The 233,064-nt window shown below is 47.0% G+C and overlaps 1 protein-coding gene and 1 long non-coding RNA gene across 4 annotated transcripts; one reads left to right on the top strand and one right to left on the bottom strand.

Moving 5' to 3' along the window:
- Nucleotides 1–60,036: 60,036 nt before the first annotated feature.
- Nucleotides 60,037–77,877, bottom strand: LOC146859037 (uncharacterized). Of its 2 annotated transcripts, none has more exons than XR_014980052.1 (3): nucleotides 77,745–77,877; nucleotides 71,378–71,510; nucleotides 60,037–60,664 (listed from the first exon to the last, which is right to left on the bottom strand). It is a non-coding gene; the product is annotated as an uncharacterized LOC146859037 (long non-coding RNA). The 2 variants fall into 2 exon arrangements; XR_014980053.1 differs by having other exon boundaries at nucleotides 77,733–77,839.
- On the top strand, nucleotides 77,753–168,586 carry BCL7B (BAF chromatin remodeling complex subunit BCL7B). Of its 2 annotated transcripts, XR_014980051.1 has the most exons (7): nucleotides 77,753–77,949; nucleotides 141,448–141,523; nucleotides 143,549–143,651; nucleotides 143,866–144,036; nucleotides 150,975–151,060; nucleotides 167,000–167,468; nucleotides 167,612–168,586. XR_014980051.1 is itself a non-coding variant. In XM_085649668.1 (6 exons), the coding sequence occupies exons 1-6, from the start codon at nucleotides 77,858–77,860 to the stop codon at nucleotides 167,093–167,095; spliced, it is 624 nt and encodes a 207-aa protein (XP_085505794.1). In that variant the 5' UTR covers nucleotides 77,753–77,857; the 3' UTR covers nucleotides 167,096–168,586. The 2 variants fall into 2 exon arrangements, 1 of the variants encoding a protein (XP_085505794.1); XM_085649668.1 differs by having other exon boundaries at nucleotides 167,000–168,586.
- Nucleotides 168,587–233,064: the final 64,478 nt, after the last annotated feature.

Here is a 233,064-nt window from a genome sequence, read left to right as displayed (position 1 = left end):
TTCCCTACTTCCCTACTTGTAAGTGACCAGGATCTCAGCTCCCACAGCTGCGTGGCCTGCCTGCAAGCAGCCATCAACCAAAGGCCCCCTACCCACCATAGGCTAACATTGGGTCTACTCTCTCTGCACCCGGCTGCCCCTGTGCCGCTGAGGGTGTAACAACTGTACCTACCTGACCCTGGGAGACCCCTGAGTCTATCCCCAGAACCATAACTCTGCCAGTCAGGTACTTACCTGAAAGCCGATAACCTACATTTTCTCCATAGGGTAAAATTGACTGGTTTTCATTTGGAATTTCTTCTAAGTGTCGAGTTTTGAAACTTTGAAATATTCACAAAAAATCACCCGATCAACGAAAACAAAATTACTCACCTGTTATCAGGAGAGATCCCAGTGCTGAAACTTTGTGCCCAGCACTGACCCTACAAAGCAATTACAACTGTGATTTTCCAATAACCAAACTTTCCTCCATAGAATAACATTGCCTAGTTTTTGCCAGAAATTCTTCTAAGTGTCGATTATTGAAACATACAAATATTCCTTAAAAATCGCCTGTGTAACACAAACGATTTCTTTCAACTGTTTACAGGAGATGCGCCAGGGCTGAATCCAGGATCCAGCCCTGAGTAAGAAAAACCTATGCAAAGTAATTGATATTGTGTTTACTTTAAAATTCCCATTGAGCTCAATGTTTTAATTGTGTTTAAATTGTGTTGCCTTTTGCAACAACTGTAACTATTGCATTTAAAAGTCTATTGCTTATTGAAAGTATTTAACTAAAGCATCTCATTCTGAGAAAATATTTTGATACCTACTTGTGGTTCTAAAATAAAACAACTATATATTTTTATATACAAAACAATTGGCCTAGCGTTCAGTTCTTGAGTGTGTGAGACCATTTGCTGACTGAGTGTGTTCAACAAATGATTTACACTGTCCTCTGATACTGCCTTACTGCTCGATCAAGCAACCACTTTAGAGAGTAAGGTTATATCTAACTTTAACCTCTGCCAAACCTCTGGGGACTGTGGACTCTGTGCACACTGAACCTTACTTTGGTGCAGTATCTACAGAGCCACTTTCTTACAAACTGGCATCCGTAGTAATTACACTGGTGAGATTGGGATCGAAAGCACACAAAGCAGTAGCATTCATGATCCAACTTTAACATCACAGAATTACTTTTCACATTCTTTACACCAAACAAATCTACTTTTGTTCTTTAACAACTTCCTTGATATGAAATGTCTTGCACGAATTGTTTTTATATATTACACATAGAATTCTGTGAGACCTAAAAAAAGATCTCACATCATCTTTACTTAATGGGGATGGAGCTAACTTTTTAGCATATACCAATTGTGGTTTTAGTCTCACACCCTCTTCACTTAACCCCTTCGCTGCTAGGCCTTTTCCCCCCCCCTGTGCTAAGCCTTTTTTTTGGCTATTTGGGGTAGTGCGCGCTTAGGCCCCTGTAACTTTTTGACCACATAAGGTTTCTACGCCAAAATTACGTCCTTTTCTTCCAACATCATGGGGATTCTAAAGGTACCCAGGGTTTGTGGATTCCCTTGGAGGGGTCCCAGAAATTAGCCAAAATAAAGCTACATTTTGTTTTTTGGGGGAAAAATGGGAAAAAAGGGCTGCAAATGAAAGCATCTTTTTCCCTGCACATGGTATCAAAAAAGGGTTTGTGGAGCTGAAATCACCATTTTCCCAGCTTTTAGGGAATGACAGACTTTTGTCAGAAAACCAACATTTTTTTACACAGTTTTGGCATTTTTCTGGGACATAGCCTATTTCTGCTATTTTTTGTGCTTTCAACCTCCTTCCAGTTAATGGTAGAAATGGGTATGAAAGCAATAATGGATCCTGGAAAGCTATACATTTTCGAAAAGTAGACAAAATTCTGAATTCAGCAAGGGGTCGTTTGTGTAGATCTTTCAAGGTTTCTTTATAGAAACTAACAGTTAAATATAGGAAAAATTGAAAATTAGTTGAAAAAAACAGCCTTTTGTGTCAACGTTTTCACCTGTAACTTCTTCTAATTCTGACAGCTCTTTGAAAGCAATACACCGTTACATCCGCTGGACCTTTCTGGTTGTGGGATATATAGGACTTGTAGGTTCACCAAGAACCCGACGAACCCAGAGTCAAAAACTGAGCAGCAATTTGCAATGGCTTTTTATTATGTTCCAAGTATATAGCAATTATTGTAGGAAAATGTATACATGGAAAAACCGGTATGAAAGACACCTGTGTATTTCTCAAATGGGAACAAATTATAGAGTTTAGAAACAGTAGATATTTGCACATTTTCGAGATTGTGAATACTCATACTAGCTTGAGAATAATGTCATTTTTCAAAATGACTTCTTTTTTACACAATGTCTTTCATTTGGAAGGCAGCAATGCATCGAAAGTCAATAGGTAATAACAGTTGCTTTACAAATCTGAATTACCCTAAGTCTCCCGATAAAAATGGTACCTCACTTGTGTGAGTAGGCATAGTGCCCACGACAGGAAATGGCTCAAAACCCAACGTGAACACACCACATTTTCACAATGAAAAATTACCCTTTGTTTGCAAAGTGCCTAGCTGTCGTTTTTGAGCCCTAGGTAAACATAGCAACCCAATACATTTTTGAAAACTAGACACCCAGGGGAATCCAGGATGGGGTGACTTGACTGCCTCCCACCAGGTTCTGTTACCCAAAATCCCTTGCAAACCTAACAAATTGTCCCAAAACACACATTTTCCCCACATTTCTGTGGTGGAAAGTTCTGGAATCTGCGTGGATCAACAAATTTCCACCCACCCCGCGTTCCCCAAAGTCTTCCGAGAAAAATGGTACCTCACTTGTGTGGTTCGGCCTAGTGCCCGCAACAGGAAACGGCGCAAAACGCAACGTGGACACACCTCAATTTCGCAGTGAAAAATTACCCTTTTTTGGCAAAGTGCCTAGCTGTAGTTTTTTAACCCTAGCTCTGCCGGCACCTAGGGAAACCTACCAAACCCACATATTTCTGAAAACTAGACACCCAGGGGATTCCAGGGAGGTATGGCTTGCGTGGATCCCCCAACGTTTCCTTACCCAGACTCCCCTGCAAACCTCAATTTTAGCTGGAAAATGCTCTTTTTTCACACATTTTTGTGTGGGAAAGTTGTGGCATCACCGGACTGACACAAATTTCCTACCACCCAGCGTTCCCCTGGGTCTCTCGACAAAAACAGTGCCTCACTCGTGTGGGAGGCCCAAGTACCCGCGACATGCAAGGGCCCAAAACGTAGTGAGGCGACATCAAAATTGCCTTTCTCAAAACGACCTGGTTTTGCAAGGGGGGTACCCTGGGTTTTTGGCCCAGTACTCGGCGGCCACCTAGGGAAACCTACCGAACCCACACATTTCTAAAAACTAGACACCCTGGGGATTCCAGGGAGGTATGGCTTGCGTGTATCCCCCAACGTTTCTTTACCCAGAATCCCCTGCAAACCACAATTTTAGCTGAATAAAATCACTTTTTTCACACATTTTTGTGTGGGAAAGTTGTGGCTGACACAAATTTCCTACCACCCAGTGTTCCCCCGGGTCTCCCGATAAAAACGGTGCCTCACTCGTGTGGGAGGCCCAAGTACCCGCGACAGGCAAGGGCCCAAAACGTAGTGAGGCGACATCAAAATTGCCTATCACCAAACAACCTGGTTTTGCAAGGGGGGTCACCTGGGTTTTTGGCCCCGTGCTCGGCGGCCATCTAGGGAAACCTACCAAACCCACCTTGAAAACTAGACACCCAGGGGATTCCAGGGAGGTATGGCTTGCGTGGATCCCCCAACGTTTCCTTACCCAGAAACCCCTACAAACCTCAATTTTAGCTGAAAACATTTTTTTCACACATTTTTGTGTGGGGAAGCTATGGCATCACTGGGCTGACACAAATTTCCTACCACCCAGCGTTCCCCGAGTCTCCCGATAAAAACGGTGCCTCACTCGTGTAGGAGGCCCAAGTACCCGCGACAGGCAAGGGCTCAAAACGTAGTGAGGCGACATCAAAATTGCCTATCACCAAACAACCTGGTTTTGCAACGGGGGTCACCTGGGTTTTTGGCCCCGTGCTCGGTGGCCCTCTAGGGAAACCCACACATTTCTGAAAACTAGACACCCGGTGAATTCTAGGGAGGTATGGCTTGCGTGGATCCCCCAACGTTTCCTTACCCAGAATCCCCTACAAACCTCAATTTTAGCTGACAAAATCATTTTTTTCACACATTTTTGTGTGGGAAGGTTGTGGCATTACCGGGCTGACACAAATTTCCTACCACCCAGCATTCCCCCGGGTCGTGTGGGAGGCCGAAGTACCCGTGACAGGCAAGGTCACAAAACATAGTGAGGCGACATCAAAATGGACTTTCTCAAAACGACCTGGTTTTGCAAGGGGGGTACCCTGGGTTTTTGGCCCGTTACTCGGCGGCCACCTAGGAAACCTACCAAACCCACACATTTCTGAAAACTAGACACCCCGGGGATTCTAGAGAGGTATGGCTTGCGTGTATCCCCCAACGTTTCTTTACCCAGAATCCCCTGAAAACCATAATTTTAGCTGAATAAAATCACTTTTTTCACACATTTTTGTGTGGGAAAGTTGTGGCATCACTGGGCTGACACAAATTTCCTACCACACAGCGTTCCCCCAGGTCTCCCGATAAAAACGGTGCCTCACTCGTGTGGGAGGCCCAAGTACCCGCGACAGGCAAGGGCCCAAAACGTAGTGAGGCGACATCAAAATTGCCTATCACCAAACAACCTGGTTTTGCAACGGGGGTCACCTGGGTTTTTGGCCCCGTGCTCGGTGGCCATCTAGGGAAACCTACCAAACCCACACATTTCTGAAAACTAGACACCCGGTGAATTCTAGGGAGGTATGGCGTGCGTGGATCCCCCAACGTTTGCTTACCCAGAATCCCCTACAAACCTCAATTGTAGCTGACAAAATCATTTTTTTCACACATTTTTGTGTGGGAAAGTTGTGGCATTACCGGGCTGACACAAATTTCCTACCACCCAGCATTCCCCCGGGTTGTGTGGGAGGCCAAAGTACCCGTGACAGGCAAGGGCCCAAAACGTAGTGAGGCGACATCAAAATTGACTTTCTCAAAACGACCTGGTTTTGCAAGGGGGGTACCCTGGGTTTTTGGCCCGGTACTCAGGGGCCACCTAGGAAACCTACCAAACCCACACATTTCTGAAAACTAGACACCCGGGGGATTCCAGGGAGGTTTGGCTTGCGTGTATCCCCCAACGTTTCTTTACCCAGAATCCCCTGCAAACTATAATTTTAGCTGAATAAAATCACTTTTTTCACACATTTTTGTGTGGGAAAGTTGTGGCATCACCGGGCTGACACAAATTTCCTACCACACAGCGTTCCCCCAGGTCTCCCGATAAAAACGGTGCCTCACTCGTGTGGGAGGCCCAAGTACCCGCGACAGGCAAGGGCCCAAAACGTAGTGAGGCGACATCAAAATTGCCTATCACCAAACAACCTGGTTTTGCAACGGGGGTCACCTGGGTTTTTGGCCCCGCGCTCGGTGGCCATCTAGGGAAACCTATGAAACCCACACATTTCTGAAAACTAGACACCCGGTGAATTCTAGGGAGGTATGGCGTGCGTGGATCCCCCAACGTTTGCTTACCCAGAAACCCCTACAAACCTCAATTTTAGCTGACAAAATCATTTTTTTCACACATTTTTGTGTGGGAAAGTTGTGGCATTACCGGGCTGACACAAATTTCCTACCACCCAGCATTCCCCCGGGTTGTGTGGGAGGCCAAAGTACCCGTGACAGGCAAGGGCCCAAAACGTAGTGAGGCGACATCAAAATTGACTTTCTCAAAACGACCTGGTTTTGCAAGGGGGGTACCCTGGGTTTTTGGCCCGGTACTCGGCGGCCACCTAGGAAACCTACCAAACCCACACATTTCTGAAAACTAGACACCCGGGGGATTCCAGGGAGGTTTGGCTTGCGTGTATCCCCCAACGTTTCTTTACCCAGAATCCCCTGCAAACTATAATTTTAGCTGAATAAAATCACTTTTTTCACACATTTTTGTGTGGGAAAGTTGTGGCATCACCGGGCTGACACAATTTTCCTACCACCCAGCGTTCCCCCGGGTCTCCCGATAAAAACGGTGCCTCACTCGTGTGGGAGGCCCAAGTACCCGCGACAGGCAAGGGCCCAAAACGTAGTGAGGCGACATCAAAATCGCCTATCACCTAACAACCTGGTTTTGCAAGGGGGGTCACCTGGGTTTTTGGCCCCGTGCTCGGCGGCCATCTAGGGAAACCTACCAAACCCACACTGAAAACTAGACACCCGGGGGATTCCAGGGAGGTATGGCTTGCGTGGATCCTCCAACGTTTCCTTACCCAGAAACCCCTACAAACCTCAATTTTAGCTGAAAACATTTTTTTCACACATTTTTGTGTGGGGAAGCTGTGGCATCACTGGGCTGACACAAATTTCCTACCACCCAGCGTTCCCCGGGTCTCCCGATAAAAACGGTGCCTCACTCGTGTAGGAGGCCCAAGTACCCACGACAGGCAAGGGCTCAAAACGTAGTGAGGCGACATCAAAATTGCCTATCACCAAACAACCTGGTTTTGCAACGGGGGTCACCTGGGTTTTTGGCCCCGTGCTCGGTGGCCATCTAGGGAAACCTACCAAACCCACACATTTCTGAAAACTAGACACCCGGTGAATTCTAGGGAGGTATGGCTTGCGTGGATCCCCCAACGTTTCCTTACCCAGAATCCCCTACAAACCTCAATTTTAGCTGACAAAATCATTTTTTTCACACATTTTTGTGTGGGAAGGTTGTGGCATTACCGGGCTGACACAAATTTCCTACCACCCAGCATTCCCCCGGGTCGTGTGGGAGGCCGAAGTACCCATGACAGGCAAGGGCACAAAACATAGTGAGGCGACATCAAAATTGACTTTCTCAAAACGACCTGGTTTTGCAAGGGGGGTACCCTGGGTTTTTGGCCCGGTACTCGGCGGCCACCTAGGAAACCTACCAAACCCACACATTTCTGAAAACTAGACACCCCGGGGATTCCAGAGAGGTATGGCTTGCGTGTATCCCCCAACGTTTCTTTACCCAGAATCCCCTGAAAACCATAATTTTAGCTGAATAAAATCACTTTTTTCACACATTTTTGTGTGGGAAAGTTGTGGCATCACCGGGCTGACACAAATTTCCTACCACCCAGCGTTCCCCCAGGTCTCCCGATAAAAACGGTGCCTCACTCGTGTAGGAGGCCCAAGTACCCGCGACAGGCAAGGGCTCAAAACGTAGTGAGGCGACATCAAAATTGCCTATCACCAAACAACTTGGTTTTGCAACGGGGGTCACCTGGGTTTTTGGCCCCGTGCTCGGTGGCCATCTAGGGAAACCTACCAAACCCACACATTTCTGAAAACTAGACACCCGGTGAATTCTAGGGAGGTATGGCTTGCGTGGATCCCCCAACGTTTCCTTACCCAGAATCCCCTACAAACCTCAATTTTAGCTGACAAAATCATTTTTTTCACACATTTTTGTGTGGGAAGGTTGTGGCATTACCGGGCTGACACAAATTTCCTACCACCCAGCATTCCCCCGGGTCGTGTGGGAGGCCGAAGTACCCGTGACAGGCAAGGGCACAAAACATAGTGAGGCGACATCAAAATTGACTTTCTCAAAACGACCTGATTTTGCAAGGGGGGTACCCTGGGTTTTTGGCCCGGTACTCGGCGGCCACCTAGGAAACCTACCAAACCCACACATTTCTGAAAACTAGACACCCGGTGAATTCTAGGGAGGTATGGCTTGCGTGTATCCCCCAACGTTTCTTTACCCAGAATCCCCTGAAAACCATAATTTTAGCTGAATAAAATCACTTTTTTCACACATTTTTGTGTGGGAAAGTTGTGGCATCACCGGGCTGACACAAATTTCCTACCACCCAGCGTTCCCCCAGGTCTCCCGATAAAAACGGTGCCTCACTCGTGTGGGAGGCCCAAGTACCCGTGACAGGCAAGGGCCCAAAACGTAGTGAGGCGACATCAAAATTGACTTTCTCAAAACGACCTGGTTTTGCAAGGGGGGTACCCTGGGTTTTTGGCCCGGTACTCGGCGGCCACCTAGGAAACCTACCAAACCCACACATTTCTGAAAACTAGACACCCGGGGGATTCCAGGGAGGTTTGGCTTGCGTGTATCCCCCAACGTTTCTTTGCCCAGAATCCCCTGCAAACCATAATTTTAGCTGAATAAAATCACTTTTTTCACACATTTTTGTGTGGGAAAGTTGTGGCATCACCGGGCTGACACAATTTTCCTACCACCCAGCGTTCCCCCGGGTCTCCCGATAAAAACGGTGCCTCACTCGTGTGGGAGGCCCAAGTACCCGCGACAGGCAAGGGCCCAAAACGTAGTGAGGCGACATCAAAATTGCCTATCACCAAACAACCTGGTTTTGCAAGGGGGGTCACCTGGGTTTTTGGCCCCGTGCTCGGCGGCCATCTAGGGAAACCTACCAAACCCACACTGAAAACTAGACACCCGGGGGATTCCAGGGAGGTATGGCTTGCGTGGATCCCCCAACGTTTCCTTACCCAGAAACCCCTACAAACCTCAATTTTAGCTGAAAACATTTTTTTCACACATTTTTGTGTGGGGAAGCTGTGGCATCACTGGGCTGACACAAAGTTCCTACCACCCAGCGTTCCCCGGGTCTCCCGACAATAACGTTGCCTCACTCGTGTGGGAGGCCCAAGTACCCGCGACAGGCAGGGGCCCAAAACGTATTGAGGCGACATCAAAATTGCCTATCACCAAACATCCTGGTTTTGCAAGGGTGGGGGGGTCACCTGGGTTTTTGGCCCGGCGCTCGGCGGCCATTTAGGCAAAGCTACCAAACCCACACATTTCTGAAAACTAGACACCCGGGGGATTCCCGGGAGGTATGGCTTGCGTGGATCCCCCAATGTTTCCTTACCCAGAATCCCCTGCAAACCTCAATTATAGCTGAAGCAATCCCTTTTTTCACACATTTTTGTGTGGGAAAGTTGTGGCATCACCGGGCTGACACAAATTTCCTACCACCCAGCGTTCCCCCGGGTGTCTAGTTTTAAAAAATGTATAGGTGTGCTAGGTTTCCCTAGGTGCCGGCAGAGCTAGGATTCAAAATCTACAGCTAGGCACATTGCAAAAAAAGGGTCAGTTTTCACTGTGAAAATGTGGTGTGTCCACGTTGCGTTTTGGGCCGTTTCCTGTCGCGGGCACTAGGCCTACCCACGCAAGTGAGGTACCATTGTTCTTGGAAGAATTTGGAGAACGCGGGGTGGGTGGCATTTTGTGGATCCACGCAGATTCCAGAACTTTCCACCACAGAAATGTGGGCAAAATGTGTTTTTTTGGACAATTGTTTAGGTTTGCAAGGGATTCTGGGTAACAGAACCTGGTGAGAGCCAGTCAATCTACCCCATCCTGGATTCTCCTGGGTGTCTAGTTTGTAAAAATGGACAGGTTTGCTAGGTTTCCCTATGTGCCAGCTGCGCTAGGGCCCAAAATCGACAGGTAGGCATATTGCTAAAAACAAATCTGTGCCTAGTCTGCTTTCTGCCGCCCTGGGGGGGATATCGGGGTGTGGGGTTGCCCAGATATGCCCCCAAGGGGGGGCAGACACACTGTGGCTATTTGTTTGGGGGGTGGGGGCATTGATATGCCCATTCTGGGCAGCCCCCACCCCGAAACATAAAAAAGCCAGCGTAATCGTTGAGGTCTAGTGAGTTTTTTGTTCCCCGGGGGGCAGATTGGGGGCTACTGCCCCCATCTTCCCTCCAGGGGGGGCAGAAAGGCTGTAATTGTTGCGGATGGGGTGGGGGCATTGGCATGCCCGTATTGGGCAGCCCCCACCCTAATTAGAAATGTTCCCAAAAAAATCCCTGGCGTCTAGTGAGCTTTTTGTCCCCGGGGGGGCATATTGGGGGCTACTGCCCCATCTGCCCCCCAGGTGGATAGGAAGGCTGTAATTTTTTGTGGGGGAGGGGGTTGGGGCATGGGCATGCCTGTTTTGGGCAGCCCAACCCTAATTTTAATTTGCCTAAAAAAAAATCCCTGGCGACCAGTGGGCTTTTTGCCCCCCCGGGGGGGGAAATTGGGGGCTAATGTCCCCATCTGCCCCCCAGAAAGCCTACTAGAGGCCAGGGATTATTTTGAGCAAATTTTAATTAGGGTGGGGGTTGCCAAAAACGGGCATGCCAATGCCCCCACCCTAATAAAAATTTGCCCCAAAAAACAATCCTGACGTCTAGTGGGCCTTTTGCCCCCCCGGGGGGCAGATTGGGGGCTACTGCCCCATCTGCCCCCCAGGGGGGGGGCAGAAAGGCTGTGATTTTTGCGGGGGAGGAGGCATGGGCATGCCCATTTTGGGCAGCCCCCACTCTAATTCAGATTCGCCCCAAAATATCCCTGGCGTCTAGTGGGATTTTTGCCCCCCCGGGGGGGCAGATTGGGGGCTCCTGGGGGCTGAAAGGCTGTAATGGTGGCGGGGGGTGGGGGCATTGGAGTGCCCGTTTCAGGCAGCCCCACCCTATAAAGAATTGTGCGAAAAAAAATCCCTGGCATCAAGTGGGCTTTCTGCCCCCCCAGGGGGGTAGATTAGAGGCTGCAGGGGGGCAGAAAGACTGTAATTTTGTAGCCGGGGGGTGGGGGCATTGGCATGCCCGTTTTGGGCAGCCCCCACCCCTAATAAATATCCCATAAAAAATCCCTGGTGTCTAGTGGGCTTTCTACCCCCCCCCCACCGGGGGGGGGCAGAAAGACTGTAACTTTGTGGCCGGGGGGTGGGGGCATCGGCATGCCTGTTTTTGACAGCACCCACCCCTAATAAATATCCCATAAAAATCCCTGTTGTCTAGTGGGCTTTCTACCCCCCTGGGGGTCAGATTGGGGGCTATTGCTAAGACTAATCATGCCAAAAAAGTTTTGGGGAGGGGCAAAGGCCCTTGCCCAACGGGCCACTCCCCCCTCCCTGGTGCCCAGTGGGTGGATCCCTGCTTGGGGATCGCCCTCCTGGGGCAATCCCCAAGGAGGGATCCACTAGGGAGGGGTACCATTGGAAAGACTGTGATTTTTGCGGGGGAGGGGGCAGGGGCATGGGCATGGCCATTTTGGGCAGCCCCCACTCTAATTCAGATTCGCCCCAAAATATCCCTGGCGTCTAGTGGGCTTTTTGCCCCCCCCCGGGGGGGGCAGATTGAGGGCTCCTGGGGGCTGAAAGGGCTGTAATGGTGGCAGGGTGGGGGCATTGGAGTGCCTGTTTCGGGCAGCCCCACCCTAAAAAGAATTGTGTGGAAAAAAATCCCTGGCATCAGGTGGGCTTTCTGCCCCCCCAGGGGGGCAGATTGGGGGCTACGGGGGCAGAAAGACTGCAATTTTGTGGCCGGGGGGGGGGCATCGGCATGCCTGTTATGGGCAGCCCCCACCCCTAATAAATATCCCATAAAAAATCCCTGGTGTCTAGTGGGCTTTCTACCCCCTCCCCGGGGGGGCAGATTGGGGGCTACTGCCCCATCTGCCCCCAAGGGGGGCAGAAAGACTGTAACTTTGTGGCCGGAGATGGTGGGGGCATCGGCATGCCTGTTTTTGACAGCACCCGCCAAAATTGACTTTCTCAAAACGACCTGGTTTTGCAAGGGGGGTACCCTGGGTTTTTGGCCCGGTACTCGGCGGCCACCTAGGAAACCTACCAAACCCAGACATTTCTGAAAACTAGACACCCGGGGGATTCCAGGGAGTTTGACTTGCGTGTATCCCCCAACGTTTCTTTACCCAGAATCCCCTGCAAACTATAATTTTAGCTGAATAAAATCACTTTTTTCACACATTTTTGTGTGGGAAAGTTGTGGCATCACCGGGCTGACACAATTTTCCTACCACCCAGCGTTCCCCCGGGTCTCCCGATAAAAACGGTGCCTCACTCGTGTGGGAGGCCCAAGTACCCGCGACAGGCAAGGGCCCAAAATGTAGTGAGGCGACATCAAAATTGCCTATCACCTAACAACCTGGTTTTGCAAGGGGGGTCACCTGGGTTTTTGGCCCCGTGATCGGCGGCCATCTAGGGAAACCTACCAAACCCACACTGAAAACTAGACACCCGGGGGATTCCAGGGAGGTATGGCTTGCGTGGATCCCCCAACGTTTCCTTACCCAGAAACCCCTACAAACCTCAATTTTAGCTGAAAACATTTTTTTCACACATTTTTGTGTGGGGAAGCTGTGGCATCACTGGGCTGACACAAATTTCCTACCACCCAGCGTTCCCCGGGTCTCCCGATAAAAACGGTGCCTCACTCGTGTAGGAGGCCCAAGTACCCGCGACAGGCAAGGGCTCAAAACGTAGTGAGGCGACATCAAAATTGCCTATCACCAAACAACCTGGTTTTGCAACGGGGGTCACCTGGGTTTTTGGCCCCGTGCTCGGTGGCCATCTAGGGAAACCTACCAAACCCACACATTTCTGAAAACCAGACACCCGGTGAATTCTAGGGAGGTATGGCTTGCGTGGATCCCCCAACGTTTCCTTACCCAGAATCCCCTAAAAACCTCAATTTTAGCTGACAAAATCATTTTTTTCACACATTTTTGTGTGGGAAGGTTGTGGCATTACCGGGCTGACACAAATTTCCTACCACCCAGCATTCCCCTGGGTCGTGTGGGAGGCCGAAGTACCCATGACAGGCAAGGGCACAAAACATAGTGAGGCGACATCAAAATTGACTTTCTCAAAACGACCTGGTTTTGCAAGGGGGGTACCCTGGGTTTTTGGCCCGGTACTCGGCGGCCACCTAGGAAACCTACCAAACCCACACATTTCTGAAAACTAGACACCCCGGGGATTCCAGAGAGGTATGGCTTGCGTGTATCCCCCAACGTTTCTTTACCCAGAATCCCCTGAAAACCATAATTTTAGCTGAATAAAATCACTTTTTTCACACATTTTTGTGTGGGAAAGTTGTGGCATCACCGGGCTGACACAAATTTCCTACCACCCAGCGTTCCCCCAGGTCTCTCGATAAAAACGGTGCCTCACTCGTGTGGGAGGCCCAAGTACCCGTGACAGGCAAGGGCCCAAAACGTAGTGAGGCGACATCAAAATTGACTTTCTCAAAACGACCTGGTTTTGCAAGGGGGGTACCCTGGGTTTTTGGCCCGGTACTCGGCGGCCACCTAGGAAACCTACCAAACCCACACATTTCTGAAAACTAGACACCCGGGGGATTCCAGGGAGGTTTGGCTTGCGTGTATCCCCCAACGTTTCTTTGCCCAGAATCCCCTGCAAACCATAATTTTAGCTGAATAAAATCACTTTTTTCACACATTTTTGAGTGGGAAAGTTGTGGCATCACCGGGCTGACACAATTTTCCTACCACCCAGCGTTCCCCCGGGTCTCCAGATAAAAACGGTGCCTCACTCGTGTGGGAGGCCCAAGTACCCGCGACAGGCAAGGGCCCAAAACGTAGTGAGGCGACATCAAAATTGCCTATCACCAAACAACCTGGTTTTGCAAGGGGGGTCACCTGGGTTTTTGGCCCCGTGCTCGGCGGCCATCTAGGGAAACCTACCAAACCCACACTGAAAACTAGACACCCGGGGGATTCCAGGGAGGTATGGCTTGCGTGGATCCCCCAACGTTTCCTTACCCAGAAACCCCTACAAACCTCAATTTTAGCTGAAAACATTTTTTTCACACATTTTTGTGTGGGGAAGCTGTGGCATCACTGGGCTGACACAAATTTCCTACCACCCAGCGTTCCCCGGGTCTCCCGACAATAACGGTGCCTCACTCGTGTGGGAGGCCCAAGTACCCGCGACAGGCAGGGGCCCAAAACGTATTGAGGCGACATCAAAATTGCCTATCACCAAACATCCTGGTTTTGCAAGGGGGGGGGGTCACCTGGGTTTTTGGCCCGGCGCTCGGCGGCCATTTAGGCAAAGCTACCAAACCCACACATTTCTGAAAACTAGACACCTGGGGGATTCCCGGGAGGTATGGCTTGCGTGGATCCCCCAATGTTTCCTTACCCAGAATCCCCTGCAAACCTCAATTATAGCTGAAGCAATCCCTTTTTTCACACATTTTTGTGTGGGAAAGTTGTGGCATCACCGGGCTGACACAAATTTCCTACCACCCAGCGTTCCCCCGGGTGTCTAGTTTTAAAAAATGTATAGGTGTGCTAGGTTTCCCTATGTGCCGGCAGAGCTAGGATTCAAAATCTACAGCTAGGCACATTGCAAAAAAAGGGTCAGTTTTCACTGTGAAAATGTGGTGTGTCCACGTTGCGTTTTGGGCCGTTTCCTGTCGCGGGCACTAGGCCTACCCACGCAAGTGAGGTACCATTGTTCTTGGAAGAATTTGGAGAACGCGGGGTGGGTGGAATTTTGTGGATCCACGCAGATTCCAGAACTTTCCACCACAGAAATGTGGGCAAAATGTGTTTTTTTGGACAATTGTTTAGGTTTGCAAGGGATTCTGGGTAACAGAACCTGGTGAGAGCCAGTCAATCTACCCCATCCTGGATTCTCCTGGGTGTCTAGTTTGTAAAAATTGACAGGTTTGCTAGGTTTCCCTATGTGCCAGCTGCGCTAGGGCCCAAAATCGACAGGTAGGCATATTGCTAAAAACAAATCTGTGCCTAGTCTGCTTTCTGCCGCCCTGGGGGGGATATCGGGGTGTGGGGTTGCCCAGATATGCCCCCAAGGGGGGGCAGACACACTGTGGCTATTTGTTTGGGGGGTGGGGGCATTGATATGCCCATTCTGGGCAGCCCCCACCCCAAAACATAAAAAAGCCAGCGTAATCGTTGAGGTCTAGTGAGTTTTTTGTTCCCCGGGGGGGCAGATTGGGGGCTAATGCCCCCATCTTCCCTCCAGGGGGGCAGAAAGGCTGTAATTGTTGCGGATGCGGTGGGGGCATTGGCATGCCCGTTTTGGGCAGCCCCCACCCTAATTAGAAATGTTCCCAAAAAAATCCCTGGCGTCTAGTGAGCTTTTTGTCCCCGGGGGGGCATATTGGGGGCTACTGCCCCATCTGCCCCCCAGGGGGATAGGAAGGCTGTAATTTTTGTGGGGGAGGGGGTTGGGGCATGGGCATGCCTGTTTTGGGCAGCCCAACCCTAATTCTAATTTGCCTAAAAAAAAATCACTGGCGACCAGTGGGCTTTTTGCCCCCCCGGGGGGGGAAATTGGGGGCTAATATCCCCATCTGCCCCCCAGGGGGGGCAGAAAGCCTACTAGAGGCCAGGGATTATTTTGAGCAAATTTTAATTAGGGTGGGGGTTGCCAAAAACGGGCATGCCAATGCCCCCACCCTAATAAAAATTTGCCCCAAAAAACAATCCTGGCGTCTAGTGGGCCTTTTGCCCCCCCGGGGGGCAGATTGGGGGCTACTGCCCCATCTGCCCCCCAGGGGGGGGCAGAAAGGCTGTGAGTTTTGCGGGGGAGGAGGCAGGGGCATGGGCATGCCCATTTTGGGCAGCCCCCACTCTAATTCAGATTCGCCCCAAAATATCCCTGGCGTCTAGTGGGATTTTTGCCCCCCCGGGGGGGCAGATTGGGGGCTCCTGGGGGCTGAAAGGCTGTAATGGTGGCGGGGGGTGGGGGCATTGGAGTGCCCATTTCAGGCAGCCCTACCCTATAAAGAATTGTGCGAAAAAAAATCCCTGGCATCAAGTGGGCTTTCTGCCCCCCCAGGGGGGTAGATTAGAGGCTGCAGGGGGGCAGAAAGACTGTAATTTTGTAGCCGGGGGGTGGGGGCATCGGCATGCCCGTTTTGGGCAGCCCCCACCCCTAATAAATATCCCATAAAAAATCCCTGGTGTCTAGTGGGCTTTCTACCCCCCCACCGGGGGGGGCAGAAAGACTAACTTTGTGGCCGGGGGGTGGGGGCATCGGCATGCCTGTTTTTGACAGCACCCACCCCTAATAAATATCCCATAAAAATCCCTGTTGTCTAGTGGGCTTTCTACCCACCTGGGAGTCAGATTGGGGGCTATTGCTAAGACTAATCATGCCAAAAAAGTTTTGGGGAGGGGCAAAGGCCCTTGCCCAATGGGCCACTCCCCCCTCCCTGGTGCCCAGTGGGTGGATCCCTGCTTGGGGATCGCCCTCCTGGGGCAATCCCCAAGGAGGGATCCACTAGGGAGGGGTACCATTGGAAAGACTGTGATTTTTGCGGGGGAGGGGGCAGGGGCATGGGCATGGCCATTTTGGGCAGCCCCCACTCTAATTCAGATTCGCCCCAAAATATCCCTGGCGTCTAGTGGGCTTTTTGCCCCCCCGGGGGGGCGGATTGAGGGCTCCTGGGGGCTGAAAGGGCTGTAATGGTGGCGGGGTGGGGGCATTGGAGTGCCTGTTTCGGGCAGCCCCACCCTAAAAAGAATTGTGTGGAAAAAAATCCCTGGCATCAAGTGGGCTTTCTGCCCCCCCCAGGGGGGCAGATTGGGGGCTACGGGGGGCAGAAAGACTGCTATTTTGTGGCCGGGGGGGGGGGCATCGGCATGCCTGTTTTGGGCAGCCCCCACCCCTAATAAATATCCCATAAAAAATCCCTGGTGTCTAGTGGGCTTTCTACCCCTTCCCCGGGGGGGCAGATTGTGGGCTACTGCCCCATCTGCCCCCAAGGGGGGGCAGAAAGACTGTAACTTTGTGGCCGGAGGGGGTGGGGGCATCGGCATGCCTGTTTTTGACAGCACCCGCCCCCAATAAATATCCCATAAAAAATCCCTGTTGTCTAGTGGGCTTTCTACCCCCCTGGGGGGCAGATTGGGGGCTACTTATGCCCCAAAAAAATTGGGGGGGCAAAGGCCCTTGCCCAATGGGCCGCTCTCCTCTCCCTGGTGCCTAGTGGGGGCATCCCTGCTTGGGGATCGCCCTCCTGGGGCAAGCCCCAAGCAGGGATCCACTAGGGAGGGGTACCATTGTAAAGGGGAGATTCTCATGACGAGCTGGACTCATCATGTGCACACGCCCACTGTGTGCCATGACGAGTCCAGCTCGTCATGAGCACCCAAGGGGTTAAAACATGACCCAAATATGTCACTGATTTTACTGCAAACTTGCATTTTGAATGTTTCACAGTCAGACCTCTTGCATTCAAAATTCCTAGTACCTTCTCTAATGTACAGTCTTGTTCTTCTTTGTCTTTCCCATAAATAAGAATATCCTCCTGGAAACAATGGACATTAGGAACCTTCCCAAATAATACATGCATAAGACGAAGCAAGCCCAAATGGCATCCTTTTGTATTGGTAACATCCCATGGATTTTATAAAGACAGTATAACTTTTACAATTTTCTTGCAAAGCAATCTGGTGGTAAGCTGCAGAAAAGTCAATAGTGGAAAAAAATATAGCTTTTTTACTGGGGTCAACAGATATTCTAGGCAAAGGGAATTGGTCAAACAACATATTAATATGGGGTAAATTAATGCATAATCAGATATTGTTATTTGCCCGTCTGGCCACAACAATGGGAGAAACCTACTCAGACGACTCTATTTTCTCTATTATATCATCCTCAACAAGCGTATTAAGTGCTTTTCCAAACTCTTCTCTGACCATGATAGAAATATTGCTAGCCTTATGTATTTTGGGCCATAATTTCATGCTCAAAATTGCATAACTTGCCAATTTTCTCTTTAAACACATTGGGAAATTTCAGTAACACAGCACTACCCGTACCGTCTCCTTCATCCACCATCATTAATGGCTCTGGACTGGTAGGGTCAAGCATCATGCCCAGTTCTCCTTGGTCATACCAACCCAAACCTAGGGTCCTTTTTTGCCACAGAAAGTTTACCAAAACTTTCTCTGTTTTTAAACCTAAATACTAAAGTACGATACCCCAACATTTCAATTTTTTCCCCTGAATACCCTTCAGGATTGATGTCAGGTTCTTCCAATGTATCGCCCAGTTTTTCTGTAAATTTGGATTTCCACATACTTTCATTGCTAAGAGAATAAGGTGACTCCGAATATTTTTTTACCGCCCATAGTAATAAACACGTTTTTTTCTTAACCACTACATTGTCAATAATGAGTATTTTACTTTCCCCTTCCTTTATATTCAACACAAACTTGTTTTCCTTTTGTACTTCATCTGATGAACTTTCGTCCTCACTTTCCTCACCTTCATCTACACATTTAACTCTTTGTTTTCTCTTCCTCCTGCAAACCTTAAAAAAATGTCGTCCCATCACCTCACAATTAGAACACTTCTGTTTGAGAGCAGGACATGTTTTACTATGAGCAAGATAAAACTTGCTATCACAATGAAAACACCTTACATTATCTCTGTTCGCTTCATATTGCGTCTCCTTATTCGCCTCAAAATGTTTTTATCAGATCTTTGAGCCTCTCCCTTTCTGGGTATGGATTTACTAGTGATTTTACTTACACTTTCCTCATTAACCCACAATCTTCATTGAATAGATGGGTCTTTTACATGCATTACTACCTGGTTTCTAATTACGTCTTGCTGTAGAGCTCCAATTTTACAATCTAACGACAAAGTTCTAAGGGCCGCTGCATAACTGTCAAAAGATTCATCGGCGTCCTGTTTCCTCGGGAAAAACGTATACCTTACTATACCCATTCATATCTTAGGAGAAGAATACCAGTCAAAATCCGCAATGGCACAATCAAATACATTTCTATACGCCTCCCCTCCATCCTCCTTTGTTCAAATGCTTTTAGATCTACTGGACCCACAGAATTCAAGAAAAAAAAATATCTGTTCAGCCGACATCTTCCCTTGTTCATTCACTGTTGCAATATCATTTAAATAATATGCTCTCCATTCTGCCCACTTCATACAAGGCATACCCCCAGCAGGCCAAAAAGATTGTGGAGGAGCTAAGAAAAAGTTTTGCACACACATATTTATAGCCAACTAATAATAATTACAGCCAAAAATAAATAGGGACTAGTTCACTGTCACAGAACACCCTTAAATCAATGACCTTTCATCAACCTACATAAATCCATAAGGTACAGTTATAAGGGACTAGTTCACTGAATAGACCACACAGTGTCTATTCTACATCCTTGACTGCGCCGAGGCACTGACAGTCTGTTTCAACAAAACAAATTTCCTTTATGTATAGGTGTGCATTTTAAAATGAGAGAGAAAAGAAAGAACATTTTCCTCAAGAAACACTGTAAAATCTGTAACACTGGACCACTGCAACTCCAGTGAACCTGCCGTGATGACTAGAGTGTCAGCCGACAACTTTTCCTCTTTCGATAAATCCAAAATGGCAGCACGCAATGTACCGCGTCACTTGCTCCCAAAGAGTAGACCACACCGCAGAAGAACACAGGCTACATGCATTCCAATATAATGTCACGTAACATGTAAAGCTGCGTCATGACGAACTAAGCGCACCTCCCGCGCTGCACACCTCCATGCTGTGGTGGTGACACAACGCACGAGGAACCAGCAAGGTAAGGCTCTTACGCAGTGGTGAACTACACGGGAAACGGCCACTACAACGCGACCGTTTCCACGCATAACCATAACCACGCATGCATTACAACGCATGCGCAGTTACAACAAAAAGCCTTTACCGCGCATACCTTTACTACGAAATTCGTAGTAAAGGCATGTGTGCTAAAGTTAAAAGGAAAAAAAAGGGGGGTCTCCCCCCCCCAAAAAAAACGTGGGATTAAAAAAGAGGGCTTGGGGGGGCACCCCCAAAAATAAAATATAAAAAAACCGTACCTGAATCCGTCAATTAAAGAGAGATATGGAGGCAATCCACGTCGTTAGAGGAAACGGAAGGACACTTCTGCTTCCTCTTAACGACGTGGAACGTCACCAAGGAAGATCGAGGAGAGGAGAGGTAAGGGGGAATAAGGGGGTGGTGTCGCGCAAGGGAAAAATGTAATAAGTGCGATATCCTTTAACAAGAAAATGCCATTAACATGCAAAATTTAACAACAAAAATCGTTGTAAAAGTATGCATGTTAAAGGCATTTTCGTGGTAAAGGATATTCGTGGTGATGGCATTCGTGTTGTAACGCATGCGTGGTAAAGGCATGCGTTACAACGGAATGCGTTGTAAAGTCATACATTCGAACCACACGCTTCCCTGCTTAACGATTACCACCAAACAAGGAGCAGGGAAAGCCCAAAATGGAAATCAAACCTTGCCACTAAAACCGCAAACAGGCGCAAATTCACTTGCCTCCAATCAGTCACAGAAACTGCCGCTTTTTTCAAACCATACTAGTTTCACTTTCGACAACCCCTGGAAGAATTACGTGTAGTATCGGTGTGGTGGTGCTCCAACTCATCGCCAACCTTGTTAAGTAATCACTGGCACAAAGGGATCCTTTTAGAAGAAAATGTATTAATGCATGAGCACCACCATCTTCTCCTAACAGCTAATAAAAAATTAAACACTCTTTTATCACCAAACTGAAATAATGAATATTAAGTCGTAGCAACTCAGCCTAATGTTTCGGCTGATTCAGAATAGCTTCACCATGGGTGTTTACAATCCTCCTAATTATTATCTCTAAAGGCAAAGTCTGATTTCTGCAGCTGCCCGAGGCTCCCGCAGGGTGCCCTAAGGAGGGCGGGCCTCTAGTGCCAGCAAGGCACCAGCCCATCCCCCTTCTTCTAAGAGTGGGGACCCCACGGGGAGGAGTCCCCCTACTCTGGCAGCCAGGGGCTGTGGCACACAGGGTGCGTCATTTCCGGGGCGCAAGGAACGGGGGGTATATAGGCCTCCCCCACCCACTGGCCTTCCTCTTTTGCGCCCTGGACACACCGTCTTGACTGGTTGTCTCGCGTAGGCCGGCGTTGTTGCGGCTTCTTCCCTCCCCTGCTGGACAAGCTGTGTCTGCAGCGCGCCTGGGCCTTCATGTACCCAGGATCAGGGGGTCGTCGTCGTCGTCGTGCGCTGTGAGTTTGGGGGCAGGGAAGACCTTTTGGCCATTGTTGTCAGGGATGTAACGCCGTATTGGGTCCGGGAGCTCTTCTCCTGCGGTCCCTGCTTTGGTGTCGGTTTTGGTTGCAGCCTCCCCCCCGACCCTTGTGGGAGTCGCGGCGGGAGAATCTGTGAGCGTGAGTCGCCCTATCCACTCCTTCCTCCGCTTTGTGCCCGTGCGGGGCAGTAGATTGTCCCCTGACAGAGATGTGCAGCTTTTGGGACGCGCCGCAAAGCGGCATGGTAGCTAAGAGCGGGTTATACGGGCGTGTTCAGTTTCAGGCTCCTGTTAATTAAAGTTCCCTCCGGTTCCCCCTGATCCCTGATGAGACGCAAACACGATCTGCGAGTTGGGTCGTTAGGTGGCAGCAGGTGGGGGCTGCAGCTCGGTCCTAATGCTGTCACCGGTGTAGCGCAGGCTTGGTTTACTGGATCGGTGGGGTTTTCGGTGTTGCATGCACCGAGGTTGCGGATTTGATGGGAAGGAGTTGAGAGGCGAGCGCTCCTACCGAGTGCAGGGCATTTCCTACCTGCTACTGGCAAGCTCATTCCTGACCATCGGCCGGCCTCGAGGACTTGTTGCTGTGCTGTGGGGGAGTGGGCGGCGAGCTTTGCAGGGCTCCCTCTCCGTGGCCTCGGCCCACGTGGGCCGGAAGTTGCGTGGTAGGGGGGGAGGGTAGCGGGACGCTAGGCTTCTCCCCTGCTGTTTCTCCTGCATAGTGCTGTGCACAATACCGGCCCACTGGGTAGGAGAAACATCCAAGCTCACTTGTTGTTTTAGGCTCAGGATCATGTGTAGCTGGTAGCTTGATGTGGCGGGCGCGTGCTGGTGGGGGGCATAAGAGCACAGCAGCTGGGGCCCGTAATGTAGTACCGCGTTGTGCGGCAAATTGCCTCAGCCAGTTTCCCGCGGGACATGCTGTACATGCAGCGCCCTAGTACAGTGGGCAGAGAGAGTTGCATTATCTGAGGTACTGAGTTGGATTCTCTTGTAGGGCTTTTCGTTCGCTCGTGTCCCTGGGTCCAGAGGTAGTTTGGGCATTATATCATGCCCCCGCCCCCCTCCCTTGTTAAGGGCTTATCGCTCCGGCATACGGGCTGTGTTTTGTGATAAGGTGGAGAATTTGAGCGGCATGGAGGGGAGAAGATGTGGTAATGACATCGAGCCAGGCCGGTCACCTGGTTGCGGTATGGTTAATACTGCTACCGTGTTGCGTGCGGGCATGCCAATAAAGGTCTGTGGCACCCCATCCCCCTGTAATTGTTATGTTATGTTATGTTATGTTATGTTATGTTACAGTCACTTCTATAGCGCACAGATGCCCCAGCCAAGGGGCGTCCCGGCGCTTAAAAAGATCCCAGCACCACAACACTATATACAGCCAGGGGGACGCAGTCGAAAAGCTAAGCTGCGAGAGGAAACAGATGTGTTTTAATTGCCCTCCTAAACTTAAAAAGTTCATCAATTTCGCAAATGTTAGGCGGGGGTGCGTTCCAAAGTTTAGCAGCTAGGACCCGGAAAGACCGGCCTCCAGCTCTAGAAAGCCTAAACCGTGGGACCACTACAAGGTTTTGACCTGAAGATCTTAAGGAGCGCACAGGCACATAAGGTACCAAAAGGTTAGCAAGAATCTGGGGTGAAGCCCACTTGAGAATCTTGAAGGAAAGACACAGAGTCTTAAAAGAAATCCTCTGTGCTATAGGCAGCCAGTGCAGAGAGCGGATGGTACTTTCCGCAGAACAGAACCTCGGTAAGCCTACCAGTGCTCTGGCTGCGGCGTTCTGAATACGTTGCATCCAAACAATTTCAGCCTGATTGGCCCCCAACAGGAGCGAGCTGGCATAATCAAGCTGAGATAAAATGGAAGCCTGTATAACCAGCTGTCTAGTCGGAGCATCAAAAAACCGCAAGATGGGCTTCAACCCGCGTAAAATGCCAAAGCAAGTAGCCGCCACTTTTTTTGTGTGAGTACTAAAACTTAAGGCTGGGTCCAGCCACACCCCCAAGTTTTTTACCTCTGAAACTGGGATAGGGGTAACACCCAGTTCAGGAGGCCACCACATGTCACCCCAAAGATCCGTTTGCTTACCGACGATCATAACCTCCGTTTTTTTAGCATTTAACTGGAGACAGTTGGCATTCATCCAGCTGGCTACCTCCAACAGACCATCCCGGAATCTGGGGGCATCCAGGTCGGCATCTCCATTCAGTACAACCGCCAGCTGCGTGTCGTCAGCATAGGAGACCATAGTTATACCCCATTGTTTGACGACAGCAGCTAGCGGTCTCACATAAAGATTAAATAGTGTGGGACTCAACGCCGAACCCTGCGGAACACCCAGATCCAGCGGGTAGGACTTGGACTCAAACGGCGGGATCGAAACCTTAAACGACCGCTCAGTAAGGAAAGAACGGAACCAATCGAGGGCAATGTCCGTAACACCCGCCTCCCCTAGCCGCTGGAGAAGGATCCCATGCGAAACCGTATCAAACGTGGCACTAAGATCAAGTAATATCAGTGCCGCAGTCTGACCGGAGTCGAGAACGGAGCGGAGGTGTTCCGTCATTGAGAGCAAGGCTGTCTCAGTGCTGTGACCAGCACGGAAACCATTCTGGGAAGAATCCAGAATGCTGGCCTTGGCAAGATGTTCAGTCAACACTCCGTTCACATGGGACTCAACTACTTTCGCGACCCAGGGGAGGAGCGAAATCGGATGATAGCTCTCGAGTTTTAAAGGATCCAGCGTAGACTTTTTCAAGATAGGTGTTACAACGGCTTGTTTCCATTTAGTTGGAACAACACCTGAAACGAGAGATAGATTTATAAGGTGACACACTGGAGGAAGACAGATAGCAGCAGAATCTCTGAACTGAGCTGGCTTCAAAGGGTCCATTGGAGAACCAGATTTTATCCTACAGACAAGCTTCAGAAGAGTCTCCATCGACAGACTAGGGAATGAGGCTAAAGACTCACCAACAGGCGATATAGGACCAGAAGGTTCGGCTGCTAACCCTGTTGTAGGAAAGGCACGATAGATAGCCTGAACCTTTTCAAGAAAGAAAGAGGCCAAGTCCTCACAATGAGCCACTGAACAAATCTCCGCCGCAGTGGCTCTTTTAGCCGTCAGGTCCCTTAGGACCTTAAAAATGAATTTAGACGGGTTAAGGCTAGATCTGAATTCCTGTGCGTAAAAAGCCGCACGTGCTCTACACACAGCTCTGTGATAAATTTTAACTTTAGCCAAGTACAGAGATTTCTTCCTAGCCTCGTAAGATTTTCGCCAATCTCTTTCTGCCTGTTTACAGGCTTTTTTTTAGCAGTACCAAAGGGCTGTCGTACCATGGACTAGGTACTCTAGGGCGACATTTCGTTGACACTACAGGAATCAGGACATCCAAGGCCCGAGAAACCCAGTCACAAAAGAGGTCGTACCCGGTCTCAACATTAGAGAAGGAACCTAAAGGATTAACCTCCAGCAAATGGTGAAAGTCCTCCAATTTAAGTTTCTTCCAGTGGCGTTTGGACAGCACTCTATCCAGGGGTGTAAAAGGGTGTCCGTTAATCAAGCAGGAAGATTTAACTAAAAAGTGGTCGGACCACGCAACTGGACATGGCATAGCCACCTTGATCCCTGTCAGATTAGTAAATACAGGATCAAGAATGTGACCCCCCACATGAGTGGAGGAGGTCACCAGTTGAGTGAGCTGAAGGGCCTCTAAATCGGCCAAAATGCCACTAATGGCCGGGGTATAATGGCAATCAAAATGGAGATTAAGATCTCCAAGAATGTTAAAGTTAGCACATCCCAATGCCATAGTACTGACACAGTCCGGGAGAGCCTTTCTAAACGCAATGTCACAACCGGGAGGCCGGTAAATTAAAAGGCCAGAAAAAGAGAACTGATGACTAATAGAGATACGAAAAAACGCGCTCTCACATCCTGGAAGAGTGACTACCCTCCATTCACAGGGGTAGCAGGACTTTACAGCCATCGCAATACCACCACCCCTAGAAGGCCGATTATGCGTGAAAATGGAGTAATCTGGGGGAAGTGCAAGATTCACAACTGCCGTGTCCACTTCCTGAAGCCAGGTTTCCGTCATGAAAAGCACATCCGGTGTCTCATCCCTTAGGATCTCATAGATTTCAAGGTGATGTCTCACAAGGGACCTGACGTTATGATTCCAAAAGGAAAAGTTTTGTACGACCGAAGGTCGGTTACGAGAAGACTTAACAGGCAGAGGCTCCATCAGGGCTGAAATAGAAGAGGAGACCTCAAGTGACCACATCCCGCAGGCACAAGTATACTTGCCACAGAGAGGGCTAACTGGCTCACAAGCACAGAAAGGGACCAACTGTCCAATATTCCATAAATCATTCCTAGTGTACCTGCGTACCGGAACCATCACGAGTCACGAAGGATTCCCACCCGCGAACAGAGTAGCCCCGAGCCTCGCGCCTCCTTAGCGCTGACGGGCGCAGACGGGCAGGACTCTGGCTTGACTCGGCGCGACCGCTGCGCGTTACCGCTGCGCGCTTGAGGGACTGGATGAAATAGACTGCCCGCGCGTCTCCAGCACCACTAGACCGCACAAAATGGCGGCCCCAAACCGCCACCACGACCAATCCAAAATGGCGGCCGATTTCAACCTATCGGGACCCCCGGAACCGGACCCGCTAAAGCAGCGGTGATTCACCAGATTATAGTGCAGGTAAGAGGGAAGCACCCCAAGACTAAAAACAGGGGATAATAAACTAACTCAAAACACAAATACAAGAATAGGAGATTAAAATATAAGCGCTGCGCACCTGCAATACAGTGTTAGAGCGCGCTAATCCTGAAAAGCTCTGGGGAGCTAGGGACCTTTTCCAGGCAGACCTCCTTGAGGGACCGCTTTAAATAGACTGCCCGCGCATCTCCAGCACCACTAGACCGCACAAAATGGCGGCCCCAAACTGCCACCACGACCAATCCAAAATGGCAGCCGATTTCAACCTATCGGTACCCCCGGAACCGGACCCGCTAAAGCAGCGGTGATTCACCAGATTATAGTGCAGGTAAGAGGGAAGCACCCCAAGACTAAAAACAGGGGATAATAAACTAACTCGAAATACAAATACAAGAATAGGAGATTAAAATATAAGCGCTGCGCACCTGCAATACAGTGTTAGAGCGCGCTAGTCCTCAAAAGCTCTGGGGAGCTAGGGACCTTTTCCAGTAATTGAATAGTGTTGGGTCTGGCCCCACCCCTGCCTTAGTAGGGGGTGGGTCAGTCGGGGGACTGACGGGTTTGCGGACAGCCTGCCGAGGATCGGATGGTGCGGAGCTTGCCGTGGTTGCTTTCCCTGGCGGGTGGGACAGATGCACTGCGGCTGATGGGTTGGGGTATTTTAATGGTCCGCACTGCTGTGCAAACACGTTGTCCTGTGGCACTGCATCGCACCCCTTCAGGTAGCCAGCCGTGGGTTTTAAGCGGCGAGTCCGGGGACCGCTGGGGCAATATCTTTAGCCTGCTAGGTGATGTCCATATGCTCGGGTGGCGAGCTTGGCTGATCGGGGCGTTGAGCGGCTTAACCGGGCAGAAAACAGTTCACGCATCTGTATGAAGGTTTAATGGCTGTTCGATCTCCGGGGTAGACGCCACTAAAGTGCTTGCTGTTACATGTTCAGGTGCTTTGAACGGCCCTGAATATGCTTTGGTGCTGTTCCGCTATACAGGGGTGGGGGGACTTTCGCACCACGCGCAATGACGGCATGGCCCTGTCACAGCCCCCACCACCCCTCCCCAACATGCTTGTGCCGGGTTGGAGGCACCTGCAGCATGCCGGGTTGCAGCCGGAACTGGTACAGCTTGGTCCACGCAGGCTCGCTACCTTTGTAGCTCGGGATCGTTGTCGCCAGCACTTCGAGGCCGGTGAGTGTGGTTTTGTCCCTTAGCCCCCCCCCTCCTACTGCGGGGGGAGGCCCGCGTGGGCCATCTGGTCCCTACTGGTGGGGGCAGCTGCTGTCAGGCAGCGGGGGTGGCTTGGTAGCGGGTTGGGGGGCAGAAAGGAGATATATTAATATAGTAATATAGAATAATACGATTTTAATTGCTTGTATTTTCCATGGGATTCACTGTGGCAAATTTTTGTTGTTCACATGGTGGCTCTATGGTCACAGCAGCAGTTAGGCATCGGCAATTCATGAAGTGCGTGGGGATGTAGCTCAGTGGTAGGGCACTTCCTTTGCATGGGTTGGGCCCTAGGGTTCAATCGTCAGCATCGTGGGTCCTTTCGGACATACACGCCACCAGGCCGGGAGCCTGGAGGGCAGGGTGCTTGCTTCGGGTCCCCCCCTCACCCCACCGAAGCTTGCGGCGCACTCGACTGCCTTTAAGACTATGGGTCCCTGGTGTTACCCGCCGGACACGCGGTCGCCGGGTGTCATTATGTTTTGGTGAGTGGGCAACGTAGAAGTTCATCTCTCCCCCCTGTTGCGGGTTGCATCACTGCCACCGAGGGGCTTTTGATGTATAGTTATCGTAGCGCAGCATATCTTGATGGTCGGCTGGTGAAGCAAAGACGCGCCTGATGTTGCCGGGCGCACATTGATTGATTAATACCTCCTCCCTGGCAATGCACAGCGTTCGTCAGAATGCGTTGGGGGCCCTGGCGCTTTTAACAAGGCATTCTGAAGGTTGGAGGTCAAGACTGGCCAGCCCTCTGCTGTCGGATCGAACTATAAATCTTGTCAGTGCTCACTTGCTCAGTTAAGATGTCACATTTAGTCATTGTAAGGCCAGTCTGGGGATCTCTCTTCTCCGCTTGAAACTCAGTATTAATGATGGTCGGACGGGGAAGAGAAGACGTGCTTGAGGTTGCCTCAGCACACATTGATTCGTTAATTCTTTTTCTCTGTTGGCAATTCACAGTCTTCTTCAGGATGCGTGGGGCGGCTTTGGTGCATTTAACACGGCATTTGGAAGGTTTGAGGTCAGGAGGGCATACTTGTGCACGACAGCACATGCGGTAGTATTAGCAGCTGCCCTTGGTAGAAACATATTCGGGGGCCCACGTTTGGAACAGCTTTGAATGTGAACAGTCCAGCCCTTTCTTGCCCATCTTGGGGTAAGTTACTGACGGTGCACGGACATACCCTTCCAATTTCTACATGTGTTTGCATACAATATTGGGGGAGGGTGGCGTATTTTAACACAGTAACACAGCAACAGCTCACTAATATCACTAGAAATAATAGGTGACTCCACCACTTAGCAGATAGGAGGTTCTGTCTCGATCTAAAAGAAACATTTTAGTGATGTTGTAAGTGTGGAACACATGGCCCTAGCGGCGCAGGGTGAAGCTTGCAGGTAGGCATACCCGGGTCGGTAAGCGGAGCGCTGTAGGTCGGTAGTGCGACCGTTGGTTAGTTTTACTCTCACACTGAGAAGAATAAAAGGAATTTGCACCTGTGCACTTCACTTAACTGTCACACCGGCGCCTGTGACAGCCTGCCACGAGTTGGCGCTGTCTGTCTATTTTAGAGATGACTGCAACAGGCATAGTTTAATTCAATTTACATTCAAATCACTATTGCCTGCTGCCCAAGCCATTCTTATAGCTTTGAGGGCCTTGGAATAGGCGGACTTGTCACGCTTGCAGGGTTAGTAGTTGTGGTGATAATAGGATGGGCAGCACGGCAGGAGCAAGGTATGGTGCAAAGGAAGTGGCCGCCTGACGTGAGTCAAGGCATGTAGTGGAACTAGTGTCAGGTTGTCTGTTGCACTGCCTTGCGGTAAGGTAGCGCAGGCGTATGCCGATTCTAGTTTCGTGCAATATTGGGCGTCTATGTAGGCGTCACCGGGAACAGCTCTAGGTCAGAACTTGTTATGCTGCCTTCAGTTGGCGTTGCGGTGCGTCCAAGGACATCTTAAGTATGTTGGGGGCCCTGGGCCAAACATATTTTGGGGGCCCGTGTTCGGAACAGCTCTGAATGGATGATCCATGCCCCCTGCTGCCAGGACACTGACAGTGCACAGTCACACTTGTCCAAATTCCTAATGTGTCTACAGCTAATATCCAGGCATAGTGAGGTATGTTTTCAATTTGGAAACACCAGCAGCACACCAATATTACTGCAAATAATTTCTTTGACACCCTCCTATTTTTCAAATGTGAGGGCTTGTTTTGATTAAAAAAAAAATTAAAAAACGTTTTTATGGATGTTGCATGAAACAAACACATTTCTCTGAATAAATAATATTCATCGAAGGCGTTGTTCAGGGGTGGATCCTTCAGCGGTGCCTCGGTGAGTGACTCGCGCAGGGGTTTGGGTTTGTGGTGCCTTTTCTTTGGAGTTGGGATGTTAGGTGTAAACCTCAGTGTCCTGTTTGGCGCCTGGCTGGCGTGCGCTGTGAGAAGTCTGCTTTGTATTATTGCATTGAACGAAGATTTCACCGCTTAGCCAGCAAGGTCCTTTAGCCACCAGGAGTTATGCATGTGGCCCTTCTCAATGTCCTATTGATGAATGTGCTACTGATGACAAATGGTAAAATGGTTTTCGGTTCTGGCCGGGGCTCGGCAAGAATGGTTCCATCTTCCTCCCCTAACACTGGTACCTAGAACCCAAGTATACTTCACGGGGCTCTGGTCACACCAAAGTGGGCCAAGATTACACAAAGCACAGGCTCAGAGTGCGGTGTCAGTCATATATGGCGAATTATGAGAAATATGCCAGAGGTAGCGAAGAGGACATCCCAGACTTGGTCAGTGATAATATCATCGTTCATCTTTTGTCCCTATATAGGCAAAAGATACGGACAGGCTCTGTTTTGCAAAGAATAGTTATTTTGTCTCCACATGTGCCTCGTTCGCAGTACAACGTGGTCAACTTTGTCTGCAACGCGGGGATTGTGCGCCGCTACTCTGTTTCCAAAGGGCTCCCATTTTCGGTACCTGGCTTACGTGCAGGTGACCTGTCTGGCTGTTGCGGAAGTTGATTAGTGGAATGGTCCCAATTGCGGTTAAGCTCACTACTCATCGTAGGGAGACAATTCATGCTATGTCCAACACGTTAAGGTGTCAGTGCCACCAGTTCTGAATGGAGGCATGTTCAATATGCTACGCAGCGAAGCCGGAATTGTGACTTCAGTCATCTTATGCAACTAACAAGCATTGTTAAAGCCAATGGCATTGTCGTGTTGTAGGTGTACTGTGGTTTTGTAGTAGTTACACAGCGGCCATGTCAGAAGCCACAAATTAACAGTCTGCCTTTGCCACCGGTTTCCTGCCCAATGGTGGGAGAGTATAATTTTACACTTACTCAGGAAATTTCAATGCAGAGAGAGGCACTTACAAAATAATGACTGCATTGTGCAATTGACTACGAGGGCCTTCATGGGGAACACCTGCGGGCACCTTATAGAATCGGGTACCATGTTCACGGGGTGGGCATTCGTCTGTAGCCAAGGGCAGGTATCAGGTCGCTTCAGTTAAGATATATTCACCCGCGCTTTAACCAGGGTAGCAGGCGGGTGATGGTAGTTGTCAGCTAACAAGTGTGCTGTGGCGCAGTAAAGTTTGGTTAATGCTGCGTTAGTGCCAAAGGGCGACAGGGTATCATAGATCTTTTGGCGTCCCAATATTCAGGAAAGGGCACGTTTTTGCACAGTATGTCCCCCCCCTGGTTCCCACAGACTTGTCCGCTCCCTGGTTATCCTTCTATGGGCTTGAACCTGAGACTAGAGGGGGCATCATCTGCGACCGGTGTCCCATATATGTTGATAGTCATTTCTGGAGTAGAGGTAACTTGAAGGGCATGATTACTTCTTGGCCTGTCCCAAGTTTGGGGGTCAAACTGTAAGTAAGTAAGTAAAATTTATTGTTTCTGATTAATTAAAACCATTACAAAAATTCATAATAAATGCACGTTTCAACAATTTCTAGATTTGAGAACAATAAAATAAGATTTTTAGAATAAAAATTTAACGAGTTTTCGTAATTCCTTATCTCTCGGAAACACCATCATCTATTTTGGATTGTTTACATTTAACTAATTTCAGGAATTTAACCAGCAATCCATTCAGGCGTAACAGTCTTGGGTCAAAGCATGCGATGACTGCTTGTCTCCGTTTGCTTATGTTAAGTTGATTGAAGGTGGTTTTCAGGAGGACTACTCTTTCCTCTTTTAACTTTTTGCAGGAGCATATCAGATGTTCCATGTCTTCTTTCCCTGAGCCACACAGCCTACATATGGAGCCGCACTTCTTTCTGAGCCAGGGTTGTAAATGGGGTATGGATGGTAGGATTCCAAACCTATGTTTTAGAAAAGCTTCTTTTGATTTCCTAAAGTATCCCAGTCCAAAATAGGCCTGTAACCCAGGCGATTTGTAAGTGCTCAGTATCATCCATGAATGGCGTCTGTGGGCAAAAGTAGCTTTATCCTCTATAAAGGATAGTCGCTTTATGTTCTTATTTACGACACGTTTGAATTGTGCGTTCGGAAGAGAGGTTTCCCATAGATCTTTTAGGCCTGAAGTTACTAATGACTCCTCTAGGTATTTTTTTGCAAGTTCAGTGGAGCTGCCACACAGGTTTTCCCAAAGCTGGTGATTCAATGTATTTTCAGGTGAGTTCTTTATTTTATACCAGCATTTGATGTATGATCCACGCCTTGCGAGCAGTTGCTTGGTTAATCCGAATTCTAGCCGGATTTGAGCCTGGGAGGTATATGATGGAAAATTTAGGAGGACTCTGTAAGCTTTTGAAATAGTAGTGTCCAACAGTTTTGCATCTATACCTCTTAATGCTTCACTACCATAGGTGATTGATGACTGAATTTTGGCTTGGGCAACACGCAATAGTGGCAGGAGAGTAGGCCAAGATAATTTGGATTTAAGTTGTCTGAGTGTTGTTGCAATCAACATACCTTTCCTTTTGGTGGCCTCAAGGTGATTTGAGAAATGGCCACCCCTATAGACAATGACGCCAAGGTACTTATATTCAGAGCAGTTCGCAATTGCCCTTGTCCCAAGAACCCACGTGAAGGACCTTTTTCCCCCCGTTATTGTCAGTGTTTTGGTTTTTTAGATATTAACTTCAAGCAGATTGTCCTCAGCATATTCGTACAGTGTGTTGATGAGGTGTTGCAGGCCTACTTTAGTATGACTAATCAAAACCACGTCATCTGCATAGGAAATGCTGGGCAGGGTTCGACCCCCCAGATGAGGGGCGTGTGCATTACAGGCATCCAGAGCTGGTGGCAAGTCAGCTGTATATAGGTTAAAAAGAGTTGGTTCTAAAACGCACCCCTGCTTGAGGCCTTTTGTTGTTGTTATGCATCTCGATAGGTGGGTGCCGTTCCCGAGCTTCACTTGGACCCATGTGTTGGAATACAATTCGATCAAGAGATTTAAAAGGGGTGCAGGAATCCCCCAAAGGGCAAGTTTCCTCCAAAGATTCGCTCGATTGACGTTATCGAAGGCCGCTTTGAAGTCCACAAAGCAAAAGTGGAGACTTTGTTTGGTCTGTTTTGCTTTATCTATGAGTAGTGATATGGCTAAGAAGTTTGTAGTGGTTCCAGTGTCTCTGCAGAATCCTGTTTGGCTGGGCGGAATTATGTTGTTCTTAGTGGCCCATTCGCGCAGCTGTATCAATAGGAGCCCTGCAAAATATTTCGCCTCAATATCCAATAGAGCGATCAGACGATAGTTTTTGGGAAGAGTTCTGTCGCCTGCTTTGTATATTGGTGAGATGACAGAGCCCTTCCTTGAGGCTGGAAGGCCCCCGGACAAACTGGCCGAGATGAACAGTGGGGTAAGAGATACTGACCAGTATTCCAGGTCATGTTTGAAGAGAGCTGGTGGAATTCCGTTTGGCCCTGGCGCTCCGTCTTTCCTCTCTTTTGAAATTAATTCCCTGATCGTTACAGCGTAGATTTTGAGTGGTGATGCGTCTTCATGTGATTTTATTGTTCGCTGTAAGTTGACCTCCTGAGCGTCCTGGCGTCTAATTGTTCCTTCCACTTGTTGGTTAAAGTGGGTTACTAAAAAGAGTTCCCAGGAGTTATCTGTTACATATGATGTTATACCTCCGCGTTTAGAAATTTGTTCAGGGTGGACCAGAAACGTGCGCTGTTGTTTACTTTGATGTCATAATGAAGTTTGGCCCAAAAGTCATCTTCTTTGGATTTTTTAATCTCCCATTTAAGTTTTTTGTAGTTGGCCTTTTGTCTGCGAAGCTGTTGGAGATGGCCAGTGTCCCCCGGATTCGTTCTCAGCAGCCTGAGCAGTCTATTTATTGCGTTTTTATGATGTTTCACAGCAGATTTCTGAGCACTAGAGATCTTTCCCATACCCATTGGGCCGTAAGGCGAATAGTGCCGGACTGTGGTTGAATAGAGATTCGCAAAAACGGCCGTGAAGGTTTTCCATAGGGCTACTGGGTTGCCTATGGGGTAATTCAGACTGTTTAGTTGCAATTTTGCTGCTGAGAGTACCTCCTTTGTATTTGCAACCGAGGACTTAATTCTTTTAAGGTTTGTTGTATGGCAAGCTTGGAATCCTATTGGGTTGGGCAGGGTTAGGTCTGGAGAAGCGAGAATGGAGACTTCCTGGGGTCGATGGTCGCTATACCCTTTGTCTCCTAGGCTGAAGTTTAGTATGTAATGAAAAAATGGAAGAGATACTAATGTGTAGTCTATTGTAGAGGTCGCGTTACCTGAGTGAAATGAGGCGGCAGGTGGTGAGTCGCCTACAAATCTTCCATTTAAGACTCTCAGCCCTAAATGCTCCATCTCTTCTAACAGCTGCTTTCCCAGTATAGTGATTTTTCCCTGACCATTGACGGATTGAGTTGGAATATTCCAATAGAAAGACTGAGCTTGAATGTCATTATTTGTGGATGAGCCTAGGATATATTGGTTAAAATCCCCCGACAGGATGAATTTAGAGGCAGTTTGCGTGGACATTAATTGATGCTGATAATCCAGTAGAGATTTCGACTCCTGTTTTTTCTTTTTCGGATTTATATAAGTGTTAATCACCAGCACCTCTTCTTTTTTCCCTTTGAGGTTTAATTTGATCTTGACGGTATTTATAGCTGGGGATTGAGAAGTCAGTTCCAGGGCACTGTGGATTTTTGTGATTTTGATGTAAGAAGCTAAACCGCCCGCTGACCGACCATATTTGCTTTTCCTTGTTGCTGAAGAATGAAAGCAGGTATAGCCCTCTATTTGCACCGGGTTTTCCAACCACATTTCCTGTAATAGGATAATGTCAAATGCTTTTACATATTGGAGGAATTCAGCATCTACAGCCTTGTTGTTTTGCCCATTTATATTCCACGAACACAGTATCAGTAAAGTGGTTTCTAGGTTAGTATCTGTCCTTGTAGGATTGCCTTACAGTGGGTCATGGCATTGATCGTCTTAAAGATCCGGAGATTTTCTGAGGTGTCTAAGTGGGGAGCCATTATGCTCTCTTGATGGTTCAGCACTTGCTTTTTTGACGGTGAACGAGCCTGGGCACCCCTTAATACTGACGTGGTCTTTATAATTTTAGGAAATGATCCTTCGCAGGGTCTCTCGAGCAGGGGAAACGGGTATCCTGTGTTGTAGTGTGGGGAAGATTGAATCCCCCATGCTTTAAGAATTGTTTGCGCCTCCAGAATTTTAGTTGCTATTTCGGACGACCTCCAAGTTGTTTTTGTAGATTCCGAGTTCTGTGTTTTGTCGACTTTTATAAATTCTACTGAAAGTAGGTCGGCTGAACATATGTCGTTTAGGGTTGGCATAGTGCTGAAGAGTCCAAGTAAGTTCCCTCTGTTCAGGATATCAAATGAACCCTTTGATTCGTATTCTGGAGTAAAAACAATAATAGTGGAGTTCATGGATTGATGTCTTAGCTGAGCTATTAGGTTGTCTCCACCCGGGTAAATTCTTCTTTTATTTGGTGTAAATTGTTATGGGGGTCTCAAATTGGCATCAGAGATTGGAGGGTCTTGAGGTTTGAAGACTGAGGGGGCTTTAGGAACTCCATCTGAGTGAGGAGGCAGTTGAGCCCAGGGACCCAAAGGTCCTGATGTTATGAGCTCCTTGCCTAATGATTGGGGCGGGTGGGGAATAAACGTGGATTTCGGTACCCAATCGGTGCCATATGTGAGTGGCACCGCCTTTGGAATAATTAGTGGTTGTTGTCTAAGAGGAATGGCCGCTTCCCCGTTGCTTGTCCCACAAGGAGCTGTAATGCTTTGAGTGCCAATGTGGCTGCCGAGCTGCGCCCAGCCTACCCCCAGTATTTTAGCCTCTTTGTGAGTTACCGGGTACCCCCATATTGTAGGTGCGCTAAGTCCAGTGGGGATTTGTTCTGCACTTGTAGAAAGTGCTGTGAAAGGTTCAGGCTCAGGTTGCTGCGGTCCAGATTCGGTCTTAAAAAGAGGATAAACCTCTGGAGAGGCTAAGATTAGTTTTTTGTTACGGCCTTTCCTTCTTTGATGTCGACGCTGCTTGGCGTTCTGAGTTGGGCTTTGGTGATCAGAGAGTCGAGGTGAGCCTTTGGGCGAATTGCATTTTGATGTTGACATTGCCGGTTTAACAGAAGTTTTGGCTACAGAGGGATCATTTTTCGGGTTTTCGGTGCTGGTTTTAATACTGGTTGTAATGCTGATGTTGGTGTCCAGTACCTCTTTATAGTGTCCCTTTGGCGGACCTTCTATCAGAGTGGATACTATATCCGGAAGTGACGATAATTTGTCGATAATTGGGCCACAACTGCAGATCAACTTTGCTTCCTGCTGAGCTCCGCTAATTAGAAGATTTAATTGGACTAATTTCTCATCAATCCGCCCCACAAAGAGGGCCAGGGTGTCAAGTATGGTCAGTTGTAGGTCCATTTTGTCGGACTGATAATGTAGGGTGTCAACCGTTCGTTGCACTGTGTTTTTATAGAATGTCCCATGTTTTGGGTGCATTCGATGTTTGGGTCCCTAATTCAGACCCTGATGAGCTTAGGAGGCCAGAGGATTCCAAGGGAGCTGGAGAGCTTTGTTGGTTTGTTAAAATTGAGGTTAAGGGAGTTACCTCCTGATAAAAAGCCTGATCGAAATGCTGATCTTCTTTGGTTTTAGCCGTGGTCAGGGGTTGTTTGACAGGAGTGATCAGAATTTCCGGGGATGTTATGTCCCCCCATTCCTGTGGACCTAAGTAAGAAAGATTGATTGGGCCGTCACACCCTGAGTCGTGTATAATTTCAGTGTCCTCCTTCGACTGCTTATAGTGGCCTTTTTCGTATACAATTACAGGTGCTTCAGTAGGCTGTTGAATGGTCTTGGTGGCCTCCGAAAGGTGGAGGGAGACATTGGTGGTCTTTGGGAGGTCTTTTAAGTTGGAGCTGTTGAGCGCCACATTCTCTTGGTTAGAATCCTTGCCTGGGCTTAGCGTGTAACTAAGCAGGGATTGCCTTCCCCTCTGATTTTTTGGAGTAGTTGAGATGGTAGCGGACTTTTGAGAAGACGATGGACCGGAGGGGGACTGCCCTCCCTTGCCTTCCTTTTGCTGGGCAACTAAATTACTGGTACCCCTTTTGTCGGATGCCTTTTTGTCGTTTATTCCATTGATTGGCAGGAGAGCCGTGGAGAGAGGCATGTTGGTGGCATGAGTGGGGACCAGTCCATGTAACGCTGGTACTGTGGATTCCTTACAGGGTAGGGGAAGTAGAGGGACCTGGAGGCCCAAAGTTTTATCGCTGGATGAAAAAATGGATGCAGGTGGATCTTTTAAAAGATAAAATTTTGATGTAATTTTTGGTTGACAGAGATGAGGGTGGTGAGCTCCAACCTGGTTTGCTGAGCCACTGCTGGACCCAGTCCCTTCTTGAGATGTGTCCAGACATCCACTGGCTGATTTATTATTTTCATATTGTTTAGCCTTGAGCGTGGACTTGGACTTAGTCGCAGGCTGACCTCTTTTCTTGCCCGACCTCATTGCCGTGGCTGTGTCAGAGTGCTCCGAGTGCTCCGTATAGGGACCAGAGGTTAGAAAATGGCTGTAGGTGTGAATGGCAAAGAGTGGATGACTGAGAGTAACTGGGTACTCTTTGTTGCCTTGTTACCTTTGTTTACCTACCTACCTACTGCATTGGGGAAGTTCTCTGCGAATGCAGGGACACTAACGTGGCTCCCGTCACTGAAATGGGCACTGACACAGCTCCAGTATATCTTCATTATGGCTGATATGGCCGATGCAGGTCTCGCTGGTTCCTGCCGTTAAAGGGAGCACTAATACGCTCCCTGCCGTAGTTCCTGCCTCCTGCCTCTTGGCGCGCGGCTCCTGCTGCTGCTGCGAGGGGGCACTGCGCCAGGCCCCCTGCCTCTTGCGCAGCACCGGTGCACAGCGCTCCCGGCTCCTCCTGCTGCGAGGATAGCTTGTTAGCTGACCGTCTTTGCCACTGCAGCCCAACGCCACTCGAGCACTGTTTCCCTCTGTTGTGGGGGGTGTTGTAAGGACCTGCTATATGCCTACTCCACACAGTGGCTCCCGCGCCCCCTGATGTAGGGAGGCTCTATGTTCTTCTGTGGCTACTTTCTGTGGCTCTCTAGCCCCCCCCCCCCACCTACCCCCCGCCACTGGAACACTCACAGGAGCTTTCAGGCTGTCAGAGGGTGCAGGCGGGGTCCAGGGCACAGCCGCGACCTCCACTCTGCACCGCCACCGCCGCCGTTCCTCTGCTGCCTCACGTCGCTCCTCTCGCCTCACGCAGAAAATCGGGAGCTGGCGCTGGGCCGATAGCAATGACAGCGGTAGTAGCGGTAGGAGCAGGGGAATCTCGCCGGCATCAGCAGCAGCCCGGCAGTCCGGCGATCTGTTGACTCGCAGCTCCGCAGCAACATCAGCTCTGATTGGCTGCTCAGCTCAGTCTATGGAGAGTGCTATTCGATCGGGGGTCAAACTGGGTTGGAGTATTAAGTCCACAGTCATTAGGAATCATCCAGCTTTCCTTCTATCCAAATAAGGGCAGTTAGCGATACATCAGCGAGTGGGTAACATACCCGGTTATCAGCGACCTCATGCCCCGGGGGCACGCGCGCTTCACATAAACACAGAGCTACAACCAGTAGGGTACCAAGTGGCAGAATCCAGTACATAGCTTGAATATTGTGTCTCTCTGGCCTACAGCTGTGTGGAGCCGGTCTCATCGAGGGGTACGCCCAGGTGGCAATTGTGTGCTTCTTAAGGTTCTTGTTACCAATACGGTTTGTGGCAGCACACCATGCAGATTGTTTAAGGGTCATCCTGGGCCGCATTTACCCAGTAGGAGCGTTACAGCTGGGCGGAGCTAGTCCCATTTAGTGGTATGCCCGGGGGAAAATGGTGTGCTCCTTCAAGGTTCCCATGACCTAGGCAGTGTGTGGCATCTCCCACATCAAGTGTTAGGCACTGGATTACAGACAGTGCGCCCTGTATCGAATCAGACAGATTCTCTGAGCGGGTATGCCTATGGGGGTTTCACCAGAGGGAGCTGAGCGTCCGAAATTCCCATAAGGAATAAGGGATGAAGGGTAAGTGCTGGAGGGCAGCCATGCTCATGGTCTCATACGCCTGTTATGGACATTCCTGTGCGCATGGATTTAGCAAGTAAAGGGACTGTCCCAGGGTTAAGCATAATCCCCCTCGCCCGTATAGCCTAAGCTGGCAAGCGGGGTAGGAACGGTCTTCTAACATGTGAGCTGCTGTCCCAGAGATGGGAGACACATGTGTCCAGTCACACACGGTGCTAAATGGGTGGCTGCCAGTGTGATCAGCAAATAGGTGGGGCATCGTGAGCCAGGGTGTCTGAAACTGTCCCGCCCATAGTGGGACGGGGCTGAGTCATGTGATGCAGTGGACTTTGCGGCGTGAGGTGAATAGTGCTTGGCACAACTTCACAGGTATAAAGGGCGTTTTTGTTTCATCAGACACTAGCTGATGGGGGGCGTGGCTTAGCACGCGATGAGAACAGACGTGCCCGGGTAGAGCTCCCGCTTGAGCCTTCCTGCCCCGGGTCGTTTCTCCGTCAAAAACTCCTCTACATGGCCCGATACTGCCGGCGGACCTGCTCCGGGACCTCCTGCCTGCCCAGGCCGACTTTGGGGTGCATCGGAGGTGGGACACCGTGCCGACCCTGGCGACGAGACTGAGGCCGCCTTGCTGGGCGCGCGTCTGGAGACCGCGACTGCGCGAGCCCGCGGCTTCAACTGGTTCCCTGGGCCTTGTGCTGCGGCCTGCGGGGGAGCTAACGCGGCACCGAGAGGAAGCCCGCGACCGTTGCGGGGGTGCCCCCGCGAGACAGGCGCTGCGGTTGGGGACACCTGGGGACCCCCCCTCCCCCACGACGAGCTAATTGGAGGCGGTGGCGAGCTGGGGACAACCCGGAGGGGACAAGAAGACGCAGCCTGCGGCACCCGGCCTACGAGTGAGTTGTATGACTGGGGCCCTGGGAGCGGCGGGGTGGAACCGGAGAGGCGCGGTGCCTAGCCACTGCCGCATGTAGGCTACTACCCTCAAGATACCATTGGGCTGAGATGGCCTTTGGGAAACAGCAACGGAGGTCCCCAGGCCTACGAAGGGACGCAGAGGCTCTGCCTTCCCCCCACGCTCTGGCCTGGTTACAGCTGAACTGAGGCAGCCTTTTCCCCTCCTAGTTACCTGCACGTCTTTGGACGCTGGGGGTAAACTTGCACTGGACAGGGGCTACACCACTGCAGGACACAGCAGTACATATCGCCGCTGCCTGAGGGCACCGAGGCCGCTGCCGGGGCGCCAGGCTGGACCCACTGGACACGCGCAGCGCAACTCCTGCGCCTCTGGCCGCTGCGGGGGGTGACCGCGAACACGGAGTGGAAAGGGGGCACAGGCACGACCCAACCCCTTGGAGGGAGCCATCAGACGCCAGACCAGCTGCCGTTGGACCCGTCGCTGATTGGAACCTCTGGGCCCGCGGTGACCGCGACGCATCGCACGCGGCCTGGTGGATTGGAGCAGCGGAGCCCGGCGCTGCGCTGGAATGGAGGAGTGAGCCACCCCTCTCCCTTGAGGTGGTATAGGACCCGCAACGGCGGCCTCGATGTCGCGGAGGTGCTTCACCGCGCACGACGGGCCTCCGCCCCTCTGCGACAGGGAAGAATACCTTACACGCGCCACCAGCTCCATGCGAACGCGCGCCGGACCGGGAGCTGCAACGGCGAGGGGAAAACACGAGAAAGCAGCACCCAAGATGGATACCGAACACATAGCGGCGAAGCTGGATAGCGTCCTGGCAGCCATGGAGCGGATGGAAGAGTCCCTGCAACAGACACGCACCTCCCTGGAGACCCGAATCGATGGCGTGGCAATAGACTTGACCCACCTCCGAGCTGATCATAAAAAGTTGCAAGCACGCACAAAAACGCTGGAAGACACAATGGCAGATGTCGAGCCAGCGGCGAAACAGACGGAAACAAAGGTACAAGACCTCCTGAACAGAGTGGAGCTCTTAGAGGGTAGAGCTGAAGATGCGGAGGGCCGGGCACGAAGAAATAACATCCGCCTAGTGGGCATTCCGGAGAAATGGGAAGGGGCGGATCCTGCCCGCAGGGTCGAGGACTGGCTACGAGACCTGCTACCGGACAGTGCGCTTTCCCCATACTTTGTAGTGGAGAGAGCCCACCGTGTGCCCACGAGACCGCTCCCCCCGGGCTCTAACCCTAGACCGTTTCTCCTTCGGGTACTCAACTACAGAGATCGAGATGCCATACTGCGCGAAGCCAGGAACTTAGGGGAAGTCACCATAGACAACGCCGCGGTGATGTTCTTCCCGGACTACACAGCGCGAGTGCAGAGACAGAGGCATTCCTTCCTGGCGGTGAAACGAAGACTGCGCGAAGCGGACCTCAAGTACTCGCTACTTTTCCCAGCCAAACTGAGAGTGGTGGCGCGAGACAAGACACATTTCTTCACGAGCCCCGAGGAAGCGGAGGCCTGGCTGGATGGAGGAATGCCGGACGCGCCGCGAAGGGCGCTGGGAGCTGCCACGACGGAGAGGGTCAGAGGGACAAGACGACGGCACCGCCGCAGGTCGCCCACGCCGCCGCTGGTCAGAGGAGCGATGACCCGCTCCCCACCGGTGGACCTCGTTCAACAGGAACAGCGGGATGCCCTGCGCAAGGTGGCGGAAATCAGCAACTCCCCGGCGCCGTCGCTCCGCCCGGGCGCTAGTCCGGCGGTGTCCTCAACGGACGATGAGGAGATCTATGGAATCCCGGATACGCAGAGCTCTGGGGGGCCCCCGGAGGTCACGCCGCAAACAGCGGATCTCTTTGGTTGACGGGACCCGGTGGTGGACTGCTGCCTGCTGCATGAAGCAGGACTACCTTAGTTCCTGCTTGGCTGCCCCGCCTACCACTAGACCTGCCTAGGGCCTCCCTGCGCCCACGCCGTTGCTGCTCTGGGGGACTCGAACATGGAGCTGGACACTGTGAGTACATTTTCTAATCATAAACACGTGAATCATTCACCCACTTCGCAGATACGCAAATGTGCCCCACAGTGCTCTACCGCCGGCCCGTTGCCACAGGAACCACTCGGAGGGGGACATGACCCCCCTGGCACCCTCGCCCACACTAGACTGGTAACTGGGCGTACAGCTGCCACGGCATTGGGCAACAGACACTAGACATCCGCCGGCCAGCAGTGGCTTGCACACCCCACCCAGGAGAGATGCAGGGCACTTCCAGGACTGCACTGTTTTGGTTACTGATAAGATATAAACCACAAGATCCGCCTAGGACTGTATAGTTCATGAGCTCACTTGAGTGTTTGGACGGCGAACCGTTGTGCAGCCGACCTTTTGGTATTTTGGACTTTGTTGCCATGTTAAGGCTTCATGTGTTCCCTTTCTTCCCTATCCCCCTACCCTACTGGAGATCGAGACGCTGCGCACACGATACTCAACCTAACTGCACGGTGGGAGCGGACTGCTGGACCTGGGGGACCCTTGGGATGGGGGCCACACCCTGGGGGGATGAGGGAGGCGCGCACGCACGTGACTGCTATGGCTAATATCCAAATATGCACCTGGAACGTCAGGGGAATGCACACACCGGCTAGGCGTTATCATATCTATTCATACCTAAAGCGACTGCTCAAAGAAACCCATTTGAACGGAGCTGAGGTGCGGGCACTACACCGTAGATGGCGAGGGCAATTGTATGCTACGGAATATTCCTCATACGCTTGCGGAACACTGATATGGGTCCGCCCTGGGACTCCTTGGGAAACCACAGAAACTGTGGTGGATCGGGAGGGCAGGTATACAGCTGCGCAGGGCAGACTAGATGGCCAGCTTATTACACTAGTGTCCCTCTATTCCCCCAACGTCGATCAGGGCGGCTTCCTGGCGCGGCTCTCAGCGACCATGGCAACTTGGCATGCAACCTCGTGGATAATAGGGGGTGACTATAACTGCACTTTAGACATCACACTGGATCGCTCCTTCCCACCCCCAGCTAACGCCTCTACAAGGGGAGCCACGAAAGCACTATTGGAATGGGCCGCGCAATGGGATCTACATGATGTTTGGCGGCAGCGCAACCCGGGGACGCGGACATATTCCTACTACTCTGGCGCTCACGACCTGCATGTCTGCCTGGACCGGTTCATGGCGTCTACTGACCTCCTACCCCACGTGACAGACACACAATACATGGGCCGCACGCACTCAGATCACAACCCACACTTCATGTCCATGGCCTGGGTCCGCCCGCACCCCCCCCGTGCCCACATGGCGCCTACAACCTGCGCTGTTACTGGACGCGGCTTTCCGTGATGCCTTGCTCGAGCGCGCTGCGCAATACTTCGAGGATAATGCCGGTACGGCATCCAATCCACAGGTGGAGTGGGACGCCTTTAAGGTGGTGCTCCGAGGGGCACGTGAGGCACGTGAGGCACCAACTAGAGAGGGACTTAACTAGGCTGGAATCGGACTTGCTTGCACGAGAGGAGGGGGCTGTGGATGGAGACGGGGACCCACTACACGAGGCCCACACGGAACATGCGCGCCTCTTGGAGCGACTCCGAAACGTCAACTATGCCGCGCATTCGGCGAGAACACATCACCTGGGCGACAGACCAGGCAAACTTTTAGCGTGGCTGATCTCACAGGACGCCCGCTCGACCCCGGTGACGGCCATACAGAGGGAGGGGGGGAACTAGTGTACACGCAACTTGGCATACATGACGCCTTTACTGCCCACTATGACGCATTGTATCGCTCCCGCCTATCAGTCCCTCATCCTGATATAGCCGACTATCTCTCCCCCCTGCAAATGCCGCAACTGACTATTGCGCAGCAAGACGAGCTGGGAGCCCCGCTGGAGTCAGATGAGCTCCGAGTAGCCATCTTTAACCTGTCCAATGGCAAAACCCCGGGCCCGGACGGGCTACCGGCTGAGCTTTACAAGGCTGGCTCGGACATCCTCGTCCCGGAACTACTGCGAATGTACACAGCGGCAGCGGAAGATGCTGATTTACCCCCAACGTTAAATGAGGCCATCCTGGTCTCTATTGTTAAACCTGGCAAGGATAGCACACGGGTGGGCTCTTACCGCCCACTGGCGCTACTGAACACGGATTATAAAATCCTGGCTTCTGCGTTAGCCAGGAGGCTGGCCCCTCATGTACCCGCTCTAGTGCATCGAGACCAAAATGGATTTGTCCCCACACGTCACACTTCCTACAACATCCGCCGCCTCTTTCGGGTACAGGAATACGCCACGCAGCAGTGGCCAAGGGCGGGATGCCTGATACTAGACCTGGAGAAGGCCTTCGACTCAGTCGAGTGGCCGTATCTGAGGGCGGTCGCAGAGAAATATCGGCTGGGGGGGGGATACAGTGCCATGATTGACCTACTTTATGGCAGACCGACAGTCCGAGTCCGTACGGGCCGTCTCCTCTCCGCTGACATCCGGGTCCGCAGGGGCACCCGCCAGGGCTGCCCGCTGTCGCCATTGCTGTTTTCACTGGCCATGGAACCCCTGGCCGCGACTCTCAGGACGCGCGGACTGGAATGGGGAATTCCATTGGCGGATGGCCTGCATGTGGTGTCTCTGTATGCAGACGACCTGCTGCTGTACGTCAGGGACATGACTGCCATCCCTGCCTCCCTCACTGACATCTTCCGCACCTTTGAGGAGATGTCGGGCCTGAGAGTCAATTGGGCCAAGTCGGGAGCCTATCCCTTTAGCCCAGCAACGCCTGAATGCGACATCCGGCTGGGAGGGGACAGGCTGCGGTGGCATCCCACCACCTTCCGCTACTTGGGGATAAGGATCTACAGAACCCCAGCAGACGTCCTGGAGGGGAACCTCCTTCGAGCAATCGCTTCTGTCCGAGCACAAGTTGGCTTCTGGAACACCTTACCCCTTAACGTGCCTAGTCGTGTGGCACTGACCAAAATGATAGTGCTGCCTCGCCTACTCTATTATTTTGAAAATATGCCTCTGTATGTTCCCACCAAGCTGTTCCGCGAACTGGAGGTGCTGCTGCGTAGCCTCATCTGGAACAAGGGGAGACCGCGGGTGGCGCTGGCTAAATTATACATGCCCACGGATTCCGGGGGCTTGGCAGTTCCTAATATGGAACTGTACTACCTCGCGGCACAGATGCAATGGGTGGCGGGATGGCTGTGCGGCAAGCAGCTTGAGGACACTACCTCGCACGTGGCTGCCTGGACACGAACACAAATAAATACACTGTTCCACCCGATTACCCGCACGCCCTGCCCGTCCCAGGTCTACCTGGCGGTAGCGCGCAGATGTTTCCTGCAGTGCCTCCGCCTCACGCGCACGACTACGCCATACGCCCCGAGTTTGCCACTCTTGGGCATGCCTGGCCCGACGGGGCCAATCACGGAGACCCACTTGGCTGAATGGAAACAAGCGGGAGTGGACACGCTGAGCGATCTATATGTAGATGGTGACTTACTTGCGTTCGCCAACCTGGCTGAAGACACGGCTCTCCCGGCGGGACAGTTCCTCCTGCATGCCTCCCTCATGCGTACGCTCACGACTTCCTGGGGCGACATGGCGGTGGAACCCCCGACGCATACCTTCATCCAATATCTGCACGTTATGGGCAATGGCGCGCACATCATACACTGGCTAGCACAGGCACTGCAGGCGCACTCGCAACCATCCACATTAACACTGAGGGAGCGCTGGGCGACAGACAGGGGAAGAGACTGGACAGACAAAGAATGGGCGCTGATACTGGCCAGCCCGACCAACATTCCACGCAACCCCCGCTTTAAAATTATACAATACTATATACTGCAGCGCGCATACCTTACACCTGAAAAGATTAACAGATACTTCTCGCGGACAGATGCAGCTTGCCAGCGGTGCTCGCTACCGGGAGCGGACCTCTTACACATGCTATGGCACTGTCCTGGTATACAGACATACTGGGACAACGTATTGTCACTGCTTGCACGCGGTGCTGATGGACGACTACCGCGCACATGGGACGCATGCATACTAGGGTTGTATAAGCGCACAAAAGATAACAAAGTGCAGGCACGCTTTTGGGACATGGGTCTCATAACAGCCAAACGCTTGCTCACCAAGCATTGGAAGGCAGCAATCCCCCCGCACATCAGACATTGGAAAGCCTCCTTCGTTAATTGGGCACAGGCGGAGTGTGCGGTGCTTCTTCGTGAGGAAACTGCGGGGCTCCGGAAGTTCCCCATCGCCCAGCTTTGGGACGACCTCCTCACAGCATTTCAGGTGGCCTGTCAGGACCGAGGGATAACCTGAGTCTCTGGAGAGCGCCGCTCCCTTGCTGGCTGGGTAGCAATATCCCTAAGACCGTGACGGAGTCAGCTCCCGCCCCCCTCTGCTTGCCCCCTAGCGCCTCTAACTTTCGCCCTACAGGAGACTGCTGCCGGGAATCACTCGCTGTACAACCATGGCGTGCGCGCAGGGATTGCTGCTGCCGCAGCCTGAAGCAACGCGCGCAATACCTGGTTACGGGCCCGGACGGGAAGACATGATCACTCCGCCCTACCCAGCCGCTCCCTCCCAGGCACAGAGGAGCGCCCTATACATAGAGAAAAAGGGTGCGAGCACCGGCGCTACGGGCTCCCGGCCTTTCTGACAGCCCCCTTCTCCCCCCCCCCCTCCGGCCTGCTGCTTCCCACGTACATCGCGTGGTCCCGCTTGCCCCAATCGACAGTTGATGCCCCCTCCCGCTCTAACGCAGAATGATCTCCTCTTCCCTCTTCCCCCCTTACCCTTGACCCCGCCTGAGTTTACGACCCTAATCTTGATCCCCCCTATCGCAGCACATACGCAGGGAACAGTTTGGTTATTGGTTAAGCTCCCTGATCGGATCCCTACCTAACCACGGATAACAAATGATGGATGCGTTGTCCGGCACCCCCGAAGCGCTACCCTACCTAGCGTGCCCTGAATACTGCTGATGAGGCAGTGATGGTGCCCACTCCGTGCAAGGGACGGATACGCCCGGGACGCACGGAACGATCTTACCCGGAGCGCACTGAGTTGCATACCAGGCGTACCCAGACACTTAGCGGCTTGAGGGGCACAATGCTGGAGGGACGGATGCGCGCCATGTAACACACGCATAGACTTGAACTGCGAAGCTGCACACTGGGCTCATCGGATATACGCGCTGCCATATATGTCACTGTGAGCTATACCGAACCCTCCTTGTCGCGCTCCAGCCTACACTATGAACACGACGCAAGTGCTAAGCTGCCCGGAGGCCTTGACACTGGGGGGTAACCACGGTGTCCTGTACGACTCCCGCTAAGGGCCTGGGTGGCAACCGAAATAGCCGCAATGTGGGCTGGAACACAGCGCCATCCTCTATTGCTGGTAATGCGCTTCAGAAACACCACAACAAAACACAGAAAAGCACCATAGGCCTACCAAATGTTCACATGCACAACGCCGCCGGACCTCCGGGCTGCCGGCTGAATGGCTGTGTCTTACCATCTGGAAACATGTGTTTATTGTCTAACTGACCCGACACCTTGGATGGTGAATGTACATTGTAAAATGATGCAACTGCGATTAATAAAGGTTTAAAAAAAAAAAAAAAAAAAAATCAGACACTAGCTGATCCAAGCTAACGTCTAGGGCTATTGGGATATAGATGGGGCATCGATAACCAGTAGGGATGTTCTCGTTCATCTAGATTTGCAGGAGGCTCTAGACAGGAGAGTTAGCGGGCAAGACTATAGCTGTTTTAGTGAGGGGCTCTGGCGGCGACGGTGGCCGCCTCCAGAGCTGTGGCGGAGTTACAGGGCGATCTGGAAGCAAATGGGTACCGAAGGGTACCTCTGCGCAGCACCATAAGGGGTGCCAGAGCCCAGGAGCCTCATGGGAGGTTCCTGAAAAACCGTGTCGGCGCCCCACTAGTCCTTCGGGCGGTTGTCGGCCTGAACAACCGGGGGCTTGCCTTGCTACGCTCCGCCCTGAAAGAGGCGTGAGTAATAAGGGACCATGATCCGGGAAGAGGATCACTGAAGGGGCAGCACAGATGGGGTTCGCCCCAGTGCTGCTTGGGTCATCAGGCGGACAGCCGGCCCAGATGGTTGCCTGCCCTTGGATCGCCCGTAAGATAACCCACCATATTACATAACGGTGTATGTAATAAACCTGCAGCAGTTTTTACCCAAACTAAATTTGTTTGGTGTGTTTTATTTATGCGTAGAACATGCATGCTATTGTGGGGGGGTGGGGAGTGTTGTCTACTGCTGGTACTATTCGGCTGCCCGAGGCGCCCGTAGGGTGCCCTAAGGAGGGCGGGCCTCTAGTGCCAGCAAGGCACCAGCCCACCCCCCTTCTTCTAAGTGTGGGTGGTGCAGATTAGGGCATACAAATTCTCCCTACTTCCACGGATAGAGTAATTTCACAGATACACGCACATGCACTCATCATACACTTGGGCCCATTTCACTAACATATACTCGATTACTCTATCAGCACTGAACCTGTGGAGAGAAAACTCCTAAACACCCTGTATCTACACTGAGGCCAATAGGATCAGTTTGACACTGTCTTGAGTCATGATCTAAACAATCTAAACAACAATAATCAAAATAGAGTACTCAATAATTGACAAGAAATAACCACCAACACTGTATTTAAAATAATGGTACTTTATCTAAAATTAGTCAAAGAAAATCAATCAAAGTAAATCATTATTCTCATAATTACCTATTCTAGCTAAATGTCATGAATGGGTCAGGACAGGTCTCTCAGTAGAAGTCTCCCGAGTCGCCGTCCTTACAGCATCGATCCTCACCAACGCAGGTTTTGGAAGAAGTGGCCTTAGACCCTCTCTAGGCTAACAATACTTATAGTAAATCTTGCAAATTAAAGAAACATAAAATGTTCTAAATATCCGCTGAACCGCTGAGCAGAGCGAGCAGGAAAGGATGTAGCATCGCTACATTTGGAAAATCTCCGCTCAGAAAAATCACAAAAATAAAAAGACGGAAGAAAGAAACTCGAGTTTTGCAAATGTTTCTTTCACGTTCACATTTCCTCGGAACCAGCATTGTAATCACAAAGTTCATTGTGGCTCCCTTGTCCTCCAAGGACACTTGGACTCTCGCCCAGAGCTGCTGTCCTCACGGAAAACTTTTAAACCAGGCGATGACTGTGGTCAGATGACTCTCGACCATGTTCAGCAAGGCCCTCTCATCAAAATTCGATCACTCGAGCGCAGGCTTTAAACGGCGGCCATTTTATGACAGGCCGAAACGTACCATCTTAATTAAAAGAGACAAAAACAACGTTACCACAGCATAGTGATTAAACAGTATTAACCCCATTAATACCCTTATGTGTATGTAATTATCTAGCCTTTGCAACACAGAAAAGCATTAGTACACGTTATTTCAAAAGCGTTTTGTGCTTTAAAACAAACAGCACTCAGCAACATTCATTTAATTAAACCTGCACATTATTATTAAGCAACATGAATGCATCCCCACGTGTAGTTTTCTCTTGTTAGTTCGTGTTGATTAATCAGAATTTCACACAAAACAAATAATTAATAGTTACAAATTAATATTTTTTTAATTTTCGACATATAGACAAACCAGAGCTTAAAAACCCAATAGATTTTCAACAGAAAACTCTGCTCCAGCAATCCCCCCTTTGGTGATATTATCACCAAATAAACAACCCAAAAATATTTAGTCCCATTTTAGGAGAAATTGGAAATGTCTTTTTCTCCTTACACAACACTACACACCAGACTCCCTTTCATCATCCCTCTTTGTTTCCAAGTAAACACTCTCCCTCAATTCTTCTAATTCTATTTCTTGTGGTTCTCTTTTTGACCTCTTATTTCTCTTTTCAATATTTCTTTTAATTAATTTCTTTTTCCCTCCCCTGTTTTTACAACACAAACACACCAATCTTAGTATCAATAAAGCAACAATTATACAGGTCAAAGGAAACAATATCTTACCTATAATAGTACTACCTATTTTTGCAATAAAACTCTTAACAGCAACTATTTTATTAGCTATTTTAGTCCAAATACTCTCAGCTTCCAGTGGTACTAATTCCTCATGCAAATCAGTAATATTTTTGATATAGAGCTTCAGGTCTTTGCTTTCGTCTGGAATGTAAGTGCAACAATGTTGAACTTTCAGCATTCCACAGACTCCACCCTCTTTGGCCAATAGAATATCAAGGGCAAGTCGATTTTGCATAGACATGGCACGTACGGCAATCATCTCCGTATTCACCAAAATAAACCCTCCAGCGGTATTTGTCGATAAGCGATCCACCACTGTTGACAGTTTACGAATTCCATAAGCATTCAAAGAAATTCCCACTGCTGGAATTAAAGCTCCAAAAATATCACCTACAATTTCAGACCAAGTTTCTCTCTTAAAACGTGTTAGTAAATTAATATGTTCTACATCTTCTATTCTATCTATATGAAAGATCTTTGGAAAGACCAGGCCCACATAACACGTGCCATACCAATGGTCAGGCAACCTGTAATAAGCCTTGTTCCCACAAACATAATACACTCCTGGGAAAATTGGATCTTCTCCTCCCTTGAAACCCCATCCTGTTGCAATGAAGTATGTATCATGACACTCACTAGTCCCAACAAAATATGTATCATATTGGGATTTCCTTCTTGTAATGCACAGCTTACCCTTTTGTGGTGCATCTAGAGCTAAAGTTGGACTAGCCCCATTTCTCAATTCTTTTCCCATCTCAATGTCCCAAATTGTCTCACTCATTTTATATTTCCCTGCCTTTTCATGCATGCTCATTCTCCTTTCCTCTACCATGTTTAGGAAAGCCTTCTCCTCTTCTTTCAGACTGCAAGTTAAATTGTTCTTAAAAATGTAATCTAATGTTAATTCTTCTTTTTCAATAAAAATCTCACCAAAAATATTAGCTTCTTTAGCTGGATTCAGCTTTTTGTTCATTGGCAATTGCCCAAAAATGTTATCTTTGTTAGACATCTCATAATCTATTTTCCCTAACAAATAAAAAACACTACTCAACACACTACAAGAAATTCCATACGTAGCTGGTAAATGGTGATAAGTAACACCCTCTGAAACGGATGCAGGTAACTGCATACATACGTAGCAATCCCTAACTTCCATTGTCTTCACATATTCATATAACAATTTTGAAAAAACATTACTAGAAAAATCATTAATTGACCTATCTTTATGTATATAAGTATTACTAATTCTAGTTGGAACTACTTGATGTGAACTCTTCCCCACATTAGTCACATTCTCTGTATGCATCTCAAATGTACCTATTGTAACTCTAAAAGTAACTAATAAAGCTAATACACCCCATAGTAGCATTAATAATCCAGTACAGCAGCAGCACATTTTACACCATCTTCTTAAAAAGGCACATCTACTTTGGTTATTCTCTATGTTAGCCATTTTACTACTTTGACCGTGTCTTTTGACTTAGCCTCTACTACTCCACTACTGAATCTCTAAAACTCTGGATTACTTCAAACAATTAATTTTCAAGCTTTCTTCTTCCAAGTGATTTCTTCTGTTCACTCAGTTTGGATACTCATCACTCTTTACTTCATTTTCTTCAACATCAAATTGTATTAAATCTCCAACATCATCCTCAGTATCCGACTTTTCTCCAATGTCAGTCAAGATTACTTTCAGGATTTCACCTGTATCTTCCTCAACCACTTCTCATACGGTCTCCTCTGGATTTCCTTGACTTTCTGCCTCTTCACCTTCAGACAGTGCCACGTACGTCCATTCCGGCGACCTATACTTCTGGTTAGGTTTTCTTATCCTTTTGATCTCCTCTGGTTCTTTTGACTCTTTTCGCTTTTCACCTTTTACTGGATTCTGACTCGACACCTCATTCACTTGTTCAGCTTTCGAGGTATTTGCTCGTATCAGTCTGTATCTCAGCTTCTTTATTCTGTTGTTAGGCCAAAGATCTCCTCTTATAACCTTTTTTGGTCTTGTTTCTTTATTATTTCTTTCTCCAATCCAAGTTCTCTTTCTCAGAACTCGACCCTCTGATTTCTCATTCTCACTTTCATCCGATTCTGTTTCAAATGCCTCTTGTTCTTCAGCAGTTTTCTTTCGCTCCACAGTCTTTTCCACCACTGTTTGAGACTTCCCTATTTCTGTCCCTCCTCGGGTCTCCGACACGCAATCTTCTTGCTGTCTACTTGTCCCTTCACCTAGCTTATCAAGAATGTTCCCTACACCTCCTCGGGGGTCTTCCGCAATCTGTCCCTCTCTATCTTCTTCTAACCCTGCTTCTTCAGGTATAATCTCAAGTGGTTCTTCAATCTCCTCTTCTGATTCAGGAGTAGTCTCTGTGGAATCCGACACGCAATCTTCTTGCTGTCTACTTGTCCCTTCACCTAGATTATCAAGAATGTTCCCAACACCTCCTCGGGGGTCTTCCGCAATCTGTCCCTCTCTATCTTCTTCTAACCCTGCTTCTTCAGGTATAATCTCAAGTGGTTCTTCAATCTCCTCTTCTGATTCAGGAGTAGTCTCTGTGGAATTGCTCTTTTCTCTTCTTTTTCCTCCACTGCTTTTTGGAACTTCAGGCTCTCTTACAGAATCTGATCTCCCTTCTGAGACTCTCAATGGTTCTCTTGAAGCCTCTCCTGATTCTCTTTCTGAACTTCGATTTTTCCTCACTGGTTCTGTGTCTTCATCATCACTGGAATCTGACTCTTCAAAATACTCCTTACCAGTCCCATCCTTTGGGTTTGGAACTCTCAGAGTATGACTTGCATGTACCCAGTTTTTCACACCAGCACACTTCACTGCAGTTGTCGTAGTCAGAATGACTTGTCTTGGCCTTCCCCACCTTGGAACCAAGCAATTTCTTCTTCTGTGTACTTTAATCCTCACCCAGTCCCCTGGACTCAGATCATGAGCTTGCTTCTTCTCAAGTGTGGTAGCGTCTTCTCCAACCTGGTGAAACACAGAATGAACTGCGTCAGCCAGGCCTTTACAGTAATCCAAAATCATGTCATCAGGTATTGTCATCAACTTATTGACAGGTACAAATGCATGACGCATTGCACGTCCCATCAAAATCTCATGTGGACTCAAACCAGTAGTTCTATCTGGAGTAGATCTAATAGTCATTAGCACTAGAGGCAAGACATCAGGCCATTTCATTCCAGTGGCTAAACACATCTTACCAATCCTGTTCTTGATCGTGCCGTTCATCTGCTCCACCACGCCAGAAGCCTCTGGCCTGTATGCACAATGTAGCTTCTGCTGTATGCTCAATGCTTCACAAATCAAACTCATGAGCTCATTATAGAAGTGTCCACCTCTATCAGACTCAATCGTTACTGGAAACCCGTACCTAGGAATCAACTCCCTTAACAGTAACTTTGCCACTGTTACTCCATCATTTCTCCTAGTCGGATAGGCCTCCACCCATCTTGAGAACAAGCAGACTACCACTAGAACATACCTCAATCTGTTCACTTGGGGCATTTCAATGAAATCAATCTGCATTCTCGTGAAAGGACCACCTTCTCTGCCTATCGTTCCCAGACTCACCACTGTCTTTTTCCCAGTGTTAAATTGCTGGCAAATCAAACATCTTTGACAGATGCTCTCTGCAATTGTCCTGAACTTTGCATTGTACCAAGTCTGCTTAAAAGACCTGATCATCGCATCCCTTCCCAAATGTCCCTGGCCATGATACATCCTTGCCATTGTTGACAACATAGAGTTAGGCATAACTGGTCTACCATCTCTATAGACCCAAACATGGTCTGTTTCTCTTGGGGCACAACCTGCCTTGATCCAGTCTTTCTTTTCTTCCTTTCCTGCCTCTTCCTGCAACTGTTTCACCTCATCCCACGTCTCTAGGACATTAGTAAACATCACAGAACAAAAAGACATTTCCCCTTCTCGTTCCCTATTAATCGAGTGATTATTTTTCGCACAATACTGTGCAATGTCATTTGCAAACCTGTTTCCAAGTGTTACAAAATCATCTCCTTGTCCATGAGCAGCACATTTCACAACTGCTAATTCTTTAGGCAGCTGTATCGCCTCAAGTAATTTTCCAATAACTTCAGCATTCTTTATTGGAGTCCCACTCAACGTCAAGAAACCTCTCTGTAGCCAAAGCTGGCCAAAATCATGCACAACTCCAAATCCATACTGACTATCAGTCATCACAGTCACTCTCAGATTCTCTCCAATTTTGCAAGCTTTTGTCAATGCCACCAATTCAGCAACTTGTGCAGATTTCACTCCTTTCAATGGTGATGCTTCCATAACTTCTGAAACTTTGCACACTGCATATGCTGCACTCAGCACACCCTCATCATTCCTCAGACATGATCCATCCACAAACAGCACATGATCACTCTCAAGCAATGGAAGATCTCTTATGTCTGGTCTCGGTTTTGTACAGTAATCAAGCACATCCAAACAATTGTGGTCATCTTCTGTCTTCACACCCACATTTTCAATATCCGGCAATAATGTCGCTGGATTCACATTCACACATCTCTCAAGAGTCACATTTGATGCTCCCAGAATGACTTTCTCATATTTAGTCAGCCGACTATGTGACATGTACTGAGCTCTGCTTCTTGTCAAAAGAATTGCCACATTATGAGGTACGAATACCCTTACAGGATATCCCATTATGATTCCCTCACTCTGTTCCAGGCTTCTGCATGTTGCAGCTACAGATTTCAAACAACCTGGTAAACCTACAGCTACAGGGTCAAGTGTCGATGAGAAGTACGCAATAGGCCTCCTCAGCTGTCCATGCTTCTGAATTAACACTGAAAGTGCACATCCATTTCTCTCACTGCAGTACAACTCAAACTCTTTTTCATAGTCTGGCATACCCAAAGCAGGGGCTTCACACATTCTGCTCTTCAGCTCCTCAAATGCTGCCATTTGCTCTCCATCTAGTTCCAATGGGTCTTTTACCTCACTCTTTGTCAGCTTAATCAGTGGTCTTGCTATCAGAGAGAAGTTACTAATCCACTGACGACAATAACCCACCATCCCCAGGAACATTCTCACTTCCCTCTGGGCCGTTGGGGCCTTCATTCCCCTGATGATTTTAATCCTGTCATCAGTCACCTTTCTCAGACCTTTTTCAATATTGTGTCCAAGATAATGCACCTCTTTCTTGCAAAATTGCAATTTGGCTGGAGATACTTTTAACCCTCCATCTGCCAGATGATTCAGTAAAGCTATGGTATCTACTTCACAAGCTTCACGTGTCTTTGATGCCACAAGTAGGTCATCAATATACTGCACTAGTACTGAGTTTTCAGGCATGATCAAACTCTCCAATGATTCTTTCAATAACTGATTGAATATCGAAGGACTCTCTGTATACCCCTGTGGGATACGACACCATGCTAAAATACGCTGGCCAAACCTAAATGCAAAAATCGGCTGGCTGTCATGATGTAATGGAATTGAAAAGAAAGCATGACACAAATCAATCACTGTGTACCACTCAGCATCATGTGGAATCTGATACAAAATTACTGACGGATTTGGCACAATGGGACAACATGCCACCACAATTTTGTTAACTTTTCTCAAATCTTGTACAATCCTGAACTTCCCATTAGGCTTCTTTAGCCCCATTATCGGTGAGTTACACGGACTACTCAGTAGTTCTCTCAAAACTCCTTGCTGAATCATTTTCTCAATAATAGGAGTTATTCCTTCAATTATTTCTGGTGTCATTTTGTACTGAGGAATGTTAGGATAAGTAATTCCCTCTTTCACTGAAATTTTCACAGGATCTACATTATTCATCAATCCCACATCCTCTCCAGTAAAATCCCAAACTGTCCTTTTCACTGTGTCTCTCAGCTCTTGAGGCAAATCCTCCGGATCAAACACAGCATATGCACCAACCATTTCACTCTCTCTATTTCCTAGAGTCATTCGGTACAAAACATCCTCATCTGGTGTCTCAAAAGCTATTCCATCCGGCGTACAAAAAATTGTACAGTTCATTTTGCATAGCAGGTCCCTGCCTAACAAGTTCACTGGACTAGTGTCACAGACTACGAATCTGTGCATGTCTGAAAATTTCCCTATTTGTACCCTTACTGGTTCAGTAAGACGTGTCTTGATTTGTGTATTTGCCACACCAACTACTTGGATTGCTTCATCCGAGAGAGGAAGATTTCTAATATCTGCTGACCTGACAGTTGATCTTGTCGCACCTGTGTCTACTAAAAAAGTAACACTTTCTTCATTTATTTTCCCATCTACAAATGGTCCTGCCTGGTCTATTTCTAGAGTTGCACCAAGTATGCACTCTTCCTCCTCTCCTCGGCACCGTCAATAGTCACCTTCAGACTCACTCCCTTCATTCTTTAACAAATACTGTTGTACCTGGTTAGAACGCCTTTGTTTGTTTACCTGCTCATCATTGTAGAATCCTGAATCCTGATTGTACTTTTGTGACCCTCTATTCTGCGGCAAGGGCGGTTTTGGCTCTTGACTCTGCTGTCTCACAACCTTCTGTTGTTGCTGCTGTTGATTATACCCCTCGTTCTGCACCTGTTGATTTAAGGTTTTACCCTCATTATTCGCTAATGGTGGATTGGTACATTCAGATCTCCAATGTCCCAGTTGGCCACAGTTGTGACAAGGGAACTTTTTCTTTGCTTCCTCAAGATTCCCCTTTCCTTTCCCTGCATATCTGGGCCTATTCCCTGCATTATTTGCCTGTTCCACCAACTGTGCTTCTTGTCTTTCCGCAACCTTCACTTGTGCCCACATTGCCTTTTCTTTCAGCTTTCTCTGTTTTGCTTCAATTTCATCACTGAAGTACTTTGCATGTCTCAGAATCTCATCTATTTTCTTACTCTGCCAATCCACTGTGTGCTCACGAATTCTCTCACTAATCTCAGGTCTCAGGCCATATACAAATCTGTATACAAAATGACTCAAATCTTTGTCACCCAGGTGCTCATCCCCGCTGAATTGTTTAAAAGCCAGTTTCAGCCTCTCATAAAAAGCATGAACTGATTCTTTTGCTTCCTGATGTGTTCGATCTATTTTAACCCAGTCTGTCTCTTTTGGAGGTACTTTACTTTTCAGGTATACAATCACCTGATCATACTTCCTCATTACCTCTGGATCTGGTGCTCCTGTTCTCTGATCTCTTGGATATTCCTCAGTAGGCCAACTTACAACTATTTTACACTCAGCCCACAAGTCTGCTGGAACAATTATATCAAACAGACTATTCAGGTCAATCCACAGCACTTTTGACAATTTCACAAACCTATCTACCTGCCTATACCACTCAACGGGCTTTTCTCTCAGTCGAGGGAAATCATTCGTAAATGATAAAATATCCTGTCTGGTCCATGGAACATGTACATATCCTCCTCCAGGTATTTCTCTCATAGGATAAGCATCCACTGTTTTCTCTTTTTCTCTCACAGGAAATGCTGAATAAGTCCTGTCCACTGATTCTTCCCTTTTCTTATACCACCTATCCTTCCACTTCTCTACATCACCCCATCTTCACAACAATGCGACCATTTCCTTAATCTGTCCTGTTCTACCAGCACCATTCAGATTTTCAATATCTTTGTCCGTGAAATCCATCCTGTAAGACTTCTGCAAGGCTTTCACCTTATCAATGTCAACTCCCTGCTCATTTGCTACTGCTCTTAACCTGTCATGTGTATTTCTTGCTCTCCAGGTAATGTTTTTGCACATGAATAACAGTTCTCCATCATGATGGTTTTTTAGAATTTCTGTAGGAATTGTCCCTGCAACAAGCATCTCTAATTCTACACGTAACCTGGCCACATCAATTGCCTGTGAATCTTTATCCCTCTTTTGAAGGACTCTCATCCAATCATTCAAATCTTCAGCTGTTATTTCAGTAGTTTTTCTCACTGGAACCACTTTCTTCTGTGGTTCTAAAATTGGCATCCCTGAACAACTAGCTTCACTAGCATCCAATCTCGAATTAGACTGTACCTCTAATCCTTCACTACATGTGTCATGTCTGGATTGTCTCAGATCACTACTTTCTGTCCTTTTCCCTGAGTCTCCTGAGGGACCAGCCAAACTTGTTATCCTATTCCCAACATATGGAACCACCAAACCATTCTCACTCGTCCTCTGCTTATCAAAAATAGGCATAACCGGACCTATGGTTACAGGCACCGTAACAGCTTCCAAATTCTTTGTCAGCTCTCTAATCTTTTCAGTCAGCTCTGATGTAGTTCTGGCTAATTCTCTCGTATTCTCGACACCACATCGATTCTCTCTTTCTTTTTCCCTGAAAGGATTTCCACTACTTAACTCAGGTGTCACAATTTCTGTCTCAATGATACGCAATGTATCTCTTATCGGAGAAACAACTGGTGTGCTCTCTTCTGGTTCTGGTCTATATGGAGGTGGTCTTTTGTAAATCATGTCATTCAAGACCTCATCCTCATACTCATTAACTCCATATCTTTTCACTTCTGCCTCAGGAACCCTTTCCGCACCCTTCCTTTCTTCTCTCTCGTCAACTGTTCTCATAGGATATAATCCCTCTGACATACTAGCATCTCGCCATCTCTTCATTCGATCATGATGAGTTTCACGATCATGTTTCCTCCCAAACATGTATCTGTAGTTGCCTCCAGACCTCTGTTTTTCTCGCTCATGTACTTCCTCTTCCCATTCCACTAAAGCCTCAAACTGTGTCGGCCTTGGTCTTGGGTCAAGACACAACATCTTTCCCGTAAATTTCTCAACACGGCCAGATTAAATGAACCATGTTCTGGGAATGCTAGGACACCATCTTCCTTAGTATACCTAACCCAATTCTCCAACCATATACAGGTATGATACCCATATCTCGCAGCCATGAAGGATGCAGGCGTTTTCGTTGGAGGTAACAATTCACCTTCTCTTGTTTTAACATCTTTATCCTTGTCAAACCATCGCTTTATTTTTCCAAACAAAGATTTTTTCTTTTTCTCTTCTTGGTAATACATTTTAACGTTTACCAAAACTTTCTAATCCCTTCCGTATTACAACTGTACTGTACGATTTTCATCCAATAACAGCGCGACTCACACCAACGCACCAATCCTGGAGCGTCTACGTCACCCTGTACCCCTTCCAATCCTTGCGCGGCTCACACCAACGCACCAATCCCAGCACGAACGCTGTTCTGATCCAATATCCAATCAGAGCGCGGTCTGTTTGACGTCAGCAGTCGCTGCAGTCGCTCCTACTCCTGTCTCCTGTCACTCATCTACCCCTCCTTTACAAAACTTCTCAGTAGACTTCGAGTCAAATTCTACAAAATCTATTAGTTACAACATATAAACATCTCCATTGTCTGCTTCGCTAACCACAGAATAATAAAGAAAATCTATTTCACAAGAATCCCGTCTTTCCTGAAACAGCACTCACTTCTACTCCAGTACGGAATTAATACTCTCGTTGACACAGTAGCACATCCCTCTACTCTGCCCTTCTATCATGCATTCATTAACTGTTTCCTCTAGGACTGCTCCAAAGAGTCTTACAATCAACTAAATGCTCATACATTCACGCACATTCATACAAGAAAATGTAGTACATACACACAGAATCCTTCCCGAGAACAGCGAACAATCTGTCCTGCTACAGAATTATAACACACGTTAACCAAGCAGCTTACCTCTGCCCAGTCCTTCAAACAAGCTCAGAGAATACCTATTACTTCTCCCGCGATAAGCTTTAACGGTGAACCTTACGGATCCCTGGGACTTAAGACCAGAGTTTCACAGATAACCTTCGCTACCATACGCACTCCTTTTATACCAGAAATATATTTCTAATAGTAACATACGACAATGTCACTGTTTCCGAACCCAGACAATGTGACGCGCAACTTCAATTGTCACACGTTTTTCCTGCATACATACAGGACCAACAATCCCGTCTTTCCCGAGAGCAGTATATACTTCCATCTGCCCTACTACGGAACTGCTACTAGCTCCCAAGTTCCAGAAGCACTACATATAACTCAATACGACGACTCCAACATATAGTATTAGTACATATACCAACATCAATCAATAATCAATAAATCAAAGCCAATGTACAAGCAATCTAATCAGATCAAGACAATAATCAAAACCATCAAATTCTGCTACCAGGAAATTGGTGCAGATTAGGGCATACAAATTCTCCCTACTTCCACGGATAGAGTAATTTCACAGATACACGCACATGCACTCATCATACACTTGGGCCCATTTCACTAACATATTACTCTATCAGCACTGAACCTGTGGAGAGAAAACTCCTAAACACCCTGTATCTACACTGAGGCCAATAGGATCAGTTTGACACTGTCTAGAGTCATGATCTAAACAATCTAAACAACAATAATCAAAATAGAGTACTCAATAATTGACAAGAAATAACCACCAACACTGTATTTAAAATAATGGTACTTTATCTAAAATTAGTCAAAGAAAATCAATCAAAGTAAATCATTATTCTCATAATTACCTATTCTAGCTAAATGTCATGAATGGGTCAGGACAGGTCTCTCAGTAGAAGTCTCCCGAGTCGCCGTCCTCACAGCATCGATCCTCACCAACGCAGGTTTTGGAAGAAGTGGCTTTAGACCCTCTCTAGGCTAACAATACTTATAGTAAATCTTGCAAATTAAAGAAACATAAAATGTTCTAAATATCCGCTGAACCGCTGAGCAGAGCGAGCAGGAAAGGATGTAGCATCGCTACATTTGGAAAATCTCCGCTCAGAAAAATCACAAAAATAAAAAGACGGAAGAAAGAAACTCGAGTTTTGCAAATGTTTCTTTCACGTTCACATTTCCTCGGAACCAGCATTGTAATCACAAAGTTCATTGTGGCTCCCTTGTCCTCCAAGGACACTTGGACTCTCGCCCAGAGCTGCTGTCCTCACGGAAAACTTTTAAACCAGGCGATGACTGTGGTCAGATGACTCTCGACCATGTTCAGCAAGGCCCTCTCATCAAAATTCGATCACTCGAGCGCAGGCTTTAAACGGCGGCCATTTTATGACAGGCCGAAACGTACCATCTTAATTAAAAGAGACAAAAACAACGTTACCACAGCATAGTGATTAAACAGTATTAACCCCACTAATACCCTTATGTGTATGTAATTATCTAGCCTTTGCAACACAGAAAAGCATTAGTACACGTTATTTCAAAAGCGTTTTGTGCTTTAAAACAAACAGCACTCAGCAACATTCATTTAATTAAACCTGCACATTATTATTAAGCAACATGAATGCATCCCCACGTGTAGTTTTCTCTTGTTAGTTCGTGTTGATTAATCAGAATTTCACACAAAACAAATAATTAATAGTTACAAATTAATATTTTTTTAATTTTCGACATATAGACAAACCAGAGCTTTAAAACCCAATAGATTTTCAACAGAAAACTCTGCTCCAGCATGGGGACCCCTCGGGGAGGAGTCCCCCTACTCTGCCAGCCAGGGGCTGCGGCGCGCAGGGTGCATCATTTCCGGGGCGCGAGGAACGGGGGGTATATAGGCCTCCCCCACCCACTGGCCTTCCTCTTTTGTGCCCTGTACATGCCGTCTCCCACCCGACCGCTTACCCGGCGTGGAAGCAGCGGGGGAGGCAAAGAATGTTGTAATGTTGTTCTTTTTCGTTGCAGGTGGAGTTACAGGGCGATCTGGAAGCAAATGGGTACCAAAGGGTACCTCTGCGCAGCACCATAAGGGGTACCAGAGCCAGAGCCCAGGAGCCTCATGTGAAGTTCATGGAAAACCGTGTTGGCGCCCCGCTAGTCCTTCGGGCGATTGTGGGCCTGAACAACCGGGGGCTTGCCTTGCTTTGCTCCGCCCTGAAAGGGGCGTGAGTAATAAGGGACCGTGATCCGGGAAGAGGATCACCGAAGGGGCAGAACAGATGGGGTTCGCCCCAGTGCTGCTTGGCTCATCAGGCGGGCAGGCGGCCCAGATGATTGCCTGCCCTTGGATCGCCCGTAAGATAACCCATCATATTACATAACGGTGTATGTAATAAACCTGCAGCAGTTTTTACCCAAACAAAATGTGTGTGGTGTGTGTTATTTATGCGTAGAACATGCATGCTATTGTGGGGGGGTGGGGAGTGTTGACTACTGCTGGTGCTATAGAGCTGTGTTATGCAGGACATCTGATTTGCAGCTCTGCCTTCCCTGTTACAATGTGAATCAATGCTGCCCTCTCAAAGGCAGCTATTCACAGTCTAGGTTTACAGTGAGCAGGTGTATGTGAGGGACAACGCTGGAAAACAGGGGGATACAGCGAGATCCCAGATCTGACTTATTATTAAACCAGATTCAGGATTGGGTCAGCCATGGTCAGTCACAGTGAAACACAGTACAAGTTGCCGACACCAGGACGTCAGAATGAATGGAGAAATGTCCCCTACATTTTATTATTCATTTTATTTTATTTTAAAAGATTTATATAGCGCGAACATGACCCAAGAGGGTATCAGAGCGCTTTACATAGGGGTTGTGGTATACATAGGTTAATAGCTGTTGGGGGACATAAAAGCATAGCAATATACAACACAAACAAAAAGACATAATGGCAGGCGACACGGGCTTTAGCAAATGTCGGGTAGTAGCAAAAACAGCAAAGCAAGATCGTAGGCAAGAGGAGAAAAACTGCTAGTTCAGCATGATTCTGGAGAAAAAGTGGCCATGCCTGAGCTACCCATAGCACGCTGTAGCCTTTATGACCCCCCCCCCCACCTTAGCACACACAAAAGTCATGTGTGTGGGCTGAGACCTTCCAGTGATAGGAAATGAGATCCAGAGCAGGGCTCTGTGGTGGAAGAGCACACCATATGTACATTCCTCTTAAAGAGAGTGACTACTGTAATCTCACTGGGCTGTACAAGCCTGACATGTGTTGGCAGCAACAGATTATAGTTGCAGGGTAGTTCTTGCTTTACCTGTTGCTTGCTATGGAGAGTGGCATACTGGGCTCTCATGTGTGTCTAAAATGTCAGTCTGCCAGTCCCCTATATCTTGGTTCTTTGCTCATCCATGTGTGGGATGGATGCACATGTAAGAACTTATCTGCATGGGTGGAAGTGCATGGAGTGTGTGTGGAGCATGTCCACACTGACTTCTATTTTGTATGAACAGAATGCATGCCCTACCTAAGTTGGAACACTAGAGGGAAAGCCCAGAAAACCTATGTGAATTGGAGGGCCCTTTCAGACATCCTAGGGAGCTATGTAGAGAGGGTCAGGCTAGTGAGTGATTAGGAGAGGAGATGGTGGGTCTCTATAAATCTAGGGTGTTTTCCCCTGCCCTTTCATGGGCTATGTACTCTGGAAGGGCTAGCCCCTACAGGCTCAGAGGTAGCCAAGTGACGCAGCATATATATCATTGTTGCCCTTGTTTTCAGTTTCGCCTGAAAGGAGACTCCCAGCTCAATCCCACTTTCATGCTCACATTGTGGACAAACACCATGGCTGGAGCAAACTGTGTGGGAATGGCAAAAGTGAAGAACTGCCCAGAATTGGACACAGAACTCCATGGTTGAGCTATCCACCTCCAGATTCCCTTGAAACAGAAACATGGAGAACTCTGCTTTACACTGCTAGAAAGAGCTTACTGAACTATATTAAAGAGAGCTGAGTAAATGCTAAGGAGAGACAAATGCGGTGTCTTTGCAAAAAGGATACGCTGCAATGGGTATACCCATTCCAATCTCCAGTCCAATGAGAAGTTAGCACAGCAACCACTGCATCGCTTCCTCAACTGGTGCTGCTGATACGTCCTCTGCTCACCCATGACCTGTGTGGTGATGCAGATGCTGCTGCACACCAGGCAGTAATGGCAGTCATTTAGGGGTCGTCAGGGGTCGCTGCTGCGACACCCAACATGTCCCTTGTGATCGCTGGCACTGCCTTTGCGACCCCTAGCATCAGCAGTGGCAATATCAGTGGCAGGAACAGAAGCAGCTCTTCCTTATGGACATCGGTGGTGGCCTCACTCACCTCGTTTTTTGTTAATTTTTTATTATACTAATGGTGAATAATATTACATCATTCTCTATTAGATTAATAAAAAATAGAGTACAAAAAGCTGGAATATGACTTTCCCTGACAGCTGAGGTAAGTAAAACAAAATGCTTTTAAATGTATGTATGTTGTGTGCGTGCTTGCAGTTTCGAGTGTGTTTATGTAAGAGAAAGTGTGTGAACTTGTGTGCATGTGTAGGCAGAAAGTGTGTGAATGCATGTGTATGTATAAGCATATGTATGTGTGAGTGAAAGTGAAGGTCAAGGGGCATGTGAAGTCACTTCCGCTACCCCAGGCATTTTGGTGAATTGATGTCCATGCAATCAATCAGGCTGGGGAAGGAACTGCTGCTCCACTAGCATGAGGGGCAGCAGTGCACACTCTGCAAGCAGCACGGAACTCAACACAAAGCACGGGCATAGCCTGTGTCAGAATTACAGACACAATCGAAGACCCTATGAACGACAGGGGAACCCCCAATCGGGGAGTACAGTGTGAAACCCGAGTCTGTTGATAACAGAGAACTTGGTATGATTCCAACCATAACAGAACAGTCTCCTAAACCCCCTCGCTTGACCCAGGGGATTCACAGAGACTGTGGTGAAAGACAATTAACAAAATAGACCCCCCCAAAGATGGTAAATACCACTCTGAAAGTGAATTGTTTCTTATCAGGGTATTGCTAATACCCCTTGCGATTTATTGTTTGTTGTTTTTTAAACCTTTTAGTTGTAGTCTTGAATTTTGTGTGGTTTATAGTAAGTACTTCTTTTTGTTTTTTAAAGACAAAGCACTGATTGGACATTTCATTATAGAGCTGCACTTGCTGCTTGCTGAGTCTGGAAATTCTAACCTAACACTGTCTTCTTGAGTAAGGCTTGGACTGCTCGACCCTGCTACCCTGAGAGTTAAGTGCAAAAGGGGAGTATTTGGTGATCAGTTTTGGGTCCGAGAATAGGATTAAGCCCCTGGACACCAGTGGAAAACAGCTCTCGTTAAAACGTTCTGAGCCCAGTAGCACATGACATCCCAGGGACAGCTGAAAAGCAACATTTCCACAGGGACATATTCAACCGCACCTCCACTTTGCTTGCTTTATGTCCAGAGCAGCTAGCTGCAGAGAGTGAGGGAGGCCTCTTATTTTAAGTTCCAGAGTTCAAAGACAAATCGGCTTGAGGATCAGAAATTCCCAACCCTCCTGGTAACTGGTAAGGGAAAGCTTCTGCTCAAACCACTCCATCAGTTCTGACTGACACAAAGGTTGTCCTTCATCATGTCCAGAGATCAGCTGGGCAGTCCATCTTTGGTCCTTTCTTCACTTCCATAGTGATCTAAGGTTCAGGGTGCTTGGGGTGCCATATTTATGCCCATAAAGTGCCCTGGATAGATGATCACTGGAAAAGGGGCTACCAGGATCCCTCCCTCCCTGTGACGACTTCTGGCTATGTGTGACATCTAATATTGTCAGAGTGCACCATTCGGCCCACTCCCAGGATGTCTGAACCCTTCCTTAGATATTAAGAGCTTAGAAGCCCACCCTAGAGGTGTGGCTGCCTGTGAGCTACACGTCCATGGGAATACCGGTTAGGGCACTGGTCTCCCCTCTCTTTACCTGCCACTATGTCTAGCTGCACAAAGGGGAAACACTTCAGGAGTATGATCGACATTTGCTCACCAAAAGCGACTTCGTCTTTGACACTCCCTTTTTAGGCCAACACCATTAATGGCTTCCTGCAAGGGGGAAGGAACACCTCCCTCTGTAGCAAGCTACTATTGTTTCTGAGCATGGGAGTCATCCACACTACTCCCCAGGAGGGCAGACGGCTGTCTGCTGGCCAGCAACCATGTGAGGGCATTGGACAAACAAGACTACCCCGACTGGCAACTTTCTAAAAGTTGCTTTTCCATAAAAGTGACATTACATTTGACTTTGGCATCAAGTCGGGTTTAATGCCACAATTAATTTGATACCTTGAAAGGCCCATTTTAGAAGTCCCATTCAGAGTTAGCTAGGCTGAGTGGTCAGCTGGTAACTCCGTGTTAGCCACCGGGCTTTTAACTTTTCCACAGCAAAAATGACAATTTGGAAGTTTTTCTGTCAAGACATATAAAAAGTAAATGTCCTACTTACTAATACACAGCGCCCTGCCTCAGGGCTCCATAAGCCTTATTTAGGGGAAACTTACATATATTATAAGAGAAGTGGGGACTTTGCCATTGGTTTAAATGGCAAAGTTGAACTTGCAGTTTAAAACTGCTCTTCCATGCTGCAGTGGCAAGCTGGGAGCCATTTTGTATTTTGTCACATACACGGTGGCACAACCAGTGCTGCAGCCCTGGGGGACACTCTGTCTTTCTAATCCAGGGTACCCTTGGTACCATATACTAGGGACTTGTAAGTAAGTCAGCTTATGCCAAATGGGGTAGCCAATTCAACATACATTTTGTAAGGAGTTAGAACACAGGCACTGAGGTCTGGGTAGAAGGCCTCAATGGACTCTGAAAGTCAAAAAAACAGAAGCATCTGTCAACAACGGGGGTGATCATGCAAAAAGAGGCATTTCCTTACAGAATGCTTAAATTAATCTCAGCCACTGGTAACTAGTCAGGCTGCATCCCAATTCATTGTTATTTTGCACATCATGCACCAGTATTGACCCTGCTCTAATGGGAACAGTCCAGCCTGAAATGTCTGTCCCAGTCCTCTCTGAACCGGAACACTAGCAACCCAGGACTGGTTTTGCCCTAATTAGGACTCATCAGCCAGGTACTGCTTGGTTCCAGCTACACAAGTTTGCACAGGAAGCACGTGTTCTTACCTGTCCCACCCAGGGCAACACACTACAGTATACAAAACATTGATAGAGGGAATGCTTGAATTAAGCTAAACCACTGGTAATTACTGGGGCCACATCCCAATACATAATTATTTTGCACACCATGCGACCTCAGTTTGGCCCCAGCCATATGCAAATCAGTCTTGACCCTGCCCCAAAGCGCACAATCCAGTCCGAACTGCCAGGTTAGGGGCTACCTGAACCAGGTTCTCTTTTTAAAAAGATCGTTGGTCAACAATTTGGGCCTGCCACTCCTAAGGTTCTGGATTCTTTTATGACATTTTTGACCAAATCAAGTAAAAAAAAAATAATTCTGAACTAGTTTCACTGATGTCCAAGCGTTGGGCTATATCCAGTGTAGTGTCAGCATCTAGGGTAAACAATATGATTCTTATGATGCTTTCTTTCAACTCAGCTTTAAAAAGTGGTTAGCTCATATCCAAAACTCACCAGTCCAGTAGGTGGTCATTCCACCAATTCTAGTCTTGATTAAGATCAGAAGAACAAACCATTCATTTAATTTATTGAGACATCTCGTGCTCTAAACGTGTATTTGATACACATCTACGTTATATCTAAGGCTGGACAAGTGAGACAAAATTCCATTGGTATCCCTAGCAGGAGAATCGATCGCAGAAGGTTAAAAATAAGTCTAATCAAACCGGAAAGACCAGAATCTAAAAAAGTAGCTAGACAAATCTAGAATACTTTAAATGTGTTTGCTTGGTTACAGAAACTGTAACCGGTGTCTGCCATGATTTCTTGCTCATGCTAACTTGGCATCACCGCAGGTGCCAGTGTCCAAGCCTCAGATATATTGCTTCCAGGCACACAAGAAGGACTTCTGGGCCTGGTGCCACTGCACCCGCTGCACCATTCAAATAATAACCCTGTTGCCTGCAAGATAACTGTACTTGTGACTGCCAGCTTAGTAGTAAAATATAGCAATATTTGGTGTTTAGTGGAGTTATGACAACTTTTGGACCTGGTGCCACTGCACCTGCTGCACCATTCAAATCATGACCCTCTTGCCTGCAAGATGATTACACTTGTGACTGCCTGTTTAGTAGTAAAATATAGGAATATTAGGTGTTTAGAGGAGTTCTGACAACTTTTTGGCCTGGTGCCACTGCACCTGTTGCACCATTCAAATTATGACTATATTGTATGCAGGGTAACTGCACTTGTGACTGCCTGGTAGTAAAATATAGCAGTTGTAGGTGTTTAGTGGGGTGCCTAGAGCTTTTGGTCCTGGTGTCACTGCACCTGCGGCACCATTGAAACAATGACTGTTGTCAGCAAGGTAACTGCACTAGTGACTGCCTGTTTAGTTTTAAATGTTATCAATAATCTGGGTTCAGTAGGGTCTCCAGAACTTTGGCACCGGTGCCGCTGCACCATTCAAATCAAGCCCCTTTTAACTGCAAGGTCACTGAAATTGCGAATGCCTGTTTAGTAGTCGAATATAGCAATATAATGTGTTTAGAGGAGTTCTGACAACTTTTGGGCCCTGTGCCACTGCACCTGCTGAACCATTCGAATCATGATCCTGTTATCTGCAAGGCAACTGCACTTGTAGTTACCTGTTAAGTAGTAAAATATAGCACAGCTCTTGTATATTAACTTTATTTTTAAGCATGACCTATTGGCTTTGTTAAAGTGTTTCATCCAGGTTATACAGCAGCACAGTAGCTGTGCAGTGTAGCTGAGAGTAAAGAAAAACAAAGCTCTATGACGTGGTCCACACTGTCTGCGCCATATCGCCTTTCTTTTTTTTTTACTTTCACCTATGCTGTACAGCAGCCACTCTGCTCTACTATATGGTTACACCAAACGCTGAAAGAGCCAATAGATCTTGCATAGGCAAAACCTGTTGGCTTTGCCAGTGCTTGTTTTACACTACTTTCTTGAACTCCACCGAGAAGGAAGGTCAGAGAACAGGGCTTCCAAGCCTGCAGACTTCATGCACTAAAACTAAAAGAACAGAAAGAAAATTGAGATTTTATAATGGCTAACACCCTCCACGTCTTCTCGAGCACACTGATGACAAAGTATGTGACATCTGGCCTGTCTTATTAACAAAAAGTCTCTTAATGATCCTTCATTGAACAGATCTCAGCATGTGTGGATGTGCAGACATGTAGCTAGCTAGATCCCAGTGATGGGTGTGGGTTTTGTCTCCAGACCCTAGCAGTGAAACTCTTCATTTTCACAGTTTGCGATGATGGCGAGAGGGACCCTGTCTGCCTGGTGCCATGGCTGGAAGAAAGAGAGAAGGCATTTGTGTAAGAAGGAGAAGCCTCTGGGAGTCTAAAATCAGATGCTCAATCACTAAAAAATAATGCATCTTCAGTGGATAAGACAATAAGACATCTTCAGTGGCGAGGTTGTTAGGGTTACCAGCCTCGTGGTTTGGTGGATGTGTTGTCCTTTAGCCATTAAAAATAAAAGACGTTACTTGAGAAAGGTGACGGGTCTGTAGTGCAACTCTCATAGTTGATAAAGATGTATTTTTCCTGAAATAGCCAACTTTTTAGTGTTGTTAATTATGTGGGATTGCAACACAACAGTGTACTCATTTTATTAACATTGGCGGGATCAAGGCTGTTGGCCCCACGTTGGAGTGTAAATAATAGAAGCAGCAGCTTCCCCACATTTCTTCATGGAGTCAAGAACTAGTTTTATATAACATGACTTGGCCCAAAGTCATTAGATCACTTTACATGAGCACCTGATCACATTATGCAGGGCATGGTTCTTTTTGTTTCAGACACAGGGGAAATTAAGTGATTTGCCCTGAATCATAGGATGCTGAACTAACACTGGGACTCAAACCTGCTGCCATCGCTCCAAAGTCAGTAGCTCTGACTGTTGGGCCACAACTGATCTACCTACCTTGTTAGGTAATGTCATCCCAAATGACTTCTGACATCATCAATGATAATAGTAAAGGCATCTGACATAAACGGGGACATCGCACACATGCTATTTGCAAAGTAGAAGAGCTAAAGGTGGTGAACAGCGGAACGTTAATGGTTCCCTTGATATATGGACTGTTGTACTTCACTCCAGAGGCTTAAGGCATTTGGTGAGATTTTAGCAACACTTGTTGTTGTGACATAGCGCTCCTAATGTTAAGAGCAATGGTGCTGCAGCGCTACAATTCCAATCGGGTCCTCATTTAGAGTTTGGCGGTATGCAATGTTCTGTAAAAGCTTGGTTACATGAAATGACCACCTCCTCGGATTTGAAGGTTGCTGTATGTGGTAAATCCAACAGGCTGATGGTGGCTCCACAACTGATAACGTATAACAATTGCTCCACCACAAAGCAGGTGGTAACCCCTCAGAAATACCAACCAAGAGGCCCAGCCACTTTCATCAACATGTCGGAAGCATTAACTACCCGTCAAAAGGCTGCTGAATAGATGTAGTGTTATTGCATTCTGCTATCTACTGGCCCCAATCCGCGAGTTTCACTTATTTTGTAAACGTTTGTTGAATAGTACACTATTTTCACGTAGCCTTGGCACTTACACTAGCAATAGCCTAGTTCCTGAATTTTCCATGTTTGACAGTGATAGCCTGTGTGGGAAGGAACAACTAACAGGACGCTTAATCGATTTAAAATATCGTGTCATTCTTCCCAACAGCTGCCGATCTCCAGCACACACCCAACACTACTCTCCTGAGGGTTAAAAGCAGCTCCTCGTCGGCTTCTCATCCTTACGGAGGCCTCTCAGCAGGAAGCTTGGGGCAACAGGCTACCTCGGAAAGATGAGTCGAAATAAACAATCAGGAATGCAGTGCCGTCCTCCCCCTCAGATGTTTACTTCTGCTGCACAATAGCAGATACAATGGAAATAGATCCACCTTGTATCAGGGGAAGGGAAGGTGGGATGGGAAAGCAACACAGGGGTGTGGCTGAAGGGAGGCAATGATGTCAGAGACACTTGGAGGCAATGTGGAATACAGAGAGCGATGGACGTGCAGAGGATTTGCAGTTATCCCAGAGCTGCTGACTTTGGAATCGGGGACCCGAGTTTGATTCCCATCGTCAGCTCAAACATCCTGTAATTCTTGACAACTCACTCTCCTAGTGAAACAAAAAATATTTGACTGTGAGCAATATAACTGGTGCTCAAAGTAAAGTGTGCCAATACACATAGGACCAAGTTGCTGCTAAATAATAAACAAGCAGCGACGAAGAGGAAAAGATGACAAAAATAAAACAAGTGCGGTACTATAAGCTGTCACTAAGTGTCCTCTGGGACCTCTTTTTGTCACATATGGTACTGCAACATGGCTAGGCAAAGGATATGGCGCAGCAGTGTGAGCTGTCGACTGGTGAGCTGTGGATCCATGTTCAAGTCTGCTGTTGGCTCGAACATCCTGTGATGATGAGCAAATTGTTTAATTTCCCTGAGCCCATAGGTGGGCTATATAAATAAAAGTGTTTAATGTAAAATAACATAAGAATTAAATGTAGCGATCTTGGGGGTGGGCAAGCGGGGTCGTGCAGGGGACTGGGAGTAAATGGCAAAGGGATATTAAACGAGGGCACTGCTTTGCAAATTATGCATAAAGTAACCACAAAAATTAGCAAAACAGCAGTGGCTTTGGAGGGGTGGTGGGGGCCTGCGAGCAGTGTTGTGGGAGGGATGAGTGTAGGGTGACCAGAAGTCCCGGATTTGCCCGGTCAGTCCCAGTTTTTCACCAACTGTCCAGGCAGATTTCAGCAATTTTGTCTCATGTCCTGGTTTTTAGAAGGGGTTGACTGAAAAAAGTGAGAGGCAATTTTTGGGGTGTTCTAAAGCTTTGCTAGTTAGCAACTGTTATAAGTAAGCAATTTAATTAATAGGCATGATTTTGATTGTAGAAATTATATTGTATTTACTTTCTTAATGCATCTTCTGTGATCCTATGTTGATGACAGCTGTCATTTTGCGCCATTCCGTGGATGAAAAATTGTAGTCCTTCTTCTATTTTCTCCAAATGTCCCAGTTTTTGGTTCTCAAGATCTGATCACCCTAGATGAGGGGGAGGCAGGGGCGATAAAGCGACCATTAGCAAATGAAGTGACAAAAGTGTCATTGCACAAGTAAACAGAACAGTTAAGGAGCAAAGAGGCAGGCCAACTAACAAGCACTGCCTAGGCGAGACCTAAAAAAAAAATACAAAAAAAAGGAGTTCTCTCTAAGTATAAATAACTTGAACAGTAAGAACACATGCAAGAGGGGTCATCTTCATGGGAGGATACAACATTCCAAAAGAAGGGACTACTAAGTGTATTTATCAATAAAAAGCCAGCATTTCTAAAGAACTGCAACAGGAACCAATGAAAAAGATGGGCGTTTTTTCCAAGCCATATCCTGATACAGTATGTCTCAAAGACACAGCGCAAGTGCTGCCTGGGCGAGACCTAAAAACAGGGGCTGCTTATTTTATCTTTTTTAGCTTGGTATTTCACATAAGATTGCTTTTAGCCAAAGTAGATGAGTTAGGGCAGCGTTGTTTAGGGTAACAGAGATCTTTCATGTTAGCAAAGAGGTCGAACACTAGTAGGAAACAAAATGAAATATATAAAGTAAAGTCAACTTTTGCATAAATTGTTAGCGTGATGACAGGTGTAGTGTCGCGGTCTAGTTGACCGGGCACTACGTCATCACGCGAATGCGCGAGACGGCCGATTTGACACGTCTGCGCATGCGCGAGTGAGCGCGAACAACGCGAGGGTGAAACGAAGCGTTCGGAGGCGGCTGCCCGGCACTCTTATGTGTACTACGTATAAAACCAATAAAACATAGGATAAAACCTGCATTGGCTGCTGTATATCACTGGGGGAAAAGGAAAACATTATAGTGGCAACGAGGATGGGATACAGAGGACCCTGAAGGTCATCCAGGACAGAGGAAGCTCCCCAACAGCAGGAGAACCGGAGGAGACGACGCCCGACAGGAGCAGGAACACCAGGGGGTCACAGGAAAGACTCCAGGACACCGAGAGAGCGCGGCAGTGGCAGACGCAAGCCAGCGGGAGGCAAGAGAACACGCAGGAGTGCCAGCCAAGTGCAAGAAAGCGTGGTAAGCAAGACAGGGGCGAAAATTAGAAGAGGCCCTGGCGGAATCAGGAAGGGAAGGCGCAGAAGGGACCGAAGAGGCCCAGACGACCCAAAGAAAGGGACAAGGGACGGAGGCACCAGGTAGTCCCAGGAAACAGGCGGAAACCAAGATGTGCGCACAGGCATCAGCGCTAACGACGCCGGTCCCGTTCCTACCAAGACCAGGGGAGCCTCAAATGAAATGGGAGGATTGGAGAGAATATTTCAAAAATTACCTTGAAGTACTGGAAGACGAGAATGAAGAGGCATTCTCCAGCAGCCGGAGGAAAAGGATACTCTTGCACAATCTGGGACCAGAGGGCATACGAGTATTCCAAAACCTAACGCCGGTCACTCGTCCAGCAGCGGACAATGATGTGTTCAAACACGCTATTGAAGACTTGGATAACCATTAGCGCCCTGCAGTCTGCACATCTATCGACCGCTACAATTTCCAGCAGAGAAAGCAAGAAGCGGGGGAAACGATAGACGACTACGTGGCAGCACTAAGGAAGCTGGCGATAACGTGTAAGTTTGGAGCTCTACACGCCGACTTTATAAAGGACCAAATTGTCATGCACACGACAAGCAAAACGGTGCAGGACAAATTGTGGGCAAGCGGAGACGCAACGTTAAAAGACGTGATAGCCATCGTGAAAAGAGCAGAACTGACCAAGCGCTGCGCAGACGCAGCGAAGAGAGACCAGACCCCGAGACCAACGGTAAACAAGGTGGAAGACGCCGACCAATATGGTAGAGGAAAACCGACGCCAGGAGAAAATAAGGGAACGTACAAAGGGAAAGGAAAGCCGGGACAGACGTGGAAACAGGACAAAGAAGGAACGTCGAAGTGCTACAGGTGCGGTAGCCCGAGCCACGCGGCGCACGACAAGCGTTGTCCTGCCTTCAGAGCTAAGTGCGCGTTCTGCGGCCTGGTCGGCCATTATGAGAAGGTGTGTCGCAGGAAATGGAAACAGCGCGCAGTGAAGTATGTAGCACAAGACCGAGGAGAAGATGAAGAGGGCCAGGAAGAAGATGACGAAGTGCTGTGCGTGGAAGACCAAGTACTAGGTATTGACGGCAGAAGAGCTCGAAAACCCCAGTGTGACATCCACATCGGAGGAGTGGAAATACCCATTGTAGCGGATTCAGGGTCCCCCTATACGATCGTCCAAAGGTCGGTGTGGGAAGCGAAATTCGAACCGACAGTGGGTCCACATCTGGAACCACCGGACATACGGCCTGTCACCTACACGGGGGAGCCTATCCCAATGGTGGGATTTAGGAAACCGCTCTTCCAGTTCAAAGAACGCAGCGCCCAGTGCAAATTGTACGTTGCAGAGAAGGGACCCTCGGTCCTGGGGTGGATGGACCAAGGGGAATTGGGCATACAACTGCATCCGGGAGGAGACACACAAGTGTTAGTAGCGTTGGAAGGAAGATGGTCAAAGGCAGCGGGACTGCGAAGCGCGTACCCAAAGATATTTGGGGACAAGATAGGGAAATTGGAAAAGTTTACTCACAAAATTGTGCTAAAGGAGAACGTCCAACCGGTCACACACAAAGTGAGGAACATACCGATCGCCGTGAGAGAGGCAGTGCAACAGGAGTTACACCGACTGGAAAAAGAAGGGATCATTGAACCCATTGATAGCGCGGAATGGTTGGCGCCATTAGTGGTGGCCATGAAACCGTCAGGCAAGGTGCGCTTATGTGTGGACCTCAGAGAACTCAACAAATGTATAGTGGTGGAGAAGTACCCGCTACCACGTATAGAGGAGATGCTGGCACGAGTGAAGTGGTTCTCTACCATCGATCTAAAGTCAGCTTACCATCAGGTAGTCCTGCACCACACGAGTAAGAAACTGACGTCCTTCATAACTCCCTTCGGGTGCTATCAGTTCTGAGGCATGCCCTTTGGGCTGGCATCGGCAGCGGCGGTCTTCCAAAAGCTAATGGCCCGACTGTTCAAGGACATAGAGGGAGTACAATACTTCCAGGATGATATCCTAGTGATGGGGAAGGAACAAGACGACCACGACGAAAAGCTGGAGGTGGTGCTCATTATCCTGGAGGACAACGGACTAACGGCAGAATGGGAGAAGTGCCATTTCGGCATGTCGTCGGTCACCTACCTAGGGCACGAAATTGGAGAGAGTGGGATAACACCAAAGAAGGGGAACGTGACAGCCATATGCGATGCTCCTCCACCCGCCACCAAGGAGGAAGTACGATCCTTCCTAGGGATGGCGGAATACTATAGTAAGTTCGTCCAACATTTTGCCACGAAAACGCACCACATGAGGCAGCTCACGAGGGAGAAAACAGCATTCGCATGGACGGAAGTAGAGCAAGAAGAGTTCGACATAGTCAAACGAGAAATAAAATAAGCCAAGCTATCCCGCTACAAGGGTACGATCCCCTAGGGAAGTCGATCCTGATGACAGATGCCAGTGAAAAGGGGTTGGGTGCAGTGCTCATGCAAGAGAGGCAAGATGGCAAGAAGGAGACGATCAGCTTTGCATCGAGATCACTGACGAATTCCGAACAAAAGTTCAGCGTGATCGAGAAAGAGATGCTGGCAGCAGTATGGGCCATGGGGAAATATTGCCAGTTCTTGTGGGGCACGCGATTCCTGCTGAAGACAGACCACAAACCCCTGGTGAAGGTATTAACGTCCAGTGGTCATGCCGGCGCGACTCCCCGAATAGCGAAGATGACACTGAAACTATTGGAATATCGCTATGACGTGAAATATATACCAGGATCGAGGAACAAGATAGCGGATTATCTCAGCCGGGCGGCGGCAAAGGAGAGTGCAACAACGGGCACAGAAGAAGATGAGGAGATGGTAGCCTTGATGGAGGATACGGAAAGGGCGATAAGCAGGAGAGAATGGAAGGACGCCTACGGAGCAGATGGAGATCTGGAGGAAGTTAAGAAATACATAATGCGAGGGTGGCCTGATAGGAGACATCAGAAGCCCCAAATTCGGCAATTCTATGAAGTCAGGGACGAGTTATCGGTGGGAAATGATGGGGTGTTCGTATACAGAGGAAACCGGGTGGTACCACCAGCAGAGATAATACCACACCTTCTGAAAATAATACATGAGGGACACCTGGGAATCGTGAAAACGAAAGCTCTAACTAAACTAACATATTGGTGGCCGGGCATGGACCTCCAGGTGGAGAGGCATGTCAGAGACTGTGTACAGTGCCAAGGAGCTGACAAAATTCTGAAACCCATGAGACCAGCTCTAGGGAAGTTCACGAACCCTTGTAATCCCTGGGAAGAAGTGGCGGTGGACATCTTGGGGCCGGTCCTCGACAACATGGGCATTCCGAAGTACATATGTGTGATAGTGGACAAATACTCAAAGTGGCCAGAGGTTCACATCCAAGAAGAAATGGACACAGGCACGATCATTCGATTCCTTACAATGGTATTCCTCAGGGAAGGCATCCCCAGAGCCATTATAAGCGACAACGGACCCCAGTTCACCTCGGACAAATGGAACCGATTCGCAGAAAGAAATGGCATACGACTTAAACACACGGCAGTATATCACCCTGCCAGCAACGGCCAAGTGGAAAGGTTCAATAGGGTGATAATGGGCTCTAAACAGGCAGCTATCTCCGGAGGCAAGGACTGGGAAAAGGAGGTACTAAGCACTCTATGGGCATACCGCATTACCCCCACTAGCACAGGGTACAGCCCGTTTCAAATTTTACGCGGAAGGCAACCCTTCACGAAAGACAATGTCGCGTGGCAGGAGAAGACAATCACAAGCAAGTGGTCCCCTGCAGTGGTGCAACATAACCTGGAGAAAGCGCGGAGGATATATACTGACCATTACAACAACAGAAAGAACGTGAAGGAGACAGCTTTGGAAAAAGGGGAGTGGGTCAGAGTAAAGCTGGCAATCCTCAAGAGGAAGGGAGACAGCAAATACTCCCCACCCCTGAGAGTGGAAGAGGTGTATGACAGAGCGGCGCTACTCAGTGACGGGAATGTATGGTCCCAAGACCGCATGGCCAAGTGCAACAAAATCTTACAGTGGCCCCGAGAGGACAATGAAGGAGTGACAGCCCCAGAGAACATGAGGAACGAAGAAGGAACATCTAATGGAGAAAAGGGAGAGAGTAGGCAGGAAGATCAGATCAACGAAGAGGATGAACGAGAAAGACTACATAGGGAAGAAAGGACCCGGGAAGAGGGTGAGAAAGGAGGAAGAGAAGGGAAAGGTACCCCAGAAGTATGAAGGGGAAGCCCTGTCGCAGCAGAGAGTCGAGGACACGCTACCCCGGTAAGATACACCCGAGTGGGAAGAGCGGTGGTGAGACCAGCCAGGCTTAAGGACTATGAACTGGAGTAATAGACTATGGACGGTAACCCAGTCTCAGTTATGTAAATAGTTTTGTGTGTGGTGTAAAAAGGGGAGATATGTAGTGTCACGGTCTAGTTGACCGGGCACTACGTCATCACGCGAATGCGCGAGACGGACGATTTGGCACGTCTGCGCATGCGCGAGTGAGCGCGAACAACGCGAGGGTGAAACGAAGCGTTCAGAGGCGGCTGCCCGGCGCTCTTAGGTGTACTACGTATAAAACCAATAAAACATAGGATAAAACCTGCATTGGCTGCTGTATATCACTGGGGGAAAAGGAAAACATTACAACAGGCTCTTAATATCCGTTTTCTGTCTGACTTGGGTTCAGTTTCTGGACTGCTAGAAGCTATTTGTTGTCGAGTGTTGTACATTTATAAAGCGCTTACTACCACTGTTGAGGAGCGCTCTATTGACGGGCAGAATGCATAAGGTTCAAAACGAGGACAGACTCCAGGGTGAGAAACAGATTATTCGACTATTTGAATACAAGAACTCGGGTTTCCATCCCCAACCAGATTAATTTTAGTGTTTAGAGATGATAACGTATCCTACAAGGAGAAAAGCAGAATTGCAAAATGTGATTTCCTGTGGTATGTGTGCGGTCACGCATACATAAATGAACATATTCCACAAACTTTGTTAAAGCGTTTTAGCAACTAGGAGGCAAGGATTAGCCACGCAGCCACCGATAGCCCTCACTACTACTACACGAGTTGATCCGCTTGGGGAGGGTTGCAGGGTGGCACGATTAAGGCTTACGTCAGCACGCACCATCCCTCATGCTCCGCCCGTTTCTACGTTGAGAGTGAGTGACGAGCGAAGAAGGCCACGGGACTGCCCCGGGAAAAGTAGAGGGTCACGAGTCGCTGTGGTCCAGCGCCACCATGTCCGGGCGCTCTGGCAGAGCCGAGACGCGCAGCCGGGCCAAAGATGACGTTAAGAAAGTGATGGCGGCCATCGGGAAGGTGCGCAAATGGTAAGACGGGAGGGAAGGAGCCGGCGGCTGCCAGCTTTCCCCTGCCTGTGGGTAGTGCCTAGGCTTGCCGTTTGACAGCGCGGCCGCCTTTTTCCCGTGACTGAGAGCAGCTGTGGCCAGTTATGGCACTATAGATCTGTGATGGAGTGATCATGTAGCCAATGGCAGTTTCGGTGGTATCTGACGAAGCACGTGTGCTTCGTTGCCTTACCGTATCCTCCCCGTGGGCGTAGTCTTCACAGCAGCGGCCATCTTAAAGTCAGTCAATGCCTCTTGATTCTTCTGAACTTAGAAGTAAGAATAGTGTGAAGAATTTTGAAGTCATATTAGTTTTTGCCTGACAAGGTTATGGCTGTTGAGAGAAGATGGTCCGTATTTTACACGACACAACACTAGACGGGCGATTAGAACAAACGCCCAGGTAATTTGTATTCTCTTTAACGTTGTCTGTGAAGGGTAGCTTTATACAGCACGAACTCGACCCGAAGGTATTTGGGAGCTTTACATGAGCACAAGTTACATTGCACAAGGACACATTCATTTTGGTTTTTAGGCTCTGGGAGATTACGCGATTTGCCCAGAAGCACATGATGTTGAGCCGATACTAAGGCTCGAACCCGGATTCCCAGTTAGAGAGTTGGCGGCTCTGGTCGTTACACCTCATCCTCGTCTCTTCCTTGTCACAGTCAATACACATGAGGTGGATCACACCTAATGACATCTAAAAAATACAGGAAGTGGTAATGGATATGCCGTAAACCCAGTGCTTTAAATGGAAAAAAATAAGTGCAGGTACTCACCAAAAATAAGCAGTGGATTGGGGATGAAGTTTGGGGCGGGGCTATGTTTTTTACCGTTCTGCGCTTTGAATGCAAAAAATATGCATGCAGTGTAAAAATGTCTAACCATTTACATAGTACTTACCTAAGTTTATGGTTATAAAAAAATGTTTATCAATAAATGGCACACTGACGAATCCGTACTACAGTTGTTTTTTTTTTTTTAAAAAAAAGCATGAATTGATTTCATCTAGAGGGCAGGGATTTTGTTTCATGCAAATCCCTTTCATCTAAATTGTTGCTATGCGATGATTTGCGGGCGTTTAAAACAGTGGGCATGCTAACAAGCTGCATGCCCGGAACCATGTGGCCTACACTCGCGCCTATTCGGTTTTATGGATACCTTCCGACCCCTTCTGAAAGACACCCTGCAGCGATACTCCACCTTTCACTCCAGAGAGGCACACGCAGTTCTGTGTTCTACTGAAGACGAGCTGCTGTGCTGGCGCTTTTGAACGAGCGCAGCCCAGGCTTCAGCTCTATTTGAAAGGCGCTTTAAACCATTGCAGGCCGTGCAGAAAGAGCTGCCCAAAATGGAGCTCAGGACCGCAGCACCAACCACATAAAAACCGGGCCGTTATGCGTATCAGTACTCTCCTTTTCCAAGGAGAAAATATAAAAGTACCGGTACTTAGTACCGGTCAGTACCAGCCCATTTAAAGCACTGCGTAAACCCACACACTCAAGTGGTGGTATAAAGGCGTAGTCCACCATAGCAGTAATGTGCCAGAGACTCTTCATCCGCTGCTCTCATTCTCCAATAGAATTTTGCAAGAGTTCCTTGTCTTGACGGGATCTGATTTTTTTTTTTTTTACCCGAATTCCAATCTAATCCAGGCTTGCGGCGTGGAATTGTGAATAGATTTTTGAAGAGACTGGTTTGGGCGATATTTAGAATTATTGCGTCCTTTGTGTTTAGGAGTTCTGATCCATACGTGATTGATGTCAAGAATTTTGTTGCCATGACCTTTAATAAGTGAGTCGTCGAACAGTCACTAAGTTTTTTTTTTTTTTTTTTTTGTGCAAGATTTTAAATGCAAATAGTAGCTGTTTTGCTTTTACTTTCCGCAGTTCTAAATATTGCTTATAGTTGAGGTGGCGATCTAATGTTACTCTCAGATATTTGTATGTTCCCGCCTGATCCAGACGGTTACTGGTTTACTTATCCAAAGGTAACAGACAATTAGTCTGAGTTCCTGAGATCCTTGGTACACTCCAACCAATATGGTCCTCTTAACATCCAATGTATGTAACACTCTTTCATCCTGAGAAGAAGACTTAGTTAAACAAGAAAGAGGGAAGAAAAATTTCAGTCTCCCTACAATGCAGAGAAGGAACATTAGGAAGAAATATAAAACAAGCATTCTCTCTCCATGCTCTTTGAGTTGGAAACTGTGCTTAGAACTACACTGCTTGAAAGTTTCTGTGTGATCCAAATAGGTCCACGTAAGGTTCCCCAAATCTGTGGCTTGTCTCCGTGAGCACGATGGGGATTACGCAAAGCTTCTGATATTAGAAAGTTCCTGCTCAAGGAGTATGCTTGTACATTGCACTAACAGCCTAACTGTCACCCTCCCTCAAACGAGGATTCCACATGCACGTTGAGGCACTGAATGTTAAAGAAAGAAAATGCCCACTTTCGAAAAGTGTTATCCTTTAAACACGCTATTTAAAAACCAGTTTCACTGTGTTTTTAAATTGTGAGTTCAGGGACTCCAAATCTTCATCTCTTCCCAATTGGAAGTTACACTTGTAAGAGGTTAGAAGGCAGCTCCAATGATAACCTATGGAAGAGTTGTCCTTGCAATAGTGAAAAACAAAATTGGAAGCGTTTCGCTTTTGGGACATGTAAAACACACCGATCCATGTTCTTTTAAATACAGTGCACCCGGCACATGGGACTACCTTGGGCCTACCTTAGGGGAGCCTTACATGTAGTAAAAAGGAAGGTTTGGGCCTGGAAAGTGGTTGCAGGATTACATGGTAGGTCGAATCTGCCCACATAGACACTGCAGTGGCAGGTCTGAGACATGGTTGCAGGGCTATTCATGTGGCTGGGACAGTCAGTGCTGCAGTCCCAGTAGTAGCATTTGATTTACAGGCCCCTGGTGCACCTTACTAGGGGCATACTAGTAAATCGAATATGCCAATCGCGGATAAACCAATCACCATTACAATTTAGACAGAGAGCATATGCACTTCATCACTGGTTAGCAATGGTAAAGTACCCAGAGTCCTAAAACAAAAAAAAGTCAGAAAAAATAGGAGGAAAAAGGCAACAAATTGGGGATAACCCTTCAAAAAGGGCTTGGTCCAACACCTAGGTTAAGCCAATAAGATTGCTAACATATGTTGTAAAAACATAGTGAGGACTGTTCCTAAGAGGGAATCCCCTGGACAATGATGATGTCTTTAGCAGCCACCATAGAAGTTGAAGGGTAATCTGTTTTTTTTTCGGGAAGTTTATTCTTGTATTCCATTGATGAAGATCTTCAGTACTTTAGAAGGTGGATTGCGAGAGGTCTGAGGATTCGTCTTGCTCATGGAACTAAAAACATATGGCAGGCTATGTGACCATGTATCCTCATCCAGTGCCTTGCTGTTGCTTCCTTCTGTTGCTCTGTCCTATGGGAAGAACACCACACTTGTTTGTCTTGAAACGAGCTTCTGTAAAGAAAATTCTGAGATGGATTTAGTTGATACGTTGCATAGTTCAAAATCAGGCCATGGCTTCTAAACCAATCCGCTATTATTTTCTCTTCCTTCAAAGATTCATATTCTGCTTTTGCTATCAGAATTCAGTCCTCCAAGTAAGGGAGGACTGGAAGACCTTGATGATGAAGGGAGTCAACCAACTGGGCCATCATTTTTGTGAAGACTCTTGAGACAGACGTGATGCCAAATAGAAACGAATGGAACTGATAATGGAACCTGAAAATGCACAACCTTAGTAATTTTGATATTCCTTGGGCCTCTTACTAGACAGAATCCTGTTATCTCTGGGACTAGGACAATTCTGGAGTAGGTGCCTCTACCCTGTTCCTTTCTTGACACCACCTTTTTTGGTCTCTTGTCTATAAGAGCTTGAATAGATGTCTTCAATGTATCCCTTTTCTCCTTATTGATTAAATCTGGCATACACAAATGGGCCCCAGTCACTTGTGGAAAAGAGAGAAACTGTATTAGATAACCCTTCTTCACTATCTTCAGGGCCCAGGAATCGCAAATAGTCACTGTTCTCCTAGGAAATGTGCTAGCACAAGTGTATAAATTACATTGTAGATGTAGTATTTGTGTGAAGTGATGAATAAACGTTTTGAACATGGTGTGTTGAAAATGATGAAAGGGAGTATGCCCCCCCCGTGCCCCTACACAAGGAAGAAATTCCCTGTGTAAGGAATAATTAAAATTAAAAAAAAAACAAAGACGGCCACAGCTCAAAAAACCTTACATCTATCAATAGAGCACTCACATCCGTAGCCGGGGGTTTATGGTACCATAGGCGCTTAGAATTGAAATATTCCTATCTCCCTTGCATGCATGTACAAGGGCCTGGGTTATCAGTCACTCTTTCGTGGCCAGGGCAGCTAGATGGGCAAGTTCGAACAATTGGAACCACAGCCTGAGAGCCAAAGTCACATGGATTTCGCACCCCCGGCATGACATGGGTGATGCTGGAACCCTTATTGTAGTATGTAAAAAGTTATGGATGGAATGCTTTAATTAATCTCAGCCGCTAGTAATAATTCAGGGCTGCATCTCAAGCCATTGTTATTTTGCACACCATGGCACCTCAGTTTGGACCAATCATATGCAATTCTGGTCCAAGACTGATAGGCCTATAACTGGATCCAAACTGAGGTGGTATGTGGTGCCAAAAAATGTTGAATTTGGATGCGGCTCGAGTAATAACCAGTAGCAGAGATCAATTTAAGCCTTCTATCAATCATTTTTTGTGTGCTTTAGTGTGTAACCCTAAGTGGGACAGATATGCTCAGACATGGGTCCAGTGCACACTGTGTAACTGGAACCAAGCTATTGCTGGCTTGTGGGCCCATAACTAGGGCAAAACCAGTCCTAGGTTGATTGTGTTCCAGTTCAGGGAGAACTTGGTTTGGCAGTTCGGACTGGATTGTTCCCATTCTTCTTTAGAAACCCTTTTTAGGTCAAGGCCTACCAAACAATACAGCTGTTTGGTTCGCTGAAGACATCTTGGGGACATCATTTGTGTACTGTATAGTTTTATTAGTAAAACTGTATGTCTGTGCAAATGTAATGGTAATTTCAATTGAAAATATGTTGTCTGTAACGGCATTGTGCTACCACACCATGCATACCCTACTCCACTTTACTATGCACCACTCCACATCACTGCATTCTACTCTGCACCACTCCGCTTTACACCACTCCACACCATTGCACTCTGTGCCACTGCACTCTACTCTGCACCATTCCACTCTCTGCCACTTAACTCTACTCCTCTTTACCCTGTACCACTTTTCTCTGAGCTAATGCTCTCTACGCCAGTCTGCTTTATACTACTGCACTCTTCGCTACTGCACTCTACACCACTCCAGTCTGGGCCACTCTGTGCCATTAGACTCTACACCATTGAACTCTACCGTTCACCACTTGACTGTATGACACTTCCCTCTACTTTGAAACAATCTACTCTACACCACTGCACTCTACTCCATTCTACACAATGCCACTGCACTCTATGCCACTGTACTCTAAACCACTGCACTCAAAGCCAGTGCACTCTACTATGCAACACTGCAATCTACCCAACTGCATTCTACAACGTTGCATTGTACGCCCCTTAATTCTTTGCCGCTGCACTCTACGCCACTATACTCGGCGACACTCTACACCAATGCACTCCACACCTGTCCACTCCACGCCACTCCACTGCACACCACTCTAAGCAACTCCATTATATGCTACTCCAATACACGACACTCTATGCCACTCATCTCTATGACACTCTAATCCACTGTTCACCATTCCACTCTATAACACTCCATGCCACTCTCCTCTACACCACAGATTCTTAGCCATACTGAGCAGCAGCCACACTGGTGTACAACATGTCTAAAATACATTGGCAAAGCCAGTAACTCTTGCATAGGATAGACCTCTCCTGCATGCACTTCCTTGCATCTCCTTCACTTTATTATCCCCCAGACGTTTAACACACACTCGACTTTAAGTACTACATTTTCTTTTACTTTATCTCATTAATATTGTTAAAGCGGTGTACTTTCACACACTTTTGGGTAGAACCAGTTATAATTGACACGTGTGGCCATGGCTTTGTCTAATCTGCAGACAGGCGAAGGTTTGTATGAACATGTTTTCTAAACACTTGAATGACTGTAGGAAAGTGGATTTCTGGTGCAGTAAACCCTCACTTTTTGCTTGATGTCTGATGCACTTTGACTGAGTGTGTGCTGGGATCCTGCTAACCAGGTCCCAGCACCTGTGTTCTTTCCCTAAACTATACAATTGTTTCCATAATTGGCGCACCTCTGGTCCATATATAAGTAAGACTCTTGTAAAAGGTACCACTGGTACCAAGGGCCTTATGGACAGAGAAGGCCGCTGAGGGCTGCAGAATAAATTGTGCTACCCTCAGAGACCCCTCACCTAACACTCACACTGCCATTGCAGACTGTGTGTTTTTGTGAAGGCAAAACTAAAAAGTCGAAATGGCACACATCCCTGTGTGCACCATGCCTAGCCACCACTGCCTGTGGCATAGGTAAGTCACTCTTCTAGCAGGCCTCACAGCCCTAAGGTAGGGTGCACTAGGCCACAGGGCAGTATGACCCTAGTCTGTGCCCGTTCAGATGTAAGTGCGGTGAAGCCATATTGAGTATATGGGCTGGGAGTTTGCCATTACAAATTCCACAGCTTCATGGTGGATATTTACTGAATGCTAAGGAGTCTGGTATCTCACTCGTCAGCATAATAAACCCACACTGATGCTATTGTTGCAATTATTATAAAATGCAGTCAGAGGGCATCTTAGAGATTTCCCCCTGAAAAACAACCAACTCTTAGGGCATTGGCCAGCCACCACCAGACAGGTTTCTGACCCCATGGGGTGAGAGCCTTTGTGCTCTCGGAGGTCAGAAACAAAGCCTGCTCTGGGTGGTAGTGCTTCACACCTCCCCCTGGCAGGAACAGTACCACATGGCGGTGAGCCTCAAAGGCTCTCACCTTGTGATGTGCTGATTTTGGCAGCTTCAACTAGTGGAGATGCCCGCCCCTGTCCAAGCCTCTCTTTCGGAGGCAGGAGAGGCGGCAAAATTAGTAAGCAGAGTAGGAGGGTCCACTTCAGCCTGGCACACCCCTAGGGTCGCCAGGAGCAGAGGTGAACCTCTCTCTTAGGAATTATCCATTTTGAAATGGAGAATTAGGCCCAATAGTAATAAGGCTGTGCCCCTCTCCCTAAAGGGAGGGGGCACCTGAAGGGTGTAGTCACCCTAAGGGACAGTAGCTATTGGCTACTGCCCTCCAACCCCAGTAACACCCTTACATTTAGTATTTAAGGGCTTCCCTGAACCCTGTTCCTCAGATTCGACATCCTAAAAAGAACGACCGAAGAGCGTGCAGCAGTGGAGAAGAAGACGACTTACTTGGCCCTATCCCTACCAGCCTGTGTCCTCTGACTGCCAGAAACCGGCGTGGCCCGCAGCCAGCAACCTCAAGCACACCGGAGGACCTGTGCTGTCTTCAACAAAGACACCTGTCTTCTGTGGACACCGGATTTGTCCAGCAAAGAAATCACCACCAGTCTCTGGATCCAGGTGGATCAGCGACACTGCACCACTCTGCACCAGACGCCCGGGCTCGAGTGACTCGCCTATCCTCTGAAGTCTCCTCAGCGATCCTGCCCTTGTCTGCATCGATGGCTGACCTCTCCAGGAACTCCCCCCCCCGTATGCCTGCAGCCTCTGTTTGAAGGGTTCCCGCGACCGGATCCAGCTAAGGAAACCTGACCCCAGAAGGCACCTCTGCATCTTCCGCCCCCAACTTTGGGGAGCTCAGCTGACAGTACCCAGGCTATCCAACTTGCCTGCCCAGCCATTGGTCACCTTCGTCCAGCCTCCTAGTTCAAGCCGGCAGCCTCTTTCCAAAAACGACGACCTTTATTGAGAAGCATTGGGAGCACAACGCTGACTTGTACCCTGCACCCGGCCACCCCTGTGCCGCTGGTGGTGTAGCTTTGGTGCTGCTTTGTGCCCTCCGCCCTCTCCTTGAGCTCACTACAACCCCCAGGGCATTTGCCCTAAGACCGTGGTACCTAACTGCAAAATGTGCCTCTTTGAGGTTACCCATTGGATAACACTGGGCCCAGTTACCCCTGCACCAGGCCCACCCATGCCGCTAGTTTTGCAGTACCTACCTGGTCTAGGACCTTACCTTGTGTTGTCTCAAACCCCCAAAGCCTGGGGAAGTAAGTAGAGTACTTACCTGCAAACCGTATAACATTGTTTTCCTCCACAGGATTGCATTGAAAGTCCTATCCATCGCATTGAACTGTCTTACCTTATCCCCCCCCCCAAAAAAAAGAAGTAAAACTGTACTTGACATTGACAGAAAACATTTTTAATGCTATACAGTGTATAAATGCATTTACAAAACGTTATTGCATTCTTGAAAAATATTGCTACTTCTACCAAACTGTAAAACTTACCTGCACCTAGTGATTCTTGGTTCTAGAATAAATAACAAAGTAACAACTTTTTATACAAACAATTGTTCTGGATTCAGTATTTGAGTGTGTGCTTCCATTTCTTGCCTGAGTGTGTACAATCAATGCTTAAAACAACCATCTGATAAGCCTAACTGATCAGCCCAGCTACAACTAACTCGATAGTAAGGTATTATCTACTTTATCCTCTGCTGTACCTCTGGGGATCCACTGGACTAAACCTTACTTTGGTATATTATATACCGAGCCAGCTTCCTACATGACCCACTGACCAGCAGTATGAGAAACTTACACTGCGAGAAATTTGCACTTCCTTCACCCAGAAGCCCAGATTTCTCAGTAGTGACCCGTTATAAACTCACACCAACAATGTGAACTTAAAGAGACACCTAGAGAGGACTCAACTCAGAGTGCGCCTTATTCAAGAGTAATATGATGCACAAAAAAACCTACGAAAACCAAATCCTGGAAAAAGCAAATACAACTAGGGAATGTAAGAGTAAATAAAGAATGGTAAACCGGAGCTACATCGCTGACATAGATTACTTCTTGTTCAGAAATTAATCAGGGGTTTTGCATGTGAATTTAAGGGCATAAATATGGGACCATAAAGGAACCTGTTTCAGTGTCAGTATGTAATTGCTGCCTGTTCTGAGTTTTGGAGGGACCCGCCCCACTTAAAGCCCTGGAAATATATAATAAGAACTAATTAACTTGTCATACGAAATCACTGACCATGCAGGGAGGGTATACTATACAGTATAAAAGTGGGATAAATAATCTTCGCCTCCGTGCCTTTTATAGAATGTAAACTTCCCTTCACATTAGCTAGGAAATTTTACATTTTATGTCAGGAATAGATTCTTCAGTTATGCTCTTTCAAAGCTTCCCACCAATGCTGCAAAATCTGAGACCATTTTAAAGTAACTTTTTAAATGTATAATCTGAAGACTGGCCTGCCACCTTTTAAATATCTTCTAGTTTTGTTCCTAAGGGAACATTTTTTTAAAGGTATCATGCCTCTGATCAAGTGCGCTACAGAATAGGACAAATCAATGGCTGCTTCTTGCATAATGTATCTAACCCATTGTGCCAAATGGAGGAAATGGCGTTGAATGGTTTCTTTAACAGTAACAACAACTGACTAACCCTCCTAGATCTCAAAGCCTGTGAAACATTGTCATATTACTGCAGGCATCTAATCACGCCCAACTTAGGGTTGTCTTGGAATGCTGGGTTGAAACAATTTGAGTGATGGGTTTAGTCCATCTGGCAATTGTGAACATTACCCCATCTGGAGTAAATGAACGCCCAATCACACCCAACAATGGATGTTGTAAATTCTCTTGCATGAAATGAGGCATAGTAACATTGTCAGCTTTGCAAACAATTTCTTCCCCGAAAGGCTATAATTATACAGATAGTTACGAAAAAACCTTGTTGACATCACAAAGTTTTGAGTATCAGGCCTCAGAGGATTGACAAGCCTAATTCCTTTCATTAACTTGAGACCAAAGGATGACTTACCACTGGTTTGTATGCTAGGTCTGCATGCTCTGCTGAAATAACAGATCAGAAGGAATTCACTGTCTGATAATCTTTTCCTGACTCATCTAATTCAGAGAGTAAATTCAGGACACAAACAATATCAGCCCCCAGGGCATAAAGGTCTCCTGCCAGACACCAAACCAGTGCTTAATTTGTATAAAAAGAAGTGCCAGGGCTCTCCTCCAGAGACCACTCCAGCTTGCACCACCCATTGCCCCACCACTGACAGTGCTAACACAACTACTAACCATCACACTCCTACAAGATTGGCAGTGCAAACTATTCCAGGCCCCCAAAGCAATGATAGCTTGAACAGCAGGTATTAGTAATTTTAAATGTTTATTTAATGAATACATATGTGGCAGTGTATCATAATTACCGGTGTTGGCAATTAAGTGCCGGTGCCGAGCACCAGACACCACCGGCTCAAAATAAGCACTGCACCAAACACACCAGATGTTTCAGTTTGATCTGTAACAAGGACTGCTCAATAAAAGAAGCAACCCCTTGCAAAATTCCCATCAAAACTCCTCTTTCCCCGAAATTCCCCACTACATGAGCTATAAAATGTTGAAAGGTTGCCTTGAATAGCGGGTTTGGACTGTCCTCTCAGATCTAGAAGTTGTTCCTAGAAAAGGGGAAATAGGACTTCACATTTGCAGGACATCTCCAGAAGGAAAAGGTTCCACACTCATGACCTCCAAACTGGAGTGGTAATTGTTCAATCTGGTTAATGTTTCCTAGTTTCTGCTGTAACTCAAGCGATCATCATGAATGTGGAAAGGCATATTTCAAACCCTTGCTCCAGTTCTGAAGGAAGACATCCACTTGTGTCCTCTCTGGTTTTGGGCTCCAACTGAAAACCAGTCAGACCTGGGTGTTCAGCCTGAATGAACAAATCCATCAGTGGTAGGCCATATCTGCATGTGAGTTACCTAAAGATTTGAGTTTGTAGTTGCCAGTCGGTGGAGGCTTCAAGAACCTTGAGTTCCAGTCCGCCACTGAGTTGTCTTGATCTGGTAGGTGGACTGCCTTGACGAATATCCCTTTCTCTAGGCAAAATTCCAGAAGCCTTTATACCCGCGAGTCTCTTGGATTTTGTTCATTCTCAGAAGGACACAATATCTTACTCTGTTTCCCAGGAAACAGCAGCGAGTAACCCTCCAAGAACTTTCAGGCAGTTGTTGTGGAGGCCTAACTCATCTTATGACCATTAATCCCCTGTGGACACATATCTGTATTGTGTCACCCAGCCCCACCTGCTGGTGTCTGATTCTACAATGATTTTGGGAGTCTGACCGAAGCTCTTCTGGCAGGTCAATATTTGCATATTGTCCAGCCACCAGGATATTTCATACCTGGCCTCCTCGACAGCAGAATCTCCATGAGTACAACAAACATTTCTGAAGGACTCTTAACTTCAGGTGCTGTAGGGTCGATAATGAAGTGGGCAAAGGCAGATGGAATGGTAAGAATAATCCAAAAGATCTACTACTATGGCCAGCAATCTCGGGGAGAGCATGTTGCCCATTAAGACTTGTCTGAGATCCTTCTTTATGCCTTCTGCACGTTTTATCAAAAACCATTAAAAAGAAAAACATTCTCTTCTTGAGAATCAGATCCACCTTCTCCCGGTTTATCAAAAATCCCAAATCCTCCAGCAGCCAAAGTGCTCACTGTACTTGGAACAAAATGGTGTGCCTGTTTCACGCTGAGCACTACTCTATTCAATCTTTACATGCGACCCCTGGCAGAAGTCATCGAGTGACATGATGATACTATTGTATCTTACACCATTGACACGCAGCTCGTTGTCACCCTCTAGCAGGATGAGGAATGTGCTGCAGAGCAATTCAGATCTTGCCTGTTGGAACTGGCAGAATGGATGGATAGGAGCTACCTTAAACTCAATGTCAATAAAACGGAGGTCCTTATTGGGAACATTTCCTCTGTTTGGTCCTCTGCTTGGTAGCCGGATCCTTTGGGTCCTGTTCCCGCCCCAAGGCTAAAGTTAAAAACTTGGGGATCTGATTTGATTCTAGCTTGATATTTGATTGCTAGACTGCTTTTGTAGCGGGGAAATATTTCAACACACTTCAAATTCTAAGGAAGCTCATTTACCTCCTCCCTATAGCCGACAGGAAAACTATTATGCAGGCCCTGGTAATATCCCAATTGGTTTATTGCAATGTATTATCTATTGTCTCTCTAGGCAGACTGCAAAAGCTGCATAGAGTCCAAAACGCCTCAGCACGGCTATTATTAAATCTTCCCATATGTGCCCCTACAGCCCTGGCCTTGGGCAAGTTTCACTGGATCCCTTTGAGCAAAAGAATTGCCATTAAAGCTTTGTGCCTCTGGCACAAAATGTTTAATGGCAACAGCCCTCACTACCTGTCCTTGCTGATGAAACCATACCATCCTTGCCGAAGTCTCAGGTCAAACAGTGCCAGGCTGGTGGAGGTCCCTGTGGTGAGAAGAACCCAGATGGGTGGCTGCTCCATTGGGTTTTGAGCCTCAAGATGATGGAACATATTACCAGTTCATCTCAGGTCTGAGTTTTCAGAAGCAACTTTTTGGAAAATGTGAGGTTTAGACTATATTTCAAGTCGCTCCTTTCTTATCGGGTATGTATGTCAGAGCCGATACAAGACATTCTCCTGCACTGGGACGCTCCAGTTGGAGCAACCAAGCGCTCTACAAATCTTATTATTATTATTCTGGGCTATATAGATCATGTCATCCACATATACAATTGATCTGAGTCTGTGGGCCCTTGCTAGGCAACTGTTGGTTTGATCAGTTTGGAGGAACATCTGAGGGCATAAGATGATTCAATCGGGAGTACCCTGAACTCCTGTACCAGTTTTCTCCATAGGAACTACAGTAACCAAACATGGGTACAGAAAGTTAGATTCCTTCAAGTCTAGCGACTATCCTGTTGATTTCCTCTGTACATTTATCACAGTAGATAGATCCCCTCCATCTTGAAATGTCTGTAAGCTAGATAGCTGTTGAATTCCTTAAGATTTTTTTTACTGGACTGACCTTCCAGTCACGGCTTGCATGACTCGCAGGTGGGGGGGAGGGAGAGGCAGGGGGGAAACTGTCTTGCAGGTGTTCGTCCGGGGGGGGGGGGGGTGGTATTCTTTTTAAACTTACCTTACTGGGTCCCGCGCCGCCTTCACTCCTGGCCGGGTCCCGCATTCAGCAGCAGTAACAGGAAGCATGCATATTCCCTCCCCTCGGCTAATCACAATGCTGCAATAGCAGCGTTGTGATTGGTGCGGACAGCGCCCCGCCTGACTCCTGTAGGAATGCCATTTACTGTATATAGGCTGCATGCAGAATCTATTGTGTGCATGACTGGTTTTGTTGGCCCTAGATGGCAGACCAAGCAGTCAGAGCTCAAAACAGCGGGCAAGCCACTCCTCTCGGAACCAACCAGCCATACCCTCCCACCGGCCCCCAACCAGGCATTTAAAATACAATTTTATGTTTCTGCTTCTCGCATTGCGAGAAAGCAGTGGGGCGACACTCCTCCACTCTAATTGAGGAGCCACCCTTGCCTTCTTCCCTTTATTGTTTACTAGGAAGATGCTGCTGAGAAATACCCTCATGCGTAAGAAGGAACGCTGGCTTTTCTCTTTGGCATCTAAACCTCTTGCTCTACTAGTGTCACCAAGTCCCTTAAAAATCAATGGGGCAAGGCCTTACTGTCTGTACTGGGGTGCACCACAATTATTTTCTGTACCCCTGTATGTTGTGGAGAGCCCAGGTGTTTGAAGGTATCTCTCGTCAACTGCTCTTCTGGCCCCCAGCCTTACAAAACAAAGAATAAAGACTGGTATATATATTGTGAAAATATATATGTTGAAAACAGTATTAATACCACAACACCCAGGTGGTGGAACAGAAACCAATGCGGGGTGTAAACAAAGTTTACATCCAGTTGAATGCTTATATCTTAGGAAGAAGTTGCCATAGTAAACACATAGTGTACCTCTGTGAGTAAGAAACAGAAGGTCTATGATCCTAATCAAGATGGAGAGAGCTGCAAAGAGTGCACTAGGTGAAATTATCTGTTCATAATCGACTTCAATAAGTGCTGAAAGTTGACCTGTTGGTTTTAACGATATGATGTGAAGTGAAAAATTCTACATAGCTACCTATTTCCTGCTTGATTGTAGCTTCTGGAAAAATTAATGTCACATACTCTTTTTCCAGATGCTACAATCAAGCAGGAAATAGGTAGCTATGTTTTAACCGAATTAAGCTCGAATCACAGTAATTGCACTATTGCACAGCACAAGTGTTTTTACTTAGTCAAGGACCGCTAATTCACTCTCTTGGACTGTTTGAACACCTAGAATTTTTCACTTCACATCATATCGTTAAAACCAACAGGTCAACTTTCAGCACTTATTGAAGTCGATTATGAACAGATAATTTCACCTAGTGCACTCTTGGCAGCTCTCTCCATCTTGATTAGGATCATAGACCTTCTGTTTCTTACTCACAGAGGTACACTATGTGTTTACTATGGCAACTTCTTCCTAAGATATAAGCATTCAACTGGATGTAAACTTTGTTTACACCCCGCATTGGTTTCTGTTCCACCACATGGGTGTTGTGGTATTAATACTGTTTTCAACATATATATTTTCACAATATATATACCAGTCTTTATTCTCTTATGTGAACACAGCCTTGAAAAAGTCGCTAGACATCACTCCCCAGAAGCGACGAAACACGTGTTGGCTTGTGGCTGTTTTGAATAACTGAGAAGACTTGCAATTAATAAAAGAACAACCAAGAAGAAGAAAGACAAATTCATTTTTTTGCTTATTTGTTTGAAGCTTATGTGGAGACACGCTATATGTATTGACATTGAAAATTATAACGTGTGCTAAGGATTGCTATTATATTGTGCAGGGTCAAGGCCCATGATTCTGGGAAGTTGGGTGGTTCTTCTCACCTTTTAGCACCGTCGATTACTTAGTTCTGAACAACTATATATGTGAATATTCTCTGTGGCGCCTTTACCTAAAATAAATACCACTGGTGTTAACTATTCAATTACAAAACGAAGAAGACAGAAACTCCCTCCTGCAATGTGGGAAGAAAAGCTTGTTGTTACACTAGTCATGTCAATCTCCTTTTGTAAAGTTCTGGCCCCCAGCGCGACTGGATAACTGGCCTCAGTGGGACGAGTGTCCATTACTACATCTGGCTCATTGGTGTACAAAAGCTTCTTTGGGAAGCACTGCACTTTGTCATGTTCTGTGAAAGGTTATACAAACTTTGCCAAGTTGGAGACTGGATTTTCTGCACAGGATCCCCTTTGCTCAGCATTATTGAATGCCTGCACCCAGTTGATATAGCACAGTTTGCATTGCAGAGTGGGCAAATTGTCTGCTAGCCGCAACCTCAGAGTATCTTGGAGTTCACTGGATCTAATCTTTAGCAGGGGTCGGGATAAATCGAACAGTTTGTACTGGCATGCAAGAGAAGATCCATATATACCCCTTTTTTAAGTTCTTGATGAATTTTCCTAAGAAGGTCACCATATTAGTATCCAAGTCTGGAGTGGCTTTCACATTTACCTTTATGTAGGGTCTTGTCATTCTGCCTGCAAGTGAGTATCCATCTACCTTTCTAAAGTTTGTTTTAGCTTGGGTGGCACGTTCACACTCTGACGAGCTTGACCGCTTCGGGATCGAAGAGTCCATATGAGAGGTATGCTGACTCCTTTCAGCTTTTTATTCTGCCCCTTCCCCCAAAGGAATTCCAATTTCTGCTCTTTTAGAACCATAGTCTGGTTCGTCCGATGCCGCTGTTTCCTTGTCTAGTGTGTTCTGGTCGAAGGCTTCTTTCTTTCCATTGTCATTGAGGGGGAGTTTATGCTGCTGGGGCCTGCCATCTCCTCTTCACTCTCCTTGTCAATTCTGGCCTCATAGGCTTACTCAGCAAGGTTCCCCTTTTCACTTGGGCTTCTTGCCCCTAAGCTCTCCAGTGGAGAACTTATCTGCAGCCATAGGGTACGTGTTTGCAGGAGCAACATATTAGGAGTCAGAGCAGGGACATCCTGTATCTTATTTAGGGCTTTAATTTTGACTTTTTCCAGTGATCTGGTGACGACCATGTCCACCATTGCTGTAAAATCGGGAACCATGCTTCAGGACTCCTCTACGCTGTCTGCCTGCATAAAATACCTGTATCCTTAGCGGTTGCTTCCTATGTAATCTACCTACTCCTATCTTGAATCATCGAAAGGGAGAGGGAGGGGGTATTAAAAAAAAAAAAAAAAATACTTGTAATATATGCCCCAATCATTTTCTGGAGAACAGCACTACCGCTAGGGACACTATAGAAAAAGCTAAAACATGACTTATAAATTGCTGAAATTCGCAAACTGCAGGAGTGGAGGGGGCACTCCCTTGTGTCTGTTAAAGAATGCATGCCTGACAGAAAATGGACACTCAGTCAAGGAGACATTGCGAGGAGAAATGGAAAGAGGACTATCTGAGCAACTGTTGTGCTTTGCGCTGGTAACTCCTATACAAAGTCAGCCTTGTACTACCTCAGATGCACTGTTTCAGTGCTGAGGGGTGTGTCCCTTTCATCTGGAAGAGTGACGGTCTCTGAGAAGAACTGACAGCTCCCTAGAGGTTCCTCCTTGCCAACCCAGACGGAAGCCATGTGTATTCTTTACTTCCTGTCTTGTGAAGAGTAGATACGGAGGGACTGCGTGAGAACAGAATGTTAAATCCAATTAACATTTACCATAACCAAGGAGAGAAATAAGGGTATTCCTTATCTGGGCCTCTGCGAGCAGCAAACAGAAAGGATGATGTTGTACGCTTTATACTATACCAGTAAGACTGTGCGTTTGGGCATCATAAACGTCAAAACTATGCCGGGACTGAGTCCGTTTATACCATCAGGATATGTTGACCTAAGTCCTGGCTAGCTCACAGTGCACCATCTGGACCTTTAACCTGACAAGGTACCGGATAGTGTATGCAACCTCAGAACATGACAACCCTGACTCCCAAAGGAAATTGTGGAAACAGATCTTACCCTTTCGTTAGTAACTCAAGCATGACCAAAAAAAGAGACACAAGAAATCCTAGAATTGGCATTTAAAAAATGTATTGAAGCAATTGGATTCTTGCGTAAAATACGTGTGCTGCAATGATTGATAGAATGGAGCAAACCAATGTTACCAGGGTTACAAGAATGGTGAAAAGAATGAATAGTTCAACAATTGTGCAATTGGGTTGATTATAGGAATACATACAATGGTGCTCCTACCTGGTGCTTCCTATCCTAGTAAGCATAGGTTGTGCGAGTATGCCAGAACACCTTAGAGTGGTCCAACTACCCATTTACCTAAAAGCTTGTGTCACCTGGAAGCCAGTCTTGGTGTGTAACAGGCTGCCGTCCTTTTCAGGATGGTAACGGGATTCAGCTGGGCTAGAATTCAGGAGTGGAACAACCTCAAAATGCTCCTTTCTAAACAAGGGCTTGGTGCAGTTTATATAATAAACTTGACCCATTCTCTCTATGGCAGAGTTCTGGTCTGGCAGTCATTGTTGAATGTACCCACCCAGAGCTGTTACCGAACAGCCAACAACAAACAACATTTTGCGCAGTGAACTTAGTCCTTGTACAGAATGTACTAAGACCTGATAATGTGCTTATAAAGAAGATTAAATGTAGGCAAACCATTTTCTGAGAACATTATCCCATACGGGCGCCCAAGCAAATGTGTGTTAAAAGTCATTGTTTAGAAAGATGTTAACTTTAAACGTGAGCATGTAAAACGGAAGTGTTGGTGCCTGGGGCCTAAGTAACCTCACAGCAATGAGAGACGAGAGGACATGCTTTATGTTGTGTAGACAGGATTGTTATTGGTTTATGAGGGCCATAATCGTATTCTCATGACATATGGATACTGTACTTGGAACCAAGGCCTAAAAAGTGGTTGTGTCAAATATTGTGCCCGTGATCAAAAGGAGTAATTGAAAGCAATTCCGGAAGGAGCAAATCCGAATTGGTTTTCGGCTTGTTTTCAAGTCACACATGCATCGCAGAGATGAACCTGCATGAAGTGTTCACGGCACCTTAACTGTTTTGATGAGTGGCACGTCTAGCAGATCGTGAACGCTATTGTCTCCCCTGCCGGGAGCTCTATGTTCGAGCCTTGCATGTCTATTGGACTCCTGCGATTCAGATTTGGTCCTTCCGTAATAGTTTCGGATTTCTTTTTTTAGTCAAAGGCACAATAATTGATGCAACCACTTTTCAGTCCTTAGTTCTTTTTGCCTTCTTTATCCAGATGAGGTCTTGAATGTCTACAGGCCGAAACACGGCGACATTTAAGTATGAAGATATATTGTTAATTAATACGTTTATTCATAAGGAAAAACAAGGGAGTAAATGCCCTAGGACTCCTTTGACTTGGTCGTTATATCCAGGTGGATCAAAAGTTGGATTTATGATGTAACCACCAAATTCTAATGAAAAGGAAGCAAAGACAAACAAAAGGACGATGAGTCCTTCCTCGACTTGCGAAGTTTGAGAACAAAGGGCACGTACAAGCTGTGTAACGTGTTGTGAATATTTGTATTTGTTCATTTTATTTCAACTTTTGTATCGGAGATCAATAAATTATGATTATGAAGTGTAGATGGATGTACAGACGGGCTCATACAATTTATGATTAAGCCAGATGGGTTTGATTAAATACTATTCCCAGAGAAAATTAATTGTTTCACTGTGGTGTAAATGTTTTGTTTTACTCATTAATTTATCCCTACAGTATAACATATCCTTATTGCTAAGGCTCAAAGAAAAGGATGTAATGTCGTAGAATCGCACATTTGATCAATCAAAAAAGCTGAGATTGAACTCAGATTCCGGATTGCACGCTGTCAATTCAGCAAAATGGATGGGTATCTCCTTCTTTCTCCCCATTAACACCAAAGGACAGTACTTTGTGTTTAATTCTTCAAAGAAGCTAAAGCTCAAGATGGCATAGGACCCTCCAGTAACTGATCCTGTGTCATGGAGGACCACCCCAAAGGGCTCAGGGGTGAGGAGGGTCCTCCATTGGTGCTGGGCAGTGGAGTTCTTAGCCCTCTCCCGGGCTGGGAGTGGATGGAGGCGATCGAGGCTGTGCCTGGAGCGTCTGCAAGGAGTGGGTGGGCCGAGCTGCCGGCTGCATCATCCCACTGGGCTTGCAGGGGACCATGTGCTGCCCTGGGGAGTCTAAACCCCTCAAATACCTGTGAGGGGGTCTCAATGGAGCACTCCCGGTAGTGAGATTGGGACTGGAGACGTGGAGGCCCCCCAGGCTCTGTTTGGGATGACGGAGGCCTGCTAGAAAGCCTGATACCTGCCACACGCTGCCAGGAATATCACTGCTCCTCACAAGTCGGGCCTAGAGCGTGCTGGGCTCCGCAACAGACATGAGGCCCCCAAGGGAAAGCTAAGACGGATGACTGGTACAGCTCTGCATGGTGGATGCTTGTGTGCCAGTGCTGAAGAGCACTTTTGGACTTGGTTGGGAGACCGGGGAGGCATCTGGAAATCCACATCTCCGGCTGGAGGGGTGCTGCATCACACAGGGACCCTAGGACTCTCTCCCCTTCCCATAACTGGCTGGTTTGTTGCGTCACAGGCTTTGCAGTGGAGAAGTGACGATAGGACCTGCACGGACTACTGAGAAGGGTAAGGGGACTAGATAATAAAGGGATAGAGGATCAGTGACACTGAGGGGCCATGGGTTCGCTGATAAAAGCGGGCGGCTTAACGCTGGGGGGAGCCAAATAGTGGGGTGTTTGATCTGTACTCTGCTGGACGCTGCTTGGGGCTGCTGGACTGGGTGCTGCTCGGGTCTGGTCAGAGGAGGTTAGTCCCCCTTCCCCCAATAACTGTACAATGCTCAAGCCAAAACACAACAGATTTCCGGCGACTGGTGGGCCACAGCACCGCCCCTGGGACAGAGAAAATGATTGGGAGAAATCCTCTCTGAATTCCATGGGGGGGAGGGGGGGTGCCCTAGCGAATCAAATGGATCATTGGGGAAGATCTTGGGGGTAATTGAAGACCTAAAAATCTCTGTGAAGACAAAGATAGATGGCGTGGTGCTGGACCTGGGACTCCTGAGAGTGGACCACCGGAAGTTGGCAGACAAAGTTTACTGAGCTGGGGAACACAGTGGCACTGGCGTAACGAAATTTGAGGGGGCCCCCCTTCAAGGTGCATTAAGGGGCCCCCACTCCGTATTTAATATGGATCTCTCAGGCCTGAGTACGGTGCTGAGGGGGGGCCCTGCTGGTCAGGGCCCCCCCGCATCGCAGGGACTGCGGGGGCCTGTTACACGCCCCTGCACAGTGGCACAGCTCACCCCAGATCTGGGGGAATGGCAGCACAGGCTCCCAGACTTATCTGCAGTGGTGGAAAGACTTCCAGAAAGGGCGGAAGACACTGAGGGCCGCTCTTTGGTTAACAGCACTTCTGAGGGGATCGAGGGTCAATCTGCCAACCTTTTCCTTGAGCAATAGCTCCTTATAAACATTTACTATGGCAACGCCTCACCTATTTTCTCTGTGGTGGGGCTCTATCAGGTGCCGGGGTGCCCCCGGCTCCAGGTTCCTTGTTTCCTCCCCTCCTGCCGCCCGCGTTTCCCGCAGCTGTCTCCCCTGCGGCCTCGCCCCCCCCCCCCTGTGTCCTGATTCCTCGCGCTCCCCCCTCCCGGCTGCTCCTCCCTCCCTCGTCCCCCCCCATATAATGCATTCCGCTGCGCTGCCGCACCGCTGTTGCACCGGAGGCGTGCCAGAGGCAAGCCCTTCGGCGCCTGTCCGCGCCCAGTGCCAGAACCCCTGAACCCCGCGAACGCCACTACGCCAGACTCCGCTACGACGCCACGGCCCTCCACGCTCTCAACACCGGCCGAAAACACAGCTGCTTCCAGGCCGCACCGAAACGCACCCACGGACCGTTCTCCTGCCGCGGCTGCAGCCTCACCTGCGACAGAGCCACCAAACCTCCAACGACCAGACCCAACCACCTCCGCTGCATACTCCTCAACACCCGCTCCGCTCGCAGACATGCCGTCGAGCTCTGGGACCTGCTCGACACCACCGCCCCTGACGTGGCCTTCCTGACTGAGACCTGGTGGAACGACTCCTCGGCGCCCAACATCACCATAGTCATCCCAGACGGCTACAAGATCACCCGCAGAGACCGCGCCAACGGTATCGGAGGAGGAATAGCCATTGTCCACAAGTCCACCCTCAAGGTCTTCACCCACGCAGACGACACCCTCAAGACCGCCGAACACCTGCACTTCCAAATCCACACCGACCCCAACACCACCCTCAGAGGAACGCTCATCTACAGACCCCCGGGACCCAGGGTGCTGTTCAGCGACTCCATCGCCGACCTCGCCAGCACCCACGCACTCGCATCCACGGACTACATCCTCCTGGGGGACCTGAACTTCCACCTCGAGAACAACAGCGATGCCAACTCTGCCGCCCTGATTGACAACCTCGCACACCTCGGCCTCAGACAGCTCATCACCGCACCCACCCACGCCGCCGGCCACACGCTGGACCTCATCTTCTCCACATGCACCTACGTCGCCTACGACCACACCACCAAACTCCACTGGACCGACCACCGCTGCATCCACTTCACCTTCAAGAAACCAACCACGCACCACCGCAACCAACAACTCCCCCCGTCGCTGCTGGAGCAAAGTCACCGAAGACCAACTGACCTCCATCCTCGCCCAGAACCCACCGGAGGCCTCCACCAACCCAAACACAGCAGCCCGCAACCTCAAACAGTGGATTGAAGACTGCGCCAACACCCTCGCTCCACTCAGGAAACCCCCCATCAACCACACCAGCAAGAAAGCCACCTGGTTCACAGACGAGCTGCAGACCTCCAAACGCGCTTGCCGGAAACTGGAGAAGAAATGGCTCCGCGAACGCACACCAGACAGTCACGCAGCCCACAAGGACCCCACTCGTAGACACAGCCACCTCGTCAGAATGGCCAAAAGATCCTCCTTCAAAAACCAACTGGACAACAACGCACACAACCGCAAAGAGCTCCTCAGCATCGTGAAGGAACTCTCCAACCCCAACGCCAACGCCGTCCCGCCCTCACAAGAACTGTGCAACGCTCTGGCAACCTTCTTCCACCAGAAGATCGCAGACATCCACAACAGCTTCAACCCCCCGATTGACCCAATCGCGCCAGACTCCACCCCCGCTAACACCACCTGGACCAACCACCTGACCTCCTGGACCAACGTCAACAACGAAGAAACACGCAAGGTCATAAACTCCATCCACTCTGGATCACCATCAGACCCATGCCCTCACCACGTGTTCAAAAAAGCCGACGCAACCATCGCACCCCAACTACGGAAGGTCATCGACGCCTCCGTCGAGACGCCACATTCCCGGACAGTTGGAAGCACGCCAAAATCAACGCCCTCCTCAACAAGCCCAAGGCGGACCCCAACGACCTCAAGAACTTCCGACCCATCTCCCTGCTCCCGTTCCCGACGAAGGTCATCGAGAAAATCGTCAGCGCACAACTAACCCGCCACCTCAAAGACAACAACATCCTGGACCCATCCCAGTCCGGGTTCAGACGAAACCACAGCACTGAAACAGCCCTCATCGCCGCCACAGATGACATCAGGCGCCAACTCGATAACGGCGAAACCTCAGCCCTCATCCTCCTGGACCGTTCGGCCGCCTTCGACACGGTCTGCCATCGCACCCTAAAAACACGCCTTCAAGAAGCCGGGATCCACGGGAAAGCCCTCAGCTGGACCACATCTTTCCTTTCCGGCAGAACCCAGAGAGTTCGACTCCCACCCTTCCTATCCGAAGCCACCGACATTGTCTGCGGCGTCCCCCAGGGATCGTCACTAAGCCCGATGCTGTTCAACATCTACATGACCCCCCTCGTACAAGTGGCCTGTCTGCACAACCTCAACATCATCTCCTACGCCGACGACACCCCGCGCATCCTCTCCCTCACCAAGGACCCAAACACCGCCAAAATGAACCTCCACGAGGGAATGAAGGCCGTCGCCGACTGGATGCAGAGCAGCCGTCTGAAACTGAATTCGGACAAGACGGAGGTCCTCATCCTCGGACCCACCCCCTCGGCCTGGGACAACTCGTGGTAGCCGACAACGTTGGGACCGCCACCCACCCCCACCGACCACGCACGCAACCTCGGATTCGTCCTCGACTCCATGTCGAAGCAGATCAACGCCGTCTCCTCCTCCTGCTACAACACCCTCCGCATGCTACGCAGGATCTACAAGTGGATTCCATCCGAAACCAGGAGAACTGTTGCACAGGCCGTCGTTAGCAGCAGGCTGGACTATGGCAACGCACTCTACGCAGGAATCCCAGCCAAGCACCTGCATCGACTTCAGCGCTTCCAAAACGCCTCCGCACGACTGATCCTCTACCTACCCCGCCGCAGCCACATCACCCCCCACCTAAAAGGAAAGACCTGCACTGGCTCCCCGTTAACAAGACGATCACCTTCAAACTCCTCACCCACGCACACAAAGCACTCCACAACGCCGGACCAGCCTACCTGAACGACAGACTCCACTTCTACACCCCACCCGCCAGATCCGCTCAGCAAACCTCGCTGCTATCCCCCGCATCCAACGAAAGACCACCGGCGGCAGATCTTTCTTCTACCTCGCCGCCAAGACATGGAACATCCTCCCCACCCACCTACGGCAGACACAGGACCTGCTCACCTTCAGAAGACTCCTCAAGACCTGGCTCTTTGAGCAGTAGCGGCCCCCCACCCCTCCCCTCATCGCCTTGAAACCCTCATGGGTAAGTAGTGTGCTTTACAAATTTCTTGATTGATTGATTGGCCGGGGGCCCATTGGGGGGCCTCTGGTGACCCCAGTGACTAGGGACGGGCTGATATAATCAGTATGTGCCAATTATCCAGGCTTAGAAAAATTATACATTTTTTACTAGACCTACAGGTCTAGTAACTTGAATAATCTACTCTACATAAGTGTAATGCATTTGACCCGTAAAGTGGTCTCCGATTGTGTGATCCTAGGTAAATATTTTATTTTATGGAGCCATCTTTTTCTTCATTACCACATGTAGGAGCACCTTCAAACATGAGGGTTCAGGATTTCTGCTGTTCAAAAAAACATTTTTTATTTAATAGAATAGACATTTTCTCCATGTATAATATGAATTGAGCCCTCATATAGGGTGCACATGACCCTTGACCTGCCTCTTAGTTCACTAATGGCATTGTCATCAGGACGGGAGCAGGAATATTTCTCGGTTCATGGTTAAAACTCACTTTTAATAGATTACTAAAGCATGATGTGGTAGTGCACTGTCATTCACAGACAGCACATTTTCCATTGAAATGGGCTCAAACTTTCCCACTAAGATGCAGTTTTACTGATAAAACTGTATAGTGTACAAACAATATATGGAAAATGGGTTTCAGCAAAAATATTTATCATTTGCACATCATCAAGTAAAGTGTTCTGTTTGTTTTCATCCTATAAAAATCTTTTTAATCACAAAGAAATAAAAATGTGCCTTCATAATATTTTGAAATGTTTGTACAGTTCACTTATTAGCTATTTCGATGTTGTGTCGGGAAAAAAGCCTGACCTCTTACAGCCTTTTATTTCACACGCTCTGCACAGCAGGATTGTCTCGCAGCACACTTTAATAAATCCTCTAACTTAAAAGTCAGAGAAAGAAAAGTAGATGTAGGTAGAAAAACTGACTTTGACCCCTGTCTCGGAATGTAGAGCAAATGTGACGAGATAAAAACAAGCTTTAAAGGCATCTTTATTACCCATTCACTTTTTGAATGAACAGAACAGCTGTTTTTTGTTAGCTCGCCAGAATGGACGAGTATCCCCTAAAAATAGCTCACCCTGAAGAAATCTGACACTTCATAGTGAGTGGAAGAGTAGATTTCTTAGGTCTTTTATCTACAGTAAACACACCAGACCTTGAAAAGCATACCTGCCAAGTGCATTTGCTTGGGTGTATAAAGAAGGAGCTGAACCTCCTTTGGTATCCGTGGGATGAAGGGGGCACTGTGCAAAGGGAGCACCCGCTGGTAGGTATACCTGCTTTGTCCTCTTTTCCCCCTTGACTAGGGAGAAGGAGTTATACTGCCGCCTAGCTGCTTGTCCTGGACTAGAAAGGCATACTTGGTAACTGGTTTTTCTTGTTTGAAAGGGGGGTGGGTGTCAGACCTTTCCTGAGTTGGGGACAAGCATGCAATCACTTGTGAATAAGAAATGTGAGGTGGGAAGAGGAGTAGGGAAATTGGATATTGTTTGGTTTATTGAACATTCACATGAACACTAGAAGGGACATGGGACGGATGGGGTGAGTTGTGGGTGTTGGGGGGGTGGATGCAGCTGTTGGTCTATGGACCTAAAGAGGAATAAGATAGTTCTACCATGCATACTCCGAGACCATGGTGCCCACACTGGAATCAGTATACAAAGTTGCCTTTGAGACTGGTCATCTACCACATTCCACCATGCAAGCACTGGTCACATCGATACCCAAACCGGGACGTGATGGCTTAGAGCTGTCTAATTATAGACCCCTTTCCCTGCTAGCGACTGACTATAAAATAATTTTAAGGAAGGCCCTTGCTAATCGTATACAGCCATATCCTTATACACTCATACACAGTGACCAATGCGGGTTCCTACCGAACCGTAGCACATCCCTTAATACCAGATGGTTACACTACGTCATGAAGGCCACTCCACATGTTTACCAGTCTGCGGGATGCATAGCACTAGACCTTCGGCAGGCCTGTGATTCCCTTTCCTGGGATTTTATGTTTGCGACTTTGAAACGTTTTGGGTTCCCGGACACACATCTCAAATGGGTTTGCTGATTATACACATCCCCCACAGCCAGAGCACGCACAGATCATTACATCTCCGATCAATACACTATCCATAGGGGCACAAGGCAGGGATGCCCGCTATCCCCCCTGTTGTTTGTTCTTGCGCTGGAGCCCCTTGCTATAGCACTTAGAGGATCGGCAGATCGGCTCAGCATCCCCATTGATGGTGTGGACCACCTAATTTCCATTTATGCAGATGACATACTCTTGTATTTACGGGATCTGACAGCTGACAATATCCCTCTTCCCGACGTTTTTGCCAATTTTGAACGTCTTTCGGGTCTGGCTATAAACCCGGGAAAATCTACAGCCTACTTTTTTCAGGAAACACCATACCCAAATAACCTGCAGTTTGGTGATTACGCCCTACCGGTAGCCCCCCACCACCTTTAAATATTTAGGCATTCAAGTCTACAGAACGCAGGCGGACCAAATTGGGGGCAACATAGTGCGGGCTATAACAGCCCTTCGTGCCAGTGTGGTCTTTTGGTCCTCTCTGCCGTTATCGGTGATAGGGAGAGTCGCCATCTCAAAGATGGTGATGCTGCCTCGCCTATTATATTATTTCGTAAACTTTCCCGTTGTTCTTCCACAGTCCATTTTCAACGCACTGAATATTATACTGTTGAACCTTATCTGGGGCACAGGCCGCAGACGACTGAGTTTGCAGAAGCTCCAACTGGAGACCGGAAGTGGCAGCCTGGGAGTTCACGACTTCAGGGCCTACTATTATGCCAGTCAGCTCCAGTGGCTATCGTACTGGACTGCGGGGAGAAATTTGCAGGAGATTGGGTATACAGCACGTAAGTTAGACCGGGGCGAGTTGCACTCACTACTATTGCCTAAAGCCAAGATTCCTGTAGATAGCCCCCCCCCCCCTTACTGAAGACTGCCCTTCAATGCTGGAGGAAGGCATTATTGTATACCTCCCCAGCGACCCCGTACGCAATGAACATCCCTCTCCTGGGCATTCCTACACCACAAGGCAGACTCACGAAGGCCAGGATACAGGACTGGACAGATGCGGGGGTGGAGGACATTGGAGCGTTCTTTGGGGACGGTACCATACTTGATCATGACTCTTTTGTGCAGGCTACAGGCGCATCACCACGCTTATACTTACTACACGCTACAGTGTCACATTATATTAGGAATGCCTGGGCCCCACAACGGAGTGAACCCCCACAACATAACCTGGTACATCTCTTATACTACATGGAAAATGGGGGGCACCTGGTCTGTTGGTTATACATGTGTATCCGGACACATGCAACAATCGCACTCACGTCCCTTAGAGCCCAATTGTCCGAGGACTGTAATATTGAAATTACAGACGAGGCCTGGAAATGCATGCTGGAACACCCCAAAAAAGTGTTGCGTAACGCGAAACTGAAGTTCATCCAGACGATGATCCTTCATAGATCATACCTTACCCCTAAGAGGATTCATCGCATGTTCCCAGAATCCTCCCATTGCTGCCCCCGCTGTAAAGGAGATGAGGCGGACTTCCTTCATATGCTATGGTCCTGTGCCTGCCTTCGAGACTACTGGGTGGGAATCCGCCACTCTCTGAGCGAAGTCACACAAATCCCGGTCCCGGACGATGCTCTGAACTGCCTCATAGGCCTCTGTAGACACACAAAGGCGCAGAAGGTGCGATTAAAGTTTTTAGACTTGGCCCTCATATTAGCAGTAAGAGCCCTCACCATGAGGGGGAAGTCCCCCAGATGTCCCACGGTATCCACGTGGCAGGCTGACATGCTTCAGTGGGGGAAGGCAGAGGGTGCCGCTCTTCGCAGAGAGGAAGAGAGAGGACTGAGAAAGCAGCCCATCTCAATGGACTGGGAGGTTATGCTGCTTGAATTAGAATCACTTGACTTATTACCCCCGCAGGATGCCCCAACCCCATAACACACAATGGCGCCCTTCGACTCCTTAGCTGTAGGTTCCGAGACCCAAACCCATGCATTATAACTTGAGGACACTACAGTCTGTCGAGTGATACACCACTAGCATCCTATCTTGATTAATATAAAAGCTGAAGTAAGACTGACCAGGAGTCGGGGTTGGGCGGGCTAGGGAGGGAGGGGACACGGTTGAACAGGTTCTTCTTGTTAATTGAAAATGTAAAGGCTTTATACTGTCAATCTCTGTGCTGGGACTACAATGTTTTAGTACCAACGATGTCATTGGAGATCATTGTCCTTCGTTTTTATATATTGCATAGAGTGAAATATACAGAATTTGCATGTAACATATATGCTGTAACTATTACAGTTACAAAAGACTGCCTCTGTAGGATACTCATTGCATTGTACGGAATGTCAAAGTCCTCAATGAAGTGTGTTAAAAAAAAAAAAAAGGAATAAGATAGATCTCCTCAAAGTCTTATCCTGGAATGTGAATGGGTTGGGCAATAAGATTAAAAGAAGGCTAGTTACTCAGTATATACGATGTACAGCCCTGGATCTCCTCTTCCTACAGGAGACCCCTTTGTTCAGCACGAAATGTAGATTCCTGGGACGAAGCAGATATGAAACATTGGAACATACTGGGTTGTCATGGGGCTTTAGGTGAGTAGCAATACTGGCCACGAGGAACCCCTCCTTTATGGTAACACAAATGTGACAGGATCCAGAGGGAATGGTTCTGGGTGTCCAGGGAGCCAAAGGTACATGAGCCGTCACACTCTGTCTGTGCCCCACTGAGATCAGGGAAGGAGGCACTGGAGAAGGTGGGCCCGATATTGTTAAAAGCAAAGGACACCATTTTGCTGGTGAGGGATGACTAGAATGATGTTATTACACTGGCACTGAACAGGTTGACCATGGGGTAAGGGGATCGACCCTTGACACACAACTGGTACATTTTGTCAGAGCGTTAGGACTCATAGGTATCTGGATTCAGAAGCCCCCAAATGCAGTGGGGTATTCCTATTATTCAGGGGCCCACAAGTCCTTTTCTAGAATAGATTATCTATTCACGACCATGGAAATGGCTATGACAATAGAAGGAGCACAGTATCTTGCAAGGGATATTTCCGACCATACCCCTCTACTGGTCACCCCGTTTGGGGGAGGGGTGGAAGACAGACCCCACCATGGTGTCAATGACAAGAGCCTGAAATAGTAACTCAGATGGGGGAAGACACCATGGTTTATTTTGAAGAAAACAAGCATTCTGGGAGGCCTATAAGACATTTATGCGGTTAGACTACAATCCATGATCGCTCTTAAGAAGCGGGCTAAAACAATGCAGATCCAGTTCCTGGAGTGCAGGGTGTGTGAACTAGAGCGTCAGGTGGGGCTATAGCACTAAGAAGAAACTCCCGCCCAATGGCCCAAACGAGGGCCGAGTCCTGGGATTCTGCGAAGGAATTGGCCAGATGACTTTACCGCTCGTTGCAGCAAAAACTCTAATGCTGCCTGCTGGCGTGGCTGAGCCAAAGAGTGGAGGGGGCAAGCAGGATGAGGAAGATCACCTGTGCCACTGGTGCAAAGATTACCCAGGCACCGGAAATTGCAGAAGAATTTGCCCGTTCTCACCGAGTGCTCTATGCACAAAGGACTGAAAGGGAGATAACATGCTTCCTATACTCCTTTAGCCTCCCCATGCTAGAGAAGGAGGAAGCTGAGTCTCTGGAGGGTGACCTTATTTTGGGATTGATATCGAGGGCATTAGCATCCATACAAAGTGGGAAAATACCAGGCCCCAGCAGACTTCTGTTGGAATTATTTAAGCGACTGGCCAATCTGGTGGGATTCCATCTCTTGGCCATGTTTAATGAGTCATGGGAACAGAGACTTCTCCCCCTGGTCCTCCAACAAGCTCTGATCACGGTAATCTACAAGGAGGGCAAACTGACCGATGATTGTGGGTCATATTGCCCGGCCTCTTTATTGGACGTGGAGACCAAGATGCTGGCCGCCATATTGGCATGCAGGCTCAAGGGCCAGACTAGCTTTATGTACGGTTCATCAACAAGACCAACATTTTTACGACTGCACATCTGTTTAGACCGGTACACTGGCCTTGTATGTTTGCAGTACTGATACTTTTAGGTCATGGTCCTCCTTTCTGTAGCTGGGTGTCCCTCCTTTATGCCGAACCCTTTTTCCGTCCGTGTACATGATCTGTGCCACTTTAACCTTTTTCTCACTGGGCTGCGATACCAGACAGATGCCCGCTCTCCCCTCTCTTGTTCACCCTATCTATAGATCCCCTTGCCAACTGGGTCAGGGTGGTGGGGGTGAGGCGGAGTAGTGGCAGAGGGAGCGGATATCCCTCTATGCGGACAACGTCCTGCTGTACATCACGGACCATGCCTCTGCTCGAGAGGGTAAAGGACTTTGGAGAATATACTGGATACAGGGTGAAGTGGAGTAAAACAGTACTCTGCAAAATTGAGAACTGGAACTGGGCGATTGCTATTTCGGACACAATCAAAATAACAACAGAGGGTTTATAGTACTAGGGTATACAGGTCACAATAGATCCTGAAGACTTCCTGGGGTGGAATTTGAAGCTGCCACTAGTGTACCTGCATGGGGTGGAGGAAACTCCCCCTGATGAGTTTACAAAGAGCAGGTATCCTAAAGATGATAATCCTTCCAAAACTCCTCTATATTATGCAGAATACCCCCATCCCACTACAGGAATCTTATTACCTGGACAGGGAGATCTGGCAGTTATTATGAGATGGAGGAATCCCCAGAATAGCACTGGGGACACTCTGCCTCTTGGTCCTTAACGTTGGAATTGCACTTCCATGCGTATTATTGGGCCTCCCAGATCCAAAGTATTAATGACTGGACAAATGCACCAGAGGACGATCCCGTAGTCTGTTTGGAGCAGAGGTCTCTAACCGTTTCTGTACTGAGAGTTACTTATTTTCAATGAAACCCATTGAGGGCTACTAATATTATTAGTTTTGTATAATTTTTATGTTGTTATATGTATAGTAATTCAACCAAGCACATGCTTTCTAATTTAATAAGCTGGGCTGCACACAGGTGAGGTACTCAGAGATAACTGGAGAGCTACAGTAGCTCACAAGCTACTGGTTGACCTGTGGTTTAGAGAGATGCTCTATGGCAGACCCATCATGGAGAAATTACTTCTGTGGTGGACCTGGCAGATCTGGACTTGGTGCCCCAATGCGAGCAGCACTGGTGGCATAGGGTGCAGTCAGTCGGTGGACGCAGGCGGCACCTGTGATTGAAGGGTAGGGTGGCCAAGCCCATCTTGGAAAGTGGTGAGCTGCGCGAAGTAGGGAAACTACAGAGTTTTACCCGTTCGGCGACTACGGGAGGAATATGACTTAGCAGGTATGTAGCATTATAAATACGCACAGCTTAAATATGCCTTGATGGCGTACATGGTAGACTGGATAGACCTCCCAAATGCCGCCTCTCTGGAAACTCATTTACGAGGTGGTCCACTTGGTAAGGGAGCGTTTTTTACCATCTATAAGTTAATTTGAATTAATATACCAGACAACCTGGAAAACCTCCAGAGATGATGGAAACTGGATGTGTTTGACATGGGGGATGTGGATTGGGAAGCGGCATTGAAGCATCCCCGCGAGTTGGCTATCAGGATGCGGTTCTGCCCAATTCAGTTAAAATTCCTCTATAGAGTCTTTATATCTAGAGATAGACTTCATAAAATAAGGAAAATCTCCAGACCGGAGATTGTGAAACCTCTGAAGGGACCTTTTTTTCACACAATCCGAGGGTGCAATGAGAGTCAAGTCAAAAGGCACTTTATTCAATTTAACACAATAAATCATAAAAGTATATAAAAACAAATAGTTCAGTAAAAAACACCTTAATGCAATACATCAGATCTCATACAGATGCATGAAATACCCCTGCTAGAAACCACGATACATAGAAACAGACATCATAACTATATAAAATTGAAGATACATTAAGGCAGGCCTCACTAGCTTAAAAAATCATTAATAAGAGAAGTAGGCGTATGTACTTATGATGTAAATTATCAAACTTAGGGTAGATAAAAACAATGTGTAAAGTGTCCAGTGCAGCAGCCAGTTCACAAGTGTAAATTGGGGAGACAAATTTAGATGAAAATAAGACCGATGTCTATGCAAAACTGGCAAAGTTCTGTTTACTGGGAGGAAAAATCAAGGGAGCTGGGCAACATATTGGAGGAGGAGATCCCAGTTCTGCCTCAGTTTATACTCCTGGGGGTCCCAGGCAATGTAGATGTACCCAGAAGGAAGCTGATGTTGTCTTCTTGGGTCTTGTGGTAGCATAGAGAGATATTGCGCTGGTTTGGGAGGGGTATGAATGTTGTCCACCAAAACCCTTAACTAAGATATGGAGCAGCTGGAGGGCGTTCTATGGACTGGGGGCTGAAGACTCCACAGCGTTCTATGTGGCAGCTCCAGACAGGGGGCAGATAAACACAGAGCTCGAGATTGGACACTAATGCTCCTCCCTTAACAGCTTGATTTGGAGATGCGCCCCTCCATATCTATGTGCCCCTCGCCTGCACCACCCTTTCCCCCCATCCACTCCGGCATACCGATGTCCAAGATGATATCCTCCATGCCGTCATGTTTTCTCTGCTCGATAGGTTTTGTTATGTACACTAACCAAAATGACAATACAACAGTTATAAAAAAAAATAAGCTACATCTAATAATATATATTGAATCACAGATTAAAATAAACTGACACGAAGTCCTTCTAGGAACAGTACAAAAGTACACATTTCAAGGAATGTAGAGCTCTCTTGGTTTTAGGTCGAGCCTAGCCTGAGTCAGCGCGCATGCGCTGCTCTGAGAGACTTCTTGTGATGGAGTATAGAAGAGAAGCTCTGCCCACTCCCTCACCCATATTTGTCATTGGCTTGTGTCATTGTCCTGCGTAAAGGCTGGCTTGCGAGTTGTTGTTAGGGTTGTTAGTCCCTCCTTGGTACCGCCTTGTCTGCATTTGTAAACACCCACAATGCCCGCTTTCACTTCCAAACCGCCCCGGACAACGGGGGCCGCTTCTTTGAAGTGAAATAAGGCTCGCATTTACAAGAGCTTGAGCTATTGGCATTGTAAATGACACTAGCTTAAACTCTCGTAAATGCGAGATGTATTGTATTGCAAAGGCTTGTTTTTCAATAGGAGTTGAGTGTCCCTCTTTCTATAGTGAGAGAGCTCATTTGTCAATGGTCAATGCACGTGCTCCAGAGATGTGTGTAACCTTCAGACTGACATGTACAAAGCTACAATGGACCGAATGCCCCTTCAAACTTTCTTAGGGACCTACAGTGAGGATCACCAAATTAGGAAATTACACCACTTATTGACTCTCTCAAGGGACTTTAGATTTACATGTGGTATGCAAAAGTGATATCGTCTGCAAACTCAAAGTACTTGTATAAAATACTTTCCAGAATCCGAAGAATAGAATGCCTACCACTACGGAAACAATTAATTTGAAAATCTGTGTTGCTGAAAAATATGGAGGACTGATGGGAACTGTTTTCCACGCAAATAAAATGTTGAGCCTGGAGGGCTGCTAGGACTAGGAGGTGTGTTGCCACCATCCTCCCCTCCCCCACTGCTTTCATCATACCAAGTACGTTGGCTCTCACCTTCCATAAAGACACTGTGTACCCTCTTCCTCCGCCCTATCCCTTCCTGGGTGTCGTAAATATAAATGAGCACCGTCTAAACCTCACAAAGGACCCTCGGCAGTGGCACTTAACTGCCCAGTCGTGTGCCAATGCTACCGAACACTGGCCTTTGCGTTTTAGTGCCCAAAGGTTGGTGTCAGAGGGAACAATGTCTGGTTTTGGTGGTTGTGGTGATTCTGAGGGCTGTCTTACCGGACACCAACCCTTCAAATGGAATTCTTGCGCGACTTTTGCATCAGGGTAGAACAACTTAAGGAAGAGGAATTGATTGCCAGACTCGGCGCTGGATTCTTCAGTCCAAGCGAAGGCCGATCTAGGCAGTGTGTGTGCGTGCCTGCGTGTGTGTGGGAGGGGGCCGGGGGAGAGTGGTGTTTGTTGCTCATGTGGTGAACAATGGTTCGTGAATATTCTCGGGGGAGAGTGGTGTTTGTTGCTCATGTGGTGAACAATGGTTCGTGAATATTCTCGGGTTCCCAGCAGCACCACCACCAAGGGGCAGAGTTTTTCAGTTTTGAGTCATTCGCACAGCACCTTGGTGCAATGCCTCAAGGCGCACGCTCTGTGCGCAAATTGCGTCGCTGATAAGCCAGAGTGGGGGCATTACTATAAGCCTCCCTTTAATTGTGCTTCTCTGGTAGTATTCTCTGGTGTTCGTTGTCTTAGCGTGTTTGTGACCATGGCCGCCTGTTTTAGCCTGTGTAAAGTGCCCCATACACACCCTGTGTTATATTTTGATGCACAGATCTGTTCAGCGCACGTTCTGTTGTTTGCAGCGTTAATGCAGAGTTAAACCTTCGCATTTATACAACTATAAACTGCGCTGTCTGTTCCACGCTGGCACGTCTCCGGGTACTACCAAACAATTTCACTAATACAATGACATAGTGTGTATTGTTTATTGTGTATCATGTACAGCACATCATTAAAACTGTCTTCATTGAGTAGTTTGTAATTTCAAAGGCGTTCAATAGTTTTGTTCAGTGTATCCGTTCATGCCGCATGTTATCACAAATACGGCTATTTTTCATGCTACGTTAGAAAATGGCTGTCTGGTCGCTGACAGAAGTTTACTTCTACTGATCTTGCAGTGCAGCAAAGTAAGGTGGGGCGCAAGCCACAGTGAAGATGTAATCAGACACTCACAATGCTCAAAGTACTTTCCTCGCAGAATGTAAAGGCGCTATAGGGAACAGCGGGGCTTATAGTCTGTTAGCCTAGCTGGTCTTCAGAGTGATGCAGTCTGACAAAGTGTGCTCAAAGAACTAGGTCTAGAGTGTTTCTCTTGACTGATGCCCCGCTTGCCCTGTCTCTCTATCTCTTTGTCTGCCTTTCTCTGCCTGTTTCTCCTCCATCCCATGCTCCTCCTCCATCCCATGCTCTTCCTCTGGGCACGAGTTGGGGGTACACGGCGTTCACCCACTATTTTCACAGGGTGGACGCCGTCCCCCCTGCCAATAAGTTAGGCCCCGCAGGAATATGTTGAACGTGTCCCGGTGTAAGACATGGAGACAAGTTCAACAGCGCCTGCACGTTGTCGCTTTCTATTCCCAGCAGCACCGTGCAGGCAGCCAGGGAGCCTGTTTTCACCTCCAGCCGGGCCGAAGTTAACGGGGCATTCGGCCTCCTTTTGTTTGTATGTGCTGACTGGGGGCCGCCGGGAACCTGGCGCTTAAATGTAAATTCCACAGAGGAAAACAAAGGCACACAGCTTGCCTTCTCTTCACAGGTACTTAAGAGAGGCATGTCCCTGTATATAAATGCCGACACTGTAAGACTGTCAGATGGGTTGGTCTGTCCCAGTATTTACACAAATAATTCAAATAGCACTATTTTCTTTCTTCTATAGCGCTACGTCATGATGGCATTTGCATACGGTCTTACTTGGTCAGTCCCCCCACTTCTTTTTATTGGACTTGTGCCATACTCTTCCTCCATCCCGTGCTCCTCCTCCATCCTGTGCTCCTCCTCCATCCCGTGCTCCTCCTCCATCCCATGCTCCTCCTCCATCCCATGCTCCTCCTCCATCCCATGCACCTCCTCCATCCCATGCACCTCCTCCATCCCGTGCTCCTCCTCCATCCCGTGCTCCTCCTCCATCCCGTGCTCCTCCTCCACCCCGTGCTGCTCCTCCACCCCGTGCTGCTCCTCCACCCCGTGCTGCTCCTCCACCCCGTGCTGCTCCTCCACCCCGTGCTGCTCCTCCACCCCGTGCTGCTCCTCCACCCCGTGCTGCTCCTCCACCCCGTGCTGCTCCTCCGCCCCGTGCTGCTCCTCCGCCCCGTGCTGCTCCTCCGCCCCGTGCTGCTCCTCCGCCCCGTGCTGCTCCTCCGCCCCGTGCTGCTCCTCCGCCCCGTGCTGCTCCTCCGCCCCGTGCTGCTCCTCCGCCCCGTGCTGCTCCTCCGCCCCGTGCTGCTCCTCCAGCCCTTGCGGTGCTGGTCCTCCATCCCTTGCGGTGCTGGTCCTCCATCCCTTGCGGTGCTGGTCCTCCATCCCTTGCGGTGCTGGTCCTCCATCCCTTGCGGTGCTGGTCCTCCATCCCTTGCGGTGCTGGTCCTCCATCCCTTGCGGTGCTGGTCCTCCATCCCTTGCGGTGCTGGTCCTCCATCCCTTGCGCTGCTGGTCTTCCATCCCTTGCGCTGCTGGTCTTCCATCCCTTGCGGTGCTGGTCTTCCATCCCTTGCGGTGCTGGTCTTCCATCCCTTGCGGTGCTGGTCCTCCATCCCTTGCGGTGCTGGTCCTCCATCCCTTGCGGTGCTGGTCCTCCATCCCTTGCGGTGCTGGTCCTCCATCCCTTGCGGTGCTGGTCCTCCATCCCTTGCGGTGCTGGTCCTCCATCAATTGCGGTGCTGGTCCTCCATCCCTTGCGGTGCTGGTCCTCCATCCCTTGCGGTGCTGGTCCTCCATCCCTTGCGGTGCTGGTCCTCCATCCCTTGCGGTGCTGGTCCTCCATCCCTTGCGGTGCTGGTCCTCCATCCCATGCTCCTCGTCCATCCCTTGCTCCTCGTCCATCCCTTGCTCCTCGTCCATCCCTTGCTCCTCGTCCATCCCTTGCTCCTCGTCCATCCCTTGCTCCTCGTCCATCCCTTGCTCCTCGTCCATCCCTTGCTCCTCGTCCATCCCTTGCTCCTCGTCCATCCCTTGCTCCTCGTCCATCCCTTGCTCCTCGTCCATCCCTTGCTCCTCGTCCATCCCTTGCTCCTCGTCCATCCCTTGCTCCTCGTCCATCCCTTGCTCCTCGTCCATCCCGTGCTCCTCGTCCATCCCTTGCTCCTCGTCCATCCCGTGCTCCTCGTCCATCCCGTGCTCCTCGTCCATCCCGTGCTCCTCGTCCATCCCGTGCTCCTCGTCCATCCCGTGCTCCTCGTCCATCCCGTGCTCCTCGTCCATCCCGTGCTCCTCGTCCATCCCGTGCTCCTCGTCCATCCCGTGCTCCTCGTCCATCCCGTGCACCTCCTCCAGCCCGTGCTGTGGTGGTCCTCCATCCCTTGCGGGGCTGGTCCTCCATCCCTTGCGGGGCTGGTCCTCCATCCCTTGCTCCTCGTCCATCCCTTGCTCCTCGTCCATCCCTTGCTCCTCGTCCATCCCTTGCTCCTCGTCCATCCCGTGCTCCTCGTCCATCCCGTGCTCCTCGTCCATCCCGTGCTCCTCGTCCATCCCGTGCACCTCCTCCAGCCCGTGCTGTGGTGGTCCTCCAGCCCGTGCTGTGTTGGTCCTCCAGCCCGTGCTGTGTTGGTCCTCCATCCCTTGCGGTGCTGGTCCTCCATCCCTTGCGGTGCTGGTCCTCCATCCCTTGCGGGGCTGGTCCTCCATCCCTTGCGGGGCTGGTCCTCCATCCCTTGCTCCTCGTCCATCCCGTGCTCCTCGTCCATCCCGTGCTCCTCGTCCATCCCGTGCTCCTCGTCCATCCCGTGCTCCTCGTCCATCCCGTGCTCCTCGTCCATCCCGTGCTCCTCGTCCATCCCGTGCTCCTCGTCCATCCCGTGCTCCTCGTCCATCCCGTGCTCCTCGTCCATCCCGTGCTCCTCGTCCATCCCGTGCTCCTCGTCCATCCCGTGCTCCTCGTCCATCCCGTGCTCCTCGTCCATCCCGTGCTCCTCGTCCATCCCGTGCTCCTCGTCCATCCCGTGCTCCTCGTCCATCCCTTGCTCCTCGTCCATCCCTTGCTCCTCGTCCATCCCTTGCTCCTCGTCCATCCCTTGCTCCTCGTCCATCCCTTGCTCCTCGTCCATCCCTTGCTCCTCGTCCATCCCGTGCTCCTCGTCCATCCCGTGCTCCTCGTCCATCCCGTGCTCCTCGTCCATCCCGTGCTCCTCGTCCATCCCGTGCTCCTCGTCCATCCCGTGCTCCTCGTCCATCCCGTGCTCCTCGTCCATCCCGTGCTCCTCGTCCATCCCGTGCTCCTCGTCCATCCCTTGCTCCTCGTCCATCCCGTGCACCTCCTCCAGCCCGTGCTGTGGTGGTCCTCCAGCCCGTGCTGTGGTGGTCCTCCAGCCCGTGCTGTGTTGGTCCTCCATCCCGTGCTGTGTTGGTCCTCCATCCCTTGCGGGGCTGGTCCTCCATCCCTTGCGGGGCTGGTCCTCCATCTCTTGCGGGGCTGGTCCTCCATCCCTTGCGGGGCTGGTCCTCCATCCCTTGCGGTGCTGGTCCTCCATCCCTTGCGGTGCTGGTCTTCCATCCCGTGCTCCTCGTCCATCCCTTGCTCCTCGTCCATCCCTTGCTCCTCGTCCATCCCTTGCTCCTCGTCCATCCCTTGCTCCTCGTCCATCCCTTGCTCCTCGTCCATCTCTTGCTCCTCGTCCATCCCTTGCTCCTCGTCCATCCCTTGCTCCTCGTCCATCCCTTGCTCCTCGTCCATCCCTTGCTCCTCGTCCATCCCTTGCACCTCGTCCATCCCTTGCACCTCGTCCATCCCTTGCACCTCGTCCATCCCTTGCACCTCGTCCATCCCTTACACCTCGTCCAGCCCGTGCTGTGTTGGTCCTCCATCCCTTGCGGTGCTGGTCCTCCATCCCTTGCGGTGCTGGTCCTCCATCCTTTGCGGTGCTGGTCCTCCATCCTGTGCTGGTCCTCCATCCCGTGCTCCTCCTCCATCCCATGCTCCTACTTGCTAACTCTCACTTTTTGTGCCTTAATGACTACATGCAATCTTGAATTAAAAACTCCCCTAAAGACACCCCAATGGTACTTTGTATGCCTTGTCATTAAACGTTAGTTGACATTTGCAATGACACATATTTAGGCATTATTCAATGGTTGTCGCAGTTATGTCGATGACTTGTGGACCTAAGCACATTTTACAAAAGCCACCCAATTATTTAATCGGTCAACACATGTAATCTAAAGGATTGCTTTAGACAAAGTTAACGCCCGAGTTTTCTCTTGCTTCAACTATAATTAACATTGCAGCAGGTGGTTGGCACGGAAGCCATTAAATGCACTGCAAAAAGCGTGGGATCACTATTTAGCGTGGGCCTTTGAAGTGACTTTACAACACACCTCAAACTAGTGCCTGTTTATATAACCATCTGACGACGTGTATGAGTGTTACTGTAGAAAAATCAGTGTTTACTACAATGTTACCGTGGTAGTCAATTCATGGCTATAGCTATCATTAGAAACAATGATAAATTAAGTGTTCCTTGCACTGACAGGCCTACGACTGTGCTAATAAATTGATAATTTCTGTATTGAAACTTTATTGTTAATTATTTAATAGTTTATCAGCAGTTTGGCGCAGCGGGCCAAGGTATGGTCAACGTAAGTTACTAGGCTTTGCCTAGCTGACATATGGTTGTGATTGCCAGATATACATGCAGATCTTGCGTTATATGGTGTGTATCTTGTTTAAATACAGGGCCACTGTAATTATGCGATTGTGTGGCGATTTTCCGATAACTAGAGATTTGCCGCATTTGCCACATAATCCCTCAACTGCCTCATAATCTGCAGGTTTTAACACAAAAAAAATTCTTCCTAACTCAAACTGTTGAAAAGATAGTAAAAACACAGCAAAACATGTTGCCCTTTGGAAAGGTTGACTGGCCGCCTTTCTGTTGCTTATTGCTATATTTGTATGTTAAACTACTGGTACTAGTGAGATGTAATCAATGCCAAGATACCTCTAACCAGTGTAAAAATTTGAAAATAGTGAAGTAATAGAATCACAAATCATGCCACATAAATTGCCTTTTATTGTCGCATAATTTACTCAATGCTGCTGCATAATTTGTCCGGTTCCTTGCCGCATAATTCCAGTGGCCCTGCTCATAGAGTCGCTTAACTCTGAAGAGAGCACATGCTATATATTACTGCAGATAATGCAGTTGGAAGGTGTGTATAGTCTCGCTTTTCTCCTGCATGCTACATTTGGTTCATACAAGATTTATTGAATGAACTTGTTGTTGGTGCTCGATATATTTCAACCTTTTTGTGTAAGGCAACGTCTATTCTAGTTCATATTTCTGAGGACTTAATCATCTCTCTTTCATATATATCATGCTCTCTGGGCTAATAGAGGATGTAACAGAGGTCCAAACTACATGCAAATAAAAAATATTCGTAGTTGCAATAAATCAACCATGTGTACGATTTTCGATTAAGTTAGACCAAATTAAAGAGTTTTGCATGCTTACCTGCAGCATTCAGCGTGCCCGCTTTCACTTTGCAAGCAGCTGGAGCAATAGCGGCCGCTTCTTTGAAGTGAAATGTCTCGCATTTACAAGAGTTTGAGTTATTGGGATGGTAAATGACAAATCCTTTTATTTATGTTTAAATTATCAAAAGAGATAAATTAAAGGCATTGTCTTTTGCAGTGCCAATAGCTTAAACTCTCGCAAATGCGAGACCTATTGCATTGCAAATGCTTGTTTCTATTGCCGGCTTCCCCTGATTTAGCAAAACAAAGGGGTTTTGGAAGTGGCCTGGCTGCACACAAGAGACATCCAAGCTTTGCATTTTTTATTTTTTTTTGCAATAATCATGAAGACATTGTGGCGTGCTGTGAAAATGCTTGGTGAGGGATGTCATGCTAGTGATTTGTCGAATTGTTTCCCCCACAAAAGACGTTTTGATAAGTCGCTAGCATAATGTTGCTTTCTGGTGCCTTCACTCTCCCCGGCACTTCCAGAGATAATCTAAATGTATTAGACAATGGCACAGCACTGTCTAGTACCTCTGCTGCTTCAGGGAGGTATAGCTTTAAAAAATAGGTAAGAGTACTGGCGCTGGGCAGAAATTACAGGTATGGTTGCCTTGTTTTTGGCTCAAGAAGCCCTCGGGCTGAGCTAGTGGCAGCCATCCGGCTGGACCCTCCGTGGCTCGCCCTTCTCCACTATGCAGGGGAGTTAAACGGAGGGTAGGCTGCGCACAGTGCTGGCTAGTTCAAGTTTCGTTGTTAAGCATGCTATTATTATTTTTTTAGTTCATGTTGCCCTTTTTTGTTGTAAACATCAGCCACACCAGCTTTTTAGGTCTCGGCTGCGAAAGGCTGCGCTTGCGCAGTCTCGCTCCGAGATTTAATGAGTTGGAGTGACTTTGAGAAGAGGGGCTTGCACCCGCCCCTCTTCTCTCCTGTTCTCCATTGGCTGGCCTCTTAAATGCTGGCCAGCCACTGGAGAAGAGGTCCAGTCACTCCGTTGAAGCCCCGTCCTTTTCGGATCGGGGGGCGTGTTTTTTGCGAGAAGTCTCAGGGAGGAGACAACAGCAAAACACGCCCCCAAATCCGAAAAGGACGTGGCGTTTCTCCGAGGCATTTTCTGCTGTGCCTCGGAGAAAGGCGGTGGTGTCCCGGCGTTGCTCCCTCACCTGATCTCCTGGGCAAGGATTTTATAGTGCGGCCTTTGTAACGGGGAGGTAAACTACATGAGCTTAGAGGACCAAAGTTGAAACCTCGGTGTTGGAAACAGCCCCACTCCCACTCCGCAGGGTGGTGGAGGGCCTTCCCGACACAATGGGGTAGCTTGGCTCGAGTGGTCAGGAAACAGGCGCAGTGCTAAGCATACAATATACCCATACAATAACCATGCGTGCATCCGTTCCAAAAACGACTCTACACCGTAAAAATTATGAAAATATTCTTCTTTATCTTTTTCTCTTAGTTGCTGATTGGGAAAATAAATAACAATCACCATATATACATTTTAAATAGAGCAGGTCAAATAAATATATGCTGTTTGCTGAAATAAATAGGGGTGATTATAAATAGCAGGGCATAAATACAAGTGCAATATCTACAGACAATTAAATACTTTGAGGTAATACATACTGTACCAATAAATACCGTTCCAATAAATACTGTACACCAACAAGTCCTGTGGACCTATAAATACAGTGCAGCATTAAATAGATAAGAATCTAATAAATACAGTTTCCCCAATAAATAATTAGAAGTATACAATACACTTTGTGAATCAGATGGCACTTCAACTCTTAAGGGCTGATTTGGCCCAGGTACAGCTTGTAGGGTGTGGAAGGCTTGAGGGGGGCTACTCCCTGGCTGAGGCAAAGGCTGAGGCCTAAACTGAGGTAGATCAAAAGGGGGGAATTCCAATGCCCTGGCTTCCCTCTCCACACAACCTCTCTAGGTCAGTCCCAGTTCACCCCAGGCACAGTCAGGTGGGTTTCAGCACCTCCCTAGCCCCTCAGAGTAGTCTCTCAGGTCTCCACAGGGCCTTAGGCGCCCTCTACTCCACTTACTGCCCTTTTCTGATGTTCCGACGCCGCTGGAGTCGTGTCGACGCCGTGAGGCGGTTCCGGTTCGGTCTCGGCGGCCTCGGCACAGTGTCAGTTCTTTGTCGACGCCGGTAGGCGGTTCCGGTCCGATGTCGGTGGCCTCGGTTCGATCTCGACCTCCGATTCGACGGCGTCGGGCAGTCTCTTCACGATGTCGACTTCGGGCGGCTCCGGTCCGATGGCGCACTCGGCTCCGATGACGTCGGCCGGCCTGGCCTCGCTGTCGACTTCCGGCGACTCCGGGGTGCGATCCTCACCCCCGACCTCCGGTGTTCCTCCTTACAGGTTCCGGGCGACTCCGGAGTGCGATCCTCACTCCCGACCTCCGGTGCTCCTCTACCTCGGTCTCCGACGACTCCGGAGGGCGGACTTCACTCCTCCGATGACGCCGCTCGCTCGACCTCGGTTCACTTCCTCCTCGACCTCTGGTATTCCTCACGACCTCCGTCGGCGCCCTCTCACGACCTCAGGCGGCTCCGGGTACGACGTCTGCTACCTCAGTCAGCGCCGCTTCTCCACCTCGGGCTCCAGGTCTTCGGCTACTCGACGCCAGGCTCCAGGGAAACCAGTTCTCAGGTCAGAATCTTGCTGCTTTCTACTTCTAAGGCCTGTTCCTGCTGTCCAGGTCCTTAGGATGGTTTTCTTCTGACTTCTTCCCACACAGGGCTATAGGCTGGGATCCATCAGTAGGGACAAGTATCAAGGGTGGGTTTATGGACCCCACTCCAGGCACAAGTTTCCACCCCTGCTGCTTCACTCCTTCCTCCTTCACTGTTGTGCTCCTCCCTCTTCACCAGTCAGGTGCCAACTGCCAGCTCCAACTGCCAACTGCCTCTCTTATCCTCCCAACATTCTAAACGGTTTCCAACTGTCACACAGTTCTGGAATCTCCTGGAAGGTTCTGGAAGGTGCTGGTAGGTTCCAGTGGATGCTGGTGATGTCATGGGAGGCCACCATTTTGTGCTTCAGGCCCTCAGACAGAAGTTTCAGGGGTAGGTAAAATGGCTCCCTGAATCTGCAGCAACACTAAAAAGTCTGGTGGTTCCCAAAAAGGAAAAATTTAAACAGGGTTTGAGGCAAAAGTGGGACAAAATAAATAATGATGAGGAGGGACCACCCAAAGGGCTGACAGGTCTAACACGCGTCCCCCCCAGCTGAAAGTGGGGAGAGCTACCCAACCCCTTGGGAGTTCTCATCACTAAGGCGGAAATACCTTGAGAGACCGTCTGCATTGGCGTGGTCCACTCCAGGCCGATGTTCCACCTGAAAGTCCATCCCCTGTAGGGAAATAGACCACCTCAACAACTTGGGATTCTCCCCCTTCATCTGCATCAGCCAGCGAAGGGGTCTGTGGTCGGTCTGAACCAGGAAGTGCGAGCCAAACAGGTATGGCCGCAACTTCTTCAGAGCCCATACCACTGCAAAGGCTTCGCGCTCTATTGCACTCCACTTCTGTTCCCTGGGAAGTAGTCTCCGGGATAGGAAGACCACGGGTTGATCCAGACCCTCTTCGTTGAGTTGCGATAACACTGCCCCAATGCCATGTTCTGATGCATCTGTCTGGACAATGAACTTCTTGGAAAAGTCTGGGGCCCTTAAGACCGGGGCCTCGCACATGGCTTTCTTCAATTTCTCAAAGGCTTGCTGACAAGCCTCCGTCCAGACTACCCGTCGAGGTTGTTTTTTGGACGTGAGCTCCGTGAGAGGGGCTACGATGGTACCGTACCCCTTCACGAAGCGGCGATAGTATCCCGTGAGGCCCAAAAATGCTCGGACCTCAGTCTGTGTCTTGGGGGGTTCCCAGGCCATGATGGCCTCGATCTTCGCCTGGAGGGGTTGCACCGTTCCCCTACCCACCAAGTGTCCAAGGTACACTACCGACCCCTGCCCGATCTGGCACTTGCTGGCCTTGATCGTCAATCCAGCTTGTCTCAGGGCCTGGAGAACAGCTTGCAGGTGACGCAAGTGATCCTCCCAGCTGTTACTGAAGACGGCTATGTCATCCAGATAAGCAGCAGAGAAACTCTCCATTCCGGTGAGGATCTGGTTTACCAGGCGCTGAAACGTGGCAGGTGCGTTCTTGAGCCCAAAGGGCATCACACAGAACTGGTAGTGGCCATTGGGCGTGGAGAAGGCTGACCTTTCCCTTGCTCCATCAGTCAAAGAGATCTGCCAGTACCCTGAAGTAAGGTCAAAGGTACTTAGATATTGGGCAGCTCCCAGCCGGTCAATTAATTCATCCGCCCTAGGGATCGGATGAGCATCAGTCTTTGTCACTGAATTCAGTCCCCGGTAGTCCACACAGAACCTCAGTTCTGGTTGGGCACCCGGTGGTGCAGCTTTCGGTACTAACACCACCGGACTGGACCAGGGGCTGCTAGAAGGTTCAATCACTCCTAGCTCCAGCATCTTAGTGACTTCACTATGAATGCTGGCCTTCACCTTGTCTGACATCCGGTAGATCTTGGACTTCACAGGTGGGCTGTCTCCTGTGTCCACGTCATGGACGCACAGGTGAGTCCTACCCGGGACAAGGGAGAACAACGCAGAGTACTGCCCCAGGACCTGGCGACAGTCCTCCTGCTGTTCAGGAGTTAGAGATGGGGAGAGAATCACTCCCTCCACCGACCCATCCTTCTCTTGAGACGCAAACAGATCAGGGAGAGGCTCGCTTTCCACGTCCTCTCCTCCGTCAGTCACCATCATCAAGATGACTTCGGGCCTCTCGTGGTGGGGTTTGAGGCGGTTGGCATGCAGCACCCGCAGGGGCTGACGAGGGGTCTTCAGGTCCACCAAGTAGGTAGCCTTACCCTTCTTCTCCAATACCTCAAAGGGTCCTGACCAGCGATCCTGGAGGGCACTAAGCTCTCCCGGTTCGATCACCCACACCTTCTGGCCAGGCTCCAACTCCACCGGGTGAGCGTTGTGGTCATACCACGCCTTCATCACTGCTTGGCTGGCTTCCAAGTTGTCAGAAGCTTGCTTCCACAACTTAGCCATTTGGCTCCGGAAGGCCAGCATGTAGCTCACCACATCCTGGGGAAGCTTTCTGGGAGTTCTTTCCCATCCGTCTCTCACCAGGTTGAGAGGTCCACGTACAGGGTGCCCATACAGAAGCTCGAAGGGGCTGAAGCCCACTCCCTTCTGTGGCACTTCCCTGTAGGAAAAAAGTAAACAGGGTAGGAGGACGTCCCATTTCCTCCGCAGGCTTTCAGGCAGACTTCTGATCATGCCTTTCAAGGTTTTATTAAACCTCTCCACCAGACCATTGGTCTGGGGGTGGTAAGGAGTAGTGAACCGGTATGTCACTCCACACTCCTTCCACATTGCCCGCATATACGCTGACATGAAGTTGGTCCCCCTGTCGGACACAACTTCCTTGGGAAAACCCACTCGGGTAAAGATTCCCATCAGGGCCCTAGCCACAACAGGTGCTGTTATGGTCCTCAGAGGGATTGCCTCTGGGTACCGTGTGGCATGATCCACCAGAACCAGGATAAACCTGTGACCAGCTGATGTTGGCGGATCTAACGGACCCACAATGTCGATGCCCACCCTTTCAAAGGGGGTGCTAACGACAGGAAGTGGTTCCAGGGGAGCTTTCAGCTTCACCCCTGTTTTCCCACTGGCTTGGCAAGACACACATGTCCGGCAGTAGGTATCGGACGACACTTTCATCTGAGGCCAATAAAAGTGTGGGACAAGACGGGCGAAGGTCTTGTCTTGTCCCAGGTGTCCTGCCAAGGGGATCTCGTGAGCCAACTCTAAAAGGAAGGCTCGATAACGTTGAGGAACTACCAAGGCTCGTGACGATCCATGTAGAGGTGCCTTGGGTTCACTGTAGAGGAGGCCATCCTCCCAGTAAACACTGTAGTTCCCTTCAACGTTCCCTGCTGCCTGGGCTTCGGCCTGTCGCCTCAGCCCCTCAAGGGTAGGGCACTCCCTCTGGCCCTGGCAGAATTCCTCCCTGGACGGGCCTCCCTCCACGTGCCACTCGGCCGGGATGGGTAAGTCCTCCAGATTGGTAACGTCCCCCTCCGCAGACTCCTGGCCCACCACCTCCGGTGGCCTATCCGTCCTACGGGGTGAAGACGCCGAGGCAGGCTCCTCCTGTCCTCGGTTCTTCCCTTGACTGGCAGCTGGCTGGGCCTTTGTTCCAGGCTCCAGCCGGAATGAACTCCCTCTTCGGGTAGTCACGGACCTTGTGCTAACACAGGCCCAGTCAGGTGTACCCAGCATCTCGGTGTGAGTCCGGTATTCCACCTCCTTCCAAGCGTTGTGCTCCATGTCATTGCCCAGCAGGCAATCGACTGGCACGGCAGGGCTTACGGCAACTCGAAGTGAACCTGCAACCCCCCCCCATTCAAAGGGAACCTCGGCCACTGGATAGTGACCTGTTCTGCCGTCAGCCATCGCGGCTGGGTGGAGTACATCGGGAATTACCTGCTCTGGAGACACCAGTTGGCTACGCACCATAGTCATACTGGCTCCTGTGTCTCTCAGAGCCTCCCCTCTTTGGCCATTGATGGTGATCCACTGCCCATACTTTGCAGTATTTGCGGGCACCTGGATCTTAGGAACCATCTCCCGTTCTCCCAGGGACACTAAAGTGACACCCGCCCACTCCCTTCCCTTAGTTAAGGGCATCTCCTCCCCGAGCACTACACTAGCTACTCCGGGGGGCTTTCCTCCAGTGGGAGGGGGTGATCGTTTCTGACACTTCGGATCTCCTTTATAGTGTCCAACGCCACCGCACTCATAGCAATGGACAACCCTTGGCTGCTGACTCTGGCCAGGATTAGGGTTTCTGGGTGGGTTAGCCTTAGAGGTGAATCCTGTTCCCTTCCCTTGGAAGTTATTTTGGGGGCCTTTGGAGAACTCCTTTTTCTTTTCCCCTCCTTCTTTCTTCTGGGGGGCGCCCTGTCCGGCCTTTTGAGTATCCCCTCCAGTCCCCCTTGTGGACACCCGGGTACTAGCCCAAATGTCCGCCTCCTCAGCAAGCTTCCGGGGACTGGTCAGCTTGCTATCCACCAGGTGTTGCCGCAGTTCAGGGAAACATTTCTCGAGTAGGTGTTCCTTCAGTACCAGGTCAAACAGCTCCTCGTAGTTCCTTACTTCACTGCCCTGAATCCAACCTTCCAGTGCCTTCTTTGCATAGTCCAGGAAGTCCACCCAATTCTGTGTGCCCAGTTTGTGACTACCCCTGAACTTCTGTCTGTACTTTTCCGGAGTTAGTCCAAACTTCCTGATGAGCGCCAGTTTCATGGTGGGGTAGTGGGTTTGCTCTTCCTCTTCGAGGGCCAATAAAGCATCCCTACCAGCTGGAGGCATGTACTTATACAATCCCCCTCCCCAATACTTCGCTGGAACCCCATGGGCCCTCAATGAGACCTCATAGGCTGCTAGCCACTTGGCGATGTCGTCACCCGCCCCATAGCTCGCTACAATGTCCTTTGGCAGGTAAGGTTTGGATTCCCTGGTGGACTCTTGGTTTTGGCTGCCACCATTGGGAACAGGTTGTGCCCCGATTCGCAAAATCTGAAGATCTATTTCTTTCAGGCGCAATTCATGGGCCATCCTCTGCTCCTCCTTTTCCTTCTCCAGCTTTGCTAAGTCCCATGTGAGCTGTCTTTTCTCCCTCCGGTCTGCTAACTCCACTTCAGACAAGCCCCCGCTAGAGGCACGGCTGCCCCCCCTAGAAAGTGTCCTGGGCCCTGCGGACAGGTTCCCCACCTCAGGTTGGTACATCTCAGCCCCCTCGGGGTCAGGCTCTCCATCCCTGTCTTCTTCCTCAGCCTTGCTTTCCCTGCGTGCCTCCCCCCAAGCCCTTAAGCTGGTTTGAAGTGCACCCTTCTTTGCTCCTGGGGGACAGTACACCCCCTCTCGCTGGCAAAACTCCCTGAGTTGGGCCACAGTGTACGTGTCTAGATTTTCAAGAACAAACTCCATCTTGCCCACTCAGGTTAGAGGACAGGTTTTGTGCAGTAACAATGCAGGGGGGTACCTTTAATAATACCTCCTCCCACCACCAGAGTAAATTTGGAAAAAAACAAAAACCCACAATTAGGAAGGCCGCTGTGAGAAAACTCCCGGTGTAGGCCTATGGACTACCCACAGTTATTGTTGAGTATATGTAGGCACAGCTCGCATCCCACCACTGAACACCAATTTATGTTGGTAACAGCCCCACTCCCACTCCGCAGGGTGGTGGAGGGCCTTCCCGACACAATGGGGTAGCTTGGCTCGAGTGGTCAGGAAACAGGCGCAGTGCTAAGCATACAATATACCCATACAATAACCATGCGTGCATCCGTTCCAAAAACGACTCTACACCGTAAAAATTATGAAAATATTCTTCTTTATCTTTTTCTCTTAGTTGCTGATTGGGAAAATAAATAACAATCACCATATATACATTTTAAATAGAGCAGGTCAAATAAATATATGCTGTTTGCTGAAATAAATAGGGGTGATTATAAATAGCAGGGCATAAATACAAGTGCAATATCTACAGACAATTAAATACTTTGAGGTAATACATACTGTACCAATAAATACCGTTCCAATAAATACTGTACACCAACAAGTCCTGTGGACCTATAAATACAGTGCAGCATTAAATAGATAAGAATCTAATAAATACAGTTTCCCCAATAAATAATTAGAAGTATACAATACACTTTGTGAATCAGATGGCACTTCAACTCTTAAGGGCTGATTTGGCCCAGGTACAGCTTGTAGGGTGTGGAAGGCTTGAGGGGGGCTACTCCCTGGCTGAGGCAAAGGCTGAGGCCTAAACTGAGGTAGATCAAAAGGGGGGAATTCCAATGCCCTGGCTTCCCTCTCCACACAACCTCTCTAGGTCAGTCCCAGTTCACCCCAGGCACAGTCAGGTGGGTTTCAGCACCTCCCTAGCCCCTCAGAGTAGTCTCTCAGGTCTCCACAGGGCCTTAGGCGCCCTCTACTCCACTTACTGCCCTTTTCTGATGTTCCGACGCCGCTGGAGTCGTGTCGACGCCGTGAGGCGGTTCCGGTTCGGTCTCGGCGGCCTCGGCACAGTGTCAGTTCTTTGTCGACGCCGGTAGGCGGTTCCGGTCCGATGTCGGTGGCCTCGGTTCGATCTCGACCTCCGATTCGACGGCGTCGGGCAGTCTCTTCACGATGTCGACTTCGGGCGGCTCCGGTCCGATGGCGCACTCGGCTCCGATGACGTCGGCCGGCCTGGCCTCGCTGTCGACTTCCGGCGACTCCGGGGTGCGATCCTCACCCCCGACCTCCGGTGTTCCTCCTTACAGGTTCCGGGCGACTCCGGAGTGCGATCCTCACTCCCGACCTCCGGTGCTCCTCTACCTCGGTCTCCGACGACTCCGGAGGGCGGACTTCACTCCTCCGATGACGCCGCTCGCTCGACCTCGGTTCACTTCCTCCTCGACCTCTGGTATTCCTCACGACCTCCGTCGGCGCCCTCTCACGACCTCAGGCGGCTCCGGGTACGACGTCTGCTACCTCAGTCAGCGCCGCTTCTCCACCTCGGGCTCCAGGTCTTCGGCTACTCGACGCCAGGCTCCAGGGAAACCAGTTCTCAGGTCAGAATCTTGCTGCTTTCTACTTCTAAGGCCTGTTCCTGCTGTCCAGGTCCTTAGGATGGTTTTCTTCTGACTTCTTCCCACACAGGGCTATAGGCTGGGATCCATCAGTAGGGACAAGTATCAAGGGTGGGTTTATGGACCCCACTCCAGGCACAAGTTTCCACCCCTGCTGCTTCACTCCTTCCTCCTTCACTGTTGTGCTCCTCCCTCTTCACCAGTCAGGTGCCAACTGCCAGCTCCAACTGCCAACTGCCTCTCTTATCCTCCCAACATTCTAAACGGTTTCCAACTGTCACACAGTTCTGGAATCTCCTGGAAGGTTCTGGAAGGTGCTGGTAGGTTCCAGTGGATGCTGGTGATGTCATGGGAGGCCACCATTTTGTGCTTCAGGCCCTCAGACAGAAGTTTCAGGGGTAGGTAAAATGGCTCCCTGAATCTGCAGCAACACTTAAAAAGTCTGGTGGTTCCCAAAAAGGAAAAATTCAAACAGGGTTTGAGGCAAAAGTGGGACAAAATAAATAATGATGAGGAGGGACCACCCAAAGGGCTGACAGGTCTAACACTCGGCAGCTATCTTTACATGGTACGTGGACACAGAGAGAATGATATATCTCCAAACACTAGACCACACAAGGTAGAATTGTGGCGACGTCACAAAAGCGTCCATGTTAGAGTCAGGCTTTTGCTGATTCAAGAAGTTGCACAAGGGCCTGAACTGTGTAAACTGCCAATATAAAACAGTAAAGAAAAAATGCCGGGCTACGATAGAGTTTCCAGAAGAAAAGAAAAAGCGTTAGCCATTTTGTAATGGAATATTTTAGCTGCAGGTCCATGACATGTAATTCCGGACGCTACTAAGGAAGTGATTCTGCAACAAATAGGGTCGTATAGGCTACCGCGTTGACTTTTTTGAATCGACGTTTCGTCCATCACATTTAGTCCTTATAATGGGTATACAATGCAATCTTATTTAATACAAAACCGATCTGTCCCAAATAAATATGGCTGCGGTGAGACACGTCCTCTTACTGTACAAGCCTAATATATGAGGTGGGTAGGCGCGAGGGTTGCTGGGAAGTCCGTTGAGACGCGCGTGTACGACGGCGGGAGGGAGTGCGCAGGATCGAGCTGCACGGAGACCGACGGCAACCATGGAGAGAAAAGGTGAGAGAAGTGGGAAACAGCGGGCAAGGTTACATGTGGGATGAGGAGAAGCGAGGCAGGGGTTACTGGATGTGGGATACAACTTATTATGTTTATGCAAGGAGCTGGCAGTACAAGTGAATGAAAAGCGTTAGCCATTTTGTAATGGAATATTTTAGCTGCAGGTCCATGACATGTAATTCCGGACGCTACTAAGGAAGTGATTCTGCAACAAATAGGGTCGTATAGGCTACCGCGTTGACTTTTTTGAATCGACGTTTCGTCCATCACATTTAGTCCTTATAATGGGTATACAATGCAATCTTATTTAATACAAAACCGATCTGTCCCAAATAAATATGGCTGCGGTGAGACACGTCCTCTTACTGTACAAGCCTAATATATGAGGTGGGTAGGCGCGAGGGTTGCTGGGAAGTCCGTTGAGACGCGCGTGTACGACGGCGGGAGGGAGTGCGCAGGATCGAGCTGCACGGAGACCGACGGCAACCATGGAGAGAAAAGGTGAGAGAAGTGGGAAACAGCGGGCAAGGTTACATGTGGGATGAGGAGAAGCGAGGCAGGGGTTACTGGATGTGGGATACAACTTATTATGTTTATGCAAGGAGCTGGCAGTACAAGTGAATGCATTATGCTAGCCTCTGGTCTTGTCATGAAATTATGTTGGGTAGAGGTAAGTTATTGGCAGTGCTTTAAATGGAAAAAAATAAGTGCAGGTGCTCAGCAAATTGAGTTAGAGGTGTGGCTAGTGGGCGGGGCTAGAGGTTGGACATGATACAATTACACTACTTCTATCTGCTGTGTTATTGCTATGTTTGGGTGTTAAACTGAAATGCAACCTATGCCCTCACAGTATTTACAAGTATAAAAATAACAAAATAATTAATACAATCAGCAAATGTTCTGCATTACACCGCATACTTTGCTTTTTGTTGCTGCATAATTTTTTCAAACCTGCGGCATAATTACAGTGGCCCTGATTATTATCATTGATTTGCATTGGGCTCAAGTCATTACTCATATTCTCGTGTGCGAACACACTCACACAGGCCGGAGCACACATGCACATTCAAAGCAGTCCGCACACTTTCTTTAAAACACCTTTGTAGAGTTCCACATTCTCTCTCTCCCTCTTTCCTTTACACGTAAACGCGCACGCTAGTCGTTAAACACTCCCACAAAAAGCTCAGGCAGGCAAAGGACACTTTCAGCTCCTTCCCTCCCGTGGCTTCCGTCATTGTTGCTCTCAGTGGGTCGCCTGGATTCCAGGGTGTGCACAAACGCACGCCATTGTGTAAATGTGATTGACAGGGCAGTGTCTGAATGGTATGGACACTGCTCTTGTCAAGCACAGCGTGAAGGTGACATTTTCAACACCCACGCGTCCAAAAAGACCTAATGCAACTGAGCTGCTGTTGAACGGTTCAGCAGCGGCTCAGCACAGGGCTCCAGGGGCACTTTACCTGTCAGAGTATCTGGGAGGCAGGCTCCACCCTTCCTCCGCAGAATTAGCAATAAACAGTATGTCAGACATGAGTACCGGTACTCACCTTGGCAGGGGAAGAAGCGCCGGTACTTGAAGGGATAAAAGTAAGAAGTGCCGGTACTCCGTACCGGTGATTACCGGCTCATTTAAAGCACTGGTTATTGCAGAGGAGGGGCAAGACCGACCTCTCTAGTGACTGACAGTAGATATCTCTGTACAGAATTGGGGAGCTTTGTGGCGTGTGAGATAAATGCAGTATTCCTGAATAGAGGAAGCCAATTTGCAGATGTGGGGGTCTTTAACAGCAGAGTACTATAGCAGTTCTTTGTCAAATGCCATGTGATAGAAAGTGACAGGCCTGCCGAATGGAATGGAAGAGACCTCTCATCGGTGGACGGGAAAATACGTTCCTGGAAGGGGACGGAAATAACTAGTCTTAAGGGGGGAACAGGGAGAGTAAGTCTTGAGGGAAACGATGGAGAGACAATCCTCGTGGTGGACAGAAAGAACAAGCATTTACAATGCAACGGTCTCGGCATTGTTAAAGTTAGAGCTATTGGCATTGCTCATGACAGTGCCGTTTCCTTAAATGTTTTAAAAACAAAAACATAAACAAAAATAATGTCATGAGCAATGCCAATAGCTCTAACTTTACCAATGCCGAGACCATTGCATTGTAAATGCTTGTTAACCATGTCGTCTTTACATGTTGAAATATTTGTGCCAGGATGTACAGTGTTGAATAAAAGACTCGATTTTAGGTCTCGGCTCGAAGGCTGCGCTTGCGCAGTCTCGGTCCGAGATTTAATGACTTGGAGAAGAGGGGCTTGAACCCTCCCCTCTTCTCCCCTGTTCTCCATTGGCTGGCCTCTTGAATGCTGGCCAGCCATTGGAGAAGAGGTCCGTCACTCCGAACAGGCCCCGTCCTTTTCGGATTCGGGGGCGTGTTTTTTTCAAGAAGTCTTAATTATCTCCTCCAGCCAATGGCAAGAGGAGAACACGCCCCCGAATCCGAAACCGCCGCTGCCTTTCTCCGAGGCATTTCTGTTTTGCCTCGGAGAAAGGCGGTGGTGTCTTCCGGTGCCCTCGGCTTGTTTACTGTTGGGCCCTGTGTTAGACTTGTTCCACGTGGCTCAGGCTGATGCCTGAGCCAGAGCTATGGCTGTGTCAAAGATGAAAGCAATATATTTGATTTGTTTTATATTTATCAAAGCGAATTCCATTGGCGAACGATTCCCTTTCCAATTATCATTTGACTAAAGATGTAAAATCGAGCTCTAGCTCCAGTGTAAGAGCTTTTTATACCACGTGCTCACTTTAAAAACAGCTGGAAGTCTCACATGAATTTATGATATTGATTAGGAAACCCTCGTTCGATTTCTAAAGTAAAATTATTGCTCTCTTTGCAATGACGACATGCCAGAATTCCCTTAAAACACGTTGCTCTATGGGAGTGGCTTAAAAATCGTCACTTCCCAACATGGCTGACTCGAAGGAGGCCGTAAAAGGTTCTTTAATAAACATTTGAAAGGCGGCGGCCATCTTCAAGTGATTGATTTTTATTTTGAATTTAACTTGCATGTACTGTGTATTGACAAGTCTGAGTTGACACATAGTAACAAGTAGCGGAAATATAACATATTCGCATCAGACTTCCTATTTTAACTTTGCATAGTTCCGACCTGTTGTCAGACTAGAATCAGGATATCCGTGGTAGTCTTTCTTCTATGTTAGTAGCCCTCCTGCCTGCCGGTTTCTGTTCTGGTTTCCTGGTTCCACTGAGGCCGGGTGTACCGCCCCTCCCTCGGGTGTGTCCTGCGCCGCATGTTGTACAGTATCCTCTGCTCGCTGTCCCGCATTCCTCCCAGTCTTCGCTGTATCCTAAGCTCTGTCATGAAGCCTTTGGTGGTGTTCGTCCTCGGCGGGCCTGGTGCCGGTAAAGGCACACAGTGTGAGAAGATAGTGGAGGTGAGTCTGAGAGGTACATTTTTCACCCAATCCTAGGACAGTTCCATTCTCTGGCACCCAGTAGAGCAGCACAGACGTCCAAAAAGGCACTTCTCCGGGCCTAGTGCTTCTTTCCCACCTACTAACCGCTGTGGCTGACTTGTCTTAATTGTTGGGCATCGCACCCCACCTCGCTATCCAGCCCATACCTCTCCCCTACCCCTCTTTTATACGTAGAACATCCATACCCGGCGCCTCTTTTTTTAATTTATTTATTTATTTATTTAAATTTCTAAGGGATAAGACCAATACCTCCATCTTTTCAATAAGACACATATTTTCCATCTGTCTTCAGACACGTATTATTTGAGCCCCCTCACCACGTTTCCGATGCACGCCTCGATTATCATCGCCTTTATTCCCGGGTTTAACCTAAACCGTCTAATGCATGTTTTCACGACCTATCCGCCCCACTTCCGTTTCTAGTATGTTATCTCGTGTTCATCCTTATCCTTTGATATTTTTTTAATTTCTCTTTACAGATTGTTAGCCTTACGGCACCACCCTCTCCAACACAAAAATGCACAATCGCACATTTGCACTACTTTCTTTTTACCAATCCATCTCTGAGTTGTATTTAACAAGCATTTACAATGCAACGGTCTCGGCATTGTTAAAGTTAGAGCTATTGGCATTGCTCATGACAATGCCGTTTCTTTAAATGTTTTAAAAACAAAAACATAAACAAAAATAATGTCATGAGCAATGCCAATAGCTCTAACTTTACCAATGCCGAGACCATTGCATTGTAAATGCTTGTTTCAGAATGCAACATGCTGCTGGTTAAAAAGCCATGAGTAACAGAGTATATGGCACACTCGAGCCCCCATTTTATAATACAATAGTGCTAGTAGTAAGCTACTGTATAGGTTTTCAAGGTCAGGAAGAGCCTATGAAGTGTGAAAAATTAAAACAATTAGCTGTAAGTTGTGAAAAACCTACATATGTTAAAGTGTGTTTAAACATAATTTCTAGGCTCCAATGTCTAATCGTCTGTGTTGTTTCTTTCCTATATATGTCTTGTCCCACACTGTCACCGAGGCATAGAATACTTTAATGCCATTAAACGTTACTGTGGAATGTTGCTTGTGTGAATGCTTTGTACTATATGTATTTATTTAAATAGTTTTCTAATGCACAGCTATGACCCAATGGTATCAGATTGCTGTACAAGACAGCAGGTTACACATTGTAACAAAGGTCAAGATAAAACAATAATGAGATAAAGTGAAAATGAATTGTCACACAATACACTACGTATATTGTAACAGTGGTAGAACATAAGTATACCCTCCCATATCTGTGTTGAGGCATGTGTGGACCATCCACAAATGTACATCTCTCATGATCCTTGAATCGGGTAGAGCACCCAAGCGAACGGGATTTGTGGAGCCTTCCAAATGGAAGGAGGCTGATGAGAGAATCATGCCCCATTTCTGGTTCGTGGGGAATAAGGCCATACCGGCTTCACTTGATTACCGATATGTCCTCGTGGGAGATGAAGGTTCAGGGTAAGAGGAATCTATTTATAAAGACCACTTTTGTCTCCTTCTTGAATATGATAGCATATGGGTTGATTTGAATCTCAGGTGTGAGGAAGTTCCTGATTCTAGGAGCTGCACCGGAGAAAGTGCAGGTGTAGGGCCTCATTTTCTTGAATCTCGGCTTTTCCAGTCAGAAGTGGTTGGAGTTCTGTAGTGAGTATCTGCTTCTGGAAATGGCAAGACCGTGCACTAGGTATTTAGATACCAGAGTGTAAGGCTTTGTGAGTTAGTCAAGCTATCCTAAACGTACTTCTGGCTTCAGTGGGAGGGCACTTGAGAGTTAGTAGATGAGGAGTAATGGTATCACAGCATGTAGCCCCAATTACTAGCCTGACTGAGGCATGGAGGGTTGCCTTGAGAGGGACGCAATAAACTTTTGGTGTTCCAATTAGAGTTGAATTTCCATAGTCTAGTTTGGAAATGACCAGAGGTTGCACCGCGTTCTTGAAATCTGGTAGAGAGATCAATGGTTTGACCATCTTAAGGAGACTGAGTTGGAATGAAGCACTGCGTGTGAATGCGCCGATGTGAACTTGCATATCCAGGTTTTTGTTCAGGGTAGTCCTTAGGGATTTACTTGATTCGGTGATGACTGGAATACCATTTAGAGCATCTTAACTGTTATGACATTCCTGTACTGGGGTAGGGATGTAGACAAATACAATCTTCAGGTAGCTCAGTTTGAGGTAGATCTGAGCTAGCCATACTTGGACATTTGCCAGCACATTCTTTAAAAGGATGATGTCATCCAGGGAGGATATTTATAGTTGATTTATTGAGGACAAGTATCTTTGCGTGTCTTCTGTGTACATTTGGTATGCCAGATTTAAGTAATGGAGAATTTCAGTCAGCAGCTCCATTTAAATGTTTAGTGAGATGTGGGTAAGAAAGTGGAATCTTAGAGGACTCCTAGTCTCATCTGGGATGGGTTAGATCATGGGTACTCACAAACTTTCTCTCGGGGGCCAAATTTACAGTGTGGTTTCTGGCTGAGGGCCGCACCGGTGGGGGCGGGGCCAGTGGGGGAGGGGGCGGGGCTAGAGCAAAAAAAAACTATGACCATGAGGTTGAACACAGGCCACTGCAGCGGACGCCTTCATCCACTGAGCCACCAGACCCGGTATGCACATCTATCTATCTATCTATCTATCTATCTATCTATCTCTCTATCTCTCTATCTCTCTATCTCTCACTCTGTCTCCCGCCCTATCTATCTATCTATCTATCTATCTATCTATCTATCTATCTCTCACTCTGTCTCCCGCCCTCTCTATCTATCTATCTCTCACTCGGTCTCCCTTTCTCTCTATCTATCTCTCCGTCCATCACTCTGTTTGTCTCCCTTTCTCTCTGTCTCTCTCTCCGTCCATCACTCTGTTTGTCTCCCTTTCTCTCTGTCTCTCTCTCCGTCCATCACTCTGTTTGTCTCCCTTTCTCTCTGTCTTTCTCTCCGTCCATCACTCTGTTTGTCTCCCTTTCTCTCTGTCTCTCTCTCCGTCCATCACTCTGTTTGTCTCCCTTTCTCTCTGTCTCCCTCCCTGTTTGTCTCCCTCTCGCTCCCTTTGTCTCCCTCCCTGTTTGTCTCCCTCTCGCTCCCTTTGTCTCACTCACTGTTTGTCTCCCTCTCGCTCCCTCTGTCTCACTCACTGTTTGTCTCCCTTTCACTCTGTCCCCTCCCTCTCTCTCTCTCCCTCTGTCTCCGTCTCCCTCCCTCTGTCTCCCTCCCTCCCTCTGTCTCCCTCCCTCCCTCTGTCTCCCTCCCTCCCTTTGTCCTCCCTTCCTCTCTCTGTCTCCCTGCCTCTGTCTCCCTCCCTCTCTCGGTCTCCCTCTCTCCCTCCCTTCCTCTCCGTCTCCCTCCCTCTCCGTCTCCCTCCCTCTCTCTCCCTCCCTCTGTCTCACTCACTGTTTGTCTCCCTTTCTTTCTGCCCCCCTCCCTCCCTCTCTCTCCCTCTCCCTCCCTCTCTCCGTCTCCCTCCCTCTCTCTATTGCTCTCTTTCCCTCTGTCTCCCTCACTCTGTCTCCCTCCCTCCCTCCTCCGTTCTCCCTCCGTCTCCCTCCCTCTCCCTCCCTCCCCCTCTGTCTCCCTCTCTCTCTCCCTGTCTTCCCCCCTCTCCCTGTCTTCCTCCTCTCCCTGTCTTCCTCCTCTCCCTGTCTTCCTCCTCTCCTTCTCTCTCCCTCCCTCTTCCTCCCTCTGTCGCACTCTGTCTTCCTCCCACTGTCACCTCACCCCCTGCTCTCACTCCCTGCTGCCCTCCATCACCTCACCCTGCTGTCCTCTGTCACCTCACCCCTCGCTGACAGCTTACAGGGAACGCACACGGCCGCCGCACCCAAGTACTTCACAGGTCTTTTAAAGGCCATTTACTTGTTAATGAGGCTTTGTTGTATTTCACCTCTTCTTAGCGCCCCTGCATCTCCACTCATTCAGAGGGGAGACGCAGGGGCGCTAAGAAGAGGTGAAATACAACAAAGCCTCATTAACAAGTAAATGGCCTTTAAAAGAATCGCCCGGCCTCACAGCTCCGCGCTGCTGTAACCGGCGGTGTTCGCTGACAAGCACAGGGCACAGGCACTATGTCTGCAAGGTCCGCGGGCCGCCAAGGAAGGCTTGCCGGGCTGCTGACGGCCCGCGGGCCGTACTATGAGTACCCGTGGGTTAGATAAAGGCCCCACCAATTTGATTGTGTGTGATTATTTGATAAGAGAAGAAACATTTGAGCACATTTCCTGCAAACCCCATTCTGTAGTCCGGTGTCTTCAGAAGGGCGATATGTTTAACAGTGTTGAAATTTGAGGATGATCATTTATTGTTATCACCCACAGTTGGAAGGGAGTTGAGCTATGATAACATGATCCAAGTGGGTTCCGTAGGTTCCTTATGTCTTTTCCTCGCACTTAAACCAAGATACCACTGTATGCTGCAGTTCCAGTGATCTGCTCTTCTTTGAAACACGCAGAATGTTTACCAGCGTCTGCTGCGTTGGTGTCTAATTGTTTGATCCTGCACGAGAGGACTGGCCTCGTCAAGTATTCAGGCTCAGACTTTCTACAGGGGAACTTGGAAGTCAAAGAGTAATTGAACCCCAACCTATACCATGTTGCAGGTTTTGGGAGTCCATTTGGGCATAGATGGTTTTTCTTACACGGTGGCAGTCATTCTCTTCTCCCATTACTGTTGTGTTATGGTCATTTGCAAGGTATTCATTTAGAAATGGTTTGCATGTGCTTGACCATTGGATGACAAATCCTGCAATCTTGTATCCCATAACAATTAATCAAGAGGTAGAATTGTGTACCTAGTAATATAATGTTTGGGCTGTAGTAAGAACAGTTTGCTGGCCTGCTTAAACTGTGACTGTGTAGACTTGTCCTTGCTTTTGCTTCCTAGGGGTGTTAGGCTAACCTTTGTATTTAAAGCTGCAACCCTTCAGTATGCTGCTCATGGGCCTGGCTACAAGTTTTCTATAGAACAGTTTTAATTGTTATCTTGTTATTTGTATGTGTATTGTGACAGGGTAAAGAATAAGTAGCCACACAGCCACAAACATAAAGGGAATGTAGGACTCAGACACAAGCCTACTTTTCCTGAAACACTGCAGAGCGCGTAACATATTCGTTTTTTGAAACTGGTTCGACGTGTGGGCTAGATATCATGTGGGTATACATTAATGGATAGCTTCAAAGCATAGGCTGCTTGTAGTCTCTATTATGTCCTATTTTTGCCTATAGCTAATGTTTTATATTTCCATGAGCCTGGCAGCTCCGTCCAGCAACAAGGTTATACCAAAACCATGACAAAAGAAAACAGCCATTGACAAAACCGAAAGGCTGGCCGCCTTCGCCAAATCCATTAGCTTTACTAATGCTTGTTTCTTGATGGCGTGTGTGATGTCCAATGTACCTTAGGGACCATTGCGACTCTGTGGGTTTTGTAGAAGTGAGATTTTTATCTGTCTCACTGGTGCAGGGACACCCTTAGTTCACAAAATGAGGATCGACACTGGAGTGGAACAAAACACAAGTTTATTACAATTCATGAGCGGGCTCCGTCATACAGACACTGCAAGTGTCTGAGAGGGAACTGACTAGCATGGTTTCAAACCTAGTATTTATACAAATGTGGTACAGTAAGACAAGTACTAAAACCCCTTTGTCATTGTTATATAATGCTTACATGCTGAACTGTTGAATCCTGATAAACCCCTTCCCACATCACTTTCATAGAAAGACAGGGGTGGGTACAGGCATTGGTGGGCTTGTAGATAGGAACTTCTGTGTGCTCGGGGCCTTTCGGCAGGCAGGGCCTCTACTCTGGCACGTAAGTATTATCAGCACAACCAGCTTTAAGGGAACACGTAACTTCTGACTTTGCAAAAGTCCTTGCAGAAACACAATATGGGGGCTGGTAGACAAAATGGAAGAGAAGTAGAGGCTAACTTAACAAAATACATTTTTTACCGTTTAACAGTGTGTGCCTGAAATTGTTCATTGTTTTTTGCCAGGATTCAATTCCAGTGATCATGGATGATTCTATTGCATGTGGGTATGTGCTTGGATTAGTTGTTCTGCTGTTACTATTATTAACCATGTTTGTGTTGACTTTTATAGTTGATGCACTGTTATAACCATGATCGACCATGTGTGAGTGTACAGACTTGCGGGTGTATAATGACTTCCTTATGTCTATTTTTTCCTGTTGGTATTTTATTTGTGAAGAGGAAAGATGTGTACTGTCTGCATGATCTTATCTGTTGTTTCCTTTCTCCAGCTGTCTTTTCTTGAGCTATTATCTTAAAAAAGAATGTTAGAATGTCATGGAATTAGAGTGTGAAATGTGGCATAGATGTGTGTTGTCTTTAGTATATTCAGGGTAGTTGGTGGGAAGCTAAGCCACCAATAAGTTACTTCTGATGGGGCTCTAGGTAAATTCTGGTTCATATACCCCATAGAGTCAGAACCAGAAAGATTTTAAAGTTAATTAGTGTGGTCAAAAAAGGAGCTTATAACCGCCAACTATGAAACCTAATGGTTAAAATGAGTGTCAATTCCTGAGATGGGATTATTTTAAACTAAGCTGCAATTTGCCATGATGCATACGAGGAAAGACAAAAAATTAGCCACTTCTGGGAGAGGTAAATCAGATGAGATTGAAGATTCAGCTGCGATTGGGGGCAGAGAAACACGTTGTAGTAGTAAAACAAGGCTCAGTGTTTTGTAAACTAGAATAATTAAAGCCAAGGTATTTACTGATACTCTAGGAATGCTCAAGTGACTTTGTCTCAGAATGTGTTGTAGGGTGGGTAATATACATGTGAGTGTGCTGGCTCAATTTAAGATGGAGTTTGAGTGGTTGTGTGAGGCAGGAGGTAGTTTAGCTGATAAAGACCTCTGATTGGTTGCATCTGATGGCGCTGTAAAAATGTGTGTGGGTTGCATAGATTTTATGAGTAAAATCTATGTGGATTCGCTTATTGTTCTGAACGTTAATGAAATATTGGCCATGTTGAAAAAGGCAGAGTGACATTTCACATTTGTTCTTTCTTCAGCATACCATCATCCTACCATTTAACATCAATTGTTGCACCATGTTGGATCTAATAAAAATGGATGCTATTTGGTCTTGTACATGCTTCAGCGATCATTTGGGGAACTAAGCATTACGTTTTAGAAAATAATATGGTTGTGAATGATTTCCAGGGTTTCTGCTATACTATTTCAGAGGAGCACATGACACCCACATCCGTGGGGTGCTTAGAAAATTGGACAAAAGTATGCTTATCATTAGAAAAGGAAGAAATGCTACTTTAAAATCAGTAGATTAACGTAAACTGAGCGCACAAATGTGAAACCGATGTTCTTTGGTAAGGTGAACCAAAGGTAGTGAAATATCTGGACTGGCACAGAGGGATAAGGGCCAAAGAAATAGGAGCAGTAAATGATCCGTTAGTCAATAAATTCAAACATCTTACTGTTTAAGGAGAGCCATTTTATCGTCCATTGTTACACTCGTTTGAGCTAGTTATATTTGGTACTCCCTGAGTTTGAGTTATATCTGTTTATCATCTGTATGTGTGGGATCCCAATGATGTGCTTCAAAATGTATGCTAATGGGGCAAAATATAAATTGAGGAGACAGATCTTTGAGAAAGCAGAGATTTGGTGACTTCACACTTGATAGATTTTGTCTTTGAGTACAGTGCTCAGTTTCACTTAATGAGTATGGTTGCCCATGGTCTCTAGCATGGAGTACCTCCTTATCTGATTTGAACGGTGGTTCATTCTGTGCCACAGCAGGAATTAAAGCCTACTGAAGTTACTCAAATTTTCATGGATTTTGAGATGGATTTAATTTCAGTGCTTTTGTGATGCTTGAAAGGCCTTTAGATGGTGAGGATCCTAATTAGAGTTTTTTAGGAGGGTGTGACAATGGAATGTTGAAGTCTTTTTAATATTATGTTTGTGGATAGGATGGTGTTGATGTTGGTACGAGAGGAGTAAGGCCTCCGTTGGCTACCTTTACATTTGTGTGAGGTGTAGATATTTTGAACATAGAAGGGATCTGAGCATTGGCATCTAATAGTCAAGACAGGACTCTACTGAATGCAGTTAGTTGACTTCTGGGATCGGTTTGGCAAAGCTGGACATTACTAGACTATAACTTTGTAGAGTAATATATTTCTTGGAAAGATAATGATTTGGTTGGCTTGGGTATCAGTGTCCGAGTGGACGAAGTTAAAGAAGGGAATTTCAGGGGTGAAGAATGAGTAGCTGTTGTAATTCCAGATGTTGGCTCCCACTATTTATGATGACACCACTCCCTTGCTTGCTCTGTCTTCACTAATGTGATACAGAATAGATACTCTATTGGTCATTGATACTGTAGGAATGAATTGGAGAACAGACAGGAAGGGGGTCAAGTCACATCGGAGAGCAGCACATTCATCGATGTTTCTAGCTCAATTTTTTTAACAATATTACTGTCCATGAAGCTGAGTTGTTCTTACATAAGAACAGAGGTGCAAGAGTTCAAGTGCTAGTAAATGTATACTATTATTCTGTCAGGAACATTAGAATTAAGTAGATGAGTTTTGAAATCCGATCAGACTATGTAGCACGGCTTCAAGTGCAAATGGGAATCTTTGGTCGGAGTGTGATGTAGACAGGTTTTTTTTCTACAGCTTTCATCTTGTTTCTGACTGACCGTTTTTTTAACGAACAGGGAGAAGAAATGGGTGACAGTTGGAGACACTTCTCTGCGGATTTTCAAGTGGGTTCCTGTGGTGGATCGGAAGGAGGTGAGTGGTGCATTTGCACTGAACACTTAAAGGATTTCCCTAGCAGTTACTGGATAAAAGAAAAGCTTGTGAGTGGATAAGGAGACTGGGATAAACTTTAGCTTTGGCTGCCTCTGGTCAAGGTACATACCTCTGGTCCTCTCAGACTGCCGTCACACCCCAGTTCATAGCTTATCTCACCAAGCCACCTCCACTAAGTGCTCCAGTGGCTGCTTTTGAACTCTGGCTCGAGACCCACTAACCACCACTACACCCTGTTCGTAGGCTCATCTGACTATACTGCAGTCTGTGTCTTTTTTGACCACCCTTGAACCCCCACCTCCGGGCTTCTCTGAAATTGTTGTGTCTGCCCCCTTCCCTATTCGGACCACCATTAAATCCCTATTATGTGTTCCCCTAGATGTATTGCAAATGATCTCAAGACTTAACACTTTTGTCCTTTTAAATACCATAGTACCGTACATTTGGACCTCCGCTGATCACTATTAAACTATAGTTATAGGCCTGTCTACCCATATTGTACTTGAATTGAATAGTTGAGGTGCAATGTTAAAGAGCAGGGAATGGTGAGACACCATTGCACCTACTACTCTAGGCACCTCTAAACATCATTACATCCAAGATCAAGGCTCCTCTAATCATAATGCCTCTGCTCCTTTGACCACCATTAAACCACAGCTCAGAGGCAATGGAGATGGAGACCTTACTTGATCTACACTCTGTGTTCTGCTTACCACATGCTTCTAAACCGTGAGCTTCTCTGACCACCTCTGCACTTCAAGTGTGGACACCTCTGACCAAAGTGTCCAATCACAGTATCCTGCTACAGCATGCATATTCTGAAGTCCAACAACCACCTTACTTTACTAGATTCATTTTCCGTTACAGTGAACTGTTTTTATAGGGCAGATAATGCAGGTCCTGTCTGGAGAAAATTAGCAATATTTTTGTTGTCTTCTGTTTCATGGCACTTAATCTGAAACCAGTTTCGAATGCTGTCACACAGCTTTCCGGAATCATCTTAAAATTGAGTAACTCTGAGTATTTGATAGTCATTTTAAATTTAAAAGATGTTACGTTGGACCACTACTTAAATTTTGGAAATAATGGTGTTCTCTGTGAAAGGCCGTCATTGATTCAGCTCCTATTTAAGCATACTGTAAGCATATTGATTTCTGATGCAGCAAACTAATCTCTTAAAAAAATCAAGAGGGTCTTTGGTTGTAATCGAACAGTTTCAGCTTTTACCGTATCCTAATATAGTACCACTTTTGCCTCAAACCACAAATACAATTTATACATAAAGGGAACCGATGCTTTACAGTACAGTTTATCTGCAAATTTAAAACCTGGCCTTCATGGAGCCTTTGGATTCATCTTCTTCTACTTGCACTTTCTAACATTTTGTTTATTTATTCGAACTTGACTTCCAGAATCCTTTCTTTTTTTAAAGTGTTACGTTCTGTGTATTGCTATTACTAATTCTAGTTATCCGGCATAGTGTGTAGGTCCTCTTATTCCCAGGATTTTCATCAAAGATTCAACATTTTCAATAAATGCTGCCTTGGCTCTTCACTAGCGGGCTCCTTTTCATAATCGTTGTAATTCAACTACGGGCCCCTCTTATCTTCATTGTGTCTCTACTGTTAGGTTCTGTGATTATCACCACATCCCATGTTTGGACTCCGATGATCACAATTATTGCCCATCGTTTGGCCGATCGCAAGTCATAGTACCTGAATTAAGTGCTCTAATAACAACTTTCTTTCATGGCTCTTATCACTACTGCCTGCTGTGTGCCCAAGTTTCGGACTGTATATATGTACTGGCTGCTCAGCCTACTACCGCCCTCACCCCAGGACTGACCCACTCCAACCAACTACTTTTACACATCTCCGCTACTATGGCACTAAGCTTCTGAGCCCCTCCAACTCTAATTATGCTAAGTTCATCATATTCAAAGTTGATTCTATGAACTGTCGCCAGTGCAACCTTTGTAGTTTTTTGTTGTTCTTTTTTTTGTAGAAGGTTAAAGCCAAGTCGAGCAACAACCCAGTGAGTGAATGTAATGGGTTAACAGCAGACCAAGCAACAGCTGACAATTCTTCCCTTCTACTGGAATTCCATGGTAAGTCTTTCCCAGTTAATCCTTTGTGGGGTTGCTATATCCCTTTGTCTGCCTTAAAATCGTTGTCATCCGCTCTGGGGTGCTAATGTCCACCACTGGTTTCTGTAATTGAGGTCATTGTACCCGTACATTATAATATGTTAGATCTCCCCCTGTCCTTACAGGAGAGACTGCTGCCAGCAGATCCCGAACCCTCATATTTTTCTCTTAACAGATGAAAACAGTAACCACAGCTCCCTGTCAGATGGGTATCATGTGAAAGTGGAGAGCAGCACTAACTCTAGCCCCAGCCCCCAGCTCAGTGAGTCGTCAAGTCCTCCACACATGTCTGACTTCCGAACAGATGACTCACAGCCACCAACACTTGGACAGGAGACCCTGGAAGGTAAGTGTATCTCATTATCTGGTGTAGAAAGAAAGGCACTCAGGGACCGAATAACTAGGCCTTTCTTTTGCAGAGCTCACAGTGTCAAAAGGAATTACGAGGAATTGACTTTATTAGCAGCTAAGGTACTAGCAGAAGCAATGTGACCTTTGCTGACAAACACAGTTCAGAGTTCTTTTAAGGAAAAATGTATACATTCTTTGATATTTGCATGATGTTTTTAACTCATATTAGTAATTTTGCACCTCATACAATCACTGTCATCGAACTATCCCCCCTAGGGGAGAGAGTAGAATATTAGGGTAGTTTTATATTCTATTCACCTGATGACTTGGTAGCTTTTCAGTGGTTCAATTATTGTTGCATGAAAAGATAGGTGGGCCCCATGTTTCACCCTCTTCAGCTCTCTTACTGCTCTCCTGAGGCTTGATTACGTATCGGGCAAACTCTGTCATAGTGACTGACACACCTTTTGTGTGTGTGCTGCTGTGCAGATTGAAATAGCAGATCGGATTATGAGTAAAGAATGTACCACACTGATCTTATTTGTGTACTCCACTGCTCTAAGGATAGTTCTGCTGTAACTAATGAGGGGCAGTTTCAAAGGTGGCAGACTGGCAGTAATTCAAAGTGGGGGCTGGTACCTTCCTACCATTCACAGGCAGGTGCTGTGTGTTGTCTGAATGCACTTACCTGAAATCTAAATCCAGTAAGAGTGATGAAATATGCAGCACTTCCCGTATCCACGACCAACCGTGAACAATAGCAATATGATGGTTAGAATTACACCCAGGGAAAAGGAATAGGGTAAAAGAGAAAACAGAGAAACTGGGTAACAACACTCTGACATATCAGTCTACTGGCATCTATGTCTATGGGTTGTCGAGGGATATCTTTAATACCTTTTATCTCTGTATAGAATCATCAGACACTTGCTATAACACATGATACACCTCCATATTCACTCTATGCCTCAGATTCTCTGGGAGATTGTTAGAAGTCTCCCATTCCTGTATGTGACATATAAACAGGCTCTAGTGATTAATTGTACTTGGGTTTGGATAAACACAATTTCCTTCTGTTTTGGGAGTTAACATTCGCTGGTTCTGATATACATTCACTGTAGTTTCTTAAACTGTAACGTAAACAAACATTCATAAGGATGATATCATTCATTATAATGCCTTTAAATCTTTTTAAACACATGCACTACCTTTATATACACATAAATGCTTAGTGAAAATGTAAACAGTCTTTGTGAGTGATAACGATCCTATCCATTCCTCACATACCTTAGAATCCAAATGTGCAACAAAAATGTATATTGATACTCCCTCACATTTAACTCTGAAAGCAGTACTTTAAGTTATTTACATAATATGACCTAATTCCTGTAGAATGCTTCTCTGTATTCTGCTTCAACAACAAGGCCCTGATTAAGTTCTTGGTGGACGGGTTACTCCGTCACAACGGTGACAGATATCCCGTCTGCCGAAATATACATCCCATAGACTAGGAAATAATGGGGTTTATATTTCCGCAGATGGGATATCCGTCATCGTTGTGACTGAGAACCTGTCCATCAGGATCTAAATCAGGCCCACAGCCGTCAAGGTTGATACAGAGTATCCCGATTGTCTAGCAAGGATGTAATGGAACATGCAGAAACTTGTACTTGTTATCTTCAAAATGGCCATCGCCAATCCCAAACATCTTGACGGTTTTGTGGCTTTGTGGAAAATGTAGTATTAGAGGCATATGAGCTGCAGATTACACACTGTGCTTAGATCGCCATCTGGTGTTGGGCCCGGATGTTTGCAGTTGTTTTTCCTCTTGGAAAGTCTTTGGAAGACACGAGGTATGTGACTCCTCCTTTGGATCGTATTGCGCATGGGCTTCGGCTCCATCCTCAGATTGTTTTTTTCTGCCATCGGGCTCGGATGTGTTCTTCGTGCTCCGGTTCCGAACCATTTTCAGTTCTTCTGATCGGCGCGCAATCCTTCCCTTTTCGTGGTATTGTTTCGATCGCAATCTCCACACTCAACGCGACCCTCATCATTCGAAGTCTTCAATTCCGGTCGTCGACGAAGGCCTTCGGGCCTACGTGGGCTCCGGTCCTGGCTGATGGAAAGGACTCCATTTAAGAAGTGTCCTCTGTGGGTCGAAGTTTCCCCACACCGATCTCCATGAGGTGTGCAACCTCTACCTCTTCCCAGAACACGAGGCAAGAGACTGTCCGGCTTGCAAATCCTTCCGTTCGAAGGCATGCCTGGCTACGAATTTTAGGGTTCAAACCCGAGATGCAGAGTTCCATCCTTAACCACCCCTTTGACGAGCAACATCTGTTTGGCCCCAACGTCGACGCTGCCATTGAAAAAATGAAAAAGGACACCGACACGGCAAAATCTATGGGAGCCTTGCAGTCGCAACCTCCCAGGCGCTCCTTTTGCCGCTCTTCCTTTAGAAGCAACTCCAGAGGTTACTCCTCCGACAGCACCTCCACTTCCTATAGGGCCCCTACCCAATCAACCTTCACTAGGGGTTACCAGAGAGGCGGCTACAGGGGTAACAACAATAAAGGCAGAGGCAAAGCTAACACCTCCTGTTCTGCCTCCACCCCTGTCCAATGACTTCCCTCTACTTCCCCCCCCCCTCCCAGACCATCCCACTCCGGTCGGGGACAGACTCAACAATTTCCTGCCTGTCTGGACTACCATCACCTCAGACAGATGGGTAACACAAATAATTCAGTCAGGCTACTGCCTCGAACTAACATCTACCCCCCAAACATTCCACCCAAACAGCGCCCAATGTAACAGGAACATTTGTCACTTCTAAAGCAGGAGGTAATCTCCCTCCTACAAAAGAGTGCAATAGAACCAGTTCCTGCCCACCAACACTATATAGGAGTTTACTCCCTATATTTTCTCATACCAAAAAGGGACCTCGGACCCCTAAACCACTACATACACTCAGACCATTTCCACATGGTCACACTACAGCAGGTACTTCCCCTACTCTCCCAGAACAACTTCCTTGCCACCCTAGACCTCAAGGACACCTATTTCCACATCCCGTTCACAAAGCTCACAGAAAGTTTCTCAGATTTGTAGTGGACGGTCGACACTATCAATTCAAAGTGCTCCCATTCGGAGTCACCACAGCACCACGGGTGTTTACCAAGTGCCTAGCAGTTGTGGCAGCACACCTGCGAAGACAACACATCCACATCTTCCCATACCTAGACGACTGGCTCATAAAAGCCAACTCATACAACAGTGAGTACAACACACTCACGCCACTATCCAACTACTTCACAAACTGGTCTTCACAGTAAACCACACAAAGTCCCATCTGCAACCGTCCCACGTAAAACAATACCTCGGTGCCACCATAGACACCTCAAAAGCGCTAGCCTATCCCAGTCCTGCCTGTTTAGCAAGCATTCAGGCTCTACGCGCCAAATTTCAACCGGAACACTCTCTTCCAGCTCGAGTGTTCAGGCAACTTATAGGAATGATGGCCTCTTGCATATTCATAGTACCTTACGCACGACTCCAGATGCGTCCTCTCCAAGAGTGCTTAGCGTGCCAATGGAACCAGGCCCAGGGTCAATTGACAGATCTGGTGTTGGTAGACGGTCGTGCCCATCGCTCTCTGCAGTGGTGGACCACCAAAAACCTTTCCAAAGGGCGACCGTTCCTGGAACCGGTTCCTCAGATAGTACTGACAGCGGACGCATCGCTCTCCGGCTGGGGAGCTCACCTACTACATCACACCATGCAGGGCAGGTGGACGCCTCAACAAAAGTTACTCCACATCAACCATCTGGAGTTACTAGCCATATTCTTAGCCCTAAAGGCCTTTCAAACACATGTCTCAGGCAAGGCCGTCTTAGTCCGCACGGACAACATGACAGCCATGTACTATATACAAAAACAAGGTGGCACACACTCTCCGCAGCTCTCTCAGCTAGCACAGAGCATATGGAGATGGGCCATGCCCCCAAAAATCTTTCTCCTAGCCCAACATGTTCCAGGAGTCCAAAACACTATGGCCGATCTGCTGAGCAGACAAACACAACAGATCCACGAGTGGGAACTCCATCCACAAGTTCTTCACCCGTACTTTCAAATCTGGGGGCATCCACAGATAGACCTCTTCGCCACCCACGAAAACGCCAAATGCCCAAGCTTCGCCGCCAGCTATCCACACCCATCGTCCAAAGGCAATGCGATATGGATGAACTGGTCAGGCAGATTTGTGTACGCCTTTCCGCCTCTCCCACTCATTCCATTAGTGGTACGCAAACTACAACAACAGTCCCTCACTCTCATCCTAGTAGCTCCAACTTGGGCCAGACAACTGAGGTACACCACACTGCTGGAACTGTCTGTAGTACCGCGCCAAAAGTTGCACCTCTCTCCACGCCTCTTAACCCAGAACCATGGAGAGATCAGGCACCCGGACCCAGCTCAGCTCAACCTTGTGATCTGGCTCCTGAAATCCTAGAATTCGGTTATCTAAATCTTCCCCCTGACTATATGAACGTAATTCGAGAAGCTAGACAACCTACACTAGAGCTTGCTAAGCAGCCAAGTGGAAACGTTTTGTGGTCTATTGTCACAACAATAACTTCAATCCCCTAGATGTGTCCATTCAACACATCATAGGCTATTTACTACACCTACAAAGATGCAACCTAGCCTACACGTATATTAGACTGTACCTTGCGGCCATAGCAGCCTATCTACAAAACAGACATCTATCACTTCATGGAAGGCCTCAAAAGAATAATTCCCCCCAGAATGCCACCCTCACCTGTGTGGAACCTAAACATCGTTCTCACCAGACTAATGGGGCCTCCCTTTGAACCTCTACACAAATGTGAACTTCAATTCCTAACATGGAAAACTGCTTTTCTGGTAGCCATTACTTCCCTCAGAAGGATCAGTGAGATACAAGCACTCGCCATTCAAGAACCTTTTCTGCAAATGCATCATAACAAAGTTGTTCTCCGCACTAATCCAAAATTCCTCCCTAAAGTCATTTCTCCCTTTCATCTAAACCAATCTGTGGAACTGCCCGTAATCTTCTTGCAGCCACAGACCATTGCAGAAAGAGCTCTCCACACACTAGATGTCAAACGAGCCTTACTGTACTACATCGAGAGAACACAACCCTTTCATAAGACCAAACAACTGTTCGTATCTTTCTCACCACCACACAAAGGCAACCCCATCTCCAAATCTGGGATAGCTAGGTGGATTGTCAAATGCATACAGATTTGCTACCACAAAGCCAAACGTATGCTCCCTGTTCCCCCTAAAGCCCACTCTACACGTAAGATAGGGGCTTTCATAGCATTTTTAGGAAACATTTCCTTAGATGACATCTGCAGAGCAGCTACATGGTCTACACCGCACACTTTCACTAAACACTATTGTGTAGATGTGCAAACTAAGCAACAAGCTAGTGTGGGCCAGGCTGTACTCAAAACATTGTTTCATACCACTGCAACAGATACTGGTGGTCGCCGCTAGGAGTGAGTACTGCTATATAATCTATGCACAGTGTGTAATCTGCAGCTCATATGCCTCGAACGGCAAATGCTACTTACCAGTATGCATCTGTTCTTGGCATGTAGAGCTGCAGATCTACACACGCCAATCCGCCTCCCCGGCTACCTTTATCTGTTCCAGTTTATCTTATTTAGATACAGCACACATGGGCATCTGCACTGCTTATTACTACGCTCCATCATTTCCCTGCTGGCGAAAAACAATCTGAGGATGGAGCCTAAGCCCATGAGCAATACGATCCAAAGGAGGAGTCGCATACCTCGTGACTTCCAAAGACTTTCCAAGAGGAAAAACAACTGCAAACATCCGGGCTCAACACCAGATGGCGATCTATGCACAGTGTGTAGATCTGCAGCTCTACATGCCAAGAACAGATGTATACTGGTAAGTAGCATTTGCCTTCCCCTTTATGTTCACAGAGGAGGAAATCGTTTAAGACTGATCATAGATGACTGTGGTCCCAGTCTTTCAAAATGAGTTTGCTATGCCATCACCAAATAGGACAATTCTGCTTCTTCACAAATTACAATTTCCTCAGAGGCATTTCTTTACTAGTTACATTTCTTGAAATGCTGGGTACAGAAACTTTGTGACACTGGCAGGACCTGTCTATCCCCATCTAAAGTTAGCATTCAGCCTCTTACGGGTGGCATCTGAAACTCTCAACCTCAGTCTGGTCTTGCATTAAGATGGGCTAAAAGAGATAGTATACATAAATTCCATTATTTTCCTATTCTAAACACTTACCTCTGAAGGAGACCTCTGCAATCCTGCCTGAATGCTCCACAAATTGTGGCTTTGTAAGTTTGGGATGATCAGATCATTCTCCTTTCCTTGCGCAGCTGCCTCTGCAGGATGGTATTACTAGATTAAACCTGTTAAGTGTGTCCTTTCATGGAGCCGGTTCCTGAGATAGCCGTGGTGATGAATGCTTTAGGGACCTGTCCAGCTAGGGTCTCTGTGGCTGAATGCACATTATCTTACTAGATTTCAGAGCGGTTACACTTACCTTATTAGCCTTTAAAATGGAGAAATCTATTCAATACTCTGACAGACAACATAGCAGTCAAGTAGCTCCTAAAAATCATGTAGTACAACATTTCTCAAGGTATGCGTGTGAGGCCTCCTCATGCCACAAATCTAGAATAAATTAATCTAGAGTCACTGTCAGAAGAGAGGTGATGCTTTTCATTGTGATCCTGAAAGTAGATGGAGGAGCGGGACGGAGGCAGGGCCAGAGATTGTCTTTTGTATGTGAGCAGAGGTGGTAGGAGAGAGGAAGGCTTACATATACATATTATGCGTGCCTTTCCCTGTACTTTGTAAGAGTAGCTTTGTTTCCTTTAACTCTTTCAGAATCCGTCCAACCAGCATTGGAACACGGAGCAGAGCCTCCAACTCTCATCAAGGAGGAGATGGGATTCAAGGGCGCAAGGTTACGGGTATGTGAATGGCATTTATTGTTTTAAGTCATTATCCTGTTGAGGTTTTAATGCACTGCTGCATAATAATATGGTGAAGTTGTCTCTGATAAGAGCTCTGTACCAGTCAGAAACATTTGGTTCTGAGCCCTTCTAACAGGGCATTGTATAAAGCCCATGTTAATAGATCAAAGGTGTGACACAGACCAATGGTGCAACCTTATCAAGTATGTGGTCCTCAGTATATAGAGGGATGGCACAGGGAGTTTCCTCCCAGGCCACAGAAAATGTGTCAAAAAAATAAAATTAAAACAAGCATTGGCATAGCCAATAGGTCTCGCCTTTGGGACCTTATAAGTGTTTAGCCATGCAACCATTGATATTGTTGCACCAAGGATATTGTGCTGCATAACTAAATACTTGTAAGGTCCCAAAAGCGAGACCTATTGGCTATGCCAATGCTTGTTTATTTTAAGAGGGAGAGTACCGGCACTTCTCAAGAGAAATGCAATACTTTTAATTGGAGAGTACTGGCACTTCTCAGAAACATGCAGGTACTCTGCTATGCTCGCTGTGTGCGTTGTTCATCTCTTCCAGATAAGGCACAGAGAAAGCCAGCGTCAGATCACAAACACAGGGCGCAAGAAGGGCAAAGTATTTCATTACAAATTACAATGTGTTCCATGAGCAAGGTATGTCCGACCAAGTTTGTTTTCCCTCCTAGATTATTCTGTCACTTCATGACACAGAGGACCGTCTGCCACACACTTGGGCAACAGTAAAAGAGAAATGGCGGCTCTGTCGTCCGCTCTGGAAGCAGAAGACCACAATTCCAATCTTCACTTCCGTACCAAAAATGTGGTGTACTTAAAATAATTTGTCATTTCTCTGTGCCACGCTTTTCATTTCTGAAGTGCTGAAATGTGGGTTAATGCAAAGTATTAGAAACTATAAAAAAAACTGGACATTTGCATCCAAACCTTTCTAGTGGGTTGCACCATGTGACCAAAAGCAAAGAGTTGATTAGCATTAAATCTTCGCATATTTTGTTACAAGTCCACAACAATGTCCATAAAGCAGAAATAGCAGCAAGAGGCATTGCTCAATCAGTTGAGAGGAAACACACACAGCATGTCACCCAGTGTGTGTTCTTTATTTGCCCTTATTTCAGTTCTACTCTTAACAAGCATTGGGCGCGCGGCCCGCGAAAGTGAAAGTGATCGCGATCAAAGACAAATGGCGGCTGCTCGCGTGAACGCAAGCATTTGGCCACCAAAAACCTGTGGCAGCCCTTTGAAAACCCACACTCTAAATTTCTCGCAGATCAGAGCATGGGCTGGCTCAGCTAGACCTAAAAAGACAGATGGTTAAAACACTCAAATTCACACCATCAAAAAGTCTTATTCCCATCTGTGGTTGTTAAACAGAGGTTCCTAGAATGAGCTTAAGAGATACCAGATACACTCCAACAGGACCCAAAAGTCAACTGTCTGCTACAGAACAATGCCAAAAAACATTTTTCAAACATACAGACTAGTAGAGCTGCGAATGTGGTAGCTCTTGAAGTAGCTCCAGTAGGGTACAAAATCTTTTGAGGCTGCATTGATTAAATTTCTGAGCCCAGTCGAACGTTTCCCTCTTGGGGGTCGGGGGGGAGGATTGATTAAGAGGATTCCACAAGCAACTTAAAAGCTAGAATTTGAATTCAGCGTTCTATCACACCTGCAAACTGGGATATCCCAGGAAATGTTCTTGCCTGGCTTAGACAGCTTAGACGAGCTACAGTCCAAGCCTCCAGTCTCAGTCAACTGGATACATCCCAATGACAAATGGCATCTGCGCCGTTTCTCATGTTGTCCATCATGGTGCTCCTGACAAATCAGTCTTGCTCTAGATTGAGCAGTTCCTCTCCATAGCTTACAACTTCAGTTTACCTGACAGGTCACAGCAGCAGATTTCCTATGATGTGCTTTGTGTGGCTCCATCCTTGCGAGGGAGAAGAGTGAAGGAGTGGGTTGAGAGTGAAGTTTGGGAAACGGTATCGCAGGGTGTGCTGGTCACTAATATTTCTATGCTGAGGTTGCAAAATGTCTATGCAAGTTCAGACAAACGCAAGGAAACAATCCTGAAGGACCAGTCCGTATTCAGGTCAGGTGGAAGCCTTGATCAATATGGTAAATGTGCTATGTTTAAACTCTTTAACTCTGGCCAAGCATAGCATGGTACAACATAAGACTTTCTCCACAAAGAAAGTGGGAGGAGGCGCCACATGGTCACAGGAATCTGCATTTCAAGGGGAGAAGAACTTTTAGTGGGGGCACGCATGACAGAATGGAGGAAAAGATTCAAATCTGACACTAGTCAAAAACACAAAACCTTCACCATATGATAAAATAGTCCATAGGCCCAAATATTACTGTAGTATACCTGTACTTTACCGGAGAAGCAATGTAAAACAGTTTGAAGAGTATTCCGGCCACAGAAGGGGCAAGGCCATCCTGGTTTGTATTGCTCTGCACTGTTTTAACTTACCTACGTTTCCTTTATAAAATCAATGAGATGTTTTAACTGGTATCATTAGCGAGTTACATTTATCCACCTGTAGTGCAGTAGTACTTGAGCTCCTTGGGACATCATTGTTAAACAATACCCACCATTGATCTTGCCCAGTAACAACTGGCTTCTTCAGGACCCAGAGTAAAGCCCTCACTCACACTTGGAACACAAAATGCATTTTTTTCTTGTATCTTTAAAATGTGTGTTATTTTGCCTTGAAGTATTTATTTCTTCTGTGTGATACCATCACGCATGAAATTTCTTCTGTCCACCTATTTTGCAACTGGTCACACTGAATCAACTCTTGGTAACTGGGATAAGCCTGGCCACTGACATCGTTAATGCTGAATTAAATATGCACTACATACTATGTACCTAATGTTTAAAAAAATATATATATATTTTAATTTGCTTTTCCAACACCAAAACATAACAAGCATGTCACAATGAATCGTCCACCACTTTCTACCCTGTCACTACCCTCCTCCTCCCTTCCCCAGCGCCCCTCATAGCCTCACAATGCCATAATTGAGAGGAAGTCCCCATCCATAACGGGCCTTGGCCGCCTCCAAATCCCTTCCATATACCATGAGATTGACCGAGTATCCCTCTCGTCCACCATGTACCCAATGTTGTCAATATCAATCTTTAAGTGCCTCTTTAAAAGACTGCAAGTTAATTCATATATATTGGATTATAGTTTCGGTTGGGTCACTACCCACCTCAAGCAATAAACACAACCCTTGTGAGGGTTAAGCCTCAAATTCACAAATTAACCTTAGATCAGCCCCCCGATAGCCATGGTACAGTGTTGTGTAGTTCCTACCAATCCGCAAGACCTGCACATTTGGTGGACAACATAAACTATGTGTGAGGTGCCTAGACTGATTCCGGGCACCCCTCAGGATATGATGGCCTAGAGACCAGCTAGCTCACGGTGCCACCTTAAACTCCCCTAACCCTTTCCATGGAGCAAATGGCTTCTGGCAACCACTGAACATGACAACCCTGACCCTTCAGCGATCATGGAAACCAATGAGGACCTTTCGCTCAATCACTCTTACTTTCTTGTGCTCAGAGAAATATACAGAGAATACACAGTGGGACGTTTTCAGTATATTTATTGACCCAACGTTATTCTTGTATAGAATACACGTGCTGCGATAATCAGTAGACCGAAGCAGATGAGAGTGATTACAAGCACCAAAAGCGTAAATAGTAGATACAGTTCTACCATGGTGCTAAATAGTGTATGTTCGAGGCATATGAGCTGCAGATTGTACACTTAGCAGATTGTACACTTAGCATAGGTCGCCATCTGGTGTTGGGCCCGGATGTTTGCAGTTTGTTTTTCTTCTTGGACCGTGCTTGGAAGTCACGAGTTTGGTGACTCCTCCTTCGGTCCGTACTGCGCATGGGCTTCGGCTCCATCCTCAGATTGTTTTTTTCCGCCATCGGGCTCGGATGTGATACTTCGTGCTCCGGCTTCGAACTTCTACGGTTCCAGCCTCGACGGAAAATCCTCGATTCTTCGAGTTCCTTCATCATCTTCATCTCTCGAAACGGCACTTTTTCCATCCCGTACATCGACACCGGCCTTCGGGCCCTCCGCGACTCCGGTCCCGGCCGATGGAAAGGACTCCGTTTAAAAAGTGCCCAGAATGTGGGTCTAAATTTCCCCACACCGACCTCCATCAGGTGTGTAACCTTTGCCTCTCTCCGGAACACGAGGCTCGAGACTGCCCCGCCTGCAAGTCTTTTCGATCGAAGAAAACGATCCGAGATCGAAGGGCTCGACGCACCATGGCGCACTCATCCTCGACAGTTCCACCGGACATCTTCGGAGACGACGCCGAAGCTTCGGGGCAAACACACACCGAACTGGGAGAAGACATCGTCAGCGCTTCCGAGGCCGACGACTCCGACCTGGAGGACGTAACACCAGGACAGCGGGCCGTGAGTACAATGCCCCCTCCCAGCCCCGCACCAAAAACCAAAGAGACTCCGGTTATTCCCTCGCCTGCCGGCCTGGGCAAAACCAAAACCAAAGCCTCGATCACCCCACCTTCGGGCCCGGTGTCGAAGCACTCAAAGTCTCACGGCAGCTCGGGATCGAGCCAGCCGACGCCCGGTGCCGATAAACACCACTCGGCACCGAAGCCTGCAAAATCCAGCTCGACTCCGAAACCACCGGTGCCGAAGCCTGGACACTCGGCGCCGACCAAACACAAACAGAAATCGGTCGGCACCGACGCTCCGGCGCCGAAACAGCATTCGACGCCGAAACACACGGAGACCTCCAAAAAGCAAGGCGTACACAGAACATCGAAACCTCCGGTTCCGAAATCGCCGGTGCCGACAGACGACTCGGCGCCATTGGCTCTGTTTACACCAGACCCTTTACAAAAGACTTTGTCCAGAGATCCAAAGACTGGCCTTTTGACTGTGATTACTAAGAAGCGTCGCCTTGAGGCTCCGGCTCCTCCTCCTCCACCCAAAAAGAGGGACTCAGCTACTTCTCCCCTTAGAGTACCCTCCCCACTGCCACCCCCCCCCCCACCACCACCCCCTCCACCTTTACCTCACTACGATCCGGCCCCATCCCCAGATCCGGATGACGGGGACCCGGACAATGACCCAGGGGACGCCCCAATGGATCCCACTCCACCAGGGACCCCAGATCCATGGGAGGATTATAATAACCCTGATGTACCCAATGTACCTCAAGACGACCTATACCCATCAAGGCCGTCTCCTCCAGAGGACTCTTTAGGGTTTCACCATTTAGTGCAGAGAGCAGCACACTACCATGGGGTGGACATGCACACGGAACCAGTGGAAGAAGACTTCCTACTGGATACATTTGATTTACAAGATCGTTCCACTGCTATTTTACCCATGCTTAAGGGTGTCACCAAGCACGCTACAGAGGTATTCAAAGACCCTGTCAGAGCCAGAGTACTAAACCCTAGAATAGAGAAGAAGTACAAGGCGGCACCCACAGACCCTGCATACATCAAGGGCCCTGCTCCTCTAGATTCCCTAGTTGTCTCCACAGCTAGAAAGCGGGCTAACTCCCAATCCTCAGGAGATGCCCCACCACCAGACAAGGAATCTAAACTTCTGGACGCGTCTGGTAAACGCACCGCCTACCAGGCTGCAAACATGTGGCGCATTGCAAATACACAAGCACTGCTTGCGCGATATGATAGAGCACACTATGATGAATTAGAGGCTCTTATGCAGCACCTTCCAGAGAAATACAAACGCCAAGCTCATGACCTGATACAGGAGGGCAAACTAATCACAAATACCTCCATTAAGTGTGCCCTCGATGCAGCAGACACTGCTTCTAGAGCCATAAACACCAGTGTCCTGCTTCGCCGCCATGCCTGGCTCAGGATATCAGGGTTCAAGCCTGAGGTCCAGACATCAATACTTAATCACACCTTTGACCAGCAAACACTCTTTGGCCCAAAGGTAGACGAAGCGCTCGAAAAAATGAAGAAAGATACAGACACAGCAAAGTCTATGGGAGCGCTCCAGACCCAAGCCTCTAAGCGTTCCTTTCGACGCTCGTCCTTTCGTGGCACAGGTAGAGGCTCCTCCACCGATAATGCCTCTACCTCCTACAAATCCCCTCCTCAAAATACCTTTTCAAAGGGCAACCAAAGAGGTGGTTACAGAGGCAACAACAATAAGGGCAGGGGCAAAACCAACAATACCCGTTCTGCCACCCCACCCGCACAATGACTCCCCTTCGCTCCCCCCAGACCATTCCACTCCGGTCGGGGGCAGACTACAAGATTTTATCCACGTATGGGAGTCCATAACATCGGACAAATGGGTGACCCAAATCATTCGGTCAGGGTACTGCCTCGAGCTAACATCTACCCCACCCAATATCCCACCAAGGCACCGTCCAATGTCCCAAGAGCATTCCACACTGCTCAAACAAGAGGTACTCTCGCTCCTCCAGAAACACGCTATAGACCAGGTACCCGACAATCAACGAAATCTAGGGGTCTACTCCCTATATTTCTTAATCCCAAAGAAAGACGAGACCCTCAGACCCATTCTGGATCTCCGGCCTCTAAATGCCTACATACATTCAGACCACTTTCACATGGTCACCTTACAACAAGTCCTCCCACTCCTCTGCCAGGGAGACTTTCTCACAACACTGGATCTGAAAGACGCGTACTTTCACATTCCAATACACCCCTCTCACAGAAAATACCTCAGGTTCGTGGTGGACGGGCAACATTACCAATTCAAGGTTCTCCCCTTCGGGGTCACCACTGCACCACGGGTGTTTACCAAATGCCTAGCAGTAGTAGCAGCACACCTCAGACGTCAACATGTTCACGTCTTCCCTTACTTAGACGACTGGCTCATAAAAGCCGCGTCCTACCACCAATGCGTGCAACATACAAACAGCACCATCCAACTGCTTCATCAGCTAGGCTTCACGGTGAACTACCAAAAGTCCCACCTCATACCATCTCACACAAAGCAATATCTCGGGGCCACCATAGACACCTCAAAAGGTATTGCCTATCCAAACTCAGCCAGAATCACAAGCATTCTAGCCTTACGCAAAATATTCCTTCCTCAACACTCTCTACCAGCAAGAGTGTTTATGAAGCTCATAGGGATGATGGCGTCTTGCATCTTCATAGTGCCCCATGCAAGACTCCACATGCGTCCACTTCAGGAGTGCCTAGCACAACAGTGGAACCAGGCCCAGGGTCAGCTGACGGATCTGGTGTTGGTGGACGGCCGCACACATCACTCTCTGCAGTGGTGGAACACCACAAACCTTTCCAAGGGACGGCCGTTCCTGGACCCGGTTCCCCAAGTGACTCTAACAGCGGACGCATCGCTCTCCGGCTGGGGAGCGCACCTCTTACACCTCACAATGCAAGGTCTATGGACGCCACAGCAAAAAACGCTCCACATCAACCATCTGGAGCTTTTGGCGATCTTTCTAGCCCTAAAATCTTTCCAAAAGCAGATTTCAGGCAAAGCAGTCCTCATTCGCACAGACAACATGACTGCGATGTATTATATACAGAAACAGGGGGGGACACACTCTCCCCAGCTCTCCCGCTTAGCCCAGAGCATATGGAGATGGGCAATTCCCCAAAACATTTTTCTCCTGGCACAACATGTTCCAGGCGTACAAAACACCATAGCAGATCTGCTCAGCAGACAGACTCAACAACTACACGAATGGGAACTGCATCCACAAGTTCTTCACCCATTCTTCCAACAGTGGGGGCATCCTCAAATAGACCTCTTCGCCACCCACGAAAACAAAAAATGCCCAAGCTTCGCCGCCAGATACCCACACCCATTGTCCAAGGGCAATGCGATATGGATGAACTGGTCAGGCAGATTTGCATACGCCTTTCCACCTCTCCCACTAATTCCATTAGTGGTCAGGAAACTACAACAGCACTCCCTCACACTCATTCTGGTAGCTCCGACGTGGGCCAGACAGCCGTGGTACACCACGCTACTACAACTATCAGTGGTACCACATCAAAAACTGCACCTTTCCCCATGCCTCCTAACCCAGAACCATGGAGAAATCAGGCACCCGGACCCAGCTCAGCTCAACCTGGCGATCTGGCTCCTGAAATCTTAGAATTCGGGTACCTTAACCTTCCCCCTGATTGCATGAACATCATCATGGAAGCCAGACGTCCTACCACTAGAGCATGCTATGCCGCAAAGTGGAAAAGATTTGTAATGTACTGCCGTAACAATACAATCAACCCTCTAGATGCATCCATACAACACATCATATGCTATCTGCTCCATCTTCACAGGTGTAACCTGGCGTATTCATCCATACGCCTACACCTAGCAGCGATCGCTGCCTATCTACAAAACAGACAGCATTTGTCACTCTTCAGAGTGCCCGCTATTAAAGCCTTCATGGAAGGCCTTAAACGAGTAATTCCTCCCAGGGCACCACCCTCCCCTGTATGGAATCTAAATTTGGTCCTTACACGACTAATGGGTCCGCCCTTCGAACCAATGCACAAATGTGAGCTACAATTTCTCACCTGGAAAACAGCTTTCCTTGTAGCTATCACTTCCCTTAGAAGGGTTGGTGAAATACAAGCGTTCACCATACAGGAACCTTACATACAAATGCATCACAGCAAGGTCATACTTCGAACTAATCCGAAGTTCCTGCCCAAAGTCATTACCCCCTTCCACTTCAATCAATCAGTGGAATTACCTGTCTTCTTTTCGCAACCCCAATCTGTTGCGGAAAGGGCCTTACACACACTAGATGTGAAAAGAGCGTTGCTATATTACATACAAAGAACGCAACCCTTCAGGAAGACCAAACAGTTGTTCGTTTCCTTTTCTCCACCACATAAAGGCAACCCCATCTCAAAATCAGGGATAGCTAGGTGGATTGTAAAATGCATACAAATTTGCTATCAGAAGGCAAAGAGAACATTATCTGTTCCCCCTAAAGCCCACTCTACAAGAAAGTTAGGGGCTTCTATGGCTTTTCTAGGGAATATACCCTTAGATGACATATGCAAGGCAGCCACATGGTCTACACCGCACACATTCACAAAACACTACTGTGTAGATGTGCATTCCCAGCAGCAAGCTAGGGTGGGCCAGGCTGTACTAAAAACACTCTTTCAAACAGCTGCAACGGATACCGGTGGTCGCCACTAAGGTTGGGTACTGCTATATAATCTATGCTAAGTGTACAATCTGCAGCTCATATGCCTCGAACGGAATATGCTACTTACCAGTATGCATCTGTTCTTGGCATGTAGAGCTGCAGAATTGTACACGCCCACCCGCCTCCCCGGCTACCTGTATCCGTTCCAGTCCATCTTATTTAGATACAACACACATGGGTTTCTCACTGTTATTACTACGCTCCATCATTTCCCTGTTGGCGAAAAACAATCTGAGGATGGAGCCGAAGCCCATGCGCAGTACGGACCGAAGGAGGAGTCACCAAACTCGTGACTTCCAAGCACGGTCCAAGAAGAAAAACAAACTGCAAACATCCGGGCCCAACACCAGATGGCGACCTATGCTAAGTGTACAATCTGCTAAGTGTACAACTCTGCAGCTCTACATGCCAAGAACAGATGCATACTGGTAAGTAGCATATTCCATATGCCGGCATATAAACAAGGCAGCAATCAGGTGTACTCCTACTATGCCAAACCCTAGTTTAAGTGCACCTAGAGTGTGTAAAGCCAAGAATTCCCCCAAAGGACGATCCAACCCCATTACCTGGCGGGAGAGAATGTAGGAGCCCATCTTGGTCACAAACTGGACACCCCCTCACGGAGATGTCAGACCGCTGCGTTGTGAAGTCTCAGCATGCAGGGACCCTGGGTGTCAGCTGAAGTGCCTTCTCTGCTAATGTTTTGGGATGCTCTTTATTTAAAAACAGAAAGCAGCCTCGCGATGTGGGAATAGATTAGTGATGTTCTGAATATGTTAAATGCCCAGTCACCCTCTGGATGAAGATAGAACAACATTTGTACATAGTGCAAACGAGCATTGTACATGATGTTTGAGGCATCGTGATAATGTTGTGCAAAGCTAGATGTGTAAACAAAGTTTCAAAGAAACGAATCCAAAATTGTCGTGCACGCAAATATGTGCAAACGGTCACACCAGAAATGTTATTTGTGAAAAAAAGGACAATGTAAGAAATTGGCAGCTTTGCTACATGAGCCTAACCCCGGCACATAACAGAGCACACAGGCTTAACTCGGGCAGTGTGTAAAGTATTTTAGAGGGAACCGGAGACAAAGTTTAAAATTGTAAGTACAAAGCGTCAGTGGTCATGGTAGACAGGAACCTACGTGCAGTTTGAAGCTGACCGCTATGGAGCACTGGCCGGGTATACCAACTAGGTTCATTCTGGTCAAAGATGTTACCTTCTGACTCCTCACCAGCCGCCTGGACTACAGCAACACATTCTATACAGGGACCCCCAGCGAACTCATGAGAATACTCCAGTTGATACAGAATGTAGCAGCCAGACTGATCCTCAACCTGCCCAGAAGGACTCATTTCACCCAGCACCTGCGAGACCTCCACTGGCTCCCCAGCCAGAAAAGATGCCATTTCAAATTACTGACCCACGCCTACAAAGCTCCCCACAACCAAGGGCCTGCATACAGGAACCACCGCCTGCACCTACACAAACCATCCAGAAAACTCTGCTCCTCCCTCCTTGTCCTCGCACAAACCCCACGCATCCACCACTGCTGCACCTGAAGACGCTACTTCTCCCACTTTGCCAGCAAGTCCTGAAACGCCCTCGACTTCCGAACATCACCCTCGCTGACAGACTTCAGGAAGAAGCTCAAACCTGGCTTTTTGTCTGATACACGCAGCCCTGCACCTGGATACTCTCACGGGTGACAAACCATGCTATACAAGTACCGTATGATTGATTGATGCCTCCCACCAGCTAGTCGGTGGGGTGATTCCTGGCCACTCCTTAACCAACAGGGTAAAAGTTCCCAGGGCCAACCTTACCCAGTTCTTCAGTAGTTCATGTTTGCCTTCCTACAAACCGCCCCAAAATTCTTGTGTTAAGGAATTTTCAAGATGGTGAGTTTCTTCAGCGGCACTAAACTTGGGCTTTGAGTGATGGGTGTTTGTGTGAGGATTGCACCTCCCACATCTCACTCTAAAATCCAGTTTGAAGGAGACACTGTACTGTCAAACCCAGAGACAGAAGTATAGTAGGACAAAAGCAGGGTCCTTCAGCAACCAGACAGTTGATCTACAAGAATTGTATTTTGATTATGTTCTCTCCATTTCAAACCATTGCATGCGGCCAAACAGACATGTCAAGCAGGATCTGACACTATGCTATCAAAAGGAGGCCCACAGCTCCCACCATGCGTATTCTGTTGAGCTAGGAGAAGTCCTCTCTGCTCATTCAAGTCTGTGCATTGTTTGATCCTTGGAGGTATTTCATACCTGTTCAAGGCTCAACGAAGGCTGGGAGCTGGAAGAGGCTTATGGTGTTTAGTCTTCAGACATCTTAGGCAGGTAGAGGGTAACTGTCTAAACATTAGTTTTCCTTAATAATTATTAAAAATCCAACTCCACCCTTTTAATTCTATTTTTTAATAATTATGAAAAAATGTGTTTTAATTATTTTTCTAGCTGTTCCCTTTCCTGAGTTACCAATATTTATATTTGAATCAGTGCTCGGGTTTACTACATATGATTGTTAGACCCGCAATAGTGAAAATAACTTTGAGGCCTCGCCATGGTAGGGACATGATAAATACATTTTCTGCATGTGCCACTTTTAAAGATCAATCCATGTTGCTAAAGCTTACACCCTTTAGTAGTAAAGAAGCAATAGAAAATAAAGTATAGCTGTACCTTGCTGAATAGCTTCCAGTATAAGCAGCATATACCAAACTGTTGCATTCAGTGGATGATGTCATCAATGATGTCATTTGAAATGTTCTCAGTGGTGTAATATATGAGGTCATAAGCAGTGCATGGTGGGAGCACAAGTTATAGTTAACACAGTAAACTATAACTGATGAATTTTAGTTTTGATATTATTGCAAGACCTATCTATAACCTCACTTTAACCTTTGTTTTTTTTACCAGTGAATTTCTAATTGCTTTTAAAAAAAAAAAAAGTAAAATAAGATATTAATATCCTACCTAACTATAATGTCACTTCAACCGCTGTTTTTGCAGTGAATTTTTATGGGTTTTTTTAACATAAGAGATTATTACCATACATATATAGCGTCATGTTAACCTTTGGGGGTTTTTTTTCCAATGAATTTCTGATTTTTTTTTTTTATTATCATATTCACCCAACTCCGTGACTGAGCATAGCTTTTGACTGTGTGCAGGTCATTCGACACAGAGCCTGGCCTGTGTCCAGGCCCTGCAACCAACCCCCGCGGGTAGCTAGCACATTTGGTGCACAGACTTAGGGGGTGTGCAGTGTGGGGGTTGGCCAAAGGGTTTGGCCTGCCCTAAACCTCTTGTGTGCAGCTTACCCACACTGCCCTGGCCTAAGGCCATGTACTCTGTCAGGTTGGCCACAGGGCCTGGTCTGTGGCCAGTCCCTGCGCCCAACCCCTTAAAGAGCACGCTTTCTGAGTAAAGATGTAGCTTTCTGCCAAATTTGGTTTAATTCTGTTGAGCTATTTTTTCTGAAATGCTTCCCAAAATTCCTATGGGAAATTCCATTGAGAAAATGTGTTTTGGGATCCCTTGCTTTAAACTATCCAGGAAGGACCTGAGGTAGATGAACCTTTGTCTGGAAAGTCAAGTGAAAATTCACCATATGGCACCAAAGTTATCAAAACAAAAAACGCTCTTCCTATAGAGCTTACATTCATCTTCCATGGCAGTGTGCGAGTGCCTTCTTTAATTACAAAAGTGGCTTTGCGGATAAATGTACTAATTGAGGGAATGAGACCCCTAAGACATTGGAGCAAGTCAGCAAACGGCTAGGGAATTGGACACGGACACACACACACGGACACACACACACACGGAGATTTCATCAGCGTTCGTTATAGTTAGCTCAGGTAACTAGAGCTGCTGAATTTCATTGGTTTTGTATGAGTGAAATCTGAGCCTACCTATAACGTCCCTATAATCTTTGGTTTCTTCAGTGAATTCCTAAGGTTTTTTAATTCTGTTGCCCAACTATAACGTCCCAGTTAACCTTGGTTTTTTTCAGTGAATCCTTACATTTTTAAAGCTCTATTTCCTATTCCTGTTTCCTTTGGTTTTTTAAGTGAATTTGTAAGGATTTTTTAAATGTTATTTCCCAAGTGTAAACTGAGTGAGTTCAAGAGTGTCTCAGTGGGTGTGTGAGTGTGTGAATGTCTCAATGGGTATGTTCGTGGGTCTGGGTGTGGCAGTTTAAGTGTCTAACTGGGTGTGTGAGCGGGTGCGTGAGTCTCTCAGTGGGTCAGTGAGTGGGTGTGTGAGTCTGAGTGGATCTGTAAATGGGTGCTGAGTCTGAGTGTGTCTTTGAGTGCCTGACTGAGTGGGTGCATGAATCTGGGTCTGTGAGTGGGTATGTGAGTTAGTGGGTCTGTGAGTAGCTGCGTGAGTCTTTGAGTGGGTGTGTGAGTGTCTGAGTTGCTCTGTGAGTGGGTGCTTAACTCTTAGTTGGTATGTGATTGGATGCAGGAGTCGGAGTGGGTATGTGAGTGGATGTGAGTCTCTGGGTCTTTTAGTCTGTGCGTTAGTGACTGGGTGCATGAGTCTCTGAGTGGGTGTGTGAGTGAGTGCCGGAGTGGGTTATCAGCTGAGCTGTGAAGTCTGTGTTTTTAAAGGGGCGTAACAAAGGACCCTGCGCCAAAGGGGCTGCAGGTGCTAGTGATTCCCTAGTAACTGTTCTCCACTACTCCAACCAGGATTCAGTTCCGTGGCTTTCTGGTTACAGACACAGACCTCTGCTATGCATTAACTAATAGAAGTTTCATAAGTCTATTTTCGACAGAGTAACCTCATTCCCCAGAACAGGCATTCATTAAATAGGGGAGGATGGCCCCGGAGACCCCATCCTCCAGGGCCCGACCTTTTTCCTGCTTGACAGCGGGCAGGGAAACAGACAGAACCTCCACTTCCAGCAAGTAAGAGCATTTTTTGTAGTTCTCGCTTGCTGGAAGCAGAGGTTTTGTCTGACTTCCCAGGAGCTGTCCAAGCTCCCCCCAAGTCAGGGCAAACAACTATGTCCTGTAAGTGAGCACCCCGGGACATAGCAGGAGCCGGCTAGGGCCCCTCCTTCTGGGTACAGGCTGGCACTGGAGGGGTGGTGGTGTCTGGGGCTGTACATGGCCCAGACAAGTGGGGCGCACAGCTCCACTCCCAATTTTACAATTTAATTTCTACCCCAGGATGGTGGTGGTCTCTGGGGCCTGGGGAGAGGGAGGGGGTCTGTGAGCCTCCCCATATGAACAATTTAGCCCTGGGGAGGTAGTGGTCCCCAGGGCCAGGGGGGGGAGGGGGGGGGTCAGGGGATGTGGATCTGCGCAGCTTCCCCATTTTACTTTTCAACATAGCCCCGTAGAGGTGGTGGTTTCCAGGGCCAGGGGAGAGGTGGTGCACAATGTTATAGTTCTTTGGTGCATGTAGCAGCAGCGGGTGCATTTCTTGACAGTATCAAAAGATGGGTGGCTGTTTAAAGCCTAGGTATGTGTATATCCCTTTGCCATTTCTGCCTTTTCCGCCTTTCCCCTTTCCACGGTTCTTACAGTGGTAAAGTTTATATATGTTAGAGAAAATACAGTGTTTTCCTTTTTTCCCTAATTGTGAACAGTAATTTTGTTTATATACATATGTAATAAAATTCCATTGAAAATTTAAATGCAAAAGTGAAAACTAGAGCTTTTCTTTGACACACTCTTAGCTGTTACAAGTGGGTTAGTCACATATTCTCTCCTGAACTGGTGACCAAGTAGCCCCAGTTTATCTGAAAAATCTCTTGTTGGTATTTATGATTGTCCACCTTCCTACTGCTCGATCACTTCCTGCTTCAAGGGGTGGACTTGCTTTCCCTTTAATGTTGTAGAATATCAGTTAAGATCTAACGGCAGAGAAGAAAAGGTTACTTGAAAGTAACATTCTAATGCTTTTGAGCTCCAGAATGAACTGTTAGTTATGTACCAAAGCTGTGTCCTCGTCAACAAGCAGTTCAGCTTGGGAGTTTAAAGGCACAGTGGAGCATCTATTTCTTCAAAGCTAAGCTACTCATCTGCCCACTTTTTTTCCTTATTCAGTTTGGAAAAGAAGCAGTAGAACAGTTAAGAGCCATTCGTCTTAATAATTTTAAAGGTTATATGGTACTATTGGGGGTGTATGTATGATAAAAATAAATAAAAAGGTTATTCTCTTATATATTGTTCACCGAAGGAGAACTATTCAGGGTACATTGATTACAATCATCGAAATAATAACTATGTCGTGAAAGAAATTAATTAATTTTACACCGAACGTCTACTTCAGTGGAGCATATGAATCCAGTTTGGTTCTGACATGAATCAGCTATAGTTTTCTAACAAATATTTGTTTTTTTATTTAATTTAACCAGTATTGTGCATGTTTTAAATGAAGAATTGTGATTAACAGTGGATGTGTACAGATGTTTTGAGTGTGGCTAAAACTGTGAATTGTCTTTAGTAAAAATGGCTAGCAAAATCAAAGGAAACCGCATTTCTGGAAAGAAGATTGGTGTAATGTGGTACCTGTAGGGCACTGGCAATGGAGCAGTGACTGGGTCCTCATTGTAATAAAACGTTTTGACTAGTGTTCCTGTTGCCTAGACAGTATATCACATGTCAATTACTATATATTTTTTACTATACATTTTTTTCTTTTTGACAGGTAATGGAAGTTGACAAGGAAGAGGCGCTCGTTGTGCCCTTGAAAAGAATACGAAAAGAAATGAACTCTCATTTCCAAACAGCCTCGGAGAGCTAGCCCCCATCTTTGAGGCCTTTGCCACACAGTGGCGTTTGTGACTTTAAACAGTGATGCAATGTACAGAGCAGCTCTTCGCTTAGTACCAATATATGTCCTAAAGTGCAGAGAGAGTATTTTTTCTCTTTAACCTGCATGTTGGGAAGTCTAGAAGTGTTTGGCTCACTGTATAATGACCATGCCACTATATAGGAGCATATAGTACAGGCATATAGGATTGGCACACCTGCAAGCCTGCATTATTTCAGTCTTGCACTTGTCATGGTTTGGTGGGTATGTCATGCAAGCCCAGTTTGTTAATGAGGGAGAACTTGATTGTTGATGCAGCTCTGTGGACCAGTTCAGATGGCTGAAGTTCTGAGAATTATGTCCTGTGCTTAACCCCTTCGGTGCTCATGACGGAACGGTTCCGTCATGAGCCACGGTTGAGCTGTGCTCATGACGGAACCGTTCCGTCATGACCACGCCCGCGCAAGATTCCGTCAGCACAGCGGCGGAATCTGCGCAGCATGGAAGGGGTTAATACCACAGCCTGGATAAGCATCCAGTGGAGACATGATCCATCGAGGATGCCATGGTTACTCATCAGTGATCATTATTAGGTACCAGGCACAACCTGACTGATTGCTAGTGAATTCAAGGCAAGCCTGTAGGCAGTCAGTGATTGGTAGAGGAGGAGATGGTGGCTGAAAATTTGAAGAGGGGGTTGTGCCAGTTATCATTGATGATCTAATTGGGTCTCTACAGCCAAAATCATGAGGCAAGATAAGTGATTTGTAAGTGGACCGAAGTACACATACTCTTCCCCATCTCTTCTCTCTTGTGCTCCCAAGGTCAAGCACATTCTTCTGCCTCTCCTTCCCTCTTCTACCTAGGGGTGTGTGGAGACTCCCACTTGCTCATTGTTTTCATGGAAAATCCACTTGCCTGCCGAAATGGGATTAAAATGAGATGTGTCTAAAATGTGGCTTTCCTCTAGTCTCTTGTAGAGAAAACAGCAAGGCGGACGTTCCTCTGGAAGTCATTGAATCTTTGAATGTGTTAAGCATTTTTTTACACATATGATCAAGACAGGGCACCCTACTGAGTGATGCATTTCCTATTCACAATTTTACTGTGTGATCTAGTTTCTGTTTCCCTTGGAAACACCTGTTTAAATTCTAGTTCCTCTTGGGATCTTAAGAAGGACCTCGGGTGCAGTGTGGTGAATTTCCTTTTTTGCTTGGAGTCTAATCTTCTGCTGCCTGATGATTTTTCCATTCCTCCCGGGAAATCAGGAAGTCACATAACTGATGTTACTTTAAGTTCCTCTGATTTGTACTCCTTTATGACTTGCCCATTTCCTCATTTCTTCTTTAAGACCTGCATGTAGACTCTAGTGATTTATTTTGTTGCTTTTTGAACTGTTAAAGTAAATGTAACTGGTCTTGCAAGTGAACAGATATTTTTGTATAGATAATTTAAAAAATAAAATATTACTATTTAATAATCTACATTGTGTGTCTGTTCAGAGCATCGCATTACTGTAGCTATTTAACCATGTGAAGAGCCATACAACAGCCAACTGAGCATCTGGTGAATGCAGCCATTCGAGTTTATGTCCACAGATATACTGGTCTGTGAGCGTGAGGATAAAGCACAGCTCTAAAAATATACGCAGACCAACAGTGAATGCTGCTCAGATCGCTAAACCTTCAGCCAAGCAGATTTAATGGACGTAGTGTTGAACAGATTCTCGTCTACTTCCCACCAGCCTACCTCTTACTAGCTCCATTGCATGTCAGTTGAACAACTTTCTGGTCTCCTAGTCTCCAGACATAAGTTTTGATTTTGGTGTTGTAAATAATCTTTTAGAAATAATTCCGATCCACTGAAAGACCTCCACTTGAAGATAGGGTTCAAAAACTACATTGTATGGTTGTGTAAGCAGCGCGGTGTGCAGGTCTCCTCATTTGGTCTCTTTTGATCTTGCACAAGTTTAGGTGACTTAGGCTGTAATGCTTTAGTTTTAAACAATTCATTTTGTGCAAGGAGCACTTTGCAAACCCTGGCCCACACATGCCTGAGCAGTGGACCGCCATTCGATCTTTTTGCAAATACAGTACCATGGCTTAGATGTCTCAAGTCTTCTACTTCATATGAAAAGTCCCTGTCCCAGAGAAGACAATTATTGTTATAGTTTGCCAAAGAATTCATAGGAAGATGTGAAGAAGCTGATATTTGCTGCTTTACCAAGTTCTTCAGAGCCTGGTGTTCAGAGATCCTTGCATCCCTTTTTGAAACATCCTCTTCCATGTAAGGAAACTGTTGAAAGGTAAGCCGTCCTGTGATGATCTGCCTATCCCGCAAGTAAGGGACTTCTTCTGGACACCTTCTGCTCATCAGAAGAAGAGCAGGACAAAGGCCCTGCTAGAACAATTGGCTGTTTGAGAAGAGATACCAGTGCAGCATTGGCTTGAATTCAGCTTTTGATTTGTGGAAGAAGCTGTTAGGCGACATGTCTTTCAAAATCACCTGAGCATTAAGACAGGGCTCCATAAGAAGCTATTTTTTTCATGTTAACTGCTGCTACCCCTTCATGTCCATCCTACTCTTCTACAGATAAAATCCTTAGTGTTGTGGTCCAAACTTAAGAAGATGCCTCTGGCAACATAGGCGTGACATTTTACTTTTAGAGCCCCTTGAAAATTTCAGTATGGAGTATAGACCATGTTAAATAAGTGCGGGCAAGTAGCTGAACAGAATTTCTTTGGCCTTGTTGATTGGAGCAAAACGTGCTAGGTGCAGATTTGTTACTGATACACGTTATTGTTCTCAACTTTCATGCTTATAATTGGCACAATGTGACGTGCATGTGGTAATTAATGAGCAAAATATACATGTTTGTTTCAATTTGGCCCATGGGAAACAGGGGAAATGTATTGAACACGATTTGAGCCCCAAATCACTGAATAACTAACTTCATAATTGGCATGGTGCCCATGGGTAACTATTTAACGACCTCTTTCTTTTTAGCAACTTACTCAGTGGCACATTTCCTTACACATCAATCAGAGCATCCCTCTATGAGTAACGTTCTCCAATGGATCAAATTAATTTTGTCCCTGTTCAATGTAGCATATTTATATTTACTATTGAGGACCAAGCAATTTTTATGACCTTTAGGGCCTGATGACAGGCAGGAGTGCATAGAACAGAATTAAGTAAACAATGCTACATACTAAAATAAAATTAATATTATGCTCCAGTTTGTAATATGCAAGTGAAAGTCTATGTGCCATTTGATGTAAATAAATCCATTCATTGGCCTTTGCTTTCTTTTGGATTGTTTTGTTCATTTACATTGTCTTTCTTGTCCATCTCTTTGTTTATATAGAATCGGTGTTCTTTGACACACCCAAACCATTTTTCACATTCGTTGATGGTTTCAGTTGTAGTTTGTGGTTGCGTACATTACTCAAGTGGATTAAAATATTCATTGTCAAGAAACGGGCACAAAATAAACTTGTGTTCGAGGCATGTGGGCTGCTGAATTCATATTTGTGCATAGATCGCCGCCTAGTGTTGGGTCCAGATGTTTGCACGTTGTTGTCCTGGAAGAGTCTTCGAAGTATCCTGGGATAGGTGACTCCTACCCTGGACTACAGTGCGCATGGGCATCCTCTCCATCCTCAGATTGTTTTTTTCCGCCATTGGGTTCGGATGTGCTTATCTTGACTCAAGTTAGGAAAAACTTTTTACAGGCCAAAAGGCCTTTAGTTCGCGTCGGTACTGTTCCCGATCGGTATCGATAGTTATTTGTTAGTTTACTAACTTCCAGAAACCAACTTTTTCGCATCATACCCGACCATCGACCCGACATCGACGATGGAATCGAGGACGCCCTTCAAGCGGTGCCCTGTATGCAATGCGAAATATCCCCATGTCGACGTCCACCCGGTGTGCAACAAATGCCTTTCACCGGATCACGACGAGTCCACATGTATGGCCTGTGCCCGATTCCGATCCAAGAAGACTCTCCGGAATCGTCGAGCAGCGAGGCTCGAAGCGCAGCAAGTGGCACCGGCCCCGACTGACATCTTCAACGCCGAGGACGAAGATGTGCAAGACGTGGAGAACCTACCCTCCAGCCCCGCTTCCGAACACGACTCCGGATCGGAAGACGTCGAAGAACAACTCTTTCACAGAGACGAAGCCGACACCGAGGTAGGAGACTACAATGAGGCCTTAGGGGCCGAAGAGAGTAGCTCCGGTGACGAGCAAGGCCTACCCGAACAGACTGTGGATATCCCAGTGCGTCAGTCTGTGGCTCCGGTCGAGGGATCGCCTTCGGGCCTTACCCAAGACCTATCCCGCATCCATTCGGCCCCGCCCTCTGGCCCGGCCTCGGACATTCAGCGGCAGCCTTTACTACCCAAAACGGCTGGTTTCCCTTCATCGAAACCGAAAGCCGTATCGGTTCAGCAGAAACCGAAACTGAAAGTCACACTGGTCGAATCGAAGCCCACCACACCTTCGACGCCAGCCAAACCCGTCGGCACCGACCGCACCAAACGGGACTTCGGTGCCGAGCTTGCAGCAGCCGACGTCGGCGCCGACGCACGGAAAAAGACCATCGGTACGGCCAAGCCGCCTCGGCTCCCGGCACCGAAACAATCGGCTCCAACCACAAAGGTCAAAATGGCTGCTGGATCTGACACCACTTCGAAAACAGCACCCAAGGCACAATCATCGACGCCGTCGACAGCTACTACCTCTCCTCGACTCGATGACCCCGTGGCACCGAAGAAGTCCACGCCTGCCTCAACGGAACCGGTCGGCGCCAAAGAACCGTCGGCGTTCCAGGTGCGGCAAGTTTCAGCATCCTTGCAACGCATCAAAGATAAGGTGGCCCTCCAAGACACATCAAGCTCCAAGCCGAAAAAGGCCCAAAAAGCTTCTCCGGCACCGGCCAACATCACTTTTGGCCTGCCACCATCCACGGCGCCAAAACTGTTCGAAATCAGAACACGTGTCACCCACACCAGGATCACACCTGCAGCACAGTCTCCTACGGAGACGTCGCCATCACACATCATCGATGCCGCAACAGGCAGAATGATGCTTCACGAGAGGAAGATAACTTCCGAGCCAGCTTTGGACTCCTACCGGATCCCACTAAAGAAAAAGCTGCCAGTGGATTCGGAACCACTTCTTTACGAGCCTCTCCATACCTCTTACCAAGATCCACAGTCCTTCTCTCCGACACACTCCGAAACAGACGTTTTGGAGGACTACATAGGTGACCACGTCCCCTACCCCGGAGAAATGGACCCTGAAGGCCAACAGGACCCTGACCAAGCTTGGGATGACCCTGTGGACTCAAACGCACCTATGGATACGCAGGACACGCAGCTATATGGTGCAAAAACGTCTCCCACAGAGGACACTGCCGCATTCAACGCCCTCATTGAACGTGCTGCGGCCAATCATGGTGTTCAACTCCACTCTGACACCATCGAGGACGATTTTCTCATGGACACTTTCGCATCCTCAGAAAAACATGTTAAAACTCTACCCATGTTGAAAGGTGTCCTCAAACCAGCAAAGGACATTTTCAAAGAACCCACCAGGGCCAGAGTAATAAACCCCAGAATCGACAAAAAATATAGGTCAGCGCCTGGGGATCCTACCTATATTAGAGGACAGTTGCCTCTGGATTCCATAGTAGTCGCGAATGCTCGTAAACGGGCGCACTCACAGACGACTGGGGATGCCCCTCCCCCAGACAAAGAGTCCAAGGTGTTAGAGACCTCCGGCAAACGGGTTGCAGCCCAAGCAGCTAACATATGGCGTATTGCCAATACTCAGGCGCTCCTGGCTCGCTACGACCGAGCGCATTATGACACACTAGAAACATTACTACAACATCTCCCTGACCAATACAAAGAGGGAGCAGAGATCCTCATCAGAGAGGGACAACTCCTCACAAACGCATCCATCAAGTGTGCACTGGATGCCGCAGATACAGCTGCCAGAGCCATAAACACTAGCGTCATGTTACGACGACACGCCTGGTTACGAATCTCCGGATTCAAACCTGAGGTGCAAAATAACATCCTCAACCAGCCGGTCAACCCAGACTACTTATTCGGGCCAGAGGTTGACACCACACTAGAAAAAATAAAAAAGGACACAGACACTGCAAAGTCCATGGGGGCTCTCCAAACGCAGACCTTTCGGAGTGGCTCCTTTCGTCGCCCCGGCAATAGAGGAGCAGGTAGAGGACAGAGGTCACAGCAAACCTACAACAAGGGCAACACCCAAAGTACCTACGATAAAAACACCAGGGGTGGATATCGTGGTTCAAGCACAAAGTGCAGAGGACGCGGATACGGCAATACCAGATCCTCTCCCAAGAACAAACAGTGACGCCCTCTCCCTTCCTCCCGACCACACAACACCTGTCGGGGGAAGGTTGCAAAAGTTCCTGGCCACGTGGAACTCCATCACCACGGACAGGTGGGTCAAAGATATTATCAAACACGGTTACTGCCTAGAATTAACCTCTACTCCACCCACAATACCCCCCAAACACCGTCCTATGTCCTCAGAGCACTTAGCGCTATTACAGCAGGAAGTGCTAAGCATGATGCAAAAAGGCGCAATAGAGGTCGTACCCGTCCACGAGCAAGGTACAGGGGTGTACTCCCTGTACTTTTTAATACCAAAAAAGGACGGGTCACTCAGACCTATACTAGACCTGAGACCCCTCAACCGCTATATTCTTTCGGAGCATTTCCACATGCTCACCCTGCAACAAGTCCTCCCACTGCTCAAACAGGGAGACTTCCTGGCCACACTAGACCTCAAAGATGCGTATTTCCACATACCCATTCACCCATCACACAGGAAATATCTCAGGTTCACTATTCAAGGGCAGCACTACCAATTCAAGGTTCTTCCCTTCGGCATGACAACAGCACCCAGAGTTTTCACGAAGTGCCTAGCTACTGTGGCTGCACATCTACGGAGGCAGCACATACACGTCTACCCTTACCTGGACGACTGGCTTGTTCAAGCAAAGTCAGCCCAGCAATGTGCCAGCCACATGTCCCGCACCATTCACCTCCTTCACAGTCTGGGGTTCTCACTAAATTACCCAAAATCACATCTCCAACCCGCACACGTACAACAGTACCTAGGTGCGACCATAGACACTCTGGCGGCCACAGCTCAGCCAAATTTAGTGAGAATCAACAGCATGCAAATGCTGATTTTCAAGTTCAAACCACAACACTCCCTTCCCGCGCGAGTGTTCATGCAGTTGATAGGCATGATGGCCTCCTGCATTTTCATAGTCCCACACGCGAGACTACATATGCGCCCGCTTCAGGAGTGCTTAGCACGTCAATGGAATCAGGCTCACAGACAACTAAAAGACCTAGTGTTGGTGAGCGGTCGGGCATACAACTCTCTGCATTGGTGGAATCCACAAAACCTTTGCAAGGGCCGACCGTTCCAAGAGCCTGTTCCACAGATAATACTGACAGCGGACGCGTCTCTCCAGGGATGGGGAGCTCATGTACTCAACTACACAGTGCAGGGACTATGGACAACACAACAAAAGAAGATGCACATCAACCTTCTAGAACTGATGGCAATCTTCCTGGCTATCAAAGCATTCAAAGTACACTTGTGCAACAAAGTCGTGTTGATCCGGACGGACAACATGACCGCCATGTACTACATACAGAAGCAGGGAGGAACACACTCTCCACAGTTGTCTCATCTGGCTCAGAGCATGTGGAAGTGGGCCATTCAGAGGAACATGTTCCTCATGGCGGAACACCTCCCCGGCAAGGACAACCAGATGGCGGATCTGCTCAGCAGACACAGCCACCAGATGCACGAGTGGGAGTTACACCCATCAGTACTCCAACCGTACTTCCAGCAATGGGGTCATCCAGAGATAGACCTATTCGCCACAAGCGAAAACGCAAAATGCCAAAGCTTTGCCGCCAGGTTCCCACATCCACAGTCGTAGGGCAATGCGATATGGATGAACTGGTCCGGCAGATTTGCGTACGCTTTTCCCCCAGCACCGTTGATACCGCTGGTGGCTCGCAAACTCAGACAACACTCACTGACACTCGTCCTGGTTGCTCCAACGTGGGCACGCCAGCCATGGTACACCACTTTTCTCGAACTTTCCGTGGTGCCGCATCAAAGGCTGCGGATCAAACCCGCGCATTTGACGCAGAACCATGGAGAGATTCAGCACCCAGATCCGCAACAGCTGAACCTGGCAATCTGGCTCCTGAAGTCCTAGAGTTTGGCTACCTAAACCTGCCACCTGACTGTATGGACATCATTAAGGAAGCTAGAAGACCCACTACCAGAGCTTGCTATGCAGCCAAATGTAAAAGATTCGTCATCTATTGCAATAATAATGACATTAACCCGCTAGACGCATCCATCCAAAACATAATTTGTTACCTCTTACACCTATACCGATGCAATCTGGCGTACACCTCGATACGTGTCCATTTGACCGCAATATCAGCCTATCTCCAGAACAGGCAGCACCTCTCTTTATTCAGAGTGCCTGCCATCAAAGCATTCTTGGAAGGACTCAAACGAGTAATTCCTCCAAGCCACCCACCGGCTCCGATGTGGAACCTCAACTTGGTCCTCACACGCCTGATGGGTCCACCCTTTGAACCTCTACACTCATGCGAGATTCAATTCCTTACCTGGAAAGTAGCTTTCCTAGTAGCGATCACTTCTTTAAGAAGAGTTAGTGAACTCCAGGCACTAACCGTTCAAGAGCCATTTATACAGGTTCACGCCAACAGGGTCGTACTACGTACCAACCCCAAATTCATGCCCAAGGTGATATCGCAGTTCCACATGAATCAAACTATTGAACTGCCTGTTTTCTTTCAAAACCCACAAACTGTCGCAGAAAGAGCACTCCATACACTAGATGTGAAGAGAGCCCTCATGTACTATATCGACAGGACTAAGATCTTTAGGAAGACTAAACCACTTTTCGTTGCCTTTGCCCCACACCACAAAGGTAACGCTATCTCCAAAGCAGGTATAGCCAGATGGATCGTTAAATGTATTCAAATTTGCTATCAAAAGGCTAAACGCACATTAACGATTCCCCCACAAGCCCACTCAACACGCAAGTTAGGGGCCTCCATGGCTTTCCTGGGAAACATCCCTTTGCATGATATATGTAGAGCAGCCACCTGGTCCACTACACACACATTTACCAAACACTATTGTGTAGATGTGCAATCAAAACAGCAGGCAGCTGTAGGACAGGCTGTTCTCAAAACTCTTTTTCAGACCGCTGCAGCTGGCACTGGTAGCCGCCGCTAATAGGAGGTACTGCTATGTATTCTATGCACAGATATGAATTCAGCAGCCCACATGCCTCGAACTGAATATGCTACTTACCAGTATGCATCTGTTCTTGGCATGTAGGGCTGCTGACATTCATATTGCCCTCCCTCCTCCCCGGCGCCTGTAGCAGCTGCAGCTCTCAGAATTACTGTAAGCATGGTCATCACTTTCTGTATCTACTCCATCACTGCCACAATGGCGAAAAACAATCTGAGGATGGAGAGGATGCCCATGCGCACTGTAGTCCAGGGGAGGAGTCACCTATCCCAGGATACTTCGAAGACTCTTCCAGGACAACAACGTGCAAACATCCGGACCCAACACTAGGCGGCGATCTATGCACAGATATGAATGTCCGCAGCCCTACATGCCAAGAACAGATGCATACTGGTAAGTAGCATATTCAATCTGTGTGTTGGTGAATTAGTGAGAATTTGTTTCATAATGGGCCCCTTAGTGCCAGGTTGTGGGCAGACCTTGGTCCAGTGTCTGGCCTCAAATGGAAGGTACCTTATAGGGTCACGGACAGAATTGTACCACAAAAGAAGACTTTTTTGTCATAGCAAATTAACAACGTTCTAGCTAAACTGTGATCATCAGACTAGAAGTGTCCTTTGAGTTGACACATTCTAAAATCAAAGTGTGACCACATATTGCTCCCAAGCAAACTGCTAGCCACATTCGCTTGTATTGGGCGTGTTGCCCAATCAAAAAGAAATTCTGCGGAGGAAGCCCCAAAACTCATTCCTACACTTTTTTTTACCAAAGCAACGAATTTTTCATGACTTCCCACATGTAGAAAACATCTTTTTTGAAGCATAGATTACCATGGACCGAGGAGATGGGTGAGATAATCATTCTCTCCCTGCATCCTGGTGGTCATCAGTCACCCAAGACCATAGATCTATAGTTTTCAGTGCCATGACAGACAAAGCTTTGATTGCATGTCTCTCCAGTGCATTAGTGTGTTAAGTGCAGCTTTGTACATATTTGTTGTAATTACTAGATCTAGGCGCAATATAATTGTCCACGGGATCAAAGGAGCGGGTCTTTTATTGATTCACTTTAAGTAAAGAATAAGGTTACGTGCCTAACCCCATAGTAGACTTCCATTAACTAAATCGATTTGTCCTGTTGGGAGAAATTCAAGCTGGTTATAGCAGTAGTGTAGGTGTGTGACTGGCTCTACTACATTGACCTGCACCTATTTTGTCATCCTCATTGTGGTAAGCACCTGCAATATAAGTTGATAGCTTGTCACTTTTAGTAAAATACCTACTAATTCAGCTTTCATGGTGCTCCTTTTGCTTGCACTAGGATGACTGATGGAAAATATTGAAGCACTTTACTCCGGGCAGCACAACTGCTTCAGATCCCAAGGCTAGGGATTAATCCAGTGGGTATTGGTTGCTGTTGGTGATTGTTATTAGTCTTGCACTCTGAGGGAGACTATTCCATGCATTTACTCCAGTGTGTTCTTTGTGGTGGATGGTTTAAACTAATAAAAGTTGGAGGGCATGGCCAAGCTGGCCAAGATGACTGACGCTTGGAGCTAAGCTCCTGTTCGTCCCTGCTTAATAGTCATTCACCCTTCCTGCTGGCAACCAACTATTTCTGCCTTGTGGTCCCAGAGCCACTGGATACTATTTTTGTCCCTAAATGAACACTGCCTGGACAGACTTGGATTCAAGGCCACTGTGCGACTTAAGCAAGATGGCACCCGGGGCCTGGTGCTCTCTCCCGGGTGGGCCAAGTCACCAGACCCTTGGACTTTCAGTGTGTGCGGCACCAGTGGCTCTGGTGGTTGACCCGGGACTGTGCAGGCTCTTGGTGCACAACTGGCCAAGTGCGAGCTGTGGAGATCAGACCAGGCAGGGAGTTGGGAGACTCTGGTTTGGTGAACTGATCCCTGCCTGGGTGAGTACTCTAGCCCATTTGGCCCGCCTGCATTTGTGGCGACATTTGACTGAGTGGACATGGTGCTGAAGGAGCCCAGCAGACTAAGTGCAGTGAGTGGCGGATGATTATTGCCCCGCCCCCGAAGAACCCAGGCGCTGCAAGGAGATGGCTGGAGACCCCCCTCCATGAGCCATTCTCACCCTCTTCCTGATAATTGGGCCCAACTTACCACTGCCTGGGTCTAGAGCTTTCCCTGCAGCCTACTGCAGCCTGTCGCCGATCTCTAATATCTGGACAGGACTCTATCCCGTTATTGGCATGGGTTCTGTGTTTACACCCCTCGAAAGGGGCATTGGGTGCTTCCAAGACTCTGTCAGATCGGGTGGGGGACGCAGAGAACAGAGACCGCAGAAGGAATCTTCACTTTGTTGGTGTTCGGGAGGGGTTGGAGAGCTCAACACTAGTGAGGTTCCTTGAGTAGTGTATCCAGGTATGGAGGGGCGCTGACCAACTATCGCAGGTCACTTGCATAGAAACCTATGCGTCCTATGCTTGCTAAACCGTTAAACTACAGACACTGAGGCACAATTTTGACAGCGCAGAACCTGGGTCGGCTCTCATTCTCGTCCAGCCATATCGTGATCTTTCCGGATTACACACAAGCGATACAGCAGCAACAGAAATCATGTGACCAGGTCAAGCAGAAACTTTGTGCCATGAAGCTTCAATATATGCTTTTATACTTAGTGAAGTTATGAATTGTTTACAACTGTAAGACCCATTTTTATGACTCCCTTGAGGCGGAGTGAGATTAGCTGACGGAGCAGTACCCCCTTTGCATACTGTATGTGCAGGAGCTGTAACCAGGGGGAAGGGTTAAGATTTCTGCCCAGTATGTATGTTTCTAGTTTTTGTGGGTGACAGTTGCTTATAGGGAGGAAGTATGGGGAGCGGTGGAATAGGGGGTCGGGGTTTGCTTTGACTGCAAGTTTTTGTTAACTTTGGTTTGCACACACTGTCCACTTTAACATCGACAGAGGTCCTCCAAACACATTATTACTTACATTTATAGATCCGATGACAGACCTGCTGGAGCCCAACTTGGGCAAATGGCAATTACACGACCACCACGAGTATCCTCCATAGATTAACCCCTTTGCACGCGTTAGGAATTGGAATGTTAATGGGTGGATTGATGGGATTAAAAGTGGAGCCATCCTCCAATTTGTGAGACCATGTGCCGGCGGTACTGCTACTCTAAGAGGCTCGCCTTATGGGAACCAAATGTCCCTTCATCTCTCGCTATGGGTATGACAGGGTATACCCAAGGTATACGGGATGCTCCAGTGGGGTGGAGATGCTACTTCATAGGTCTCTCCCCTTTGTGGTTTCCCTAACCTCTCATGACCTACTTGGGTGATAAGAGGTTATCGAGGAATCCTTGGAAGGCACCCACTGTAACTTCCTGAGAGTATATGTTCCCACTTTTCCCGCCTGGTCTACCTACCAGGCAGTTGCAGTTGCTATTTGGACTGCCACAGGGAGTCCTGGTTCTCGGAGGAAGGGGAGGTGGGGGGGTCCAATGATATTATGAGTGCCCTTGATTCCGCTGGGCCCTTAGGATGGGTTAGAAGGGGAACAGGGCTTAGCGGATGGGGTGAATGGCCTGGGCTCTTGTGACGCTTGGGGAATTTGGAACCCGCCGACCAATGGATACACCAATATTTTGGCTGCTCATAAATCACTTTCCCATAGCGACCTGTTGCAGCTTCCCGCTACTAAAATCATCTACATCACAGCTTCCTACATCCTACCTCTGGGCATATTGGACCACTTCCCGGTAAGTCTGTCTAGAGGTTGACTGAGAGGGATGTAGGCAAATGTGGCACCTTAATGCCTGGTGCCTATTATATGCACAACTCACTCACTTCCTACTGCAGAAACTTCTGACTTTTTTCAAAGCTAACCGGGAAACAGTGGACTCTCCTGAGACACTGTGTGCAGCAGAGACGGCCACCATATGGGTCATAGCTCAGTCATACCTGATGGTTAAAGAGCAGTAGAAAAATATCCAAATTAATGAACAGGAAACTAGCATTCTAGCCCTGGAGCTGGAAAACTAGGAGCACCAATCTGAGCAGGTGAGGCGTCGCCTAGAAGTCAACAGGGCCTCCCTGAGGCAAATCTGCCAAGAGGAGGCCCGCCAGTTTTGGATGGCATCTCCCCAGTTTTGGATGGCATCTCTCCAGTTTTGGATGGCATCCCCCAGACAGGTGTATGAATGGAGAGATAAATCTGTAAACTCTTGTAATGGCTAGCAATGAAAAATATTGCAATCCATATGGTTCCTCACCTTACAGCTGATAAAGAGAGACAAGTCTCTGCGGTGGTGGAGATTTCCTCTGTCTTTGCAGTTTATTACTGTTCTCTATATGCTGCCATACCACGTCTCGGTTGGGAGTGTGAATTTCCACTCATTGTGGACCTTCCACTGCCCTTGCTGATGCCCAATGAGATAGTGGACCTCGAACAACCTCTCTCACTGGAGCAGATAGAAGAGGCCCTCAAGGATATGAATCCTGGTAAGACCTCTGGACCTGATGGAAGCCCAGTTGAGTACTACTTTGAATTCCGAGCATTGCTCCCGTCCCTCTTAGAGATGTATCATGATTGGTAGGACTGCTACCCAGCAGAGCGGGTCTTTGCAACCACTGTGTACTACATAAATCGGAACGACCACCAGACCAATGTGGCTTTTATCGCCTAATATCTGTCGTCAATAGAGTGATCAAACTTTATGCCAAAGCCCTGGCGGAAATGGTTCTTCAGGTAATGACACACCTAATTCACCCAGATCAGTGTCGATGTGTCCCACATCACAGCACATGCCATTGCATGCACAGAATTCACATAACCCTTGCAAACTTATACCTAGTGCTTTGATGCTTATTAATTTCGAAAAAGCATTTAGCTCCTTAGACTGAACCTTCCTCGAAGGAATGCTGTTAAAGCTGGGGTTTGGGCCCAAGTACAGGTCATTTATGCACATCTGCAGGCCCAGGTCCGGGTCCGTAGGGTCCTCTCCCCACCATTTCCAGTCCATAGTGTTACAAGGCAGGGGTGCCCCCTTCCACCCTTCTTGTTCTCCCTGACCATAGAACCCCTGGCTATGTGGGTCCGCTGTGATGCGCGGGTGTGGGGCTTCTACTGGGAGATAGCAATAGAGGACAGGATCGCTCCTTACACAGATGATATTCTCATGTTTCTTTCCCATCCATCCATTAGGCGGCCTCTTCTGACCCACATATGGGGAGGCATCCAGTCTCCAGATTCACTGGTCCAAATCCCTACTGGTTCCCTTGAGAGGTGATCGTGGTGACAAGACCTGGCAACCGGGCCAACCAATACGTTGCTTCAGTTTTCAATGCTTTGGAATTCATATTGCGCTTTACCTGTGCCTGACCTGTAGCCTGAATCTTAGACCATTAGTGCTCAAAATTCATACTGATCTGGACAGTTGGTCCGAATTGCCGCTTAATAGTTTAGGAAATGAATAAGGGACAGACCCAATATACCCTTGAGGGCTTGGGCAGATAAATTCAAAAAGGTAAACTTGCCAACAAGGGATTTTGTTTGGAATGAGAAAATTATTTGAGAATTTCAAAAAGCTTAATTTATAAATGTGTTGAAATGAATTAACACCACTATGAAATAAATCGACTGATCTAATCATCAGTTATTAACGACAACACACACGGGGATTTTTTCTGTGATTTTCAACACAATGATCTTTATATATTCATCAGAGATAAAAAGGAGTACAGATGGAACAATGATTTGAGCAATCAGGCTTTCCGGACTCGGACGGACCCCCTTTGCGTACTTTGACACAGACGTCAGAAATCTGCGAAACTACAGGAGGATTAACTCCCATTTTTTAACAAACTGGCAGTCAAAATTGGCAAAGACTACCTGCACCAATGAAAATATCTAGTACACGATTTTAAACAAAGTTCCGTGAGAACGCTCAAAAGATTTAAAAAGTCTTGTATATGCAATTATTGTCCTGAAGATGGTCTGACGGATTGACACCACCCAAGACCGAAACGTCGACTATACCATCTACTTCCAGTATATTTGTTATTGACAGTTGACTATCTTCTCAACAATGAGTTTTGTCTCTGTTCAAACTAAGTTGGAATAGATGTTCTTTTGATGAAATGTGGACCCAATATCGCTCCCTGTTTTCATGAAATATTGCTCAAATCATTGTTCCATCTGTACTCCTTTTTATCTCTGATGAATATATAAAGATCATTGTGTTTAAATCACAGAAAAAATCCCCGTGTGTGTTGTCGTTAATAACTGATGATTAGATCAGTCGATTTATTTCATAGTGGTGTTAATTCATTTCAACACATTTATAAATTAAGCTTTTTGAAATTCTCAAATAATTTTCTCATTCCAAACAAAATCCCTTGTTGGCAAGTTTACCTTTTTGAATTGAGCTTAATAGTTTAGGCTGGGTGGCCCTGTTTAAGATGATGTTCTCTCACCTACTCTGCGCTCTAAAACGTCTCATTATTTACTCTTCAGAGTTGGTTCTGCGAGTTGATGGCCAGGGTACATGCGTCTCTATGTTCAAACAATTCCCCGCGAATAGCCTTCTGCAAATGTGTGCCATGAACATTTGATGGTGCAATGACTCATGATTGGGCGGTGCAAACCCTGACTTTTAATGACTGACTGATTAATGGTTGGGACAACTATGCACTCTGGGGGGAGGTAGCCTTGATTATCCACAAGAACATTCTAGTGCTCCTTTATGGCGACCCTGTCCCCAGACTCTCCCAGACGTCACCAGAGTGGTCGTTCTCACATGGAGGTTGGCGCTGCAGTGGATTGGTTGAGATCGCAGGGTAACATTGGAGACGCCCCTTTGGAATGGCCGTTGGCTGGCACTCTCCAACTGCCTTGAGGATATTCGAGGGTTTAACCTTATCAGGATACATCTGAGAAGGGGTGCGGATTAAATCCTTTCTAGACCTCCAGGCAGTTTGACTTGCGCAAATCTCAGTTCTACCGCTACTTAGTTACGTCAGGCTCTCACATACCACCAGAAATCTCTCACTAATATACTTGAATACAGCCAACTTCCGGACAAGATCCTTATGGGACCACTGGGAAATGGGGGGGATATCCCAGATCTATAAAAGACTGGTTATCAGTTCACCTGAGCTAATGTGCAATGCTGGGAAGGGTGGTTGTGCCCATTGGATGACAGTCAAGCACTGGAACTCTGCAGGTCCTCCTTCTTTATTTGAATGATGTTCTGGAATGGACTGCTGCATGAAACACAAGGAACCTATATACTAGACAAGGGGATGTCCTCAGAAACCTGCAAATATATGGGGCAAATGGTGGGCATACTATTGTCAGTGCTAAGTTGCCGTGAACTCAATAAGATGTATCGAACATGTAAGAATGACTTGTTTTTGTTTTGATGGTAATATTGACATTGATTGGCCCTGATTTGAAAAAGACAATAAAACTTGATATAAAAAACAATTAGTAGGAGTTAGGCATGCACATTACTTCGGGTAGTTTGTACTCCGAAGGTTTAGGTCAGTCATGCTTGTATGGCCCGGCATACTGTTGTCGTCCTGTAAAGACGGAGGCATTCAGATTAAATACCTCCATTTTAACTATTTTTTACCCAGACGGCTATGGTGGGCCTGCAAGCTCCCTGTACCTTAAATGCTTTTGTTGCCCAGACTACAATGGAGATTTTTTCCATGTAGTATGGGGATGCCCAGTTTTAGCAGTTTATTGGCAGAGAATTTTCACCACTCTTTCTATGGGCCGTGGGAGATTGATAGACCCATTGACACAAATTGCAGTTTTAGGTTTCCTCGACAATATGGGGGACGATCCCAGAGACCACATCCCCATGGGGATAGGAACGGTGATTTCTAAAAGAGACATTGCCAAGCACTGGAACTCTGCAGGTACTCCCTCTTTATTTGAATGATGTTCTGGAATGGACTGCTGCATGAAACGCAAGGAACCTATATACTAGACAAGGGGATGGCCTCAGAAATATGCAAAAATATGGGGCAAATGGTGGGCATACTATGGTCAGTGCTGAGTTGCCTTGGCTTCTATAAGATGTATCGATCATGTAAGAATGACTTGTTTTGACGATAATATTGACATTGTTTGGCCCTGTTTTGAAAAAGACAATACAATTTGATATGAAAGACAATTAGTAGGAGTTAGGCATGCACATGACTTCAAGTAGCTTGTACTCATCAGACGTTTTAAGTCAGTCAGGGTTTTCGGAGCATAGCATAGACGTTTGAGATAGCCTGCAGTCTGAAGAAGGAAACATCATTTTCATGTGAAATAATACTATATTGGGTTTTTTTTTGACAGACCCTTTAATCAGGCGAACAGACTGCCCCACTAAAAAGGCTTCAATAGGAGAGCTGATCAGCTCATGAGTTGAAAGTGTAAAGTAATGGCCCAATGCATATATAGCGAAATATTGAGCGCTTTGGGCTGCGCTTTAATGAAGTAGTAACAGAATGATGAAGCAATATGACAGAAAATACACAGTAAGTAATGCAAATATTTAATGCAAATATTGAATGGAGATTCTGCAAATGCTGGAGCCGGATGTCTTCATGTTTACCCTTAAAGTTAGCCTCACAGTATTAATTATCCAAAGCTACCAAAAGCAAAGTGTGATCCCAGGAGATGCACCTGGTTTAGCAAGGTACTGGACAAGAAGGGTGGTCAGGAGGGGGTGGAGGTAGCTTCTCAGACAGTGGAAGTGTATTGCCTACATTTCTGTCCCCAGACCTATACACTGAAGTGAGGAGGAAGAGATGCGGTTCGAGTTTCAGGAGCCCCTTTTTAAGTCTCGTCTAGTCAGCGCTTGCTTTGTTTCTTCGAGACATGCTGTATTAAGGATATGTGAATAAAGCTCCACCCACTTTCCAGCCACACATGGTACTGCATCCTGCAATATGTCTAGATGAAAAACAAATTGCCATTTATAATGCCAGTAACTCCAACTCCAACAAATGCAAGACCAATTGCATTTCCAATGCAATAGATCTCGAATTTGTTAAAGTTGGATCTGTTGGTATTGAACATGACAGTGCTTTTTACTTTTGCTTTTTTATACCATTGGCAATAGTGCAAAGCAAATATAATAATTCCACTGCAAATAAAAACAAAACTAAACTTTATGCCCCATCTTTTTAACTGGATCCTGCCCTTAGTAAATAGTGGCTTTTCAATGATCAATAGGCATAGTAGTTCCTCCTTAGTACCACCTTATCTCTTCTTGTAACCTCCCATGAAAACACTTCCTGATACATGTGTTGTTACTCCCTAAGTTTTATTTACAACCTCAAAGCACTGCTTTCTTAACCCCTTCGCTGCTAGGCCTTTTCCCCTCCTGTGCTAAGCCTTTTTCGGGCTATTTGGGGTAGTGCGCGCTTAGGCCCCTGTAACTTTTTGACCACATTAGGTATCCACGTCAAATTAGCGTCCTTTTCTTCCAACATCATGGGGATTCTAAAGGTACCCAGGGTTTGTGGATTCTCCCAGAGGGTTCCCAGAAATTATATGAAATACAGCAACATTTTGTTTTTTTTGTGAAAAATGGGAAAAACTGGCTGCAAATGAAAGCATCTGGGTTTTTTTCTGCAAATGGTATCAAAAAAGGGTTTGTGGGGCTGAAATCACCTTTTCTCCAGCTTTTGGGAATGACAGATTTTTGTCAGAAATCCAACATTTTTTACACAGTTTTGGCATTTTTCTGGGACATACCCTATTTTTGCTATTTTTTTGTGCTTTCAACCTCCTTCCAGTTAATGGTAGAAATGGGTACAAAAGCAATAATGGATCCTGGAAAGCTATACATTTGTGAAAAGTAGACAAAATTCTGAATTCAGCAAGGGGTCATTTGTGTAGATCCATCAAGGTTTCTTTATTGAAACTAACAGTTAAATATAGGAAAAATTTAAAATTAGTTGAAAAAAGCAGCCTTTTGTGTCAACGTTTTCACCTGTAACTTCTTCTAATTATGACATCTCTTTGAAAGCAATGTACCGTTACATCCGCTGGACCTTCCTGGTTGTGGGGATATATAGGACTTGTAGGTTCACCAAGAGCCCAACGAATCCAGAGTAAAAAACTGAGCAGCATTTTGTAATGGTTTTTTATTATGTTCCGGGTATATAGCAATTATTGTGGGAAAATGTATACATGGAAAAATCGGTATGAAAGACACCTATGTATTTCTGAAATGGGAACAAATTACAGAGTTTAGAAACAGTGTATATTTGCACATTTTCGAAATTGGGAATACTCATACTAGCATTGTGGGAGGCCCAAGTACCCGCGGCAGGCAAGGGCCCAAACATATTTTGGATAGGCAATGTTCATTTCGTCTCACAACGTTTTGAGCCCTTGCCTGCCGCGGGTACTTGGGCCTCCCACACAAGTGAGGCACCATTTTTACCGGGAGACCTTGGGGAACGCTGGGTGGTGGAAAATTTGTGTGAGCCCGGTGATGCCACAACTTTCCCACACCAAATTGTGTGAAAAAAGTGATTTGTTTTCAGCTAAAATTGAGGTTTGCAGGGGATTCTGGGTAAGGAAACGTTGGGGGATCCACGCAAGCCATACCTCCCTGGAAGCCGCCGGGTGTCTAGTTTTCAGAAATGTATGGGTTTGGTAGGTTTCCCTAGATGGCCGCCGAGCACCGGGCCAAAAACCCAAGTGACCCCCTTGCAAAACCAGGTGGTTTTGCGATAAGCCATTTTGATGTCGCCTCACTACGTTTTGGGCCCTTGCCTGCCGCGGGTACTTGGGCCTCCCACACAAGTGAGGCACCATTTTTACCGGGAGACCTGGGGGAACGCTGGGTGGTGGAAAATTTGTGTGAGCCCGGTGATGCCACAACTTTCCCACACCAAAATGTGTGTAAAAAGTGATTTTTTTCAGCTAAAATTGAGGTTTGCAGGGGATTCTAGGTAAGAAAACGTTGGGGGATCCACGCAAGCCATACCTCCCTGGAAGCCGCCGGGTGTCTAGTTTTCAGAAATGTATGGGTTTGGTAGGTTTCCCTAGATGGCCACCTAGCACCGGGCCAAAAACCCAAGTGACCCCCTTTGCAAAACCAGATTGTTTAGACATAATTATTGGTTTGTTCCTACAGCGTGAGAATTTTGGGACAATATTGCAATGAAAATGTGGCAGACTTTTTGAGGTTTGCAGGACATTGGGGATAAAAAAAAATGTTGAATTCACAAGAGAGACATCACCATGAACTCCCATGGGTTTTCGACAATATCTACAGTTGGTGGGTTATTCTTACATGAAAAGTACACCTTGGCAGAGAAACTAAAGACAAAGATTCCTGCACAACCATCTATTCCTCAAACACACACACATACTGGTTGGATTTGGCACGAGGGCAAGTCATGGTTCAGTGTATTAAATTATTAACAAGAGATTTCACAAAAATGAAATGCACTGTCAATAATTAAATGCACAAAAAACCAAACCAATGACTCGCAGCTCGTGAGCTGTAAAGCCACGTCAAGGCACCAACCACTTTACAGGCCATTCACACACCTTTCATACGTGATGCAAACAAGACCATTCACACCACCAGGCACAAAAGCAACACATTACAAAATTCACAAAAAGGGACAAGGTACACCCTGCTTCAGAAAAACAAATATTACTGCACAGCCATCAAATCCTCAAGCACACACACATACTGGTTAGATTTGGCACGAGGGTGAGTGCTGGTTCAGTATCTACAATTGTATTAGCAAGTGATTTCACAAAAATGAAAAGCACTGTTAATAATTGAAAGGGCGAGAAACTGAACAATTGACTCACAGCTTGTGAGCTGTAAAGCCACGACAAGGCACCAACCTCTTTACAGGCCATTCATACACCTTTCATACGTGTGAGACATACAAAACCATTCACACTGCCAGCCGCGGGCCCATCACATAACAAAACTCACACCAGCACACAGCGCCATTCAAGGGCCCATCACTTTCACATGCCCACAATCCTGACACAGCAACTACACAGGCAGATGGATTGCGTGGAGTGGCACTCAGCTAGCAGTGTGTGTAGTGACCAGCAGAAAGTCACTACTCACACACAGCCAGCCGAGCGCCAGTCCACACACACCGCTAGCAGAGCGCCAGTCCACGCACACCGCTAGCCAAAAACCAGTCCACGCACACCGCTAGCCAAGCGCCAGTCCAGGCATACCGCCAGCCAATCGCCAGTCTAGGCACACCGGCAGCCAAGCACCAGTCCAGGCACACCGGCAGCCAAGCACCAGTCCGCACACACCACCAGTCCATGCACACCGCCAGCCAAGTACCAGTCCACGCACACCGCCAGCCAAGCACCATTCCACGCACACCGCCAGCCAAGCTCCAGTCCACGCACACCACCAGCCAAGCACCAGTCCACGCACACCACCAGCCAAGCACCAGTCCACGCACACCGCCAGTCCACGCACACCGCCAGCCAAGCACCATTCCATGCTCACCACCAACCAAGTGCCAGTCCACGCACACCAACAGCCAAACGCCAGCCTACACACACCGCCATCACATTTAGGATTTTTTTAGAAAAAAATAAAAACACAAACAAATCGCAAATAGATACAAATCTACAAACACAAAATCAGCAACTAAATACATTGCACTAACGCCAACCTTGAAACAGAATCAAATCTTCCAAAGAATACAGACCAGGCAGTTCACTTTACCACTCATGAATGCTCCCAAAAATTCTTATGCGTGTGGTACGCTCTAAAACAAGCAGGGACACACAGCCCAGGTTTAGAAGGACAGTCGGGGCAGTACATACGAATCTCCTTCCGCGTACCTCTTCGCCAACAGACTCTACATCTCCTACTGGGAAAATCTTTTGAGGGTGTGGGAGGAATGTGATCAGGAAAGTGGCGATCTCTCAATCTAGCAACATCCTCCACCACTCCTACTCTAGGAACACTTGCCTGTTCCACTACAACAAGGCTGCCTATTACAGACTCCTGAAACTTAGCAAAAGTCATCTTTGACTCAGGGCAAGAATCCTGGAACACAACAAAAGCATTAAAGATTGCCAAGTGGAAAAGATGGATAGCCAACTTCTTGTACCAAATGTAAGCCTTACGAAGAGCAGCGTAAGGTTCCAACCTCTGATCTACTCTGTCAACACCACCCATGTGCCTATTATAGTCTAAAATGCACACAGGTTTGCGCACTTCAGCGACCTGACCCCAAACAGTCACAGGTGCAGTGCTTTCATCATGGATGGTAGTCCGCATTTAGACATCTTTCCTGTCTGAAAACTTCACAACAAGAAGCTCCTCGCAACGCAACGCACTGCACTGTCCCCGCACAAGCTTTTGACAAACAAGTTCTTTTGGGAAACCTTTACGGTTAGAGCGGATTGTGCCACAAGCAACAGTGTCCACTTTGGCCAATTCCCTGAACAACCGCACACCAGTGTAGAAGTTATCTACATATAAATGGTGGCCTTTGTTAAAAAATCCTCTACCAAGTTCCCAAACAATTTTCTCAGTCGCTCCAAAAGTGGACGGACAACCAGGGGGGGTTAATCCTGGATTCCTTACCGGTGTACACCCTGAAATTAGAGACATATCCAGTCCTACTGTCACACAGCATATACAGCTTAATTCCATAGCAAGCCCTCTTACTAGGAATGTATTGCCTTAAAACCAATCGGCCCTTGAACAACACCAAAGACTCATCCACTGCAATTTCTTTCCCAGGAGCATAGATCTCAGAAAATCGATCAACAAAGTGATCAAGGACAGGCCTAATCTTAAAAAGACGGTCACACTCAGGGTGATCACGTGGCAACGCTAAACCATTATCAACAAAATGCATCATCCGAAGCAGAAGCAAATACCTGTCACGACTCATGACTGCCGAAAAAATAGCAGTTGCCAACAAGGGACTAGTAGACCAATATGAAGACATTGATGGCTTCCTTAGCAAGCCCATCAATAAAGTTAAACCCAAGAACTTCTTCATCTCTTCAAGATTTGTGGGAGTCCACCGGGTAGCTCTAGAGTGTGGCTTAAGACTGGCACAGTTGACCCTCAAAAACTGTTCGGCATACAAGTTAGTCTGCTCAACAATCTCTGCCAAAAACACATCGTCCATAAACAACTGCAAAAAATGTATCGGCAAAAAATTTTCAGTATTCACTCTACACCCTGGAACGCCAGTAAAGTCTGGCAATGCCGGCTGTACCATGCCAGGGGCAACCCAGAGGTCATCACTTTCAAAAGGAAACCTTGCAGCCCCAGCCTGCAGCCCAGATGCCTCTTGCCGCACTACACCAACGGGAAGCCTTGCAGCCACAGGCTGCAGCCCAGAAGCCTCTTGCCGCACTACACCAACGGGAAGCCTTGAAGCCCCAGGCTGCAGTCCAGATGCCTCTTGCCGCACTATCGGCACATCAGTCTCCTCCTCTAACACAGGCACTTCATCCGCACTAAGAGTATCTTCATCATCCGATTACTCCATATGGAGAGAAAACTCACTGCCAGAATCGTCCCCTGCCTCCTCTCCCTCAGATGCAGAGTCAGTCTCTGAACCATGGTCAGAGGAAGACTCAAAAAGCAAACCAACAACCTGCTGAGCAGTAATCCTGCGGCTAGCCATTATACTTACTAAGATAGAAGACTGCACAAACAAGTCAACAACAACCAACAATGTGCAAACCAAGTAAGTAAAGAAATGTGTACCTTTATCACAAAGATCAATGTACTCAAAAACTATAGAATTCAATTACAAGAGACAGCTACACTCACCAGAACCTACTCTGCAGTGACACAGCAAAACCCAACGATATCCAACTAGAAAGAAGAAAAAAAAAACAAATTACTCACAAGACAACAAAATACACATCGAGCACAAATGCAAACAGTTTTTGACACTCAAAACCAAATATACTGCTATTATTACACCATTTGCAAAAAAAAATTCATGCAGAGAAATCAAACACATTTACATTGTACAAAAAAAGTCTCTTACCAAACTACACAAACAGCAGAACCACCAGTAACGAAACCGCAAACTGAAAAGAGCAAAAGCCTTCACCTAGAACAAAAAAGTAAAAATAAAAACAATTACAATTGCAATTCACAAAAAATATAACAATAAACATAATAACATGCTATGTTACTATTGTGTGCCAGGTGGGGAAGAAAACAGCAGGAAAAAAAACCAGGCTAATCTGTCCCGGGGCGGGGGGGCAAAATACATATTATAAAAAATTGCCCCCTGGAAGCGACCCTTGCCCAAGGGGTCACTTCCATTTTTATTTAAACTAATTCCCTGGTGTCTAGTGGGCTTTTCTGCCCCCCCCCCCCCGGGACCAGAAACGGCTACACAAAAGACTGATCTGCCCCCGGGGGAGGGAGGGGGGCAGAAAAGTCCTAATAAAAATTTGGGCCCCCAGGAAGCGACCCTTGCCCAAGGGGTTGCTTCCTTAATGCTAAAACAGACATCCCTGGTGTCTAGTGGGCTTTTCTGCTCCCCCCTGGGAGCAGAAACGGATACAAAGACGACCGATCTGCCCCCGGGGGGGCAGGAAAGTCTTAACATTATTTTGGCCCCCAAGGAAGCGACCCTTGCCCAAGGGGTCACTTCCTAATGCAGAAACAGACATCCCTGGTGTCTTAATATTTATTTTGCCCCCCAGGAAGTGACCCTTGCCCAAGGGGCCGCTTCCTTAAGTCTAAAAACAGACATCCCTGGTGTCTAGTGGGCTTTTCTGCCCTCCCTGGGAGCAGAAATGGATAGAAAGACGACCGATCTGCCCCCGGGGGGGGGGCAGGAAAGTCTTAACATTATTTTGGCCCCCAAGGAAGCGACCCTTGCCCAAGGGGTCACTTCCTAATGCAGAAACAGACATCCCTGGTGTCTTAATATTTATTTTGCCCCCCAGGAAGTGACCCTTGCCCAAGGGGCCGCTTCCTTAAGTCTAAAAACAGACATCCCTGGTGTCTAGTGTGCGCGATCGTGAACCAGGAATGCCCAGCATTGAGACATCAGGGGAGAGGAAATACTCTTTCCTCTCCCCCGATGCCTCAATACTTTCAAACATGCCCCCGCGGCCCCACCGGACAAGAAAACTCACCTGCTGCTCGCTGGGACGCCTGGAAGCAAATGGCTTCCAGGCGTCCCAGCGCTTCCTGATGACGTCAGCGCGCGCTGTGCACGCTGACGTCATAGGGAAGCGTGGGGGGGCTCGGGGTGGCAGCGGAAACTCTTCTGCTGCCATCCCCCTCTGTGGGGGCAAGATCGATGCCCCAGGGGGGGAGCGCCAGCGCTTCCCCCAGGGGCTGTGCTCATGACGGAGCGGTTCTGTCATAAGTACAGCCCAACCGATGCTCATGACGGAACTGCTCCGTCATGAGCATCGAAGGGGTTAAAGGGTTTACAGACAGGGCACTAGCTTGGTCATCTGTAAAGCTGGCGGCGGTTACTTTACTCACTAGCACATCTCACATTTATATGAGACCTATTAATTTCCCTTCATCAGCTCCACACAGAGTAGAACCTAATCCGGAATTAATATAATAATTATTTTGTCGCATCTCAAAGCTACTAATTTTTATATATGGACATAACTAGTTGAATGTACTCGTGGTACTATCTTGCGTGCAATGCATTAAGGGTAGGGTGGATTTATCATATCTTCTGCATGCTGCAGTACCATAAGTGGCCAAAAGAGGTCCTATGGGACCTTTTTTGGCCACATATGGTACTGCACCCAATAACAGGGCTAGGTAAAAAACATTGGCATTTATTATGCCAATAACTCCAACTTTGCAGGGTGCAGTACTATATGTGGCCAAAAGAGGGCACATGGGACCTCTTTTGGCCACATATAGTACTGCAACTTGGCTAGGTTAAAAAAAAAAAAAACATTGGCATTTATAATGCCAATAACTCCAGCTCCAACAATGCAAGACCAATAGCATTTTCAATGCAATAGGTCTCGCATTTGAGCTGTTGGCATTGAAAATGACAGTGTTTTTTACTTATGCTTTTTTATACCATTGCCAATAATGCTATGCAAATATAATTCCACTGCAAATAAAAACTAAACTAAACTTTATGCCCCAGCTTTTTAATTGGTTTCTGACCTTTGTAAAAAAACAGCTTTTCGTTGATCAATAGGCTTAGTAGTTCCCCCTTAGTACCACCTGTAAAGCTGGCGGTGGTTACTTTACTCAATAGCACATCTCAGATTTATATGAGACCTTCTATTAATTTCCCTTCATCAGCTCCACACAGAGTTAAACCTAATCTGGAATTAATATAATTCTTTTTTCACATTTCAAAGCTACAAATGTTATATATGTACTTGTGGTACTGTCTTGCATGCAATGCATTATGGGTAAGCTGGATTTACTATATCTTCTGCAGGGTGCTTTACCATATGTGGCCTAAAGAGGTCCCCCGGGACCCCTTTTGGCCACATATGGTACTGCACCCTGTAACATGTCTAGATAAAAAAACAAATACAAAAATGGCATTTATAATGGCAGTAACTTCAACTCCAACAAATGCAAGACCAATTGCATTTACAATGCAATAGGTCTCTAATTTGTTAAAGTTGGAACTGTTGGTGTTGAAAATGACAATGTTTTTTTACTTTTGCATACCATTGGCAATAGTGCAAATCAAATATAATAATTCCACTGCAAATAAAAACAAAACTAAACATTTTGCCCCATTTTTATAATTGGCTCCTGTCCCTCGTAAATTGTGGCTTTTCATTGATCAAAAGATTTAGTAGTTCCTCCTTAGTATTGCCTTGTCTTTTCTTGTAACCTCCCATGAGGACACTTCCTAGTACATGTGTTGTTACTCCATAAGTTTTAATTACAGCCTCAGACCACTGCATTCTTAAAGAAATTACAGGCAGAACACAAGCTATGGACGTAGCTAGTTGAATGTACTTGTACCGTCTTGCATGTAATGCATTATGGGTAGGTTGGATTTTCCATATCTTCTGTACAGTGCAGTACCATATGTGGCCAAAAGATGTCCCCTGGGACCCATCTCGGCCACATATGGTACTGCACCCTGTAACATGTCTAGATTAACAGGCATTTGCAATGCAATAGGTCTCGCATTTACATGAGTTTAAGCTATTGGCATTGTAAATGCCAATGCTTTTTATTTATGTTTTAAAAACCTAAACATAAATAAAAGGCATTGTCATTTACCATGTCAATAGCTCAAACTCGCTTATATGCGAGACCCACTGCATTGCAAATGCTTGTTTAACAAAGAGATTGGATGGCAGGGATGGGGGTGGGATTGCAGTTTCTGTTTTTTAAGGAGAGGACGTTTCTAGGATAGTCTAGTCCTGTGTCTGTCCAGGACTGCTGCTTCCAGGAGATCTGACAATTCATCATCTCATGTTGTGTATGCTCCAGTCAACCCTAATGCTTTCTGCTGTGAGAAACGTGACTTTACACAATGGCTTTTGTCTCTAGGACAACCTGAGAAATATAGTTGATGTTTTAGTTCATACTCAGTTGTTGGGTATCATACGTGAATTGTCAGTTTTTGTTCTACTTTCTTTTTACTGTATTCCTGTTACTCTTGTTTTACATTGATTTTATGTTCTTCTTTTACATCTGAAACATTTTTATTTCACCCTATTGTTCTGACTAGTCTCCATTTAGATTTCAACCTGTTTTAGTTACATAAAATTGTACAGTGGGCCTTTACCAACATTCCACTTCCATGCCCCAGAAGTACTTAAATATAATGTAATAAAAACTGTGAAACCAGCTAGAACTGACTTCCTCATTTGAAACCAATGTGTGACTTTAGACTGATCGTTACAGCTACCAGGCATTAGTTCCCATAAGTAACAATACCTGGGAGCTCATACAAATAGGCCAGCCTCTTTTATAAAGTGATAGCAAGAAATTGGACGGGTTTACAGTCTCTTTTCATCTTGTACTGACATTCGGTTTATCAAAGACCTTGCTGGACGCGTTGCTTGAGTGCGCTTTGCTGTAGGCGTCCCACTCTAGGGGAAGGTGACCGCCCTCCCGCCAGTGCTCATGAGCAAACAGATTTGTTGAATTGTTCTTGTACATGGTGAATTGGATCCCATTACTGCTCTACTCCGACATATTAACTCTATGTATTGTTAAAAACTGTAGTGATATCCCATTAAGTGATGTGGATCTACACTAGGAAGAAATAGGCTACAATCAAATTGACTCACATCTAACACGCCTCACAGTACATTTGACCTTTGGCTTCACCTTTGAACCATGCCCCTGTCGCTGTTCTCCCTCACTCCACGCACAAAACCAACATCACATTTCATTCAACATCAATTGCAAGGCCGCTCATCTTCAGTCCAGGCCAAAACATCAAATAATGCAATAAAAATTCTTGAAGGTGCAAAATCAAATTGAAAACAATTATCTTAAACTATGTTAAACTTAAGATTGCTTTTGTGCCACTGATCAACATCCCACTAATACTAAGGAAAAACCTAGAGGTATTCCACACTGACCTGCCAGCTCTGTATTGTATGGGGAAAGAAGACTCCACCCCGTATCCCTTTATTAGCTGGTTCTACAGCTTGGAGCTGAGCCCATTTAAAAGTAACATATCTGGCCACATCCTACATAGTCCCCAGCGTCCCTAGTAGCAGACTCAATGGCGGTTCATTCAATCTCCTTGAATGGAGTATCTAACTTCCATATCCTTTACATACTACACAGAACCTGTCGTAAATGGCATACTGCGTAAGCACAGCACCTTGGATGATACTCACTGCTCATTTGGGAGCACCTGTAAATCCCTACAATGACAGGTCACATTCCCCTACTTGGAGGCAGACTGCCAAATTGTGAACCATCTCCAGTTGAGTGATTTGGTGTTCCCAGATATAGCTTGTTTTCTTGATAACGTTGTGAGCCAATGATTGCAATGTCCACTGAAACAGGTCTTGATCTGGGAAGCAAAACATAAGTTGCATCAGTTCTGCATCCTTTTTTTTCTGACTTGATATGGATGAGCAGTCATATTTGTGAATGCCAAAATACAGGGAACAAGATATAATGACTGCAGTGCACAACTTTTTTACAGTACTTACCATGTCTGATTTGGGTTTACGCCACGGCCTGCCCATTTAGTGCTGAATATCCAGTAAGTAAGTATTGTAACGTCTTTGCGATGACCTAGTTTGAGTAGAGCTGGATGTCATTCACTCACATATGGACGTGCAGCCAATGATGGGAAGAGATGAGGACCGCTAGAGACCAGACAGAGGTTTCAAAAGGAGGGGTGAGATTCAGAATCGGTGCATTACTGGTTAAACCTGTGAAGGGTGGTAGGGTACCACCCAAAGATTTCACTGTCAAATGGCAATGAATCCGTGTCAATGACGTCAGGCCTAGCACCTTTAAATGACCAAGTAAGATGGCGTGCTAGGGTGTGTCAGACGTAGCTGTATTGCCGAGCACAATCAGAACAGTGGTACCATAAACATGAATTGCCTGGTCAGCAGCCACAAACCAGCTAGGCAAGGAATCGGATCCTACCCATCAAAATCTTGAGGCACGTTGATGTTCTCACTGCTAGTGTGATGAGCCAGAATGCAAAAAGCCTGTACCTTACCTCCTGGGCGGGTTAGAACTTTTTCAGGTGATGATTCATACTGAATTAGTTGGGAGAATTTACACTAAGGCGATGAACATCGAGAGCTTTCAAAATGTATAAGTGAGATACATTTGTACTGTGGAGAGTGGTGACTCCATGAAACTAAATCTTCATAGTAAATGGATCTTCCACATCTTTCTACTAACGCTCAGTTTGAACTAACGAACCATGAGTCACTAATACCTGCACATATGGACTTGTTGCTGGATATACTGTAAGACGGGTGTCTGCCAAGAATCCCTTCTTAACATTCCAATGAAGGGGTTAACCAGCAGGTTGTGTCACTCAGCACTAGGACAGTTCCGAGGTCTTGCATTCTTTAACAGGCAGTGTACAGAAAATACTTTATGGATAGATACTTTACTGGAATCAATCGGGGAAATCCACCATCTATAGAGAAGCCATTAAATTACTTTTTTCCTCTGAAATGTCCAATCTCCAAAGTGGAACTCAACACTGCTTGTGTGCATTTAATGCCCATGGTTTCTCCTGAGAATAAACTCCTGTAAGACCAACCTTATGCAGAACCTCAACTGAATAGAGATTTGAGAACTATGCTCTTAAAATCGTTTTCCAGTGAGACGTGTTTGTTGAGAACTCTACTGTATTTCAAAGGTTTTTCCATCAGCATGATGACATTCATTGACCGACAGGCTTCTCACATGCTTCAGTCTTTAACCGGGAAAACATGGATATCTACTCCTGACTATCCTGGTGGTTAGCTAAGAGTTAATTCCTCTCCATAAATAAGAATGCCACAGCGTTTTGTTCAGATTGATTCCCTAGACCTTATGTGATATGCAAGACTCTTAGTGTGTCATGGACTGGCCCCAGCAAGTGAAATGTGGGCGGGTGACTGAAAGATTCCAGTGTTCTGAGTTGCAATCACATCAAGTGTGTGAGCACATCAACTGGTTTTCAGGGCTGGGCGTGAAGGAGCCCCCGAAACCCCCAGCACATACGGTGTGGAATAGCTTGAAAGAGCCACAAATGTACATAATTATTCCCTATCACCAGGTTTGGTAAGCTAAAAGGTTAAAATTCCTATTTAGGTTGAAGAATAGTACACCTATGGAATACATGAGTAGCCCAACATTTCACCCCAAAATAAAAAAAGGGGGGGGGGGGGAATCGGACTCCCTGTGCACTGAGGGAGCAGAACTGCTAAGTTTCTGTTCTCTTTCTGCTGTATCTTCTCAAGTACCACAAATCAATTGACGAGAAGGCGCAATATCCCGTGTCATAGAATTGCGCCTCCTCTCAGGGACTAGAATACAACCAAAATAGAATCGTTATTGGCGGAGGAAACTCCATTTTTCAGATGTCCTCATTCTAATCATCAGTATAAAAGTTATTTGTTGACATGGGAGAAGAGCCATAATAGTTTGTAGTAGAATATTTTCAATACTAAAATTATTCGGCTGACTAAACAAGGTAATCTCTATGAGGCAAATGTATAAAGAGATTGAAAGGGAAATTCATTCTTTCAGGAAGATCACGATTAAGAAGTTAAAATCCTATCCATGTGTAGGTTCATTTTTCCCTAGGGTTATAACGCCCTGAACCAAGATTTTCTAATAGGTAGCATTGTCTGCTGTTTGGTCGTAGACATTCATTACTGCAGACTGCTTAACTTTATTGACTCTATAACATCTTCCTTCTAAATTGGTCTTGACCCTTACAGTGAGATTCATTGCCCTACAACAATAGAAACCCCCTTTTAATTGAACCTTAATGGGGTTGGAAACAAAAGTAGAGCTCCAGTGTTTAGACATCCTAGTTTTTTATTTATTAATTTCATTGTCTCATATAGCCGACCTGCACCCGAAAGAGTTAGTGTACTTTATATGGAACTCAACATTTTTTATTGAGCAATAAGGAGTAAATAAGTTGATGCTAAGCAAAGGTTAAGTTTTTGATTGTTCCGCCTCCCCCTCGCCCTCCCCTAAAGCTGGTCCCATCCCTCCTGATTACTCCTGATCCATAAGTGTGGTGACAGACGAGGTGTTTTCTAATTGTTATCTCTCCACAGAGATGGGATATGTGATTTGCTTTAATGTTTACGGCATGTTCCAATAATAACACATTGCTGGATCCTGGAAAACACAACATAAGACTGTGGATGTATACTTAGGAAAAGGCATAGTACTGCTGAGAATATTGTCCCTTGGTAACTGGCTATATATGGATAAATTCTGAGAAATAGCTATATCGTATTGAATGGTACTTGTATAGCTCGGCTTATCATCTGTGAGTTTATCCAGGCGATGAGCTGCGGGATTCAGTCGAAAAGCCAGGTCTTGAGTTTTTTCCTGAAGTCCGTCAGTGAGAATGATGTTCAGACATGGAGGGTGTTCCAGGATGTAGCTGCGGAGTGAGAGAAGGAGTGCAGTCCAGAGTGGTAGTAGCATATGTGCGGAGTCTGGGTGAGGGCAAGGTGGGCTGAGCGGAGATTTCTGGATGGTTGGTTGAAATTCGGGTGGTGGTTCATGTATGCAGGTCCATGGTCTTGGAGGGCTTTGTAGGTGTGGGTCAGTAGCTTGAACTAACATCTCTTCCTTCTGGATGAGGAAGCAGTGGAGGTCTCTCGGGTGGTGAGTGATGTGGGTCCTTTTGGGCAGGTTGAGGACCAGTCTGGCTGCAGCATTCTGTATTGTCTGCAGTCCTCTCATGAGTTCGCTGGTGGTACCTGCATAGAGTGTGCTGCCGTAGTCAAGATGGCAGGTGATGAGGGCATGCATCACTGTTTTTCTGGTGCTAATGGGGAGCCATTTGAAGATAATGTGGGCAGTGTGGACGTAGGCATTGACCTGTCGTTTCATGGAAAGTTTGCTGTCCAGAATGATGCTGAGGTTCTGGGCATAATCGTTTGATGTGGGGTGGGTATGAGTTCCAATGGCCACCAGGTGTCGTTCCAGGGTGAGGTGTGGCTGCCAAAAATAAGCACTTCGGTTTTGTCCATGTTGAACTTCAAGCAGTTGTCCTTCATTCAGGCTGAGACGTTTTTCATGCAGTTATGGAAGGTGGACATCGTGGTGGTGGGATTTGCTGAGAGTGAGAGGATGAGCTGGCTGTCGTCAACGTAGGAAATTATGTTGATGTTGTGGGATCTGGTGGTGACTGCTAGCGGCGTCATGTAGATGTTGACGCGGGTAGAACTGAGGGATGGATTCTCTGGGTGCACCTCGTGAGGAAAGATGCCATCTATAAAGGGCATCGTCTTCGATTCTGATTTGGTGTAGTCGTTTGAGGAGCATGTGGTGGGAGACGGCGTTGAAGGCTGCCGAAAGGTCGAGGAAGAACAGGGTGGCAGATTCTCCTCTGTCAAGTAGGGTGCAGATGTCTTTTGTGGCGATCAGGGCCATCTCGGTGCCGTGGTTGGCTCTGAATCCTGATTGGGAGGAGTCTAGCAGGTTGTTTCTCTCCAAGTGTTCAGTAAGTTGGAGGTTGATGGCTTTCTCCAGGACTGGAAACAGGAGCGGCAAGATGGTGCGGTAGTTTTGGAGATCACTGGGGTCTGCTTAGGGTTTCTTGAGGAGGGGTCGGGCCTCCGAGTGTTTCCAGGCATCTGGAAAGGAGACTGTGGTGATGGAGGCATTGAGGATGGTGGTGAGCTATGCACCAAACTCAATTCGGCCACAGAGAAAGGCAAAGGTTCTAACTTTTCAATATGCAGCAATGAGTATGTTGCATCTTTCATGGACATGAATTGTTGTTTTGCAGTGAGATTAAAGGGAAGGAATAAAGATGATGTATTCATATAATCCCAGGGGACTTTCCCAGCCTTTAACGTTTGCAATGTCCATGCAAATTGCATTATGGAACGCAATTGATTTTGACCATGATACAAAACAGACATATCATCCTGCACAATATCAACAACAGAAGAAACAATATTGTCTAAAGTGTAAATTCTGGAAGAAAGGGTGTTAATGCTATTATCTATAACAGCTAGTACCTTTTCCATATTGGCTTGATCAATAGCCCGCAATCTGGAAGCAGCTTCAATCTGTGATAACTTCCAAACTTCGTTATAAATAGCATACACCCATCTTTTGGACCGGCCACCTATAGGGCCCTTAACAAAATCATTCAAATCTATTTTGTCATGTAATTTAGATAAATGAAGTTTAACAGATACCAAGGTGGAATTTTGCAGCCAAGATTGGCATAACTTCCCTACAGAGTAGGTAGTTACAGTATGAGAAGATTCAAAACGAGGGTCCACGCGAACCTGCGTATACCCAGGTGTCAAACCCAGAAAACGATGTTGACAAGAATCAGAACTTGTCTGCCAAGTCAACCATCCCTCAGAATGCAATTTGGAAATATTGAAGGATGTATTAGTAATGTATGACTGCAACGCATCAAGGGACAGATCTGTATTATTATCCCAATTTGGATGAGCGCCCAGATCCGGGATAGAGGGAGAATTTAGTTTTTTCGAAATAGCCAATCTAAAGCAGGTGGTCTGGAAGATTGTTGAATTTAAAAACAACATGTGATTTGGTATGAGGCAGGCACGATGCAAAGCTTCTGTTCCTTGTACCTGCCACGGTTTGGAACCCCAAACGATTTAAGATCAATAGTAGCCTTCCTCAGATCATAACCGCTGACTGACAAATCATCCATAAAGGACTTGGAATATAATAATTTAGTGTGTGTCAGCCTAACTTTCGAGGCAGGCTCAGCCGCCACTTTAAAATAAAAAGAGGCAGGATTTGAAACACTAAAATCTGAAAAATATGTGAATTTCTCCACCAACGTGGTGGAGCTACCTAGGAGTGGCGTTGGACAATGTTCCCACTGGGTATAATTTACAAAATTTCGAAACGTATTGGTTTTATGTAGGAAATTATTGCCATAATGTTGATAGCAAAACTGCTCACCATGTTTAGCAGTATCCAAATACAAATCCTCAGCATCAAATGCGGCATAATATTTCAAATCAGAAAACAGTGCTTCTATGGCCTGAACGTCTCAATCATCAGAACGGATGTTTTGTTTAACCACATCACCCATAGAAACATGAAATACATTTGGTACATTGTTAACCTCAGTTGGACCATGAATCTGAAATTTAACAGCATCCCACGCAATCCCATCTAACACTGGCCAGGCAGTAATATTCACAAAAGTCTGGTCCCTCTTCATGATATGTGATGAGGAGTGGGGGGCCAAAGTTCCATCAATTAGTCTAATTGTAGATCTTTCTTTAAGGTAGTGTCCATACACAAGATGAAAAAATACCACTACAAATCCAATGGACATGAACAGAAAAATACATATGAGCATCAGCCAAATGTAAGTCTAAGGGGGAATAAAAAAATTTCGTTTGAACCAAACAGCAAAAATGGAAATCTTTGACGGGGCATTGGAAGTCATGGAGTTAGTGTCAAAGGAGAAACGGGACTCGGTAACTGCGGTTGATTGTAAAACAGGCAATGATACATCTGCAGGATAAGCATACTCAGTATCTTCAGGTGGACCACCAGCCGGTGGTAGTAACAAAGGATCAGTAACCGTATGCATCTCGATGGCAATATCAGACATGGTGGTAGATGCCGGAGCCAAAACAGAATTTCTCAGCATCGCAGGGCAAGAAACCGCTGGAGTCATACTAAGAAGAATCGGCCACTCGCTGTAGTTTGACATTGTCAATGGAGATGTACCTGTTATCCTTGCGACCAGGAAGTGGAGGTAAAATGACTGTTCTTGTACCCTGCACGCCAAGCACTGGAACCGGGGCTCGATAAGAGGGGCCGAACTCCTTCTTGTTCTCCACCTTCTCACGGACCAGGTCACCAACTCGAGGTAGCCAACCAACTACCGGAATCTGAAGCGCAGCATCAGATGTGGGGGCATATGTTCCTTCGCGAGACTGTCTCTGGCTTCTTGTAGAGTCTGCAATACAGCACAGTGATCATCTACGTCAAAGGGTGCGGCGGGCGCCGCCATGTCTAGACCGTCAAGGTCCGGGACAAACATTTTTATGCCAAAGAGCATCATGTATGGGGTCCGCCCACCCAGAGACCTTTTAGGGAGACTATTAAGTGCAAGTTGCACGTTATACAAATGGGCTAACCAATTCCGGCCAGTGCCTAAAACCCTAGCTGTCAAGGATTGCTTTAAGTCACGGTTCATTCGCTCCACCACACTATTACCCTCAGGTCGGTAGTTAGACGAAAATTTGACTTGGACCCCCAAATTTTTCATGGCTTCTTTGTACGCCTTAGAGGCGAATGCAGGGCCCTGATCAGAATGAAAGGTACCACATGCAAAACTTCCCACAAAGACACGCAAATCCCTGATGACAGTACGGGCATAAGCACTCCTTTGTGGCCATACCCACAGAAAACGTGTGCACGAATCCACTGCAACTAAGATATACTTGTACGCAGTATCAGAGGAGAAAGGACCGCAGTGATCCAAATAAACACACCCAAGTGGTTTATTGGATATGTACAACTGAGTTTGTGGTGGACGCGCAGCAGTTGAAGGTTTAATCTGCTGGCAAATGTCACAATCAAGAACATAAGCGCGAGCCTGTTTATATAACCCGTGCCACCAGTAACATTGTTGTAACAGATTAACAGTAGCTGCAACGCCGGCGTGGGCAGAGGCCATACCCTCGTGAGCTGCTGTTATCAAGGATGGTCTGCAGTCCGCGTTGGGAATCAATCTGTCACCAACGTCGTTAATTCTCACTAATGGGACGTTATCAGGACTTAAGTGATAATGGTAACGAGAAGGGAAACCTCTCGGGTAATTACTTCCCTTCTCTGTAGCAGCAATAGCTGTCAAGATGTCATCATCGATCTTACTTTTGGATCTTGTAACTGCTGCTACTAGATATGTTGCCACTGCTGTTTTCGCTGCTTCGTCAGCTAAGCTGTTACCGACAGCGTGGACACCAACTCGCTGGTGCCCAAGAGTGTGAATTACATTCACGAGAGGCAGATGTTCTTTAAGTTCTGCCACTCGAACCCAAAGCATTTTATGCTTAATTGTGCTACCTTTGGAATCACGATATTCATTTTGAGACCAAAAGAATAGATTGTCGTTGAAAGACTGGACATAGTAAAACGAGTCACTAACTATAAGAGTAGTGACCCGAGGATCAGCAAACTCCAGTGCAAGCACTAGAGCACGAAGCTCCGCCAACTGTGCGGTACAATCACCCAATGACTGCGTATGCACGACATCAGATTGGAATTCACCATTTACGAAAGTACCTGCCACAATTGCGCAGGCTGCTGAATAGGCGTGCTTTGATCCAGTCGCCGGTCGCACCGAACCGTCAGTGTAAATGACACAATAGTAATCTTCGAGCGGGCACAAAGACGGAGGAGCCGGATGAACGAATTCATACTGTAAATACTCCTGAGTCTGTAATGAGGCATCAAAGATATAAGTGACATCTGGCGATGTCAGAGAAGTGGCCCATTGTGTCCAACGTGGATGCAAAGCTTTAGAATTCGGTACACTTGCTTTCGTCACTGCCTCTAGGGCAGGATACGGTGTGACCACCAACATGCATTTTCCTTGCGACAGCGCTCGTTCTTTAAGAATCGCCATCTGTACTGCCGTCAATACTTTCTCGACAGAGGAAAAGCGCAGTTCAGCCGAAGTGTACAGGTGTGATTTGTATGCAATGGGGACGGTATCGCCCTCATTGAACGTCAAGTACGTGAAACCCACTGCGCCTGGCACAATTCTTATTACCAGGTTAGTGCGGTTATCACGTGTCAGTAAGTATTTTGAAGCAAGAAGATCTGCTTGCAAAGATTGCAAAACTGCTGAATGCTCTGGCAGCCAGCTCGATTTGGAAAAAGTAGGTTGTATCAAGGCATAAAGCGGCTTGATACGCTGGGCATAATCAGGAATGTACGTACGACCGAAATTCAGAAAGCCCAGCAAAGACTGTAATTTTTTCAGTGTCGTAGGAGCACGCAAGCATGCGCACTTTTCCAGAAAGTGAGGAGCCAATCCTCAACCTTCATTGTTGAGCTCGTAGCCCAAAAACAACACTGTATACTCTGCAATGTGAGACTTCGCAAAGTTGAATTTGTAACCGAAGTCTGCAAACATAACAATAATGCCACAACTCGTCGTCCGTGAGATAGATATCATCAACATACGAGTACGCATCAGGGTCTATGCTCTCTAACAGAGAGACAACACGTGCGGCAAAGACGCCAGGGCTGTTTTTATAGCCCATGGCTAGTCTCTTAAACTGTTTTTGTTTGCCGCCAGAAGTAAACGCTGTCCATTGACTACTAATAGAGGACAGGTTATGGCTGTAAAAGCCATTGGAAATGTCAAGTGTGGTTTTAAACCTTTTTCTCACGAGACTATCGACGAGAGCGGAACTGTGGGTATTCTGTACCGCGCATGTCCGGCAATGAGAGTTTAGATGCCGGTAATCTAAAACTAGGCGGTACGACCCATCAGGCTTCGTCACAGTGAATAAAGGATTATTCATTGGTGACACACATGTTTGAATAACACCTTGATATTCCAATTGTTCAAGGATGTCCGCGACATGGGGTCTAGCTTCACGACGCATGGGATATTGGGGCTGTGGCTGGGGCATAGACAGTAATGGAATCTCATGGCTGGGTGACAATTTATCCCAGCCTACTTGAGTACGATACAAAGCTGGAGCAAGCACCTGAGCCCACTCCTCGGCAAACTTTTTAGCGTGTTCCTTTGGCACTGTGCGCGCAAAGGAAGGGAGGATTACCTCCTCCCCTCTAGGAGCATCTAAAATGAAAGCCAGGGGCCAGTCTGCCTCCGCCAAAAGAATGTCATAGGAAGAGGTCAGATTATCCCAAAAAAATCCCTTGAATAGTACGTTGTATGTCACCTTCAATTAAGAGGACTATATCATATAGCCTGTCAGGGGGAGCCACTCTAGTGTCAGCAGTTTCTACAGTAATGAACGTGTCAGTTGCTGTCGCCTCCAGATATGGACATAGTGCTTGCCGCACTACTGAAACCTCCGCTGCGCTGTCGAGCAGTGTAAACGCCCATGTCAGGTTCCGAAGCTGCGTCCGCACTATCTGTGGCATACCTCGCTGTTAGAGCAGCAACCTTCTTCTTCTGAAACGGGGGACGTTGACGTGCAAACTCGCTTGCTTTCCTTTACCGTCAGCCTGACGGGGTTGCTCACGTCCTTGTTGGGCACCCCGTCCTTTACCACGTTCTCCTCCACCGGACTGCAAGGCCGATGTATCCTGTGAAGAACGAGGAGAACGTTCAGTAACCTGAAATCTATCAGGTGACTTAATACTAGTGTGATTGCGCAAATCGTATGTGCGCGCACTAGTCGGCTGTGTGGGAGACGCAGGACGAGACCCCTGTTTCTGTTGCTGCTTTCCCTGTTTCTTTTGTCGCCAATTTTGTTTTGGAAAAGTTGGACGATCGTCTTTGACAGACGAGCTCACCTTAGTTTGTTGTATCAAGTCAGGAATGATAATAGTTGGTTTAACCCCTAAACTACTGCGGCCTATAGTTCTATAAGCCTCCGCAATAATTTTAGGCAGCTCTTTGGGCTTATCGAGTTCATCGACGCGGGCTAAGCCATTAGCCACTTCGAATTGTACCGCATCTCCCTTGAGATTACCAAGGACGAGAGAGGCAAATACGTCGAACACTCCGACAAGCCGCATTCCCAACTCTACAGCCGCCTCCGGACCGTGGTTATCTTGAACACGTTTAATGACGGAGGGAAGCACGGCCATAGACGGAGTGCCAAAGCACTTCGAGTAGACCGCGGCAAAGACCTTACCCCAGTTGTCACAATCGGACACTTCTGGGACTAAGTCTTTCGGCAAACTAATGGTGAGGATCCTGTGTTTCTCCACCGCGGTAAAGTGTGGAAAAACTGCCTCCAGTTGGTCAAATTTCTCGGCAAGCTAATAAGGTAAATCATCCTTATTCTGGGGGCGCTTTCCCATCACCGAATTAACTATGACAGGGCTAATAACAACTGCAGGATGACCAGCTGGTAGTCCCGCAACAGCAGGTGCCCCCACCTGCACGTTGCGTGAGACGTATTGCACCAAAGCCCTATATACTAAAATGAGGGTTGTATGGAGCGTACGCAACTCATCCACCGCAAGAGTCAAATAGCGGGGGTGAGGCGTAAATCCGGCCAGCACCGGCCATGTGGCCCCTGGAAATGACAAAGGGCCGAGTCTAGCCGGTGCAACCGCATGGGGAAGGGCGCCATTAAACAAAATGCTATGCTGCCAGGCTGAAAGGGGAATCTCTAGCATCCTATAAGGCATATAATTTGCTGGGACCCGTGTGTGAGTAAACGAGTGGCACAGTTTATCATCCGCATTCACTGCTGGCAGCGTCACCCAAGAGTAAAACAACTCATAAGGGTGGGGGCCATCTGCACTCACCACAAAAATAACGGCCATCCCATCGTCTGGCACCCCATACTGCGTCAAATGACGTCGCAGAGGTGCACGGCTATGTGCTGCAATTTTGACCGCCATAAGGACACAGACAATAGCAACAACGGATTTTACAGTAGCACAAGGGTTCAGAAATATAAGAAACCTTTTTAATTAAGCTTGAAAGAACCTATTAGGCAACCAATAGGTAGGTAAAATCCGTCACTCCCATTATCCGGAAACAAGATTGAGGGAGTCGTGGACTAATATAAGCACTACTAAGGCGTTTCAAATCAAAAGACCAAACGTTAGGTGCGCCATGTTGCAGGGATTCTGCTCATGCACAGAACTATGCGCAGGAAACCAGGACCTCAGTGGATTGTGGTGTACCAGAAACTCACCTCAGAACCCAGAACCCCTATCCGACCAGCATCAGTGTCCCATTCGTTATCCGTATTATCTCGGAGGTCCCAATGTATAGACAAACCAGAACAAGCGACTCTAGAGTACTCTCAGGAATGGTGAGTATCAGAAATACCTGTTCGTTATTATTCTCATATCAGTCCACAACAAGAGTAATCAGAGACACAGTAAAGTTGAAAAAGTTTGTTTTATAAACTACGTGTCCTAAGATGCAGTACTTTGGCTAACATAAGCAGACAAATTATTAAAATCAAAGCCATCGGCATTGTTACAATACCATAGAAAATGAAAGGATAAATCATAGTATAAATGACAGTGGAATACAGCCACCTTCCTTTCGCTAGTAAACTAATATTATTAGACTAGTAGAAGGTCTCTAGGCTTGAATGGGGAACCCCATACCGTAAAGATCAACTTAGTTGAATCACATCACAGGATCAGGTGTGCTCTGCTCCTGGGAAAGCTCTTCTTCAGAATGTGTGTGTAAAGCATGCAGCCTGCAATATTAAAAGGCACTCGACTTTCAGGTATTTGCAGCTGTGTGCGTGTTATGGCTAAATAGTGGGCCGATCAACCTGAACTCAAAAACATGCATTGTCTGGCGACCCAGACTGTTTCTTTACACAATGTTCAGACCAAGGTCGCAGCGCACGTCTAGGGATGTGAACAACAGACAGTTCTCATGTGATGAAAAAGGCGAGCAAGCAGTTTTCAAATAATAACATGTATCTGCAGTGTCGTGTGCAAAGGCAGCAAACGTGGCAAGATGGCTTTCGAACAGCTAACGTGCTTATGCCAACATAGCAATGTATGTACCTAAATCGCAGCCCTCACTACACTCTCAGGCAGATATACATGAGGCATTCACATGCTATTACAAAACATTGTATAAATCCCAACTGCAAGCCACACCCACAGATATCCAGTCCTATCTCGCAGAGCTAACGCTACCGCAGCATACTCCAGGACAAAATGAGGAACTTAGCGAACCCATTTCACAAGAGGAAATTAGAGAGAGTATATTTTCATTGTCCAATGGCAAGTCACCAGGCCCAGATGGCTTGCCTGTAGAATTTTATAAGGTATACTCAGACATCCTGACACCACAATTGTTAAATTTATATGAAGCCGCTCTGCCCTTACAACCACACAAAATGAAGCGACGCTGGTCTACCTACTTAAACCAAGTAGAGATCCAGAACTTCTTGGCTCTTATCGCCCGTTAGCGGTTCTCAACACAGATTATAAAATATTTGCATCCATACAAGCCAAGCGCATTGCCCCGATAGTTAGAACATTAGTCCATCCCGATCAAAACAGTTTTGACCCCACTAGGAGCACATCCCTAAATATACGCCGATTATTCAAAATACAAAAATACGCTAAGGATAATTGGCTGCGATCCGGTTGTTTAGTGCTCGATCTAGAGAAGGCCTTTGATTCCCTGGAATGGCCTTATCTTGTGGCAGTACTGTGTAAATATGATTTGGGGGAAGGATACATACTGATGGTGCGACTGCTCTACCAACGCCCCACGGTCCGGGTTAAGATGGGTAAGTTACTCTCAGATGCACTACGCATAAAACGGGGGACACGACAGGGGTGCCCACTGTCCCCATTGCTTTGCTCTCTCGCAATGGAACCCCTAGCGGTAATTCTTCGAGACAGTGGCGCAATCTGGGGCATACCACTAGGTGACGGATTACATACAGTCTCCTTATATGCAGACGATCTATTATTGTACATAAGTCGTTTACAGAATATACCCCCCAGAATAGCCGACACTTTCTGAAAATTTGAGAAAATGTCCGGGCTTCGAGTAAACTGGACAAAATCGGGAGTATACTCGTTTAGCAATAACATGACTGAATTAGATATCATAATCAATGGGACTACCCTGACCTGGTACCCAACCACTTTTAGATATCTGGGAATCTACATATACAGATCCCCCTACTGACTTACTCAACTACAATCTAATGAGAACCATCGCTGCCATCAAAACGCAGGTACATTTCTGGAAAACTCTTCCATTGAGCGTAATGGGCCGCATTACCCGAACTAAGATGATATTATTGCCAAAACTGTTATACTATTTTTTAAATCTCCCTGTATATGTCCCGGTCAGGATACTTAGGAACTTGGAAAGTATTTTTTTAGGCTTAATTTGGAATAAAGGAAGGCCTAGAATAGCACTATGGAAAATGTATGTGCCAACGAGCAAAGGTGGGCTGGCAGTTCCAAACATGGAGCTCTACTACCTAGCATCCCAATTGCAGTGGGTATCAAAATGGATGAGTGGCAAAAATCTGGACGACACTGCTACAACATCACCACCGTGGACACAATCTCAACTCTATCACCTATTCCATCCCATTACTAGACTCCCCTGCCCACCTCAAATGTATATTGAATTAGCTCACAGGTGTTATTGAAGGAGCCTTCAGCTAACTCGCGACACACTCCCCTACTCCCCATTAATACCACTCGTAGGAACTCCTAGAGGCAGAGAGAAAGTGTCTGAAGTGGAACTGATGACTTGGCACGAGGCAGGACTAGAAACAGTGGAGGATCTATATGCAGAGGGCACCCTTCTAACTTTTGAAACATTAGTTATAGAAAATAATATCCCTACAGGTCAATTCCTTCTACACGCTGCTATAATGCGGACTCTGACAACCGCCTGGTGAGATATGACAGCCGAGCCACAAACACATCAGCTCTTACAATACTTACTTACACGTCATGTGTGAGGGTTCGCACGTGGTCCGTTGGTTGGTGGAAGCTCTCCTTGCGCATACACTGAAACCACTAACTAGTCTCCGCGAGAGATGGGCTGAAGATAGGGGGCAACCATGGACAGATAAGGAATGGGAGATTTAAGCTCATACAGACATATATACTACACATGGCGTACCTCTCCCCAGATAAAATGAATAAATACTTCAATATCACTACCCCTGCCCACTGTGCCAACTGACTGATGCTGATCTTTTGCATATGCTGTGGTCCTGCACCTCACTTCAGCCATATTGGCATGCAGTTACGAAGACATTAACGAAGTGCACCAAGATGCCGCTACAGGGCACATGGGAACTTTGCATATTAGGACTATGTCAGCGGACGGAAAAAAATAAAGTAACTTTCAGATTCAGGGATCTAGGATTTATAACGGCAAAGCGCCTAATCACGAAGAGATGGAAACACAACGACTCCCCCCAACACAAGTCAGCTGGGCAAAATCCCTCACGGTGTGGGCGCAGGCTGAGAGCACTACATTACATAGAGAGAAAACTGCGGGATTACCCAAGTATCCAATAGCGCAGTCCTGGAACGTTATCCTTAAAACGCTCATGCATCCAGACGGCACAGATAGTCCTGCATCTTCACAACTAGCCAGTGACATTGATGAAGTTGTGGGCCACTAGATGCCCCCCTCGCCACAAACACCCTAACGAGACACCCTCTTCCCTCAACACATGTTATGCAGTCAGTTATTCCCGTGATACCCCAAGGGCACTTGCTACGTCACAACTCAGCTAAATCCATACACAAACACAAGTCAAGCACAGGCTTCAACATACCTCGATGAATAAATCCCAACCCACCCGCATCATGTATTAGATGACGTTCATTTAGTATTTTGTATATGGGTTTTTGTTTTTCTTTCTCAATTTATAAAACTTTCTTAGCATAAAATAAAAGTGTATTATTTCTTGGTTTAAACACCGCTGCAGGTCATTAGATCATTACGCAACACAGCACTACCCAAATACAGACCGCCTATGAACATAGCACACCAACGATACATTTTCCAGCTGGGAGTTGCATTTACAATGTAAATCTGCAAAACAGCGGTGTCTATTGTAGTCAGAGGCAGCGAGTAGCGAATAAGAGATACAAAGCACATTTATTAACATGAAGATGCAGTTGCAAGCGATGCTTTACCACGTAATAACTTGTTTAATATTGAAATGCAATGTAACCATGCTCTCAGAAATACTGATATATTAAACCAATCATACATTAGCACAATAAGATATCATGTTTGTATAAAAAAAATCCAATAAAAGAGATTTTAAAAAAAAATTGTGGATGGTGATGAGCAGGTGGCTGATCTTGTCACTTTCCAGGATGAAGAGTCAGTAGGCGCATGGGTCGGAGGGTGCTCCCGAATGGATGGAGTTCATTAGGGCAGTAGTGTTCAGTGTGCTGAGCTGAGCAGGTGGTTGCTGGTGGTCTTCGGGGATGTGGGAAGGGTGAGGAGGTTGGTGGGTTGGGGGTCGAAGTTTCTATATATGGTGCTTATTTTGTTGTAGAAGTGGTTTTCTAGATCATCACAGAGTTCCTCTGAGGCAGGGATCGAGTTCTCAGTGGCTGATGTGCAGGTAAACTCTCTATCTAATGATGGTGAAGTTACTTGGTGTGGTTGGTGCTGGCTTCAGAGTGATTTGCAAGGGCCTCCCTTTTGGTGTCTAATTTGGTGGTGGTAGACATTGAGGGCCGACTTGAAGGTGGCTCGATTGGTGTCACTTCTGCTGGTGCACCATCTTCTTTCTAGGTATTTGCATCTGCGTTTTAATATGCTGAGTACTGGGTGTACCAGCTGGCTCGTTTGGTCGGTCTGTGCATTTTGGCTGGTTGGTGGGAGCGACTTGGTTGGCGGCGCAGGTGATCCAATCGTTGAAGTTCTCTACTGCTCGATTCAGGTTGGTGGAGACGTCAGTCAGGGTGATGCTGAGGGAGTCGGTCCATTGGAGCTGAGTGACTTTGGCCCAGCTGCGGAAGGGGGCGCTTTGGTGGTTGGGGGTGCTATGGGGTGGTCCAGCAATGGGGAAGTGGACGATGGAGTGATCGCACCAGGTGAGTTCAGAGGTGTGGCTGTATCTGACTCTGTTGTTGGATGTGAAGTTGAGGTCCAGCATGTGTCCTGCTCTATGCGTTGGGTCTGAGACCAGCTATGTGAGGCCGATGTTGTCCATTTTTTTCAGAAGGCCAGTGGAGTTGGATGTCTGTGAGCACTTCCAGATGGAAATTGACGTCTCCCTGGAAGATGTAGTGTTGGGATTCAATTGCGAGTGGAGTGATGAATTCGGTGATGGCATCGATGAGGACAATTCAAGGCTCTGAGGGCTGTATGCGAGGGTGCCTTTGATTGTGGTATTGTTGAAGCTGTGGAGTTGGAAATTGAGGTGTTGGCATGGTTTTGTGGTGGTGCAGATGATTGATTCCTTGTGTATGATGGCAATGCCACCTCCGTGTCTGTTGGTGCGGTCCTGGTATTTCATCTTGTAGCCGGTTGGTGTGGCCATGGCAATGTCGGGCCGGCGTGGGGGTGAGCCAAGTCTCTGTGATGAATGTCACATTGTAATGTAATGTAATATAACTTAAACTTCTATAGCGCAAAACTGTCACCCCACGGGTATCCTGGCACTGAGACTTACCCTGTTGTCAGTGTGCATAAAAATGACCTGTTCGCAGATATTGAGAAGCTCGTGTTACTCTTCCCTCTGGAAGAGCCATGTCTTTAAGTTCTTCTTAAATGGAGCAGAGTTTTAATTTGTCTAATATTCACGGGAGATTGTTCCAGAGTCGTGAGGCTGCTACACCAAATGCTCTGCCACCCGTCCTAGTCTTCTTGAATCTTGTGGTGGATACCAGATTTGCGCTTGATGAGCGAAGGTTTCTCCCAGGAGTATACCAAGTGAATTTTTCCTGCATGGATGTTGGACCCAATCCATGTACTGCTCTGAACACAATACATAGGGATTTAAAATGTATTCTCTGATTAATTGGTAGCCAGTGAAGGTCCTTCAAAGCTAGAGTCGTTTAGGATGTGCGCTGCCTATTTAAAGCCAATTTGGCTGATATAGGCTGGATCCTCTGTAGCTACAGTAGCACTGAGTTAGGTGCTCCCAGATACAATGAGCTACAATAATCCAGCCTGCTCAGTATCATGCTCCTCACTACTTGAGATCTAGTAGTAGCAGGCAGCAGCGGAAGGATCTGACGTATTGCTCTTATCAAGGAGAAACAAATACCAACTGTTTTATTAACTTGTGACTCCAATTGAAGGTTATCATCCATCAAAACCCCCAGGTTACGCACTGTTCTAGCTGGAGTCAGTGGTTTATCTGTAGGGGTCAGTCTGAATTCGGAGGGGAAGAGCCGCGCAATTTTGGTTGTGGAGCAATATATTATCTCAGTTTTGTCTCCATTGAATTGTAGGGAGTTATTTCTGAGCCATTTTGTGGTATTGTGCATGCACTCCTGGAATTTATCTAGGAAAACTGCCTGGTTTCCTTCTAAAGAGAACACCAGTTGTGTGTCATCCGCATAGTTGATTAAATCAATGTCAAAGGACTTGATAATAGGGATCAGAGGATGCAGATAGATATTAAATAAGATTGGGCTTATTGCTGATCCCTGTGGTACCCCGTGGCGCACAGGGGTCTTGGGGGATGTAAAAGATGGAATTGTCACCGCCTGTTGCCTGCCCATCAGATATGATTGCAGGCACTTCAGTGCCAATCCTTTCACTCCGATGTTCTCTAGTCTTTTCAGCAAAATACTACGATTCACTGTGTCGAATGTGGCCGACATATCCAATAGTACTAATACGGTTGGATTGCCATTGTCTTCTCGCATTCTTAGGTATCAAGTACTGTCACTAGGGCAGTTTCCGTTCCGTGCCCTGGCGAAAGCTAAATTGAGCCTTTCTAACAGATGTTTTTCTTCTAAATAGAGGGACAGGGATTTACTAACTGCCCGCTCCAAACTTTTTACTGGGTACGGCAGAAGGGAGATAGGTCTGAAGCTAGATGGACACTGAGGGTCAAGTGAGGGTTTCTTAAGCAGCGGAGTCACCATTGTCTGCTTCCAGGCTTCTGGAACAGTTCCCATTTCTAGTGATTGGCAGCAGATCTGCCGAAACCGATGGAATAATTCTGACTGAAATTCTTTCCATATTCCCTGCGGAAGAGGATCCAACGGTGAACCAGAGGATACACTATGAGCTAAGATATTAAATATTTCCTCAGTGGGAATTTGGAAGCACTCTAAAGCGGGTGGCTGATTACTGTTAAATGCCTCTTCTTGTTGCTCTGTTGCTATTATCGTTGGTGGATCCTTTTCCGCATCCAAGCTGCTATTATTGTTTGAGTTGAGGCCACCAACAATCTTATTGATCTTTTCATCAAAATAGACAGCGATATCATCGCAAAGCTTTTGTGTTGCTCTAACCTTATTGCCCACACATGCTGGGTTGGATAGGTCCTTTATAATGGTAAAGAGAGTTTTCGTACTGTTAGGTGCCTGCAGGATGGGTTTGGCATAATATTCAGCTTTTGACCTAGCAATTACTTCCTTATATGAAGCCTGTAGCAATTTCAGCGCTTTTTTGTCTAATTGATCATAGGACCTTCTCCATTTTCTTTCCGCCTGTTTGCGTTTTTTCCCCATCAGTTTCAGCTCTTCACTGTACCAAGGGGCTGAGGGTTTCTTTCCATTCTTTAGCCTTTTTACTGGAACAATCTGATCTAAAGTATAGTTTATTTGATCACAGAAGATTTGATAGTTTTCTTCCACCGATTTACAGGGTACAAATATATTCTGTTCTGAGAGTAGCAGTGACTATCTATTTTTTAGTAACTTAGCCCATTCTCTTCCCTTACGGAGGGTTACTGATTGATTCATGTTGTTAGTAAAACTGGGCAACGTTATCATAAAGTGAATTAAAAAATTATCGGTCCAGCATTGAGGTAATGCTTCAATCACCTCTGTCTCCCTACGGTTGGCAAATATTAGGTCTAGGATGTGACCTCCTTGATGAGTCTGCTGGAGTACCAGTTGGTGCAGATTGAGGCTCTCGCAAGCTTGCACCAGATCTCTGAGTGGTGGGACAGGATTTCCATTATCCCAGAGACTGAAATCGCCCAATATAATCATCCTTGAGTGTGTTAAAGACATATTAGCAAAGGTGTCAATTAAAGCTTGATATTGGGGATTTGTCCGGGAGGCCTATAACACACTATTCCTGACAACACTTGTCCTCTCGCCTCTTTCAATGTGAAGCCTAATAATTCTATGCCCTCGACATCGTCAATGTGTAAGGGGGTGAAATCCCACTTTTCTTTAAAAATCAATTCAACCCTCCTGCCTCTCCCCAGCGGCCTGGGTTTGTGGAAGATTTTATAACCTACTGGGCATGCAAATCCTAGCTCTACAGCAGAGTGGGCTCGGGTGCAACTTTCAGTTAAAAACAAAACGTCTAAATCGAGACACTCCAACATAGTTGATACCTCTTGGTAGTGTTTAACAAAAGATTTACTTTTGATCAGGCCACATTTCAATCTAGCAGAAGTGTGGTCAACTGTGACGGTGTTACCTTTATTCGCCATATCTTCTTGTATCCCCCTGGTATCCCTCTCACCTATGTGTATGAGTTGTTCCCTTGAATAACAGAGTCTGGCGTGCCCAGAGAGAAAAATGGCAGCAGAGCTTGCGCTGAGCACGGACGGGCGCAGACGGGCTTGCCTGTGGCACGCCCGCTGCACGCTTGCATCACCCTTCCTAAATAGGGAGACGTATGCTGAGCAGCGAACAACATTGGGTTGAGGGTGGAAATGGTGTCCCAGGCCTGTTTGCAGAGCGATCTGGCATTGATCAGGAGCCACAAGAGGAGTTCCGTGGAAGTGGCAGCCGGTGGGGAGGGCGTGACGTGGGTTTCGGCAGGAGCGGATGGTCCATGGATGGAAGTGAGCCGATAGCAAAGGAAGGTGAATGGTCCTGCTGTGGAGCAAGGAGAGGTGAGGTAGCAGTTGTTGTTGCGTCCGGGGCCCAGGGCATGGAGTTTAGAGCCAGAGAACCTGTGGGAGTCAGAAGGGCCTCGAACGATTTGTTGTACATGCTGATGCCAATGAAAATGCTATATAAAAGAAAAACAAAGGTTGTGTTGAAGCATGTAGCATAGGAGTAGAAATCTTGTCGTAGGTAGTTTGCATATTAGGTGTGCTTTGCAATAAAGGCTGATAATCGAAGACCTAAAACAATTTGTTAATTTTTTAGTAGATCATTTAGTTCAGAAAGAAACCGAACTGGTGGGTTTTTAGATACAACCTGAAGATGGAAGTCGCTGCCTCACTGAAGGATTGTTGCTGGACCAGAGATGTTCTATTTCTGGGGGCCAGCTTCTAATGCCTCTCAGTATGACGAAGACAAGTCGAATAGATAACTTTGAGTTAGGTGGCACAGTGTAGAGTTGATCCTTACAATTAGAGACAGCCGGTGGTGCTCAGGGAGTATGGGAGGGAACAATCTGACCACTTAGTGGAGTATTACTTGAAAGTTGCAAAAAATGAATGCAAGACTTCTTTAAAGACTACATTCCTAAAGTCCAATCTGGAATACGCATGAACAGATATGTTCAGATGATTTCTAGACCTAATAGCCTGGTTCACTAAGATTTTCTTGTGACTTTCTCGTGTTATAATCCTGAAAGGCAGAAGTAGTATAAAAGCAAGTCACATGTATTTCTATCAAAATGTTTTTGAATTCGCGCCAAGAGTTTCACTGTCTTGAGTGAGTGGAGGTAGAGGTGTTCAGATTGTACTCTCTCTGTTAATGCGTGGTGTGAGAGTTAAGGTGGGATCATGGATAATAGCCAGCTATATTACAATGGGAGAGAGGGTGGTTGAAAAGGCTTTAAGATTCAGAAAATACGGTGCTAAGCCATGTGGTCAATATTGGTGAGTAAAAGTGTTAAGAGAAAGACGTTTTATTCAGTTTCAAAATACTTTATTAAAAGAGAATGAAGTTAAACAAAGCAGTACAATCAGATAATACCCAGTGCATGTACATTAGCAGATCAGCATAATAAAAGTATATTCAAAGGACGTAGCATAATATATTTCAAAGCATATTAAACTTTATACCACGAATAGCAATGCATGTGAAAATTAACATAGCATTTTATTCATTTTTTGAGGACGAGAAAGGAGAAAAAAGAGAAGAGGAATGGGTAAGAAGGGAAGATCACATTATCTCCAATGGACCTAAACATATCAATCAATAATCATCTAACAAAAATTAATTTAAGAAGGTTCAAACCCCATATTAGCAGCCAAAGAATCAACCTGGTCTAGATAGAAAGGAAACAAGCATTTGCAATGCAATAGGTCTCGCATTTGCGAGTTGAGCTGTTGGCACTGTGAATGGCAATGCCTTGTATTTATGTGTTTTGAAAACCTGTAGGTGGTGCGTAAACACGCACTTTGTACTTATAGTTGATGCTTACGAGAAGCAAGGCTGGCAGCAACTGCTCCTCTTTTACTGCCAGCCTTGCTTCTCATAGGCAAGGACTAGAAGAAAAAAGTGCATGTTTACGCAAAGCTTGCAGGTTTTCAAAACACATAAAGAAAAGGCATTATCATTTACAATGCCAATAGCTCAAGCTCTCGCAAATGCGAGAGCTGTTGCACTAAAAATGTTTTTTATCCCAGCCCACCACCGCATACAGGATGGGGCATTGGGTCAACTCATTTTTCCCATTGTCTCCATTCACATTGAGCGTCTGCACAAAGATTAAGTGCATTGTTCACATGTGCTTAAAAACAGTTTTTCTTTTCAGTCACAAAGCTCTTTCAAAGCCTACTCTGATTTTTGTATATAACCAGCTATTTATTTTTTCACTTTTCTTGCTCCGTGTGGATAGCACTGTCCTAATCTTATGCGCAGGTCCACTAGAATTATGCGATTGTGCAGCTGAGAAATTTCCACATAATTATAGAGATGCTGCATCTGCCACTTAATCCATCATCTGTCACATAATCTGCAGATTTTAACAAATAATTGTTTCCAGCTCGAATGGTTCAAAAGTTATTAAAGATGCAGAGAAAACATGTTGCTGTGCAGTAGAAGGCACTTTGTATAGCTGTACTGGTCACCTTCCTGTTGCCTATTGCTATATTTGGGAGTAATGAGGTGCAACCAATTGCCAGACAGTGGTACCAAGTTTAAAAATGCCAAACAATGTAGTAATACTATTACAAAATGTGCTGCATTATGCCACATAATTTGCCTTTTCTGGCCGAATAATTTACTCAACCCTACCACATATTTTGGCTCACTCCTGCTGCGTTATTCCAGTGGCCCTACTTATGCTTTAAAACTCTGCTAGAAAAACAGACATTTGAGATGAGCAGTTTGCGGTGGTGGAGAGCGGCTCTCCACCTAAAACTTGGGAACTACCCAGAGTTCCAACTTCTTTTTTTTTGTGCATATATAGATATATAGCTATAACAGATGCCAACTCATCCAAGCCATGATAGTTTTAAAAATTGTTCTCTTTGATGTTGTTTAATGCAAATAACTTATTTTAATTGTACTTAAATTGGAGTGTTAACTTTCTTACTCACTTTCAGTGATTGTGTCCGTTTGCTGATAAATAGAATTGTAAGGAATACTTATTTTTCTCAATTTTTTTTAACTGCAGATGTTTTGGTTCTGGATTCTTTTAAATATCCTTTGATATCAAGCAGGATTATGAATGAGGAAACAGTTGTAAAAACTGCATGGTGCCTTGGATTTTGTGGCTTGCGCATACGAAGGCAACAATACCAATTGTCCATTAGTCAATGCAGACAGGCGCATACCAGCAGTAGGGAGACCCACATGCTCATGGGGTGTGCCATATGCAAATACAGCCTGCCCCATTTCCACATTTATTACTGTATAATATTTTCCTATTATAATGCCGCTAATAGGAAACAGTGCCACGATTGAGACAAGCATTGTCCTAGTATCAAAACGAGTGGAGTGTTGGCAGAGAGGGTAAGACACCTACCACTGTGTCTTGTTGCTAATTGGATGAGAGGCTCCTGTAGCCAGGACTATCTATGGTCCATGTATCGATATTGGACATCGCTTCCTGACACAGAGCTGAACAGGAAGTTATGGGAACAGAAGATGGGGTCTGGCCAATCCAGTTCATGTCAGAAAAAGGACCACATAGGTGGAGATAAACTCTTACAAAACTAGAGGAATAAGTGTGAGAAGGGGAACCAAAATCAAATTCTGGAGAGTAGAACGTATGCGGCTCAGTGTTTTCAAGATATCTCTTTATTTTTGCAACACAGTGTGCTGGGGCTGAGGGGTCACCAGTGTTTTCTGTCAATCACATGAAAGGGGCCAAGAATCAGTATACAGCTATGCACACATGATACTCATGACACCTATCTGCGCAGTAGCGATTATACGTGCAATCACTCCCTGCCTGCCCTCAACTCTATGGTGGAAAAAATTGCCACCATCTCTGGTGGGTGGGATTTCTGTACTGATCAAAACCCATTTGACAACATTTACAGCAAAATATTGTGCAAAGAACACAAGTCCTATATTAGCAAAACACATATCGTGGGTCATTGAGCTAAGTATCCACCATGTAAAAAACAAAATCACAAATTGGTAAGTTTTGCAAGGTTTAATTTTCTTAATTTGATGATCTGCTTCATGCAAAAACACTGCCTTAAAGCAATACATGTATTTGAATTTATGTTTGTTAGAAAGATGCTGGCTTTTTCGCAGCCACACCTACGATCTACCAGGAATATTTACATAATAGAAGAGCCAGAAGAAAAGGAAAAAAGCTGTAATTTTTCATAATTCAAGTACTTGTGTTTTACAGACTCCTTAACATACTGCTCAAATGTATTGGGAGTAAATCCGTTGCCATTTAACCAACCACTCTGTGACACTCGCCTCTTGACTCGCACTTCCCTGTACAGCAAGCATTACACTGAATTACCCATCAGGGTGCAGATACCCTCTCAGTGACATATGTCACCAGCTCGTGAGTCAGCTGGATAAGTATGTTTCTCATTTAAGCAAATAATTCTGCTCATGTTATAGCATGTCCACTAATAAATCTTCAAATTAATAGCCTGCAAATTAAATTACATTTTCCATCCGTCTCAGCTCCAAACAGAACGTACTTCTTCATTGTTCAGCGCCTAATTTTGCTGGCGGTACGTGCCAGACAGACAAGCCAGCTCTTTTGTAACATGTCTGCTGGAGGACGGTTCGGAAGCCAGAGGATGCGCAGTAGCTGGGCTATTACTGATGCAACATGGCATTTAAATAGCAGACAAAGTGCGGAGTTCTGAATGCCTTTCAAATACATATTCCCGTACATTTAGCTAAGTGTTGCAGTGGTAGGTGATTGCTTGGTGGAGCTGTTTATTAAGACTAATGCAAACAACAGTTTAGCAATATGACACGTTAGCCGACAGGCGTGGTGCAGCAGGCCTGGGGCCATTGTTTAGAGGAACAGAAAATAGACATTTAGCTTATTTTAAAACAGGCCGTCTTAACCACATGCACAGGGCATCAGTCATAAAAAGCATTGGTCATATGCTACAACCTATGGACTGGAAGAAAAGTAAGTGGCCTGCACAGGAACCAATAAAAAGGCTGGAAAGAGAGAGGGTGGGATGTAAACCCTTTACAGGCTATACCTAAAGAACAAGCCCAATCCCCCTTAAAATGAAGCCCAAACCAAGCAAATATCCTACTAGAAAAATCCCAACTGCCCATAGATATCAAAAAGTTCAAAAAGCCTAGTAAAAAAATTGCAAGCAAGGGAACAGGAGCCATGGTAGGAGAGACAGCTGTAACACAACTGTTGCATTAAGTAGAGATGGGAGGAAGAATGCTATATTTGAATGTACGCAGAGATGGCGCTGAAGCTAAACACAGACAAACAGAGTAGGCAACCAAGAAAAAAATAGCCCCTCAAAGAACAGATAAAGAACCATAGCAGAATGAGACAGTACTAAGTCCCTGCTCTGTGGGAGTAACAGAAGAGAGAAGGGAGGGACAAAGAGGCAGGACTGACCACTAGCAAGCAAAGATTTTTAAAGGACACTGACACAGACAATTGAAAAGCAATGGCAAGAAAGGGGATGGACTTGATGCACACAAACTGATTACAGCAGGTCTCAAAGAGACAGTGCATGCACTGTCTAGCTCGACCTAAAAAATGGTAACCAGAACAAATCTTTTGATCATTTGCTGTATGGAGCTGACATTTGCTCTATCCAGTCTGTGATTATGACATGACTTGTTCCACCATGTAATAAAAGTAGTTTTAGTAGTGCCTTTCCAACTAGATGTTATAATTTGCAATGCAATGACAATCATTAGATTAACAAATTTCCCTACCATGACCTTGTTATGCCAAATTTGAGAAGAACCTCTCAGAAAAATATATAATTTGTCAAACTGTAGTGTAATTGAACAAATATCGGTGATCTTGTCCCAAACTTTTAGCCAGAATGGATTGACCTTTGGACAATCAAAGAACATATACAGAAGATCACTGTTCTTGTTAGTGCAAGATCAACATTTTGTAGAAAGTTTAAACTGGAAAAGAGAAATTGGAGTTAAAAATAATGTTTGACAAGTGCTAGCTGAACGAGATGTGGATTGGATTTTTGTCCATACCTTATTCCGTGTTTAGATAGAAAAAAATCAATTTCCCAGTGTAATTCAACATGCAGTTTTAGTTCTACCATCAGGAACTTTATCAAGACTTTTGTATATATATATATATCATGGCAGTATAGAAGTTAAATTAAATGTATCTTGGGGAGGGGGTGGTCCAAAGATTGGAGAGAGAAAAGGGATTATAAATTACTCATATTTTGAATTATAAGATGGGGCTAAATTAAATGTATGTTGAAGATCAGGAAAGGAGAGAAACTTAGGGCACCATTAGTATGGCGGACGGACTTTGTCCACCTGCCATACCCACGGGAAACGGGACCGCCCGCTGAGGGTGCGGCGGTCCCGCACTCCCGATTAGCATTCGCCCACCACACTGGCGGGCGCATGGCTCATCTGCAACATTTCGGCGGGCGGTGCAGAGAGCACCGCCCGCCGCAATGCCACAAAGGCAGCCTGTGCCTTTCAATGCACAACGTGACAGGCACTGCGCGGTGCCTGCCACGTTGTGCATTGAAATGCAGGGGGGTACCTATGGTACCCCCCATGTGCACCCCCCAGCCCTAGAATCCCTGGGGGCCCACTACGGGCCCCCAATGTCAAACACCGCCTGCCTTTCTGTGGCGACAACGCAGGTCCCCGCCTTCATATTAATATGGATGGCAGTGTCTACCAGACACCGCCACCATATGAACTGCTTTTCCGCCTGGTAGGCAATAGGGCGGATTGCCTACCGGCGGAAAACCGGCGGACGGTCTTCCCGTCCGCCGGGGTCCCCCCCGCCATGGTATAGTGTTGCGGGGGGGAAATTGAATGCGGGCGGAGATTTTTAGCAGGCGGATCGCCACCACCATACGGTTGGTGGCGATCCGCCCGCTATGCTAACAGGCCTCTGAGTATCTGAAAACAACTGAACCACTGTGACCATTCCATTTTGTATCCAGCCCTTCCAAAAATGCACATTATTACTTTTTTTAAAATATTTGTATTATACCAAATGGGAGAAAGCTTTAAATTTTCAATAGTTGTGCAAGGGCATGTGAGAAGGGGCTTAGCTAAAAACACGAAGTAAGCATCAACACACCCCTTCATAGTATTGAGTTTTTAAACGATTTTTTGATTTTATTATTAACATATTTTGTCTGTGAGCTGCAATCCATCTAAGGGTCCAAGAGCTGATTACAGTTCCCACCAACAATAGGATTATCATTTGAGGAAGACCTTAACAAATATTAGAACGTTGGAATGTTGGAAGCCCCATTGAAAACAATGGAATGCTCCAGGCTTATAATGGCTGGTATAAGCCCGGAGCTCCAACAGTCCAATGCTTCTTTGTGGCTGTGAACAAAGGCTTCAGGGAGCCTGAAGGGATTTGAATCCCTTCGCGCTCCCTGGAGCCCTTTTAAAATTTGTTAGAACATTCTGCCCTGTAGTGGCACAATGTTCTAATAGCCTTATAGCCCTTCGTAGCAGGGCTATACCGGCTATTAAAGTCCCGCTGCTTTGTTAAAGTCCCTCGCATCCGTCTCGGGCCTTTAACGCTGCAGTGGGCCATTAATATAGCCTTATAGCAACAGCGCAACAAAAAAGTAGGATAATGTATATGGGTGCATGCATAGTGCCGTCTACGCACATATGCATTACATGGTGCCCACAGATACGCACGCATACATCACTATGCATGAACGCTCTTATGTCATGATGTGATTTTAATAATTTACTGTTGAATGATGGCATACATTAATCTTGGAGTGGTAAAGTGAGCATATGAAAAATAATGGAGTAGCATGGTAGCAAACAGCAACTGCCAGGTCTCCCAAAAAAGATTTAACATTTTTCTTTCATTATTTTTTTTTTTTTTAAAAGAACGTGATGAAGAGGGACTGGAGAGCCATGGAAGAGCAGGTGGGGGTTATGATGGAGCAAGTGGATTCTGCTAAATAACGAGGGGGCGTAGGAGCAATGGAGAATTGGGGGATTTGCTTTCTTTTTAACAAAAAATGTAGGCAAATCAAGGGAATTGCTGTGGATGTAGGAGCGAGCAACTTGAAGAGTGAGGGCTCTAAAGGAGAAGCAACAAATGAGGGAGAAGACGCATGCACTTCTGTGGAGTGCTAAAAGAAAGCCAAAACAATAGTTCACTGAATGCAATCAATGGAAGGATACAAGTCATCCACCCAGAACATGGTAAAGATGAAATGCACCGAATGAAAAACAAAGAATAGTGAGAAAAGCTATTGGTTTAAGAAGCATAGAAATTAGGTAGACAAGAAAGTCATCCAATCAAGAGTAAAGGCAGATCCAAATATACTATATGTATATATTTTAATGTATTTGGGACAATGGGTCTTAATGGTGTCTAGAGAAATAATTTGTAAGGTGGACACACAAAGGGTCACCCATAAACTTGGTGGGGCCACCTACAATGGGATAAATGCAATTAGGCTGTCAATATATATATATATATATATATCATATATATATATATATATATATATATATATATATGAGCAAGAAAGAGTGTCCGGGCATTTATGTTTATATATAATATAGCCAGGGAGATGATATATAGATATATATATATATATATATAACAATTCACTGAAAAAACAAAGGATAAAGTGATGTTATAGTTAGGTGAAAATTTCAGTTTAATCGTAACATTGTAAATTGAAAAAAACCCGAAAAGTTAGTAGTTCTAGTCATTTCAAATAACTATAGCTTGCGCCCCCCTCCTTATGCACAGCATTTGCATCAATAACGTAATTTCAGATGTCATTAGTGGTGTTATCAATGATGTCACAGAACATAGTATGAGTGATATAATATGTGAGGTCCTAGGCAGTGTATACCTAGGGTGCAAGTAATAGTTATTTGAAATAACTATAACTAGTGAATTTAGTGGGTTTTTTTTAGTTTCAACTGTTACGTTTAAACTAACATTTTCACCTAACTATAACATCACTTTAAGCTTTGTTTTTTATAGTCAATATCTGAGGAATTTTCAATGCACAGAAAAAAACTTGTTACTAAACCAAAATTTAACGTCATTTTAAAGTTTGTTTTTTGTAAGTGAATTTTTAGTTTTTTTTCAATGCAACATAATATTTTATTACCTTATATACCAATGCCAAATCCACACCGTGCACAGCCTGTTGCCAGGCCATGCGGCAAACACCCCAGTGGTAATCACCTTCCCCCCACCATGCATAGCCTTCAGCTTTGCGCGGGGTGACTGTGGACAGACGCTGCTTTGTACTCCCCCCCGTGGACAGCAAACTACCGTTGCGCTAGTCCTTTAGCAGCGCGGTTTAGCCATAGAGTCCCCTCCGATATGTGGCCAACCACAGACACTTACAGCCTCCCTTTTTTTTATAAATGATTATCCGATCCTCTGGGGTCCCGCAGGCCCCCGCAAGAGTCCCACATTATTGAGGCACCCCCCCCCCCCAATTGTTTTTTTTTTATTTGCCATCTGGAATGGGAGAGTAGGTTCCCTCTGGGACCCCCTTTCAAAACAATTTCCAGCTCTTTTTTCATTTTCAGGACTCAGGGACCAAGTTCCTGCATTTTTGAAATGGCGAACCCAATATTTCTCCTCATGTTGCATCCATCCAATCAGGGAGCGAGCTCCTGCAGGACTCGCAGGTGCGAGAAGGCTGAAGGGGAAAAAGGCTCCTCTTCCAATCAGATTGCTCTATTATTTAAAGTTGCGTGCTCGCGGTACTCCCGCAATAGTCCTGTGAATGCAACCGCCCAGATAAACTACGCATTCAAACCAGAGCTGGATAGAAATATATACAAATTAACTGGATAGAAATTTCTACAATAATTTGGCATAAGGGCAACACGTGACAACAACATCATCATACGATGTCATACCGTTCTACACAAGACACAACCAACATAATACGCTCTTTGCCCCAATTTGGATTACATTATAATCAATAACTTCATGGTTCTAATCATTCAGGAGGGTTTTGCCTAACGATTGGATTTGTATCACTAAGCCCGCCTCATTGGGAAGGTATGCACCCTCGGGAAGCCACTGCAGTTCTTTGATATAGAAATGGAAAGCTAAAGCTGTCTGCATGCAAGACCTAAAACATGGAGCGATTGATTATACAGCATGGAAGGATTGCAGGCACAGTGGAATAACAAATGGTAGTAGAAACAAGGCGAGCAAAGCAAAACTGTATGTGATTTCAATGCAGAAACTGGGGCAATTATTTACTGTAACTGTGTGTTGTGACATGGTATTGCTTTTCCACCAAGAGGTCAGAAGAGGTGTTGCGGATCGCCCAGCCCATTGACACCATCTTGGATTGTAAGACCCAATCATATCCCCTCATCTTAAGACCCTTGAATCTTGACAATTCCAACCTTACTCTGAATGAGGAGAGCACCAAATAACCACAATACTAGATAGGTAAACGAAATCATCTTATAAAACCATTTATCCGTACCAACTCCCATTCAGACTAAATATGCAGAATTTTCAGGGGCCTAGCTACCGTTGGTGCAAGTACAGTGTCCAGAGACCTGAGGGGCCCATTGAGGCCTGGTAACTGCTGTATTTTAATACCCCTACAATAGGGAAATAGGCCATTTTTCCTGCTTGCACCAGGGCCCATGGCTACATTGCTGCGGGACTGACAATATTTTAGGAAGATGCATCTCAACAGTATAGCTGGGATCTAAAAAAAATATGAATTTTATTTGCAGTTGAGCTCAATTATTTGATATCATGGTAATAAGGTGTCCCTTCCTGCACATAAACAATCATATTAAAGATGACACGTTGCAACTTCTATGTGTGCTGCACAAAGCAGCATTGATAGAAGTTACAAATCGCCATTCTGGATTGTTTATGTGCAGGAAGGGCCAACTTCCTGTACATAAGCAATCATTCCCACAACGCAGGTACCCTTGCTCTATGGTGTAAGGGTGTATGCATTGGCAGGCTCCCTTTGCACTACTGTGCAAGGGTGCCATCGTTGGTGCTAAGCAGCTGAAGTTAGCGCCAACGCAGGGGGAAACACACGGCCTGCGCCGTATTGTTGTAAATATGGTGCAGCCCTGCGTTTTAGAAGTGGTGGAGCGTGGCGTTAAGCCAAGAAGGCTAACGCCGCACTCTGTCACTTTTTTAGTAAATATGCCTCTTAATTCTGTAGCTTGGGCTAGGAATAGGTGGTCGCGTGTGTCAACTGGCTTTCAGGTCCGGCAGTGGTCAGTTGGGCTATTTCGCCATGAGTGTTCTTGGCAATGCTTCTGGTTGCCAGTCGGTGTATCCCCATGAAACACAGAGCTAGGTTCAAGCGAACCCTTTCTCTGTATTGGTTAGACAATGCCAGAGGCAATTTCAGATTCTGTTGTTGAGAATCCAGATCCTTTCCTCTCAGTATTTCCTTAGGAAGTTATTTCATCATCTCTATAGTAACCTTCCCAATCCATTATGGGGAGATATTACTTCCTGTTCTTTTTCTGTTTCCTGTTTCAGATCAATTCCATCAGAGAGTATAAAACAGAAGTGGTCAATCTGCTTGGTGCAGCACAACTGCACTCTCAACTCGTTGCTCGTGTCAGGTTTCCAGTTTTCTTTTGTCTTTGCTTCAAGGATTCCCAATGCTGCTTCTGATCTGCCTGTATTCTTAGATGGTTTTTGCCCTCTTAGAGCTGAATTTGTCTTCAGTAGGCCACCATTTCCACTCATCTTACAGTTACCCACCTGGACATGGTTGGAAACCACTTTGAAAGGTTTCTTTAGTGCAATCACGAATATCTCTCAACCGTTGGTCTTAGGTCTGCTGTCATGTTTTTGAACGCCTTCACACAAGGTACCTCAGACAGCTTTGGTTTGTTTACAAAAGGTGAAAACGAGATAGATCTGGTGTTAGTCTTGGTGAGTCTAGCGATCTGAAGGTGACTTCATCCGGTGTTAACATACGTCCTGCTATTTCTAGTGGTCTGACATCAGAGATCCTATGGCATGGCTCTAGGTAAAATAGCATAGCACGTTTTGCTGATAACTCTTTTCTCTATGAGCATTTGTTTTTCTTGCCAGGCTAACAAATTATTTAGGACCTTTTCCACATCCCATAAATCGGTATACCTAGATTCAGGAAGTTTAGCTAGCCTTATTCCTCTCATTAGGCTACATGTCCAAGGATGTTCCCCCGGGGATTCAGAAGACAGTGTTCTGCAGAGATAGACAATCTATTTCACCATTCTGTGAGCCAGTCTTGGTGCCACCTTTTCTGAAATTTTGGATGTGGAAAGTTCCTGCCCTCAGGCGATCCAGTTGTTCCTCCATATCCACTTCCCACATCACTTCCTCCAGGCCAAACGGTATATCTTGATTGTGCTACCACCCCACGCCTTTTATAGGAAGTCTGCAGCATCTTCCAAAATGTCTTGGTCCGTCCAGTGTACCCTGAACTCCCCCACACCATCAGTTTGAGATGACCCGCCCACCACTAGAGGGTGAAGCTGACTCCTGCAATCTGTCAGAATATCAGACATTATTGGTAGTGCTACCAGAGCCTCCCAGGATAGTTCCTGTAGGCTTGGGATCTCTAAATTGGAGTTACCAGAATCACATCTGCTGTCTCACTATGGCTGAGACCCTACCAATCGTGGCAAATGATGGACATGCATAATTCTGGTTGTCTGACCAATCTTGCAGGAAGGTTTCCACCACTGTCACCTCTGGACCTGTTTTGCAGCTTTAGTAATCCAGGAGTTGATTGTTGGTCCTAAATGTGAAATAGTCCACCTTGCAGGGACTCCATCTGGCTATTAGTCTCTTGAAGACACTGGGCCCGATTCACAAAGGGCCTTCGCATTCAAGGCAATCAACTGCAGGGCATCCACCATGAGTGCTGAAGCCCTTTGTTAATTGGACCCTTGGAGTTCCAGTCACATCTGAATCTCGAATTCATGTCTACCACTTTGTTTTGCTTTTCTGGGAGGTGCTCCACTGTCACTGCCTCTCTGGGCAAAGGTGCCAGAAGTCTTTTGCATGTTCTGCCAGGTTTCTGGATTTTGTGCCCCCTTGCCGGTTAGTATCTCTCACTGCTGACACGCTATCCATTTTCAGGAGTACGCAACAAGATACTTTATTCTTCAAGAGGAATTTGATAGCGAATGAGCCAGCCAGAAGTTCCAGACAATTTATGTGGAATTTCAGTTTGTCTGCCATCCATCTTCCTCCAATGCAGATGTCTCTACACCTGCCTCTACAGCCCCACTTGCTGCCATCTGATTCTATAAGCATTGGATCGCCATTCTGGTTTCCGACGAGAGCTGCATGAACTTCACACCTCTCCTGAGGAAGTATGCCTTTAATCTCTGTAGCAAAGTGGGACCTGAAATGTGGTTGACCGGAACTGATGTCGACAGAAGACCTACAATTCCGGACAGTTTTCCAAGGGACACTCTGTCCCTTCCAATGATGGTCCACAATTCCTTCTTTATTGCTGTCATCTTCTCCACTAGGCTAAGGTTTGCATTCACCGAATCTATGATGAACCCCAGGAACATCATAGAATGGTTCAGGAACAGTTCCCATTTCTCTTTGTTTATGACGAACCCCAAGTCCTGCAACAGACTAATAGTCGTGTTCTGATTAGATGACAGTTTGTCCACCAGTAGGAGGTTGTTCAGGTATATGAACAGTCTGACACCTCTTGTCCTCAATTATTCCACTACAGGAAGTAGCAACTTGATATAGCACCAGGGGACTGAGGACACCTAGTTCCTCCAGCAGAATTGAAAAAAGCTGTGGTGGTGGAAAATGGAAACTGTTAAGTTGGTTCCTTTAGGTTGTGCCTGTCCATCCAGTTTCCCATGATGAGCACATCTCTCAATTGATGGTAGCCCCCCCCCCCCCCAACTTGAAGTGAGGGTAAACCAGCCAATTTTTGAATTCTTCGAGGTTTTTACTGTATGGAAACCCTTGTCTTTCTTCCTGACTAGGAATATATTGTTAAGAAATCCTCAAGGGCGTATTACCAACCTGACATTGAACCTTTGGTTTCCATCTTTTTCACCTCTTTGTCAATGAGGCTCATTTATTGAGCCAATAATCTTAGGGGAAGAGGACAAAAAGCCTGGATCAGTCCTTACACAATTCTATAAGGAAACATATTTTAGTATGCTTCCAATTTGGTACACCAGTCCATGGCTGATCGCCAAGTGGTCAAGGATGGCAGGGCTGTGGAGTTTCAGACACAAGCAATGTCCCTTTTTACAATTAAGGTGCCCAATCTGACTAGGGACCTTTTACTTCTGTGGCCTCCCACATCTTTTAATTCTTCTAATAGGCCCAATAGAACTATGCAGGGGAAAGACTCAATTAGTTCCTCCAGAATGTGGGACAGGGTGCTGATAAAAGATGACCAATACTACATAAATACCGGGTCTTTCCAGATGATGTGGAAAAAGTCATAACACTCCTCTGAACACCTACGGCAGGATGGTGAAGGTGGTCTCTGTGCCCGGCACAGTTGCAGTGGTTTCAGATAAGTACGGTGAAGGTAATCTAATTGTATGACACGCAGTCATGCAGGAATCGCCAGCATGCATGGAGTAATCCTGGTGTCCCTCCAATCACTATAGTCTAGAGACCCCACCCATATTTCCCATTTCTCTCTCAGCGGCACAAAGAGACCCAGGGATATAACAACCAAGGATTTGTAGATACGGGATATACCCTTTCCTCCCCGGAGGCCCCACGAGGAGATTGGCCTCGAAAGGATTGTACTTGTTGACTTTGGTTAGGCGGTCAGTTCAAGTCGCTGGGCATGGTGGAGTTGCAGGTATTTATAAAATTGAGAGTGGTGTAGTTCACAGTTTCCCTGCCGCTCTTGAAACAACCTCATGTGGGATCCTCATCAAATATCTCCTGTTTTGAGATCCCTCAAAGATGGAGGACTGCCTCAGCCACTTGCTCCTCCACAAGGGGGTCTCTACAGTGAGCTTCTGATCCCACCCAGTAGAGCGCAAGGCCAACCTCTATGCCAAGAGCACCACTTTAGGCAGCTCTGGGAGGGAGCTGGGCATGGCGTTTTTATACATCATACCCAGTATCCCATAGAGCCACATAAAGGAGATCCCAGTGCGGAAAGCAGGGACTGTCCATCCTCCCTAAAACCACTCATTGAGGACAACCAGCTGGGACCCCCAATAATACTATTACATATCTGCCATGCCTAAGCACCCGTCGAAGGCCAAAGGCAATGTGTGGCGGTCGGGCAGCCCATAAGAAGGACCACATTTTTGCTTGGATCATGCCAAACCAGCATTGTAGGATCACCAGTGTAAAGTCCTGAAACACATGAAGAAACCTAGGTAACACCAACATTTTAAATAGTGCTGTCCATCCCAAGATATTAAGCAGTAGTTTGCCCATGTCTGAAAGTCTATGCATATTGTGGATATCAGGAGTGAGAGAGTGAGAGCCCACGCAAGGGAGGGGGCAGTGTGATGTGGACTCCAAGGTACTGAAAGCTGAGTCTGCAAATAAGAAGCTGTGCCTGCCAATCCACCCCCTCATGCTTCCCAGTGAGATGGGCTACTAGAGACTTAGTCCAATTTATTCGTAGACCGGATGCCTGCCCACATAACTCCAGTATGTGGTGGAGCGGAGGATCTGTGCCATCTGGATGAGAGGGAAAGAGCAGCACAATGTCTGCATATGGTGCACTGTCGTCCTCTACCCTATACCTCCAGTTGAACTATCAGACTGGAGCATCACACCTAATCCATGCCACGAGGGGCTTCATGGCCAAAGCAAAAAGCAAAGGAAACATATAGCATCCCTGTCTGGTGCCCCTCTGGGTCAGGAAAGCAAAGGAGAGAATCCCAATGGCCCTCACCTGCGCTCTAGACAGGGCATATAGCACGTTTACGTAGAATATGCCAACTTCAAGCTTTGTAAGAACCCTCAAAAGAAATTACCATTCAATAGCATCAAAGGCTTTTTCAAAGTCAATATTCATGAGCACATGCGAGCCATCCAGATGACAGAACGCCAAAGCTGCATGTACCCTCTGTATGTAGGACCGCATACCTCGGTGGAGAATAAATCTGCATCGGTCAGGATGGACCAGCCTTGACAGGACTGATGCATACATTGGCCAGCAGCTTTGCATATAGCTTGAGTTTGCTATTTATGAGAGAAATTGGCTGAAAGGAGGAACAACTCTAGGGCAGGTACCTGGATTTGTGTAAGACAACAATAGTGGCCAGATCTAGGCCATGCGAGAAGCAGCTGTTCTCAATCACTTCCTTGTACATGGGCAGTAGCAGAAACAGCAGGAACTACCGACATTTCTGGTGATGTTGAATCGAGAATCCTTTTGGTCTCTGTGTTGTACCAGGATTCATATCCATGAGTGCGTCCTCAAGTTCTACCCACTTTAGCAGACTATCGAGAAGCTTCCTGTCAACAGCATGAATAGTTGGGAGGGAAATATCCCCCATCAGCAGTGTCAAAAGCTTACTTGCAGGTCTCTCCCATTTGGCATACAGGGACTGGTAG

Source organism: Triturus cristatus, chromosome 3_2 (genome assembly GCF_964204655.1).
Source record: "Triturus cristatus chromosome 3_2, aTriCri1.1, whole genome shotgun sequence".
Classification (NCBI taxonomy): domain Eukaryota; kingdom Metazoa; phylum Chordata; class Amphibia; order Caudata; family Salamandridae; genus Triturus; species Triturus cristatus.
The sequence above is the reverse complement of the archived record's forward strand: the minus strand, read 5'-3'. Positions and strand labels throughout refer to the sequence as shown.

Coding starts and splice junctions, on each gene's coding strand:
- BCL7B (XM_085649668.1), top strand. CDS start 77,858: ATGTCCGGGCGCTCTGGCAGAGCCGAGACGCGCAGCCGGGCCAAAGAT. Junction 144,037..150,974: donor TGGACAGGAGACCCTGGAAG/GTAAGTGTATCT, acceptor TAACTCTTTCAG/AATCCGTCCAACCAGCATTG. Junction 151,061..166,999: donor TCAAGGGCGCAAGGTTACGG/GTATGTGAATGG, acceptor TCTTTTTGACAG/GTAATGGAAGTTGACAAGGA.